At 39.9% G+C, this 288,358-nt stretch overlaps 1 protein-coding gene across 4 annotated transcripts; it reads right to left on the bottom strand.

Moving 5' to 3' along the window:
• Nucleotides 1–122,185: 122,185 nt before the first annotated feature.
• ELAVL2 (ELAV like RNA binding protein 2) lies at nucleotides 122,186–265,473 on the bottom strand. Of its 4 annotated transcripts, none has more exons than XM_046021697.1 (7): nucleotides 264,995–265,473; nucleotides 190,883–191,126; nucleotides 163,005–163,108; nucleotides 134,893–135,046; nucleotides 130,753–130,978; nucleotides 123,149–123,187; nucleotides 122,186–122,551 (listed from the first exon to the last, which is right to left on the bottom strand). In XM_046021697.1, the coding sequence occupies exons 2-7, from the start codon at nucleotides 191,109–191,111 to the stop codon at nucleotides 122,221–122,223; spliced, it is 1,083 nt and encodes a 360-aa protein (XP_045877653.1). In that variant the 5' UTR covers nucleotides 191,112–191,126; nucleotides 264,995–265,473; the 3' UTR covers nucleotides 122,186–122,220. The 4 variants fall into 4 exon arrangements, with proteins under 4 accessions (XP_045877653.1, XP_045877652.1, XP_045877650.1 ...); XM_046021696.1 differs by lacking the exon at nucleotides 264,995–265,473 and adding an exon at nucleotides 260,389–260,506; XM_046021694.1 differs by lacking the exon at nucleotides 264,995–265,473 and adding an exon at nucleotides 193,967–194,049.
• Nucleotides 265,474–288,358: the final 22,885 nt, after the last annotated feature.

The raw sequence follows: 288,358 nt of genomic DNA, 5'->3' as shown, positions 1-288,358 counted from the left end.
TCACATAACAAACTTTGCCTCCCACATAGTTTTACAAAAGGCCCCCCTCCCGCCGTATCCATGGGATACACCTCCCAAGAATCCCAGATGATGCCCCAAACCGAGGCTAGTATGGAACCTTATATTCACCATGTTATTTCCTATAGGTACCTACCTATGATAAAGCCAAATTCATAAATTAGGCACAGTAAGAGATTAACAGCTAGCAAAACAAAACAAAACAGTTCCAACAAAATACTGTAATAAAGGTGATGTGAATTCAGTCTCTCAAAACATCTTGTCCTGCACACACCCTTCTTCTTGTCCTGATGCGAGATGATAAAGTGCCTGTGTGGGCAATGATGTGGGCACCATGACATAGCACTAGGCTACAACGGACCTCCTAGTGGTGTCTCAGAAGGACTGGCTGCTTCCTGACCATAGTTGAGGGGCTGGGGAGTGGGGGAGGGGAGGGAGGGAAGAAAGGGGTCAGCTCAAACCAAGAAAAGCAAAACCATGGAAGCAGAATGGTAGACAGTGAAACCACAGATAAGGGGGACGCTACAGTACTCAAGACTGCCCAGGGATTCAAACCGGGTAAGTTACTGGTTCTCTATCATGCAAGCTTCCACCTCTCCTATATGAACAAGGGTGCCAGGAAAATGATGCTGAGAGGAAGAAAGGAGCAATTTTCAACTTTATTCTCCATTGCTTTTGTCCACTTCCTCACCGCCTCCTCTCTTTCATATGTATTTTGTCTTAACTGGCAATTTTGGGCTTAATTGGTAGAATGCTGAGAAGCTGAAGTAAACAAAGCTCAGTGGAATATAAAGAGGAAGATGGGGAAAAAAAAAGGAAGGCTTGAAAGTCAGCCTGGACTCTAACTATAAGCAGAGGAGCGGGTTGGTGTGGTGCGGCAACATACATGACCTCCTAGGGAAGGAGACTCACGTTTCATTCACTGCTCTGATTTTCTCACGGCAGAGATAATTTACCTGTGCTATGATTAAATCCTGCTTTCAGGCTGTCGGCAATGCTTGCCTGCTGTAGTATCTTGAACTTGGGGAATCTGTCTGAATTTAGACAGAGTACCAAAGATAACTAGGGAGGTAAGGAAATCTCTTTTCCCCTCCAACAGTTGCAGAACTGGATCCAATCTATTAAAGTCAATTGGAAGATTTGCACAAGTAGCCTAATTAGAGATATTCAGATAGCAGGCACAGGTTCCCTTTGCCTTCCAGGTTTAAAAAGAAAAATCAATGTCCACACACGGGAAAAAAATTGAGCACTTACTTCGAAGCCACAAATTACAGCAGTGCCATGCACAGAAAAACCAGTAGACAGGCTCTAGGTCAATGCAAAAATACCACCTCATGGGGAAGAATGATTGGTAGGGATGGGCAGAACTTTCACCCCCAGGTCACAAGCTCAAAATGCAGCCCAGCCCTGCCTGTATGATGTTTATAACCCACTGACAGGCCGCGCAAAAAAAGCTGGCTTGAAGACTACATTTTCGCCAGAAATCGCTGTCCTTTCCACTGTGAGGCTGAAAAACAGTAGGATCTCCCAAATGAACTCACCTGCTCAGCTCCTAGAGATGTGTTCCAGCTGGCACGGCTGAGTCAAATTGCACAGTGCACACAGTTCATTTCCAGCTTTCCTGACCCAGCTCTGTGGCTGAGCACTCTCTGGCAAGTTGTGGTTCCAGACAGGAACGCAGCCCACAGCGCCTGCCTCACCTCCTGACTTTCAGCCGCAGAATCAGACAGAGGGAACAGAAAATATAAAGGGGAGCCTGACTCTCCTTCTTTCAGGCTCCTAGGCCCCAAACTCCTCAGCAGCACAGAGTCTAGTGACTAAAAACAAGATCTAAAGGTGAAGGATTATCTAATATTTTCAGGGTTGGTTTGTTTCCACAGGAAACTAATGGTTACTAAACCAAAGCCACACTCCAGGCACTCTGTGAAACATTTAATTCAGAGCTTCTAAGCAAAATGGCCAAAATAAAAAATCAAGAGGCTTAAATGAGGGAACAGACACCCTGATGCAAAGTAATCTGCAGGCATTTTACTTCTTTAGCTTGTAAGGCATTTTTTACCTCTGTTTCACTCCAAAAAGTATTCTAGGCAACTGAGAGTTAAGTGGTATCACCGTCACCATCACCATCAACACCATCACCGTCGCTGTCCCTGTTTTATACTGTTGACAACTGAGGCCAAAAAGACAGAAGTGAAATGCCCAAAATCAGAGCTAGAAAGCAGCAAGGCCCATAAGACAACACAATCAACCCAGTGCTTTCTGCTTTACAACATGCTACCTCTTCGTATAGACCAGAAATGCTTCCTCCCTAGCCAAGTTTACCCAAAAGCTAGATCAAAATGGAGACAAGAGATATATGGCACTGTTTTAAAAACCAAAGGAAAAGAAAAAACAGCTTTTATCCCCTCCCCTCCCCCTTTGCAACAATAACCTGAATCACTCAGCCTGGTCCATGCTATCTCTGGGAATGCCAAGTCCACTTGCCATAAGACCTCGTTTCCATGTTGAATTAAAAATAATTAGCAGCATTGCAAAATATACAAAACAGAATCAGAACCCCGCAATCCTTTCCATGCAGGTGGCCAAGAAGAAACATCCTGTCCTTTTGAGAAAGACCAAGAAAGAGAAGCATCCCAGGATGTGGAGGGAACTCAACAAAAGGATGCTATTATTTCTGTCACCGGTCCTCAGGTTCTGGAAAATGCGATGTAGCACAAAAGCAGTGTTACAGCACGTTGCATGGAATGTCCCCTTCTAACTGCCTGGGAACAGCACAGTGGTCACCACTTGAGGGGCACACACTCCTCTTGCATTTCTAGGGCCACCCACAAAAGCTAAAAAAACCATCAGAAGTCACAGAGAAGTTGTCTTTGATGGAGTGCCATCCCCTGACCCAAATCAGTCTTTGCCTTTGAATCAGTTTATGTTACCAGTTATTTAGCAGACTGATTGCTGCTATGGCAACTGCACATCTCTCCGCACAGACACCAGCATAAGTCCTTGATACGATCCCGGCTTCGTCTCTCTGGCTGCATTCAGTCCATGGCAAAAATTAGAGAATATTGGGGAAATTAACTGCCTCCTGCACTGTAGGTCCCAGGACTGCTTCATGGTACAAGAACAAATGAAGCCTCCTGTGGAAAGCACGGATCCCGGTTACAGGCCAGCAGCCTGGGAGGACAGAGAACTCAAGAGTCGCCAGCCGTGCTCGGGCCATACTGCTCACCTTTGGTTTCCACGGTTTCTGCCAAATATCAGTGCAGGGTGTATCCAAGACTGCAAATGCCTTTTGGCAGTGATTTGGAGTCTTTCAGGAAAGCTTTTCGCTAGGCTAGAAAAAGAACCAGCTTTCCCTTGCATCAGAAAAAGCTGGACACAGATTCTGGTAGACCACCCTTTGACTGCACATCTTGGGCAAATCCCTTAAACTCTGAAACCTAGGTTTTCCCACCTACAACACAGAATGAAGCACAGTATCTGCTCCACCTCGTTGTTGAGACGGCAGTAGGAAACCACAACCCTGGCACGGAGATGGAGCCCGAGAACTCTGTTCCTTTCTTCCTTCTTATCTTCCCTCTTCAGTTTCCTTTAATGCTTTATCCTTTCTGCCTGATTAGCAAGAGAGGTGATTAGGCTCATTAGGAGCTGGTTCTATGCTGTCCTCTGTTTCTGATTCAGAAGTGTGAGCCTCCAATTCTGCCCAGTGTGTCAAATCTGCTCTATGAAACAGATTGGTGCTTTTGGCTGGTTTCAACCCAAAAGGACAGGCTGGATCCTCCAAGGGAATTTTCCTCTTTCTAGGTTTCTCCCCTTAACCACCAATGAACCGTCTTTAACATGCAGCTGTTTATTATAAATGAAGCTGGCAAACTGGAATGGGAGTACAGCAGTGGCACCCGTCCCTGAAAGAGCCCCTTGCTTCTCCTACCCTGCGCGTGGCTGACACTGTGATCTCCACCCGCTTGGGAACCTGCGTTATTAGCAGCCATGCTATTTCTGTATTGGGATATGCCTGGAGCACTGAAGGAAATTCGTCTAAACCATATGTTGTTTTTATGTTTTAACATTGTATATGTATATGTAATTTGCATAAATACAAAAATAAATAGCTGTCCTGTGTTTCCCTGAAGACTGTCAACTCCAAAGAAAAGAGGTAGAAATCCACCCACATCTCAGCCTTCATGGTGCTTGGTACACAGCAAAGAGTCAGCAATGTCGCCAGAAACTGACTCTGGGATTTAACAGTTAATAATTTATGATGCAAATGTTCTCGCTTTATGTAGTTTTTAACCCTCCATGGTGAGAAGAATGGCACAGTCAGGTGTGAGACCAGACGTGCTACCACACCATAAAGCAGTACCACCTTCATGAGCTCACTCTGAAGATCCCAGGATTCAGGGTCGGGTGGCAATAAAATAATTCACTCTAAGTAATGCTTTGTTCACAAGGTCTGACCAGAGGCACCTGGCACCTTGGAGAGCAAGGTGGCCTTAAAGTCAGAGGAACCTGGGTCCTAGATTCTACAAGCCTTTCTAAGCGTCAGTCCCATTTTAAGATTGGTAGCATCTGTATTTATCTTGCAGGGCTATACAATGGGATAACTGGGAGTACAGGGGTCACGGCTGGACTCTTCACCACTCAGAGTTGAGTGGGCCTGAACCAGTCAGTGACAGTGTCCTCATCTGAGAACAGAAGGTGCCCATGTCCTGCTTCATGGCACTGTTGTGAAGCTCAAATGATCCAGGTAAAGTGCTCAGCATGGTGCCTAAGCCATGTAAGAGCTCAGGCATGTAGCCACAGTCGTTGTTGCAGTAATAAATGATGTGATGGATGAAAAGAGCCTGCTTTCAGTAGGTTTTTTTAAAAAACTGGAAACTTAAGACACCTGAAAAGCATGCTGTCAGGAAAATTCCAGACATTGCAAACCTCTTTAGAACCAAAATGTTGGAGAGGCCCCTGTTATAGTAATAAAGGCATCACCTGATAACATTGCAGCACCACAGAGCCACACGGAGATGGGAAGGGCTGGCTTCCCTGCAGCCGTCCTGGCTCTGAAGTGTGCCTGCTGGAACACAGGGACCAGGGGCTTGCTTGCTCCATCACCCTGGGGGTGGGTGAGCACCAGCTACTGCCAAGATGGTGGGCAGAGGAAGCACAAAAGCAAAATTCTAAATGAATCGGTATAACAGGACAGTGCCAAAAAACAAACAAACAAACAAACAAACAAAAAAAGAAGACGAAGAAGATAAAGAAAAAAAGAAAAAAAAATTTAACCGACAGGCTGGCCAACCACCCCCTGAACACAATGGGGGCCATCAATGAGGCCAGTAAGGCAGTTCCATAAGAGTTAAAGCAATAACTACAATAATGATTTTTATAGACACCTAGCACAGATCAGATTGCTGGTCATGCTTTTTTTGTTTTGTTTCTTCAAAGATACACCCACGCACCTTTGGCAGTGTTATCCTCAAACGACAAGATGTTACTTCTAAGCTGCAAGACCTCAGGCGCTATCTGTCCTCACCCACACCCAACTGTCTACCATCTTCAGCACCAAACATATCCCTGAAGACAAAAATGGCCCTTCAGTTCCTGAGTCGTTTAAACTGAAAAACCAGTTAAAGTGCCATTCCCAAAATAAAACAGAAACATGGCCACTGGCATGAAATATTTACAGCTGTGAGACCCAAAAAAAAAAAAAAAAAAAAGAAAAAGAAAAAAACACCACACCAGAAGAAAAAAGAAGCAAGCCTTACTTGACCTGGTAGGCAGGGGAATGATGCAGTTGCACAAACAACAGAGAAGCACTTCGCCCTAAAACCCATCCCTCTTCTGGGATCCCTGCACGTACCCGTCACTCAAGTGAAAGACCCAGGAGTTGTCTTCAGCAGCTTCCTCCTCTCACCTCTGCACCAAGGCACTGACATAGTTCCATCTATTCCATGGCTAACAGATCTCTGTTCCTGGGACACCCCTCTGCTGATCAGGTCCTCTGAGCTCTTACTGACCAACCGAGCCATACTGCTCCCTGGGTTTTCTCTATTCCGGGTTTCCCTCTTTCCAACTGCTTCTCAGAGCAAACAGCATGGCTTGGAAGGTCCTTCAAGGGCCAGCCTGTACATGCATTCTAGTTTTATCCTTTGCGCCCAGTACCCGAGGCCCTCTCCCAGCCCGCCACTCCCTACACATGCTGAAACCCGTCATACCCGTGTGCATGGTCGGGCTGCGGTGCGTGCCTTCCCCTCCACGTAGGGCTATCTCACCCCTGCATACTCTCACGTGCATTTTCAAGACTTGGTTCAGATGTTCTATTCTTTCCTAATCACTCCTGGATCCTCCCGAGCAAGACTTGGGGGCTCCCTACACTGGGCTCTCTGTCCTTGTATGGAGTCTCCTCAGCATGTTTCATACAACACAGCAACCATCACCCTGTCTCCCTGTCAACTCCTGTGCGCTGTGCTCTATGTGATGAAAACATAGCCATAAGAGGAGACACGGGGGACATCTTACACTCAAGGGTCCTAGAAACAGGGGAGGCACTGCAATCCGCACAGGGTCATGGGGAATGTGCCAGGTTTTAGATGGGCAGAGGAATGTCTAGGACAGAGCCTTTGTTGGGGTTTCCTCAAGTAACACAAAGCAGGGTAGGATAAACATTTCAGGATTGGCTAGTTTGAATCATCTCCTCTGGCTTTAGACTATCAAGGTGTTGCCTAGCCTCCGGGTAAGAGGTTCTGAGATGGTTAGGGCAGAGGGCTATAGCCTCCTGAAGTATACACGCCAGATAAAGAAGGTATAGCTTTGGACTGGTTAGATTGCTGCTCAGAAGCATGCTCCCAGAGGCTGAACCCTTTGCCATCTCTAAGACTTGGCTAGTCCCTGAAAGGCTAATCAGTAAGAAATCCAGAAAGGTATTAAGGTGTCAAAACATCAAATTATACAGAAAATAAAAAACATAAACAATACAATTCCCAACCCCCAAACTAAAACCTGGGCTCTTCCCTACTGCATTCTTGGCCCCGTTGTAGCAGGACTTAGAGCAGGGCTCATATCCACGGATAAGCCGCTAACAGACCAGCTTACAGGTTTTCTACAGCTGGTGCTTTCCAACTCATCGATACCCTGACCAGGCTGGTTAGGAAACACTCTGAGAATCATCCCCGATTATAACTGTTTTATATGTATTATCACAGCCCTGTGAGGCGTGTGTTATTATCCACATTTTAGAGATCCAGAAACTAGGCTCAGAGAAGCCAAGCCACCTGCTGAAATCACATAGTAGCTATGGAGCCAGAACGTGGAGTCACATCTACCTACACCAGGCCCTGTGCCCTCTCCTTTCCATCAGGCTGCCTCTTGGCTCTTCGTTTTTACTTCTCGACTTAGGTGTCTAGAATAGCGCAGGGCGTCCAGCAGGAATTCATGAAATGCCGTGTGAATTACGGCATAAATGGCAGTGAAATCGAATATTTTAAACTTTTCCCACAGCTGATCTATTCTATGGAACAAAAGGCTGGGAGGTCTATAACAATGTTTTTAACCAAAAGACAACGCGTAAGAACAACAGCTGACTTCATCAAAACACAATATGTACTTCCCTATAGGAGCGACTGCATTCTATTAGCTACTCACTGAGTACCTCCCAGGGAATAAGCACTGTGCTAAGAGCTTTGTGTTCATTCCCCCACCAACCCCGCAAAGTAGAAACGGTCTCTGTATCCCCATTTTCGATGAGGAACAGAAAGCCTTCGATGAGGCTCAGAAAGGATACGTAATATGTTTAACGGCTCAGAGCTGGCAAATGGCAAAGCAGGGATCAGAAGGTAGGTCAGACTCTCCAGAAGGCCTGTCCTTTCCACCGTGTCACACAACCATTTTCTTTTATATTCACGGATCATTTGCAGGAGGAGTGCACAGGGCAGGAAACAGGACTTCATCCTACCTGGAGGTCTCTGAGGCAAAAAGGTGCTATATCACCATTAAGTAGCTTCGTCAGTAATGGATTATTGTGGCTTCCGTCTTCCGGGCCCAACAGGAGGCTTGGTCATGGGCTCAGGACCCATCTCCTGCTAGAATCTTATTAGTGCTTCCTCTGCACAAATAAGAACTGGTGTATTGTGTTAAATTGACTGACACAAACAACCATGCTTTATCCAGAAATAGAAAATGCAATTTTCTTTAGCAAAATAGAACATAGGAAGTGGTGGGGGTTGAAATGTCATGCACAGAACAAAGGTTTGGCAGAGGAGAAAGGTTAAAATCAATCACCCTACGGGGAGAAGAAAGGTCTGCAGTATTCTGTAGTAATTATCCACCCAAAGTCACACTACAGAATCGGGAGCCACTGCTCCTTAAAACTCCTTAAAAAGGAAAGAAAGAAAAATCTGCATCCCATAACATTAATGTTTTACTTTTCATGAATCATTTGGAAAGATCATAGATACACTACCGAAAATAAGAGAATGCCATTTAAATAGTCTCACCTCTAGTGGTAGGAAGTGACCTTTTCACACCAGAATGAGGTAGGAAAAAACCCAAGCTGTTCTCTCAACAGAAACCACCACCAGCATATTAGTACTCTGACTTGTATGCTAGAGGAAATGACAATTAAAGTGAAAAATAAAGAATTATCCATCACTCCTATTTGCTAGCCAATAACCTTCTCTTCCAGCAGAATGCCCATTCCCACAGCTACCATTTCACAAATATCATATCATTATATAACTTTTCCGGGATTGTTGTTGTTGTTGTTTTTTCCACAGCAAGTTTTTCCTGTGCTTTCTACCTAAAACTACCAGAGTTCTTTCAGGTCGTACAACTGATGTTTTTATCTCACCCCCCACTGGTTTTAATCCCATGACATTCTTCATTCGGACCAAGGTGAAGTTAAGAGGAATCATAAAACAAAGACACCAAAATATTGGCTTTGAAGGTCCCAGGTTAAGATATGGAGTCAAACAGAAAAGATTAAAGAAATATAATCCATCAAGGAATTGTCAACAAAAGTACAAAGTCATGTTCTGTCTCCTGCACTCAATCTTGGCCAAGTACAGCCAAGACTAAATGGTTGTCAGAGACCCTGTTTCCTGTATAACAGAAGACAGAAGAGAAGAAGGGACTGACTTCACGAGCAACAGAGATGGGTCAGAGACTGGCCTTTCCTTTATCTCTTTGTTTGTTCATGTACTACAAGGTGGCAAATAGAAATATTAAGTCAGATCAGTGAAATCATTTAAAAGCAGAAAGATGAATGGTGCACTTGAGCCTTGATCTGACCAGGAAGCAGGAAGACTGGGATAAGGAAATAAACTGGCTCAGGGTTCTCTGGAGTCAAATAGGTCATCACCTTCAATGACCTACATGACAGTATGATTAATAATAGTGATTCCCCACATCTAAAGCCTCCTCCCGCTGCGTACACTCTGGAAAGTCACTTCTTCTGTTAAATATAGATTTGGTTTCTAAGTCACTTCCAGCTTTTGTTCTCAATTCCTTTTTATCTTGAACAAGTCATACACACCTTCTGAGTATTAACTGTCCCCAGGAACCCATGCCCCTTATTTAAAAAGAGTAATGTGAAATGAGAGATCAGGACTATACGGTACACTGACTTCTCAGAAAAATTAGTCTATAAAATTTTTAAGGGTTTTAGTAATGATAAAAGAATTTTAACAGTTAAGAAGGATGGATCTTAGGAAATTTGAGCTTGTTTTTGGAGGGAAAATGATGCAGAGAGGGTACAGATAAGAGCATGCCTACACTGTCTTGAGCAAGTTGATATATATTCTCTTGGGGCCTCAATCTGTTCATCTATAAAATGGACAGCCTCAGCTCTGTGAGGATCCCTACGACTCTTTCTGGCTGTAACATTCATGAATTAAACCAGAGCTAAAATTAGAACTCAGAGTTTAAGATGGTCTGCTCAGGACATTTTAAATAACTGCTTTTTTCTGCAACTGGGCCATGTACCTGTGAGATAAATTCAAATTCAAGAGAAAAAACATTCTGTCTCTTCCTTGCTTCCCGTCTGCCCTGGCCAGCCTCAGTCCTTAGCACCCTCCTCTTTTCCCTCAACCCCCCTCTACCCCCCAGTCCCTAATAAGAGCCAAGATAGGGAAGGTCCAAGGCAGACTCTTAGACCAGCCTCTTCATTCAATGGACTCTTGGAATTATTCTGGTTTCTGAATAAGACGGTTCCCTCCTTCACCCCCAGCACTTATCTCTTTGGTCAACCATTAAAGGGGATGAGGAAAAGCATTGCCCAGCAAGAAACTCGTGCAGCTGGCAGAAATGAAAAGCAAAGATCTTCCCTCACAGGTCAAATCTAACTGACACAACACAGATAAAGCTAAGCTGCCAGAGAAAAAAGGCAGACTCACAAGCAGAGGAAACCAGGGAGGAAACTATTTTGAGTTCCTTTCACCAAAAATTGTAACTTATTTGTGCTCTGGTATTATCAGAGCCTCCTGGAACTCTCTGGCTTTTCTTTATTAATAACATTATTATTGAAAGATTTTTTTTTTTCACTTGCCGACAAGCTATTCCCTGATTAGCTGAAATATTCTGGCTCTTTTTAAAACCTGCTGTCAAAGTAGAGAGGTCTACCTGCGCCCTGGGGGCAACCTGAAACAAACAGCTTCTTTTTCTCATTGTGGTCCAGGAGTTTAAGATCCTGCCTGAATAGCGCTGGAGTTATTTAAAAAGTCTCCTGTTTCCCCGGAGCCCCAGAGCTGTTTTAGAGAGAAAGTGACCTGGGAGCTGCCGCTCGGCATACAGCTTCCTTTTGAAAGCACACACTGCTCGCCCAGAATTGGCTTCCCTCTTCACAGTCCTGCTCAAAATGGGAATGAAAAATGCCGAAGAGGCCAACTGAAATGAACGCTTTCATGCGTTGGGTTTATTCATTAGTGAGGGACACACTGATACTCAGGGAGTTAGCGCCAAAAAGAAGAAAACTCTGTCCTCGTGCCTCAGGTTTCCATGGAAGAGAGAGCAAGCTGGTGGGTCACAGTGAAGGAGAAGGGGTGAGGGGTCAGCATCCGGAGGCTTGACCTTCAAAGCAGGAGGAGTTATAAATGAGGAGATAGTTAATGCGCTGGGAATTCTTTGGGAATCTGTGAGAATGGCAAGCCTCTTTCCTGGTCACACAAAAATGTAGAGTTTAGGGGAAGACCGGTCTTCAATGAAAAGCGATTTGGGAAAACAATATCCTAAGGAAGATGAAGGTTTTAAATTCTGGCTGAAGAGCACTTTGATAAACAGCTGAATGTGTTGGGTAACTTGTTAACAAAGCAAAAGAATGTTTCCATGTGCACAATGGAAAGGATCCAAAGGAGTGCTGATATTGGGAGGCACAAGAGTAAAGGGACTGTGAAGTAATCAGGGAATCTGGACTTTAGAGAGATGGACAATTTGACAGAAACGGAGCAGCAGAGCTTCCATGGAAGTGACTAGCCTTGCCTGGCCAGTGGCTAATTAGCGAAACTCTCCGAAGTTCACCAGAGAGAAAGCGGGGCACTGCCATGCCACTAGCAAGTGGGTCCTGCACTGGCAGGGGCAGCAAAGACGTCTCTGGTTGATTTTTAAAGAAAATAAAATTCTACTTGGGGTTATAAGGAGATGACTATGCCCATATTATATTTTGTACATTATTATGTATATTATGTATACATACATACATATGTATGTATATTATGTACATAAAACCAGAGTCCCTTCATTCACTGAGCCTTTCCCTACCACAGAACAGGAGCCCGCCGCACTGGAGCCTAGTCCAGGTCAGGTAAGAGGGTCAGTGAGCTCTAACAAGGGGTTACAAAGCTCCAACATGCCACCCTGCTGAGGAATAGAAAGCGGGGTATTACTAAAGTTTGGACATCGATGGAATTCTGCCCTCACTGAACTCAGCATGCTCTAGTAGAATGAGTAACAATTGAAGAGGCAGTGAACTTGAATCCTGGTCCCAGCACCCCTATTCACCCTTGAAGGAGAAAATTACCCAATCCAACACTTGCTTTCTCTCACCTTGCCTCTCCTCCACGAGCTGACTTTTGTCGCCAACCTTCTGACAAATCTACTCAGGTGATTTGACTCCACCTGCCTGATACTTTCAGCCTTAACACCGCACCCGCTTCCTCCCTTGGTTTCCCATGAACCAAGCTGGCCTGCTTCTTCTCCGGTGGAGCCAGTCCCCAGCACTAAACGCCAGGTATGCAGGAACCATCACTAATCATCTTTGTACCTTGAGTAAGAACAGAATGGCTGTTAAAAAAATAACTGAGTAAGATACCTTTATCTCTAAGTCTCTATTTCCGCATCACTTCAAACTCTAAAGTATATGACCACGTGATGTTCTTAATGGTGGCTTTATGAATTCAAGATTCAAATATCCTCATTCAGGGAAAGGACTCCATACAGAAGATTCTACAATCATATATTACATGAAAAGGATAAGTGAGAATATAGTATCTTCTCCCTTCCAACACTCCAAAAGCAAGGTATCTGCACTCTTATGTAACACCATGTACTTAATAAACAGGTATTAGTCCTGAGACAACATCATGTAGAGATGAGAAAAATAATGGCTTTAGTGTTGTCATTATCTCCTTCTCTTTAGAATGTGATCTAACTTATTATGCTGTATATTGTAATAAAATCCAACTTCAACTTGAGTAAATAGAACTGTTCTTTTAGCAGAATCTGCTTATGATGCTTAATGATAAGTATACAGATCTATTTATATAAACACATTAAAAATGGTTGTTCTGTTTCTGTCAGTTCATTTGTCATGGCTCAGTACATAATTCCCTCTACTCATTATTTTAAGAAATAAAAATAATACCTAATTAAAATAAAACGTGAATAAAGTCAGGAAAGCAGGAAGAAGATCATACTGAATCCCAATATTCAGTGGTATTAGATGATCGCTAGGTGCATTTCCTTTTTTGGAATTCTCTCAGAATTTTTATTTTACAGAGGTTATTTAAGCATATACTGTGTGTGTGTGTGTGTGTGTGTGTGTGTGTGTGTGTGTGTGTGTAGTTTTTGCAAAGAATACATGTATCATCTCCCCTGAAAATACCAATATAGGATCATAAAGGTATTTGGGAGTAAACTGTCACTTCAAAAACACATCTTACAGAGAGCACTCACATGGTTTTTAAACAGAAATCCCTAAATATCCTATTCACAGTTTACAGTGGTGATATACCTTTTAAACAAATAAAGCTAAATAAAGTACTCAGAAAATTAATGCTATTTAATATTCCCATTGCAGCAATGTAAACACTTCTCACACCTCTTCTCTCTCAATGGCTAAATCACCAAACACAGAAGCCAGCACAATGTCAGCACCCCTGCCTCAGAGAAGCACATGGAGGGCCAAGGTCAGGTGTCAGGTCGTCCCAGGCCGCTCTTCCTGACACGGCTGTCTTCCCATAACTCCAGTGGATGCATCTCACACTTCTAGACTCCAGGAAAAGAAATGAAAGGAAGAAACAGAGCATCTGACTTTTCCTACTAGGCTGCTGCCTAAGGTTCTTTTGGACTTCAGGACTAAGGCTGAGGTCTCTTTGAGGGAAGGATCCCCATGTCTCATTCACCTTTGTATCCAGTAACTAGCATTTTGGATGGTACACAACAAAAGCTCTACTATTACTTATTGACTGGTGAGTAATAGACATGGGCAAATGGCCAATTAGGAGCAGTTTCAATGGCAAGTAGCAGAAAACACAAATGCAGATACAGATAGATCAATCGATCGATCTCAGTAAGTCCAGGGCAAGGTAGCTGTTGAGGCTTGTTCAGTGGCTCAACAATGACAGGGTCGATGTCTCTAAAATTCTCTCAGCCTTCTCTTTACAGTCTCAAGGCAGCTGTATTTGCCCCAGTCTTGAATCCATGTTCATGGCATGAATGGGCCTTGAAAAGGCCTGGGCTGGGGGTGCCTGGGTGGCTCAGTGGGTTAAAGCCTCTGCCTTCGGCTCAGGTCATGATCCCAGGATCAAGCCCCGCATCCGGCTCTCTGCTCAGCGAGGAGCCTGCTTCCATCTCTCCCTCTGCCTGCCTCTCTGCCTACTTGTGATCTCTGTCTTTCAAAGAAAGAAAGGAAGAAAGAAAAGAAAAGGCGCTGGCTGACTTTCAGTTAAATGTCATGAGCAGTATCACCTGACCACCCCTACTCGCAAGGAAGCTTGGGAAAGTGATTCTCTTTCCTGGAGCTGGGCATACAGTCTGGATTCTGAGAGCAAGGAAGTCGGGAGATATTAGTAGACAGGTATCTAGTAGTGTCTCCACAAATAATAACCCCCACCTCTTTTAAAGTCTAAATGATAAGAGAAGTACATGCTGAAAACAGTGTAAGATACCCAAGAAAACAGTCTTTTCACTGCACAGTTCTTTAGGTACGATCACTCACTGATGGGTACTTTTGAGGACCATGATTTGGTGAATCAGAAGTAGTGGATAGTTCAACGGAGAGGTCAATCAAGAAACCTAAGAATGCACATGTCTCGAGGGGTACACTCAACCCCATAACATTTCAGCATCTCTTCTCTTTGGAAGGGGACTTAAAACAGGATAAAAATGTGATTTGTCCAAGTTAGAAGAATTATGAATGTATTTGGTTATGATATTTAAAAATAATGTAGAGGATTTATTGAGTGGGAATTGGAGGCATATCTGTTTAAACCTCCTTTTCACTGTATTGTGCAGACAGTGCCTGAAATTTTTAGTAAGGAGGACCTTTCTATACTCTATAAGGTGGCCTATTCAACTTTTGAATACCTCTACTTATAAGCCCTTCCTAATTGGAACTCTATTTTACCTCTCAATATTATAAACACACTGGTTCTAATTCTATTTTCCAGGGTGACCAGAATTAGCTTGTCTCTCCTTGCACATGATAGAGCTTCAAATAAATCAACAAAGTTACAACACCTGTTCTCAGTCAAATAGGACAGCCCCTGAAACTCCTCCTAACCTGGCCTAGCTTCCACACCCCTGCCCCTCCTCCACCACTTCCCTGGTAGAGAATGGAGCTGCCCCATTCTGGGCAACCTGTCCTAGTGTATAGTCCTTGCAATGACACAGTAGTAGGGATGCGCTCTGGTCACCCCAGAGTAGGAGTCTACAACCAACCGTGGTGTCAACACATGCATTAAAATTTCTGCTGGGAAAATTCACCTATTTGGTCCTTTTTCTTTTTTTTTTTTTTTTTAAGATTTTATTTATTTATTTGACAGACAGAGATCACAAGTAAGAGAGGCAGCAGAGAGAGAGAGGAAGCAGGCTCCCCGCTGAGCAGAGAGCCCAATGTGGGGCTTGATCCCAGGACCCTGGGATCATGACCTGAGCCAAAGGCAGATGAGCCACTGAGCCACCCTGGCGCCCACTGAGCCATCCCGGCGCCCCCCCCCCCCAACCTATTTGATTCTTATCCACAGCTCTAAGCCTAAGAAAAATTATTTGTAATCCTCACTGATCAAGCCACACGTGTTCTCTTTCTCAATATATTTGCCAGGCAAGCCCTCCACAATTTCATTCAAGTCATTAGAAAAAGGAAAACAAGGTTTAACAAGACTGGGATAATACTATGAGAGCTCTTCCTTCAGGTTATGAAGGTACTTAATATTTGGATGACTTTGTTACTAAACTATTAATATACTTCAAAAGATGACTCAACATCTTTCCATTTCATGCAGAGCTCCTGGTATTTTCCTTTCCATATCTTTACTAGGTAATTTAGAGGCATCATTAGTTTACTTATTTGCCACGTTCTTCATCCCATTCTAAACAGTACTGCACAGATGGCTGGCACACCTTTAAAAATTAAGTAGAAAAATGAGGGAGGGGAATTAACCTGTATGTCATTTAGATTTATCTCCTAATCACCCTTTGAGGTTTTATCCCTCCATTTTTTAGACAGATTACAAAACAGTTCATTGTAAAGAAAACCTCCTTAAGATACACATACTTTTTTTTTAACCAAAGCCAAGTGATTTTTTTCCAGATCACTTCCCTAATTCTCCTGCATCAGTTAGGTGTCCAACAATTAATTCGGTTCTGATGCAAACTACTCGAAGTTAGCACAGACCCCAGAGCTTAAGGGTTCAGTCCCACAAGACTGCCCCCACTTCAAAAGTCAGCAACAAATGGGGGATTCAGGTTACCCATATTTCTGCCAGGCCACCTGCAAATTCAAGAGTCCCCCGTACTTATTCATTGAGTTCGATAATTCCCTAACACAACTCCCAGAACTCAGCAAAACACTCTAGTTAAAGAATACCACTCAAGGGATGCCTGGGTAGCTCAGTGGGTTAAGTGTCTGATCATTTGTCAGGTCACGATCCCAAGGTCTGAGATCAAGTCCCACAGTGGGCTCAGCAGGGAGTCTGCTTCTCCCTTGGCCTGCCACTCCCCCAGCTTATGCGCTCTCTCTGACAAAAAAGTAAATAAAATCCTTAAAAAAAAAAAGATAGCACTCAAGGACAGCCCAGTGGACGAGTGGAAGGGATACCTGGGACACAGTGTGGGGAGCCGGGCAGGGTGGGCAGAGCATCCATGCTTGCTCCCGCTGTGCGGTCTCTCCAGCTTATCAATGTGCTTTCCAACCCAGAAGCTTCCTGAACCCCATCATCCAGGGATTTTTATGGAGGTTTCATTATGTGTGCACGGCTGATTATATCACGGGCCATTGATAACTGAACCCAACTTCTGGCCCCTGCCCCACCCAGGAAGTCAAGGTGTGGGTAAGTTTTAGCCCTCCAATCCCGTAACTCCTCCCCCAGGAGTTACCTCATTAGCATACAAAAGACAGTAGATTCCAAAAATTTTAGGAGCTTTGGGTTGGAAGAGATAGTGGACAAAACCCAAATACTTCTTTATTATACCACAAAATCCCACTGTCAGTTAACAGTGTAGCTACAATTTCAAACTCAGGTCGCCTGTGGCTGAATTCCATGTCCTTCTCTTACAACAAACTTCTTTCTGATGAATCAAATCTTTAAAAAATTGGAATGAAAGGCTATATTAGTGCAAGATATTTTAGGATGTGCACCAAGAAGAAATATCCTGTGTCAAAGTCACATCATCTGAAAAATGGTAATCAAGAAAATGAGGCTTGAGAAATTTGTTTGCCTTCTGAATAATCGTGCTCAGCGCTTTCATTGTCATATTTACCCTTCGTTGGCTAAAGCATGTCAAACAGGTAAGGCCTTTGTTCTCTATCAATTGTTGGTTTCTAACTGCAGGCTAAGGATCCAGCTGATACTTCACAGTAACTTTCACATTTATCATTCACGCATAGATCCACCCACAGACACTCAATATTGGGGGTTTAAATACTGCGCCTTGCAAACACTTATTTACAAAAAAGAAATAGGTTTATCAAACACACACACTCTTAAACACTTAATGAACAATGTGGGAATATAGATGGTTATAGACTTAGTTACTTGCACAAAAAATACAGAGTGCTCTGTGTGGGTCTGTTTCTGTTAGCTGTAGAAGTGTATGGAAGATATTCCTGAGATGGGAACTAAAGCCTTTTTGTGGTACTCCATTTTCCAAGAGTTTTTGGTAGAATGACTAACATAGTATCCAGTTTAGCAGCGAAAATGGGTTGTAAATTTCCATTCCAAGTTTTTCAGCAACAATGTAATTTATACCATTTGTTGAGTTCCTTTGATGCTAATTACTAATAACTGCAGGCACTTTCCAAACCTTTAATTCTTGCTACCAACTCGGAAAGAGAGATGTCATATCCACATTGTACGAATAACAAAACAGACTCAAAAGGTTGAGAGGCAAACCACGTGGTAGCCACGTCTTTTTACTGCAGCTTGCTAATTCTACATCATCTCCTTAAGAAATCTTCCCCAATCAACTTAAATGTCTTTTCTGAAAAAGGAAAAGATAGAAAGAAGAGAAGGAAAGGGAAAGGAAGGCAAGCAAAGACGAGGGAAAGGAAAGGGGAGTGGAGGGAAGGGAAGGGAAATTTTAGGAAGACAAGGGAATGGAGGGCAGGACAGCGCAAAACTACTATAAATTAGAGCATCTGGAGAAACATGTCATATTGACATTGCCTCTCTACTCATAACGTGCTTCCAAATATCTTGTTCATTTGGTCACCACCTTTACTGAGCACCTCCCTGTATTCATATATTATAATAGGTAGGGAAAATATATAAGCAATCAAGGATGGGCTGTCACCCTTATGGAACTCACAATCTAACAGAGTCAAGAGTATAAATGCATGGAATAGTAGGAGACTTTCCCAAAAAGCCTTAAGGACAGATGTCTCTAGCTCCAGCTATGGAGCCAGAAAGTAGACATGTAGGAGTTGGACAGACCCATCCATAGGACAGGGTCTTCCTCTCTAACCATTCTACCTCTGTAAAGACAGCAAAAAAGGACAATAAACACTGAAGGTTCTCTATTTTACATGGTGCCTGTCTACACACAGACTATGGTAGATTCTACTTTGAGACCATTAAGAAAATTGAGATGCTCTTCCTGTGGCCTCTTAGCAAGGTAGTTGATCTTGATCCTAAACATTTTGCCCTCACAGGATCCATACTTCAAACCCTGGATCCCTTGCTGACAATGAAACATCTTAAATCCAATCCTCTGCAGATAGATACACATCAAGAATGGTTTAGTGTCTTTCTGTTCCCACAGCACAGTAGCAGGCACCTGGCAAAATGATAATGAGAATAAAATCATACTTCATTTTCATAAATGATTCTTGATATTCCATTTCATGAGGACTCCATATCTACTTCTAAAACCAAGGTGACAGACAGGATGCAGACACTGAAATAATAAATGGCTGAACTGAAACCTTCCCAAGGGTGTGGGGTAGAGTACCACAAAAAGGGTCCAATTCCCACCCCAACAATGTCTTCCATATAGTTTTGCACCTGACAAGAATAGACACACACAGAGCTGAATCTGACAAGGTTTATGTTGATGTTTAATCCCCTAATTCCAAGAACAGTTGTGTAAACCCATAAAAAGACATTTTTGTCCCCTTCAGACAGACACGAGTGATTTTAGTCATTTTAGATAGTGCTTTGAAAAATACTGCTACAGTCTGAATGCTTGTGTCCCTCTAAACTTCATGTGTTGAAATCCTAACCCCCAAGGTGATGGTACTCTGGGAGATGATTAGGTCATGAGGGATAAAGCCTTCATGTAGTGCCCCTAAAAAGGAGGCCCAGAGAACTCCCCTGCCTCCTGTGCCATGTGAGGATATATGGAAAAGTTGGCAGCCTGCAACCCAGAAGTGGGTCCTCACTGGAAACCAACCACGCTGGCACCTTGATCTTAGACTTCCAGCCTCCAGAACTGTGAGCAATAACTTTCTGATGTTTTTAAGCCATCTGGTCTATGGTCCTCTGTCAGTGCAGCCAGAACAGGCAAAGACAGCATCCCAGTACACGTCTTGAGAAGGACCAATAAATCCCTATATGTCCTCGTGTCTCCTAGCATACAAAGAATGCTTCGTGATTGGTGCTATATAGCAACACTGCCTTAGAGAAGGTGTCAGTCAGATAAGGAATGACCCATGTGAACTTCACACTCATATATTGCCATTTGCATAAAAATCCATTGGAAAAAGAAAACTCAATAGGGGCACCTGGGTGGCTCAGTCGGTTAAGCGTCTGCCTTCAGCTCAGGTCATGATCCCAGGGTCCTGAGATGGAGCCCCACATCTACTTCCCTGCTCAGTGGGTAGTCTGCTTCTCCCTCTCCCACTCCCTCTGCTCATGTTCTCTCTGTCGCAAATAAATAATCTTAAAAACAAAACACGAAAAACTCAATGACATTTTCTGTTCTGTATGGACATCTGAAGGGCCATATAATTACACAAAATTCAAGGAGAAATTTCTATCTCCTAATACTCTGCACTGAATTACTACTGGTCCCCTCAGTACTTAAATAATAACCTGGAATTCATTCACCGTAAGACTTAGCTGGCTGGCTCTTTGTGTACTAAAACAAACATTTACTGGACAGCTATTATAACCTAGGCCTTGTGCCCAGTGTTAGGACAAAGAGATGAATAGGATGTAGTTCCCACCCCACCCGTAGGTGGTCATGATCTAAAGGGGCTGTCGCACAGAGGCAATTTCGGCACAATGTGGGAAAGGCTCAAGTACAGGGGGACGTGGTGTATATGGTGGAGGGGATATGCTGGCAGACCAGCCTTAAGGGTAAGAAAAGCCTTTCTGGAAGTAAAATCCAGTACTGAACCTGGTCAGGGACCAAGGCGAAGTGGTGAGTGCTAAAATCAATGTGATTGACTAAGAAGTGGCAATTAAGTAAAATATACTCTTATATTTTCAACTAGTAAAATGACTTCTACAATAACTTCAATGGAGCCTTGAATTTATGATTTTGGTCATAATAACCTTGATCAAATAACTTAGTCTAAACTTCCGTTTTCTCATCTGTGAAATAGAGTTTATGATGCCTACCTCACAGGGTTTTTTTGAGGGTCAAGTAGAATTATCTACATAAGTCATTTGGTACACAGTAAATGCTCATTAAATCAAAGTTTTTAATTATAATTAACATTTATGAAACCCTCTTCTTGTCTTTGCTCCTGATACATGGAAGTTGCCTGTTCAACTAAAAGCTTGATTCCAAGCTATCTCCATCTCAATGTAGTTCCATGTTCCTCAAGCTCACTTAAGAGGAACCAGTTAATATCTGGAACCAAACTCTCCTAAATGAAGAAAAGAACACTCGATCTTTTGTGTATGTGCTTCTGACACATGCTTTTCCATAAGATTCATGGAGAGATTTCTTTTTCCAAACACTGTGGCTCTATTCTTGTTGGCCTCCAGAAAGCAAGTATCATTTTGGGATGCACAGAACAGACAGGAATATAGAAAGTCAATGACCTATATCAACTGCCACTAGCCATCAGGGTAAGGGAATAGATACCTCCCCTGTTCTGTAAAGTGCAGACTAATGAATTAGCCATTGAAACAGATCAAATGAAATCTGCTATCTTAGGTGTAAGCAATCAGCTATAATAAAGCTAAGTGGTCAGGAAAAACATGGCAAGGCAGTAATCATGCCTAAAAGTAACTAGAAGAAAAACTGAGCAAGTGTCTGCCAAAATAGAGTCTGTGCTTTTTTCAAGAGGCCTAAGTCTCAGTTCAGTGGTGATTTATACAAAACCCATTCGAGTGGATACACAAGGTCAGCCTGGTAATCAACTTGAAAAGCCTGAAATCAATATTTGTAATTCAGGAATGGTAAACAAAGGTATGGTACACAAGATAAGTTTAACGTGCCACTTTATTAAGTATAAGAAAATAATTTTTCTAGAAGCAACTGAAATTCAGCTCCTACTTAATAAAGGCCATGGCTGTGCAGCAGAAAGAAGGGAAGAGTTAATCCTTGATCATGCCCACATGTGCAGTGGCAGCAGAAACTGGCAGAAAGAGCCCCAAACTAGCCTTGAGTACTATTCTTGTCTCCACGTTCTCTAACTGTGGGCTCCCTGCCAATAACTGCTTTTGTGAAGCCACTAGGAGCTGCTGACTGGTTGCATTTCCTTGTTCATCCACAAGCTATATTTAGAGTGACAACCCCAGGAGGTTTGGGGGACCCGGAGATGGGTCAAGGGATACTGTCCCACTCAGATCAACAGTCACCTTATAGGAAGCCTTTGCTGAACCAGACCAAGACAGTAAACTCAATATTGGAGCACAGAGATGGGAAGAAGGAAGGGAAAGAGACACCTCATAGAGACTCAAAACTGTGCCAGTACTAGAGCTAGGTGCTCCCACTTACATGACCTCATTTAATCTTAACAATTATGCAAAGGAGATATTATCCATTGTTCATGTCCTGAAATGCTGGGTAGCTTGGCTAACATAAAAAATTAAGCAGAGATTGAAACCTAGGGGTCCAAAGTCTCTGCCATGTCGTGCCATGTCTATGGCTCACTGACACTGCATAGAGTGCCCTCTGGTGGGGGGGGGACTTCTAGCCTGGAGGCCTTCCCTAGACCCTATCCCCTAGAGACCCTGAAAAGACCTGTCCCACCTCCCTGGTTAAATAGGCCAGGAGACTGCTGGGTTTGATAGGAACATTAGGGCAGCTGGGGATTTCTGGGCTTGCCTCAGTGGTTCTAAGTACTTTAGTGTGCTTGACAAATACTACTATTCGTTAGGAATATGAATCCTTTCAGGACGGTGGCTGTTTAGATAAATATAAATCATTCTTTTTTCATAATCTTTTCTGTCAAACAGAATTTGTGGGTCACATCCATCTTACAGTAATAAAACAGGCGGTGGACAGTGTTTCAGGGAAAGAACTATAAGCACTTTGAAAAGGAAGAGAAACATAGAACCTTGCAGTTTCCAAAGATATCAACTCACAGAATGCTAGTTCTCACAGAACTGGAGATACAAATTTATTCCCATTTTACAGAAGCTGAAAAGATTCAGTGAATTGCTAAAGATAAAATGGTTAATAGGAATCATGCTTTGACTAGTTTTCTGACCTCAAAAGTCATGCCTTTCTCATTAAAATACCACGCTCTAATTATGTTAAATAAAAAATTATCATCTATACAAGAAGGGGGTTGGTGATATAAAATTAAGCCACTATCTTATTCTAAGATTTTGGTCATATAAGGCAAAATGGAGGAAAAAGAAATCATTTTACCCCAATGGAAGGAAAGATGGGAAAGTAAGTGGTCATACACAGGAAAGGCTTTCTGTGACATAAGTAGCAACTGAAATGAGTTTTGTGTGAAAGACATCAAGAATTCAAATCAGAAATCAGGCAGAGGAGCAAAAAAGGCTGGTTGGGGGAAATCAGAAATCTGCCTGACTGCCTGCCTGACTCATTACAGATTGTAATGAGAACAAATCATGGAAGTTAGTGCTAGAAAGCCTGACTAGATGAACTGGAATGACCGAGCCAGGTAAAAGCATTAGGCCTTTATTCTACCAATGACGATTCTGAGCAAGGGATAAAATGATCCAACCTGCCCAAGTTTGGCATTATTAAGAAGGGCTGGTTGAAATGGGGAGACATTAGTAAATATCTAGGAAAACATTTGCCTCAACACAGGTAGGGCAAAAAGGGAGCTCTGGCAGGAGTGCAACACTGGGAATGTAAGGTAGGGAGAAATGACATATGCAGAAAATCAACAGAACTCTGTGACTGTGCCCGAAGGCTAGGTGGGGGCTAAAATCAAGAGCTATCATAAGGGGTTGAAGGCAGCTGATATAAAGGATAATGGGAAAACTATGGAGGAAAAAGACAACAGGAAGAAAAACTAGTGTGGAAGGAAACATGGTTAGTGTTGTACATGCCAAGTGTAAAAAGTTTTCATTGATTATTCAGACTAAGATGTGAGGCAGATCTGAAACATGGGAAGAAGTCAAAGCTGGAGACATAGGAGTCAAATCATCGGGTAGAAAGAAGTAGATAGAACAGCCAGAGAGAAACAGACTAGAGTCAAATGCAGAAACCCAACAACCCCTAAAGAAAACGTGTTGAAAGAGGTAATGGAGTAACTGTCAGAGGAATAGAAGAATATGAAGAATTCAATGCCACAGGATAAAACGAACGGGAAGTACCAAGAAGCAGCTGATGGCCAACTGTAACAGTTCCCACAGACATAAAGGAGGCTGTGGGTTAGGACTAAACTTATTAGATAAGTTTCTGGTGGTCTCTGAGAGCAATTTTAATAGAGCTGTGTGGGCTTACACCAGATTGAAAGAGGTTGCAGAGAGAGAGCGAGCAGGAAGTGGAGGCAGGGAAAGTGTAGGCTACAACTTTTGGGAAGCAGACAGCCTGAGGCTCATAGCCAACCATCTGGTTCAAAACTACCTTTCCAACTTTATCTACCATTTTGCTCCAAGAAATAATTTTCTCCATATAGCCTTGTCACTTGTCTATCACCTGACCACCCCAGATTCATCCTACACATCCTGCTTTTTTGCCCCTTCTACCCTTCTGTTCTCCCTGCCCGTGTGAGTCTTTTGCATTTTCCAAGACTCATGTCAAATGCCTAATGCTTCCATGGATTGTCCTCCATCTATTTCACCTTTACTGATTTCTCAGGTGTGAATACTATATTTCACTGTAAAGAAGTTTCTATTGCTATTTAAATAATTTGCAGATGAAGCAAGGGAAATGTATACGTCCTCACGGAACAGAAAGAAAAATCATCAGCCTTCCACTGTAAAATTTAGGCTCTGACAATGGAGTCGAGCAAGGGATGGAGGAGGCTTGAAGGAGAGATGATGAAAGAAAGGGATTCCATCAAAAGCTGATGGAATAGGAACAAAAAGTTGATGGGACAGAAAAATACAGATTTAATTAATTATAAAAGTCATCAGTAAAAAAAATAAACACAACAGTACAATTATAAATTTAGATAGCAGGAAGTGAGGAGGTATGCTAAATCTTACTGCCATAGGGAACAATAAATAATATATAATGTTTATTAATAAAGTAGTGAACACATTTTTTTTTTTTTAGTGGTGAGATCATAACTATCAGAAGAACTAAAAATAAAAGCAGTTAAAAGAAGTTGGCTCTGGGTAGTAAGATTGGAAGGAGGACCCGGCAGGTCAGGGAACTCTGTTTTAAAATTGTAGTCTATTCTGTTGTTATCATGTTTGTCCTGCTTTATGCCATGCACATGTAGTATTTTGATAATAAAATATAAATAATTTTGTTTATTTGTTATTTTCTAATGTGTCCTTCCTTCCCCTAGATTATAAATTCTTCCAAGGAAGAGAGTCTGTCTTTCATATTCTTTACAATGCTATTGTGACACATAGTATAGAAAATAGAAGTTCACTCTGAGGAGTCCCATGCCACAAACCTTTCCAGGTATCTGGTATTGCCTTCTATGAGCCCTTGACTGCCATGGTCAGGCAGAACCACCTGGTCCAAACAGCCATCTAGCCCAAAAGTCAGAGCAATACTTCCACTTGGGGCTTTTATTTGCTGTTCATGATAATAAGCTTATACACAGCTAATATACAGCAAAATTAAATTTCCATGTAGTAAGATTCTGGTACCAACTTCCAACTCCTCCTTAGTAAAAGGAAGTTGAACCTTTAGGCCAATGTATCTAAAAATAGCATCTGCCTGGTCTAGTTTATATGGCTATTGGTTTTTTGCACCCCCAATCTGTTCTCATCCCACCACAGAGCCTACTAGGATGTTGTTTCATTGTATCAGAGCTCAGATTTCTAATTGCAAAAATATTTCTCTGTCTCTGTTTGCAAGGAACAAAAGTTCCCATTTTAAATCAACAACACAAGTCATTTATATCACTAAGGAGACCTTGCTCCATCAAACCCATTTGAAAAATGCCATTCTGTCTCATCCCCCTGTCTAGGCATTCTCTACTCAGCTACCCTGTGTTGTTTGTGCCACAGGGGTTGCTAGCAGGGAGACTATCACTTGCTAGCTCTTTGGTGGGAACTAAAGCTTCCTGGTTGTATTAGAACTTGAAGCTGGCTTCCCACTGGGCTGAAGTGCAGCATCCTTATGTTTTTCCTTCTTCACCCTCTAAACTCCACACCCACCTGCACTCCTGGACCTTTTCTGTTTGGCTAACTTGTGCCTGGTGCCATGAAAGTTTCATGCAGAGCAGACATTCAGATAGGGGTTCCATGTATATTGACAGCAACAAAGAACCAAGATAAAGGAAACTATCAGCCCATTCTCCCTACCCATATTAGTATTAGTAAATTGTTCTACACCAATTTGGATTCCGTTTCCTGGAAACAAGGCAGAATTTCCAACACTGAAATGGATGTTTTAAAACAGAAAGAAATGCAACCCTCAAATGCAACTTGAGCAACAAAAAGAACATTCAAGATACATTTAATTTAAAATAACATATATACCATTTGTTATACAGTGCAAGGTCAAAGGTTGCTTGTGTTGTTCATTATTATTTCTCTTTGTTCCATTTTGATAATCTGGGGTCTGCATGTCAAGTTCTAAAACCTGTGGCAAAGACCAGTTAAGCACCCGGCCAAGGTAAGGCTTTAAAATCTGAGTGGCAGCAAGAGAGGCAGGAAGAAGATGGCAAAACAAAGCAATGGAGTGCTGTTATTTGCACAGGCAGTCGCGAAGGAGAGCAGGAGCTACAGATGTGGACGTCCAACCTTTCATTCAGAAAGAGTCTAAGGATGGAAAATAGATCACTTCAGTCTAGCAGGAAGGTTTCAGACAGGTGCGCTGACGGAAGAAGGTCTGGCATTCAATTGCATAGGTAGCTGCACACCAGGAAAACATAGCCTTTAAGAAAAGGGAGCAAAATACTCGAGTCTACAAATAACTTTCTGGACCGCGGAATGGGATTGCAGACGTCAGCAAAGGATGACAAGTTCAGAGCTGGCTTTAGTCACAGGGCTCCTACGGTGTGGTCAAGGGCACAGATCTAGTCACACATAATTTATAAGTCTCAACTTTGCACGGTTTACTTTTCTGTCCCAAGGTGAATGATATCATCGATAAAAAATAATAGCTTTAATATAAAAAAAAATTGACACTCTGCAAATTACTGCACACCGACTCGGTGCAAGGAACTTGCTTTCATTATCTCTTTGAATTCTCAGAGGAATATTGAAAATAAGTTCATCCCATTCCCATTTTACAGACAAAGAAACCAGGCTTTAAGTCACTTATGTAACTGTCCAGCATGTCCCCACTCCCCCCACAAAAAAACTCAAACCTTAATCTTTCAGACTACAAAGGCAATGCTCTTTTAATGAAAAGAAAGACAATAGAGTAAAATAAATCTGAATTTGCCTCCTGACTCGACTGCTTACCAACCATCTGATCTTGGGCAAATCCATTTCTGAGTCACAACTACCCTATTTTGCAAAACGGGACTATAAGCCTTGAGGAAGGGGTGGTAGGGGGCATTCAAGGACATTAAACAAAGATCATTTATCTTAAAGAACAATTTGTAAATTAACTGGTTCACAGTACTCAATAAAAAACAGTAGACGAATGTTTTTTTCTTTCCTTTTCTTAAGCAATCACAAGAATCAAGAATTGTATTTTAGCATTTTAGTATGATTTTTCAGTGGCTTCAGTGGTAATATTTCAGTGGAAATATACACTAGGTATATGAAACTAGGTGGCTAACATATCAGACAGAAGGGAAGTGGATTGTAGAGAACTTAGCTACCAGTGAAATGCCTCAAACACAGAGAGACAAGACTAATCAGCGGGATGTCTTTAAAGAGGAAAAATGCAAAGCCACAAGGAATTGGTCAAGGGGAAAATAAGGAACAAAGGAACAAGTGCTTGGCACATTTTTGAAGAAAATTAGGAATTCAAATCCATCTGCTCAATTTCCGACAAAGTTAAAAAAATTCAACAGAAGGCTAGGTCCGCTTTAATAGCTGGATAAGAATTAAATACAAACTGGAAATACCATTTGGCATCCTAATACAGGCTAGGGTGACACCAAGAGAGCCAACGTGTGCCCAGAAATGAGGGTAACCTGAGACAAAGCCCGGGGAAATGCTGAAGTAGGAGGTACAGTCAAAGTTATGGGGAAGGGTCTGCCATTGCCTTTTGAATACTGGACCCTCCTTTTTGTAACATGTTGAATGAGGACTGGACTCAACCACATTCTGCCCTTTGATTTCCATATGCCTGCTCACATGTCTGCTGCTTTTAACTGCCAAGAACATAAGCCATCAATTGCCAGGGAGAAAAGTCAAAGAAGGATCTTTTTTTTCTCCTGCATCTTTCAGTATGGAGTATGCAGAAAGGAACTGATAGCTACAATTCACTTTTATTTTTGTCTGATAGAGGAGAACAATGGTTCTTTGCCCAATTCCTCTTAATCCTTTCCAACCAGGAAAGAAAGAGAGGTATACCAGTTCTGACATTTTAGTAAAGTAAAAAATGCCCCCCCAATATAAAAAATCCTCATTTCTCTAGATCTTGATGATGTACAGTGTTTTAAAAAACTACTAATTGACCATTTTTCTGAGCAGTCTTAGGTTTATGGAAAAATTGAGCAGAAAGTACACAGAATTCTCCTATACCTCCTCTGCCCCCTCCCAGCTTTCCCTATTATTAATATCTTGCACTAATGTAATACATTTGTTACAGCTGATGAGCCAACTGACATATTATTAAATGAAGTCTACAGCGTACATCGGAGTTCACTCTGTGCTGTATAGTTCTATGGGTTTTGACAAATAGAGATCATCACAGAGCACCATTTGCAGTGTTATGCAGATAAATTAAGTGCCCTCAAAATCCTGTGCCCCAAATATTTAACCCTCCTTCCTTCCCCCTAAACCTTGATTTTTTTTTTTTTTTTTTGGTTACGGTCTTTATAGATGTGCCTTTTCCATGGCGTCATGTAGCTGGAATTACACAGCAGAAGTAGACTGGCTCTTTCCCCTTAGCAACAGGCATTCAGTTTCCTCCCTGCCTTTCCATGGCTAGTGGTGGGTTTTTAGCACTCCTCACCTACACGGCAGAGCTAAGTCAGATACGCGCAAGTGCTGAAAGGTGGGCAAAGTTAGCTCTGACACCGAGGCCAGAACAAGCTTCAACCACAGAGACCTCTCAAGATGCTGCACATTGTCCCACAGTTTCTATTTCAAGGGGTAATGATATCCCACCAAAAACGAAAAACCAAACACCTTCCTCGTATCTACCCTAAACTGCCAGAACCCACTGGATTTCCATTAGAAAAGAGAAGTATTCTCTTTTTCTCATCCAACAAACATTTATTGAGCACTGTGTTTCAGACGTTGTACCTGGAAGCACTAGGGGTTTAGGTCGTGATCCCAGAGTCCTGGGATCAAGTTCCCTGAGTCAGGCTCCCTGCTCTGCAGGGGACCTGCTTCTCCCTCTCCCCCTGCCTGGCCCTCCCTCCCCTTGCTTGTGCTCTGACAAATGAATAAATAAAATCTTAAAAAAAGAAAAAAAAATGAGTTAAGACCCAGACCTTACCTTTAAATATCTAAATGTCTTTGTTCCACCACAGTTTTCTGCATTTTTCCAACATAGTGTTTTTGCCTTGCCCATTCCCTTCCAGGAAAGCTTTAATCATTCCTATTTGCTACATGTATCAGGTCAAAAATCTCATGCTAAGCACTCAAGGTTATTATTAACCTTGAGTTAATATTAACCATATTAACTTACCTAATCATCTTCCATTATTTCCGAAAGAATGTTACAGTTCTCACAAGACCTTTTTAAATGTTTTGTTCTTTTTAATTAGTTTATTTTTTAAAGTAGGCTCCACACCCAGCATGGAGACCAATGCAGGGCTTGAATTCATGACATTGAGATCAAGACCTAAGCTGAAATCAAGAGCCAGACCCCTAACCAACTGAGACTCTGAGGTGCCCTGCGGGCATTTTTTTTTTTTTTTTTAAAGGAAATCTAATTCCCAAGATGATGCTACAGCCATCTGTCTGCTAAGATATGTAGATTCCTACATCATCTTTCTTGTTCCAGCTGTGAAGTTTCTCCAGCTCCAAGCTCTTGGGCCCCACCTGCACCCACTGCAGGTCACTAAGGCAAACGTTCTGCTGCCCTGCACTCCATCCATACTGTGATGGAGCAGGAATACTGAGCCTGCCCAGATCCACCAAGGCACCTCCTGCAGCTCTTCTAACCTACTGCCCCAAACCATGCTGGCCCTGGCTTCTCTGTAAGATCTCCTACCTCCTGGGCTTGATTTCCTGGAAAGCAGGATACCCAAAATGCAAAGTCCCCAAGACTGTTTGGTGGTATATCCGTGTCTCAAGATTGAAAATTCAAATACGAAACCCCAAACTGGAACACTGTTATTCTATCGTTCTGCATATTGTAGCAAATCTACCCTTATGAGACGGAACATAAGAACTTCACTACTGCTTGAGGGGGGCCTGGATGGCTCAGTGGGTTAAAGCCTCTGCCTTCAGCTCAGGTCATGATCTCAGGGTCCTAGGATCGAGCCCTGCATCCGGCTCCTTGCTCGGCGGGGAGCCTGCTTCCCCCTCTCTCTCTGCCTGTCTCTTACCTATCTGTGACCTCTCTGTGTCAAATAAATATACAAAATCTTAAAAAAAAAAAAAACAAAAAAAAAAAAAAAAAAAAAAACCTTCACTACAGCCTGAAAGGAAACAAGGCAAATTCAGCAGAGAGTATGAAGCATAGTTATAATATATTTCAAAATGTAATTCCACTACACTTGATCTTAGCCAAAAGTCCAAGAAGCAATTATAATTCTACTAAATAAGTAGAAAATTCTGTGTTTGTTTCCACACTGGTAAATTAGGAAGAGGTTCTGCTGCATCGTGGTCAGTTTGGCTATCTCCAGTCACCCTTCAACGATACTATTCAGTTTCTCCTGGAACTACAGATGTGCATTACTTGGTTGGGGCAGAGTAGGTGGATATATTTAGAAACATTAAATAATTAAAATCACTTTCTACTTACCTTTTGCAAACACATCTTAATGATAGAGTTCCCTTCAATTCCATTAAAGCACAGTTTTAATTAAATCTGTTATCTCAGCTTCTTTTAAGGAGATATGTTCCCAGTAATTCTATTTTAAGGAGGGCTATCTTTTCTTTCTAGTGCTACTGAGAACACACGCACACACACAATTTGCCGTAATATCTCCAAAAAGAAATGAAGAAATAGTAAAAGAAAGGGAGTTGGGTAAGGAAGAACACCCAAGGGAAGCCACTAGCTCTTTTCCAGTCCTCAGAAAAACAAAGCATAAACACACCTTTCTTGCAGTATATTATTTAAATAACCTTAAACATTTCCAATTCACCTTTAGGAGCAACTCCTTGGACTTGTGACCAGGGTTCCAACATCTGATGGACTCCCCTGCCCAAGGAGCACAAAAGTCACACCTCTACAATACTTTCTTGCCATAGTCTCAGCTCAAGAGACTGAGACTGACTGATGTAAACTGTTGCTTACCTTCTGAGAAACACACTGACAGAAAACCACAATGGCCTATTAATACATCAGTGATGTGCATCATCTCCATTTCTTCATGTACAAGTTCTTGTTCACTAAGGGACCCTGTCCTAATGAATTGTCAGCCTGTGGTGGAACCTCCTGGAGGTGGCAAGAGAAGTCTAAGGGGATGTGGAGATGAGAGTTACAGGACCCAACACACAACTTACTGATGGTGCTAGAAACTTCTGAGTTCTATCACTGCATATAATCATTTCATGCAATTTGTCCAGGTCCCTGATTCCCTTTGGACTTTGAAATCTGCTAAAAGTTTGTGAGAAATAGATAGTGGTAGCCTTTTTTTCCTTACAGCTTGGCTTAGAAATTCCCGGGAGATGTTACTTGATATTAGTGGTGGTATTGGCAGCAACAACGGTGGTAGTAACAGCAGTTAAAAAGAACACCTTTTACTATGTTATAAAATGAGCACATGAGATTCTTTTATCAGATCTGAGATACATCTATCTACAATAATCTTCTACAAAGAAGCAAAAGCTCAAAAAGAGGGTAAGTACCTTGTCTGAAATCACCCCCATCAGTAAAGGTCAGGGTCAGAATTCAAACCCAGACACTGGGTCTCTAATACCCTAGGTATTGATTCTCCTATAATATGTAGAACCAGAAGATTAAAAAAAAATTATCTCAGTCTCTGATTGAATATACAGTCTGTTAAAAAAAAAAAAAGTTATGGCTGTTGCTTCATTAACATCTTGCTTGTGAAAGCGCCACTCAATAAATGACCCCACACCATCTAGCATTCGATTCTTGGTATCAGAAAACTCTGGCACAAAAGTTAGCATTAGACCCAGAAAACCCTCACATGAGTTACCATTTTTTCCATTCATATTCAGCGAGATTCAGATTTCTTTAACAAACATCCACCCAGCACCACCAATGAGTAAAGTGTAAGTGCAGAATATCAAGTGCCAACACATACACCTTCTTACTGAATCATATTAGTGGATACGGTATGCTGCATTTTTGCCATTTGCCCAAAGCAGCAACGAAGAAAAAATAATACATTCATTCATCAAATAATTTATTCAGCCAATATTATGTACCTGGCACCATGCTGGGCCCTGGAGATGCAGCAATGAAACAAGAGACTACGACTCTGATCAATCAAGGTGTAAGCAAGAGAGATGCACAGTAAAGATGTCAGATCGTACTAAGTGCCAGGAAGAAAAACTATCCAACACAGGGATAAATACTGAGAGGTGGTGGTGAGGGTAACGCCATTTTATAGGAAAGGGCTCCCTGAAACATGAAGGGAGTAAAGAAGCAGCTCTCTAGAGGAAGCACATTCCAGTCTGAGATGCATTTATTGGAAAGCACTAACATTGTGCTAGTACCGCACACATAAGGATGACTGTGGAAGGTCCTGACCCACTAGGAGCTTTCAGTCTATTTGTGGAGACACATCAAGTAAATTATTATAGTATAGTATACATATTATTATTATATATAGTACGATAGACACATGGTCAGGGCATTATAAGCAGGGCCAAGAATAGTGTGAGGCAAGTGAAGAACTTCATTTTAAATGAAGACAGCATAAATAATTGGCTTTTGCTTTTGCCTGGTTCTACGCCTGCTCTGCGTGGCAGCAATTATGAGCATTTGTTTCTTACCCAGTTATCTGATGGTCCTGGGATTGATAATATCTAAGTCTTAACAAATAGTGGGACATAGCCAAGTTCAGTGCTTTGCCAGAGGCATAGATCCAGGAAGTACAGAGCAAGGATTTAAATACACATTTCGACATTCAAGACTGTAGTTACCTACCTGATCAGAATCTCCTGAAGTGTGTTTGCAGAGTAGTAAATCCACAGGATATTAATAGGTTTAACTGGAAAAAATGGAATTAGCAGTCAAGCAAGTTTTGTGAACATTCAGCATATAAAATTTTTAATAGGTTTCTTTATTGCAGGACTTTTCAGAGCCTTCATGAATCTCCAAAAAAGAAATACGGTATACAGAATTTCGGGGGGGCGGGGGGATTTAAACCAAAGATTTAGCCTTCTCCCTTAAGCCAATATAATTAAAGCAAACAGCAAGCAACACCAAGACTAGTATTTCTTCCTTCCCAAAGACAACGGAGGGGCAAGATCTGCAACTGAAGACCAATACAGATGTCACTTACTGTACACGTTCTATATGCCAGCACTTTACACATACATACATATAGTGTATATTATGCAATATACATGCATAGGGGTAGGTATATATATGCATATGTATAGGATTTCAACTTTATAAGCACCCTGAAAAATAGTTGTTATTTCTCTTTTGCAGTAGCGGGAAACTGAAGGACTTAAAGAATCTTAATCATTAGCTGAAAGTCATGTGGCTTGTGAGTAGCAGACTCCGGATTTAGGGGCAGACTCGGACTCCAGAGCCTGTGCTGCTGACCCCTCCACCACACTGCCGTGCTGAAGTCTCAGCAGTGTGCAAAGTTGCACCAAAGCCAGCTGAGAGTACCTCTGGTGGACTCGGGGATTTGAATAATAAACCAGAACAGTATTAATTCCAAGTGATTTGGGAAATAAGCCTGTAGAACAAAATGAACTATGACTATGCTTAACTCTGGGTTTGGTTTGGTTGTTTGTTTTCTGAGTCTAGTGTGTATCCAACTATCTTGCAGATTTTACGTTTTTTTCCATAGGCCATTCTAGCTTACCCTCCCCCCTCCCCACCCACTCAATAGAGACTGAGCACAAGAATCCTCTGTGCCTTGAGTCCAAGAGGGTCAGAATTCAGGGTTAGACCAGCCTCACCAAACAAACATGCAACCAGAGACCAGCATGACAGGGCTGGTGCCAGCCACAAACACTTGACCCAGTCAAATTTCTTCCCTGCTCACAGGGGCTGACCTATTCGTTTGAACTCTATGAGCAACATGCATAAAAATACAAGATGAATATGGAAGGGAGACCCAGGTGGCAGATTCCGTGTGTTATTTTTAGTCAGACCGCCAAAATCTCTTCACCCTCATAAATAGAACGTATCTGGACTCGGCCTTATTCCTTTGGAGAAGCTGATTAAATAAGAAAGGAGTTTTGCCACTAATAGGCAATGCCCAGCGAAAATGAGGCTCTTGTGGCTCATCTCAAAAGGAAAAGCTACAAGAAAGCACTGAATTTGCAAAGAACTGAACCTCATAAATTGTGCACAAAAAGGTTTTGAAGATTCAGATAAAAAGCTCAGTTGCAGCATGACCATCTGTTATTTCCCCCTAAAAGAAGATAGCTAGTAGTTTATAAAAGCAATAAAACAGTTCCAGAGCTCAAAGGCAATAGCAAGGACTTCCAGTTACAAACCAGGGAACACGGAGACTGATGTCCAGCTGAGTATGCTTCCCTTACCCCTCACCTCCTCTCCAGACAGAAACAAAGATTCTTCTAGTAACTGGTATCTGATCCACTCTTTTCTTCCTCCCTCAAAAAGATGATGATTGGACATCAAACCAACCTTCCCTCTTTTCTTCTGTCAATGTTCACAGCTTAATTCTTTTTATCTGACAATCTTCCCCATACACATTTATCATCTTTGACCTCTTCCTCATCACTGTGCCCCAGTCCCTTCCAATGTGTATCTAGTTTTCTTAGAAGATTCTCTCCTCTCCTGTTTCAGTGGTGAGCCAAGAGTGGAGCCGAACCCTGACTGGTCAGTATGAAAAGGTAACCATATGCTTGGATCAAAAAGCAGCAAGTAGAACTGTGAACCAGAGGCGTGGACTCCTGAAGCTGAGATGCAGGTCCTCCTTAGCATCTCCCCTGAGCCTCTGCTCAGCTCCTTCACGTAGCATTACGGTTAAGAGTGTGGCCAAAGACTCGTACTGTTTGGGCCACCAGCCTGGCTCTAAGTTCACCGGATGGCTGGGCAAGGCATCTGACCTCCAGAGCCCTCAATTTCCTCAGTGGTAAATTGTACATAATAATGTGCCTTCCTCACTCAGTTGCCGGGATTAAATGAAAGGATTCATTTAAAGTGCATAATGCAATGCTTGATATATTTTTAAGTCCCAATTAATGTCATTTGTCATTATTAGCAGAAGCAGCACCTACATTTTTCTCTAATTAAACAGTTCTTATTTGACCTTACCATCCTGTGGTAGTAATTACTGAGATCACAACTTTATTTTTCCTATTGTATTATTAAAAATACACACTGGCATTGCTTGGCCAATGATCATGTCAAAGCAGGTGAAGCAAGCAGGAGAGCCAGGCTCCCTGGTCTGTCTCTGGTTCAAGGAACTGACCATTAGCTTCATGGGCTCTTTCAAAGATCTGATTGTTGTCATCTTGATCAGAATGGATCCATAACTAAGGGGCATAAGTGAATTAATCAAACTCAGGAAACATTTCTAGAACTGCAACACCTACATTTTAATTGACAAAGATAAATGGAATGGTGGCAGGGCGAGAACACTTGTGAGGCACGACCACAGAAGCCTCTACCTACAGGCAGACTTATATGAGAAGCCAAATTTTATAGCACTGGGTGTTATATGCAAACAATGAATCATGGAACACTACATCAAAAACTAATGAGGTACTGTATGGTGACTAACACAGTCAAAAAAATTTTTTTTGAATATGAAAAAACCAAAACCCCAACCCCCCTCCCACTCGGCCCCCCCAAAAACCCCCAAGAGACATAGCTGATGTTAACTGGATCACAGAAACTAACCTGAAGCATCTCTCTTCCCAAGGGGGCAGCCTCTTCAGCGTTCATTAGCTAAGCTCCCCCACCATGCACAGAACCACCTTGGACTCCGCCCAGTGGCTGCTAGAGGCACTCCTTTCTTAGTTCTTCCAGGACTAAGATCCTTCCATCTTCTGTCTTTCTTTTTTGGGTAACATCTTATAGGCCTGGGCCCTCCATGGCTTTTTAAAGCTAACTTCGCATATCTCTGCTCTGATCAATTTTATACTAACCTTGCAATTGTACGCACTGAGGGACATTTTCTTTCTCTCGTATACAAGCTTTTAGGATAAGCCTCGATGTACTGACAACATTCAGCCATTCCATTATATTACATGAAAAACAGGCATGTGGGAAGAGGGGCGCTACTGAAGATCCAATAATGTATTGCATTATTTTAAAGGAAAATTTAAATGTATCACATTATTTTAAAGGAAAATCTCAGGTTCCAAGTAAATGTTTTCACAAATTTATCTGGCACTTGCCCTCACCTCTTGCCTCTCTTCATAATATAGCATCATGCTAATTTCACCCTCAAGGAAAAGCACTTCTATTCCAACATGCTTCTTTTTAATGATAAAGGAGCTCCTTACAACTGTTTTGGCATCAATGTGGCTCCAAAAGGGTGATACTTGTGTTCCCCACATTTGCACTGATGAGTCATTAATAACATGAGAAAATCTTTATTTTAAAGAGAAAAGTGAAAAAATTAAGCTTAAAAATAATACATTCAGAATGAAAGCAGTATAGCACAGGATTGAGCCGTGCTGAGAAACTTCGTGCCTGAGGCAGACTCCTCTGCCGTGTCCTAGAATAGATATACAAGCAATGTATCTTCTTGCCTCAGTTGCTTTATCTGTACAATGGGAAGACTACTTATCTTATAGATTGTAATGAGGATTAAATGAGTTGTTATTAATAACACATATAGTACAGGGTCTAGCACATACTAATCACTTAATAACTCTAAGCTCGTTATTATCTCACCATTAAAATATGCCTGAAAAACCAGGAAGGAATATATCCAAATTGTGTTAGTATTTACTGCTGGAAAGTGAGACATGGACACGTGTTTTCTTCCTTTTTATAATGTCCTGTGTTTTCTCCAAATTTTGTGTAATAACCATAGATTAGATGATCAGAACAGGAATAAGCTTTCAAAATGAAAACAAAACAAGGAACATGACTGTTTTAGGTGGTGACTCTTAGCCTTAAATAATGTTTGTTCAAAAATCCCTTTAATAATACCATTTGAACTCGCTGCCATGACAAACTGTCAAACACTCAGTGGCTTAAAATGCCATAAATTTGCTATCTTCTGGCTCCACAGGTCTGAAGTCTGACACAGACCTCACTGCACTAAATTCAAGGTGCGGACAGGGTCACATTCCTCTCAGGAGACTGGACAGCACTGATCTAGACTTAGTTGTCCAGTGTGGTAGCCATTAGCCACATACGGCTATCTAAATTTAAATGACTCAAAATGGAGTAAAAGGACAAATCCAGTTCCTCCATCACCCTATCGCCATTTCAAGTGTGCAACAGGCACGTGTGGCTACTGTCTTCTTATCAGATAGCAACAACAGAAAACATTCCCATCACCGCACAAAGCTCTACTAGACAGAACAGACCCAGAGGTGAGACTTGTCCCATCCTCCTGACTGGTGTCCTCCTTGAGCCCTGGTGGTCAGCACTGTCTTTCCAAACACAGACTGGCTCACATTCATTCCCTGCTTTAGAATTTTCTTTGGTCTTGGGGCATCTGGGTGGCTCAGTGGGTTAAAGCCTCTGCCTTCGGCCCAGGTCATGTTCCTAGGTCCTGGGATCGAGCCCCAAATTGGGCTCTCTGCTCAGCTGGAAGCCTGCTTCCTCCTCTCTCTCTGCCTGCCTCTCTGCCTGCTTGTGCTCTCTGTCAAATAAGTAAATAAAATCTTTAAAAAAAATTTTTTTTCCTTTGGTCTCTATTGCCTGTAACAGATTTTCCCCCCAACATTTCAAGTTATAAAACCTTAATTCTAACTGTATCTTCTCTATGAATCAGAAAATGTAGCTGGCCCAGTTGAACATGGAGACCTCGACCCCCCACACACCCCAACCCGGGCCTGGGATGCTCTGAGGAAGCCAAACAAGGATAAAACAAAACACCTCAGCATGGTGTCAAAAAACCCTTCATCTAATCCCAGCCTGTCTGCTCTTCCCCAGAAGGCCTCCTGCAAGCTGCTCACTTTCACTCCTTTTTAAGTTCCTCCACAAATTCCTCTATACTGTGGTGTCCTTTCCTCCATTCTATCAGCAAGATTGCTCTTCAACTTTCAACCTCCAATTTTGTCATCATCATTGAAGAAAACTCCTGTTGGAAAAGCATCGTCAGGGTCCCCTAGGCCTTTAAAAGAAGACAGGTGCTCTTCACCTGAGAGCAAACTCCCAGTTTTAGAGGATGTTTCTGTGAACCCCAAAACTATATGCATAATTCTGTGTGGGGGCGAGCATTTGGAGGGCAGATGCTCCCTGGGTTTCTGACAATTATCAATTGATCCATGACCATAAAAGTTTAAGAACATTGCCAGAGAATATCAGGATTCAAACAGGACTCCTTTCAGCACTGTATGATACTTCTTCTAATCTTGGTTTCCAAATATACTGTATTTTTAATTTCCTTGCCCCAGTATTTAACAATACATTTAATTCATGAGTTCTACAGTCTTCTTACAGGTTAGAAGCACCTGTCCACTCTGCTTCACTCCTTCATCATCTAGAACGCCAGGCCCTCCTACACACACTCTCTGAAAGAAAAGAAGGTGAGGCAAGACACATCCTGGAGCTAGGAAAATGGCTCTATCATTATCAGTTCACACTGCGTACCTTCTGGAAGGAATTCTTACTAGCATCTACAGAGCTCCTACATGGGCCAGGCGCAGTACTAAGTAGTTTACACACAGTACCCTAATGAAGACTCATACCCTTTGAGAAGCAAGTATTATCCCAATTTTTACAGATGAGAAAACAGTTAGTGAATGGTACACTGGGATCGAAGCCCAGGCCAGTGGGTAAGTGGGTATTGAAATCACTGTGTTCTTGTAGTGTTCCTAGTTCTACCTGAATGATTCCTGCAAAGATCTCACCTAAAATGTGGTTTGTGATTATCTAATCTGGAGGTCAGGCAGAAACTGTGAAGATCTGAGCCTAAATATGAGAAGTGTTCCCTTTAAAAATGGAGGCCAAATCCAGTATTAGCTAATGACTGTATTTTTGATCAAAATACATCAGGATTCCACAGATAACGTTGTCACTCTCTAGCTATATAATGTTGGGGATGGTCCTTAAATTCTTTGGCCATAATGTCCTGATCTGTCAAATGGGGATTGGAGAAATACTTGGGTTCTTGGAGAAAAAGTTAAATAACATAGACAACGAACATATTTAGTGTGGTTCTAAGCACTTAATAATGATTAAATACATATTAGTAATGACGGTTATTATTGCTGCTGGAAAACAGGTGGGATTCAGTGTTCCAACTGATTAGTCTCCCTAAATGAGCCAAGAGAGCTGAGATGAAAGTAGTTAGACCACCTAACCCCTCTGCTTCTATACAACAAGGAGATGAGTCAGAAGAGGAAGACCCTTGCTTTAGATATAAGAGCTTTATGGAAGAGTGACCAATGACGGGATTGTTTTTCTCTGACAACCAGGAGTTTGTGGGCAGGAGGCAGATGGGACCATAAAGCATGTGAGTCCCCAAACAGATTAGAGTTGCGACAGCTGGCTTTACACCCACTGGACTGGATCCCAGATCCAGCTCAGCTTGTTCAGCTCTCCCCAGCACTGGACACACGGGAACCTAACCAGCTAAACCTCTGGTCCACAAGGAAACACCAACACTGTGTCTGATGTCACCACATCCATCCCAGGAAAACTTCCATCCTGGGACTGGGAAAGGATCATGGCTGAGCGACAAATGAATGTCTACTCTTTCCTTTGGGAACATGAAACCAACAAATGGTCTCACTTTCTGGTTTTAGGTGTGTGGCATTAAAGAAAGTTTAATGCAGAAGCACTGCACAGGCTAAGAGAAACTAAAGCATGTGGCTTTAACCTGTAAAACCAGTCCATAAAAGACATTTTACAACAACTTCTGAGTTAAAATAAGGCTGTCCTGAAACTTCGAATGAAGACTTTTCCATACTTACATTCATGCTTGGCATTTGAAAGCGGTACTTAGTCATGAAACACACCTTCCATTTCACCACACTGTCTCCCCAACTGTCTACTCACTGTTCTAAAAACATACTGAACTCCTTCCTGACTCCTAGATTTAGCCCATGGTTGCTCCCTTCCCCACCTGGAATACTCTTCCTCCTTTTCACATATTTACAACTTCCCCAATCTTCACATTTTATCCCAATTCCCATCTTATGTTTAATGTTAAGACTTCCCCCATTCCTGTCATCTCCAGTCACCTTGCTCATACTTGTATATATTCCACAAATACTGAATAGACTCTGTCTGCCAGGCAGGGTGTGATGCACTAGAGATACAAGAGTGAACAAAACAGACGAGTGGTCAAAGAAGGCAGAGCAAAAAAGCCTAGAAAACTAAAAAGGAGATTTCCATAGAAAAAGGTAATATCATAAGATTTCAATCTAGGAAGGACTATCAGAATGAAAAATGATCTCACCAGGTTCCCTGGGAGCAGGGGTGATTCAAGATTGGGTCAGACTTCAGGGTAGAATGTCCTTGAAAAGAACCAAAGTTTGAGACTGTAGTTACTAACGCCCAGTGAAGGAAGGACAGAAATAAACCATGAGTTTTCATGAACACACACACTTCGCATGGGTAAGTCTGGAGCTCATGTAAAACCTTTCTTGTCCTCTTGAGACTTGGCACCATTAAAGATATACATGCCTAACCTTGCCTTCTTTATAAAATGGACAGGTGCTTTAGGGTTCTGGTAGCTACGGTTCTTTCAGTAAACCCTCTCAGTACTAACAATACTTTTTCTTCAAACAGCATGGAGTGAATTTTGAAGTGTTTTATTCTGATGATGTACCTTCAAAAATATCCAGTTATTAAGTTTCTCTCAGGTCATTTTCAGACTCAAGTCCATCACCCGTAGACAGAAGTGAGGACAGCACAGTTGGAAAGAGGTCTAAAGCTGTTATTGTAGACAAACGGCTAGTTACAAGTGCCGGTAACGGAAAGCTTTTCCATTCATCTTTCCCTGCATACCCTGGTTTGTCACCACAGCACTCATGTCCCTAATCTGATTAGCGAGAGGGGTGTCCAGAAATCCCTTAGCTACAATAGTCACTTGCAAAATCCAAATACATCAAAACAATGATTAATAAAATATATCTATAAGCGGTTTATAGTCACAGGGGGTTAAGAGGGAAATGAAACAGCAGCTATTGCAAGCTCCTTTCCCCCGGAATTCATAATTTATTTACCTTGTCTGTCCTGCTCCCGGTGTGGCTGCAATCAATTGCATTCAGTGTCAGCTCCTCGTATAACAGTCTACTGTGCCTGCATTTCTAGCTCTACAAGCTAAAAAGTCTACAAATATATTTTTTTTAAATGTCACCAGGTACATTTTAGTTATCCAGGTGAAATCTAAGTGCTAGTAGAAAATGAACTGGGGGCCTAACCCCCCCTCCACCAAAAGTATATTTAAATAGAAATGTATGTCAGGGTAGGCTAACTGGTGAAAGAACACCAAAACCTCAATGACTTCACATAATGAACATTTATTTCTCATTTATGCCAAGTCCAGTGGCGATACCCCGATCTGGCAGCCCTCCTCGGTGGCACTCCTATAAGTTACAAACTCAAGGATTCAGTTTCCTTCCAACTTCTGGTGCCTGTGTCTGTAACATGCAACATGGCCCTCCAGAATTTCCAAGAACTAACAGTGAGAGAGTACTGGGCAAGACCTATCAAACACTTATGAACTTCTGGGCATTATCTACCAGACACTTACAAACTTCTTCCAAAATTCCACACATGATTTAGGCTCACATTCCACTAACCAGAAAGAGCCACATGGTCTCAAGTTAGACACAAGAGCCTTGGGAAATAAATGTAAACCCCAGCGAATGGCACCTTGTAAGTCTACATCAGGGATGGAGAATACCAGGCTGGTGATCAGCTAGCTATCTCTGGCCTGTGGACCAAAGCAGACATATATAAAAAGTCCACATGATCTCCTACCAAATCTCAACTCCTACTGATACTAAAGCAGATATCGATGCACGGCTCCTAAGTGAGGGATCCCAGTGAGACGGCACAAGGTACAAGCTTCAGCACAGCTTAGGAAATAGACCTAGATTCAAATCCCGGCCCATCACTTCGCAGCGGTGTGACCTTGTACAGATAACTTAACTCTGTCTGTGCCTCATCAGGACAATGGAGACAGCAGCAATATTTTATCTGTAGGGTTGTTATGAGGACAATGAACATAAAGACCATGTGGATTAGAACAAAGAGAAGCTTGCTATAGCAAGAGGTTGACAGACATCATCACTTACATTTAGCAGAGATGCAAAGATAGGCAGGAAGTGAGAGAGGTTTAGAAGGAGAAAAAGAGAAGGCTTCAGGTAAATTTGGCTGGAGGTTGCTGGCGTGGGGAGGCTGGAGGTGAACTAACCAGAAGAGATATTTATTGATTCATTTGAGAAGCACATTTGACTTTCTCTGGGCGATCTTGAATTGAAAGTGGGGGCAAAAACAGGGGATCCGGCAGTCATTGACCAAGTCCTGACTTTAGAGAGCCAACTGCCTAGGAGGCTGTGGGTCACGATTCCATCATTATATGTGGTCTTGGCCACTGTCCCTTTGCATGTTCAATCTCTCGTCAGCTATTATTCTTCCAAAGCAGACAGGAGGCCTACTCTTTTTTCACACTAACAGAGAAAATCTGCCCAGGTCTATACACTTGCAGAAAAATCAGATTTTTTTATGTGAGAACCCTGGGATAAAGGGTGAGGAAAATATGGGAAAAGAACTAAAAAAAAAATATGGGATAAAGAACTGAGGTATAAAGGGTGAGGAAAATATGGGAAAACAGCTTTATGTTCTCCACTCTCTGGCAAAGCCAGGTCTATGGTTCCACTGCCGGTGCACAGCAAACCTCTCTGCAGCCAGGTGAAGCCATTATTACAGGGCAGTCATGTGCTCCACAGCGCCGTGAATGGATGGGCTTTCCGGGAGGCTGAAGAGCCGAGGGCAAGGGGACACAACTCCGAAAGGCCTTCACACTGACTTCCTTTCTCCCCCAGTGAGGATGGAACCCTCTGACAGGAACTTACAACAACAAGCAGAGCCTAGAATTTGCAGGTATCCCCTTAAAATAGTGGGGCAGGGAGATTTTACAGATGGTGTAAATTCTTTCTGAATGGAAATGAAAGACATTATAGGAAGTAACTCTGACCCAGCACAAAATTAAGCTTCTTGGCTTCTGCAAGACTTTACCTGAAGTGGACAGTGTTACTGGATGCGGCTTACCCCTCCCCGGCGGCCCAGGATTCCTGGGAGGCAATGAAGATGCTGGAAGATAGCCTGCAGCTACTCTGACTCTAGGGACTGGGGATTTTTTATCATTAATACAGAGACCTGCAACTATGCAAGTGTTCTGGTTGACCACAGGTGGTGCCCAGGCTCAGTCACAAACCTTAAAAAAGGCATGAAGTACATTTAAAGCAAGCCAGCAGGACATGAGGCAGATGCAAACGGATGTCTTAGAGGTATGAAGAGTTGAAAAATGAGTGAAGAAAGGAGCTGGAAAAGCCAACTTCATGCTAACACCGCCGTCCAAAAACTGAGTGGGTCTTCCTGGGGTTGAGAGGAGGGAAAGGAGTTAGTTACTTCTCAGTCCCTGGAAATATACCTAACAGATACTATTTTTGAAATGTTAATTGACACCCTTCCCCAATTCCCAAGAGTTTCCTTTTCCCTTTTAACGCTTCCCTTTTCCCTTTTAGCCCTTCCTTCCTAGCCAAGATGCCTGTGCTCACTGCCTCAGGTCAGGGAAGGGAGGAACACAGAGAAAAACGGAGCCCTTTCTTACATTTGCATTCCAAAAGCCCAGAATCTTCAGGGAAAGAGAGGGGGGCAAAAAACAAACAAAAAATCACCCACCACACTAGACAACAAAGCCCTCTTCTGAGGTAAAAACTCATGACAGACACAGATATCTGTGGACAGTTGTGCATCCCTTACCTGCAGGCAAGAACCAAGTCCACCTTTGCAGATGGTCCCAGCTGCCCTGGAACAACGTGAAGACACTGTGTCTCAGGGTGCCATGTGCTGCCCGCTTCAGGGACCCCAACAGCACCACTCGAGGGCACAGTGCAGCCCAGTCGGAGAGGAGCTCGCTCAGACCTGACTTTGCTCAGCCCAAGAGAAAACTCTCTCCCACTACAAACTTATGAGGTCATGGATGTTGTAAGCTCCAGGGATTAAAGGGTGGAGAGTGGAACCCTAAACACCAAGCAAGATGCTGAAAGGAAAGGTTATACTTTGCATCCCTCTGACCCAGGAGAACGGAAAACACTTGGTGATTACACACAGGCTTGAACAATCACTTGGCACAGAGGTATGCAGAAGGCATCTCATTGGGGTCTTTATCAGGGTTCTCTAGAGAAACAGAATAGTACAGCATGAGAGACAGAGAACATGTATGTGTATGTGCATGTGTCTGTAATATAAGGATTTATTATAAAGAACTGGTTCACACTATTACGGAAACTGACAAGTTCCAACATTTGCAGGGTTGGTATATAGTTCCTGCCCAAAGGTTAGCAGTCTATCTACTGAAACATTAATATCATTCAGAAATACCCTCACAGACACACCCCGAGTAATGTCTGACAATTATCTTGGCACCCGCAGTCACCAAGTCAAGTTGACACATATCACCAACACGAGATCTCCATGACGTGACATTTAAAGCCATTTCTAAAACTTAGATCCTAAGGGTGTTTCATCAAGGCATGGGGAGCTTAAGAAGAAAAGGCAGGGATGGGATTTGTTAAGGCTTATGCCCAATCTTTTTTCTTTTTTTTAAGATTTTATTTATTTATTTGACAGAGAGAATCACAAGAAGGCAGAGAGGCAGGCAGAGGTTGGGGGGGTGGGGAGCAGGCTCCCCACTGAGCAGAGAGCCTGATGCAGGGCTCGATCCCAGAACCCTGAGATCATGACCCGAGCCAAAGGCAGAGGCACAACCCACTGAGCCACCCAGGTGCCCTGGCTTAGGCCCAGTCTTGCTGGGGGTTGAAGTTTCTTGCAAGGAATGTTTCAGTGTAGCCAGTCTGTGTCTGGGCCCAGTGTAGCACCCAGGTATAGTTTTATAGTTAAATTGTCATCTACCGTACAGCATAAAACAAGCTTTTTAGAGACAAGAACAGCAAAACTTTCCAAGGCTATACAAAACGTGCTTCTTCCATATTTTCTGCTACGCCAATAAGGGTTTGGTCCTAGTTAAGTCAGTACAATGTAGTGATTAAAATGTATTCCAGACACAAAGGCCTAAAGGCCCAGGTTCAAACCCAGGCTCTGCTTAGACCTACACAACGACCTCTGGTAAATTATTTAATTCTCTGAACCTCCATTCTCACATCTGTAAATGTGGGGATGACACGGCGTATCCTCATTAAATCACGGGATGCCAGTAAATGACTTAGCTCAAATACTTAATCTACATAGTAAGTGATTATTATAACAGAGTTCTTTGAAGTGTGCTAATATCACCCTGAAGTCTTTGAAAAATACTTCCTTCACTCTTCCTTTCTCTCTTCCACTCCATACCTTAGTCACAATAAAACTACCACTGATTTTTGAGGTTAACAGAGACACTGCTGGTAAAATGATAATGAGTGATATTTTCCTCAGAAACCGGGAACTCCATTCAAGGGCAGGCCTTTCACTTGAGGCCAGAAAATTGGAAACCAGAAAACAAAGATAAATAATCCGATTTCCTCCTTCAAATTAAAGCTTTGTGTGCAGGCATGTGCACCAGAAAATACGGACTTAATCAGAAGCATTCGATTAAGATTAGAAGAAGTAAAATACAGCATCAGAACTACGGGACGCACAGTAATCAAGTAGTTATTTCCAAAAAACCCAACCTCATGACAATGCTCAATATTGCTGATGTGTGGATATAAGCAATTCCAGAAGGAAAGATAATTACACCATTTGACAGTAATGCAAATTTTCTCTCCCTATGTCACTTTATCTCCAGCTGTGAGGCCAGAATTTTCCAGAGAGAAGACACTCGGGAAGATTCTGCCTTGCCTACTTCTACACTTGATCTTAGTCAAAAGGCCAAAAAGAGATAACTATTTCTAAAGATATACTTCCTAATAATTTTTTATATGCAAATTTCGAGTTACAAAAAGAAATAGGGTTAGCTACAGTTTGCTAAAATTACATTGTCTTAAACCTATACTTGGCTTCAAGCAATGGCTTCAAGAGTCAAATAATTTTGAGAGGGTAAAATACCAACTAGTTTCTTTAGAGAGAGTTTTGTGGATATAATAAATGGAGAAAGATGCTTTTTGACTCGATATAATAACAGATTCCACATGCTGTGTCGATGTGGATTCCACAAAGAAATAACATCTTTTGTGCACAAGGAGTTTAAAAGGAGTTCAAAATACTGTGTGAAAGAAGTTACACAAAAGAGCATATACTGTATGCTTCAATTTACACAAAATTCTAGAAAATGCAAATCAGTAATCTCTAATGACAAAAAGCAAATCAGAGAGGTCTCCTGGCAAGGGAATAAAGGGCACCATGGGCACTAAGCAGCATGACAAATGGGCATTAGAAAACTTCTGGAGGTGATGGAAATGTTTTGTTTTCTAGATGTGGTGATGGTTTCACAGGCATGTATGTTATGCCTAATCTAAATCCTACACTTCAAACATATGCAGCTTATTGTTCTCCAGCTAAGCATAAAGACCAAAAAAAGAAAAAAAAAACAACATAAAAACAGAGAATTATGATATGAGCAGTCACCATAGCAAGGAGATGCTCCAAAAACGCTGAATAAATAGGACTCTCCTGGGCAGAGTCTGCCTACTTCTACTGGTTCTGTGTTCTGTGAGTGTTGTATGTGTATATGTTTATATACCATATACTGGTATATAAATCTGTATTCTCTGTATGTTGTAATTAAGGGATTTGGATGATCCATGTTCTTCACTAGTCTTTACCATACAGTTTCTGATTTCTGTGTTCACTGTGTCATATCTTCCTCTATGACTGTTTCTTCCTCTTTCCCGTATTTCTTTCTCTTCCTCACAAAATGCATAAGAACTGCTGCTAACAGCATCTTCACCTCCCTCTGAGGAATGGCTAAAACTTTTCTTCAGGCTGTGAATCAAAAGTTGCCTTCGTTTTTCTACCTGAGTGGTGAGAATGTAAGTGCAAACCATGGACAGGCATCTGGCCCTGCTAAGGGGAGACCTACCTAAAATGGAGCCAACAGAGAGGAGAAATGGAGCAATAAGGATCATGTGAATCCCCGAGTCCCAATGGGTTTGTGGTTAGGCCTGTCTCTGCACTTGCAGTTTTGTGACCAATTCATTTTTCAGAAAGCCAATGTCACCTGGGTGTTCTGTCTTCCGCCATGTGTCCCCTATGTCCCCCGCAAAAGACCAGTGACATCCATGGGAAAGCATCATTGGGTGGTCTGTCCATCAGGGAAAGATGCATGGGAAAGTTTAAGTGTAAAGAGGACCTGAAACCACTAAGTGGGCTTCCGTAACTATGAACGTTGGTGTCTCCAGACAAATTGACACGCCAGAGGAAACTCACAGGCACGGTCCCCTCTACCAAACATGTCTGAATTCAATCTCAGGCAAGATGAGCACAGGAAGCAAAATAAGTGCTACCAGCTGCATGACTTTAGCCATATTTCTGGAGCTAAGTCTCACTTCCCTCTCTTTAAAAGGGGGCTACCGTATGCTCTGCTTCTTGGTTTTCTAAGACAGTTACATTGAGCTATACACTTCAGTCTTTAGTTCAAGGCCTGGAACAGAGTAGGCCTCCAAAACTACTGTTTGTTATATTACTGTCACTAGGACGTCATTAATATTCATCTACACCACAAAGTCATTATGGTTCTATCCCTCCTCCTCCTTGACGCAAATCCTGTGCCTTCTTCAAGCCCTACCTCCTCCTCCAGGAAAATCTTCCTGGATTACTTCAATATATAATACACAGATTATTTTCTTATCTGAATTTCCAAACCATTTATTTTTTCACATGTGTCTGATGGCGCACCCTACTGTGTCATAAACTGAATTCCCAGAACTGGGCTAAAGCCAGTTCATTTCAGCTTGTGAGAACCAAGTGTTAAATTTTCAGGGATTCTAAGAGGGGGTTGTTAAATACAGCCATTTTTAAAAGTTAAATTTCATAAAAGTATAATTAAGTAAGTTGTATTAAAAACAGAGGTACTACACTCACAACACTTTCCAACTGGTTATATCACATTTTACCGTCATCTGTGCTCCTGAGGTTACTTCGGTCTGTGATGTATGTGGGGAGGAAGTACTATAAAATGGAGGATTACCACACATCTCCTTCCAACTCCACATGCAGTGACATTGTGTGGGTAGCACGCAAGCAGTCACGGTGGGAGAATTTACACCACAGGAATCAGCAAATGCCAATCAGAGCTCTCTCTCCACGCCCAGCCCACTGAGACAGCTGTTCAACATTTACTAGCATATCACTGGTTTCAACTTTCTCATATTTGTCAAGTGCTCTGAGTTCATTAGCTCTTTGACAACAGGAATGTTTCACATTTCTCTTTGTTCTCTGTGTTGCTCGACATAGCATTCCATACACAGTAGGTACTAAACATTTTGCCACTTATTAGAAGCCTAGAAAGAGGCAATCATTGCACAAAGACTACTATGGCTACATCTATTTGACCTAATGTGTTTAAAAATACACCCCACACAAAAACCTTGTAGTTCTACCACTGCTTGAGTTGTAAACAATGAGGAAAAGGCCAACCATGAAAGCAGAGTAAAAATATTATAATGGGACAAAGTAAACGTGCACTGACACACTCCTACCCCATAACAAAGAGTGAGATCACTCAAACTCATGTCATAGGGAATGGTCAAAAAAAAATCAGTAATGCTCCTCTTAGAGAGTGGAGAAATTGTAGGTGCACAGAGGGTAATAAAAATGTCTTCAAACAGCTGGAAGGCTATCACAAAAGAAAAAGATTGGATATTTTCTGTATTGCACTAGACAATAATACCAGAATCAGTGTTGAGATGTTATAGAGGCACATTTTGATATGATGAGGAAGAACTGTCCCACAGAGACAACTCAAGACGGATGGAATGAGAAGGGATGAATTCCTGCTCCAGGGTTACTTGAACACGTGGACTGATCACAGGGCTTGGCACATAGTATTAACTCACGAATGAGTAAGTTAATGGGCCAGCAGTGGTTCTCAACTGGAGGCCACTACTGTTCCTTAGGGAGTGTCTGGAAATTCACTGAGTCACTTAGTGAAGGGGCAGGGGAGCAAGGCAAGAGATGTCCCCACACAACAAAGAATTCTATTGCCCAAAATGAAAACTGTGCTCCCACTGAGACCTAGCAGCTTAGCCAAATCCTGGACGGGATGTTTTAAAGAACCATGCAGCAAGTGCTCGTCGGGCAACTAAGTTTCAAGCACCCTGCTAATCTTTAGGCCTAGTTGCACAAACTGAAGCTTCTTCTTACAAGAGGCTCAAGACTAATGGAGGGAGATGAGGAAGTAAATGACCAGTTTCAAGAGTGATACATGGCTAATCTAAAAACGTGACTGGGTACTGAAGGAGCAGAGGGTTCTCCTCACTCTTGTAAGACAGGGTCATTTAAAGGGTGGGGAAGGCCTCTCAGAAGTACTGGTGCCTTCAAGTTGGGTTTTCTAGAATGTGCACAGGAGCCCACAAGTTGGAAGAAGGAATTCCAGGTGGAGAAAATAGTATGTATATAGGAATAGCAATGCGAGACAACAAGGCACGAGAAGTCTGGTGCCATTAAAAAGATTTTGTTTTTTGCAACAGTTACATTTGGGCACCTGCTATGTTTTTTAAACATTTCCCTCAGATGGCACTGCAAGAACCTAAGCATGGCTTACATGAAGGTTGAGTACCAGAACTGTTGAGAAAAAAGACTGGGTGCTTTGGGAAATGTCCCTTCCAACCCTGAGGATCTTTGAAACTTTCCTGATGTAAGAGAGGAGAGCTATTACCAGGATACCCTCCGATGAGCAGAGCCCTAGACCCTCATCTTACCGTACTCTCCTCCTTCCCCCCATTTCCTCCGCTCCAGCAACATGGGTTTTCTGTCTGTTGCTTATCACAAGGCTAAGCCGCTCCCCACCTCAGGATATTTGCACAGGCTCTTCCCTCTACTTGGCACACTCCTTCCCAGATATATAGTTGGTTCCTTCTCATCCTTGAGATCTCAACTCAGCATCACCTCCTCAAAGAAGCTTTCCCCGTCCATCTAAAAGAGCCTTATTGGGAAAGGTCTTATTCCTTTAACTAACTGTAGTCTGTCCCCACCACTAGAATTTCAGTTCCACGAGTGTAGTATCTCCTCTATCTCACTACCCGTGTACTGCACTGCTAGTATCCAGCAGGCTATTTATGCACACCTGGGCTCCCATCCTCTAAGAGATAATATAACAGACAAGAGAAGATAGAGGAGAGCACCTGGGATAGCTGCATTGCCAGAAAGATGGCTGGCATGTGTCCTTCCAGTACTCCAGGGATGGGACTAGAACTAGGAAACTGTGTCTCTGGAGAGAAAATTATAGGGCCTGAGATACTCATCTTGGTGAAAAATCCTCTCAAAAGGTGCATACTCTTTTCAAATATCAGGAGAGCATCACGTGGAAGGGGGACCAGAATAACTGAATCAATCCCCATGGGGAAAAACTGTGGGGCAGAAACCACGTAAGAGAGAGACTCTGACTTCACACGAAGGAAGGCAGTTAACAGGCGAAACAAAAGTCAAGGTTCAAAAGGGCCCTCTGGAAGATTCAGGGTTTCCTCAGTGGAGTTTAAGCAGAAACTGGCCAACCAACCCAACAGAGACAAAAAGTCCGAGCCTCAGGCGGGAGAGCAGACCAAACAACTAACATTTGTACATCACCGACTGCCAGCCAGGCAAACTCTTCCAGGTACAGGACAAATATTAACTCATTTGATCCTTATGACAACCTCAGGAGGCAGGAGCTATTATCATCATTTTACAGAACAGACAGAGCTGCAGAAGCCAGCTCGCTTGACCATGCTCACCCTGCCAATAAGTGGCAGAGCCCCCTTTTTTTCTTTAAATGACCTTTAATGCCTCCTCTAAATTTCACAGTAATTCCTTTTATGCCTCAACTAGAAACAAGTTGACATCCTATTTTTATCATCTCCAGGGAAAACCATTACAGAATGTCCAAGTGTGACCGCCCGACACCACAGAGGTTAAGACGGCAGGTGAACACAACACAGCCTGTGCTCAGAACGGACCTCCAGAAAGTCTGTGCCAGATGAGGGCGGGCTCGGCCCTGTCATAACCCTCATATTTCCTTTTATTGTCTAGTTCCCCTTACCCTCCCGACCCACAAGGGAAGGGATTTTGTTTTGCTGAGTGCTGTATCCTCAGGTGTTAAATAAATACTTGTTGAAAACGGAAAGTAAAGCAAAGCAGGGAGGCAGGAAGAAAGTCCGCATCCTCATGGGTCCTCCACCCTGGGCTCTGCACATTTGGCTCTTTGTGGTCCTGTTCATTTGAACTACCAAGAGAAAAGAACCACTAGGAGCCCAGATCTCAGACAAACTAAACATGTAGCCCTTGTGGTTTTCAAAAGAATCCCTCACAGTCTGGGTTCCACAGTTAAAAGAAAAAACAAAACCAAGCATCTTTCAAGCAAGGTAGCAGAAGCATGGATAAAACTTTAGAGTACATCTCTGGGTCGCTTTCAAAATCCCATTCTGATTAAATGTAATAAAACAGAGTCAATACTAAAATGTTAATAAAATGCTGTTTTTTCCCTAGTCACTACCGTCTAATAAAGGTGTTTTGATCCTATTTATGAAATAAATTATATTACTTAGTACCCATGGGAGCTATTTTGGCTGTGGGAGGTAATCATATTCTAATTTAATGACAGAGGGGAAAAAAATATGCATGACTAAAATAGCTATAACACAGGCTATCCAGCTTTAAGACGACTACATCTTGTAAGGGGCTACAGACATGCCAGTGCTTGTGAAAGTATTAAAATTAACATGTTTAAATTTTTTCATTTACTATATATTCAGTTTTGCCTTCTTCCAGATCCCATAAGCCCACACTATCTTTCTCATGAATATTTAATTTTTTTTCCCTGGGAAGTCAACTCCACAACCACCCCTCCAGAAAAAGAACTGTAAACAAGGCTGGAGGGAAAAGTGAGACAAGGGAGATGAGGCGAGAGCAAATGCAAAAGGACAGATGGCTAAGAAAAGCAGAGCGTCCCAGAGTCACCCTCCAAGGAAGAGAGAGACAATTAGAACCCAGAAGTGAGCAGATTCACTGTGGAGGCATTTAGCGCTCTAATACCTTATCCAAATGGAGAAGTGGGTTCTATTTTGAGGCAAAGGGGAGGCTTATGAATACTTTATAATGTTTGCATTAGACAGCCTATGTCAGCATGAAGAGATTGCATCCTTTGGGTGAGTAAGCCACTCCCTGGTCAGTGGTTAAAGATCTTAAATGTCTTTCCTGAAGCAAACTTCCTGGGGCCAGTTGAGTCACCAGTAAGGTGATTTCAAGGCAGACAGAAAACCTTCTTTGGAGTAATAATGAACCACTTCGTAAACACCCATTAGGCCCAAGAGTCTACTGGGCCTCCGAACAGAAGTGAGTGGAACACCATTAAGTGTAGCCACATTTTGAAGCCACATGAAGACATCCGTGGAGGGGCCTACAGAGTGAATCTTCTCCCGGCCCACACCATCCGCATCTTCTATCTTAAGCTGGGATGGGGCTCCTAGGAATTGATTTGGTTAGAAAACAGTTAGGGGTTGGCATGATTTATTAAACTGAATCAAAATTTCCAGAGAGAAGAACATCTATTTCTAACACCCAGGTACCACTAGTGAGGCCAGGCTAGTGCTGCCCGATTCCTGGATTCAGTGTGGAAAACGTGTGCTTTCCCTCCAGATTGCTAAGGGCTAACCCAATTCCATGGTTTTATTGGAATGGCATTTGGTCTGGGGATATTTTATAGTTTAAGGTTGCCCCCCAGAAGCAGATGTAGAGGTGGCTATCAGCATGTAAGTGGGAGGCGATCCAGGGATATATCAGTAAAAATGCTGACAGGGGGATGGGAAGAACAGCAAGAGAGGGGTCATTATCAACGGGTCACCAGGAGGGGAAAAGGAGTGTAACCCCACGGAGGAATGTGGGAAGCCTCACACCCCACCTGAGGAAGGAGGAGCCTGTGTTTTCACACGCTGCTCCCAACACGGGCTGCTGCAAGAGGTGTGGGGTGAGGAGGAGAGAAGAAAGGCCTCGGTTGCCCAACCTTCAGGGCCTGCTGCATACCTGCAGTGGGGCTTTGGAGCAGACCCCAGCATCCAGAGGGGTGCCGAGGGGATGAGGAGCAGGTGCCAACAACGGAAGTCAGGTCCAGGGTGCACCAATATGGCAAAGGGCTAGCGAAAGGGCAGCAGTAGCAGCTGCTGCAGCAGGAAAAAAAAACGTCAAAAAGGAGGTGAGTGCCAGCACCCTGAGGTGGACAAAAGGGAACCAGAAAACATGGGCTCTGAGCATCTAACATGCAGATACTGGCCTACGTTGCTGGTTCCAGCCACAACGTGAGAAAAGTGACTTCTCTCCATTTTTTAATGTGGGGGGAGTATGTGTACAAACAATAAGCTTCTTCTCTCCCTGTTCCTCAAAATCTTCAGTAAAAACAACATTATTTACCGATGTTTTGGTATGAGTTGACTCCAGGGACATTAGAATGCCACTAGCCTACATCTTTTCCAGACAGAGACTGACAAAGGGACAACTGCATCCAGATCATAACCCTGTTTCTAGCATGTTCTTAGAGATCAAAGTTCTAAAACAAGTGACCTGCAGGCTAATTCAGTCTCAGATATAGATGTTGCCCCACTTCCCAAATTTTTTTAAAAAACTGGTTACCAATATTTTTCATGTGACAGATTTCACGTTAAAATTCTGACCTCCTGGAAAAATATATCAGAAGTTATTATTCACAGGAATAGTCACCTAGCAACAACAGCCACATAGTATGCATTATTTAGATTGCCACAATCCCCACCACTCTTTATTGTTCCCCAAATATCACACTGGTATTGATTTCGCTAGCAAAAATCTATCAACCAAAAATGGAAACAAGTCAAAAGGTAAAAAGAAAACATCACAGGGCACCTGGGTGACTGAGTCAGATAAGCTGCTGTCTTGGGCTCAGGTCATGATACTGAGGACCTAGAATCGAGTCCTGCATCAGGCTTCCTGCTCCGTGGGGAGCCTGCTTCTCCCTCTGCCTCTGCCTCCCTCTCTCCCTCTTATGAATAAATAAAATCTTAAAAAAAAAAAAAAGTACAATGCCTGATTGAGGAATAGCAGAGAAGAGCTTATTATTGTCTAGTAATTTGTGACCATCTCCTGTATTAACAGGGAATTAAGGTGACTTTCATAAATCTACATGTAACTTCCTTAAAGGGGAGTAAAACTTCTAGAAAAAACCTGGAAGATAAAATTGCACTGGGAGGATCTGTTTCATAGCTGATTAAAATAGAGAATTATTTCTATAAAAGAAAAAAGAGAAAGGAAAGCTATCTAGAGTGCGGCATGATTCTAGGAAAAAAAAGGAATGCATACTACTCTGTGGAAGTGAAGAACAATCCTATGTTTAAAACAAAAAGTGTGCATTAAACATGAGGTTTCTAGAGTCCTTGAGGGTGACCTTTGTGCTCAGAAAAGATTAGTCTGATGGTACTTTGGTTTAAAACATAAATATTTGATTTACTCAAGTTACAAATTTAAAAGCCTAGTTTTTCCTTAAGCCTCTCATTTCAGCTTACAAATTTAATTCTATTTATAATCTAGTAAATTTTAGCAACTGCTTCTAAAGGGACTTAGAGGAATATTTAGCTCCATTTATAAACAGTTATTTGAAGCTCTTCAAACATTTTAAAATTCATTTATAAATTTAATATATTTGATTTCCTTTAAGCACTTCAATTGTCTGACTTAAAACCTTCCTGAGTAATTAAATAAATCTCTTAAATCAAATAAATTAAATTTATAAATATAGCATATCAAGTTCTTTTAAATATTCCAACACTGTAGATCAATTTAGTAATATTTCAACCTAAAACCACAAGTCTAAATTAATTACTCAATTATGCATTTTAAATTAGAATTCTAAGACTGATTTGTTACTCTACCATATGAAATTTTCTTAACATACTACAAAAACTTTAAGTACCAAATAAATACAGGTTTCTTTTTAACAAGAAAACATGTTATGATTCTTTGAAACATTTTTCTTTTTCAAAAAAAAAGGCTTATTTATCTTAGAGAGAGAGAGAGTGGGGCAGAGAGGGAGGTAAGCAGACTCACCACTGAGCAGAGAGTCAGTCATAGTGCTCAAACTCAGAACCCAGAGATCATGACTTGAGCCAAAGGCAAGAGTCAGATGCTCACCTGGCTGAGCCACACAGGCCCCCCTTTTAAAAATATTTCTATATTTAAATTAAAACTGTGTCTGGTTAGAAGGGATGAATACTACTTTTCTAGTTAATAAACACTGCTATTGATCTCGACCAGAAGACTGGTCTAGACTAGATTTAGACTCAGGTTGGGAAAAGTGATGGAACATCCTGAGCCTTATTTATGAGGTTCTTCAAACCAAAGTAGATGGTCACATACCAGGGTCCTAGGATTTTAGTCACATCATAACTAAATTTCAAACCGACTAGAGTCTGTAACTGTCACTCAGACAGCTATATACTTTGATTGGATTACATATTTCTTTGGCACTTAAGATAAACCTCTCCCCCTTTTAAATCTAAAGACCTGTGTCCTCACGGCAGAATACTCATCCTTTTCCTATACTTCCTATCTCTGTCCTGCCGTTCTAATGGACTTTAAAATGTATACAATTTATTAAAATGATATCCAAATGTATGCTGGACATTTCACATACGCTTCTGTGGATTTGCTCAAGATGTCCAAGGTAATTCTACTGCAAGTGCCATGTGAAAAGACTATACCAGGCTCCCCTGCTCAGCTGTCACAGGTAGGAATTTGCTTTGGCCATGTGGTACACTGTGAGGCGTGCCACACTATGAGATTAAAACCCCAAAAGCTGTTAACATGGATCCCAGGCAAGCTGTAAAAGCCCACAAGTTAAAATGGAGAACAAAGGGATATATTCTTCATTCTTAACTTTCTTAGGAGTCACCAAGCTTTGAGAGAATCTGCTAAAAGTTACAGACCCTCTGCCAGACAAACACACAAATCCTTTAGCTCACAATTTCCAAGATTTCCTGTTTCCTCTGATAGTCATCAATAGATACCAGGTTAAAAAAACAACAACCCTTAGACTAGATGGATCTTTAAATAGTCGTTTCCCAACATGGTCTTGATAACGTATCTATCAAAGTGACATATCACAGAGGTGATATCTGAAATTTAGTTCAGAGGATTGGTTTTCAAAATGAGTAATCTAGAGAGCTCGTCAGAGTCAAAGTAGAGTACAGTTCAGTAGATACTGGCTAGGGTAATTTTCTTTCTTACAAAAGAAAATTTTATAGTCTGCCTGAGTTTTCATTAAACATGTATGTCAGAAGTAGGGTGTAGTGAAAAAATGAACCTGCAGGCTAAAAAAAATTTTTTTAAACTCAGCTTTCAGAAGCAACAATGAGGAAGATTTCTGTGATGGGTTTTCCAAATAAAGAAGGGCTTTCAAAAAAAAGAAGGTAATAAGCATGTGCTCCATTTTTCTATAGTGTCAGGACATGGTACCACATGGTTTGTGGGGGTTTTCTGGTTTTTGGTTTTTTGGGTGAGTTATTAAAGACAAAATAGAAACAACGTCTCTGGAAGTCATAACCTTCAGCGTTCCTAATCTGGCTGGGATAATTAAGGATTACTGAATAGTAAGAGGAAGAATCACATGTTTTCTGAATAACAGATGAATGAATGAATGAAATCTTACTATTCCTTCCAAACCCATAATCTGACATATGTCATTTCCATGAGCTTTAGCAGTTGTTTCCTCCATATACACTATAACATATTGTTTATTAAACAGAAATAATTCTACCTCCTATTACTGTATGTTTAGAGTCCATATTTTAACTAGTAATGTCAAATTGAGTTAAAACTCCACATTGATAGCACAAGCTTAAAGGAAGATTTATACTACTGTACTCTCTTTGTGTCCTCTATGTGCTAAAAGCCAAAGGCAAACTTCTAACATGGTTTTTTACCTTCTGGGCTATTTTTAGAGGTACTGCCCCAAGAGCCAGGGCTCCTGCATTGAGCACATTCAAGGCTTACATTTAAGCTGCCTGGCTTTTAGAGTAACACAGAAAACAAAGCTCTGATGCATGAGGCCATCAACTACAGCAACATGCTTTCTGTAAAGTTTCAGTTCAAGAAATGTATGCCTTACAGAAAAGGTCTTTGATTTCAGAAGTTTTTGTTGTTTTTTTTTTTCCACTCAAAAGTTCTCATTTTAAATTATGTTCTAAAAAATATATATTTATTGTTGTTTGGTAGAGATGGGAATCACCAAGGTGCCTACAGAGTGATGGGGTCATAGCAAAGGGAAAGGCAAGAGGCTTGAACTCTGCAACCCTGGGCAATCCTTAAACCTCTATGGCAGAGTTGGTGAGAATAAACCTAACACACAGAGAGTGAGGGGAAGGAGCGAGTATCGTCAGGATTTGGACAGCTACCACAAATGTCTGGTTCCCCAGGAGTCGGGCCTCCTCCAAAGGTATTCAAATTTAAATTTTTAAAAATGCAGTAGAAAAGATCTCCATGAAGTGGATGAAACCCAGGGATTCAAAGACGGAGTGAGGTGCCTTTGTTACCTCCTATGCTAACACTGCTGATCAGTCAAGAAGTTGGCAAATATGCATCTTTCTCCTTTCAGAAGTGGCCTAGAGGTAAAAACTTCTGCCAAGATTCCTCAATACTGTTGTAGCCAAACCTGCCAATATTTTAGGAAATGTTTCCATTTTACCCTCACTTCCTTTAGGGCCAAGTCCCTTCTTTCCACATTGCATATTTTTCTTTTTTTAGATTTTTTTGAAATTTATTGATTTGAGAGAAAGAGAGAGAATACAAGCAGGGAGAACAGCAGAGGGAGAGACACAAGCAGAGCAGGGAGCCGGATACAGGGTTCAATCCCAGGACCCTGGGATCATGACATGAGCTGAAGGCAGACGTTTAACCGACTGAGCTTCCCAGGCACCTCACACATTGCCTATTTTTTACATACCCCTTCAGTTAGCAATTTGAAACAAAATGGTTCATGTTTATGTTGATGTAAAACATACTATATATTAGAACGTAAAATCAGGATACGCAAATCCCTAAAACGACAGCAAAGTGACAAGCAAAGATATATTAGAAGATGCGTTTGAGTCCAATCATATGTAAAATGCAGAAATGATACTAACTCAGCAATCACTAAAAAATGAATTTATTCATCTATCCATTTATCCAATTATCCATTCACTCATTTATTCATTCATCATATACTGAGCCCCTGTTATGTGCTAAGCACTGAGGGCAAAAAAGTGAACAAAACAGACCCTCTTTCAAGGAGACACTGCCTGGAATGTGGTAGACACAGGGCATTGATCATAAGATAACGCATTAGAGCATTACAGATGAGGTTCTGGGAGTAAAGAGAAGGCACACCCAAGTTCAGATGAGGGAGGGGGTGGGAGCTCTAAAGTCTTCTTGAATAAAGTCTTCAAGAATAAGCAGACATTAGTTGGATAAAATGGAGAACAGCATTTTAAAGTTAATGGCTTTTTTCACACTTAACAACAAAATACATTTCCAGTACATGGAAGTTTTCCAAGGCTATTATACCCACATGAGGCTCAGATCTGGTCTAAACATAACCCATCAAATGATATCTCCTTGAAGCTCATGGGAAGATGGTATGAGTTTTCCTAACACAGGCCCATGATTCCTCTGACAGTACAGTGGACCTAGAATGCAAACTTGATGGCATCTCAAAGAAATATAGCTAGAAGACAGCAATTACAATCCAATCCCTCTTGCATGCAGAGTGTGTGCACACACAGCCACACAAATACTAAGAGCCCCAGAATCCAAAAGCTCCATTCTAGCAACAGAACGTTCACAGTCCATTTCAGCGGGTGAACTAAATTTAAAAAAACAAAAACAAAAACAAAAAAACCCCACAAACCACCCCCCAACACAAAACCCAAAAACCAAAACCAAAACCAAACATTAAAAAAACAAGGGAAAGTAACTTATAGAAATAGTTGCAAATTAACAAAGGAGATGAATTCTTGGGCTCCCTTGCATTTTCCAAGTGAGCCGGAAGAGCTGCACTCCCTCTTTCCTACTTTGCTGAAGTCACTGTTGTTTTCAGCTCACTGTACTTTTATCAGTACTAATTGGAACATACTTCCTGCCAGGGTTTAGCATTTCCAGATTTTTTTTGTAGGCACTGATTTAATGGCGCTGACATTAAGGTTTCTATCCACTGGGTCACATAAAAGCCAACTAAAATGGGCTGCAAAAGGAGAAGACTGTTGAAAATCAAAAGGAGTGGGAGGGCAGAAAGAAGACTGTCGATGTGCTTAGCCCGCCACAGAGACATGATAGCCGCTGCTGGCTCTAGTTATTAGCACAGCATGACGAAGGTCTACTGAGAGTTTCCACTGAGCCTCCTTCTGATGGGAAAAAGCTCAGAAAGGAGGAGAAGGCTACAGTCTATCTTCTTTGATCTCACAGACAATGAACCAAATATTCCCATCTTAGTAGAAACAGACAAACAAGCCAGTCCCCAGATCAGCTCTTTGAGCCTTTCCCAAGGACTGTGGCCAGTTTGGTCATCCCAGTGAAACTCAGGGATTTGCACAGAAAGCACAGATTCACAGCACTTTCAGGAAAGAGCAAAGGCACGAGGGAGCCACCAAGACTTTAGTTTTTCAAAGCCCATCTTGAATCGTTGCCTAAACCGTGTCAGAACCAGACAAGTAATTGAGGGGACGAAGCAAGTGTGGGTGTACCTAGAGGGTGGGCAGGACTGGGACAAACTGGGGAGTCCAGGCCCTATCAAAGGGGCACCCACTGTTCAACTTTAGCCCAATATTCTGCCATAACAGCATGGAGTCTTCTGATATTTTAAGAGATGTGGAAATAGAAGTTTAATGTGAAATTCCCAATTTTGAAATGTTGGCAACAAATGTAAAACACATCCAGGTCAGACAAAATAGGCCTGGTGCCAGACACTGCTGACAGATCAATGGTTTGTATCGTCTGATCAAAGTTTTAAGGCAAGAGTTTGGAGATCATCTCAGCAGCAGAAAATAAGACAAGGCATACACCTCGCTCGAGCTTAGGTCCCTGAGCTACACTCCTCTAACCCAGAAGGGCCCCAAGAAGCATACCAGCTAGCCTTGGACACAAATGCCTTTTATGTTTTCTCTTCTTTTCTCAAAGCAAACTTACTATTAGGTTCAAGATTTCCTAGGAAGAGAAAGAAAGAGAGCTGGTTTTGATGCTGTGGCATTCTTTTGAAGGTTTTATGTGACACTATCAGATAGTTTGCATTGGATCTCTACATTCAGTCTTTATTGAAATAAATTTGCCAGTTTGGTTTTCTCTGATTCTCAAGATGACTGATTTTCACAGAGAAGAGAACTGAATAAATCTGAGTCTTCTGATTAGTTTTATAGACAAACTGAGGACTTTTCAACCTGGCTTTCCTCAGCATTTCAGGGACTGTAAGAACAGTCTTCAATACACAAGGACATCCCAGCTGAATTTCATGGTGGTCAAAAGGAGTTCAGAGTTAAAAAATAATGTTGTAAACCTGATAAGGCTTCATAGCCATGGGTCTATTTCTGTGAAGTGGGTGGTCAATGGGCGAGAAATCAAGCCCGGACAGGCAGTGGGTCAGCCTTTCATTCTTAAAATCACCACCAACACAGAGCACAGGCTTAAGCAGTCTGAAGTAGAAAGAGTCGAGGAGATTCATAGGTCCATCTGGGAAATATTTAATGCCTTCTTTAGGCAGGTATTGTTCTAGGAGCTAACAACTAGCCGTAAATTAAACGTATGTACAGCCACCATTAAAAAAGTCCCTCAACAAATAAATGTATACTGTACTATCAGAAAATGCCAAGTGCCACGTGAGAGAAAGGAGAGAGTAAACGAGTCATGACAGGATAATAACAGCATGTTTTCTCTAAGTCACAGGGAGCATTTCCTGGACACGGGAAAGAGCAAGAAACATTTCCACACCTGCACTCACATCTCCCTTCACTTTGCAGGGAGAAAGTGCAATTGGAAACCCAGCCACACTAGTTAAAACTCCTCTCTTTGGGCAGACTTGGGCTTCCCATGCGTCTGTTTACTCACCTGTAAGATGGGGATAATATTAGCCACCCACCTCAAAGGATTCAAAGTGGATTACATGTGGCCATGTCACAAGATATTGTGCAAAGATCACCGTGTCCCTGTGATCATTATCATCGCTGGGGCGAGCACAGCATCTGCCTCCAGGCAGTTCCTTGGTGGACATCAGTTCCTTTTCCCTTTTCACACCCCTTAGAGCGGGGGCGCCGAGTGGGTGTGAACACACACGTGTATGTTCCAAATAGGACTTCTTATGTAGGAGTGTTGGTAGATTGGATATGCTGGGGCTGAGGGCAGCTTGAGTTCTTTTTGGACCAAAGTAAGGAGCAGAGTTCTGATTTCATTGCTCTCTTCTCTTCTTTCCACACAAATAGTCAAACTTTACACAATAATGAAGAACTAGAAAGCAATTTTCAAAAGCATTTTTGGACTCTCTAACAGAGTTTTTTGTGGTCAATACAAATACTTCCTAATTCCATTAAAAAAATGAAACTTAAAAAATTAACAGTTGTGTGAAACCAAATCCTTTAAAACGGTAGTGCTAGAATGGAACTTTAATTTGATTTGTATGGATTGATGACTGCCCAAAAATTGCATAAAATTTTCTAATGCAAAAATAAGAACTTTTGTGAAAAGGATGAAATGCTCCAAAAAATATATTTGATGAATCAATTCTAACACTAGTTGAATACTGACTGTGAAATTTTTCAAAGGTTGTTGAAAATGGGTCCCTTTTGGCAATGCAGGTGAGAGAAAAGTTGAGAAATTAAATTCAAATTAAATTTGCAAACTTAATCCCACAGCTGCTTACCTACATTTGCCCAGATATAAATTTAATAGCTTTTTCCCACTCACCATTAAAAAGGAAGTATGTGTTAGTCTCTTGAAAAACTGCCCCTAGGAAATCTACTTGAGAAATATTAAAAAATAAAGAAACAACCATTAATTTATGAAGAACAATTAATTTCTAGATGTGCTATGTATAGCATTACAGCCAGCATATTGGTAAATTTATTCCAAATCTTTCAAATTAATTAAATGTATTAAATCAAAAGCTGCCTAAATCACATTATAAAAATTAATGTTTATTTCTACATCTAATATATCTGTGGAGAAACCATGCCAGTTAATTTCCATGGATTGTCACAGACAGAAGAAAAACACAACTGGCATAGCTTTACTTGAAACAATGAATTTGCTTTGCCATCATCAGTTTTCACAGAAATTACAGGTCAAATAATTGGGCCTAGCATTAAACCTATCACACAAACTCTTTGTTGAATTGCATTCAAACTTTCAGCAATATCCATTATCCTAAGTTCAAGTAAATCTGATCCTTTTGACCACTATATTTAGTAACTCAATATCCCGCCCCCTGACTTCCAATGTCCCTCATCGAACTCTCCTTAGAATTCTCCTTTATTCACAACACTTATCTTACTTCTTCTTTGTGTGTGTGTGTGTGTGTGTGTGTGTGTGTGTGTATACACACACACATTTTACATAATACCAATGGCCTAATTTCCCCCAGAACACTGTAACGTCCCCAGGTGTAGGAATCTTAATTTGTCCCACAACAGGACCCAAGCACTTAGAACTGTGCCTGGCACATAGTAAGCTTTCAGTTAATACGTATTGTCAGGATAAATCTAAATGCTTTTAAAGAAGCTCGTTATTTAAGGCACATAATGGTGGAAATTTTTTTTTTTGTAAGATGAATTCTTCTTCCATTTGAAAATGTACATTCATTTCCTACTTATGAGCCCATGTTTCTCTCTGCCAGGTGCTCTAGAAGAATAAACTGCAGTTTGTGTATCAAGGGGAAAGAAAGAAAAGGTCACTAAACCACAATGTGGTTACTTACATCCTCATAACCAGTCATTCTCATATTTAACAGCTCCAGGCCAACAATGTACAAATGCCAACATACCAAAATGTAGCCATACAGACATGGTCTGGCCCAGAAATCAAAAGCATGCCACTGAAACATTAATGTTAACAAAAGCATGCTTCCTGCAGGAGACCACCTTCATGTCAGGCTCGTCATTCAGCTACAGTCACAAGCTCATCTATATTTACATGCACTTTACTCCTTAAAGGCAAAATGCAAAAACACTTAACGCTGAGTACTCCAAAGTATCAATACAATTCCAATGTACACAGTTCTCCTTCAAATGGCTATCCAAAAACCTTTTCTCACTCATTCTGAGTCAATAATCAAATCACCTTTTTTTTTCAGGTTTCCTATAAAGAATTATGTACTAAACTCTGAGATATTAAAAACAACCCTTTAATGTGATCTCTGCATTCACCAGTGGGATGTTCTTGGGTATAACACTTACATTCTTGGAGTCTCAGTTTCATCATTTTTTGAACAAGGTCAGTACCAGGCAGAACTGTCAAGGTTTAAAGGCAGTGAATGCAAAAGTCTTTTAAGCACGGTTTCTGGCATATAGTATTGTGGCACAATTTTTATTGAGGTAATAATTTGAATTCTATTCATAGCTGTTAGAAGCAAAATCATGAGCAATTATTTTGTTCCACTATAAGAATATAGCTGTGTCTCTGTGATCTGACTTCTAGGGTCTTACTTTGGGCTTGAAAGGGGCAGCAGGTGTCAAGGGAGGACAGGAAGGTTAGTCTCCCTTTTTTTTTTTTCTTTTTTTTTTTTTTTAAGATTTTTATTTATTTATTTGACAGAGATCACAAGCAGGCAGAGAGGCAAGCAGAGAGAGAGAGGAGGAAGCAGGCTCCCTGCCAAGCAGAGAGCCCGATGCGGGACTTGATCCCAGGACCCTGAGACCATGACCTAAGCTGAAGGCAAAGGCTCAACCCACTGAGCCACCCAGGCACCCTGGTTAGTCTTCCTTTGAATGAGAAGGCAAACAGTATGCCCAAAGGCATCTTCCAAATGAGACTATATGGTACCTAGAAAGGCTAACCAAATTGTTGCTCAGCACCTTGATGAATGATGGCTATGTCTAACTCACCTTAAATGAAACAAGATGGGATCCAGAGGGAGACAAACCATAAGAGACTCCTAATCTCACAAAACAAACTGAGGATTGCCAGGGGGAAGGGGGTAGGGAGAGGGTGGTTGGGTTATGGACATTGGGAAAGGTATGTGCTATGGTGAGTGCTGTGAAGTGTAAACCTGGTGATTCATAGACCTGTACCCCTAGGGCTAATAATACATTATATGTTAATAAAAAAAATTTTTTAATTAAAAATTAAAACTTAAAATGGGGGGCACCTGGGTGGCTCAGTGGGTTAAGACTCTGCCTTTGGCTTAGGTCATGATCTCAGGGTCCGGGAATGAGCCCCGCTTGGGGCTCTCTGCTCAGCGGGGAGCCTGCTTCCCTCTCTCTCTCTGCCTACTTGTGATCCCTCTCTGTTAAAAAAAAAAAAAAAAAAAAAAAAAAACTTAAAATGGATTGTGTTGAGGTGCCTGGGTAGTGAAGTCACAAGTATCTGACTCTTGGTTTTGACTCAGGTCATGATCTCAGGGTCATGGGATTGAACCCCAAGTTGGGCTCCACGCTCATTGCAGAGTCTACTTGAGTTTCTGGCTCCTTCTGCCCCTCTCCCCATGCTCTCTAAAATAAATACATTGTTTTTAAAAGATAAAATGGATCATTACTATAATGAGTCAGTGACAACCAGTACAAATAAGAACAAGGACATTTTCACAAAATGTCAGATTGTGTAAGGCATCCAGAACTCACGTAATACCTTAGGAAGATCTCCACTCCAATAAAATAATTGGTGTTGGACATTTATGCATTTTGGCAAGTAGAAGTTTAGATCAATTTGAGCTTTCAACAATGAGGAAATACAACATTTATGCATCCAAATGTTATAGAACAAATTCATACCCATCATTCAAATGGGATGCCCCACATTAACTCCACAGAGGGATTTTTCTCTGAGTGAGGGGATTGTGGAAGCTTTTTGTTTTGTTTTTTTAAGATTTCACTTATTTCTTTGAGAGAGAGAGAAGGCATGAGCAGGGCGAGAGTCAGAGGCAGAAGGACAGACTTCCCACACTGAGCAAGAAGCCAGATTTGGGGCTCGATCCCAGGACACTGAGATCATGACCTGAGCTAAAGGCAGACACTTAACAGACTGAGCCACCCAAACGTCTTGGAAGTATCCTCTTTTTATCAGAATGGTATCAGGACATCTTCAGCATTGCTGCATCATGTCTTCAAGGCCATAGTACATTCCAACATCTAATCTGTGGGACACAGTCACTAGCTGCTTTTTTTTTTTTACAACTCCCCTGCAAAGCAACTAACCATTCTAAACTCAAGCCATCAAAGGAAGCTTTCTCCTTAAAATGAACTTCAAAAAGGTGAGTCACTCTTTTTCATAGTCAGTAAGTTACCTGCAGGTAGAAAGACAAGGGATGGTCACTTATGCTTCAATACTGAAAATATGGGTTATGAAATGCTCCTCTGGATGCCTTTCAAAACAAAAGGACTTGAGTAACTGCAGTCACCGACATCAGGAGGCACTCCCCAGGGTGACCACACAAGCAGCGGCAGCATCGAAATGGAAAGCCCTTAACTGAGAGCTTATACACGTGCCAGCCATGGCCCTAAGCACTTCCTAAGCATCTTCTCAATCTGTCCGGACAACAAGCCACTGATACTATTACCCCATTGTTTACAGATGAAGAAATTCAGATTTAAAGGGATTAAATGAACTATTGAAGAAACAGCTAGTAAATGGCAGAGGAGAAGTTCCCGAATCTAAATTCTGATTCAGAGGCACTAGTCAGGCACCTGAATCAGAGGAGCACTGGACTGTGGCTTCTCGGTCAGGCCAATTAAATTCCAGTCATCAGCCAGCTGTCCTCTTTTGTTCTTATACCCCTTCTCTTCCTAACACTGCAATCAGCAAATCTTCTATACTGGATCAGCCAGGATCCTGGGGAGAAAAGCAGAACCCACACCAAATATCTTACCAGAGAGAATGTGACATAAGGAATTAGTTAAACAGGCGCAGTGGGACTGAAAAGGTGAACAAGGAAAACCATAGTAACACAGAAATGAAAACCAAACAAAACTAACACCACCCTGGGACGCCTGGGTGGCTCAGTGGGTTAAAACCTCTGCCTTCGGCTCAGGTCATGATCCCAGGGTCCTGGGACCCGCATCGGGCTCTCTGCTCAGCAGGGAGGCTGCTTCCTCCTCTCTTTCTCCCTGCCTCTCTGCCTGCTTGTGATCTCTGTCTGTCAAGTAAATAAATAAAATCTAAAAAAAAAAAAAAAAAAAAAAAGAAAAAAAACTAACACCACCCCTAGGGAAGAAAGGGAAGAAATGGGGGTAATTTGGATCTGAAAACTTGGAGAAGGGACTCAGCAGAGCTGGGTGCAAGCTTCTGAGAAGTGGGTGCTAACCAGCTCATGACCAGCTCTGACAGAACCAACCAACAAGAGACTGAAACTAAGGGCCACTACTGGGGTGGTGAACAGGAATAGCGAACACACAGGAAAGAGCAAAACCTTCTTTCACCTCAGGTCATGATCTCAGGGTACTGGGATGGAGTCCCACATCCGGCTCTTTGCTCAGCGGGTAGCCTGCTTCTCCCTCTCCCTCCACCTGCCTACTTGTGATCTCTCTCTCTCTCTGTGTCAAAGAAATAAAATCTTAAACAACAACAACAAAAAACCAACCTTAAGTACTAACTAGCACACACCCTACCAGGATGCACTGGTAGAAGGAGTCAGCTCATCACTGACAATCCTGTCCCTTGGCCGATGATGAAGTGTGACCCATAAGAATGCCAAGTGAAAACACTGTTCCCATGTGATCTGGCCTCCAATAAACGGCTTCATGAATGAGAGAAAATCAATCTGTGTTTGTGCCCACAGTGCGTAAATATTGTACCGAGAATCTGATCGCGTGCATCTTTACATTCAATGTTCACACAATAGTTAGTTCTGCTATAATTCAACACAGGCATTTCCCAAAATCAGCCTGCTATGCGAAGAAACACAATAAAAACCACAAGACTTGTGGGGCAAATTCAGGCTAGGGGTGCAATACTCACAAACTTGTCAGTAATATAGAGGAATCTAATAAAAATAATACACAGTTTTATATGTATTGATTAAGAAATATGTTAGGTACTACAATAAATAGGTATGGAATTCTATGAATCTTGACCTTGAAAACATCTCAAGTTTGCTTGTGGAAATGAGCATCAGGTAGGCTGCAGGTGATGAGTTACTGGGATGTAGTAGGAGGAGGGTCACCTGAAATCAGAGGGACAGTTTTAACACCAGCTGTGGGGATGTGGATGGGTGTGGCTAACGGCCCAAAGAACGGAAGTAGGTGGTGGATGTGTGAACTGTGAGTGTGACCTGCATATTCCTACACAGCCCAGTTCAGCTGGGTATAATTTTCTGCATTTACCCAATGTTTCTTGCAGACAAAAGCCCACATAACTCCATACAAAATCCATCTTGTGATCAAAATGTTCCTTAATATACCAACATTAGAACAAATTAATGGTTTCCAAATAATTATAGCAGAACTGATTATATTCTGTAGGCCAGGAAGTATTAACTCCAATATTACAGATGAGAAAACTGACTCAGGAAGATCAAACTTCTCCAAAAAAAAAAGAAAAAAAGCTATCTTTCTGGGGGCAGCACTGTATTTTCTCATCTAAGATATATCACTTGACAGTATGAGGTCAAAGCAGTCGAACCTAAGGGCAGCTTTCAGCACAGTTTTGCTGGTGACCTTCTCCAGGTGGGTGTAAGGTCCCTGGGATGGAATGGCCAGTGATCTCAATCTTCTTTAGGTCAACGTTTAAAGCAGAGGTGCTGAGCAAAGGAATTCATGTCTCTCCTTCACTTTCTCATAAATGAACTTCTAGACCTCTGTCTTAGTGCTACTCAAAAGATGTTTGGCAATAGTTGAAACCCATGGAAATAAATATCCCAATGTCTAAGGTCCAGAAATAAAACATAACATGAATGTCTAAAGTTTATTGTTCATACTCTGCCTGAGTATCTTTCTAAGATGCATAAGTCAATGTTATTCCCAAGGTGAACATTCTTTGATGGTTCCCTAATGCCTAAAACATAAGGCCCCATGCTCTTTAGCATGGAGGTCTGGGTACAATTCTAGATATGGCACCTACTTACATATCCAGCTTCATCTCCAACTAAGCACTCACCTAAAACATGGGCTCCAGTCAGCTGAAAGGTTTGCTTTTCCCACACACCCAAGTTCACTTCAGAGCTACATAAATCTGCCCATACTAATCCCTCCGTTGAATGCCTGCATGCTCTATGCCCAACTTTTGAACACCAACCCACTTCTGCTTACAGCTCCTTGGATGGGATCCCCTCCCCATATCATCAGGCAGAATTAACAACTTCTTTTGTTGGGCCCCTACTGTGTCCTACACTAACTCCTATCATAGTACTCTGCCAGGCGTATTTGTATGAAATTTGACTCTTTTCTTCTTCTTTTTTTAAAATCACAGCCATCTATAGGTATTGGCCATGTCTGAAATACCTCCACATCCCTAGAACCTAGCTCAATGCCTGGTAACTAAATGTACCATAAATGTTTAAGGACTGATGACAAAAGGCTGTTATCATAACAAAAAAGAGATAAAGCTATAACTTTTTCTTTCTTCACCTTAAATCTGGAAAGGACCCTCAGCTCCACTAAGTTTCTGTGTAGGGTAAAACCTACTGAATTTTGGGAGGGGGAGGAGAGGGGCAGAAAGTGAGAGAGAGGACCTTAAGCAAGGTCCACACCCAATGCAGAGCTGATGTGGGGCTCAATCTCACAACCCTGAGATCATGACCTGAGCTGAAAACAAGAGTCAGGCACTTAACCAACTGAGCCACCCACACGCCCCTAAAACCTACTAAAATTGATAAAGGCAGATGTGTGTGTGTCCTTAAAATTCATATATTGAAGCCCAATACCCGGTGTGATATTTGGAGATGGGGCATTCAGGGATGGGAGAGGGAAGGGGACAGGTTTAATGAGGTCATTAGGGTGAGGCCCTCCTGATGGGATTAGTGCCCTTACAAAAGGAAGACAAAGAGAGTTCTCTTTCTCCATGCACCTGCACCAAGGAAAGGCCAAGGGAGCCCATATCAGGTTACTGTCTACAAGCCAAGAAGCAGGTCCTCACTAGGAACCAAATCTGTGGACACCCTGATCTTAGACTGTAAGATATTCCACAGCTGTGAGAAATTTGTATTGTTTAAGTCACCTAGCCTATGATATTTTGTTATAGCAATCCAACCAAAGTAAGATGACAATATGATAGTAGATACATCAAATGATTTTGCCAAGATGAAGATGGCCTGGGTCCACCATCTTACATAAAAGTGCAAAATTCTTGGGGACACAAAATGCACAGACGCTTCACACTAAAGGCCTATTGAAAATATAGAGAGTATCAAGAAAGTGAAGATTAGATAGTGGGAAATGCTCACCTGGGTTGAGTTACTAAATGAGGTACTTACCCAAGAAGCTGTGGAGGAAAAACATAATTTTTGAGTGCTGTGGAAAATCAACACTTCATTATAGAATCTGAGGACTGTAAGAAAACTGCCCCACGCCCCACAGTGGGAGGCTGACAAACTCTCTGTTTAATTACCAGAGGCCAGTCACCCGGTTCCACATTGAGGCCAACTTAAATCCAATACCATAACAAGTTTGCAGAGACCAGATCTAGGACACTGTAACAATACAGCTTGTTCAGTGGCTTCGCTTGTGATTTTCTGGATCTGCATTCTTCAAGAAATCTCCTATACTAACGGGTGGAAAGAGGAAATCTCCTGTACTGATGGGCAGCAGTGGAAAAAGTAATAAATCACGTGATAGTATATCTAGTCCCAAGGAATACTAGGCATGATATTCTTGAAAATGCATATTCTTAAAAAAAAAAAAAAAAGTATCCTCAAAACATCTAGTTTTTTCCCTCCATTTGGGCCATGCATTTCTTATCATGAAGAAATGGTAAACCCTGAAAATCATATTCTTACATGGATATCAGAAGATGAAAACAGGTATATTTAAAGGCAGATATCATGGGTCCTCATTTAGTAAAGTTGGCCACACTGAGGTTCTAGGTCTGTTTTTCCAAGCACCCAAGGAAGATTTCCACAGTATTTCTAACAGTTGCCTCAAATAATGCCTAAAACATCCTTCTTTGGTCCCTTTCCCACGAACATGCTGACCTGCACCAAAGCCCTGTTCCTCATGTTTGATCATCAGCCCAGCTGGATTACCTAGTTCAAATCCTCAAACTGTCCTTCACTTCTCCTACTTGTCTCCTCTGTTAATAAAATCTCGTCACTTTCTCCTGAAAGTATTAGGGACAGGCAAAACACCTAAACCTTTTCCTGACCAGGCTTTGGAACGAAAGCAGACATTCTGGGATTGGCCACAGTGCTGTTGGGAGGTGGCTGCCCAACCAGTGGGTGCATTGCTTAGCCCAAAAGTGTGACCAAAGGATTTGGTTCCAGACCAGGGAGCGAAAGCAATGACAGGCGCCACCTCCAGCCTAGACTCATGGAAAACCCCCTCATGGTGCTCCTTTATGCCTGTCCCTTCTCTTCTGGCAGTAGTGAAACCTGAGGCCTTGAGAGATGGGGGAGGCACCTAATGGAATAAGCCTGCATTCTCTGTCACCACATAAGGGAGAGTTGCCCTCTGTTGAACAACATCCCACTTACCGGATACATCAACAAATGGGTTTTATTTTAAGCCACTGAAATACTGCAGTTTGCTATTTTACAGCATAAAGAATAAAAATTCTAGAACCATATAAGATTAAAGTCATCTCCGTATATGTGATAATAAGGGCTATGGCACTGCCCTTGATTACAGGATTCTAAGCTCTCCTTTTTCGGGTGTGCAACAAACATACTGATTCAGTAATTCTACACGTAACATTACTCAGTGCTCATCACAGTAAGTGTGGTCAAACACTTGATTCAAACCTTAGAGTGACTCAAACCTCTTAAAGTTTACTACTGCTTTGTGAAAATAATTGTAATTGTACTGTGTATCATATTAAAAGGAGTCAACATTTATTGACCTCTTTCTGCGTGCGAGGCAGGGATTATACTATGTGTTCTATGTATTTTAATCTTATGAAGAGTCTACAAAGTAGATACTGCTAACTGTCACATTTCACAAATGAGAACGCTTAGGTCCATCCAGGGAAGGTAGCAGGGACAAGCCTGGGTCACAGAGCTAGAGAGCAGAACTCAAGCCCAATGCTGTCCTTCTCCAAGGCTCCGGCTAGCTATCCAGCCTTCTTTAAGATAAAACCAAAACAAAACAAGATAAGAATGTTAATGGCTTTCACTCCAGTTACCACATGAGACCCTGCATTTCACATCGTGCATGTGAATTTATTTTCTGCCACACAGAATAAACAATCTCGTATTTTTAGTTAACACTACTACAGAGTCCCTCAAGTCTCGCTCAGGGACCCCCAGCCTATCTTGGCAGCTGTATAATGAAAGGATGGTTTTCTGCTGCTCATCTCCACTTGCCCTGTACGCCACCAACAGCATTGCACAATTCACCCCGTGAGAACCTCACATACCTCACGTAGGTGTCTCTGAAGTTATGCTTGTATCATTTCTGACCATCTTTAAATTCAATCACCTGTCTGAGAATACAGATTTCAGGCCTGGTTTCCAAAACAGTAGATCCTCCTTAGCAAGTGGGCTACATGCTAAGTCGGTTTATCAGACTTTAACTTTCTTCCTCTAAGAAAATCCAGAGGACAGGTAGCTTGCATCATGCCTTTGAACAGTCTTGAGAACTGAATCAGATCCCTAAATGATCCACTACAATGAGTTGGATTTTTAATTAATTAATGATCTTTCCATAAACTGCCTTGTTTATGACCGACTGCCTTCCAAATTACAAGCTGACAGGAGGGACGCTTATCAGTCATGGAGTCCCCCTACACAGAGCAACTTACGTGACCAACTGTGACTGACAAAGCCTCTCCCAGCAGACAACAGGGGAGCCAATTTGTGAAACAGGATAACCAGGCATGGCTGAGGTCATCTCTCCAAGGGCACTGACCTCCGAACCCACGAGAGATTCCGGACAGGTATTTTATGATTCAACCTTGGCACAAAATGTAACTTTCTGAGTTAAAATGAAGACAAAGACAAATTAGGCACTTCCATGAGAGTACTGATTTTTTTTTCCTATTGCTATGGTAACACCACTCCATTTTAGGAGAGGGAAAAAGAAGAGTGGGCCTTAAAAACTGAGCTATACAATTTGTCAATGATGTATCAAAAAGGACTAAAAAGATATTCCTTTTAATTATTTCACTGCTAGGAATTCATCCCAGAGAAACAGTCTGATAAATGTGTACGTGTAAGAGACTTAATGACAGCACTTTATTAAACAGTGACATTGGAAAAATAAAAAATGTCTAACAATTAAATAAATTATGGTATATTTGTACAGAGTAATACCAGCCACTACAAGTTAGGATACAGAGATACAGAGATACTTACTGACATGGTGCATATTCATTGTGTACCTTTAAGTCTGCACGTTAAGTCACAGGACAGCATATAGCATTTGACTCCATTATAAAAATTTCCCAGGGAAAAATATCTGAAGTTATTTATGTCAATACACTAACAGGAGGAGTTATGTCTAGTGAGAGAAATTTGGAATGACTGGAAAGGTTTACTGTGTGCTTTTCAGCATTTTCTAGGATGACTTTTCATTATTTGTGTTATTAAAAATAGGGAAACATGTAACCATGGCTACGTGTTATACTGTAATTATTTGTAATTGTATTATTTATTCCAAAATATTTGCTGCTCCTTCCTAAGGGCCCTGGCCTGCTATCTTCTTGCGTGAGAACAGAATTCTTGTACCTGAAGACATCAGGTTAACTATGTATTTTGCTTTCACTAATAAAAGATCAAGCATGGAAGGCCATGTGTGACTCCAAGCAAAAACTTTAATAGCTATTATGTGTTTTCACCAATTTTTATTTTCCTTCTACTCTGACAAAAGTATGTTCCAGATAGGCTGCTTCCTCTGCCTGATTCACAAAAGGAGAAGATGTAAAACAGATTTGACCAGACTTGCAACAGTCCTAGTATAAGTGAGAAATAAATCTTGGGTTATCATAGCCACTGAGACTTTGGAGATGTTTGTTACCATAGCATAATAAATTCCAAGCTGACTGATACATGAACTTTTTCTACCACCTTCCCAATAAGACCAAACTAAGATTTAAGTATAACAGCCTCTTTACTACCTATCTCTGATTAATTCTGGAGTTTTCATGTTTAACATAAACCTTCCTGTTAATGGTATTTTTAAATTATGATCTGCAGCAGAGTTTACTACACCCAGGCTTCCCTTTATCCTGTCTGCTTCTCCACAGCCTCTGTGCATCATACCGATTACTCCTCTACCTTTCATGACCATTTCTTTTAGGTCTCACTATTCTCCCTATAATGCAGGCCTTGCTCATTTCATATCTACATATGGTGGCCATGGACACTGACACTATCCTTCAATGTTCTTCATACAGAGTTGTAAGATTTGCCTTCCTTCAACAATGCTTTGCAGTTTACCACCACGGGTATACTGAACCTTTAGCCTGAATTCAGGCCACTTCATAATTCCTCAAACTCACTACCCTCCTAACACAAATCCTCGGCACTGGCCAAATAGCAATTTTTTTGTTTGTTTGTTTGTTTTGTTTTAGCAAGAGAGCTCTCAAGTTGGGGGTGGGGCAAAGGGAGAGAGAGAATCTCCAGCAGGCTCTATGTCTAGCATGGAGCACAACACAGGGCTGTTTCACAACCCTGAGATTGTGACCTGAGCTGTAATCCAGAGTTAGACATTTAACTGACTGAGCTACCTAGGCACCCCATCAATTTTGTTATTTTCTGTGCACATCTAACATATTCCCAGAATCAGGACTACCTGCCCAAGATTACAGTTATGATGTCAGCAACCTAAACCCTGTGGAGAAAACGTATACAGATAGCGGAATGAAGGAATAATTTTCATGGGTGACTCTAATATATGTACAGGTAGTGTGCCCTTAAGGTACAGCTGACAGAGTGGGCAGAGTGAAAGGCATGGTGATAATCTTCAAATGTGGCCACCAATACACCTCATACCCTGGAACACACATGACCTATTTCCTTTCTCTTAGAACTGGGCTGGCTTTGTGATGTTTCCACCAATAAAATGTAGTACACATGAATAAATGAAACAAGATGGGATTGGGAGGGAGACAAACCATAAATGACTCTTAATCTCACAAAACAAACTGGGGGTTGCTGGGGGGAGGTGGGGTTGGGAGAGGGGGAGGGGGTTATGGACATTGGGGAGGGTATGTGCTATCATGAGTGCTGTGAAGTGTGTAAACCTGGCGATTCACAGACCTGTACCCCTGGGGATAAAAATACATTATATGTTTATAAAAAAAAAAAAAAAAACTGGAAGGGGAGGCGAACCATAAGAGACTATGGACTCTGAAAAACAACCTGAGGGTTTTGAAGGGTCAGGGGTGGGAGGTTGGGGGAACAGGTGGTGAGTAATAGGGAGGGCACGTATTGCATGGAGCACTGGGTGTTGACACAGTTGACAATGAATACTGTTACGCTGAAAAAAATAAATAAATTAAAATGTAGTACACATGATGTTCTGAGACCTCCCAGACCATAAAAGATCTGAGGCTTCCCCCATCTCAGAGCCCAGGCAATAAGCTGTAAGGAAGTACAACACAAACTACAGAAGGATGCAAATCATGTGACCAAGGACCTGGTGGCCACCTCGGATTTTCCAGCTCCTGCCAAGATCCCGGCCAAATGCAGCCATCTGAGTAGCCCCAGGCAACAGTAAACTACCTAGTTGAGCCCAATCAACCTAAACATTCATGGGAAAAAAAAAAAAAAAAAAAGGATGGTTTTATGCAACTCTTTGTTTCACAGCAACACATAACTAAGACAACAGGCATTCTCCTTACTTCTGCCCTGAACAGAACACCGTTCCAACCTCTTGGTGGATGGTGGTTTATGAAAGCAGTTTACACAGCAGCAAGAGGGTACCCTCAGGTGACTAACAGGAAGTGAATTTAAACAGTGGAATGAGGGCTGGGGGTGCAGATGAAATGGGAGAGGGAAAAGATGGCAGATAGCACCGAAATCTTGCTCACAGACTGACCTATAAGATAGAGCTAGATGAAAACCCAGAGGTGGTGGAAGATCCCCACTGAAGCTGTGACAGGAGCCAGTACAGTGTGTTATTCTTTCTGTGACTCTGTTTCCTCAGGTAGTAAGGACCTGGAAAGAGTCAGGGGCATTAATAACAACTCAATCTATACACATCCCTAACACCCACCATGCTCTGGTTATCAGCAGAGAACCTAAGTCCACTATGGGCAGAAGCACAAACCTGCCAACATCAAAGCACTCAAGTCCCAGGTGGCAGAGACGGCCAACTGATCACCGAACTCATTTCCTCTGGTTCTGGGCAAACAGGCCACATTCTCCAGCCTCCCTTGCCTCTAACAGTGGCAGTGTGACTGAGTTCCAGCCAAGAGAATGGAGACGGAAATGATGAAACCACTTCCCAGCCTGCCCTTCAGAAACCTCCATGTCTCCCCATTACACTGCCACCTTGGAAGGCACACATCAACGTAAAGCCCCAAGAGAGCAGACTCTGGGTCTCTGATCTACTGCTTGGAGGAGAGTCATCACCCAAACCAACACATTGATTCTGGTGACAGAAAAGGTGTTATCTTTTATACCCCGCTAATACATCCTAGTTGCTGCATGGCAACGTCATACGTGAAAATGTCCTTCAGTGCAAAGATATCCAAAACAAGAGGTTTCCAGATACTATGAAAAACTGCAATACAGTAATGAAAATCTTATGTCTAAAATCTAATCAGCATGGCAGGGCAGGAGTCAATGTGAAATCTTGATTCTAAACGTGGTCTGGAACAGATCTCTTTTGGTAACCTTAATCTTTTCTCTTAAGGCCTTCAACTGATTGGATGAGGCCCAGCCAGATTATGGAGGGTAATCTGTTTTACTGAAAGTTTGTCATTTCAATGTGAACCACATTAAAAACAAACGAACAAAAAACAACAAAAAACCCTCAAAGCAACATCTAGACTGTTGTCTGACCAGTAACTGGCATTTGACTAACCCTAGCTAAGGTGACAACTAACATTAACCACCACACCAGAGAAGCTAAAGTCTTAGTGAGCCTGTAAGAGCCACTGCCCTATAGGACTGTGAAGCTATATAAGCTAAGAGAATTAACATCAGCTGACTGCAAAGAGTTTACAATTACAATGACCTCTCTTTTTTCTTATAGACTTTTTTATTTTTAATCAACTAGGAAAATTAGGTTCTCACACCCCCAAATATTTGAAAGTTCTGTGGTTGCTTCCTAAATTCAAATCAACAATTTCTGGATTAGTCATTTTATGTGACCTGAGCCTCCTCTTCATCCTACAGGTATAAAACCCAACAGTTTAGTTTTGGTGGTGAGATCACCATTCTCATTAGACAGACATGGACACTAAAAGTTAGTGTGGTCTTCCATCTATCCCTAAGATTCCTCAAATCTCCATGGATCTGATTAGAAACCTGACTTTTAAAATTAATGCTGGTAGGTATTCTGACCAGACACTTAATAATTACATGTTACATAAATATGAATAATTTTGTATGTTGAAAAGTTGGAAAATGATGATATAAATGAAATGCTAATTATTCTCTTTTAAGAGAGTTGTATCCTACTAGGATTAAATTCTTGCTTTTTTGACACATTTTTAAAATCTGCACTTCACAGCAGTTAGGAAATAGCAGAATTTGGTTCTGATTTAATCATATGAGAACTAATTCAGCTTCAGGCCAAAATGACACTTGGTGGGAGAGGTTGGGAAGCTTTCACACTACATTTTTTTAAAACACAAATTTCTTTCACTCTTCCCTTGAACTTTCACTCTGCTTGATACTATTCCTAGATTTTAATTCCTAATTCCCCGAAGGGTAGAGAAAGCCATCTAATGTATGATAATCTAAGACATCTTTAGTTTAAAAAGAAAGGTTTTAGAATATTAGAATCAAATAAGCCACTTTTTAAAAAAACTCTGATTTTGGCAAAGAGGACAATAATATTTATATACAGAAACACATATCATTTTGACCAAAGTCCTTTAACACCAAAAATGTTTGAATATCTCTTGGCTACATTATTTCTGTGATTCACAAATTATGCTCCACACAGATCTTTGTAATAGGCGTTAGGAAAAAAAATAAAATCAATCAATCAGCTGGAAGGAAAGTCTAAGTTAAACAGGCTCCTTTATTCTAGAAAATCTGTTTTTTAAAGATGTTATTGTGGTGCTTAAAATGCACACGTGCACACACAGATGCACAAAGTATGGGTGGTTTCCCAAACTTACTTGCTCATGGGCAACTTTTGTTCCCCGCTCAGAGCATCTCTCAGGATTTAGGTTCTACTAAAACATGTTAGAGAATGGCCTAAAGATGCATCCAGGAAGAACTGGCACGAACAACTATAACCTTTCCTTTAACGACATGCTTATAAATTTCAGGCTCTCTGTACCTGACTCAAATCCAGTGTCAGTAAGGCCCACTCATCAGCTGAAGGGAAATAACGGAGTCTAACCTGAATAGCAGCAATGCTTCCACTGTCCAGCATTCCGGAAAACTGATTTCCCTAAAAAATACTGACAGTCTTTCAAACCAGGGTGGATGAATAGTAGAACAACTGCTGGGACAGGGCACTAATGCAATATGATAAAAGAAGTCAAAATTATCAGTATCCCTCAATTCTAGGTTGTTAAATTTATGGGAGTTTTTTTTCCTTTGTGCTGTTTTAAGTATTCTAAATTTCCTAAAATGAGCTATAACTTTTCTAACTAGAAAATACATTTAGGGGCACCCAAGTGGCTCAGTTGGTTAGGCATCCAATTCTTGATTTCAGCTCAGGTCATGATCTCAGGGTCCTGAGACTGAGCCCCGTGTCAGGCTTTGCACTGGGCATGGAGTCTGCTTGAGGTTCTTTCTCTATCACCCCTTCTGCCCCTCCCACTTCTAAAAACAAAAACAAAACCGAAAAAACAAAGAAAATAAATTTAAATATCATTTTTAAAATATCACTTTAAAAGGTAGTCAAATATGTTGCTTCTCAGGGGAGCTTCCCCCCCCCCCCCCGCCCCGGGGAGATTTTTTAACATAAATATTTACAACGACAACATTTTCATCTTCATAATCATTAGACTACAGAAAACCTAGATCAAAAATTAAAACTAAAACATGAAAAATGACCAAAAACTTCTAAACCTGCCTTTGTTTTTTCTGTCAAGGTACCTGAGTTGCCCTTTAGCAAGAAAGGAGAATTTTCACTTGCATTAAGAGATGCAGACCAGGGGCACCTGGGCGGCTCAGATGGTTATGCATGCTTAGGCTCAGGTCATGATCTCTAGGTCCTAGGATGGAACCCCGCATCCAGCTCCATGCTCAGTGGGAAGTCTGCTGCTTTATCCTGCTCTGACACGCCCCCTGCTTGTGTGCTCTCTCTCTCTCTCTCAAATAATCTTTTTAAAAAAGAGAGAAAAAAAGAGAGAGAGATGCAGAGTCAACCACTGGAAAGACAGATTTTGCCTAACTAGAACTCAGATTACAAAGAAAAATTCAGCACTACAGTCAGTAAATCACTTCCAGAAGAGTCACTTTCAAAATAGCTCACATGCCTGTGGTAGACTGAATAATGCACACCCACCCCCAGAAGATACCCACACCTTCATCTCTGAAGCCCGATCAGGTTTCAGACTTTCAGCCTCCAGAGCTGTGAGAGAATAAAGTTCAGTTTTCTAAGCCACCAAGTGGGTGGTAACTAGTTAACAGCACTCATAGGAAATGAATGCAATGCTCCAGTCTTAAGGAGGCAAAGAGTCTCGATTTATACCAGGCTGCAGGAGACTCACACTCTGGCTGACCAGTTCCTGAGGGCAATCCTCACCTTGGGTGGTTGTCCTTTAGTCCTGATTCAGGGATGATCAGGACACTTGTGTGCAAGCTCTAGAAGCAGCCGCTTTGAGTCACACGTTATTAAAGTGAGTTATCTCTAGGACACAGAGCTCAGTCATGTGAATACTACCTGGGATAATGTGGATTTAGTATTAAATACATTATTTCCTGAGATCTTTAGTGCGTGTTTAAAATCATCTCTCTGGCTAGGATATTATTAAAACATGCACCTGACAAAATTATATACACACCTATAATCCTGATGTCCAACAAAAAGCCCCACAAATCTAGAAACCAGCAAATGTTTTAAATAGGAAACAGGAGAGAAAGAGACATTTCACTTACCTTAGTTATTGATTAAACTTTGAAAGAATAAAACATATACTGAAGAAAGAATTGCTGTACTTGTAAATCAAATTCATTTCACTTAAGAGCTCCATTATCTCCTAGTAGTACCAAAATTGAAAAGAGGTTATTGCTTTTAAAGGTTTAATTTAAATTTAGGCCCTTCAACAGCAAGTTCAATGATTCAATGATTCAATGATTGAATTCTAATTCTCTTACTATGTTGAATTCCAGAAAGCCATTTCCTTTAAACATTAGGACCACTGAGATACAAACCAGACTTACAAGGACTCCTTCACCCTACAAAAAATAATGTAATTCACACACTTAATTGAACAAGACAGTGTTACTGTCACACAGTGATTAAAGTAGTGGTGCAGGGAATATGAGGAGGCATGGCTCTTTTTTTCATGTGGCCTTCTAGAAAATCTGGTTTTGCAAAATGATAAATATTGATAACTTAGTGTGTCCTGAATACAAAATGAATGATACACAACTATTAGAACACAGAGATAATAAGCTAAACAACTCACTTGTCTTTAGGAGGAACTTCATCTCCCTTCCCTCCACTCACTCCATACCATACTCTACATAAGTGGCAATCTCAGTGGAAAGCCTTGGGAATTCATATCTGAACACAGATCAAGTCCAAATAAACGTGATGGTAGAGGCCTGTTAACTATTCAAACACCATTCCCATCTTTCTCCTGGAGGCCTAGATAAACTAGATTTCCCAGCCTCTCAGGCAATTATTACTGTTGAACATAGGACTGACATCTGGCCAATGAAATACAGCTACAGTGATGTGCATCACTTCCAGACCCGGCCCCTGAAGCCCCAAAATGACCCGCCACACTCCTCATCCTTCTGCAACAGCCTTTGGAGCTATGTGTTAAAGAAGGCCGGCAGAGCCACAGAATGGAAGGAGCCTGAAGGAATAAACTATTGTCATTGATTTCTTGAAGCAGCTAGCATTAGCTTAACTATACTGTGGTTTTGCTTGATTTGTTAATTTATGTGTTGATTCAGTTGAAACAAGAATACACTGGCTGCTCCACACATGCCAGAAAATAAGGAAACAATGACTCAACCCAGAAAACTCCCCAGTCAAGGAAATAACACAAGTAGAAAAAATTCCAACAGTGCATGGTCCTAAATCTTATGAATGAAATACACACAGAGTTCTGAAAGTTTTTGTGGAAATTGGAGAGCGGCACTAGGGGAATACATGCTAAGATTCCCAAGTTGATTCTTGAAACACAGACATGGCAGGTGCTTCTCCAATCACAGGGAAAAAAAAAAAAAAACAAAAGTCAGAAACTATATGGGGACGGAGACTGCAGGGCCTGTGGAGAACGGAATGGGGAAAGAAGAGGTGGGGGGTGATAACCATAGGCCTGGTACTCTCGGCAACACCCTCCAAAGTTAGTACCGAATAATGCTAGTAGATTCGCTAAGAAGAGTGTACTTTATCCTCAGACAATGGGAAGTCACTGGTAGTGTTTATGGTGAGCACAGGCAGACTTAAAACTCTAACCTGGGGGGAAATACCCACATATGAAGTAGAGGGTAGGGTCCCCCCACCCCGCCTTTAGGAGATGGTGTGATTAGGAAGGAAAGGAATCAGCAATAAAGGGAATTCTCATATTGAAATACTGAATTGAAATACTGAAATACTGGAATTCACATATTGAAAAGCAAAGTTTCTGCATGTGCAGAGTTCCCATATGCCCTTTTTGTTGTTGTTGTTAGAAATTTCTTTATTCTTACTTAATTTTTATTAAGCACCAGCTTGATTTTTTTGTTGTTGTTAGAAATTCCATATGCCCTTTCTGTATGTATCCCACATACAGCCTCCCCTAAGGTTAACATCTTGCATTACTGTGGTACATCTGTTAAAAGTGATAACCCAGGGGCGCCTGGGTGGCTCAGTGGGTTAAGCTGCTGCCTTCAGCTCAGGTCATGATCTCAGGGTCCTGGGATCGAGTCCCGCATCGGGCTCTCTGCTCAGCAGGGAGCCTGCTTCTCTCTCTCTCTCTCTGCCTGCCTCTCTGCCTACTTGTGATCTCTCTCTGTCGAATAAATAAATAAAATTTAAAAAAAAAAAAAAAAGTGATAACCCACTATACACACACGATCTAAGGTCCATAGGTTGGTTACATCAGGGTTTGCTCATTGTACTATGCAGTTTTGATTCGACAAATGCACAAAAACGAATCCACCATTACAGTATCATAAAGTTCATGGCCTTAAAAATCCCGTGTGCCCTGCCAATTCATCCTCCTTTTCTTCTCTCCCCCTGAACCTCTGGCAACCACTCATTCTTTTCCTACCCTCCTGGTTTCACCTTTTCCAGAAGGTTATATATAAAAACCATAGAGTTGTTTAGCCTTTTCAGACTGGCTTCTTTCAATTCCTAATATGTAAGGTTCTTCCAAGTCTTTTCATGCCTTGATATCTCATTTATCCTTATTATTCGATAAAAAACTGCTATTGTCTGAACAGAGCAAGAGTTTATGTTTTCTTTTTTTTTTTTTTTAATATTTTATTTATTTGACAGAGAGAAATCACAACTAGGCAGAGAGGCAGGCAGAGAGAGAGGAGGAAGCAGGCTCCCCGCGGAGCAGAGAGCCCGATGCGGGGCTCGATCCCAGGACCCTGGGATCATGACCCGAGCCGAAGGCAGAGGCTTTAACCCACTGAGCCACCCAGGTGCCCCAAGAGTTTATGTTTTCACCTGGTAAAGGGCATGTTGGTGGCTTCCAAGTTTTGGCAACTATGAGTAAAGTGGCTACAAACATTCGCATGCGGGTTTTTTGTGTTTTTAGCTCGTTTGGGTAAATAACTAGAAGTGTGACTGCTGAACTGTATAGTATGACTACATTAAGCTTTATTTAAAAAAGTGCGAAACTGTCTTCCAAAGTGGCCGTACAATTTTGCATTCCCAACAGCAGTAAATGAGTGTCTGTCACTCCACATTCTCACCAGCAAGTGCGATCGATGTTTAGAATTTGTGCCGTCCTGATAAGTGTGTAGTGATAGATCTTGTTGTTGTTTAAATTTGTAATTCACTAATGACACATGATGTGGAACATCTTTTCATATGCTTATTCTCCATCTGTAAATCTTCTCTGGTGTCTGTTCAGATCTCTTACCCATTTTTTAATTGAATTGTTTCCTTTTGTTCAGTTTTAAGTTTGGGTTTCTGGTTTTGTTTTGGGGTTTTTTTGTTTGGTTTTTTTTTTTTTTTTTTGGTATATTTTGGATATAAGTACTTTATCAGATGTGAGGTTTTTCCAAAGATTTTCCCGTAATCTGTGGCTTGTCTTTTCATTCTCTAACAGTGTCTTTTGCAGAGAAAAAGCTTTTAAATTTAATGGAGTCCAAATTTACCAAATTTTCTTTTGTGATTCATGCTTTTGGTACTGTGTCCAGAAAGTCCTCACCAACCTAAGGTCACTTAGATTTTCTTCTAGGTTATCTGAGGATTTTTTGAGTTTACATTTAGGTCTATGATCCATTTTGAGCTAATTTTTGTGAAAGGGGCAAGGTCTGTGTCTAGATTCCTTTTTTTGCATATGAACGTCCAGCTGTTCCAGCACCGTGTGTTGAAAATACTATCCTTTCTCCACTGCCCTGCCTTTGCTCAAGTAAGTCAAAGATCACTTGACCATAGCTGTTGTTGATCTACTTCAAGGCTTTCTATTCTGATCCACTGATCTATGTGTCCATTCTCTCACCAATACCACAGTGTCTCAATTATTGTAGCTTCACAGTAAGTCTTGAAGTCAGGTAGTGATTTTTTCACTAACAAAGAGAATTAAGACCTGCCCTTGCAAAGTTCACAGGTGACTTGCCGCATATTTCTAACACGGGAGAGAACAGAAGCACCTGGGAGAGGTGCAGACTATTCAGCCAGCCTGGACCCCAGAGTGAGGACCACGTGGGGCAGAGGCCTCAGCTAACCCATCATGAATCATGCATAAGTGGGAAGAAGTTTTTGCCATTTTTAAGCCAATGAAGGTTCTGGTGTTTTGTTTTCTTTTTTTTAAGACTTTATTAATTATTTTTTGGAGACAGGGCAAGAGCAAGCACACATGTGCTGAGAGAGGGGAGGGGCAGAGGGAGAGGGAGAAGCAGCCTTCCCGTAGAGCAGAAAGCCCAATAGGGACTTGATCCCAGGACCTCAGGACTAGAACTGAAGCCGATGCTTAACTGACCGAGCCACCAAGGAGCCCTATGTTCTGGTTATTCTTTTAATGCCACATATGCTAGCCTATTGCAGGCACCGAAATTTGGACTGGGAAGACAGTTTCACAACTTTAATGAAGAAAACCACTTTGATCTCTAAATCCTTCATCACAAACAGAACAAATCAGCACCAAAAATGCTCCTGTTAAGTGTAGTCACATAACATTAGTCATGGCTCTCTTAAGAAGAAAGAAATAAACCCCTCAGCTTCGGCAGATAAAGATAAGGCTCTTAATAGTAATAACTCAGGCATGTCAGTGCATCTGTACCCAGTGTGAGCCTCAGCTAGGCATGGAATCTTACCACCCAACAGAGTGTAATGTGCCTCGGCTCACCAGGGCAGAGAGGCTGAAAGCACAGGCAGGAAATCAGAGCAGAGAACAGGTAGACCTAACACACTACAGCACACAGACAGAGGTGCCTTGACTATCAGGGACTCACTGCATGTATTATGCAGAAGAGACTGGACTCAGACCAACTGAAGAGATATTGTACCTGAAGGAAGTTGTGATCAATTTCATTAGTGAAGACTGAGAAACCCATGCAATGAAGGGCACCTCTTGGGGGGAAGAACAAGGACAGAGGAGGAAAATGAGCAAGACACAAAAGGGGTATCCAGATTGGGCCAAAAGGAGACAATTTTTAAGCCACAGGATATACATTCCCATCAGAACCCTTGTAAGGAAGAGCCGTAAGTTCATATCACATCCTCTGAACTGCCTAAAGATGGGGCATATTCACATTGTAATATATATAGGACACATTTTAATAAATGAGAGCAGATGCTGGCAAACTATAGTATAAGTCCACATCAGTTCTTATACTAAATTGAGTTGTACTGGAACCCCGCCACACCCCTTTGTTTCTGTAGTGCCTCTGGCTGTTTGAGAACTATCATTGCAAAGCCAAGCAGCTTTAACAGAGACCGTACTGATTGTAAAGTCTGAAGTATTTGCTACCTAGGCCTTTACAAAAAGAAGTTTGCTAATGCCTGATGTACAGTATAGATGTAGTCATTCAATAACTCTTTTTGTTGTCTTTGGAAATTTTCAAGTATTAGGGGCACCTGGGTGGCTCAGTAGGTTAAGCCTCTGCCTTCGGCTCAGGTCATGATCTCAGGGTCCTGGAATTGAGTCCTGCATCGGGCTCTCTGCTCGGCAGGGAGCCTGCTTCCTCCTCTCTCACTCTCTCTCTGCCTACTTGTAATCTATCTCTGTCAAATAAGTAAAAAAAAAATCTTTAAAAAAAATTTTTCAAGTATTAGAGAAAGGTTCTACTATCTTTACTTTAAAAGGTCCTACTGGACCACAAATGTCAATATTTTCTTACCCCCAAGAAAACGATAATGGCACTTGCTTTAAGGAGATGACTGGGAGGGTATGGAAGAGAAACAGTTACTCTTCACTATGTTCTTTCTCTTCATTTAGACTACTTTAGCAGAAGCACATGTTAGATTGAATTTCTATGTATATCCATGCACAGATTCTTTTTACTTAATTAAAAAATGTCTCTAGCAACTAAAGTTACATGGATTAAAGGTTTTATCAGGGTTCATTTTATTTAACTCTTCAACTGTAAAGGGGAAGAAATAACCTCAAGAAAAAAACTGAGCATTGAGAGAGTGTTTATAAGAGTAGAAAGTGGAAACCACTTAAATGTCCAATTTTCCAAAAAATGACCAAGGAAAGGGGATGCTATGTAAACTGTGGTATATCTATTCAATGGAACTCCACATTGCCACTACAATAGTGAATTACATATGCATTTACTCACATGGAAATATGTTCACAATGTGGTACTGAGGAAAGCTAGACAGAGAAAAACATAAATCTCAAAATACACTTAACGTGCATATGTAAGCATTAAAGAGGATTGGAAGGAGATACATCAAAGTTATAAAATTATGTATTTAAACAGAGTATGTTTTTCTTCTTTTGCTTTTCTGTACCTCTAAAATTTTCAACACTGAACATGAATTCCTTTTCATTATTGAAAAGGAAGAAAGTTTTAAAATATTACTGAGTAGAGGGAGTATGAGGGGATGCTGGTCATGTTTGGCTCCTGACCTGGAGGCCTGTAACATCATATGAATGTTCAATATGTGAAAATTCATCAAGCTGTATACTTACATGCACTTTTTGGGTTGATGCATATATATGTACACACACGTAATATTACAGAGCCCAAAAGGGAGGGGGAAAAACACTCATTTCGCCATCCCTTACAGAATTTCATTCACTCATTTGGTACCTATCAACTATCTCCCACAGACTGGACTCCATGCAAAGTATTAAAATAAAGACACACAGAATATACATTTACAGAGCTGGGTGGAGTACACAGGCACACAAAAAAGTCACACACTTACATGTATGTAAGTTGTAGGATTCAATTACAGGTATTTAAATAAACTAGCTTAAGCAAAAAGAAGTCACTAGCCAAAAGAATGTGAAGCAGCACTGAAAAGGAAACTAAAGGTAGAGAAGCATCTAGGCCAGTGGTTTGCAGACATGATTTTGCCCCACACCCACCCACAGAACCTTTGGCAATGCATGAAGACATTTCTGGGCATCACGACTGAGAACACTAGTGGTGTCTAGTGGGTAGAAGCCAGGGATGGTGTGAAACATCCTACCACGCACAGTGGTAGGACAGTCCCCTGCAAAAAAGAATGATTTGGTCCGAAATGTCCAAGAGTGCCAAGGTACTCTGAGAAACCCTGAGGCCTTGTTACTATAGACATGGTCTACTGAGCAGCAGTTCTAACCAGCAGCTACAGAAGCAGGTCAGAAATTCAGAACTGGGGTCCCAGCCCAGATGATTTAAATCAGAACCTGTGCATGATCCCAGGTGTCTCCTAAGCATCTCGGGATTTGAGAAGTACTACCCTCGACTCCTGCAAAGAGAGTTAGGAACTGACTTTGCCAGGCAAGTGGCTCCCTGTGTGACTTCCCTTCTCTTGCTGACAATGAGATTCTGCCTCATGCAGAAATCCTGGCTGCTATGGATTCCCAAGGCACATGCCTCATAGTTCCTTCTATGAGAGAGGCACACTGACTCTCTTCCTCAGGTGCTATGCTTACCAAGTCATAGGTGGCTCTCCTAGCTACAGAGGAAAATAGAGTCTCATAAGAGAACTACCTGAACTTAAGATTAAGAAAGCCCACACTGAAAATTCAAACACATTTCTAAAAAACAAGGACAGTTAGCAAGACCAGACATTTGTTCAAGATTTGCTAAGCACCTATAATGTTTCAGACACTGTTCTGACTCTGGAACTAAAACAATGAAAATGACCATGTCCTGAGTCTGCCTCTGAGTTCGAGCTCACATTCTACTGCACAGAAGCAGACAAACACAGGAACAGAGACAACGCAATTACAGAATGCGAGGCACCCTAGGAAGTGGAAGGAGGCAAAGGTTCTAAAAAGTAAGGGATGAAGTGACAGAATGCCTAGGGCACAAGGACAAGTATTTTAAGGATTCTCCAAATGAGGTAACATTTGAACTCATCTGAAGGATAATTAGCCAGAAGCAGCCAGGGGCAGGGCATTCCATAAGGAGAGCTCAGAGACAAAAAGGCCCTGAGGAGAGAGCCTGGTGGGCTCACAGATGAGGGCAGGGTTGGTGGTAAGGAAAGCGGGCAGAGAAAGGAACTGGGGATCAGAGGAGGAGGACGGGGATAGGGCAGCAGAGAAAGGGACAAAACTGATGGTGCAGGAAGAGAGAAATATGGTACTGTTGTTTACATTAATTAAAATGACCCACCTTCTGAGGCAGGACAGGAGGTGGCACAAACTGACGAGGGCTCCAGGCTGTGGTAGCCTTGGTGGGAATCTGGCCTCCACTATTTATTAGAAGTGTGACTACCTCACACACTTACATATTAGTTCACATATTTCAAGTAATATGTGAAGATGACTTGGAACAAGCCCACTGCCTGTTTTCATATGGCTTATGACCTAAGAAAGTTTTCTTTTTACATCTTTAAATCTTTACATTAGAAATGGTTACATTAAGTACTTGCATTATATCCTGGATTTTGCCCTTGATCCACAAAGCCTAAAATACTTAGCATGTGGCCTTTCACAATAAAAGTTTGCCACAGAACCAGGTGTGCGGGCAGCAGGTGCTCAGAGGTGAGAGAGATTACTGCCCTCGGTCATCTCGCCAGATTAGGTGGATCCCCAGCGGGTACGAGCTGAGGCTTTTTTGTGTAACACCTCCTAAAACAACCATTTCCTTGACTTACAATTAAAATACAGTCAAGTAACTTTCCAAGAACACACAACTTAACTCTAAGTCTTGAATTAAAATCTAGTTCATGTTCTCAAACCCATGTCTTTCAGGGGACTGTGGGAACTCCATTACGATTAAGGCTTTATTTTTTTTATAAAGATTTATTTATTTGAGATAACAAGAGAAAGCACAAGCAGGGGGAGTGGCAGAGAGAGAGAGAGGAAGAAGCAGGCTCTCCACTGAACAGGGAGCCCGAGAGTGGCTCAATCCCAGGACCAGGGGATCATGACCTTAGCCAAAGGCAGATGCTTAAATGACTGAGCCACATAGGTACCCCCAATTAAGCCTTTATTAATCTGTTTTCCAAGTCAGACATGTTGTTCCAAGCACGTCTGACACACAGACAGTTCAGATGGAACTGCATGTGGGTGCCTGAGTGGCTCAGTGGGTTAGGCCGCTGCCTTCGGCTCAGGTCATGATCTCAGGGTCCTGGGATTGAGTCCCGCATCGGGCTCTCTGCTCGGCAGGGAGCCTGCTTCCCTCTCTCTCTCTGTCTCTGCCTGCCTCTCTGCCTACTTGTGGTCTCTCTTTGTCAAATAAATAAATAAAATCTTAAAAAAAAAAAAGTGGAACTGCATGAATTTTATCACTGTGCTTACTGTATGATCAAAAGGGGGACCAGGGAGGGGAGGAAATAATTGTTGAGGGTAAGACTTAAATCAATTTATTATCCTTCTTTTTACTTTTCTCCTTTTCCAATTTTCTGTGTGTTACTTTTATAACAGGTAACTACATTTTTTTTAATAACGAAGGAAAGCAGAAATAATCAGTCTTATGGGAAGTATCTATATTGTACTTTTTAAAGACAGCACTATTTTGACAGCCAAAAAAATACATTTAGGAATGCAGCATTACAAATTCAAGATCATGTCTTATGAACTTGGCTTAAAGAAAAGCCCTCTGAAAAAATACAACCTACCATCTGTACAATGTATTAAAAAATGATTAGCATAGTAAGAAAAAATAATGCTGGAATAGCAGAAATTTTTTCATATTTTAAGAATGCCCCTGGTTCAAGGTTCTTTTCAGATTTCTCCACGAGGTATAAGCAAAGGCAAAATGGAACTTCAAGTCGAGAAGAGAGACACAGGAAGTAAACAAAGATGGACAAGGAACAGTAAATGCCCTTTACTGAAGACGTGGCCCCGCTCTAGAAATTGCACAGAGCCCAAGAGAGAGAACCTTTGTCTGCATGCACCCATGTGGAGAGCTGTATAGGGAAGCCTCCCATCTCCGGCTTCTAATGTGAAGTCTGAGTCCTCCTTACACTATGTCAGCCATCAAAAGCGACACAGGCCTTTCTCCAACAGCAGGGCTCTCACTCTCATGTCAGCAAAGTCAATCAGCAGAGTTTGCAGATGCAGAGCTGGGAAAAGTCCCTCATAGCTGACCATGCAGAGGGAGCAAAGGGAAGTGTGGAGCAGGCTTTCGGGCTAGGAGAGCAGCCTGTGGCCCCGTGCTCAGCTTCCCTGCTAATCAAGGAATAGCCTTCCACAATTCCCTCAACCTCCTTGAGCCTTAGCCACACACACACCAAATTTTTAAAAAAAAAAGGATTTAGGCCAAGACCTTACAGCCAAAAAGCCATCCTATGCTTTTCTGATGTTAAAAAATCAGGTGCTGTTCACATTTATACAAATAATACAGTATTATACAAATAATACAGGTTTAATACAGTGACTTCCAAACATTGTCAGTTTTAGGAAATTGTGTCCCATAGATGTTTACATATTTTTCCCAAAATGAAAAAAAAAAAAAATTTAATGTTTGAATTTCATGAATTTCATGCCTATTAGGGGGTATTGAACATTCAGGTGTAGTGCCCAAAAGTCTCTGAAACACCAATGCCTGCATCTGAAAAAGCAGGCAGGTGGGTTTTGCTTCTATCTTGCCAGTGGGCCCTGGAGGACTCCACAGATGAGCCTGTTCCTAGGAAAAGCCAAGAGGTTATCAAGAGGAAAAGCCAAAAGAGAATGACCAGCCCTCTGTGGCAACTCGGAGTTTGGTGCCTAATGGAACTTCACTTCACCTCTCAGGGGCCAGAAAAGCTCATTCAAGCCAGGAGGCAATCTCTCTGCTCATGATCTCCACAATCTCTTCAGTTTCATAAGTTGCCTTACTGGATGGTTGGAATAGGTCAAGTCCTTAATACTGGCAAACAAAAATGCTCCTTTAATGCTGACTTTGTTTGGTCTACAGACAGAAAAGACAGAAAAAAAAAAAAAATCATACCTCTGACAATGCTCCTGCCAAGAAGGATCTAAGGGTTGGATAAGACAGACATACGAACATGTTTTCCCAGAGACTGCCAAATAAACTAACACAGAGGTCAGCAAACTTGCTGTAAAAGCCCAGATAATAGGTTGGGTTTTCGTAGGCCACAGTTTCTGCTGCAACTACTCAACTCTGCTGTTCAGTGCAAAAGCAGCGACAGACACCATGCAAACGTTCCCATAAAACTATTTATAAGCACTGAAATTTGAATTTCATATCATTTTTATAGGTCACAAAATCTTTGATTTTTTCCAACTACATAAAAACATAAAGACCATTCTTAACTTGCAGGCCATAAGAAATGGGTGGGCTGTGGCTTCCTGATACCTGGCCAAGAGAATGAGACAAGTGTCCTATTCAGCTTCCCACCACAGAGGATGCAAAGTGCAGAACCTTGCTTCATAGGCTCGGTCACAACTGATTTACCCCCTTTCCTTCCCTAAACACAATCCTTCAAAATAGTCGGCCCATGGATCTCTCTCCCTTCTTTGCTCCCACCATCCTGGCTCCTTCTCATTCTGCTCACATTACTCACACCACCAAAGCAGTCTCCAGCAGCATGGAAGGGACAATGGGCTTTGAAAGGAGGTGGAGTCAGGTCACTCCTTGTGAAGCTCCCTCAGTAGCCCCCAGTCCTTTCAAAATTAACTCCAAATTCCTCACTGGGATCTGCAAGGCCCTGCCTCTTTCTCCAACTTCATTTGTGCCACTCTCTGTAACTTTGACCCCTATGTAATGTGTCAACCTGACTGGGTCACAGAGTGCCCAGACACTTGGATCAAACATTATTCTATATACATCTTGGATGAGATTATCGCTAGAATCAGTAGAATGAGTAGAGCAGACTTCCCTCTGTGTTAGTCAAGGTTCCCCAGGAAAGGGGCACATGCATGGCTCAGTCTGTTAAGCATCTACATTCTGCCCAGCTCATGATCTCTGGGTCCTGGGATCGAGCCCCACATCAGGCTCCCTGCTCAGTAAGGAGTCTACTTCTGTCCCTCTCTCTCTCAAATAAATAAAATCTTAAAAAAAAAGGGGGGGGGCTCTCCAGGGAAAAAGAGCCAACAGGAGATTGGCTAGTAAGATTATGAAGGCTGGGAAGTCCCAGGATCTAAGTCCCAGTTTAAAGACAGAGGAAGAGTGATGACTCAGTTTAGCAGGTAGGCTGGGGGAGGGGGTGGGTGGAAGAGAGAGAAAAAACTTAACCTTTATCTACCTTTTTGTTCTGTTTGCACCCTCAGAAGTTTGAATGATTCCCACCCACATTGTGGGGGCAATCAGCTTTACTCAGTGCACCAATTCATATCTCTTCTGGATGTGAACACCCTCACAGACACACCCAGAAATAATGTTTAACCAGATATCTGGGCATCCCATGGCTACACAAGTTGACAAAATTAACCAGCACTCTCTAATGTAGGTGGGCCTCATTCAATCAGTTGAATGCCTAAATAGAACAAAAATGTTAACCTACAGGCAAGTAGGAAGAAATTCGTCCTGCCTGACAGCCTTTGAACTGGGACATCAGTTTTCTACTGCCCTCGGACCTAGACTGGAACATCAGCTCTTCCTGGGTCTCAAGTTCACCAGCCTTCAGATTATAACTATACCACTGGCCCTCCAGCTTGCCAACCTATCCTGTAGATCTTCCATGGCTGCTTGAGTCAATTCCTTCTAACAGATACATACAGACACACACGCTCCCACTGGTTCGGCTTCTCAGGAGAAAACTAATACAACCTGAACCATTGTACTTTTTGTCTCACTGCCTCAAAGAAAGGATACTCTTTTTGCATTTGGGCCTTTTATATTTCCTCTCTTCCAGAGTGTTCTTCATATTCTTCAGAACTACGTTCTCATTCAAGCCTCAGCTTAAATATCTCCTACTCCTCCAATATTCTTTGGAAAATAGCTTCCTCTCACCCTCCACCAATGCTTTTCTATCTCAGTCTCTGTTTTTGTTCCTCTCAAAACATTTATCACAATCAATACATGAGTTCACCTGGACCACTGTGAAGTCCTCTGCCACCTTAATGCTGTTCTTGCTCTCAGGACCTATCGCTGAAATGTAAGACTTGCTCTCACAAGGAGCTATGTCTTAATCGTTAACTGTATATTCACACTGGTGATTCAGGTTAACAATTAAGTCACCAATACGCTTGATCCACGGTAGGAACTGTCCCTCCCATGATCAGACTGTATGCACAACCTCAGGTTCTGGGTATCTCTAGTTACCAGCAAATAGTAGGTACTTAAACGTCTGCTGAATTAATCAACTTATCTAGATCTCCTTACTCATTAGATGACTTCTTCTGAATCTGCAAGACCCAGAGTAACAGCGGTAGATCAGTGGCAGGGGAGGAAATTAATGGGGTACAAGATTTAATAAGAGTCTTTGCTTAGAAAAGTAGAATTTGAGAGCCCATCAGCTTAATGTCATACTATCCTAGTAAAGTATAAAAGCACAGTACTTTTTGAAAAAGTATAGTACTTTTTTACTAGTAAAAAGTGCTTTCCTCCTCTTACTTATCACCACCTTTGGCAGGTTCCTCCCAGTGACTGCTTGTTTTCTATTTCTCACACTCATTCGTGAGAAGAGCTTATGCTTCCACACGGTGCAGAAAGCAAAGTGAAAGTCAGGCAGTTATTCATGGAGTTGTTTGTGGTTGGTCTGTGGTAAAGCTGATGAGCTTCTGTTCTGTCCTGCCTCAGCCTGCTTCCCAAACCGTAACAGAAAGAACATCTTTAATTTAGGAAGAACAATCTGATTTCAGGACATGCTACAACTTAATTGAAGATAAAATAACCTGTCATCCCTGGTTACATGAGGCTGTCACCCCACACCTGAGAGCTCTCCAATGAGGCCAACCATGGTCATCTGAAACCTGCCAGCAAGTCTGGGAACCCAGCCCTGGGAAATCATCCTTTGCTAGAACTGCTCTATCACAGAGAACATCAGACCCTCACAGATCTTCAGGCCTGCATGTGCCTGGGATGGCACCCGCTCACCTCGTTCTTCAATGCAGAACATTCACACTGGAGTGTGAAATGTGTTCATATCCTGTGGGGCAATTTTCTTTCCAAGTAAGAAGACCCCTTGTACCTGCTCTACTGAGAGGATTAATCTTGTCACTTTTCCAGGGTGCATTTCCTGCTGCAAGGGGCTAAGTCTGAGGAAAAACAAGGCAGCTATTTTTAGAGCTGCCCAACTTTCTGTGCATACAGCCAAATGGTCTTATCTGCAGTGATGCCTCCCCAAGCTCCCAAAAAAGACCCTCGACTTAACAGTGACTTACACCTGAGCCTTCCCCTTTGAGTTTAATTCTCTTTACAAGGCAGCACCTTGAGGTGCGAACTTCAAAACAACAATGGAGGGCAGCTGCAGGCATTACAGTTTCCTAGCTCTAGACCTCACTCTGCAGTCTGTTGACTCTGCAGCTTGGATCCAACGTGGGAGTGAGAGGTCTGGCATAAGACAGTTTAAAAAAAAAAAAAAAGCCAATTATGTGGGACATACCCTAAGTGATTAAGGGCTGGCCGGCAAAACCAGAGCTGCTTTTGATTCACTAGAAACACATTTCCCAGCCCTGCATTCTTACAAGGCAATGCAGCTCAGTTTGTAGTGCAGGTCTTGTTACACAATACTTCTTTATTTGATTCCAAGTACGTATTCGTGAGATATTGCTAAAAGTCATAAAGGGAAAGAGGGCATTAATCGATCGTGCTGATTCTAAGCTTTACCTCCACAATATACAGGGAAGTGCTAGAGATGAAGGAATCTCTCAATTTGCCTGAAAACCTCCAACATGGCTTTCTAATAATAAGTACAACTACTGGGTAAAAGCATTTCTCAGTATCTGACTAGTGAAGCCTCCCACAGCTGGTAAGATTAGGTTTCCAGTAAGACTTGGCCCCTGGCCCTCCCCAGCTGCATGAGTGAGAAATACAATGGTCTCTGCTTGATTCCAACTATACTTTATTCCTCAACTCAGACTCTGGTTTTCTTTAGGAGAGCTGTTTAAAGCCAACTGCAACAGTAAAATGATGATGATGATGATGATGATGATGATGATGATGATGTCATGAACGTTCTTACTAGAGAACTTCTGCACCTGGCTTAGGCACCTGAACATACTAGCGGCCTAAGGATGCAGGGCCACAAAGCTGACTGACAAGAAACGTCTATGCTAACAATCAGAACAAGTTAACATTTCCAAAAGTGTAATTCATTAAGTAGAGAACAAGAAGATTTCTGAGAAAACTGCATATAGGAAGTAGGGTTAAATAAAAGTTAAATGGAATACTTTTTTGCAGAATCTCTCTGAGCCTTTAATATCCCAACATATATGTTGAATCTTGAACTTTCTACCAACTGAGCCACCCAGACATCCCTCTACCACTGAATTCTTTTTCATAAAGTACAACATTTTGTAGGGCTAGCACTCTATGGGATAAATTGTGGGGATCTTTGGAATAGGCCAATTAAAATCGTCCAAAGTATTTTACTACCTTTTCTGTCACACACATCCTCTTCACTATTTCCTATCACTCCATCACAAGGGTGTTTTGCATAGGGCAGTGTAAAATACAGTATTACACTAATAGAGAGGATAAAGGGCAATGAAGATGTTTCCAAATGCTCACTGGCATTATTACTCCTATTTCCTACTTGGCTGGTATTTTGGGAAATTCTGGGGTGGGTCTTTCCTCCGAAGCACATGGTGATCTGAAGAAAGCATGAATGAACGAAATGAGGGGCCGCAAAGTGTGACTGCCACATCTGTTAGCAGTGCATTTGGTGAGCCTTCCCCTGTCACTATATATATTCAGAAATAATGACAAAGAAATGCAGTTCCTCCGGGCAAATGAAATGGAGGTGCAAATTAGAATCACACCTCCAGTCTCATTTTGGTATCACTTCTTGTCTGGATAAACAACACTTACTCTCACTTTCCTACTCATGGCAGGTAGCCACTGTTAACACTTGCATTAGGGATCAGTCATAACAAATTACAGTTAAGTTTCACACTGCACTGCAGGAGGCAGCGTGGGCCCCAGGGGAGACTGAGCTAAACTAGGCCCGTTACCAATTTTGAGATAACTATCATCGGGGCTGAAAAGGCCCCTGTGCCTCAGCCACATGAAGTGGTTAAAATTCTAATAGTCTAAGTGGTATCTTAATATTACTGTGTATGGTCGTTTATTATTCTCTGTGGAGAGCAGCAGTGGGTAGCTGCTTGCAAAAAGGGTGATTTTAATCACCAATCATTTTCAAGAACACAAGAGATCAGTAGTAGTACTCAACTGTGAAAGCCTTATTTTAATGGGAAACTGCCTGTGTGGATTAAACACACAAACAGATTTCACTTCAACATAATTGTGTTAGATGCTAAACTTGTGGCATGCAGAGAGTAGCTACCTTGCCTCATACAAAACTATCTGTGGGGAAGAAGAGGAAAATACAGACTGTAGACTCACTGCTTCCATGAATTTACCCTAACAGGTGGACAGAAGAAAAGGGGATTTTGTAACTCTGATTCTACAATGGCTAGCTTATTAGATGTTCAAATAGGGCAAAGTAGTTCACCTTTTCTAGTGAAGCATACAGGTGAAACCTAGAAAAAAAAAAATGCCTGTAGAATCTACACAATCAACCTCTTTTAAAGAAGCCAAAAATAAAGTAAATAGTATTTTAGGAAAACTTGAGTATCAGCTTAGCTATGAATAAATAGGAGAAATAAGCAATGTAAACATTGTTCAGATGAAACCAATTCAGATGAACTCATTCTTCACCAGATTTGCTACGTTTTTTGGCAGATTACTTATTTAGGGAATCTCTACCAAGTTCCTGAGTGATCCTGACATTCCAAGATGGGCGGGAAGAATTGAGGCCCTTTGTGATATGGGACCAAATGATTTTCCCAGATCTGGGAACAGGATTCATTTTATAATTTAGTATATTAAAAAGGTATCAGAGATTTTTGACATGTTTTAACCCCAAGTAAAACACGGATGGGTTTAGGATGGTGTAGATCTCTTCTCCACAAGGCTCCTTCCTATTGCTGTTTCAGGTTTCTGCTAGCTCTTCTAGAAGTACAGGAAAATTATTCAACTCCATCATATGTATGTCCCCTCATCCCTATACCTTGGAACATCCGTTAAAGTGGCCTCTTTTATTTAGAAGAAATCATTATGTGAAAGGCCCCCTTATAGCCCAATGTTCACAATGTTATCAGTAGCAGCACTCCTTAATGGCAGCGGTCACACACCAAACTCCACACTAAGTCCTGGGTATGCACCATCTACCTTATCCTTCACAATACATCTGTAAGCAGGTTTTATTATGCTTATTTTACAAGTAAGGAAGTTGAAGCTCAAAGGGATTTTGAAATCAATTGCTCCTGATAACAGGGCCAATAAGTGATACACTATAGGTTCAATCCCAGCCTGTTTGACTCCAGTCAGTAAGCATGTACACATCTTTATTGAGGAACCAGAAAGTGCAGTGTAAGGAAAACAGACATGTGCAAATCAAAATACGTTATCAATGAGTTTAAAGCTTAGTGGAAACTAGTGTGAGAACCAGAAACCGGGATAGGCTACAACAGATTTCAGGCCAAGAGAGGAGAATGCAAAAGGTGGCTTTTGAAGTAAAGCTTGGGAAGAGGAAAATGTTCGCTTTTCTTATTGAAATCCTGTTCTTTCCAGGCTCAACAGGATTTGGTAAGTGGGACAAGGGCATTTCAGACGAAGAAATAACAATGTAAGCCCACATGTTCATAAAAATGCAAATTCTGCAGGTTAGCTGAGATGTAAGTACAAAGAAGGATGTATAAGGTAAGACTGGAAAGAGGATTAGGCCAGTAATGCAAACAAGATATGCTTTGGGATGGCACTGAACTCTTCCAGATCACTGCCAAACTCCATCTACCCTTGCATTTTCTCCCAAGTCTCTTCCTTCCATTTCCACAAGCATTTCTTCCCTTTCCTTTCATTTGGCCACTTAGTCTTCTACTCATTTTCCATCTTTCTTGAGCTCTCCTTCAAGTCCAGCTCAGGTTCTGTCTCTATTCCTCATCTGCAAACCTGGCCTCCTGTACAGCATCCGTGGTCCTCCCTGACTTGGTCCCATGCCTTGTCTCCTCCTCCATCTCTCAATGTACTTAACACTTGTTAGGTTCAATTTAGGGCTCTTCCCAAAACAGCTCTAATGGCTTTGATAATATACCATTAACTCATCTCCTCTCCCAACTCTGTTTCGCCCTCACTGTTCCCCATTTCAACAAATGAACAAGTGAAATTAGAAAGCACAACTAAGATAGAAATCTCATCATCAACCAAAACTCCTACCTTTCCTCTGCTCTGATTTTGAATGCAATTTTTTAAAAGATTCTGTAACCGATCTCCTTAATTTTAGACTTATCCTCCTCCCAAGTCCTCATCCATATTTTTCATTATAATGAAATTTAATCAAATCACTTCCTTGCTTAAAACTTTTTAAGGTATCTCACTGGCCCTAGGAAAAAAAACATGATCTTTTAAACATGGTATAGAAAACCTATAAGAGGGGTGCTTGGGTGGCTCAGTGGGGTAAAGCCTCTGCCTTTGGCTCAGGTCATGATCTCAGGGTCCTGGGATCGAGCCCCACATCCGGCTCTCTGCTCAGCAGGGAGCCTGCTTCCTTCTCTCTCTCTCTCTCTCTGCCTGCTTCTCTGCCTGCTTGTGATCTCTGTCTGTCAAATAAATAAAATAAAATAAAATCTTAAAAAAACAAACAAACAAAAAAACTCCATTCACATCAATTAATGGTACCTGGAAGCTTCGACTAGAAATAAGAAAGATGAGGAAAAATATGCCAGTTTTTCCCTCTATCCTATATAGTTCCTTACTTTCTTCATTTCTCATTCATTCTTTTCTGTTAACAGTGAATTCTCCTAGTAAAAAAGGGATCTTGGCATGGGGTGAGGGGGCCACCAGCTCGGCTCAGTCAGTTGAGCGTCTGACTCTTGAGCTTGGCACAGGTCTTAGTCTCAGAGTCATGAGTTTGAGCCTTGCACTGGGCTCCACAGTGGGTGTGGAGCTGGGGGGGCGGGGGGCGAGAGGAGAGAGGAGAAAGAGCTGTTGGGTACAAAATGCACTTTGGGCACCTGAGGCCTCCATTTATCTCCAACAGGATGTTTAAATGGGACACAAGTAGTTGCCCAACTGTTTGACTCATCCAGAGAAAATTACGTCTTAAAATCAATAAACACGTGAGTATGAATATTGCCTTTCAATAGCAAAAAGGTTAGTACCTGCCCCTTACTACACATTCTTGATGAAAAACAAAAAGGTAAAAGCTGCATGTGTCTAACAAATCTTTCTATTTAAACTGGGTAGTAAAAGCAGAACTTTGAGATGGGCAAAATTACAATCCTTCCCCATGAAAACTGGAGAGACAGGAAATGATGCAAAAACAATGCAGAAATATTTGACTGGTATTCACATTCTAGCTTGTAAACAATTTCCAATTCACTTGCCTAGACAGTTAGCCATCAGTCTGCATGTAAAGAATTTAAGCCCAACCAAGAAACAGGAAGCATTAGTTCTGACACATGTGTGTTTATTTTGGTGGATCACATCTGCAGATTTTCCCCCTCGATGTATCCTTTCAGAGCCAAAATAAGGGAGGGAACAAAGTTATTGGGCCTATATCCATCACTGTGATTATGATAAACTGAACCACCCACTGCATCTTTGGAAGGAAGTTATTAGTTTTACAATGAAGAACTCCAACCCATATGGAGGCAAAGTCTAGGAGTAAAGGAAGTCTATTCAATATGATTGACTTTATTCAGTATACCCAATGGCATCCCAAAACTGAACTAGTCACATTCAGTTTAGAAACAGCTTATCTAAATGGATGTGTTCAGGCTGATGTTCAAAGGCATTTGGTATGCTTTTCGGAGTCAAACATCAGCAAAGGATCTTCCAGACTTTATCTTGTGCTGATGATGAAATTACTTCCAAATAATCAGAATCTTTGATAAATAGTGATTAACACAGCGGTAGAGGTCAAAACTGCCATTACCAAATCTACATACCTAAGGGTATATACATTAGGCTTGACAACTACACTGCATGAACCCAAAGCCTTTGAAAAATCTCCCACATACATTGAATTCTTGTGGTCTTGAACAGGTGTTGAAACAAACCCTGGCCCACTGGTTAAATCTTGCTGACCACCTCTTACTATAAATAAAGTTTTATTGGGACACAGCCATGACCACTCATTAATGTACTGTTTTGTACTGCAATAAAAGAGTTAAGTAGTTGTGGCAGAGATCACATGGCCTACAAAGTCTATAAAATATTATCTTGCTCTTTACATAAAAAGTTTCCAGATCCCTGGTATAGAATGGTGGGTTATTTGCCGATCCTTGCTCTACAAAACCAGCTTCTGGATCAAAATTATTTTGTCTTGATTCTATACTTCTTTACTTAAAAGACCTTAGCACTTAAGGCTTTGGATTGGCCCAAAGACAACCCAACCCTCCACTTGGAAACACTATAGGAATGGGTCCAAATGGCAACCCTACAGATCTGAACAGATGCCTATTTTTCTTCTGCCCATGAGACAGATGGTCCTCAGAGAGGGGAGAATAATTCGTCCATGAGAGAGAATTCTCTGTGCAGCACTAATTTTGGAGATTTATCCCTGATCCATCTGGCCAAAAAGGATTCCTTAGGAGTACCTTTGCTATTTGAATTTGCTTAACATTCAGGAGGGGAATCCTAAGTACCAAGGCTAGAATATCAGGTATTTTCTCTCTAAATGTCAGTAAAGCTTTCCAAGTCTGCCCTTGAGATAAGAAAACTCAAATACTTCTAAGAACAAAGGGTGATTATAAGGATGAAGAACAGCTAACCACTCATTTAGGGGTCCCATTGCAAAGAATTTGTTCACTTCTCTGACAGTAAGTAACCCTTCTGGGTAAGGAAAATAACAACCAGACATTTTTGCTATATGCAGAAAGTAGGAGGAGCAATATTTACTCTCTGACCCTAAATGCAACCTTCACCTTCTCATTAAGAGCTCTAACCTGTCTTTGATTTTCTGACTTTGTTGTACCAAGGAGCTTTTCTCCCCGGGTAAAACCCATACATTTTCAAAGTTCATTAACTCAGATACGATATTTTTTCCTCATTTCATTCCTAAACCTGCTCCAGAGCTGAGTATTTGTTGGGTATGTTCCATCTAGAAATAAGGGAGAGACAAAATTAAGAAGTGACAAGAAAAGTTAGGCAACTGGAAACAGGAGCCCCACAGAAAGTAATTGTGTAGGGATTCTTTCCATTCAGTTTCAGTTGACAGGCTTCTGAAGTCTGATGGTCTTGGGTTCAAGTCCTACTTCAACCACTTACTACCTAGGTAATCTTAAGGTCCTCAACTATGAACAAAATAACCTACTTTCCTGTGAAGTTATCAAAACAACTGAATAAAAATGCATATAAATCATTTAACAGTGCTTGGTTAGCAATAAGTCCTTACTATGTTTTTAAGTCCTTAATACGTACTTAACAATCTTTACGGAGCAGTTCCTGCTAAGAGCATAGCTGCTGTCAGAAACAGAAACAAAAATAGACTAGGGAAAAGAATCACAAGGGAAAGCCATTTTTCTTGACTTTCTTCTAAGTCATACGTACTTGGAGACAAAGGAAAATTCTTAGTAGAAATGAGGTCATTAAATTGGATATCCACTATTCCTATCATTAGGAACATTAGGAATATCATTAGGAACAATAGCAACAACTACTTTTGGAGTGCTTTTGGCCCCAAAACCATCTGTGGAGTTACTTGTGAGCCTGCTATGCCATCCAACATTGCCTTACTCAGTCACAACATCAAGGGACAGAAGACGTTGCCTCAAATAACTAGAGGTCTCTGCAGATGATGCTATGCCACATCAGTCAATCAAGAAATAATTACATGCCCAGCATTATTTAGGCAGAGTAGATTGTGGAAGAAAAGAGTTCCTTCTACAAAGAAAGTCGCTATAACTTTAGGAAAATAATATCACTGACCTTGATGTGGTAAAAGCACTTAGCTTAAATTTAGTCTTACGGGATTTTCTTTAAGAAGCTACTATTTGTTTACAAAATCGTAACACCTTCCATGAGAGATCCCTAGATTCGTGTACAAAACATAGGAACAGAGACAATGAAATAATAATAAACCAAGGAGCAAGAGTAGATTTTCAAGAAAACCAGTCTGGAGACAGAAATGACAAAGGACTTTATAAATGAAAATCAATACCTGAATTGTATCTGGAAGCAAATGGGCAGCCAGGACAGACTACAGAACACAGCTGCAGTGACTTCTAGCTGCTGTTAATCTTATAGAGCTCACCTCTGGGGCAACTCCCTGAAAGCAAAGCAACATTATCCAGCTCCTCTCACCAGATGCTGCTCTTTCTCCAATGGGTTTAGGTTACATTTAAGCTCGATTTCACCCATGTTGTGAGCTAATTACAAAGAATCCAGAAATGTGGGAATGAACTGGGAATACCGCAGGCTGCTCTAACAAACCTTAGCACCATCTGCTGAAATATTAAGATGCTTGTTTAAAAAGTTGGCTGCCAGAGAAGGAGGTCACAGCACTGGCAGTGGGGAAGTTCTCTTTAATAATTACTTTTCATTTCTCTTTCCAGCACATAAACAGTGGACACTGAGCACTGAACCAAAGGTGAACAGTCCAGAGATAAAAGACCACCTTTGCTTACCTTCTTCTCCTGCTCCAGGTACCAGCAGGAAGAGAGCCTAGAGAGCCTTGGTCATCAAAGGACAAGAGAGATGGTCAAAAGATTGTGGCATGTTTGTGTGCTTCAGTGAACAATAGTTATCTGGGAAAATACGTAGGAATGTCATTAAAATTCCTTTCTTTTTTATAATGATTTGGCAGAAAAACAATCAAAGCGTACATGTATTTATGGAAGACATCATGTAAATATGGTTTTATCCAGGTGTGATCATCCCTTGTATGCTCATGGAATTTAAGGTTCCCTTTGCATACTAGATGTTTCTGTCTCACAGGAACAGTCGAAAACAGCCTCACGTTTGTGAACAAAGAGCAGGATGAGAGAGTTTCAAGGGGCTTAGGGAAGGGAAAGGAAAGTCTTATATGATTTAATGTCACTGTTCACACAATCATACACAATCATACCGATGGACAAGAAGTAGAACAATAGTTCTGGTCGTTCATATTTTCTCAGCAAAGGGAAGAACATTCATCAGTCATCAGGTCATTCATCAGGTGATGAGGACAGCAACAACAATAAGTAACAGCAGCCAACATCTCTTGAGCATACACACCATGTACGAGGCACTACGCTACAGGCTCCACCTGCTACACATTAATCCTTCCAACACTCTGAGGCAGGTCCCATTTTCTCATTTTATAGGGAAAGGAAACAGATGCTTACAGAGGGTAACAACCTTACGCAAGAGTTCATCAGCCTGGAATGGGCAGAACTGGCACAGAAGCCAAGCATCTGACCACACGCACAGCCACTGTGCTCTAGCACCCGCAGACATGGTGTCAGTAGGCCCACTTACATAAGGGAGGGTCATCATAAGGTACGAGCAGCAACGAGGAAGACAGACTCTCTAAGAGTTGAGCCACATGCTTCACAGAGACAAAAAATGGAGCCAAAGTGACTAGCGCCAGGCCACCCATGTTCAAGATTCTTCATTCTTGTGACCATCAGCTACTCTGCCTATCTGCTTTTCTACACTCCACCAACTGGCTTCTACTCTGTAACTGCCCAAGTCACTCACTGGCTAGACTACACATAGGCCATTCTTCAGTCAAATACCAAGGGTCCATTTAACAGAGGTCAGGTACAAAAGCCTGGGCCATGAGAGCTGCAGAGGGCTGCAACTTCACCCGAGTTACTGGAGAGGCAGACAAGCATGAAAGGAGCTAGGAGCACAGCAGGCCCCAAGCTGCTCACGTAGTACCAAAAGCAATTCTCCAACCCTACTTGGATGCTGACTCAACATTTTTGGCATTTACAGGGATTATTTATACCCAAAAAGGCACACAGGATTATTTCCAAGTCTCAGTAGTTTCCGTGTAGTGAATATCTAGATGAAAAAGTGGGTATGTAAAGATCTCCTACTAATAAGTGTGAAGAGTACCAACAAAACAGACTAGTAGACTGTGAAAGCTTTCCCTCTCCCTTCTTCACTTTGTGTTTGTTTCAATGTCCTGTTTATCAGAATTAAAGGTGCATGGGTTCTGATTTCCACTTACCAGGAGGCTGGTCATTTTTCTTCATTATGTGGAGGGGTGGCTCCGAGTTTAGCTCAACCATCTGTCGTCCCTCACAAGCCTGAGGGAATCACAGCAGGACCAGGAGAGTTTGCCAACCCTCTCGAGCAGGCTCTCGGGGCAGGGTCGACAAGTCACTTCCCAAGCCTGTGTTGACCAGACAGGAAGAACACATGACTAGATATAAAGCCAGACATGTGGTCCTGATAGGTCATAACAAAAGCAAAGTAACCCTGTGGGAGGAAAAAACCCATCCCCGCAACATTCACTGTCAAAGTCTCAAGTGCTCATATGGGACACTGCCTTCAACTCCAAATGTCTCTAAAGCCAAGAGGCCAAAAATGGTCTCAAGGTAAGTAAGACGTTTTATGTAGACAAAAATTAATGAGGCAAACATTTAGCTACAACATAAGCCAAAAGATGAACAAACCTCTAGAATAAGTGTAAATAATCCACTGGGAAGAATACTTCACTTTTAAAGAAGCAGGGCATTTTAAAACGTTTTCCTAAGAAAACTAAGTTCTAAAGACATGGGTATTAAGTGTTATTAGATTAGATCCCCAACTATTAATGCATTTCAATTTTACAAGCCTTTCCATGAGATGTTTACAATTCTCAACTATTCTGCTAACAACTTTTCCAGCCTCTTTTAAATATACTTGTAACAAACTGTTAAGACTAAGCATGGGAAACCTATCAAGGTTTGGAGTCAACGGTGAGTGTTTGCTCAGAGGCTCTGCCATTTACCAATCTTGTCCAATTCAGCCAGTCCTTCCTCCACCTGGCTGAGTTTTAGACTGGATTTGTTTGTGTTTTGTTTGCTTGTTTAAGATTTTATTTATTCATTTGAGAGAGAGTGCACACACACAGAGGGAGGAACAGGGGAAGGAGGGAGAGAGAGAATCTCAAGCAGACTCTGCACTGAGCCTGGAGACCTAGGTGGGCTCTCATGACCCTGAGATCTCAACCCAAGCCTGAAATCAAAAGTCGAACACTTAACCAACTGAGCCAGCCAGGTGCCCCCCTGGTTGAGTTTTTTTGTTCTTACCTATCCAGCCCAATCCCATCTGTAAAAGAGCACGTTAGCATCTACCCTATCTATTTCACAAGATTATGAATACTTTTAAAACTTCAAAACTTTGAGGTAGGCATGAGGCATTTTCATTTCTAATGGCCGCATGGGCTCTTATCTATTTTACCTAGCTTTCCACAAAATATGGTGCATGTTTAGAGTAGGTTCCAGACCCCATGTTCAAATCCAAATTTAAAATCTCAGCTCTGCCAATAAATCTTGGGGATTTATTTAAGGCCACGTTTCCTCAACTGTTAAGAATGGAATGCACAAAAGTTAGTGTATAGAATTGTGCGGTACCTCACACAGCACTGAGCTAATGTGATACTCGATGAAGCACTGGTTTTCTTATTCTAGTCCCATGGTCCCTTCCAACTAAAACTTACTGAGCTACTTGATGGTTCTGTGATACCACAATTTCTTGCAATATAGTAAGTGCATATATATATCATGCCCAAAATGAACACTAAGCCTTCTTCCTAGGGCACATTCTCCAGAAAATAACCTTCCAACTTTCAGCTCTATTCTAAAAGCAGGAAAAGTCAAAACAAAAGAAACTGCCAGAGAACATGAATTTTAAAATCCTGATAACTGGCACAGAAGAAACTTCTACTCTCAGCAGTCACTTTATCAACTGATGAATGAGTTGCCTTTTATTATTATAGGAGGATGTTGAAAATTAAGAGCAAGGAGCAAAATCCCACATACCCAAGCTTCACCACCAAATTTAAAAAACAAAGTTTGCTGAGTTATTACACCCACAAGTAGTGAAGCAACTTTTTTCTTTTATTAGGACATATCGAATACTTAAGGCCAACCAAAAAAGATTAACAATGGTTTAAATATTGCAGGAAAAAAATGCTCTAGAAAAGTTTACTTGGAGGGGTTAGAGTGTAAATGTACCAGGCCCAGTGTTTTTTAAAAATTTCATGATACAACAAGAATACATTTAAACTGCAAGAGCTTTCATTTTGAGGTGAATACAAACATACTTATGGAAAGGCATCCAACATCCACCTCCCTGCAAATGTAGCAGTCACACAAGGGTGGGGGTCCCTACTTCCTGACCACACTGATCAACAGAATCATTTATAAGCCTTAAAGGTACCTATGCTCTCAATGGATAAACACAGAAAAACACCTTGCGCCAAAGTAGTAAGCAGCCAACCCTCCATACACAAAACTGCCTTAAATTGATTTAAAAAGGAAAGATTGGCTGGCCAAGTAGGCTGCTGAGTTCTGATCACTGTTTGTGGTACTTGGCAAGGGTAGTGATGAGAAATTATGAAGAGTTCTTAGAAGGAAGTGGAATCTTAGAAAAGCTGAGATATACAATTCTTCCTTTTTGAAAATAAAGAGGGCAGTGCTTCCGGCCAACCCATTCAGAGGCTTCCTGGAAACTGTTCAATTATTATTTCCCTGTTCTATTTATCCTTACATATGTATTTATCTATATAAAATGTATCTTCCCTTCTCATAGTGACAACAGAACACTTTCCCATCAACCTCAGTCCTTCTCAGGATAACTTTTCAGTAAGTAAGGGTAAAACTGTTGTGGACTCCACCTTCAGCCCTTGGTAAAAAGTACCCAGAGAACTGGCTACTCAGGTTCTTAACTTCATGGAGTTCAGCCAACCAAATGAGAGAGGGAATAACCCAACCCCAGAGGCCATCCAACCACTGCTGCAAGGTATGCAGAGACAGGACAACTTCCAATGCATGCATTCCAGACCTACTGAATCAATCTCTGAGCCCAGGATTCTGTTTTAAGAAGCTCTGTGGGTCCATCTTAAGCACATTCAAATTTGAGAAACACTGCCTGAGAGCACTGATTCTCAAATTTTAATATGCATATGCATCAACCTGGTAATTCCACAAAAATGGAGATCATGGTTCAGTAGGCTGGAGGGCAGAGATCCACTGAGTCTGCATTTCTAACAAGTTCCCAGGTGGTATCAGTGCTGCTGATCCATGGACAATACTGAGAATAGCAAGACCTTAGAGAACAGAGTCCAACAACACTCTTGTTCTGTGTACTACAATAATTTATTAGCAATCTAATCTGGGAACCAAAATTATGTGACGTTGAAGGTTGGAAGGGTGGTAATGGTAAATAATCAGACCCAGCCTAAGATACTGTGCATTTTAGAAAAAACCATACCTTCCATGAAGTGCATTTATGCACTTCAATTTAGATAGTGAGTGCTACTGCAAAATGTATTTCCAAGTATCATTTCACCTAATCCTGCTCAATTTCTAAATTACAGCCTGGTACTTGGAGGCCTGCAATTCTAATCACACAGCAAGTGCTCAAAATTCGTCAAGCCAATCGCTTCTCTTCTACCCAAGTTCCTCACCAGCCAAATGAAGGCATTTAGTCCAATTAATCCACAGGCTTATGTACTCCTTACAGGTGTAAGAGTATGCACGACCATCAGGAAACATTAAAAACAGAAACAGCCGCAACTTGTACCGACACAATTTTCTACACACAGAAAGCAGTAGGGTAACTGTGTATGTTACCACCTAAAGGACAAACGTTCTATCGTCTCTGAAGGCAGAAAAATAAAGACTTTAATCTGAACTACCATGACAGCTTGCGAGCTTTCTGATTTCTTGGAGGGGCAGGTACCACAAGACACAAAGGAAATAATCTGAGTTCCAGTCCCCAAATGCATTCCCTGGGCATACTTTAGTTACCAAATACATAAATGACCATTTACCTACCTGGACATGGAGAACTCTCTTTTCCATTTAATTTAGCAATGATAAAAGATGCTAAAACATTCTTCCCCCCCATCAGGGGTTCCTTTGTCTCCTCAACCCTTGGGTTTTCCTATCTGTAATAGAAGGATGATATGATGCACCTTTCAGAATTATCATGAAAGTTAGCAACGACTCATTTGAAATGCCCCGACTCCTGACTGGGTCATGGTTGACATTCAACAGAAGAAAGTCATTATGACAACACAGTTTTATACAATGAGAGTCTGATATGATTTAAAGAGATACCTGTTCATATATATGCCAGAACTCCACACAGACTGTTATAGATAAGGTATTTGTACCTGACTCCCCCTTCCCCCACCCACAATGTACATGTAGAAATGGAATCCCCAGCGTGATGGCATGTGGAGTGGAGCCTTCGGGAGATAATGAGGTCATGAGAGTAGACTCTCACGAAAGGGATTAGTGTCCTCCTGCAAAGAGGTCAGAGAATTGGCTTGCTCCCTTTTCACTATGTGAGATCACAACAAAAAGTTGGCAGTCTGCAACCTGAAGGAAGACCCTCACCAGAACCTGAGCAGGCAGGAACCCTGATCTCAGATGTCCAGCCACCACCACTGTGAGGAATATCCTCCTGTTGTTTAGGAACCTACCCATCTCTAATGTTGTATTTTAGCAGCCTGAACTAAGTTACAACACGTAACAATCTGATATTTTGGCATGACTCTCTTAGGACTTGGATGTAGTCAAGAAATGACATTAGTCAAGCTATAAACTCTCAGCAGGGAATATTCTATTACCTAGAATAAATTCAAAGAGGCCATGTTACTCTTCTGGCTATTAACACCATAATATTTCCATAAAAAAGGTAAGAGCTATGAAATCTCGTGTTTATAAATGTACACCAACACCAGGTCACCTGGGACCCTGAGAAACAAGGCCAAAGACGTTTCAACTTCTCTTTACTTTTCTGTCTCATTCTCACTGATACACATGCTATACAGACATAGAATCAGATTATACATTGTCCAAGAGAAAAGACATTAACTGTTCATATCCCTAACATTCACATTTAGAAGACCTTTCTACTCAAGGAGAACAGAAACAGAATGCGTATCGGAAGTCCCTGGGTTGGCAGACTTGTACTTTCTCCGGGAGCACCGTAATCCCTTTCCCATACATTCGCTGGGTCATCATTTTACAATTTAGTTATTATTTCTGACCCTGACTTGCCCTCAAAACAAGCAAGCAAACCTGAAATGTTTAAGAAACACAGATACTAGATACTAGGGGCACCTGGGTGGCTCAGTGGGTTAAAGCCTCTGCCTTCAGCTCAGGTCATGATCCCAGGGTCCTGGGATCGAGCCCCACATGGGGGGGGGGGGGGTCTCTGCTCAGCAGGTAACACGCTCCCTCTGTCTCTGCCTGCCTCTCTGCCTATTTGTGATCTCTCTGTGTCAAATAAATAAAATCTTAAAAAAAAGAAAGAAAGAAAGAAACACAGATACTACAAGCATTAATTTTCTGACAGAGAAAATACATTTAGGAATATACTGGGTCTAGGGATGACTAGGTGGCTCAGTCGGTTAATCGTTGTCTGCCTTTGGCTTATGTCATGATCTCCAGGTCCTGGGATTAAGCCCTGCATCAGGTTCTCTGCTCAGCAAGGACTCTGCTTCTCCTCCTCACTCTCCATCTGTGTGCACGCACATGCTCTCTCAAATAAATTTTTTAAGAATCTTAAAGAAAAAAAATAAATAAATAAACTAGGGCTCATACCAACTCAAATTCGGAATAGACAGCAGCTCCTCAAACTTCATCCTTCCCTTTTATGTATTCTACAAGTATGCTGAATGCTCACAATGTGCAAGGTGCTATAGTGGATACAGAGGAAAAGGAACACCAAGCTGAATCACAGAAACATCCTACTCTAGGGAATTCCCCAGTCTAGAAAGTGAGCTAAAACATGAACAAACATATCTATGTATTATGGACTTTACAAACACACACACACACACACACACACACTCCGAAATACTCCAGCTGGACTCTTTTCCAAGAGGAGATGTATTTGCAGCAGTAACCCAAACCACCTCATTTTAGGGTAAAACCAAATACCTAACAACACAGCTGCCCACTATTAACCATGACAATATCAAGTGTTGCTAAGACTGTCGCTCTGAAGTCAGATAGGAAGCTGAAGAGCTCCAATGACTTACTAACTGTAGTCCCTAGACAAGTTTCTGTACTTCTTCAAATCTCATTTTATTTCTCTGATAAATAGGGATTATTACAGTACCTCCTTGTGATTTTAAGATTGATATATATACTGTATATAAAGTGTTTAGCATGGTGCTTGACCCAAATACACAGTCAAATATAAGTTTTCTATGTGAAAAATGAGGTAGGGACAGACAACAACAGGCTTCCTGGAACCTGAAAAGACTACAACAGAAATGGAAGAAAAAGAGACAGAATAGGAACACCCTGTATTCCTACATCCTTTAAAGCCCATTAACCATTATACCAAGATGTCTCTACCTTGGCTGAAAAACCTCCCTGCACTATGAAGTCCATCTAGAATTTATCATAGGGCCAGAGAACAAGAATCTAGGGGTGGGCCTCAATATTAATGCTCCTAAGTTTCAAAAATGAGTGTCAAGCTCAAAAGTGATCATGAGAACCACCATGGAAGATAAAATATTTGATAAGTGCTGCAATATTTGAGACATGTTTCAGCTAAGATCTGATGCTTTACTTTGAGACTAAATAGCTAGCTGCCTACTCTTCAAAATCTCAGGATCTCTGTATTAAATTATCAAGGAGTCTTCCTAATGAGGTTTTCACTGATTCATCAGTACAACCTCACCTCCCTAGGGCATTCATTGCAACAAAAAGGAAGGCACCCTGAGGTGCCTTCACTCCTCCATTCAGAGATTCTGGCCAACACATCTAGCCACGTTTCCACATCCCTCTTATCTCACTTAACGGCATCTGTTGAGTCTTTCCTTTATCCAAGATAATGCTGCCACACTGCCTTCAAATGTATTCATAGTCAAATCTGAGTATTAAAAAAACCTTGTCCAATAAACATACTTCAATCCTAATAGTTATATTACTATTATATACTGGTTATATACTGGTTAGGTTTCCAAAAGGCTTAACAACGTGAGAAATGGTCTCAAAAAGTTTGTAGAAACAAGAAAGCCATCAACAATTCATATTACAATTATTTAATGTTATTCAGAAAGGGAAAGGGGATAATGTCTTGCATTTTGCTGAAATTTTTGTGTGTTCAACTCAAATCATGATTCTTTGGAATTATAGCATCATTGAAAAATAAAGTCACCCAAAGAGAGAAAAATTTTACAGGAAAATTTGTTAAAGTTACTAGGTTAGGGGTACCTTGCTGGCCTTGGTGGAGCATGCAACTTGATCTCATGGTTGGGAATACATGCCCCACCGTGGGCACAGACCTTACTTTAAAACAAACAAACAAACAAACAAAAACAAAACAGGAGCACCTGGGCAGTTCTGTTGGTTAAGCATCTGCCTTTGATCAGGTCCTGATCCCGGGGTCCTGGGATTGAGCCCCTCATCGGGCTCCCTGCTCAGCAGGGAGTCTACTTCTCCCTTTGACCCTCCTCCCTTTCATGCTCTCAATCTCTCTCTCAAGTAAATAAATAAAATATTTAAAACAAAAACAAAAAACTAGACTTTTAGTTTACAGGTGTCATACCTCTCCAACTGTATGAAAACTTTCATTGGAGGGTGTGATTAAAGAAGAAATACTACACTTGACTTAGTAATAATAGATTAAAGCTGGCTAATCAAACAGATTGCCATCTGGTCAATCAATTGCCAGTTGAAAGGCTGCCCTAAAAATATCTTCATGTAAATGTCGAAATCTTAACAAAATGTATTGACTCCTAATTAATTTAGGCTAGCTAGCAGGAAACAAATTTTCACTGGACATTTTAGATTCCCACTTAATAATACAATTACCAAAACCCTCCAATATTCCCAAAATATTTCCCCAAATAGAGATGAAAAAAACATATTCTAATTCTACTCTAAACTTTCCAAGAAGTCACTATATACTAGTCTTGGGCATTAAAGCAATCTCTAGCAGCCTTTAAAATAAAGCCGAGTTCATCAACCTGCTTCAGCTTAGTACACCGGCAGTAGAACACACGAAATACATATTTTCTTTTTTGTACAAAAGCAAATAGCCACAATACAGAAAAGTTAAGCAGGTGGCTGGCTACCCACTAACTTTGAGGCTATCTACTCTTCCAAAAAATGGGAACAGTCTAGAATTCCCTGCCTCACAAGTTGCTGTGACATTCAAATGTCAAAATGTATATAAAAGTATATGATGAATCCTAAAGCAACATGACTATTAAATATGTACACACATATACCCTCTTCTATCAAAAATATATTCAAAGGCAAAAACCGTGAAACCCACAATCCCTTCATTTGAGCTGCTGTTTCGCAAAGTGTCAGGCATTAAATTGGAGCCAAGATTGTCTAAGAAGTCATTCTTCGCTACAGATATAAATCTGAGGCACCAGACTGTTCTGTGAATCTTTCTCACACTTGCACATGTAGATTATCCCACAAAAGTCCCAACAAATCAAGAGCAACAAACAAGGAGTAAAACCAAAGGACAAATTACTGAAAAAAGCACATGATGCTTTCGGATGAACCATGTTCAGGTTTGCACAGGGAGGACTCAGGAAGAATGGGAGAGGTTCATTCTGCAGCATCCAGCTTTGTGAAACCATCCTGGCTTCCACAGAGCAAGGTGTTTAAGTGACTCTGATCAGCACAGCATGCTGATGATACCACTGTACATCTGATTGGTACAGGATCACCCAATCGAATTTGGTAACACAGTAGACTCCAAAAGAACCATCCGTTAAAAACAATCCAAATACAGACTCTAAATGGGCATAAGGCCTTTTGTGATCTCCGCTGGAGCTTTTAGTATCTAACAGCTGCAACTGTGACTGTTCTAGCTAATTGCTCTCAGCAACAAAAATAAACAATCGCTCCAGGAAGAAGACTATACCCGCCAAATATTAATGAATTTTTTAACAGTCAGAAATCTCAAATCTTGGTTTAAAAGCCCTGCTACTGGTTTAACAAGAAAAAAAAAAAGTCTCCAAGAACAAACAGGGTTGATGTGGCCTAGACAGAAAGTCCTTATTTTGTACTTAATCCTCCCCCACACTTCTGCCCCCCCCAAAAAAAAAGAAAAGGAAAACTGCCTTGTGTCTGGAAGAATTTAAGCAATCTGAGATATTTTAACTCATGTATAACTTTTTAACATATGGGGGAAAAGAGTCGTACTGATTGGAGCTATTTTTAAAGTGCAGCTCTACCGTAAAAATAGACATTTACTCATAAGGATGCTTGAATAGAGAACAAGCCCAATCTACGTCTCATTGTTAAGAAAGGGGTGAAAAAAGGCTGCTGTGCTTTCTGGAGAGCCGTTTATGGTCCGCCTGTGATGTCATGGCAGGATCCAGGTGCACTCTAACAAGCGTCTTTCAGCCTCCTCAATCCTTTTAAAAGTGCTCTTCCACCATCAGCTACTTCTCTGAGCACAAGCAATAAGGAGCTAGTATTTACTCAGACCTTTGCAAGAGGGAAGATCACTGCAATCAGAGACGCATGGAAGGAGAAAGAAAAATTACTCACCCACAATTAGGTGCCTCATCATCCTCTCCTCGTCCAGCATTTCCTTTTGCTAAGGAGAGAAAGGAAGCAGTTGACTTATCAGTACTCTGGGACATCTATATGTCTTCTGTGCATAAGAAGTAGTAGTAACTCCATAGATCTCTCCAAATTCAGGCCCCAGCTGCTTAGGTGACCCTCACAACCACATACCCGCCATAGATAATGGCAAGCAGGCATTTTGGGCATCTCCACAACATAACGCTTGGAGACATCACCCTGGTCTCTGGACCTCAACTGGTCTTCAGCCTGCAGCAATGGAGGTGTAATGGGAAACCATGTAGATACCCTGAATTTAAGCCCTCCATGAGAAAATATCAGCAACAATCTGATACCATAAAAAACCAGCAATGGCTTTCACATGCCAGGTCTTAAACCCAAATCAGAATGCATTAGCTTATGTCTAAAACCACAAAACAAAACAAAAACAAAAAAACTTTCTCCATACACACCTGGAACAAAACCAAGAAGAGGGGAAAGAATCCTTATCAAAAGAAAACCAAAAACCAAACGTGAATGTTAAAAATTTTTGTTTAAAAGACTAGATACAAAATCATGACTTCAAAAATGTCAGAGAGGGGCACCTGGGTGGCTCAGTGGGTTAAGCCTCATGCTCAGGTCATGATTACAGGGTCCTGGGCTCGAGCCACGCATCGGGCTCTCTGCTCGCTAAAGAGCCTGCTTTCCCTCTCTCTCTCTCTCTGCCTGCCTCTCTGCCTACTTGTGATCTCCCTCTCTCTGTCAAATAAATAAATAATAATCTTTTAAAATAAAAAAAAAAAGGTTTAAAAATGTCAGAGAAAAATAAATAAATAAATAAATAAATATGCCAGAGAGAAAGAGGTGATCAAATATCTTTTTCACAAGTATGAGTTAATTCTGATTTGTGCTTTTTGTACTTTATAAATTTTCCACAGGGACTGTATTATTACTGATTGAAATTATCCACAGGGATTAAAATAGAATCAAGTGCCTCATAATAAAATGTATGCATCTGCCTATGTTCAACTTCTACATGCCATATATATCTGGCAGGATTTAAGAAATCTGATTCCACAAAAGAACACAGTTTATACAAGTTAATTTAGCACGTATTTTAGTACTCAGTTATAGTGAAGGGCAAAAAGCCAGGAGTTAGAAGGGCTGGATTCAAGTGCCAGGTTTCACATTAGCAAAAGAACCTTTGAGAACCTTACCATCTCTGGGACGGACTCACACATCTGCTGAACAAGACCCCCCAAGCGTCTTCCAGCTCAAAACTGGAGAAATACCGGACATAAATTAAATGTTAAGCCCAGAATCATGGCATAGCTACTGGTACAGAGCAGGTGCTCAATGTATATTTAATGAAAGAATTACCAAAAGAGAAGTTTTAAAAAATATTTAAAACAGAGCATCCCAACCTGTGTGCTGCCATGTCGAAAACGGGCTAACAGGTGTGTCAAGCTACTGATCTTCTCAGGACTACAGCCAAAACCATTTGTGAAGCACAACTTTTTAAGTATACTAGAATTAATTAACGCACACAAAACCATCTTTATTTGGAGAAGTTCATGAACAATTTATAAAAGATCAACTTATAAAAAGTTCAAGATCAACTTACAAAAAAAATTACAAAAACTGCCCTTCATTAAGAAAGACAGCATGTGGGTCTCTATCAACTGATACTCAAGCCATTTAATCTGAAAACAGAGAGCATGAGAAGCCTTTTGCTTAAGAAGCTTTGAAAGGGACTCTTCTCACACAATTATGGGTGTGAACAGGTACTTCTCTTAAGAATAACGTCTTAAGGGGGCACCCGGGTGGCTCAGTGGGTTAAAGCCTCTGCCTTCGGCTCGGGTCATGATCTCAGGGTCCTGGGACTGAGCCCCACATCGGGCTCTCTTCTCGCAAGGAGCCTGCATCCTCTCTCTCTCTACATGCCTCTCTGCCTACTTGTGATCTCTGTCAAAAAAAAAAAAATTTAAAAAAATAAAAATCTTTAAAAAAAAAAAGAAAAAGAACAAAGTCTGAAAACCAAAATCCTCTCAACATATACTTGGGTACATACGGAGAACACACAACAGCAACCATTCTCAAAAGATGAAGTTCTGCAAAAGAATATTTAAGTAATACAGTAGCAACTGCAATGTGTGGCTTGAACATTTAGAGCAACAGCTACTTATCCTTTTTGATAGTAACTTGGGAATTTTTCAGTGTGAAAACCTGCAATATTTCTTGCAATTATTAAAACTCATTAACATCACAAAACCTATTTTTCTTTTGAGAAAGGAAAAGATCAGAAACATATGGAGGGGGTTACTTTCAACGTGGTGTTTAACTGTACTTCCCAACTGGCTGCTTTTCTTTCCGCATTCAACAAATGGAAGTTGTGCATCTTTTAGAAGCCCCCTCACCTGTATTTATGGGTCACATCCTTCCCTTCCCCATCTCACCACAGTCACTTCACCTCTGTCTCATCTGCAGTGCAATCCACAGAAAAAAGCTACCTTGTCAACTGTACTTCATTCCAAAGTGTGGGTCACTCACAAGGGGGCTGCCAGTTTCTTCAGATCTGCAAGTAAGTCCATGGTGGGGCTGGTGGCTTCTGAAACTGTCCAGGGAGGATTCTCGGAAGGAGTGTACAACGAAAATCAGAGTTAGAGATGGCATGTGGCTGACCACGATCTGTAGGTCCAAGGGGCCTGCAGAATAAACAAACAAGCCCTCCCCCCTGAAGGGCTACTACAATGGTCTACCTTTCTTTCCTATGGTTCTTCATGGAAAGGGAAAGTGTGGTTATTAACTGAGCTCCCAAAAAACCCCAGAAAGGTAAAAAGCTATCAAACTAAAACCTCATCTTGGAAATACCTGAGGAACATCTGAGACAATGTTCCCCTCATCTTATAGGAATGTGGCTCTTGAGCAATATGGATTAAGAATAAAAATAAACGCAGTCCAATATTAAGAGTCAAATGGGTACCATGGCCCTAGAAATAGTACAAACACTATCGAAGGATCCCTTTATCATCTAAAATCACAGAGTCTGAAAGATATACACACTGACAAATAGATTGGTCTGTGTTCTGGGAAGACTACTGGGGAGATTTTGTAGAGGTTTTTGCTTTTGTTTTGCATACATTGAACAAATGCTCCAAATAAATGTCTACCTTAAAAGGCGGCACTGTCCTTCCTAGCAACTCCAAAAATCACATATTACCTATTATAGCAGGTATTTCTAGTGCTGCAGTAGAAATATGGGCAAAGGAACAAAAGCAAAGTTTTGAATGTTTAGACACTTTGTATTTCATTATGAATTCAAATTTCTGACTCACCTGAGATACAACTAGTCATAGACATAAAAATGTTTAACAAACTCAAAGGTCTATATTGAATGACTTAATTGCCCAGAAAATACTGTAAGTAGACAGAAGCTTACACACATGTCTTTGATCAGTGTTCTCTTCTTGACTTCCCAACCCACCCCCAATCTCTCTCAAATCCCACTTAATGCCCCAGCTCAATTGCTACCCTGTGTGGCTTCCCATTTCCACCCAAATTACCCTTACACACACACACACACACACACACACACACACACCACTCCCTTCCTCCTTTTCTTTTTAATGTACTTTGTCCACAGCACTCTTGAGCTTCTTTCTACTGTATAGTTACTTGTAGATGTGAACAAATCTTGAGCACAAGACAGACTGTGTGAGAACAGAGAAGCGTATGTCATGCAGACACTTATGTCTGCCCCTTTGAGACACTGTACATTGTGGGGGTTCGTGCTTGGTTGCTATAAGGTATTTGGAAACGTAACATCCGTAAGTATTTCTGAGGGTTAGTATCAATTACTACATTTTAACCTGAATCTTTAGTTAAAAGCAATGTTAATATTGAATTTGAGACCGTAAGATTGTGACATGTCTTAATTCAAAGAATAATGCCAGTCGGCATACTTTTAATACTCAGGGTATTTTACCATATTAGTGCTTTGTAAATCATCACCCCTATGTTATATGTTTACGGAGGGCAAGAACATCTGGCCAAATTCTTCCATCAACCTAACTATTCAGATAAACAGTGTCTTACTGTACACTGTGTTTTGTTTCAGAAAGGATATGGACAACTTAATGCATATGAGAGCACTTCAAGATTCACTAAATGACACTAATGTCAGGAAAAAAAAACCACAAATGAACTAATAATTAAATCCAAGAAAGGAAAAGCAGGATCCATAAGAAGGGGAAAGCAAGTTCACTTTTGCAAGTTGTAACTGGGCTTATAATAACTAGAGCAAGTTAGCTTGAAACCTATTCTGGGCTCTCAAGAGCACTTACAACATTGTGGTCCTGGCCCTGTGGCTTATCTGTCCTCCAATCTGGGTGACAGTTTCCAAAAGCCACACCTTGGTCATTTTTATAGACTGGGGGCACAACACACAGTACACAGATAACCAATAAGCCCATGCTGAATAGCCAAAACAACTTGTTTATTTCTATAAACCAGAATTCTGGAGAGGTTAATTTCTGTAACCCTATTTTCAACAGGCTGCCTGTATTAATGGTATAGATGTTTTAATTCTTCCAACTTAAAGGGAATTGAGCCTATTTCTGGGAATTTTCAGAGAAAGAATACAAAGAATAGTAGAGAAACATGAGCCATTCCCCGCAATGACTGAAGTTATAAATGTTCTTCAAACAATAGTCATTACGATTTGGGCAATACTTCTGCTTGAGGTTCTGATACAGTAACAGACACAAAGGATCAAAACCAATGCCTCTTAAATGTATCTTCTGATAAAAAATATATATATATACATACTCTTCTGGAAGTATATTAAAATTTCAACATAGTTACTGTTAAAATATATGCATTTCCTTATTTCTAGGGAACCCTCTGAAAAGGATGTTAGAAGCTTTCACTACATTTTTGAACCTCTCATAAAGTAAGGGTAGGACTCTTAGTCTTTTTTTTTTTTAAAACAAAAAGGCTAAATTGCTAACACTTTTACTCAGATCAGATTGAAATAATGTAAAATGATATTAAGATTTAAAAATTTATGTTGGCAACCCTAACACAGAACTGCAATACCCTAGGATTATTTGCATTATTTGCATTATCTCTGCCTGAGGGGAGAAAGGATTCTAAGGGTGAAAAAAAAAATCTCAAGTATACCAGTAGTCTCACCAACCTTCTTTCCTGAGAATTTCTCCACTATCTGCTCAAATATAAAAGAACTGCTGACATGCAAACCAGTCAAAATACAGGTAAGCATGCAAGAGGAGAGAGATAAGGGAGGGATGTTCTGATATCACAAAATCAGAGTATTAAATTCATATAATAAAGAAGCGGGTATGGAGATTTGAGATTAATTGCATGTTAGAAGAAAAGGAATTGTCTTGTCACTCAGCTATGCTCTCGACTACTAAGTTGTGAATTCAGGACAATTACTTTAGAATGGCTTTTTTTTTACAAAAAAAAAAACAAAACAAAACAACTTACAGATACGATCAAATTTTAAAAAAGCCATTAGGCACACTTTATAAGAAAAAAGGAGTACTTCATTAGTGTAGCAAATTTTCTTAAGTTCTACAGAAGTAGAATCTTCGCATAAAAGATCAGCAAGAAGTATTTTTCTTCCTCCACAGACCTGGTAAGGATGTGTAATGAGAACTGAACAGGTATACGCAACACAGATTTGGCCCAGTTCCTGACGTGGACCCGTGCTACCCAGGTCAGCCTTAACCGAATGAAAGCGGGAGTTTCTGATTTCAGAGAAGAGTCGCTTCACAATCTGGCACTTGGGCAACAAAAATAAATCTCACACACCAGCAGTTAATCCCACGGGTGAATTAAACCTTGCTTGCCGGCAGAAGCAGAATAAGTTATCTTCCTTCTTTGGTTTTTCTTTAGCTCAAGTAAATGTGTGAGGACAATTCTCATTTGTTTAAAAAAAAAAAAAGTTGGTGATTATTAAATCAGAGAAATAGAATGATGTCAGCATCCAATTACCCAAACTTTACAACTAGCAGATGAAAGCACGTATTCCTATATAAATTACTCATTAAGTAATATTTGAAAGCTAACTATCAGAAATGTCATTCAAAAAAAATTTTTTTTGCACATTCTACTTCAATTAAATGCTTCTGGAATTCTTACTTTAGATAACACAGCGTTCAACTAAAGCTCTGAGAGAACCTCTTAACTCAAGAGGGTAAGTTTATAAGCCTGAGCACAGGAGCCCCCAAAATGCGTATAAAGACCTACTCACCACACTGTTCTTTCCCTTCAACTTTGTTTATTGATGTACTGAACATGAAAAAGTACAAAGAATCCAAACACAAAAGAAAACATGTACAGCCTCTTAAATACTCAACAGAATATATTTTCTATTCCAACAGATGTGAATTAAGTCATACTGTACAACTTCAAATAAATACCAGCCTTACATTTTATTAAGTGCTCTGATAAACACTGTAAAGTGAAGCACAATTTGCATGCCCTCTCATCAATGCCTTGGTTTGCTACAGTAGTATAGGAAAGAAGCATGTAGCTGCTGTTTTCCCAGGAGGGAAACCTTATTTTTTTTTTAAGTATATACATGTATTTTGTTTTTTAGTTTTTTTTTTTTTTTAAACGCAGAAGGTTAACTCTGACAATCTAAATGCACCTAAGGATATGAGAAAGTGCTAAGCCAATTGATTTCTGAATAGCATTGAGTGGGTCAGCATGAAAACTCGCTTATTCACTTTAGCACGCGCCTCACAGTATATGTACTGTACTATACTGAAAAATTTTATAACTACAATTTTAAATAATAAAAAATAAAACTCAACGCAACCGCAAAGATAATGTACAACTATGTTATGCATAGCACATTGCCTGTTCTAAGGGGAAGCATGTGAGCATCTCAGTTTATACAAAAAGCAGGACGTAACTATATAGTTCTCAGTGCATCCTGATGAAGGCATTTTTGCCTTCAGCTTTTTTGAAAATTTATTATAAGCTAGATGCTAATCAGAAAATATTTTGTATTTTTTAAAATTTCTTTCATACATGGTAAAGACTTATTTTATTATTTCCCCAAATAGTGGTTTAAGCATCATACAAAGTTAAATTTCAGTAGCATACAGATATTTATGATTTTTGTATGAAAAATGTAAGGAAATTTGTTCAAAACCTATGGTTATACTCATTTTTTTTTTTACCACAAACATATTTATAAACGAAAATGTAGCATCACCATAAACAGCTGAAGCTAGACTATCTACAGACAAAATTAGCAACAAATCTGATGCACTGTAAATTCAAGTCCTCAGGACAACAAAAGTGATTAAGCAAGACCTCAAGTAACAATGTTAATGCCATTTACAAAGGAAAAAACTGATACAAAAACATTCAAAACCTGAACATCACTTGGCATGTAAGGGAAAAAAAAAATCAAATTAGCTGAAAGGTTCATAAACACAAGGTCTTATTTACATTACACAAAGCTCAGGTGTTAGCCTTGAACGTAACTTTCAAAATACCTTCAAATATATCCAACTCAGATCACTTTTGCCGATTTGCTGCAGTACAAATCAAGTGCAACATCTTTTTTCCTTAAGACAAAACAATTCTTCAAACAATACTGCAAGTACATCACTAAACACCATGAGCTCTATCTGAAGGGATTTCTTTAGGAAGAACAGATTTTTTTTTCCCCCATCTCTTGGTAATTTAAATTTCTTGCCTGCTCTTATATATTCTTTTGTAAATTTTTTTTTATTTGTTTCAAAATCACAAATCAATGTGAGCCACCTATCACATAATAACCAGGACGATCAGACGCTCCACTGGTGATTACAAAAACGAAACCAGCAGTGTTTCCCCCATTGATTCTACTCCTTTCATACAAAGATCTCAAAAGTAGTATTTCTACATCATAAATCTTTCTAAATTTTCCAACCGCTGCAAATTTCCTGGTAAATTTTAAAAGCTCACTAGGTGTCATATGAAGAGATTTCTCAAAGTATTCAAGTCAAAATATTTGTTCCAGGACCAGTAAAAAGTTTCTCCAAATTTTCTTTTTTATAAAAATAGATGCTTTTTTTAAACCCACATCAAAGAGGCTCTTATCTCTTTGGCAAGGTACTGCTTTACGAAAAGTTCTCCAGTATTCTTACAATAAGCGTTTATAATGTAGCCCCCCCCTTCCCCAACCCAAATCATAATTACAAAATAAATACTGTTTTTAACCTCATAAATAAAAATGTAAACTTCAAAATACTTTTCTTAGACATAACAGCAATGCTTTAAATGTAAACCAAACACAAAGCTAATTGGAAAAAGAAAGAAAAGGGGGAAAAAAAGACACAACCAACTGAAGAATTACAACACAAAGCCTCAATATTTACTCACAGGTTCAAGGCAGTTATGTAAAAAGAAAAGAAATGTCTTCCCTTAGCTGAAACACTTTAAAAGGTCCACCTTCTTCAAAGAAGGCAATAGAATGCAATGTGACAGGTAAAAACCCTGTACCTCTTGTCCATATTCAAACATAAAAGATATTTAAGAAGTTTTAATTCAAATACTAGCAATAAAAAATCTCACATATTTCTTAGGATGCTAAGTAGTCGTTTTATCCCCATCTCAACACTGACTTACAAAGACATTTACTAATGTATAAAGTTTCTCTTAACTTGCCTTTGTTGTATAGTTTTCATATATAAATGGACTGAGGACAAGAGCTCATTAGGCTTTGTGCGTTTTGTTTGTCTTAAAGGAGACCTGCAGTACTCTGTCTCCCAGACGGTATCCATTGAGGCTAGCTATCGCCATGGCAGCCTCATCATAGTTTGTCATAGTCACAAATCCAAAACCTTTGCATTTATTGGTGTTAAAGTCACGGATGACCTTCACGTTGGTGACAGCTCCAAAAGGCCCAAACATTTGCCACAGGATACTCTCATCTGCGTCAGGAGCCAGGTTGTACACAAAAATACACCACCCTGTTCCTGGGTGCCCAGGGATATTAATTCCAGCCAAACTGGTCATTCCATCAATGGTCATTGGAGAAAACCTACTAAACAAAATAGGAAACACACACACACACACACACACACACACACACACACACACAAATAGAAACAGAGGTTGGTTACAGCAATGGACATATTTTTTTTCCCCTCCCAGCCCAAGAGTTGCAGTAGCCCCCTCCCCTCCAACAGATATATACAACTATCTGTGGTTTCAACAAAGGTCTGTGTGTGTGGCTTGCGGTGACATGCTAAATTGACAAGGTATTAATAAATTATGAAATGGCCATTAATGCTGTACTGAACAATACGACCCACAAGAGCAAAGAAATATATTTACAATATATATTTAGAAGTGACTTCATGAATTAAGCAGGATTGGAGGAAGGGGGTACCAACACATACACATACATGCTATAGCGTCGCAATGCAATATAAAACAAATAATGGGATTTTTTAAGACCAGGTGGCATCCAGTGGTATACAAATACTCAAATCAACCGTGCTTCAAAAAGCAACTTTTCATTAGGTTGCACATGCAAAATAAAACTGAACACAAATTCATGAAGGGTGTCACTGCCAAAATCAAAGAAACTAATCAATTATGGGAAGGGATTATGAGTATCATGAACCTCTATCATTACCTCTTTACTCCATAAGCCATATTGAGCAGATTGTCCAACCTGCAAAACATACATTTAGCAAACTTCAGTTTTTAATTTTCCCCCTTGATGTTCAAGAAAGCCGGATTTGTTACAGCCATCTTCCAAGGGGATATTTGTATGTTAATTCTATGCGAAGTCTCAAAACTTTAGTCTTTTCACATTCCTGGGAGAGTGGGTACCCACTGCCCCAAGACACTACTTCTTCCAATGGATGGTTTATCCCTACAGTGACCAAAGCCATGCAGGCAAAAGGTAGGTGGTCATTCAGAGAGGAAACGTGGAGGCTCTGCAGCCGTTCATCTTTGCGTTCTCACCTGTTACCAGGTAAATTCTAAGTTCTCCACGTGCACTTATGGGTAATTTATACTACTGCTTAAAAAAAAAAGAAGAAGAAAACAGGCCTCAAAAAGAAGAAGAAAACAGGCCTCAAATGGAGTCACATGTGCTGAGCCCCATGTCAGCAAACCAAGACTTAATATCTAATCTAACAGTATGTTCAAGAACACAAACTTTCACCAGTCAAGCTGGAATTACCTGGTCAGCTCTAGTGATGTACCTTGCCTGAAATGACTCCCACCCTTCTCCCAAAGGAAGATGACCTTGCCTGAAACAATCCACTCTTTGTTAGAAATGTCCCTTTTCCTGCTCCCTTCTGCCTATAAAAGCATTCCATTTTGTACAGTTTCTTGGAGCTCCTTTGTATTTGCTAGCTAAAATGCTGCCTGATTCATGAATTGTAGAATAAACCAATTTGATGTTCAAATTTACTCAGCTGAATTCTGTTTTTTAACATTAAGTTTTATAACTCCATTGACTCCTGTGTATACCAAGGCACACTGATTAAGTGACTTGCCAAAGACCACAGGGCTAATAAATAGTGACACCAACATTCCATAAATTTCCCTTCAACCTCTCAACTCGGAAAGACTTTCATTTCTTACAAAATGGTGTGTTACAGGTAGAAAGAACCTTACAGACTATATCAGCTCAATCTGCCATTTCTCCTTGTGCTCAAATAAGGTGCAGAAAAAGACAACAGACTCACTGCTTCAGTGAGCAAAAGGGCAAAGAGTTCAGACTCTGGGACTGATGCTTATTTTGACTACACTACAGAAAATGGAGCTCTACGCAAAGTCTAAGTCAGGTAGAAACCAACCAACCACCCTGAACCTCCCTTAAAATTTTTAAAACAAAGTAGTTGGGGGTAGGTAGGTACTCTTTAAAACTCTCCATCCTTTCCCTATTTCAAAAATTAAGTTGATTTTATAATATTTGCTTCTTTTTGCTTAGAGACCATTCTGATGCCCCAAATACCCATAATGTATACCAATTAATTACACGTATTTAGAGGAGGTGGGCACAGCTTATGGTAAACAGAACCACCTTCAACTGCCACGATGTTCAACACTCTCCAAGTGAGACCCTGAGGCAGGGGGAACAGTTTTGTTCTTTAACACCTATGAAAGGTTAAGTCTGAAAAATGCCTCAATGTTGTTGCCTAACCTGTGGCCTCAAATGAGACTAGGGAACACATAAGAAAGCAATTGCTTTTAGTTTTATAAAAGCCAAAAAAACATCTCTTTCTGGTGTTTGAGAATTGGAAAAGGAATCTTCACACATTCCTGTCCACAACCACCTCTGGGCATTTTGTGTGTTTTGTAAAAATGGAAAGAAATAACTGAGCTGATGCAATGCAAAGTGTAAGGAAACAGAACAAATCACAATGACAAAGGATTCTCATCTGTGTATGTCTGTCGTCTTGTCCCAACACCCTCTCAGAAGCAGGGACATGTTCATTCCCCACTGTGCCACTAAGCATAAAGCATAGACATGGATCACTGCAGGTTTAAAATAACTATCTGTTGACAAATAAAGCAATAAGGTTACAAATACTATCCTTAACTGCTTAATCCAGAATGAAAGTATCAGGAGGGCTGGCCTGGGAAGCCTGCTTGCACATGCAAGGAGAAAGCACGTGTGTGGAAAAAGTACTCAGGTGGGAGGGCCTGGTTTTCTGCAGAGGCAGTAAGTCAAAGACATCAAGGCTTTATATGCCAAAAGAAAGGCCACAAACACCAGCATAAAGATGCGTACAACTTAGTATCACCAACCATCAAATAATGCCATACAGAAAATTTCATACAATGACAGGAATGATAAAGAATGCATTTGGCATATGATACCTGTAGAGTAGAATGGCAACTGAAGTCTCCTTCCAAAATGCTGAAGGGCCCGGACGCAGAGATACATTATCGATTCACTCAAAACAGAGTTACACAATCTCTGCCCAGGTTGCGAGTGTCACACTTTACCACCATCAATCAGCTTACTATACCAACCGAAAGCCCAGGGATGGAATCTCCTAAGCAAGCGTTCAGTATTTTCAAGACAGGTTGGAAACCAAAACTGCTCCAGAAGTGAGTTACACGTGTTAGGGAGAGACATCTCCTTCCCCATTCTCCATCCGAGGACCTTCCAGGCAGGAGGCCTAGAACTTCGACACTAGGATCTCTGAGGACCCTCTCAGTGAGCCTCCTAAGCAATGGCTGCTCCACATGGACACTATGCACCCCAAATCTTGTAGCAGCTGGAAAAGCGTAAACTAAGCATCTTCTCTTGTAACTGCCTAGTTTTCAGTTTGCTCAGACACAGGACCATTATTACTCTCCAGAACTATATATCATTGTTGGGTGTGTCCAGAGCTCAAGGACAGCCATCTTTTATATGTGGTCTTTTAAAAACAGAAGCCAAGAGTTAATGGAGACTAAGTCAGTAGTGTCTAGAATGATCCAGGGGGGTGTGAATGACGACATACTACAGTGTGGAAGAAGAGAGTCCATTCAAAAGATACTTTCAACTTTAAAAGTATTCTTTATTCAAATTTAATGGCTGCAACCAGTACCCTCACTCGGCAACAAGTACCCTCAATCAGTCCCCACGCGTTGCTTCCTTTCCTGAGGGAAGACTGCACAGTCCTCAAGGGAGGTGGCACTATTCCCCTGTTCTGTAGCTTGGATATAATCCACTTTACAAATAGCACATTAAGTGAATCTGAAGGATTAGATAGGGAGGCCTAGCTTTAATTTAAAAAAAAAAAAAAAACCTCCAAGAAGAGGTAGCCTCACAATGATTTCTACAGAAATCATCATCAGAGTCAGGATGATACCAGTAAAAGCAGTCCAAGTCAACAGAAACAGGGAGAGCTGACTATTTCTGATTATTTCTCCTCTTCCTAGTACTAAGTCCGTGATGAGGTCAGACACAAGATAATCCAACATGCAGTTCAAAATTACTAAGATACTTTCACAAATCTTGCTTTAAAGATATAGGATTTATTAAGATACTGGATAAATGAAGTCAGTCAGCATGATAATAAGCAAGATATTTTAAATATTGTTTCTTTAATCTTTACATGTATTTTCTATGTTTGATTAGGGTTTAAGAGCTCATGAATGTAACAGCACAAAGCCCATGTTCATATAATTTATGAAAAAATGATATACTGGGGATACGGGTATAAACATTTTCCTCTCAACAGGAATACAATTTAGACTTGGTACTATTTTGAATATTAGGTAGAGCATTCTCATTTCAAAGTTAGAAGTTACAAAAAGAAAACACCTACTTAATTTCTAAGAAATTTAGCTGACAGACTATGGGGAGGCCCACATGCAAGTAGAAAGGGAACTGTGAAGTCATTTAAAGTCAGAAATAAAAATATAAAGAGAGATTACTAATGGGTAATAAAGTGCAACTCTGAACTCTACAAATAATGGTTCTCAAAAACCTCTCCAAAGCACTGGCCAAGATGTGCTTTGAAGGTAAACCACAAGATCATCAACTTACCCCTTCTCCTATTAAATGGTATCATCTATCCTCTAAGAAAAAAAAAAAAAATTATTCAGGAGGACTGATACCAGTTTCTTCCAAAAGGAAATTATAGGAGTAGCAACCAGCACATGCCTTCAACACAACACAAGCATGGATTTAAAAGGCTCCTTTAAAAATGCATAAAGACTTACAGAAGCAGGCACACAGGCCATTAGACTAGATCACATTCAATAAAATTAAAGCTGCTCCACAAGAAGAGAGATGAAAAATTTGGCCAAAAGCTTAATTCTGACACCGTGTCCTAAAAAATATGCTTAAGGGGCTTGAATTATATTATCCATCCCAATAAATCAAGATGATTTTATTTTGAATAACTGTACTCAATTAAGTAAACATATTAGATCGGCAGTGTTCATGTTAAAAAATTCTCTATTCCTATAGGTTGACTGAGCCATAAACTTCACAATCCCACTTTTAAACTTAACCCTTATTGCATGGGTTTTACATTTTTCTGACTTTAAAAGATATGGTGCATTTCCTGAGTATTAAAAATATCCTTGACTATTATTATAATACTTAGAACTTGTATTCTCCAGTCTCCTTGAACTCCCAAGGTACTATGACGACATAAAAAACAGAGTGAGAAATGCACTGTTTACTGGAAGGTGCCAAAGTAAAGGCCTTAGGACACAGATGTCAGGGACAAAATATTCCTGCAATGATCCAAACCTGAGTGAGAGAAGAGCAAAATACCAACATAAGAAGCAAGTACTTTAATTCAACAGTCTTTGTAAAGAGAAAGTAGATTCAACCTTAATTCAACAGAAGAGGGACAAGGTTAAGGTAATAACACCAAGTTTTTAAAGTATTAAAAGCAACCAAGCATATACCAGGTTAAACCTGAATTCTAGGAATAAAGTCTCCCAATTTCTTCCAACACTGGGTCTAGACCAAGCACTTTCACTTAGCTCAAAGACTAGTTCATTACTTATTATCCACACAGAGGTTTAAGGAAGCAATGGAGGGCAGTAGAAACGAAAGTCAGGAATCAGAAACGAATCTTCTGTTTTCTGAAACCCAGTTTCCCTTACAACAGACAGTTCTTATTCCCGATTTCAGAATTTCTTTTTCTAGCAGTCAAGGAAGAATTTCAAGTTAATAACATATGGAACAAAAAGATAAAAGCAAAGGATGAGCAGAAAGGTATTTAGAAAGATATTAAATGTGACCATGAGAACATACTTGAAAGCTTTCCCAACCCACAAGTAAGAAGCACGGAGCATGCAGGAGTGGGCTGGGTGGGGTTGTGTGCAGACACAGCAGTTAGAAGCCTGGTCTGGAAGTCTCAGTGGGCCTCACCATTTCAATGATCAGGCATTGCCCTGCAGATCCTGCCACCTCAGACCTCTCGTCTGATCTTCCTCATCATTCAGTCTTGACCCTCAATACACAGTTTTACTTAATAACTACCATGAAATGAAATCAGAGCTTACAGTGGGGAACACCAGGAAAAAACTAACAATGTAAAACGAACACAGCTTTCCATTACCATCAAACATTTTATATTTTCACAGGGTTGAAATCAACCAATAAGTCTCAAAGAGCCTCCCTCTATGTAAGCTCAAAACTTTTCTAGACCCCAAAGAGGTTACCTGGATAGGCTGTCCAGGAAACACCTCTAAACTTCCTTCAAGTTTGCACAAAATTTGCAGGAAATATTATTTACTTTAAGATGTCACACAGGAAACCTATAGGCGGAGTTTTAAAGAAACAAACAAAAAACCCCCAAAAATTGGTTTTGTGAGATTTTTCTCTACAAGGGCTATTACCAAGCTGCTCCAATGCATCTCTCCCCCTGCAGCCATGGCCTGGAGTACCCACCACAGTCATGGGAAGCAGTGTTTCCTGACAATGTGTTGGTGTTGGGGGGGGGTTTTTTGTTATTGTTGCTGTTGTTTTTTTTAAACATCGCAAAGTTTAAAACAGAGAGTATACACAGGCTCAATCAACTGGGTAACCCAGTTGTCCAGTTTTAGATGGATCCTTTCGACAGTCCCATCTCTACTGCCAGGGCAAAAGCCAGCCTAAGTAGGAACTGAACGTGGAGTTTATGGTGAATTACTTTCTCACACCTCACGTGACACAACTGAGTATTTTTTTGAAAGCAGGTATTTCACCAATTTCATCTCTATTCTTTGGCACTCCTAAATACCCAAATGAAAAAAATGCATATGATTTAAGCTCAAAAACATAACTCCTCAGGGTGCCTGGGTGGCTCAGTGGGTTAAGCCTTTGCCTCAGGTCATGATCTCAGGGTCCTGGGATCAAGGCCTGCATCAGGCTCTCTGCTCAGCAAGGAGCCTGCTTCCCCATCTCTCTCTGCCTGCCTCTCTGCCTACTTGTGATCTCTCTCTCTCTCTCTGTCAAATAAATAAAATCTGAAAAGAAAAAAAAAAGAAAACCAAACTCCTCATTAAGCTACATTTATGATCCTATTTTTGGTAAGTAACTATTCTGCCCCTGCAAGGAAAGAAAAGAAAACTGATAATGCACATGGGATTTAAAAAAAAAAAAAAAATTAGCATGGGGTTAGATGGAATTACGGCTGCAGTACACCATATGGCCAAAAAGGATATTAAAAAATGTTCTAGGAAAAAAAAAAAAAACAAAACTGGGTAGCTTTGCTTATGAAACCAGAAGTTCTTTGTGCTGTGCTTAATGTCTTAAAGTCACTATTCTCACATGCAGATCGGAGATGTTTTTATAATGACTCTTGATTTGTTTGTTACCCCAGATTTAAATTAAAACTTGAAAAATTAAAATATTTATGCCTATCTACAAGATAGAATGTCTTCTTTGGGCTGAAGATGCATAGTCATTCTACGGACTATACAGGGGTCTGAAAACTACCACCCACAGGCCAAATCCACACTGCCATCTGCTTCTGTATCGCCCAGGAGTGAAGAATGGCTTTTACATTTTTAAAGAGCTGTTTAAAAAAAGATCTATATGCTACAGAGACCATGACCCCCAAAGCCTAAAATATTTACTATCCAGCCCTTTACGGAGGAGGTTTGCCAACCCCTAAAATATAAGAAATAAAAATTTTAAAAGGGGATAGGGATCCATTTGTAGAAACTTAATGTTTTCACATAGGTTTTATCTCCTTAGTGGTGTACACATTATAAAACAAAGTAACTGAAAGAGCTTGACCTAAAAGCTGAACTACAAGAATAAAATCTTACCAAGAAAAGGAAAAAAAAAAAAACTAGAAAGGGGAAATCAGAAGCACTGGAAACAGAAAGAACCCAGCATTCCATAGATCAGGGCTTCTCAACCTCATACGATTGATGTCTGGGGTTAGACCATTTGCTGCTGTTGGGGGTTATGCTGTACACTGCAGGACGTTCAGCAGCATCCCTGATCTCTACCCAGCAGATGCCAGGAGGAGCTGCACCCAAGTTATGCCCACGTAATGTCTCTGGATGCTCCCAAATGTCCCAAGGGGCACAATTATTCCCCACTGAAGAATGACTGCTATATATAGCTTGCTGTCCTTTTTTGTTACCACCTTCAGTATTAGCAAAAGACACTACACCCCAAATATGTTTTCTCTAACCCCGTAAGAAATAGAAAGAAAACACCACCAGCAACAGTAAGAACAAGCCAGAATCCTTTCAACAGAAGTACTACACAGTGAACCTGAGAGTTCTGAGTGTAGTAGCTGGGCATAAGAACCAGACCAGACTTACCTAAAACGCTGTGCCTGCTGAGCTAGTGGTCCTGGATACCTTCTGTTTGGAGACTGGTACAGCTGGGAAAGGATGGCCTGATTGGTTTTTTGGCTTGGATTATTAGCAAACTTTACAGTGATTGGCTCTGTGGCACCAGGAGGTTTCTGGCCATTTAGGCCTTTGATAGCTTCTTCTGCCTCAATCCGCTTGTCAAATCGAATAAACCCTACACCCCTTGATATGCCTATTGGTAGATTTGGGTAAGGATTTGGGAAAGAGGGAGCGGAAGGAGAAGGGAGGGAGAGAAGAAAGGATAAATTAATTTTTCCTTCTCAAAAACATGTCTTCAACCACATAGAACATCTGCCACAAAACCACAGGAGGAGGAAAGTTTCACATTACCTTAGTAGCAATTCAATCTAGAATCCCAGTTTTGTATTTTTTAATGCACCTACACAATCTGAATACCCACCATTACATGCCTACCAATAAGCCTAGACAAATAGAAAGCACGCAAATATATCCATGTTCTCCTGACCTGCTGCCTTCTCTCTCCCCCACAGACTCCCTTGTCTTTAATAATGTCAACAATAGCATGCCTGATTTCTACTTCTCAAATTATGGTATCAGATAAGCAGCTCAGTAATGAAGGGCACAGTAGCTTCCTTTCTTGTAAGGGGGAGAACAGAACCAGGCATTTACTAAAAATTCTAAAAATCTATGCTAAAAATACATCACAGTGGTTGTAAGATATTTCAGCTAAATTTTTAAATAATAAAATTCTACTTAATAATATTACAAAAGATACTGGCCTAAGAAAAATGTCTGAAGAAGCTTTTCTGGTTCCCTGAAACTCCCCCCACTGGTTTTAACTAGCTAAACTTTATGAGAGAAACAATATTATAAGGAGAAAAAGGGATAAAAGAAGACCTACATTTTTAAAATAAAGAAAACAGAAATAAAGCCTCAAAGTTTTCTGGCTCTAGCAGTATTACTCCTATGGAAATGCCGTTCTCTGTCTCATGCTCTCTCCCCACTCTGAGAGACAAGAATAGGGAAGCAGGGGGATGGCCAAATACCCATCCAGCTTTTGAAAAATGGCAGAGAAAAACCCAACGCATTCCATTTAATTAGCTTTAATGGGCTAGCTGAGGTAGCCATAGCTGGCCATCCGGAAATAAACAGTTGTAGAGAAAACACTTTCTTGGCAAGCAAATTGGTACTAGCTGTGCTAGCTTAGGACTAGTAGCTAGAAAAATCTAGATGATTCAGAGCATATAAATGAAGACTGGAATGAGAGGTTATTGAGAAAGATAGGCTGAGAAAATGTACTCAACCATCATGATTTATAGGAACTTTAAAAAAGAATGAAGTTCTACTTGCTTTGTAATTAACTCTGTGTAAGTTCACTGGTGTAGAATTTTTTTCTAAGGTGGAGAGGCATTTCTTCAGCCCATACCACTTTTCCTTTCCTATTTATTATCAGTTGTACATTATTACTACCTGATAACTGACAAAATTTCACGGTTTTCTTTTCCATTTCAGATAAACGGAATAATTTCGCCTTGAAAGTCTTAAGTAGAAAGATTAAAGATAAAATGGTGAAATGATAGTAAATATATTCTTTTAGCTATCCACTAACATGAAGAATTAATAATCCCTAGAACTTAACTGTTCCATGAGGAAAGCATTAGGTTAGCACTGCAATAGCCTCCACACAGGCTGAGTCACCCAAATCTGAGGTCCTCTAACTTGAGCATGTATCAGAAAAACCCAAAGAGGGGTGCCTGGGGGGCTCAGTGGATTAAGCCTCTGCCTTTGGCTCAGGTCATGATCTCAGGGTCTTGGGATCAAGCCCCACATCGGGCTCTCTGCTCAGCGGGGAGCCTGTTTCTCTCGATCTCTCTCTCTCGATCTCTCTCTCTGCCTCTCTCCCTACAGGTGATCTCTCTGTCAAATAAATAATAAAATTTAAAAAAAAAGAAAGAAAGAAAAAGAAAAACACAAAGAGGGTTGCCTGGCTGGCTCAATCAATTAAGCATCTGACTCTTAGTTTCGGCTCAGGTCATGATATCATGAGTCGTGAGATGGAACCCAAAGTCTGGCTTGGTACTCAGTGGGGAGTCTGCTTGAGATTCTCTCCCTCTGTCCCTCTACCCACTTATGAGTACAGGCTCTCATATGCTTGCTCTCTCTGATATAAGTAAATCTTATTCAAAAAAAAAAAAAAGAAAGAAAGAAAGAAAGAGAGAGAGATAGAGAAAATAACCGAAAGGCTTGGTATAATGCCCACCTTTAAGAGATGGGACTTCTGTATCAGAAGTGAAATCAAGGGGTGCCTGGGTAGCTCAGTGGGTTAAAGCCTCTGCCTTCGGCTCAGGTCATGATCCTGGGATCCTGGGATTGAGCCCCACATCGGGCTCCCTGCTCAGCGAGGAGCCTGCTTCCTCCTCTCTCTGTCTCTGCCTGCCTCTATGCCTACTTGTGATCTCTGTCTGTCAAATAAAATCTTTAAAAAAAGAAAGTGAAATCTACTCTCCACTCACCAACTTCTCATTAAGAATGATGAATTAAAAAGCATGAATGATGTGAACCCAAAAAAAAAAAGTTATTTCTGTTGCTTTAAGCAAATTTATCTGGATTGCTAGACCTGGATTTCTTCTATTTAACTGACAGTCTGTGTGATACAGCAAAGTGACAGAACATACATGGATGATTACAAAATGCAGCTATGATGAAAAGGCAGGGTTTTTTTTAATATTTCTTCCCTAGACTACATTTTCTTCATACAGCCAAACCTATAGGCCATTCTCCCAAGCATGTATTGAAGGTAGATATCTTTCTACCCAAAACTCTTAAGGATGCTGCTGCTTATGTGTGAGGCCCATTAACAGCACAGGGGAGCAGAACATGACGGCTTGTGTTCAAACTCAGATCTTCACTTGAAGAATTAAAAACTTGACCTGATTTTTATTCTGTAGTTAATCTACTGCCCCCGTTGGATTTTTTTTTTTTTTAAGATTAGAGCAGAAATAAATGATATATAGAAACTAAAGACACAATAGAACAGATCAGGAAAACGAGGAGCCACTTCTTTGAAAAGATCCACAAACTGATAAACCTCTAGCCATATACATCAACACAAAAAAGAGAGAAGACTCAAAATCAGAAGTGGAAGAGGAGAAATAACAGACCCACAGAAATACAAAGGATGATAAGAGATTATCCACTGCTTCCTTTAGAAAAAAACAGACATCGTAATACACGATGATACATCTCCTCTTACGGTAGTAGGAGAGAGAGAAAAAAAGAGAAAGAAAACAGGGCAAGTGAGAGGAAAGAAAAGGAAGAAACACAAAATTAAAGAGGAAAATCTATCTATGTTTTCCCCCAAAATCTTAATGTGACTGCTTCAGTATATGGTAATAAGCTAATTTTCCCCTCCTTACCGTGTTTCTCTATTTCCACTGTTTTTAAAAAGAATAAGGATTGTTTTTCTAATAAAAAATTATAATTTATTCTTAAAATCCATGGTCAAACCTATATAGCTAGCTTTTCTTTAAAAGCTTTGGCAGAAGAGCACCCTTACAAAAGTTTTAATGAACCTGTTAGTCTCCTCATTTCAGTTTGGTCAAAAGTTATACCAGGCATAAAATAAATTTTTAATATTCAAAATGTCAAACTCTTACACATGCCCGCGTAACACGGGATGGACCTAGAAACCAGCCTGAACAGCTAGTGTGGACACAGGGTCATCCTCCCTTAGAGAACAAGGTACATTCTGCTGCATTAAACTATGCTTTTTACAAGAAAAAAGACTATTTATTAGAAGGAGTACTTTACGAGGAGGATAAGGGCTTTTTTCACGCAGAAGCTTGGAAATGAGGATTATATCATCTACAAATTTATTACATGCCATAAAACAGACTTCAAACCTGCCCCTTCAGGGTACAAATGACGCAAGCTCGCTCACCCCACTCCACAATCTATTTTTATCCATGCAGATTTATGAACAATTCCCAAAGAAAATTGTGTTTTCTGGTCCACATATACCTTTGATGTGTTCCAGAGGCAAGATCACTGTATGGAAAGGCAGAGTATTTCACAGTCTGCCACTTAGAAAGTGTCAAAGATTGTCTGGAGCAGCTGCCTACTTACCGGTGACCTGGTCAACAAGAATACGAGAAGTAATGATGCGTCCATATTGTGAAAAAAGCTGCTCCAACTCCTTCTGGGTCATTGTTTTTGGAAGTCCACTGACATACAAATTGGCATCTCTGATAGAAGCCGAACTTGGGCGAGCATAGGAAACCTAGGAAAGGAAAATGGAATTAAGCATCTACACACACTCAATTACCTCCCTTCAAAAATTCAAAGACTGTCTAAAGTTAGCAGCTTTTCCATACGGAGTACATAACAAACAAAGAAGTTAAAGCAAGTCTGGCATTCACAGTTTTACTCATTTCTGAAGAAATGCTCAACAAATGGGAAATGCCACTCCCCTGGGGGAGAGAAAAGAGAGTATTTATCCCTACGTTTGCAAGTTTTCAAAACAAACCACACAGCACAGCAATATGTTGTCCTCAGTGGGGCCAAACCCATAAACTAGGAATGTAGGCTCAATAATTAAGTTTAAGGACTCTAAATTCATCCAACACATTTTTGTGACCTGTTTTTGAGGCTCTTCCATCTCTGCTGGTGGTGGTACAACGTTTCTAAAAAGTCATCCTATTATCAGTAAGTATGCCTTTTTGTATACCAAAATAACTTTCTATCATCCCTAACTCTTGGAAATTTAAGCACTTGAATGAGTTACATCCCTTGCCATTCTTTGCTTATTGTTTTCTTGTCCACAAGTCTCTGTAGTGTTGTTTTTCCAAAGGGTCTTTTTTTTTTTTTTAAAGATTTTATTTTTGGGCGCCTGGGTGGCTCAGTGGGTTAAGCCGCTGCCTTCGGCTCAGGTCATGATCTCGGGGTCCTGGGATCGAGTCCCGCATCGGGCTCTCTGCTCGGCAGCGAGCCTGCTTCCCTCCCTCTCTCTCTGCCTGCCTCTCTGTCTACTTGTGATCTCTCTCTGTCAAATAAATAAATAAAATCTTTAAAAAAAAAAAAAAAAAAGATTTTATTTTTATTTATTTGACAGACAGAGATCACAGGCAGGCAGAGAGGCAGACAGAGAGAGAGGAAGGGAAGCAGGCTCCCCGCTGAGCAGAGAGCCCCACGCGGGGCTCGATCCCAGGACCCTGGGATCATGACCTGAGCCGAAGGCAGAGGCTTTAACCCACTGAGCCACCCAGGCGCCCCTTTCCAAAGGGTCTTAAGTCCCTTTATTGCCTCTACCTACCATCCTTTCAAAAATCTTCCTCTCTTTAAGACATAGTGTCCAGAATTCTAGAAGGATGGAAGACAAAATAAGGCTGCCTGTAGTTATTTGTAATTAACATTCTTCATGTAAGCTCCATGCCCTAAGGAACTACAGCTCTTTTTCTTATAATGATCATCCTCAATATCTTGGCATGTGATAGATGCTTGGATATTTGCTGAGTAAAACCCAACTCATACCCCACTGATCCTGTGGGTTCATACCAGCTTTGTAGACCACAGGATTTAAGGGACAGTTCAGGCAGTCATCAAGAGCTTGCCCAAATTATAATTGACAGCCCTTTGCTTTAAAACTATCTCTGCCATTTTTCAGATAGCTTTAAGTCTCATGTGCTATTCCTTACCACATTGCCTCTGGATTAATTCTGAGCTTTCCTGGACTATCTAACTGCAAGAACTTCACAACATACCCCCATTTTTCAGATCATTCATAAAAATGGCCAGTGGGTCTAACTCTGATTTGTTCAGGTACCATAACATGACAAGTTCTGCTTACTTCTTTTATCTATTAGTATCCACCAATCTAGTCCATTGCTCATTACAAAAGCAACAACAAAAATCATCTTTTCAATTTAAACAAGCTTTTGGTATTTTCAAATATTTTCTCCATGGTTTAAATTATGTCCACAGTGTTATCAGCTTTTTTATTTTTGGCTTTTGGGGGGGGGGGGGCAGGATTTATACTCCTTTATAACAGTCTTGCTATCTTTTATCTCTGCTCCACCAGTGTTAACATTTAATATTCTTATCCTTTATTCAACAAATTTGCTCATTAACAAGTGAAAATACACCTGTTGGTCCAAACACGGTATCTGAAGTCAAATGAGCACTGTCCTGTCCTATACATACAAGGAATTTGGAATAGTGGTAGAGAGCAGATAGGTGACTATTCACATGTGCTTTGTTTCTACGCCTAAACACTTAAGAAGAATGAAGACTGGGGAACTTAAATGTAAGTGGAAAGTAAGAAATGAAGGCAAATTCCAAATGATCACCAAAATAATTCAAGTGGAATCTAGTCTTGGGACTGCTATAAACTGAAAAAACAAAGCAAATGAATTACACATGCACTCAGTGGTATAAAAAAAAATGAATAACCAGTTTCTTTTCTAAAGCACAATTCTCAATTATCAGGGTAAGCTAAAAATCCTACCACTTAAACTTGCTTTCAGTGCAGGGAGCGCTCAGCAAGTCAACTGTTTGGCTGCTCCAGGTCATGTGACACAAGCGTTCCCTTTAGGAAGAGCCACTTCCCACGGGCACCAGAGTAAGCATCTGTACATTTTCCAAAGCTGGGAGGCTCCCTTCCAAGGGCTGATGAAGCAGGCCTTGTAACAAGGCAGGCAGCCACTCCATGAGCTTAAGCAAGGGGTGAGGTAATGTAGTTCTAGGGTGACAGCTCTCTAACCATTATGCCTGGGCTCAAAACTACATGCCATTCATTAAAGGTTCTGTGAACTTGCATAAATTATGTAAGTCTATTATCACGTAACTGTACCTTCTTTGTATGGTTATTAGGAATAATTAACAAAATAATTTCTAATCCACATAAAATTCTTAACACAGAACCTAAAAAACCTAGGTGACTATAAATATTATTTATCTCTACAAGCATCTGAGAATATAGGTAAAGACACAGACCATTAAAGTTGAAAGTAACCTGAATCCATTACTGTGTTCCAGAATAATTTACTCATGCAGTGACATTTACTGCTCTGTGCATTTCAGAGGTGTGTGGGTGGAGTGTTTTAAAAGTTATCCTAAAATATATTTAGGAAAACGGGTTTATATTTAGTGCTTATATAAAAGCTTTGAAAACATACTTGGGTCAGTTATGTTATCTGCTTTTTTTTGTTTCTTCAATGTCTGGTCTTAAGTTTACATTGCTTCTTTAATTCTCAGCTTGTATTGACAATATTTTATTTTCTGTTGATGCTCTAGAATCTGGGGCCTTGGTCCTGGAGAGACTGCCCCTCCCAGGTATAGCTACTTCCTGGGAGACAGTAAATGACCCCCAAGAACATGCCTTTGATATAAACAACCAATTCAGAGCCAACACCCCTAACTCCTTTATCAAATTCTCACATACCACACCTATTCCCCCTGTCCTCACCCCAGGGCCAGATGCCTGACAACTACCCCCCACCAAGCTAGAATCGTCCAAAATTATTCACACTAACTAGTGCTAAACTTATTCAGCACACCTACTCTGCTTTCCCCATTTCCTTTCCACAAGGAACTCTAGTAAAGGCTCTGGGCCATGCTCTGCCCTCCTGACTGACCATCCCTGATGCCTCCCTATGTGACCCTACATGTCATGCTGACATACGCTGTTTTTAAAGATCTTTAACTATAAACTTCTTCCTTCATAATGATAACTTCCATGTCTGCATGTCCTACCATACCTGATTAAAAGCAATCCTGGGTACATTTTTAGAATACAGGCACATTAAAAGGGCTCCAAGAATCAATACTAAGCCTCTGCAAAAGAGTATTTTTCAGTAACTTTGTCAGAAACTGGTTCCCATCACCACAGGCAGGACAGAGGTAACTACATTGCATATAAATTCACAGTAGTAACAAATAATATTTCCATTTAATTTACACATAGGACTTATAAAACTTCACCATGTAAAAGCATTTTCAATAGAGTGTTTTGTTTGTGGTAGGTAAGGCACACCTTAGTATTTTATAGCTGGGCAAACAGGTAAATAACATGCCTAATGTTACATACCCCTGGATTCAAACTATGATCTTCTGACCCCATGTCCTTGTAGCCTTGTCCCGTTTTCTTTCTACAATTTACCACACTATAGGAACTTTTGTTCTGAAAGTTTGGTAAAATTCAATGAATCTTGGCTGTTTCTTACACACACCACACACATGGTGAAATTGAGCTAAGACAGAAGAAAAGAGGATGACACTAGAAATTATAGGTAAGTCAAAGTTATTTTATTTCATTTTCCATTAATATTTCTAAAAAGTAACCTCTCCCAAGAATGAGCGGTCACTAATTGAGATTCACTGCAGACACTGCACGATAATTAGAATTTTTTAAATTAATTTTATTACTTTCTGACTCTTAGAATGAATTAAATGAGCAATGTATCTCCACTCTACCCCCTCATCCACTTCCAAGAAATTAAAGTACAAAAAAGGGCGACCATCCCTCTCCCAGACCAAGGGGTCAAGTCTCACCCCTACACCTCTGTTTCTCAGGATTAACAGGCCCCTCCCCTGCTCTATCAAAGATGTCACTATCAATAACATCCTCCTTTCTAAAACAAGAAAATATTTCTTCTTCTTCCTCTTCTGCTTCTTCTATGGACGCTCCCTGGTGGTCTAGTGGTTAGGATTCCTCTTCTGCTTCTTCTTCTTCTACCTCTAAAGATTATCCACAGAATATACTTAGATCCAAGTAGGAAGAAGACTCCCCCAGTAGGATAAGGACTTGTATTTGGAGATTCAAATAGGCTTCCAGACGGAATTTTTTATCTAGCAATTAGCAGCAAGCTTCTCCATTCTGATTTCTCTGTGGATGTAAAGCTTATACTGGTGCCTTGAATCACTACAAGAACCACTCCTGAACTATCTTAAACCTCAAAGTGTTAAAACTATTTTTATGGTTCTTTAAAGTTAAAACATCTTGGAGAAGACCCAAGAGATGGTTTTGTTTTATGGCAAATTATGTATTAGAAATACTTCAATCCAATGAACCTCCAGCATATGTCCCAGTGGGGTCAAAACAGCTTCTTCCTTCACCAACTGCAAGCTGTTCTCCAAATCTACATTCACTGGATTAATAGAATGGGTTCGGATTTTAAATTTTCACTGCCATTTAAACAGGTGAATATTTAATGCCTGAGGAGCAAGGTTATGAAATGTCAAAACTACTAAGTGAAGGATCTAATTTAAGAGGCAGCCAGAGAGTCTGCAATTTAAATATTTAAAGATGATACAGGGAGTACAACACTGAACACCAATCTACTCCAAAGATAGCAATTTAAAATTCAGGTTTATTTTGGAATTTCTCACAACCCTACAAGTGATATAATAAACAAAGACAAGCAATACTGAGCTTTCTTGAGGGGAAGGAAGGGAAGCAGTTAGGAGTACCAGGCAAATAAATGCTCTAGCCAATAGTTTCTCAAATTGTTCTTCACAAATGAGATCACACTGGACAAAACAGAGATAAAAATAGATTTATCAAAGTAATTAGGTCTTCAAAATGGAATAGTTTGAAACACAATGTATTCCTTGTAATTAAAAACTCATTTCTTCATCAGCAACTAAAACTGATTATATATTAAACATTCAAGGACAAGTAACCTATATTAAGAATGGGCTATCAAAACACAAGTATATCAAAATACATAGAATTAAAAGAAATGAAAATATCTTATGGATTGAAAATATCTTATGGATAAGAATTAGAACTTTATTACACGTAAAAAGCGAAGTTTAAAATCCCAGTACATTGCTTTTAATAGAAGTCCCTCGCAATGCCTTTGTCCAAAAACACAACTGCTCTCATTTCGCTCTGATTCATCAAGGAAAGATCAGTGACAGTGGACATTAATACCAACAGATTAGAGATAAGGTCTATAAATGAACAAAGCAATTCCTTCTTTAGTAAACTAAGGACATTTGAAAAATCTCCCACTGGCAAGATCACCATTGAACAACTTCTATCACTTGTCAATTACTGACCCAGGACTATAAACATTAAACCTGAAAATTAGATACTTGCCACTTCAAACTTTTTTGAAAAGCTACATTCAATCTCTTCAGCTGAAGGAGTGGACAAGGTCACACTTGTGCCTATTTACACTAAGAATTAATTGCTGTTCATATCAAAAAATGGAGTCTTGATGGGACTGTCTGAAAAATGACTATCTCACTAAGTGAAAATTAGCTCTGGCTCTGGTAGAGCGTAGCAAAGGCTCATGGCAGCATTAAGCCTCTACAGACAGGTGGGCTACACTACACTCTCCAAAAGAGCTCAGAAGTTAAGAACATAGAAGGATGTGATCTCCAACCACAATTCAGGCCACAGACCTCAAAATTCACCCAAAAGGAAGAATTGTACTTTTATCTGCTGCTAAACGCAAAATCCTGCCAGGAACAAGTCTCAAACACACATCAAGGCATACACATACCACAGTCTAAGATTAAGTTTTTTAAGGGCAGGCATGTTTCATAAAGGGTTGCAAGTGAGTAACCCTGAGAGAACAAAGCATATGGAAATAAGTCCATAAGAAATTAAAGATTAGCTCTAGCAAAGGTGTTGGAGTTAAAAGCAATAATCACCCCTAGCAGGAAGGCTTAAAAAGGGTATTATAGATTAGGGGAGTTACCTTTAATAGGTATTCCAAGACGCAGAATTCAGAAAACTACATCAGTGGAAAATGCACGTGAGACCTCAAATTTTACTGAGACTTGATTTCCTGAATGCCTTAAGTCTCATAAAAGCTGTTTTAATTCAAACAACACCAGAAACACATCTGACTGTGTTCTTCTCTGCTTCAAATCCCTCAAGGGCTCCCTAATGCTTTAGGATTAATTTCAAATTTCTTAGTTCTTTATGCTCAGGGCACTGACTTCCCTTTTCCATATAAACAAACACAACCTTCAGTAGTTTTCCAAACTTTCCTCTCTTACTTCCCTGTGTTAATACAACCTGCTCCTCCCACTTACCTAAATGTGAGTCACTTCTGACTCGACAAGGGCATCACTGAGTGCCTCACCTCCACTCTCACCCGCCTTCTTCAGTCGGAGTTGGTACCCTTGCCAGTAGCTACCCTGCATCACACATATTCTCGTCCACACTGAGCAAACCAAGATATACTTGTCTCTTATCACTGCCTTATGTCCTTGAAGTAATAAATCTTGTCTTTACCCTACTTTGTACACTTGGTACCTGCCACACATTACAGTAATGAAGAGGATTTATAAGCACACACAAAGGAGGGAAACTTCGTGTTTGAAATCTTGTCTAAAAGTTAAGAGGGGCCACAATCTGCTTTGTATATAGCAAATGTCATATGCGATGGTACTCTGTGCACACTGTGCAGATGCCATTAAACATGTCAAGAATGAAGTTTCATTTCACAAATTGGGGACTCAAATCCCCAGAGACAATGAAATTTTTGATGGAATAATATGTTGCTGGGAAGAGAGAGGGTCTTAATTTTGGAGCAAAAACAAAAGAGATCATTTAGCCCAATCCCTTGATTTTTAGGAAAGAGGGAGGCTGAGGCACACAAAGGTGATGTGACTTGTCCAAAGATGCAGAGCAAGGGATTTTCCACTACCCCACTGGGCTGCAACACAGTCTGAAATCATACAAGTTTGTAGAAAATGACAATTACTGGGAGGATGATCAGACATTTACAAGGAGATACCAGAAGAGAAACGTAAGAAGATAAGAACTTGAGCTCTGCTGAAGTTTTTCTTCTATACACATAAGAAAATCTGAAATACATCAAAATGGGTCTTTTCCTTAGGACAGTTTCTGTATTTCTTCTACTAGTATTGCCTGATAGCCATTTAAGAAATGTCTGAAAAAGAGTTAAGAGAGACAAGGGCAGCTGAAGAGAGAAAAATCAAATCGGGAACCTGGAGACTATTGCTTTACATGAAGTAAATTAAAACATACCTCAAATAATCGGAATATTTTAGGTATCAAACATGCTTTAAAAAAAAAAAAAAAACTCCTATCACTTGACAGAAAGGGAAAATAGTAACTGAGTGTATTACACTAGCAACACTACCCCGTTTTACATCATTTCCTTCAGTGCAACAACATTAAATAAAATTCAAAGCAGTTGATTCTTATATCCATCTTAAAAATGAACAAAAGAGTAAAAAATGTAAGAATAAAATGATCATATATGACATTATTAAAAACAAAAGTGTGCTGGTTATAATATTTGTATTAAACAACTCATCATAAACTGAATACTTGACAACTTAGATTTCCTTTTTCACACATCTTCAATGCAGCCTCTGAGAAACTACACTGAGTTGAGTCTATTAAATGCTATCCAAATCAGGGGTACCTGGGTAGTTCAGCAAGTTAAATGTCTGCCTTCAGCTCAGGTTATGATCCCAGGGACTTGTGATATAGAGTCTGGCATTGAGCTCCCTGCTCAGCAGGGAGCCTGCTTCGCCCCTGCCTGCTGTTCCCACCCCAGCTTGCACTCGCTCTCTCGTGCTAATAAATAAAATCTTTAAAAAAATGTTACCCAATTTAATTTCATGCATGTGTGTCAATTGAGGGTCCAAACAGACTGTCCTGACAGATACCTTTGTATCTTATTATAGTTTCATTAAAATTTTGTTAAAGTAGGGACGCTTGGGTGGTTCAGTTCATGATCCCAGCATGCTGGGATTGAGTCCCACATTGGGATCCTTGCTCGGCAGGGAGCCTGCTTCTCTGTCTCTGCCTGCCACTCTGCCTGCCTGTGCTGGCACGTGCTCTCTCGCTGTCTCTCTGACAAATAAATAAATAAAATCTTTAAAAAAAATTTTTTTTCTGTTAAAGCATCTAGGTATTTAGTAAACTATCAAAGTTAGTAGAACACATCCAGCCTTCCATTGTTGTTTCTGCCTGGCTGTTGTACACAGCTGGTTCAACAAGGACTCCAGTGCTGGTAAAGGCAAACAGGGAGCCTGTGGTAAAGCATTCCTGAAAATGCAATTTAGGCCAAAAACACCTTCCAAATTTCTAAAAATCTCTGCATCTAAAGAATTTAAAACACACACACACACACACAAGTAGATCAGGTAGTGATCGGGCATCTGAAAGGGGGTGGTAGCATTAAATCAGATTGACAATTGCAGCGGCGGTGGATTAGTCATCTCAAAGTCTAAGCAGGAATCTATCAAATGGAATGGATATTCCACATTCCATTTCCAACCCCATACCTTCACTGAGTCCAGTAAAAATTTTCAAAAGTGATTACACTTAAGTGGTTTGGGAGGGAAAAAAAAATGGGGGAGTTTCAGCTGTAACCACTAGAGTTCATTCCTATCCTCTCTGCATTAAGAAGTTTTCTGTACTGGTTAGGAAAAGCAAACTCCTTACTTTTAACATTAAAAATGAGAAAGAAGACTATATTTATTTGGCCGCATATCTTTAGGCAAATTAAGTAAGGGATGCCTGGCTGGCTCAGTGGGTAGAACCTGGAACCCTTTATCTCATCAGGGTCATGAGTTCAGGTCCCACATCCAGTGTGGAGCCTACTTTAAAAAAAAAAAAAAAAAAAAAAAAGGTATTAAGTAATATAAATAGGCTAGAATTGAGGCAAACATGAATTAGTTTAGTACTATGTCAAAAAACTTACAGAGGCAAAAGAAAATGCATTATTACTGGTGAAGTTCTTGCTGCAACAGAGCATACATTGAACTACTGGCCAGAAACTGATGCTTGTACCAGCACTCTCCAAAGTTATGAAGTACTACAAACACAGGGCATGGAATCGCACAGAGTAAGTTCAGACCCTGCCTCTGTTACCTTATCAATTATATAACTGGGGAATGAATAATTTCCATACATTCTCTGAAGCCTCTATTTCTTCATTTGCAATCTGATGTTAATGATAGTTCTTACCTCACAAAGATTAAATGGAAAAATAAAACTATTAACACAAAGCTGGAGAACCATAATAATGTTTCATCATACCATAGAATTTCATGTATATATAAAATCACAATAATATAGATCATGATAGCCTCAGACATTTACTAAATGCTTACCATGTGCCAGGCACTGTTCTTGGTGTGTTATATATTTATACAAGATTTGAGAGAGAGCAAGGGAGCATGTGCAAACACTTGTGGTGGAGGGAGGAGGAGAAGGGGTGGCAGAGGGAGAGAGGATCCCAAGCCAACTCCCTGCTAAATGTGGAGCCCCCAACACAGGGCTTCATTTCAGGACCCTGAGATCATGACCTAAGCTGAAATTGAAATAAGACCAACACCCAGGCACCCCTCAGTATGTTACATGTATTAATTGAATTGATCCGAACAGCAGGATATAAATTGGGTATTATCATAAGCATCCCTAATTTATGTTAAGAAGAAACTCAAAGGTGACTATTATCTCTGAGAAGACACAGAGGGGGCCATTTGGCAGAAGATATATGCACTTTAAAAGGAAAACAGTTCAAAGGGGAAATAAATAAGTCTCTCCCAAATCCATGGCAGTTAGTATAAAAATTAATCCTTACTAATAATTACTTTGTTACAATACAATATTCCCAGTATTTTATAAGACAATGGCAGAGGAGCACGTTGGAAAGCCTGGCTAAAGCATGAGGAAAAGGGTGTCTTACTATCATATAGAGGGTCAACATCAAGCATATTTAAATGGGCTGATAGAAAAGACCAACTTAGGGGCGCCTGGGTGGCTCAGTGGGTTAAGCCACTGCCTTCGGCTCAGGTCATGATCTCGGGGTCCTGGGATCGAGTCCCCCATCGGGCTCTTTGCTCAGCAGGAAGCCTGCTTCCCTCTCTCTCTCTCTCTGCCTCTCTATCTACTTGTGATCTCTTTCTGTCAAATAAATACATAAAATCTTAAAAAAAAGAAAGAAAGAAAGAAAAGACCAACTTAATCTTATTTGTCTAATTAAAGTTATGGCATATTAAATAATCCTCCCACCTCCTTATTCTCTCTCATAAAGATCTGTTAGAGCCTAAAGTTGGATGCAACATGAGAAATAGAGGAGAAATCCATTTCAGGAAGACAATGGTAGAAATAATAGGTGGTCTTCGGGGCACAGGGCCTATTTTCTTAGGCCTGCAGATATGCTTCTGAATGTGGGCTGCAGGTTATTTGTCACTTTCATGTGTTCTTTTTTCTCTCTCAAACCCTAGATGGAGTATGTTCAAGCCCTAGGATATGTAACCCACCAAAATTGGCTTGTCGAGAACCTTCTTTTTCTACACATTACCAACCAGTGTTGGCTGAATGTGCCTAATGTACCTAATGACTCAATGTGATTTCACACTAGAAAAAAATGCTAAGGTGGCTATGCTAGCAGGGAGTACTGTGAATTTTTCATTTTGGACACTATCACTAGATATTCTAGGAGGACATTAGGGAGACTTCAAGAAAAAGAAATCTCAGCACTAGTACTCAATACTCAGCTGTGTCTCAGGCTTCCTCAACACTGCCAGTGCAGCACACTGCCTCAATGCCTCCTCCCAGGTAACAGGACCACCATTCGCTTACAAAGCTTTTCTATTACTAGGCTGTAAAGTCCTAGAGGGTTGAAACTAATTCTTGTAAGGGCCCCTATCTTACAGCCCCACCCACCAAGGAGGCACTCCAATTTCTGCTGACCTGCACGGCCTCCTGCAGGGGCACTTTCTGAATGAAGTACCTCTTAGGCAAGGTGATTAGAAGGTGTGATGCTTGTCCAAACAATCTGGCTTTCTGTGCTTCACTGGAAACAACACAAGTTAAACTGGCTTACAGAAAAACAGATGTACTCATTCAGTTCTTAGAAAACCATTCTCCAAGAGTTGCTTCTTAAGGGTTCAAGATTCTGAAATTTGATCAGATGCAATCTCTAACAAAAGCCATACTATCAAAGTTACCAGTTACAATTTTACCTCCAAAAATAAACTTAAAAAATATAATTTAAATAGCACTGGACCATCTAGCAGATGTAAAGCACTGCCAACATATTAAATGCTGAGTAAGAAAGTAAAACCTAAAGATCTCCACAGTACTTGGTAGAAGTAAACTGGAGAGGCTTAACGATAAAAGTCAACAAGCACTGGTTGGTAATGTGTGGAAGAAGGTGGTTTTCGACAAGCCAATTTTGGTGGGTTACATATCCTCGGGCTTGAACATACTCCATCTAGGATTTGAGAGAGAAAAAAGAACACGTGAAAGTGACAAAGGACAAAAAGACACAGGCTGATGGACATTACGTGGAAAACCACTCATAAAAGGAAAACAATAGTTCAATCTTCATTAACTGTAGAAAAGAAAATGCAGGTAAGCCCTTCATATATCCTTCATTGGGATGTGTCTTCAATAAATAGTAAGACTTCTCAGGAAGTTTCAGAGTTTCACTTTTGGTTTCACTTAAATTGTGAATTTTCCTATCTTTGAGCATACAGAGCACATCTCCACCATTCCTTATAAACAATATACAGAAACTTCCTCCTTCAAAAATTTTAAATAAAAGCTTAAGTATTTCATGAATTGCTCTGAAGACAAATCTGACTGCTCCTCTGAGAGTAGACCATCCAAGGGGAGAAAAAGGTAACATAGAGTAAAAAATAAAACAAAATAAACAAATGCTTTAATAGCAAAATAAAAAGTCAGTAAGTAATGCCCTTGGTATAGGGCAGTATAGGCAGAGAATGACCCAAGGCAGGAAATAAGACTTTGACTTGCATCTTCAAGGATGAGGAGCCCAGGTGAGCAAGATAAGGATCTCTGCAGAACAAAGACAACCCTGTAATACCAAGTTGGGGCAGATTCTGGAGCCCTTATATGTCACAGAAAAGCATTCAATGAGCAGGGGAGTGATAGCCTACAGAAATATATATACATATACATATGCAATTTGTGGGTCAGACACATATACGATATGGAGGTAATTTTCCCATGATAAGCTAGGTGAGAAGAGTCAAAATCAGTGTTGCCATTTAAAAAGCTAACTTAAATATGATCTACAGTAAGCTCCCTTTTGTTCTATAACTAGAAGAAAAACTGCTTCGCCACAATGTTGGTTCAGATATCCAAGTCTTCTTTGACCTACTTATACATACAGTAATGAAAATATAATGATCCTATTTCTGTGTGTACACTAAATACTCCACAGAGAAATTTCATCTTGGTACCATTTTTAAATATCTTAAACGAATCTCACAGGTTACCATGGATCTTTGCAGAACAAGGCAGAGAGGTATCGATGAACAAATGAATTAATCTGCCCAAATTCATCTCTATAGTTCCTTTCATGAATTAGATCTTCCCTGAAAGGGGATAAATGTAAACTATGGGGCTAGGTTTAACCAAATTTTCCTCCCAATCATTTTCATAGATAGAAGGTTAATACTCAACAGACTGAGCACACTTTATAGTTTCCAGATACAAGTTTCTTCCAAAAAGTTCCTGTCACATAAAGGCCTCTATGCCTTTGGATAAGACATTCCTTCATGTCTAATACCTGTCTTCTTTCTCGGCGTGATAAACCCTATTTTGTAAAACCCTATCACCTCTGAAGCCATTGCAGAGGACTCTCGACAGCCAGTGACATATCCATTCCCACTGCACTCTGCATTCACTTATCATACATTTAAAAAAAAAAAAAAAAAAAACGGTCATATAAAGTAAGTGCTGTCTCTCCCTACTACACAATGACATCAAGGACAAAACAATATCTTGTCATATTTTAGCACGGCTCCAACATTTAGCAAAGCTGACTGGTACATACTAGACGCTCAAAATGCTTGCAGAATTAAGTACTTCATTACTCACAGATGCTCCCTATCCAAGATTGTATAGTCTTTAAAAAAACAATTTGCGATTCTTTTTTTAGTATTACTTTTGATATCTTTGCCCTTAGTGGGGGAGGAGAAGAAAAAGAAGCACAGGTACAGTGGCCATTAATAATTTTTAAAGCATATGCCCTTCCTTACAAACTTGGAAACAAACTGTTGAACTTGCTATGATGATTCCACATAATGTAAAAGCTCCTATTGGGATAAGGCTCTTGAAGATGAAATACTCACTTTTACTAAAACTTTAACGTCCTTAAAAAATTATTCCTCAAACATCTAAAGGAAAATTTCTCACAATCTTCCTTCAAACACCTGTTGTAAATGTAAAAACAGTTTGCAACACATATCTATATTACAACTAAATCACAACAGCCAAGAAGTGTTTTCAGGCCTGTTTTAACCCAACTGTCAGGAATCTAGTGTGTGTATGCTTATATGTACATACGCATATGCACAAAAAGTTAGGAAACCACCTCACTTTCTTGCAAGGTGAGCCCATCTTTGGTAAACCTTAATGAGTACAAACTATACACCATTTGAGGGGGGTGGGGAGGAGTAACAAACATTCTGGATTGTATAAGGCATTTATCTCTCAAATAGACCTAGATGAAAATTTATGTGTCAAACACATGTAATAGCATATGAGAAGAGGGAAAAAAGGATAATAGGAATGCTATTATAAATCCTCCCCAGAACCAAAGAAACTTTTACCAAATATATTTTGTGGACCTGACATGAAGTTATACAACTATGAAAAATTTATTCAATAGGTAGTTTAAAAGGAATAACCCCTGAAATACTACTGAATGTTTTATAACTTCAACCTATCAAGATAGTTTTCTCTCAACATGATTAGACATTAGAGAATAATCACAGGGAAAGCTTTTTTAAATGAACTGATTTGCAGGACTAATAGTCTCATTCTAAGACAATCCTTCATTCTCCAAATATCTATTAGACACCTGAGCTATAGATCCCTCCAAACAGCTTTAAGAAAAAGTAACTGTATTCCTAAAGCCTTTTGTATGACAGTTGTGAAGATCTTATAAGAAAGAGGGTTGGGTTTTGTTTTGTTTTTAAGATTTTATTTATTTGACAGACAGAGATCACAAGCAGGCAGAGAGGCAGGCAGAGAGAGGGGGGAAGCAGGCTCCCCACTGAGCCGAGAGCCTGATGTAGAACTCGATCCCAGGACCCAAAGATCATGACCTGAGCCAAAGGCAGAGGCTTAACCCACTGAGCCACCCAGGCGCCCCAAGAAAGAGGGATTTTAAGGAAAAAAACCAACAACCTTAAATGTACACAAGGAACAGACCATATCTCTGCCATTTGTAGACACGTCCAAAAATTTAAAGAGCAGCAGCAGGAGGGGATAACCACCTTTACCTGCATTGTAAGACAAAGTGCTCTCCTGCTTCAGATGTGCGGAAGCACCTCTCACTTTACCTTGAGAATCCAGTCCTGAGGTATTTAATTACACTGTCGGGAGCAGGGAATGGTCTGGCACCGTGCCCTTTCCCTGGGTCTCGCTGATTGATAGCATCAATAACATTCACTGGCTGTAATTAAACCGCCAAATAGTACCCCATTTGCCACTTGGTAGATCAATGTTCTTTAATACTCAAAGGACAAAGTACAAAGGTGAGAGGGGTGTTTTTAGCCCTCACCTTCATGGTTCATTTGACTTTGTACGCCAGAGCAGTGTGCAGACAATGCATATTTCACAATTCCCCCAAGACACTGGTTAATGAAGAACACTATGGAAAATCCTGTAAGTTGGTGACAATTACTTCTTAACCCATTTTTGCAAATCTGAGAACAGAGACATTGTAAGCCTTTTGGTGACAGTATGCACTGCTTTCACATAGCTTTGGGACATTCAATTTATAGGTCAAAAGGTTTCTAAATTAAGGTGACATACAGTAAATAGGGTTTTTTTCTTTGAATATTTGTAACATGCGATGTGAGGGAGTATTTATGATAACAGAGCAAATTCCCATTTATTCAAACCATGACTAGAAAAGTGCAAACATCCAGATACTAGGGAGGGGGGAAAGAAGGGCGTGGTTGGGAGCCTATAAATAAGAAATTAATTTTTATTGCATTTTAAAAGCAACTTCCATATTCTAAGGATTCACAACCATCTTGAATCATATAATTCAACTCCCCAATCTCTATAATAACATGAAATATCCATTTTAAATGAATGGGCCCCAGAAGAACCATGCTGCAAATTCCCAACCCTCAGAATCAAATATTAAATGACTTTTATGTACTTGTAAAGCTAAAATTATTTAATGACACTGAAATGCTCTGAAAATGAGTACTCTGTGTGTGTCTGTGTGTGAGAGAGAAAGAGAGTGTTTTAAGTCCAGCATTATGTTCATTAAAAGTACATCTGTTAACCACAAATATTCCAGATAGTTTACGATAGAACCCACAAATGAAAATCTTATTTACATGTAGATTTATTTCTAAATAAGCATCACAGACCTATCCAAGTTCAAATCATTAAGGTCCACCAAACAATGGTTCTCAGGTCAGATCACCACCTATTAACCATCACCTGTAGTGTTTGGTTAAAATACAATCTTTGTTGGCAGTCAGTTTTACTGAAGTCCAGAAATATGCATTTTATCAACCACACCACACCAGGAATTCTGATGAATATTAATGTTTTGGCACTCCCTTACACAGAGGGACTTTAAACAGGTAATCCTCAAACTCTGGTGGCATATTCAGGATTCCTAGAAACTAGTTTTCCTCCTTGTCACCAGTCAATGTTGGTTTCCAAGTGAGTAAGAAATTCACAGGCAGCTTGAAAGGATATATGAATCTGAACCACTGACAAATACAAACATGTAAAAGTAAAACAAAGCCCGTAAAACTCATCCCAAGGTATTTCCAAAAACAAGGCTGGCTGACTGGGGCTCGGCTGGATCAGGGAGCTCATCAGTTTGGCTGGTCTGTGCAAAAGGCTGCTGTGCTTAATTCTGTGAGGCGAGAGCCACTCTCAGTGACTCCAGAATCTTTCTAGGAATATGAAGAGCATCATTTGGGTGAAACCAATGGAACAGTGAAATGTCTAAACAGTCATTTAACAAAATTTGTGGAAATGAAAACATTTTCTGAATGACTAGTTTCCAGGACCACGCAGGTGCTTGCTGCTCACCTGAGGACCGGTCAGTGAGGGTCACTTCAAGACTCATTAGCAAACTCAGAACCTACACAGGAAGGATTACACCTCTCTTTCCTATGAGAGGAGGTAACCTTATACTCATGACCAAAAAATGGAGCACATTAGCATGATTTATTTATTTTTTTCACAACCCACTACTCTATAGCACAAGGTAACTACAATAGCTTTTCAAATATCCAACAAAATTAAACCAACGAACTAGACAGGGTGACTATTTTCATCATAGAAAAAGTAGCTTTTCAATTTCCCCAATTAGATTTCTAAAATACTACTCTACTATAGAAAAGACTGAAAAACAACTTAATATCCTTAATTTTCTCTTTCTGAAAGTTCACTGGCCAACACAAGTACTTTCTACCTCTAGATGTTCAGTAACACACTACACAACAATTGTGTCGTCAGTACCACTCCACCATTTTACAAATGAGAAAGCTAGACCAGGAGAGTGAGAGCAGGACAGAAAGCCAGGACTTATGGCTTGCGGTCTTGCTGCCGCATTCAAAGGAGCACTTCTCATTTGGGGCGGGGGGGGGGGGGGGGGGGGGGGATTCACGCAACAGACTGCCTATATTGTTTTCAAAACACAGCTCTCCCTCTCTGCTTAACCATAAACAATAGGTCAAGAAACATCCAAATTAAAACCCCACAAGCCAGATTAGTGCTTGCAGTTTAGAAGTGATGCTAAGGACAATGACAGGAAAATCTGGCAGAGGTCGGAGGAAAAGAAAATGGACCACACGTGCTTTTGTAAAGAGTCTGCACACAAATGTGACAAATGCACTTTAACTTCTAAACTTGCATCTAAGACTTGCAAGAACCTTCCAGAAAAACATTCTGAATGGGTAGTGTCCTGTAGAACAGAGATCTGGACAGTTACTATAATAATTCTCTCCCATTACCATCAAAATACTTAAATCTCTGTGAACTTGCCCATCCACTAAACAGGACCTCCAGACACTGGTTTTCCTCTCAAGCTGGAGGTGTGGATGTCTACAGCACTGAGCCCAAAAGACAGCAGTTTTTCCACTACAGGGAAGAGCTCCGTTTTCTCACACCTAACAGAGATGGGATTCAGAAAGTCTCAAGACAATAAAACATCCCAATGACAGTCCCCAAGAAAATACTCCATTTGTCTGAAGTGATATCTATAACCCATTTCTAAGGAAAACACCTGAATATCAATAATACAAGATGGAAAGAAAACAATAAAAGCCACCAGTGTCAGCCAACATGACCTTACATTCCTGTTCCTAGTGGTGCTATCAGCTGCACTGGGTTTAGAACAAGTTCCTTAACCTGAGCTGCATTTCACCGGTCAAAGGGAGTATTTGCCTGGGGTGCTGGGGTGGCTCTGTTGGCTAAGCATCTGCCTTTGGCTCAAGTCATGAGGTCCTGGGATTGAGCCCCACATCAGGTCAGGCTCCCTACTCAGTGGGAAGTCTGCTTCTCCCACTGACTCTCCCCCCAATCCCACTGCTCTTAAATAAATAAATCCTTAAAATAAATAAACAAATAAATCCTTAAATAAATCCTTAAAAACGGGTCTGGGGGGGTAGGACGAATGTGCCTACAAAAGACTATTGTTTTTGAATAAATCCAGACAAGTAGAAGGATAAAAGTCCTATGTAACTACTACAAAAAGTAGATAAAGCAAGAAATTAAGGGACCCTTCTTCAGAAGTTAGCACACCCATCTTAACCTCTCAAGCTAACTTTACAGGACACACTGAAGCCACTCAACTACCTGGTAGTACTTCTCCCAAGTCATAAATAAAAGGCCACAAGCCCTACCCTACCCTTAAAGAGCAGTAGAAAAAAGATAAGCAGGCAAGCGTTAACAGTGCCTAGCCGAAATGCTTTTGCAGATACACATCTATGAAATAGGCAGGAAAAGCAGAGGCTTGGAAAATAAAATGATCTATAAACTCCCTCCTAAGAAAGATGGGTTCAATCAAGTGCTGAGACTCTCCCACCATCCTCCTGTCCTGTGATTCACAAGCAGGGCTGGGCAGGAAGCAAGCGGAGACAATGTTACGGGGAAACTTCCTCCTCACCTATCCCTCTGTGCAGGCTCACCTCTGCTCTACCAACCACGAAAAAAAAAAAAAACTACAGAAAAGCCATTCAGATAATGCCAAGTTACTGCTCTCTGGAAATTTTCAAATGTCTCCTTTCCACTATGAAGGGAGCTTGGAAGGAGCAGGAGTAACACTAATAGGCCTGAGTTGGGATGATGAAGTTCTGGACAAGGCTAGGCCACCTGCCCACACTCTCCAGGTCACCCAAGGTGAGTAAGTAACAACCTATGGTGCTTTTTGTGGTTAGGAAAAAAAAAAAGAGAGAGAGAGAAAGGGGGCGCCTGTGTGGCTCAGTTGGTTGAATGACTGCCTTCACCTTGGGTCGTGATCCTGGAGTTCCGGGATCGAGTCCCACATTGGGCGCTCTGCTCCCTGGGGAGTCTGTTTCTCCCGCTGACCTTTCTCTCCTATTCTCTCTCAAATAAATAAATAAAATCTTTAAAAAAAAAAAAAAGAAAAGAAAAGAAAAAAATCAAGCTCACAATGAAGTATTCTACAAACATATGACAAGCATTATACAAATAATATCTTATTTTAAATATCTTATTCCTCATTTCCAATGAGGACAATGGAAACTAGTCTCGGTGTGCATATAAGAGTTTTATTTAAATGCACTGAAGGGGTTCTGATAATCTGATGTAGCAATATATTGGTAAAACTTGGCACATGGCTCTAAAAAGTTCCAGACCATGAGTTTAAAAGGAAGTTACAATACATCCAGTCTTTGTTTTTAAAAAGGCGAATCTTTAAAAAGGTGAAAATTATTCACTCAGCTTCCATCCTCACTTCCACTCCTGGTATGTACTTTTTCCACTTTCTTTATCCCTCCACAAATGAAAGTCTGACCAGCCAAACAGCAGTTTAGGTTATCATCTCAGAAGTTGTCAGTTAATCTGAGGCCTGTCCTTCAGACCATTACTTTCAAATTTCCAAATCTGGTCAAGGTAAAAGGTAAATGATGATCCAAATGCAGCAGTGCTGAAATGTAGGGTAGTTTATAGGAGATGCTATGTAAGTCTATGAAGCTCACACTTCTACAAACATCTATACTTTGTACCTGCACAGAAAACAAAATCAACTACATAAGCCAAAAGAACACTAGGGTAGACTGAAATGCTCAGAGAGATGCAGGATTTCTACCAAATAAAACTTCCCTTCCTCACAAAAACTTAAGTACAATCCATCAGTGCCCTGCTCAAAACTCTTTCATGGTTCTCCCTCACCTACAATATAAAACCTTGGCATGGCACAGCTGCCTTTTATCATCCCCCAACACTCTCTGGCTCCTTTCTGCATTACCCCCCCTGCTTACTGCTCCAGCTAATTCTATGTGGTTCCCCTACCATCTGCTTTCAAACTTCCCTACAAAAGCATAAGCTCTCGGCGTTACTGCTATTATGAAACCCACTTGTCTCAAACACCCCAAAATGGTGCTGCAGATATTCAAACAGAGCACCTAGCAGGTGGCAAGCCTAACTTCACTTACATTTCCAACTTTCATGCCCATTCCTTCTCAACCCTAAAGAGTCGATGATTTATGCAGCGTTTTCTAGTGGTCAGAATTAAATTTTATAAAAGAACAGTTTAAATGCTAAATGAGAACCAACGCCCTCCCTAGTAATACTGTACCAAAAACAGGGTGAAGCTAGAGAACGGTTTCCCAGCACAAATTTTACTATGGCTGATAAACTTTCAACAATGGCAAAGAGAAACAGTTAAAACTGTTCTCTCTTCAGGATGAGGTGCTACACTTCACCACTAACTAAATCATTCCATGATAAACATGGGTTCATTAAATATTTAATAAATAGTTACACCCTTTACAATGCAATTTGGCAGACCATGGAAAGCTTAAAAAAAAAAAAAAGCAATGAACATTCTCAGTGATGAATAAATTGACTAATTTTACAGATAAAATGGAAACTTATCCGGAGGACGGGAATGAAAATGGCGGCCTCCTAGTCTCCGGCCCGGAGGAGCCGAGAGCCCAGGGCCCCACTCCTCAGTGCGCCCCCAGAGGACAGCACCCAATCACTCCCGTATCCCCAGCCGCTAGCCGCGCTCCGAGCTCACCCAGCCCGTGACCAGTTCAAGGGGGAGCCTGACGGAATGGCTGGAGCTCATGTCAGCATGGAACAGATGGTCTAGGAACTTCCAAAATGCTCTGCACCTCTGTCGTCTTGGTGAAATGGCTGGAGCTGTGGTAGCACTGTTCAGGGGTGTCCTGGGGCATGTAATGCTGGGCCTGTCTTCTGGGGCCTCCTCGGGGGACAGCTGAAGCTGGTCAAATAATGTCCCCATCTGAGATTCCAGGTCTTCCTACTTTTACTGCAACTCCAGGAAAACATTGAATAAAAGTTGTGGCGGCAAACAATTTTAATTTCTTCCTAACTAGTATAAATTCTTCTAAAACTTTAAGTTCCTGAAGATGTAAGATTTGGTTACTTCAGATTTTTCTGGAAAGAGATATGGACTGCATTTAAGCTGCCCCTCTCCCTCCATCACTGGAACTTTATCATGAAGTCCTCGAGTCCTGAATTACCACCGCATCCAGTAGTTTCATCAGCAGAGACTGAGCTAAGAGTAAAGAGAATCATGGAGAAACTAGACCAGTTGATCCCACCCAGACCTTTCACCCACAGGAGCACCCCCACCAGTGCTGCTCAGGGCACAGCCTCCATAGTTCACCCTCGAGATGCCTACTGCAGGGAGGATCCACTAGACATCCTGCTGGAGGTATCTGCACCCCCGGACTTTGTAATAAGCAAAGGAAGGGAAATTTAATCAATGGCCTGAAACTGTCAAATGTGAATGTTGAGATTATGGAAAACAATGCCATTAATGTCTCCAAATACAACAGTACTGAACCATCCTTGCATTCCTGGAATAAATCTCACTCAAGTGGGGTATATGATGTTTTTAATGTATTGTTGAATTTGGTTTGTTAATATTTTGTTAAGGTTTTTTTTCATCTAAGTTCATCATGGATATTGACCTATATATGGATATTGACCTATAATTTTGTCTGTATGATGTATTTGCCTAGTTTTGGTATGAAGGTAGTGCTGACCTTTCAAAATGAGTTTGGAAGCGTTCTTTCTTTATAATTTTTTGGAATGATTTGAGAAAACTAGGTACTAACTTTTCTTTGGGTATTTATTAGAATATATATATATATATATATATATAGAATAAATTAGGAATTTATTAGGAAAAAAAAAAATGGAAACTTAGACAATTAAAAGACTTGTCCAAGATCACAAACTCAGTTAAAACACTTTATCAATGTCAGGGAGACTAAAATTTCAGAAATGCAGTTCTGTATTCCTCCTATATTAAGGATATAGTTCCATAGGAAGAAATTTTTGTAACCCTGGGTTAGGAAAGGGTATCATGCATTCAATACCAAAAGCATTTTATTTATTAAAAGAACAAATTCATAAATTAGACCTTGTCAAAATTTAAAACTTTTGTTCTTTAAAAATCCCCACTAATAAAATGAAAAGACAAATAAAAGTAGTAACAGTAAGGACACAGTTCATGCTAAACAAACACACAAAGTAAGTCTGTAAATATTACAGTTCCTGGAAAAAGGATAGGCTAGTGAGGAAAAGATATAAATGTAAAAATAATTTAAAGCAACGCAATGGCTCAGAATAAAGGTCTATTGGCTTTACTTAATTGTTCTCTAACAAACTGAACACTTTAAGAAATAGGCACTATTTGTAATCAGTATTTCAATTTTTGTAAAGATTGATTGATTGATTTGACAGAGAGTGAGATCACAAGTAGGCAGAGAGGCAGGCAGATGGAGGGGGTAAGCAGGCTCCCCACTGAGCAGAGAGCCCTATACAGGGCTCGATCTCAGGACCCTGAGATCATAACCTGAGCTGAAGGCAGAAGCTTAACCCACTGAGTCACCTAGGCACCCCAGTATTTCAATTTCTATAACAGTTTTTCCATATGACTTTAAATGGTGGTTTGGCTATTTTAATATTTTAATATTTCCATTAATATATGTCAATTAATAACTTTTAAGCAAAGGTAAAATTTAGGTTGGTTTATGTCTGAAACATTAAGAAAAAAAAATCTATCTAATCTAAACCAAATTTAGGCAGTTTTTCCACGCTGGTAGGATTTCCAAATAGGGATTTTGTTTTCCTTCAATGGGGCAGAGAAGCCATGATTTTCTCAGGGTACCTACCAGTAATAACAAAAGACTTCTATTCCTGGAGATAACATCTCCTACTTCCAAGATAAAGCAAGCCCACTTCTGGAAATAACAAGTATTTCTATACCTCCTGTAGGAGGGGGGAGAAGTTGGGAGTGATGCTGGGAGGAAAGACTTCCATCACCTATTCACAGTACTTGATGGGGGGGATGGGAGGGGGGGAGAGTATAAGATTTTTTGGAAATATTCAATATTTTACTCTATTAATTATGAATTTAAGTCTGGTACCATTAACCTAGGCAAAAAATACATTTTCCCTTGGTGGGGAAGGGATATTAGCTTGAAGCCATACATGTTTCATATACCAATTTAGATTTTGTCAGTACCTGAGACTCCTAGAAACAAAATAAGCAAAGAACATGAAGACTGAACACCATAGTCACAACCACTGAGATCCCAAACAGTCCACAGAACATAGGGCTGCCCTGGGGAACAGTGGGGTCTTGATGAGATTCCCACCCCGTTGCCCCAGTATACAATTTTTGACACTTTCATGATAAGATTCCCATCCCCCCCATACCTGAATTGTGTACATAATACACTACCTTTTCACTACACTCCCTAATATCAGAAGTTAAAAACATCTTGAATTCTTCACACCATATTTACCATCTCAGTGTCAGGGACAATGTAGGCAGGCTTTATCATGACTGCCTCCCACATAGCTCAGAGATGGTGTGACATCACCAGCAAGGTAAGCTGCCAAAACATAAACCTAATCAGGAAAAAAATGTGATCCTTAGGAGAAGACAATAACCACTTTGAAACTTTAACCTATGAATGCTATTTGTAATAAATATCTTTCTAACGTAAGGTGAACATATTAAGTTTTTCTAATTTCTAAGCCATACTTTTTAAAAAGTGAAGATGGTATGAACTACTTTTTACTCTGAATGCTGAACTATCATTCAGGATGCTAAGAATTATCCACGAGAAGATTATCAAGGTAAAAGATGAAAACAAACTGAACTCTGAATGCAAAAATACCAAATAGATGGAGAACCCACCTATTCAGAAAAGGTACGTTTTGGTGGTTTCTACATGCTAGGCCTTAGACGTGCTGTCATGAACTGGAAAGCTTATTAAAAAGCAGACTTCTCAGGGGTGCCTGAGTGAGTTAGGTCTCTGCCATTAGCTCAGGTCATGGTCTTGGGGTCCTGGGATCGAGCCCCGAGTCGGGCTCTCTGCTCAGCGGGAAGCCTGCTTCTCCCTCTCTCTCTCTGCCTGTCTCTCTGCCTACTTGTGATTTCTCTGTCAAATAAATAAATAAAGTCTTTAAAAAAAAAAAAAAGGAGATTTCTGAATCTCACCTCTGGACATTGATCCAGTAGCTCAGTAGTGGGCCAAGGAACCTGCATTTCTAATTCACTTCTCCTGGTGATTCTAATGCAAGCAAGTTTAGGAATAATTTCTTTAGGATTTCACAGTGCCTGAGGGACTTTGCTTCACTCACGGCAGAAATACTGAATATTTGTCATTTATTTAACACACCATCCATCTATTGCAAAAAACCCTACTGGGCTAATGCTATTAGGAAGCCCCAGGAGAAACTGCTAAATAAACCACCTTTCACAGCACTTGATACACTGCTTCAATACTGCAATTACTAGGAATTCTACCAAATGCATACTAAATGCTAAGTGGCTTGGAAGATTTAACTTGAGGAGCACACAAACATTTGTATACTCATACATGATGTATGTATTAATTAGTCTACTGCAGCTTTCTAAAGGGAAAGAGTTTTGCCACATTAAATATAAGAGTTTTGTCTTCAACGGCCTGGACTTAGCCAAGCTCTTTGAGCACTAAGGTCTCAACTCTTTTAATGGCGGCAGTGGCTGAAGAAAGTACGTCAGATGGGCTCCCATAGATGGGGAGATTGCTATTCAACTAAAGAAGCATGAAAGGGTATGCCAGGAGTTGAGACTACAGGGGAATATGTGCAGAGCCTGAGAAGATCAGCCCACTAAGGAAGAGCCAGGTTGATTACCCAGAAAGTAGTAATAACACTGGGTCAACTCCAAAGTTAACTCAAACGATAACAGTGAAAGAGCAGGGAAAAACAAGAGAGGCTTGAGTGAGAAGTAACATGAGGAGACTGGTATTGTGTAAGTTTAGTCCTACAGTCACCACCAGGATGGACTGCAAGAAGGATAAAAAGGCTAATTTATGGAATGGTATCCCAGAGAATGGAATGGTTTAAGTGGAGCTTCCAAAAGGTACTTGAAGCAGCAAACATGAGGAGAAAACTGGCTCAAGATGTTGCCTAAGAACACACAAAACATGTCTCACTGAAAATAAGAGGGAAAAAAAAATACAAAGAACAAACAGACAAAAATGGTGCTCTATAGTTTTGGAAAAGGGACTGCTTTGCCTCTCAGAGAAATCTGGGCCAAATTGAGGATACCAGCTGTTATCTGATATTTTTACAGGAACTGAATGGGGGCGGGGAAAGAAGTAGCCTGCTGCTTCCCCACCACTCCCACCCCCATTTCGGAAAATCAGAAGTAGCAGATGTCACAGTTTAAAAGCCACAAGGCATTACTGTCCTTTCTTCCACGTATTCTGCCTGAGCAGCTGGGCCCTGAAGCGAAAGCCGGGCAATGGGCAGTGAGGAAGCAGCTGCCATCAATGGTTTCCTTGCAGGCCATGGAAATTTATTCTTTGGCGACCTGTTTCCCCTGCATTTCTGCCTTCTTATGGACATTACTGCAGAAAAACTTACAGCAAAAGAACTGACTCACTAGAATGAAATAAGGGCGGCTATTTCTGGAGTGGAGAAAAGGGTATGTTCTGGTATGAGCCATCCCAAACATCTATTCCAATTTCTTCTTAACCACAACTCAGGATCTCAACACTAAGATAAATTAGCAGCAATTCTGGAAATCAATTTAACATGAGGAGGCCTGCAAACGTCCTCAGGAAGACAGAGGGCACACAAAACAATGTGAAGGTAACTGGATATTAGGGGTCTTTTTTTTTTTAACAGCATTTGTTATTATTTAATAGTAATAGTGCTATTTTAATAGTACTGGTAGGGCGCCTGGGTGGCTCAGTGGATTAAGCCGCTGCCTTCGGCTCAGGTCATGATCTCAGGGTCCTGGGATCGAGTCCCGCATCGGACTCTCTGCTCCACAGGGAGCCTGCTTCCTCCTCTCTCTCTGCCTGCCTCTCTGCCTACTTGTGATCTCTCTCTCTGTCAAATAAATAAATAAAATCTTTAAAAAAAAAAAAAATAGTACTGGTAAAAGGTTAATCTTTGTGATCCGCCCCCCCCCCCAAAAAAAGTGTGCAGAAAAGTATGGAAATTGGAAAAAGCAATTCGGATTTAAAAAAAAAGAAGTCTTTGTGATCGTAGACTATATTAGAAATCTAATTTTTTCCCCCTCAAATTTTGGTAGCATAATTACCAGCTCATTATCTGGCTAAAGTGAATATTTTCAGAGGACATTTTCTTAATCAACAATTCTTGGACATCTTACATGTATTTGGGAGCCTCCCCCCCCCACCCCCCGCCATATAGTTCCTTTTAGATGAGACAGATCTGGGAGGCATTTTTCCTATGGGCCAACAAATATAAAGAATGAGATGTCAAAACTCTCCAAAGCTAATGAATTACCTTAGCTGACAATTCTGAGAGAAGCAACTTTTAAACACAAAGATGACATTGCATTTCCAGATTTCTGAAAAAAATGAGCAGAAATCTTCTAGACAAGTCTCTAAGCAAGATGGATGCCACAGTCAGCCTTGACTAACTTCCCCTCACCACTTCAGGCTATAGTCTGAGCTGACTTCTTAAATCAAGGGTGGAAAATAGGTTCCAACTTGAGTCAATTGATAGAGGTTGTCTGGAACATTATTTTGAAAAATATTTGGGAGCCACATATAGACTTAGTGAGACAGACTGCCATGATTGATTGGCAATGTCTGCACTGGGCAGGAGAGGCAAAATTGATGGCACGTGCACTAAGCATTTGCCAGAAGCAACATCCGTTGTATTTTCTAAAGGAAAAAATATCTATACTCCAAATTGTATTAACTTCTTATCCAGATACAATCTATGTCGGCATTTCGAAAATTCAAAAAAGCCGGAAAATATCCACAGATTACTGACCAATTGTCTTAAAAAACGTAACAGGAAAAACAACCTGTGTGGCACGTAAGCGGTTCTAGTCAGTCTCCTCAAAGTTAGAGCAGTGTCAGAACAGAGCCGAAGGACCACATCCAGCCTGCAAGCTGTTTTTTATGATCCATGAGCTAAGAATGATTTTTACATTTTTAAATGACTGGGACAAAATAAAAAAACTGTTTTGTGACATATAACAAGACATGAAATTCAAGTTTCAGCTTCCATAAATAAGGTTTTCTAAGATCACAGTCATATCCTTTCATTCACGCAGTTATTGGCTGCAGTTGCTTCAAGGTACAAGGGCAGAGCTGAGAAGTCGTGACAGAGGCTGCACGACCCACAAAGCCTAATGTATTTACTACCTGGCCCTTTATAGAACAAGTCTGCCAAGGCCTGGGCTCAAAGAACTGGTCAAAGTTTTCCTCAAGCTATAGATAAAGTAAATGACTCCAAAGGAAGGAGATTTAATTCAGCAGGCTTCACGGAGTACTTAGTGAAGAAAAGTTGCTGCTGCCCCCCCCCCCCCCCGCCCCATTAATACAGGAGTGATTATATAAAGTACTCGTGAAGAGTTTCCCCATCACGCAACAAGCAAAAAATTCTGCTATGCCTCCGAGAGAAGTGTCTATGTAGGCATGAAACAAAGGAAAAGAAGTACAAGAAGACCTGAATTCTTTTTTAATCTCTGTTCTGTAAGTAGATATAGAAAAATTTTTAAACATACTTTTATTGTTTTGGTTTGAAGTCTCAATCCATTCAGGGTGTTAATAGCTTTCTCTGCATCCTTAGGGTCAATGTAGTTCACAAAGCCATATCCCAAGCTCTGCCCTAATGAAAGAGAAGGAGAAAAAAGCATATTATTAGTTCTACACCACTGATGACAGAGATCCACTCTCATTCTGGCATATGGTCTTGTCATTAACACCAGCACGGTTTCTCAATAGTAAAAAGAAGTCTACATTAATTCTCCCAGAAATATACATGTGGTCTTTTTTCTCAGCTACTGTCTACTACATTTGCAAGTTTAAACATCAGTTAGAACTCAGCAAGCTCTGCATTTAAAAACAAAACAACAACAAAAAAACCCCACACATCTCCAAAGCATTCCATCAAACATGCCCTGCCTGAGCCAGAGCACCAGCAGCAAATACAACGTTCAGCTTCAGAAACTGTGGGTGCAAGTCTCCGCCAAGCTGCTGAGTGGGCTTCACCGGCACGACTTTTTCAGTTTCATTTTCTTTACCCATAAAAGGGGAAGGCATCAAGCATCAACCAAGAATCTATCAGCATTCTGTAAACTGTACCCTGACAAATTTACAGCCTTTACTGAGTACAATTATTTCCACTTAAAAGGTGAAGAATTTTGTGTTCAGATGTGCATATATGTATACGTGCACTTTTATTTTATAGAAGACCCTCTTCAAATAAACTGAATAGGATTTTCTAAAAGAGATTTGATGACCTATATAAGGATACAGGAAAGTCTGAACACAAAGATTTATACTGAGAACATCTAAGCCAGTGAGAACATGTATGAAAGGAAGAAAGAGTATAAACAAAAATAATAAAACACAATTTCTGAAGAGTTGCTTAACAAGGAGTATTGCGCTGTTTTTCCCTATCATCTGAGCTGTTTAACCCGATTCAATGATGTCCCAACTCTCAAACAAAATGGAGGGTATTCAAGGGATTGAAATCAATGAAATGCACACATAAGTAAAGCAAATCCGAAAGGCCAATTTTTCAACCAAGAGGAAGTTTCTCAGTTTCAGAAGGTAAGAAACACTAAGTAAAATAGGTTAACAAAAATCGATGTAAGACCAGTTTAGTCTACTGAAAGTCAAACCAAACTAATTGAGGGTTTCCCAGAAGATGCTCAGTAAAGGTCCAAATACATTTTATTAAATATATTTCTTTTCATCAATTTCATAGCAAACTGAGGGTTTTTTTTTCCCCCTTGATGGGGAATGAATGTGGTTATGAATACAGATATTTAGGATGGCCACTCTGGTTACCCTAAAGTGGTTTCCTATTAACTACACAAAAAGAGAGACACAGAACACTAAATATAGTACCAAATAACCATGAAAACATGAAGTTGTATTTTGGGACCACTACCAGAATCTGGGTGTTGTACAACATCCAAAACTAATATGTTAATTTACCTCAATTAAAAGGAAAAAAAAAAAAGAATTTGGGTAATCATTGCTAACATATGCCTCTTATCAAATTGTATTTCTTTTTTTCTATTTTTAAAAAAGGAGGGTGACGGAAGAGCTAAAACTAATTCGGTTCATTATTTTTTCTCACACTAATCAGAGATTTTGTTTTACTCACAGTTCTATTTTTAAGTTGTTCCATGGGAAGCCACTGTATTTTAAGCATTCAGCTTTTTACTAATTCAACATTTACCGTGGGTCTATCGCATGCATAGTGCCCTCTTATGAAATGTGCTTCAGTTCTATTGTCGTTGAGCAGGATTCAAGTGGGCTAAACTTAAAAGCTGCTCAAGCAAGAAGTTTATAAGACAGAAAGATGAGCTTTGGAGACAGACACACAGGAGTTCTAATCTTGCCTCTGCTATTTACAAGCTCTGACTTTGAAGAAGCTGCTCAACTTCTATGATAACCATATCTTCCTTATTTCTAAAATGAGGAGAGTAATTTCTACCCAACAAGGTTGCAGAGGCCGTGATGAGAGAATATTCACTATTGATGGAAGTAAATGATTTCAGTCAAAAGATAAAGTAAGAAAAGTAACATATATTCACTGGATTTTAATGAGGTTCCATGCATTTATTTAAAATTAAATCAGGAAGACCCCTGGGTGGCTCAATCCATTCATCGGTTAAGCATCCAGCTCTTGATTTTGGCGGGGGTACTGATCTCAGGGTTGTGGAATCAAGCCCTCATTGGGCTCTGCTCCAGATTCTCCGTCTCCCTCTGCCCCTCTGTCTCCACCTAACACTTGCGCTAAGTAAATAAAATCTCTTAATAAATAAATAAATAAATCGGGAAAATGCTACAAATAAATGGAGAAAGGAAAGGCAAGCTGAACATTGTATAGTTTTATCACACTGCTATTCTATAATAAAATGTATCAAATCAATTATAACTGCATTAATAGTCTATTTCTCCTATCTATGGCACTATCCTCACACCTGCATTTTAGCAGCTTCTAATTAATCGAAGTGCTTTTTCAACCTTGGTCACACACTGGAATCATCTACAAAGCCTTAAAAAAATATGAAACAACAACAAAAAAAAACCCAATACCGGAGCCCTTTTCCCAAAGATTTTTACTTTATTGGTCTATTTGAAGCACTGGTACCAGGTCTTTGAAATCCTGGAGATTCTAAAATGCAGCCAAGGTTGAGAATCAGTTTTAATGGTGAGAGAGAATCTGGGGCTGCAAATCTGGCATCTGGAACCCTTGAGAGGGGCCATGTGCTAAGGGTCTGGGCATGTGAAGAAACCCTGCAGAAAGACTATCTTTTTTATAGATTCATTTTCAGATACAAGTGGATGTCTTCCCTCCAAAACCTTCAAGTTCAGAGAAACTGTTTACTGGCCTGAGGAGGTCACTCTCAGGCATAGAAGTGCCTGCTGGAGTTGGGTCACCGGGTAAAGTAAAAAGCCTACTCTGTAAGTTCCTGCTTAGCCCTCCGACTGGCCTCTGAGTGCTTACTCCTAAACATATGGTAGGCACTCAAAAGCTTGCTAAGTGAATGAATGAGAAACACAGTGGTGTTATGTATTTAACCCACGGGCATTATCACCAACATCACATCAGATGACCCATCCACTAAATGGGTCTTTGACTTGACCGCCCCCCCACAGCAATCATGGCTAGCTCTAACAGTGAGTCGGCCATGTTTCTACTACCTGTAAATCAACTACACTCAGACAACATTTTATCCCTAAATGACTTCTCCTCCACAAATTTCTAATTTGCTTATTGGCATTATTAGAAAGAACACCAGCCATCAATCAAAATATGCTGCGGTAAGCAAAATTTTACAATTAATCTAAGGAAGATAATACGAAAGGAGGTATTTGCTGCAAAAGGGTTGCAAAAGGGTTTCTGAATCTACTATAGGAGATGAATTAGCATGTTGGCACTGAAAGTGCAAGGGAGTTAGGCACTTGAGCGATTTTCATTTTAAGGTATTACTGAATGCTTACAATATAAGGTTTCACAGATGATACCAAGATAGGCAAGACTCCTCCCCATTCTCACCTTCCAGTTCTGTGGTATTTCGCTGTTTAATTTTAGCCTCACATGTATCAGGTGATATACTCAGTTTCCTCTTCTGAAAGGGAGATAGGATTTTTGAAGCTGGACAAGGTCAATCAGCTCCCTCAAATCAAAAGAGCAGGTGGGAAGTAGTGGTCAGGATTTGAATCCAGAACTCTCAAATGCTAGGCTCTTCTGCACTCAATTCATAGCTAGTTAATACATGAATTCAGACCTCATCTTCAATATGCTTGAAGTATAATGTAACTTGGCATTTTCGAAGAGGGTTCTACCCCAAAATGTTTTTGTTTGTTTTTTTTTTTGTTTTTTTTTTTGTTTTGTTTTGTTTTTTGTTAAGGCAGACTGCCACATGCAGCGCCTCATTTGGATGTGTCTGGAGTCTTGGAAGCTTGACTACCCTATGTTCTCCTACAAATGGACATTGAGAGCTTGTTTGGAGGTTCTAGCAGGGGAGCGCAGCTACTCGTATACCCTTGACCGAAGAACAATCCTCTCCTCTATCGGGGAAGGTCGTCCTCTTCGACCGAGCGCGCAGCTTCGGGAGGGACGCACATGGAGCGGTGAGGGAGGAAGGGGACACCCGCCTAGCCAGCCAGATCAGCCGAATCAACCCTGGCGATCAATGGGGTGACAGATGTCGCAGCCAGATCGCCCTCACATCCTACCCCAAAATGTTTTGAGATCATTGTTCACTATCTCAAATTCCTGTACTTCATGTGCAAATATCGGTTTCACTATGTATGAATTTCAATGTTACTATTCATTCCTATGACAAAGTAAAGTGCATCTTATATAGTGACTACTTCACTTCAGGTTATCCTAAGTGAGTGCAGATTTTTAAAAAATAAAAGCAGTATCAAGCCAAAATCAAGAAAGTGTATTTAACCAGGATCCACTGTTTCACACTCTTGTATTCATCAGCTACTAACCGTCATAAACCACCAGGGAAGGCTTGGAAACCAAGCATCATCTATCCATACCATCCAAATCTAGTTTTCAAATCATTCTGAATTTAGAACGTGCATATTGATAATCCCAAAACCAAGAATCGTTTCTTTAAAAAAAATGTATAAAGCTCTACATTTAAATTTCAAGTATAAAGAAACCCAACGTGATTAAAAGAAAACTGAACAGGGCGCCTGGGTGGCTCAGTGGGTTAAGCCGCTGCCTTCGGCTCAGGTCATGATCTCGGGGTCCTGGGATCAAGTCCCACATGGGGCTCTCTGCTCAGAAGGGAGCCTGCTTCCCTCTCTCTCTCTCTCTGCCTGCCTCTCTATCTACTTGTGATCTGTCTCTGTCAAATAAATGTTTAAAAAAAAAAAAAGAAAAGAAAAGAAAACTGAACAAAATGACAAAGGTAAGTCTCTTCCCAAAAAAGCCTTCAAGAACCCCCCCCAAAAAATCCTATCTTTAAAAGGCAAAAAGTTCCTTCTAGTAACTGGACATCAAGAATAACATCAACATCACTTGTCCCCAGCTATCCTCCTTACAAGCAACCTGTGGTCTTAAGGCCCGCAGGGATTTTTGGAACCATTAATCCAAGCCTTGGTCCGAATGGCCATGGCAAGGATTCTAGAATCCCACTACAGAGAAAACAACATGAACAATCATATGGCCTAAGACCTCCACATAGGCACTGAAGACTCCAGGTAAATACCACACTTCAGCAAACGTGCTCTATACACTACATGTGTGAATGCCTTTGTTTTGCATTGTCCTTTTTTAATCTAGAATGTATGCCACAGAAGATGCCTTCTTCACAAGAAGTAGAAAAATCACTTATAAACTGCTCCCGGCATGAGGAGAACAGTGAGAAGCAGGCTACTTAGAACCACAGTCAAGTGATCTAAAGCACAGAGCTGAAGCACTCCACAGGCCTCTGAATGGGACCAAGGCCCATCAAGGGCCACAAGGGGTCAGGGCAGGAGGAGGAAAACAGGAAGAGTCCTTATAGTAACACATGCTGGGGAGACACACAGTAAACTCCAATTTATCCCAAACTGTGCGTAATTCAAAGCAGCAGCTATTCCCCTGCCACCTACATTGCTTTTAATAGCATACTTTAATTAAAAATTTAATTGCATATTTTAATTAAAAATACACAATCTTCTGGACCCGTTTAATTCAAGGGTCAATTTATTTAGTCTTTTCTATTTCAGATTACTACCAATGTGCAGAATATCAAATTACCTCTTCAGGTTTAAAGGTAAAGGTAATAGACCACCATAATTCTTGATCATAAACCTGGTACAACTAATATTAAGTGAGACCCTTCTGAACATGGAACTGTGGACAGTAAAACTCTATATTACAAAAAGCCATCCTATATATTCTCACCAACATTTAGCATTCATTTGTTCAACAATTATAGAAAGTCTACTTTCTGCTAGTCCAAAGACAAAAAGTTTCTCTTCATAAAACCCTAAATCCTGGGGTGCTGGGGTGGGTCAGTCAGTTAAGCATCCAACTCTTGGTTTCCATTCAGGTCATGATTTCAGGGTGATTGCAGGGTCCTGAGAGCATGCCTCTCAGCAGGCTCTGTGCTCAGGAGGGAGTCTTGCTTGAAGTTCTTCCTCTCTCTCCCTTTGCCCCTCGCCCCTCTCCCCACTTACTGGCATTGCTCACTCACTATCTCTCTCTAAAATGAAGAAATAAAATCTTTGTAGAAACAAAAACAAAAAACCCTACATACAATTAAAAGGACACAAAACAACAAGCTCCACAGTGTATCAGAAGAAAGTAAAGGCTAAGGGGATAAGAGAAAAAGAGAGGAGAATGTGGTGGAGATGGGTCAGGACTCCAATTTAAATAGAGTGGGCCTCATCCAGAAGGTAACATCTGATCCAAGACTTAAAGGAGTAACTCACAGGGGTGCCTGGGTGGATCAGTGGGTTAAAGCCTCTGCCTTCAGCTCGGGTCATGGTCTCGGGGTCCTGGGATGGGGCCCCGCATTGGGCTCTCTGCTCAGCAGGGAGCCTGCTTTCCCCCTTTCTCTCTCTGCCTGCCTCTCTGCCTACTTGTGATCTCTGTCTGTCAAATAAATAAATAAAATCTTTAAAAAAAAAAAAAAAAAAGGAGTAACTCACAGTCTAACAAGAAAGCTCTGTAAGACAGACTTCGATGCAAGGGGTATCCCATATGGGTATCCCATCCTGTCAGTTCTACCGGCTAAATCTGCCCTCCTCCCCACCCCCTCTGCATTAGCACAGGTCCTCATGTATTATTCTAACCTGGATTATTGCTACCATACCCTAAGCCATCACCCTTTCCCTAGACTCCTGTAACTCCTAAACCAGCTGTCCCCCACCATGATGTTGCCCATATGATCTTCCTAAAGCATAAATCCATTTCTTCTGTGGTTTCCAAGGTGGTCATCGGCTTCTTGCTTACTTCTACCACTCCTCCACACATACCCTAAAATGGACATTCAGTTCCCTCTGCCTGGAATACACATCTCCAACTTGCCAACTCCCACATATCCTTTGAGACTTTCTCTAAGACCCTTTACCTGACACAACTTGTCCCACTCCCAGTACACACTATTCAATGCACCTCAGTCCTTCCACAGCCCATATATTATACACCTTTATCTTTGTACACGTGGGTAATGAGTCCACTTGGATTACGGTCTCCCCACCCTGCTTTAAACTACTGAGCAAGGGCAAGCTGAGCATAGTTCCTGACATAGAAAACCCTAGCACAGATTATTAACTACACACTCACTGAATGAAAGAACAAATGAGCTAATGAACAAAGGAAGAGCTGTCTGCCTTTCAGGAAATTACAGTTTAGAGGAGAGATACCCTGCTCCCCATGTCCCTACATTGTTCCAGAAGGACGACAGAACAAAGGTGTTCAAATATTACAGTGTTCTGTCCTTCTAAGAGATGATGTGTGATATATTTTTTTAAATAGTTCATGTAAAATTTTTCATGAAAAATTTCTACAAATACCATTTAAATGAAATCTCAATTTTAAAAAATAATGTCACCTAGAATAATTTGATAGATTTACATAAATCTGTTTCACAAATCTGTAAGTATGAATTATGGGATGTCAGCATATAATTTTGTTGAAAGTGCTTTTTCACTAATATAATTAAGTCTGCCGAGACTATTCATGTACAAGTCAAATAAAATGCAGAGTGAATTCTGTAAAAACCTGGTAGTTGAATCAACAATAAAAGGTGACTACACTGATTGATGTGTATCTATTATTTCATTTAGAGCAGTAGCAATGTTTTATGAAATAAAAAAGGACAAAAGCAGCAGAAATCTTTTCTAAATCCCACAGTTAGCAGAAACAGGTCACTATGGTCCTGTCTGACAAGCAAGACTATTTGCAATCTGAGGTCTAATAATGCACTACTTAAAAAAAAAAGAAAGAAAGTAAGAAAGAAAGAAAAAGAAAAGATTCACTGTCTCCAAATAAGGCCCCAATATAAAAACCTCATCCCCTAACCAAAAAAAAGCAAATAATTTGAATCAAGAAAACAAGTTTACTCTAGGGGAGGGGACAGCAGTGCAATTTTTGTTTTTAAAGACAGACCCACCCATTTCCATCATTGGAACACCCTTGTTTCCTCCTTCCCCCAACACACACTAAAGTTGCAAATGTGTTGTGCTTCTTCAGATGGACTTCCTGTTCTTGGGCATTAGTTATGTGTATCTGTTCAGACAGGCTGTGCGCTGCAACTCTGGCACCAAAGCAAAGAGGACCAGACTTTACAAAGGAGCTCTCTTAATATATCAGATCTGATGTGTAACAAAACCATGTGGATACCACACATCAGGGGGAAGGTTTGAGAGAATAGTAGCAGAACAGAGGGATGCAATCCTCTCCAGTCACGTTTCCTCTCCAAATTTTAATTCCTGACTTAGCCTGAGTCTCCTCAGATGCAGCATGCCAGATGCAGCAAGACCTTTCACTTAAACACTCAACTAACTCAGGTCAAATTAAACAGGTCCTCCTAGCTGCCCTCTAATGAGGAAGATCAAACTGTGAGGCAGAAGACTAGTGAGATCCTATTACTACAAAACAAGCCAGCCTCCCTGAAAGCTCAGAGCATTTTTACCAGCTTCCCAAAGGACATTACCAGGGATTAGCACAAGAAGGAGAATTCAACCTAGAGGCTCACATAACACAGAAAACAGATGGCTCACTCGAAGACTTATCTTCTACCCAAATGCTAATAAAGCTGGCCTAAGACTAAAATGTCCCAATATTTTAAAAAGGTTTTCAGGACTTCACAGATACATTGAGATAACAGAGAAGAGTTTAAATTGTAACTTTTCTGCTGAAATCAAAGTTGAAAATAGTGATCATTTGGTAAGTATTACCTAAGCACCCTAATTCAAGAGGGAGCTCTTAACATCCTCGGCACCAAGGCATTTTCCTTTCAAGTTAATTTCAATGGCCATATCTGTCCTCTGATTATGCAATTGGTAGAGCTCTGTTTTCCTATGGTTCCAATCCCAGTAATTATGAATCCACTGGCAATGCAGCATGACCTTGTTTAAGTTGGTGAAACTGTGGATTCTTAATACATCACAATTTCAGACAACATTAAGAACTCCCACACAATCCGGTCTTAGGCTATTGAGAACAGCAACAGCATATTAAATTCTTCAGTACTGCACATGGGTACTAAGATGTCTTACATTTAAGACCAGGAAAATTAGGAAATATGATCTTTATCCAAAGTGAGGAAAATAAACCAACTGCTCAAGCACATAAACATCTTAGAATAAGACTTCACCATGGAGGTTCTCTAGCCAGAGACACAGTGAGCTACTATAACATCTCAACACCACAGTTAAAACAAAAGCCAGCTCTCCTTAGTTACTAATTTAGGTAGTTGCCCTCAAAGAAAAATCAGCAGTGCAACTGCCCCCATAACGAGAAAAAGGCCAAAAAATGGCAGGTGGCCAGAAAGTCAGACACTACAGTTCTAAAAACAAAACAAAAGTCCTAGCAACCTTTTTTGTTAAAAAAAAAAAACAAAAAAACCAACAATTCTGAGCTAAGGCAAAAACTACTTTCAGGGGCCCCTGGGTGGCTCAGTCATTAAGTGTCTGCCTTCCGCTCAGGTCATGATCCCAGGGTCCTCTGCTCAGCGGGAAGCGTGGTTCTCCCTCTTCCACTCCCCCTAGTTGTGTTCCCTCTCTCACTGTGTCTCTGTCAAATAAACAAATAAAATCTTAAAAACACACACACAAAAAAACCCCTACTTTCAGCAGCTCTAGGTATGCTGCCATATTCTCATTTCTTTATTAACTCTCTACAAATTTTTTTTTAAGTAGGCCCCACATCCAGCATGGAGCCTAACAGAGGACTTGAACTCATGACACTGAGATCAAGAATCAGATGCTTAACTGAATGAGCTACCGGGGCACCTCTATACAAATTTCTTTTAATTCTACACACACACATAAGTGCGCGCACTTGAGTTATTTGTTTTATCTTGTGCTTTCCTAAAAGGCAATGGAGTTGTTCAAGTAAGTATCATTTGAGATGAGGGCAAAAGAACTGTGTATCTCAAAATATTGCTGTGGTAAAGAGAGAAACCAGTTAACAACCGCAGTAGTAAAAAGGGCATCTGCTGCTGCTTGCACTACCAGCTGATGTCAATCTATGACACACACTGGTGAGCAGTCCATCAAAAAGCAATACAGCTTCTTGGGGCACCTGGGTGGCTCAGTGGGCTAACCTCTGCCTTCGGTTCAGGTCATGATCCTGGAGTCCTGGGATCGAGTCCCACATCGGGCTCTCTGCTTGGTAGGGAGTCTGCTTCCTCCTCTCTCTCTCTCTCTCCCCCTGCCTCTCTGCCTACTTGTGATCGCTGTCTGTCAAATAAATAAATAAAGTCTAAATAAAAAAAAAAGAAAGAAAAGAAAAGCAATACAGCTTCTTAATGTATTTTTCTCTCTTTTTAAGATATTATTTTTTTTATTTAGATATTGTAAGAAGAAAAATTTAAACGTCCTAATAACACTAGAATTAGCTCGGTGTCCCTTGAAATTGTGTCAAAGAATCTTGAAAACCACTATGATGAGCTCCCTGCTTTGTCCAGAACAATGGGAAATATTAGTCTATAAATCCCACCACTTCTACCTGATTAAAAATCTTGTTAAGAGAGAAATTTTCTTCTTGAACACATAATAGTTTGCATAAAACAAAAACAAAAAAACTCTCATCCAAAAGGTAAAAAGTTCACCAGGCAAAGCCTTCCAATACAAAAAGCTCAGTAAGTCTGCAGGAAAAGTCTGTTCCTACTGGTCCATGAATGCTTTTTTTTGAAGCTCTCTAGAAACAGTATCAATGCCTAATTATAAACTGACATCAAGCAACTAATAAGTCTTACATTACACATACTCATATTTAATTCTCACAATAAAGCTCTGTGTAGATAGATCTTTACCAATTTCATAGTTATAAATTTGGAGGCCCAGAGATGCTAAGTAACTTGCTCAAAGGCACAGTTAGCTGGTTAATGGTAGTTAGGTTTCTTCAAAGTCAAGGTTGACCTTTCCAAACTTGATCTTCCCAGCATACACTTCACTGACTTTGGCCAAGTTTGGGAATTACACGGAAGCAGAGTCCCATGCATCCAAAGGTCACATGTTTTCAACCAAGATATTCATAATCTTCAAATACACCTGCAATTTTTTTCTTGTTGTCATGTAATCGATTGAAACCACTATTCTTTCCTAATCTATCAAGATGCTATGTACAAAAGAAGGAAAAAAAAAAAAAACCAACAACCTAGGGGGAAAGGAAAAAGGAATGGCATGCTGCAGGTGCACAAACCATTTAAATCCTCAAAACAAATCCATCATTACAAAACAGATTAGAGATATCCACATTATAAAAAGATTCATTTAAAACAGGACTTGATTTGCATACTCTTTTTCCAGAAACTCAGAAAGCAATTCTATGGCTAAAGCCAAACATGTTTGCTACTGCCAAAATTGTCTCCCACACAAGACACTTCTCTCGTCAGCAGATTGCATTAAAAATGCTTTTATACGCACAGTGTGGTTTCCTAGCTGAAGAAAAGCAGGTGGGATCAATACCACATGCTCTCTGCCCTCTGAAGACCTTTGCTCAGAAATTTAAAGCATGACAGTAAACAAGGGAGATGCAGTCTCCTAATGAACATGGAACATCTACGGTTAATGACTGGCGTTTCATGCTCAACCAGCACAAACTTGCAAAAGATATATTTAGTTGGCTGAAACGCAGAAGAAACTTGGGAGTTTCCTGACAGAGAAATAAGGAAATAGGCATACGGAGGAGAGCTAATGTGTAGAGAAAGACAGAGGAGATGGTCGGACCAAAGGCATGCTGAATGAACAGCACGTGATCTTTACAGAAGGAAGCAGACCATAAGAACGGGGTGCCCCACATGAAGGTCAGCATTCATACTGCAGCAAACACCAAGCAGGGATGGACAACGAAGAAAGATGACAGAGAAACTTAGAGAAATCAGGGAAGTTAACTCTGGAAGCCTAGAACAATCAGGACATACAGATCTGGGATCAAGAAGACCATTGAGAAAGAAATCTTGATAGGCCAGAAAGGGGATCAGACCCAAATGCCTTTCATTCAAGTCCCCAGAGATCTCTAAAAAAAAACAAAAATTGCAGGATAAAAACCCATGACCTCTTTCACAAGTCCCTACAAACTACAATCTGAAATGGCTAATCTCCTATCTATTCCTTATTCTCCTATTCCACAAAACCTTTTGCTCATGCTACCCTTCTCTGAGCCACTACTCTGACCTTAGAATAAGCATGATTAGCTCATTTGAATCCCTCTACACCCAAAACTGAACTTTCAGACCAAGTACTCTTTTCCTTCAGTGGACCTTCCGTAAGGAATTCCTTCCGTGAGGAATGGAATCAAAAGCAAATCCTCCTACCCCAAGTTGCTCTGTACTTCCAAGACATAACTTCTCACCTTCCTAAGAGTAACAAAAGACAAGGAACTTTCTGAACCTTAATACTTGGCAATTAACACAGAGCATCAACCCAAGAGCCTCTCAAATATTCATTCACTATGCAGCTAACAGACATGGATAACCCCAGACATCAAACAGCAAAACCCAACCTGACTACCCAGGGAAGACACAATTTCCCAAGACCTCCTTAAAAATATATATACCTGAATCCTGCCCCTCTAACCTCCACCACCAGGTAAGTTGCTCTTATGAGCGGAAAGTGTTAATAGTACCATAAATGAACACAAAGTGCTCATTTGACATTTTGTACGGCTAACACAAAGTTATACATGATTTCTGAATGCACGCACATACCTAAGTCCCACACATACAAATGGTGATACCAAGTCAAAAAAGAACAACAGTGAGAAAGAGGGGAAGGCTGGGTCATTTAAGAAGGGTCCCTGGGGGCATGTGGCTGGCTCAGTCGGTTAAGCCGGTTAAGCATGGGACTCTTGACTTCAGCTCAGGAATTGATCTCAGGGTGATGAGTTCAAACCCCATGTTGGGCGCCACACTGGGTATGGGGCCTACTTAAAAGGGGGGGGCAGGCTGGATAGCATCACATCATCATCTGGGGGGAAAAGTTTCAAATAAAGTAAAAACATGTATCATTTCACCTTCTTATCCATATCAATGATAAAGTGTATCCAATATATGTAACAAGGTTTTCCCTTGGGGACAACTCTCCACGTTAGTTCATTTTATTTCAATAAAGAAAGATCATAATTAAATTAAGAGATATTTTTAGCAAAGACAAAGGAAGTAAATTCCAAAGGACATCCACTGTCCCCGACTGACGCAAAGATTTAGGTATAAATAACATGTGATTTTTCCTTCTCTTTTGTACAGCACATTTTGTTTAGTTTTATATTTAATAAAGAAAGGCAGTTACATTTTCAAGAGGATATGAGGAATATGGGTTGTTTTTTTTTCCTCCCCCTCAACTTAAAATAGTCACATAAAAGCACTGATTTTTATACTTAGGAGAAACACCCAAACAGACCAATTGTGTATGGTCAGGTAGGGTATAAATGCTGACTATAAAGGAAACTTATTTAAATAATGCAGACACAGCTTCAAGGACCTCAAGAAAGTCCTCTCTGAACTAGTAAAGAGAAAAGCAATCTATAGAGAAAGGCAGGAGTACAAGGTTAAAGTTTAAAAGCTGCAGGTCAGATGGGAACCATGGCTACGAATTAAGTCAAAGAGGTACCAGGACAGAAATAAATACCCGTTTTGATTTACTAAGGGACAGCTATGTCACAGCAAACCACTCAGACCACAGGGCAATTTGCCCACAAATTAACAGATGGCTGCTGCTTTTTTTTTTTTTTTTGAAGATTTTATTTATTTTTCTGACAGAGAGAGACACAGCGAGAGGGGGAACACGAGCAGGGGGACTAGGAGAGGGAGAAGCAGGCTTCTCACTGAGCAGGGAGCCTAATATGGGGCTCTGGATCCCAGGACGCTGGGATCATGACCTGAGCCAAAGACAGATGCTTAACAACTGAGCCACCCTGATGCCTTCTAAAAAGAAATACAAAATGCTCTGGTTCCCAAAATTGCTACATTCATATCATACTTAAGCATCTCCGACAAAATAACCTAGTTTAAAAGTTGAAAGATTAACTATTGTGACCCTCCAAATTTAAAATTCACACAAACACTTTAATTAAGAAGCAAATGCTTAAAAGATTTTGCTCAGACAATGACTCATTAGCACACAAAAGTGATGTGGCCCTGTCCTCATCAGCATCACAGTTAATGTGCCATCACACTGACCTGGAGAAGCACAGAGGCTTATCTCTTACCGCGGACTAAAAAGTACATTAAAAAGGAAATATACAAATCACGTACTCCACAACTTAGACTATCTGACCCCAATTTCCCCCCACAAAACAGGAAAAACCTAAACACAAAAATAATCTATTTAAATTACTACCATGTTATCGTCTCAAGTACCCACGAACCTAAAGCAAGATGGTGGGGAAAAGAATTTTATTTAACAAGTGCACCTAGGGTGCCTGGCTGGTTCAGCTGACAGAGCATGCAACTCAATCTCGGGGTGAATTCGAGCCCCACACTGGGTACAGAGCTTGCTAAAAAAATAAATGTTAAAATAAATAAAAGAAGTATACCTAAACTTTTAATTTATCTTAAGGACTTTTTTTAAAATTTTAAAGCTTTTTAAAAATTACTTTGAGATAGAGTGAGAGCAAGTGAGCTCTATCTTTGAGATAGAGTGAGAGCCAAGTGAGGGGCAGAGAGAGGAGAAGCAGCCTCCCCGCAGAACAGGGAGCCCAGCGCCAGGTTCAGTTCCAGGACCTCAGTTGCAGTTCATGACCTGAGCTGTCGGCAGCCAATTAACCACAGAGCCACCCAGGTGCCCCTATCTTAAGGAGTTTAAAAATGATGCTTTCTTTCATGTGTTATTACTGAAGTTACCTGATTACATATCTGAGGCTCACTCTTAGGGAAGATGCTGTGTTTTTTTATGCCACCAGATTAAATAATATTAAGGATGTCTGACTTGGGAAGCAACTTCTACATACGAAGCTTCTGAACCATTTGGGTCACATCACATGGCAACTCTGCAAACATATTTCAAGATTATGGCAAAGACAGGTAGCATAAGGTATCTCATTCAGAAAAATTATCTTTTTGCCAAAACGTGTCCCCTACCTAAAGAAAAGGGGCTGGAGTGTAAGGCCTCCTGCTAACTCAGCCCTAAGATGCACATCTGTGAAAGGGTTCCTCACCTGTGGAAATAAGCTGGGCTAAATGTACTCTCTCATGTTTACCCTTGTGACTCCACCATCTACCTTGCCCTTATTAAGTTACACAAATTCAATTCCTCCCAGAACGTTGCCATCAGTCATATTAAAGAGCCTCCTAGGCCGTAGAATTCTATACAAAATGCTAGGTATTCAAATATACAAATGACGATTTCACTGAACACTAGTCTTTCAGATAATTCTAATACTGAATAATCCTTAGTGTCAGGGCACCTAGGTGGCTCAGTGGGTTAAGCCTCTGCCTTCAGCTCAGGTCATGATCTCAGGGTCCTGGGATCAAGCCCCGCACCTGGCTCTCTGCTCAGCAGGCAACCTGCTTCCTCCTCTCTCTCTCTGCCTGCCTCTCTGCCTACTTGTGATCTGTCAAATAAATAAAATCTTAAAAAAAAAAAATCCTTAGTGTCAAGGAGTTTTCTATGTTGTTGCTGACAATTTCTTCCTTGCTATTTATAAAGAAGCAAGGGCCTAAACAGTTATGCATTACAAACTAATCTCCTTTATTTTGAGAAAACTTGAAAAATCTTGTGTATGTTGCCAGATCCACTTACCAGTCAAACCCTATCCCCGAACCTAATGCAATGTATAAAATAGGGGCTTATTCTAGCTGTCCTCATAAAACACCAACATTATTAAGGTAGTCCATTTACACCTAGATGATCAATCTCATTCTCCTCAAACAAGAAAATTTTTTTAGCAAGAAGACACATATAGCCACTGAAATACATCTCTTGGACCCAAAGCCTTCCATACTGTGCCTGGGTTCTTGATTTCCACTACAGAAGTAAAACTTAAACTGTGTTTCAAAAGTTTTATCTCCTACAGACAGTTGTAAATTGTAAAGGTGTAAAAACTTCAGATACCTCTAATATCAGCTGAGATTGAGATAAAGATTGACCAGCTCTAAGTAGCATTCTTCTGAAGAAAGAGAGAGGGACAGATTCTTTTCCTTAAGACTCCAGACTATGAAAGATTACACTAAACATCAATTAAACAATTTAATTATGCTCTTCTGTGCTACTGGAACATCTTTTAGTCTTCGCACTCTTAAAAGATGGAAATTCACCCAGTATTTCTTCTTATTCCCAGCAATTCTCAAGACTCTTGACTGAATATCCAGAAACAAAAAAACTGAAGGTTAATCATTGTGATAACTGTATGAGGTATCATAACTTACCAAATGATAGTCCTCAAATTTAAAATCTTACCATCAGACATAATGATTGCCCAATCTTGCCTGTCACCCCAAGACCCTGGATTCCATTACTGCTTACAGAGCTACCTTATCCCTTTACTTTCATTCTCTGTAATTCTCATCTAAGTTAAAAGGAGGGAAGGAAAATTTCTACAGAAATACAAAATGACCAGGAGCTATATTAGACTATTACAATCCTCAAAGGAGTTTTGTTTTTTCTGAATGCGGAATCTACAGGCTAATAATGAAGGTGTTATTCAAAGGTTTTCTGTATCATTTCCTAAAACCTGGTGATAGCCTGGCCAGGCCATGCCACTCCAGACCCTCATGCCATGTTTCCACTAAAAGCTCCATGAACAGATATCCCATTCTAATCCTTTAAGCATACATAAATATCTTAACAGGTTGCAAGGTGAGAACATAAAACCAACTGGATAGTCTTTCAAACAATTGCAGTTACAATTCTGTATCAGGGACTAGTTAAAAATAAAAGTACTGCAGAAAAGAAAGCTAAAGCTAGAATTTGATTTAAAACACACACACACAAAACTGATGACTGTCCAAAAGTCACTGATACTGACAATGTAAACCACTGACTCAGTGGGACAACTGATCTGACCCACCATAACCAACCTGCTCAGATCCATTTTAAGGTGGACTAAGAGCAAACTATGTAATTCATTTCAGTGGTATGAAAAAAGCTCTCACGGACTAGTATCAGAGTTAAGAAGACTCAGAGAACAGTACCTTGGAGGCCACTGTGTTATTGACCCAGTGGCACCTTAAGACTGGATTTAAAGCATCAAAATGTGAGGAAATAAAATTCTTCCCTCAGGCTCCAGTGACCTTGAATACAATGAACGGACTCTGGTTTGCCTGTTTACATGCTACTCTGCCTCCTTTAAACCTTACTTTAAAAGGAGAATTTGACTTTCTCAGGAACAAGCCAGAAGGTCAAACAGGTTGTGAGGAGTCAAGGACAAGACCACATCTACACTACTAAGTTTAAAAAAAAAAAAAAAAATCAATTAAAAAAAACCCCAGATCTATCACCTCAAATGCAAAAATGCAAATTTCTATGGAGCTGGACAGGAGGTTGGGGGTGGATTACAGGACTTGTGAGCCATATACACTCCCCTTCAAAACCAAAGCATTATGTAGAAAACAGAGTTCCAACAAAAAGTACAATGATGAGAAAAGAACTCATTAAAAGCTAAAAATAAACTCTAATTCACAATATGCATACGGATTTAACAAAAAAAGGAAAACAAGATGTAAAATTGCATCTGCTAAGTTAACCATGCCCTAGTGGAAATCGCCACCCCTCTTTACACAAACTGAAATCTGTAAAGTCTGTGATGACTGAATAAAAGCAAGGCTTTAAATGTTTTCAATGAATATTCCAACTAAAGAAAACAAAGGGACAGCAATTTTTTTTGAAGTCTTCTGATCTGCTAACACTACAGGAATACTGGGCTTTTTAACATCCAAGCACACAGGTCTCTGTATTTCCCTACCTGAATGTCTTATTTTATGAAATCAGAATATTTTGTAATAGTATTTATAATTTATATAAAAGGGATACTAATTTTAAGGAAGAAGATGTCCATAAAAGTGAAAACAATCCTCAGTTTTTATCTAACCAATACCTCATGACTCAATTTAATAACTTGCTGATCTTCCAGGCCAGTAATAGTCCACTGGGGAAGCTCAGCTGAGAGTACCTTCATATTTTAAGTCAAGTTCATTCATTCTGAATAACATGCACACAATACCCCACACTTCAGCACTCTGATTCATAGAGACTGGTGTATTATCAGTAATCATCTATGTAGGCTCCCAAGTCCTGCCTTGAACTTCCTATTCCCACCTTGTCCCACCACTAGGAAATTGTCTTGGTCAAATCACCTAGAAAGCAAAGAACAGAATATTAGCTTTGGGTTCTTCCCACATCATGCCTGAGAAATTACAAGAATTCTGAGGCAACAGATCTATTTGAAGACTTTTTCAAAATTGGTTCACCTAAGGAAAAAAAGTCTGCAACTGTCATAACTGAATGTGTTTTAACTGGTAAGGAGGGGTCTGGAGAGAGAGAGATGCCTGTGTGCTACCCACTTTATAAAAGAGACTCAGCTTTGGAGTCAAAGAGCTCCTATAAGGCTACATTACAAATAAGTGGTTAGGCTGGGATATGAACCCAAGTGTTACATTCTTTTCTAGGCTAACACCTCTAAAATTGCCTCATTAGGCCACCTCCCTAGCCGGGGAGTAGCAGGTAGCAGGCATTTTTTGTTTCTGTGTTAATCCTGAGAACTTGATCCCAAGCTAACCAAATAACAACCCTAGCATAATAGCAGTTTGGTAAATCCTATTACCACCACATTCGAGTCCGTATCACATGGAAAGATACAAAGGAATGCTATGAACACAGTTTAAACTGAATACTTCCATCTTGCATTTATTTCCGTGAAGGAGGCACACAGAGTAAGAATTTCTGTTCTTATTTAGAACAATGTAGAAGGAATGATCCTTCCCCAATTAGTTCAATATGATAGATGATGTAAGGTTGAATAGTTTGATCACAAAAAGGCAGTTTAACTGAGGATCTGTTTCTTCACAATACTTGCAAGAGCGGCCAATGCTGCTTTACAGCTTTAAAGCTCCTCAGAATATAGCTGATGACAGTACAATCACCAATAAAAGGACACCCAATGGTGTCAAAATATTGACACTTTAAAACTTTAAAAAGTGAAACCACGTTTTAAGGAGTAAAATATGCTAACTAAAGCCACTGCCCAGGCCTCACAAATCAAACAACACTGACAAGTAAAATGCCAGGAAATATCTTTAAAAGCTGACCTTTTTAGTTGAAAAGGCAAGCTTTGAGGGTTTCCACAGCTCTCAAAATTCGGTAGTAGCAATGCACGCCACTGAAAGTCAATTAACTTAGAACAAGCTCGGAAGAAGCTGGTGAATTGTGAAGCACGGTTTTAGCTTCAATGATCAACTATTCTGTTTAGGAAGTACTTAAAAGGAAATGTTCCAACAGGTGCAAAATCTAAATGCTTTGCTCTATTGATAATTTCGAAAGTTAAAAAACAAAGGCTGATGCTAAGGTAGCATAACAGATAAGACAGTGAAATAAAAACCATCAAGAGAAAAGCAGGTTGATTTTGTACTGCATCATGAAAAAGGGAGGAAGTCAATTTCATAGGTGAGGAGAAAGAGGATTTTAACATTCTATGGATTACAGAAAGAGGAAGAAATCTTGCATCAGAATTTAATTGCTCTCTATCTTCTCCCATTTAGTTCACCATCTTCTCTCATGTACATTTTCCCATTATTTCTAGGACAGCCATTAAATAAACTGAAGGCAGTTTCTACTCTATGCTACCAATCTCCTGATGCAGAAGTAAACAAAAACTAGAAAAAAAACAATGTGAAAAGATCTGCAAGAGCAAACAGCACACAGCCACTCACACTTGGCTAAATTTTAAGAGGAGGATTCCTTACAGAAGAACTTCAACTGTGTTTTCTATGAACTTGAATACATTAACAAAGTTAACGTTTTGTACCAAATTAATAAAGGAATCAAGTCAAAGCACTCAATGAATTTTCTTAATCTGCTGACAAGACAACCATGATCATTCTAGAAGACCTAGTGACAATATGGGTCAATAAACCATAGAATCAAAACTCATAAACCTCATTTATACAATACGTCCAACCTCATTTCCCCTGTAGATATTCTTTAAAAAGTGGCTAGAAAAATGTGGAACTAGCTCTAGGGAGGTGCAATACTTTTCTTCATTAAGTAGCACAAATATCAACATCAAGAAATCAGAAAAACTAAAATCCAGATTCGTGACACATAATTGGCAATGGTTTTGTTTCAAAATATTCTATAGCCTCACGATAGCTATCTTTTCTTTCCAGCAACTAACCATTTCAGGTTGCATTACCATTAAGATATTCAAAGAAAAACCTTTTCTCTTTAGGTTTGCTAACTGAAAGTTAATTTATTTCATGCTAAAGAGGTCCTAAAGAAGGTATCACCGTAAATACGTCATTTTGGCTTAGGATAATTTTGAGCTGAAGGCAGTTAAGAATCAACAGACACAGAGAGTTCTCTTCCCTATCCTTTTCTGCCTACCAAGGAAGTCACAAATTTCCCTCGGGAAGAGGTCCCCTGACACTGTGCCAGAAAGAGGAGAGAGCCACTTTCACCACCAGAGATGGAGAGCAGGCACCAAAATGCATAAAAAAACCTTGCTAAAATAGCTCAATACCTACCATTAGTTTCCCCAATGTAATTCCTGGTCACTTTCCCACAATTCACCAAGCCTCAGAACCCAATCCCCTTTCCTTTGGTACAATGGTATAAGCCCCCAAGTCTAACCACTTCCTTGAGTTTCAATTTTCTTTTGTGAACTTCAGTGCACATGGGGCGCCTGGATGGCTCAGTGGGTTGAGCCTCTGACTTCGGATCAGGTCATGATTTCAGGGTCCTGGGATCGAGCCCCACATTGGGCTCTCTGCTTGGTGGGAAGCCTGCTTCCGCCTCTCTGCCTGTCTGACTACTTGTGATCTCTCCCTCTCTGTCAAATAAATAGTCTTAAATTTTTTTTTTAATACTAACAAAAATTGTGCTTCTTCTGTTAATCCACTCCCCACCCCGTTTTATTGAGATAGAGGTGACATAAAACATTGTCTAGGGGCGCCTGAGTGGCTCAGTGGGTTAAGGCCTCTGCCTTCAGCTCAAGTCATGATCCCAGGGTCCTGGAATCGAGCCCCGCATCGGGCTCCCTCCTCAGCGGGGAGCCTGCTTTCCCCCTCTCTCTGCCTGCCTCTCTGTCTACGTGTGATCTCTTTCAAATAAATAAATAAAATCTTTAAGGAAAAAAAAATTGTCTAATTTATCTTTGGTTAGGTTCAGTCCCTGGGGGCCTATGAATTAAACTAAGAGAATTAAGGAAAAGATTTTCCTACATAATGATAAAGAACTGCATTTAGTTTCTCAAATTTGATAAATTTTAATTTCATCATCCTTAAGTTTTCATCTAAATTACTCAATGCTGACATTGAAATTTATTCCATAAAACACTCCAAGTTCAAGGTTTAAGTGGAAAACTGAACACAGAATTTTAAAGTTTCTCCCCCAAAACTTCATAAAAAGCTTCTATAATGGTAACAATTTTTTTAAATCAGTCATTTAAATGACTAATCAGTCATTTAAAACAGGTTTAAAAACCTTTGAAAACAGAAAAAGGGGCAATTAAAAAGTTTTTTCAGTACCACCAAAAAAAATTAATTTTATACAAATATTACTTTATACAAATTTAGTCACCAAAATCTAAAAATAGCCATATTGAAATGTATTGTATTCCAGTTAATATATTAGGGATCACCAAAGATGATAGAGCAAAGATGCCCTTGTCTTGTGAGAACCTGAGGACACACCAGCCTTTCCACTAAATCTCTAAATAAACAGCTCCCAAAATACGCAATGTGAGGTGTTTATTTAATTACCACCACCCACCCACCTACCCTGCCCTCTTCAACTACTTGTATGAAAGAATCAATTCTTAATCTCTTCATACTATGGACATCCAAAAGCTGACTTAAGGACTGCAACAGACACATAAAACCACCTTTTCAAATTAATGTTCATCAAAACAGCCTGAGGCTCACTGTGATTGACTTCATCATAGTAAATAAATGTTACTAAATTTGAAGGTATGAATTAGAAAAATAAAATACCACTTCAATCCTGAAAAGCAAAGATTATGTTTGTTTTTAAAAAGAGAAGAGGGGAGCGCCTAGGTGGCTCAGTCAGTTAAGTGTCTGCCTTCAGCTCAGGTCATGATCTCAGGGTCCTGGGATCAAGCCCTACATCCGGCTCCCTGGTTATCCTTCTCCCTCTGCCCCTCCCCCGTCTTGTGCCTTCTCTCTCTTTCAAATAAATAGATAAAATCTTAAAGAGGAGGGGAGAATATTCTCAGGAAGCAACAAAGCTATAACTTAAATCTAGCTTAAACCCTATTTAAAGGGGGAAAAAAAAAAAGGACTGGCGAATATGTGTTAGCATAGGTGGGGCTGTATGTTCAAAGGTTATCATCCAAAGAAGGACACTGGCAAAGTCCCTCCTTGGGTCCCCTACAATTTGTATATGTTTGTTTGGGTCTTTGTTTTTCCTTTTTGTCTGAAAGACAGGACCCACCTCCGACAAGTCCTGGAATAATAGTGTAGACATTACATCAAGATAAAAAGGAGCATCACTCATTACCTGAAATCTTCACCTAACTGTTACTTCTCTGCTCTTCCATTAGAAGAAAGGAAAAGTAACAATGACAGAACAAGCTATGTTGAAGGTTTGAAAACCAATTATATATGCGTACACACATACACACCCTTTCAGGGACAGGTTAGATATTCGCTAAAGACATAGGCTGGTGACTTAAATTTGACATCTCTAGTCCTGCACCCCAGGAGGTAACTCATCAGAAACCACCACTGGGGAAGGGATACCACCATAGATGGCTGTAGATAAGGCACTGCAATTATTACAACTCTCCCACCCATCTCCAGCCAGAGCTAGGGTAAACCTGGAATATTCTGGTTCTACCTCTGTGCAAAATATTCAGGAAACATAGTGGGTAACTCCCAGGTAAATGGAACATTCTGGGCCCTACTTCAAAGAATCTGATTCAGTAGGTTTGGGCAGGGCCCAGGAAGTTGCATCTCTGGTGGTCATCCCAAGTGATTCCAAAGCAGGTAACTGTACTCACTGTACTTGAAAAGACTGATTCCCAAAACTGCTTGTTTGCCCATCAGAATCACTTGGGGAACTTTCTGACAACAGATTCCCAAAGCCTTCGGAATCTTATTTTTTAAAACTCCCTCACATGAGGATGGGCAGCCTGATTTAGCAATCACTGAGCTAAAATACCCAAATTCACTATAGAGTACAAGTTTTGTAGAGCAGCATGGATGTTCTCCTTCATTTTATGTATCCATCAGTCCTTGACTCTCAAAACTCTCTTATTCCCCGCTTCTGAAGACACACCCACCAAAAGATGCCCCTCAGTCGATCTATACATGTTAGGTGTCTCATTATAAATTCATCAGTTGGTCCTGTGGTTAATTTTTAAAGAGTTCTGGCCTCTAACAAGAGGCAAGGAGGAAATATCCCAGGAAAGAAGCAAAAACTGGAATTCTGGTCCCTGCTCTACCATTTAACAGCTATGAGGTCTTGGACTATTCAGTCATTTAAACAAACCTGGGGTTCAGATCGCCTGTTAAGTGAAGGAGCTATCTAAGATCATCTCAAGGACATTTCTGATTCTAACACTCTATTGCTCACTCCTTGCCTCATAAAATCCAGTTCACTCCTCTAGAATGCAGCATCAGCAGGTGTCAAGGACTCTAAAGTACATAAACCCAAAAAGATGGACCGACATCAGCTGAACTGTACGAGCAGCAGTGGTTTCTCATGATGAATGTCTATAGACAGGAAATGGGATGAAGCATAAAGCTGGGCATGAGACCAAAGAAAGGGCCTGAAAAACAACATAATAATAAATAGAATTTAGGCCAAAGAGAAGATTACTATATTTACTACTGAAGAGGTGCCTTAATGTATTTCTCTAATCCTCTATCAAAATAGTGACATTAATTTGCCAACAACAACACAATCTAAAATTATATACTCACTTTTAGGACTTGGGCAAGAGGCACATATTTTCCTAACTGGATTTGTTCTTTTTTAAACCTGAGATACAATTTCCTAATTCAGCATTATTTAAGTAGGCAAAGATTAAAGAAAAATTAAAAAGAGCAATTTAAATGTTCTTCCCAAAGAGTGACCTCATAGTTTTCTTACTTACATACTTACTTACTTACTTACATACTTACTTACTACTTACATAGTTTTCTTACAACCCAGACAATTAATGCTTACTTCCTACAAAATCAGAATACAAGGACCTGGCCCAGGAGCTCCCCAGGAGGCAGGATAAGTTGGATAGTTAGACCAAGGAACTCAGTCTTGACCCCATAGATGTGTACTGAGAAGAAACCGCATAAACTGGCTAATGCTAACTACACCAAAGGGCAGCATCCAAATCCTCACAAATTCTTCCAATCTTTCTAGGTATGTTAATAGTAGCTTCTTAGGAAGATATGCTCACTTGGCAAAGTACAACCATTCAAAATCCAGTTTTAAAAATCTACCATTTACTATACTATTTTGTTCAATACAAATATTGACTAAGAAATTCAGAATTTAAAAATACACATACACATTTAAATTTGGGCTTTGAGACTAAATGAGTTAGACCCTTCTGAACACCACTTTAACTCATACCAAGAATGAGATGTCACTGGACTAAGTCAAAACAGGGTTACTAGAAGAGGTGTTCTGTATTCTTATTTACCTGCTCACCTTTTTATAATACACAGTTCATTATCATGGATGTTCATTTATGAAACATGCTCATTAACCTGGATATGAACAGGTTACAGAAGAGTTTCAGAACGTATGATAATCTGTAAAATGATTTCAAAAGCTTTCATAGCAAAAGCCTTTATATGCTCAATGGAAATCTAGTATTGGGAAGATATCCCCTAAAATGAGTTCTGCGGTCAAATAAGGCCAGAAAACCGGCTTCTTTACTGCAGGATTTTAATATACGGTTTTAATATGGTAATGATCTGCAATTTTGCTCTTACATAGGAAACTATGAAGGGCAGCATTTCTCAAATTTGTCTGTCAATGGAACATTTCCTCTGAAGAACAAGTATGATTGTGTCTCTTGGAATGAAGCTTAGAAAATGTGTTAGGACTCTCCTGCCCACTATGGATGTACTTGGGTACTCCATTCGCTTACAATAAGTTTTAAACACATATTTTACCATGGTGGGAAACTTCCTTGGCTCCCTCTCACTGAACAGACAATGGGGTGTTGATGGGGGATAAAGGAAGTTGACAGGAAATACTAATGCACTTTGCCAGTATCCAACCATGTCCTTCATATTACCATGCACTGTGGTTCCATTACCGTTGTTTATCACACTGAAGACAGGGAGGCAAAGGGTATGAAGACACAGAATTCAAATTTGTTGCACCATAAAACAGCTCTAGTAAAAGACTTATTGAAGAGTAAGATAATTCAAGATCGACCAGAGATGAAAGATTAAGATCTTGCAAATGTTTTCTGCAGAAGGTGCCTAATAAAAAGGATGTAAGATTTGCTCCATATTTTTATCTACTCACAGTATTATAACAAAAAATTCAACATTTATATACCTAGTTCAAGCATCTTTTTTTTTTTCATGGTAGGCACAGTTACTAAGCAATTAACCCAGAAATCACATCACTGATATCATGGCCTTTATACCATTTATCAGACAGTCATTTATGTAAAAGAGGTTGCAAAAGTCACATATGAAGAAGCTGTTTTGCTAAAAAGAATAAAATTTAGTGTCAGGACAAATGTATTAAGAACCATTTGTTCTTGGGGCGCCTGGGTGGCTCAGTTGTTAAGCATCTGCCTCCAGCTCAGGTCATGATCCCACTCAGGCATGACTCCCCACTCAGCAGGAAGCCTGCTTCTCCCTCTTCCACTCCCCCTGCTTGTGTTCCCTCTCTTGTTGTCTCTCTGTCAAATAAATAAAATAAAACCTTTTTTTTTTTTTAAAAAAAAAAAAGGAGCCATTTGTTTTCTAACTTTTTCAACTTTTCAAAAACGGTTTATAAACTTCACATATGCTGACATTGATTTTAGAAAAAGAAATGGAAAAATATTCTCCATTGGATTATCAGTATTCCAAAAAAAAAAAACAAAAAACAAAAAAAAACTCCCTAATGATACTGTGGTGAACATCTAAGTAACATAATTAATTAAAGTGTAATTTTTCAGTATGGATTGATGACAACCAGGTTTTACTTAGTTTTTACTTGATTTAAGTATGTTCCCTCTGTGAGTTTCAATTTGTAGCTCCAGGAAATAGGATTGTGAGGCCAAGCTGAGGTGAATGCTCTAAGCACACATTCTCCCACCTTGGAGAGGCAATAAGTCCTGCTGTCTTTTTTTTTTTTTAAAGATTTTATTTATTTATTTGACAGAGATCACAAGTAGGCAGAGAGGCAGGCAGAGAGAGAGGAGGAAGCAGGCTCCCTACTGAGCAGAGAGCCTGATGATGCGATGATGCGATAATGCGGGGCTCGATCCCAGGACCCTGGGATCATGATCTGAGCCGAAAGCAGAGGCTTTAACCCACTGAGCCACCCAGGTGCCCCAGTCCTGCTGTCTTGATAAAAGAAAGGTACTATCTCAGACAAAGTAAAAATGCCTGCAGAAATCACCTAGTGTGACCCCTTTCTTTAGCCTCTACTTCATTTACCTAAGAAGACCTGAAGCCAAGAGCTGACTTGATTCTTGGTCAAACTCTTCTCACTGCCTTTAGGTATTCTCTGCCCATTTCAAATATTTAGTTTTTATGGTTTGAGTTATAAGCCATGTAAAGCAATTTAATATACATCACCCCTCAAACTTAATAATGACATGAGAAAGTTAGTCTTTCTACACTTAACTTTGTACATTTTCATTGTTTCAGAACAACTCCTACAGGAAACATTATCCCAAGAACATGCTCAATTAGACTTCGGCTTATTCTAAATATTTAGTTGAATCTTACAAAATACTAAGGTTATTCCCCACTACCCAACATTCAATAGGTATCAAAGGTCAAATTACCCAAACTTTCATTTTTATCTTTACGATAAGAACACTCATATACCACTTTTTCCTTTCCTTGTCAAAGAACAGAACATAAGATCTTGCCACACTCAAATTATATCAGTGCAAGTATTCATACATTGACAATGTGAATATTACTATTTACTCTGTAACATATATTAAAAGCAGAACTATACAGACTTTAAGGAAAAGACATTTTAAGTTTCTTCCTTCTCCCAAACAGAATAAGCTCCTATGTATCATTGTTAAAATGCTAAATCATATAAGCTCAGGAAACTAAAAACTGAAGGCTAACGTGATACTTTCTGTCCCAGACATACACACACTTCTAAAACATTTTTCAAAGATGTTATCGTACAGTATATGGTATATAAAAGTCTAGTTATAATACATAGTGCCCATAAAAATATTTTATGCTTTAAAAGGAAAACAAAACTTTTAAAACTAAGTTTCATGCTGCTAATGTAGTCAGTTACAGAGAGTACCTAGATGGGTAAAACTGCAGCACTGAATGATCTACGAGCAGTAAACTTGTTATTTTCTCACACAAGAAACATAATCCTTTAAAGGAGTAACCCATATAAAACTGCATACCTGTTATTTTGTCTCTTACAAGTTTACAGGACTCTATCTCACCAATGCTTCCAAAAAGACTCTTTAATTCCTCCTGTGTCATGTTCTGAGGAAGGTAGTTGACTATTAAGTTGGTCTTGCTGTCCTCTGTGTTCCCAGAGTCAACTGGTGACGAGCAGTTGTTGTTTATGGTGGTTGGACCATTGGCTGTGTTATTGCAAGTTGGCCCATTAGACAGTTGTGTTTCCATGGCAGCAATTACCTGCTAAAAACAGAGAAAACAAGAAATGTCAGAATTCATATTTCACAAACTATTAGAGATTCCAACCAAGAATGTAAATACTTGTCACTAAATACAAGTCATTCTGCTGAAATTACAATAAAGCTTCAACAAAAATTACAACACCTACGCTAATTTATACTTCATATATTAAGCTAGTCAAGTTAAGTTCACAATTATACTTTCACATACATATTCCATACATGCACATAAAAAAGCACACTCTAAATGTTAAACATTCTCTAGAACCGCATTTTGGGTCTATTCACATACCCTTACTCACCTGCAGTATCCAAACACTCAAGGAAATTTAGTACCAAAGGGCATGGAATTAAACCCTGACTAAAATCATTCTACGAAACAGAAGTGCTTAACATGCTACCAAAAGACAAACCAAAAAATGGTCTTCCAAACTCTGAAGAGATTTTCAGTTAGCCTAAGAGTTTCAATATTCTAAAACTGACATACATCCATTAACTTAAAATCAAGGAGGCAAGAGTACTTTAAAAATATAAATTTGTCAACATGTACTGTTTTGGTTACATATTGAAAATGTTTTTGATTGACAGTATCTTATACCTCTTCTGTTGGTAAGAAATAAGAAAAAATATTAGATGTCAAATGTTAGGGCATGAAAAGGATTTGTAGGATAACTTGGAAAAGAAGCTATGAGTACTTAGTGTACCTTGTAGAATCTAACAAGCTATTCTTGTCAACCTTGCCAGCTAAAGATCACCAACAAGGCAACTGATCTACAGCATCAAAACAGAATCCCCAAACAATTCAATATGGCATTTTGCCTTGATTCTAACTTTAAATGGGAAAAAAAAAAATGAAAACAAAAATAAAAACCTATCCAGGTCACCAAAATAACATAAATATTTCAACTTTTGCAAACAGACCAGCCCAAGGAATTTTCATTTGAGCACATAAGCCTGTTGAAATGCAAGTAATAAGGTACCTATAAACTCCAAATACAGGATAAATAGCAGATTTGAGGAAAATGGCCTCAAACTGTTCAGGCTATTCTAAAAATCTACTTATTAAGCAAATTTGGATCTAGTTTCTAAAAATCAGTGCTATGACCTTTGAGCAAAAGAGTTACAAACCACAGCCCCAAATTTTCTAGAACCATCTTCCAACAGGTATCTACTTTGGTCAGCCAAGATTGCAGGGGAATCCAAAAATCAAAGCATCAGTGAAAGAATTATCCTTCCTATTTTATTCAATACAGCTCTCATCTCCACAAAGAACTACTTCTCAAAACTGAAAATTCTGAATTGATGGAATGCTAGTTTGGGGGAAGTTCTCTAACATATAAAAGGCAAAGAATTTGAGGCAAAATTTTTAAAAAGCAAAGTAGAGGGAAAGAGTGCTACAAGAGAAAAAAAAGTCTTTTAAAAAGCATATTACCTAAGAAAAATAATAAAAGGGCACAACAGTGGATAAGCCTACAGGAAGAAATCTCGACTGCCAAGAGATGTTTATAAAAGAAGGCAGCATAGGATAGATTGAGACTGGTCAACTCAGCAGATTAAGACTGGTCAGACTGGCAAGAATCCATGCTAACATGATAAAAAAAAAAAAAAAAAACAGACAAAATCCAGACTACCTATCAAATATCAAACAATCTAAACCCTCCATGACTGCATTTCCTTTTCAAAGAAATGGGTATTTCTTTGACACAAGCTGCAGGCTACTTCTCTTGGGTAAGTGTTCTTACAGTACTTAAAGGAGCAAGGGAAAAATAAAGAAACCTTTAGAAATCTGCAAGAAAAAAAAAGTGAAACAATTCAAGACATGCATTTTATTGTAATTAACAACTTTATCTGAAACTGAGAAAGGAGTTTTCAAATTTCCTAATAAAGCATAACTTCCATTCTGTAGAATATTAGCTGTGGGTCACTTTCCACAGCAAAACTCTTATGGGATTAACCTTTGCCCAGCATTTATGAAAACAATGAGATGCCAGAGTGGCCAAGGCCAATTAAAACAAATCGCTGTTCAAAAATTAGGTATGTGTAGAAACTATATGAACCCCAAATATGAGATCTGGATTTAACTCACTGGGATGGCATGCGAAATATAAACTGTTCATTGACTGAAATTAGCAGGATTTAGCAAGGACAACAAACACTCCTCACTTAATTGCACATTTATTTCCATGTTCAGGTGGCAAGAATGAGCTCCTAAGCCAACATTCAAGTGAACAGCTGCAGTAGGCTGTGTGCGCTGAAAATTACAGCATCTCTCAGCTATAGGACCATCTGCTCAGAATAAAATGATACTAATGTGCTATATTTTACAAATAATGCATATTCCATTGATAGGCTCAACACAACTGTTCACAGAATGCAAACTCTTTCAACAGTTACTGGGCAAATAATTTTCAGCCAGATTTACAATTTCAACAATTTTTTTTTTTTTTTGAGCATCAGGCATTGTAAATAACTTCAAAATTTAGTAACCAAAAAAATACATAGAAAACAGAATATAAAGAATTACGGTAACTTAGTATTCAGACCATACCAAAACTTTTTTGTTTCTTTAAAAAAAAGCTTGTCACTCTTTTCTTTGAGTCTGCACTAAATCCTAATTTAGATTATAAAAAGTTACATACAAAAGCATGGTTCTGATGCTACATATACCACTATGGTTAAAATTGCAATGTGCTTTAAGTCCTAATGATGGCCATACCGCAATAGGTTAAATGTAAGAATAATTAGTATGCCAAATGAAAAGTTCAAGTGTTTGGTATGGCCTCAGCACTCCTGCAACATGCTAAAAAAAAGTAGCCTACAGAATTTAAGAAAAATCCCACAGACCCCAGTCCAAGGCTCTGCTGCCCACGAACCACTTCTAAGCAGAGAAGCCACATCACACAGTCTGACTGCCATGTTAGTTTGGAGTTGCCGTCTGCAATATGGACACAAAAAGTACCGTATGTTAGATGAGCAAGATAATGCAACAAATCAGTTTGTACAAAATTTACAGTGATTGTATTGATATTCCCAGCACGTCCATGCAGTGTGGCTTAATTGAATTTGAGGCAATTCCAATCTAATCTTTCCAAATTCATTTTAACATGTAGTTTTCTTGCACAAATTAAGCATTTATAATTAAGAGCCTGATTTTCAAACAGTATTAACTAGTTACCTTGACATCTATCCTGAAGAACTACCTTAAACCGCATCTCAAAAAATTTTTTAAATAATAAAATGAACCAAAAACACTGCATGCTGTCCTGCCTCTTAAGGATGTGGGAGAAGGAAGGAAATGTGAATGAAATTTATAGGGAGAAAAAGCAGTCATGCAATTCATAAGTGAATGCTTTGCATAAAAGCATCCTTTCCCCCAAATATCAGAAAGGCATTAAAGGAAAACTATATTTGCCCACACTGTTACATTATAGTATAAATGATCCTTAATCTTGGAACTTAAAATTAAAAGTAAATAGAAACCTTGTGAGGTTATTTTGCCACCACCGTCCAACTGATCTCTAACAGTTTCACTGAGAATTGTTCACATATACTAAGAGGCAGTAAACCAGCATCTTTCAATTGAAATAATTGGACCAATAAATAGGACTGTTTGGAGTAATGCTTATATAGGATGTCAGCTTTGTCCCTGAACGAAATCAAGTGAACGTTTTTTAATATGTAAATTGTAAACGCAGCACGATTTGAAATTAGTGCTGCTATGAGGCTTCCAATATAGTTAATGAGCCATTTACCACTTATTACAACTTGCCCAAATACTAAACAGAGCCACAATATTGGCACAAAAGCCAAAGTTTACATTTTAGACATATATGCAGATCCTTTAAATGGTCAACAGAATATTCAGAAAAACTCAGTCTCTGAAAATAGACAATGAGTAACAAAGAAGGGCCAAAAACATCTTTTACTTGGGTACTTAGGATTATAAAAATTTCATCCTTGGAGTTAAACCTGGCTGATAAGTGAACTACTCTTGTTGCGAGTGATGACATTAATAGGTAACAATAGATTCCATTTTCTGGCATCTACCAAAACGGTTTAACACTCTCTTTACAGGATGCCATGAAAATATTTTACACCTCCTCCCTTCTCCCACTGTCATCAGATAATTCAGTCTGATTCCATGTTTTTTATTTAAAAAGCAAAAAATCTACTTATAGTTTAACTAAACCTGTGAAGAAATAAAGTGTTTTTATATCCGTGAAATATTTTGACAAGAACCTAATTGTGGTTAGACCACATGGGTAGAATAGGTAGGACCACACCCAAGAGTTTAAACCAAGCTTAAATGTATGTCCTGAATACCCTCGGGAATTGGTATCTAACATTTTTCACTACATAAAACCATAGATTCACATTTAATGGCCTCGGTCCCTTCTATTCCATAGTAGGCGATGCTAATAAGCTAATCTACTGACACCCCTCCTTCTGACAGCCCCAGGGATGTGAACAATCACTTTATTGCACCAACTAGCTAGGAAGGCTGTATATGGAAAATGATTCTACTGCACTTTTACATTTCAAGCACCCCAGACAGTTTCTCTGCTTGAGGGCAGACACATACCTTTATGGAAAGTTATAAATAAGTTGCTCACATGGCCCTTACCTTTATGCTGGCCAACAATTCAGTTACTAAAAATGTAAAGCTACTTCCCCTTCACTTAAGGACAGGTGATTCTGCTCTACTCAATCTACCACAGACAACAGACCTGCACTATTTATAGATTCTATTGGCTCTGAAACTCTTTGGGTGGGGGGGGGAGCACATTCCAGCAACACAGAACCATCATTTTAAAGCTTAAAAAATAATGTTTCAATATATGTTCACATCTTAATTTAGACATCAATTGTGCCAATTAAGACGCCTTTTTCCTGTTACTCTCCACGTAGTAATTTATGAGAGGCACTTTGGCACAGATCAATCTAGAATATTCTAAACTTTCCCTGGGCTCCAAGAGATAATGATGAGGTATTAGTTAGTTAGTTTCATGATTTTCCAGTGGGTGGGGGGAAGCCTGGCAAGCCTCTATGTCTTCACATTCACACAGTTTACATCCAAAACTCCATAAAAACTTTTTAAGTTCATTTTTTTCCTCTTTTATTTAAATGGCTTCTGTGTATTATAACTTCTAAATTTTCTTACAGCAGTGGATTTTAGGTAAACAATGCTATTGCTTGATTTGGTCTACCTGGGACCAACAATTTTCTGGTCACATGAGAGAAAACAAAGTCTCTATTTTCCAAACCACCTAATAAAGAGTTCTGAAACCTAAGGTTCATCAATCTCCTTCCTAGTTCGACCTCTTACAGACAACCACCAAATAAGACAGACGGCTGGGGTACTTGGGTGGCTCAGTGGGTTAAAGCTTCTGCTCAGGTCATGATCCCAGAGTCCTGGGATCGAGCCCCATATTGGACTTTCTGCTCAGCAGGGAGCCTGCTTCCTCCTCTCTCTTTGCCTGCCTCTCTGCCTACTTGTGATCTGTCTGTCAAATAAATAAATAAATAAAATCTTTAAAAAAAAAAAAAAAAGACTGCTAATCTAAAACATCCTAAATATATTCTGAGAATTCTCATTAAGTACAATGTCTGCAAGGGAAAAAGAGTTTTCTATGACCTAGATCCCATCTGATATGGGGAACAGGCCTTTGCAGGTTAAAGTCATAGTAGGACCACTGAGAGACCACTGCACATCCCCTGGTGAGGCCTGTCCATCTTTCTGGATTTCTCCATTGTCACAGTTACAATTTGGGCCCTCATGTTTCAACATCTGAACCACTGAACTATAGTCTTCCCAAAGGCCCTTCATCATCCTAATCCACACTAACACTACTACTCCCTAATAGATTTTCCTAAACCTGCGATAGTTCGCTGTTGCCTATCAAATTAAGTACAAACTACTTGGTATAAACAGTATAAACATCTGAGACCCTCTACAACTTCTTTTACCAGCCCACATATTCAAGCAACTAAAAATCTGAACCATTCCTTGTCCCTCAAACAGTTGCAATAAATGCAAAACTATACATTCTCTGGCTTTGCTCATGCAATTCCATCTGCCTGGAAGGCCCCCAGCCATACCCATCACATATCTGCATCCCTGGCTGTACAGACTAAGCATGTGAAAACATACCTAAGGACAAGAACAGTTATTCTTTTTTAAAAAGCTGAGCATGAAAGGGAAGTGACCTCCCTAAATGTATGCAAACTTAGTAGCTTTCTTCTATCCCACTTCAAGTATTTCAAACCAGAGATAATTATGAAAGCATATTTTCAATTTCTGACATACTCCATAAGCCACGCTTATCCACTAAAATCCAAATTCTTGTTAAGCAGCATAACAAAGAGAAACTATCTTAAGTGATCACTTGTGTACTTTCAAGTATTTCAAGAGTCTATCATGTCAAATTGCCAACTACAAAAAAGCTGGATGCCAAGACAAAAACATGGTATAAATGTGCTCCAACCTCTGGTCAGCAAGGTTACAGAGACATCACATCTGGAATCTGGGTCTAACTTGAGGAAAATGGCAGAAGCAGAGGTAGATGGAAGAAAAGGAGAAGGGAAAAAAAGGTCTTTATAACAAAGGTGTTTAAAAATGCATCATAACTAAGTTATGGATATCAAACAGTTTTAATTTGATACAGACTAGAATGTTTAAGCAAATATAAAAGGCAACATCTCTAAAAAGAACCTTGGCCAGGGTTAAGAGCTAGCATTTCTCTCTCACTTTGAAAGGTCCAGCTTGGATAAAGTGACTTTGGTCTGGACACTTCCTTCCAAGCTAGCAGGTTCTCAATACCACAAGTAGCAGAGCACTAGGACAGAATCAGGGAAGTGCAAAGTCTTCCCTTTGACTACAAACCTCTCTAAAAGCCAAGTTAACAAGGTAAACAGAAGGCATTTGTCTCTAAAGTGTAAGAGAAGAAACTACCAATATAAAGCCAGAAATATGGCCCAAAAGCATTTTCCTTTGGGAGCTAAAGCACTGGAAATAATCAGCAGAGTAATGAGAACTTACAGATGAGAGCTGGGTAAGCAGCTGATGGGGCTATCCACCTAGCAGACACACCATTCCCACATCATAATTTTTGATCTTTCCCACTAAAATGGCATTTTCAGGATATATTTCAGCTCTACTGAATTAAGCAACAGAAGAATTTAACCAAGCAGTAAAATCACGGGGCTGATATCTCAACTACAGGAATGAGCCATCAGTTTGTTTTCTTTAAACCTCTTCACTTTCCTTTGTCCTTCCTAAAATAATAAAGGTTTAGTGGCTTTAAACGTCATGTGATTTCCTCAATCCTAGAGTCCCTGTCAATTCCTCACCCCACCCCCATAACCATTTTAGCTGCCTGACAGCTCTATAGTTTCCTCAGCCTTGTCAAACTCAGATTTTTGGCCTTGGGGTTAACAAGGGTCCAAGAGCTGCCAGAGACAATACAACAAACAGCTGGAGGAGTCACAGAGAGAATGTTCTTTGGCAGTGAACACCAACATTTCTCTGTCCCTGGGCCCTTTATAGCTCCTACAGACAAACTAGATTCTTTCCAATGCCACTCTTTCTAAGATCCCGTAGTTCTAAGAGCTGGCAGGATGAAAACCTTTGAAGTTAGAGAGTAAAGCAAATGAATTTAGGAGTCCCAAGTCCTGCCCTTCATTCTATGTCCACTTCGGGTATCCATGCTGAGCAAGAGAAAAGCAAAGCTCTGGTGAGAAATATCGGCTTAAGTTCACACATTGTTCATTCATTCACTCCATCATCATCCATCAAACACACTTGTATGCAACTCCCATGACCTAAGGACTGTCCCAGGTACCTGAGATACAGTAATGAAGATGAATCCTGGAGTGTACGTATGCAACAGGAGGTGTATGCAGAAGACCACAAATAAACACATAGTCTAACAGTATTGAGTTTTGGAATAAAAGAAAATGTGGAGCTGTGCAGGAGTTGAGAATGCAGAGGAGGCAGTTTCCAATACTAAACAGCAGACATCCTTAAGAAGATGAACTCTGAGCAGGGTATGGAGGAGATAAAAACTAGCCACTGTGAGGGGCAAGAGCTCACCTGGATGTCCACATCCTAATCTCTGAAATCTATGAATATGTTGTTACATGACAAGGAGGATTTAAACTGCAGAGTATTAAGGTTGCTAATCAAATAACTCCAAGACAAGGAGATTATTCAATATTACCCAGGTAGGGCCGGTGTAAGCAGAAGAGTTGTTTTAATTGAAGGCTAAACAATCAGTGTCAGAGTAACACAGCATGAGAAAAAGGCTAAACTGCCTTTGAAGATGAGGGACAGCCACCAATCAAAGAGTATGTGCAGCCTCAAAAAGATGGAAAAGGCAAGGAAAACAGATTCTCCCCTACAGACTCTAAAAAGAATGCAGTCCTGCCAACAGCTTGATCAAAGTCCAGACAGACCCACTTCAGGGGGCTGACCTTCAAAACTGGAAGACATAAATTCACATTGTTTTAAGCACCAAGATTATGATTATTTACTATTACATCTCTAACAAATACGTCCCCATGGGGATACCAGGAGAAGCACATTCCAGGCAAAGACCATCTAGTGTGAAGCTAGAAATAAGAGTGAGAGGAGTCAAAGAGGTAATAAAATCAGACCTTATAGGGACTTGGAGGTGTAGGGGGAAAGAAAAGTTTCTTGGACCCTCCTAGGTTGCCTGTCTAGGTCTGAAAATTAGACTAGCAAAGAGATTAACAGGAGAAAAACATATAAATTTTATTAAACTTTTATATGTACATGGGGGCCTTCACAAGAAAATGAAGACCAAAAGTAGTGACCAGAGCAGGGACCTTTTACACCTTTTAGGTAAAGAATATATTTGTGAAGAACTGACAACACAGAGGAGCTGAGGCTAGAGGTATTAGTTGATGAAGAAGTGACTGGAAAGAGAAGGGCTAGTTTAACAAGGTTTGTCTGTACTAATTTCTTTTTTTTTTTTTTAAAGATTTTATTTATTTATTTGACAGAGATCACAAGCAGGCAGAGAGGCAGACAGAGAGAGAGGAGGAAGCAGGCTCCCTGCCAAGCAGAGAGCCCGATGCGGGGCTCGAACCCAGGATCCTGGGACCATGACCTGAGCTGAAGGCAGAGGCTTTAACCCACTGAGCCACCCAGGCGCCCCTGTACTAATTTCTAAGCCCCAAATTCTCTACCTCTGGTGATAACAGGGTCTTCCTTCCTCCCAGTACTGTGTGGGTACATTTCACATATAGAGTTTTAGAACCTGTTTCAGGGGGAAGGGGGTGGTGGGCAGGGTGACCTTTCCACTTCTGTTTTCTCAAACTCCTTCAACTTAAGATACTCAATATGCCAAGGTGCCCTATTTTGAGGTAGTATGTCCTGAGCCCCATCAGAGGGGCTCAGGACATACCGTAAGATATTCAGCGAAACAGCATGTGGCAGTTGTAAAAATAAAGCACATACGATTGTATGGGAGGACTCCGCAACTTTGGCAACAGGAAGACCTATCCAGAAAGAACTACAGTAACCCTGATACAGAAAGACAGGGACTCTAACCTTGTGAAGATAAAGGCTATTGTTAATGGGAATCTCAAGGGGGTAAAGGCCACAAAAATTGGTGGGTACAGGTAAAGCACTTAAAAGCAGTCAGAGCACTCTTCTCTGGTGACACCAGAGAAGAAGATATACCCAGGAGAAAACACGTTATTAATGTGCTACTTTAATTACATCAGTTAACTGTTTAAATCCATGATCAAGAAATCAGTTTTGATTCTAACTGTTCACAGGCTCACCAACCACCAGTGCCATTGACTAAGACTGGGGCACTAAGAATACAAGATGATTAAGCAAAGGAATGGCTTTCTATAGAAAGCTGTCTTAAGAGGGTTTGGGGTGGGGGGGTGGAGGGGGGGAATCTCCACAAGGAAATCCAAAACTTGAAAACTGAGTTTATGAATATTAAATCAAGAGTTATTCATTTTATATATGGATTCATTATAGAATGACTCAGTGATTCATTTAATACGTTAAAAAAAAAAGTTAAAAAAAGGGAGACACTTGTGCTATTATGTCCCACAGCAGCAAACCAAGACTTAATTCCTAACCTAAAGGTAGTGTCAACCTATCCCAGGAATACAACCTTAAAACTAGTAAATGTGGAATTGTCCAGTGAGTACTATGGAGGTAATTCACCTAACAGACCCCTCTGTCCATCCAAAAAAAAAAAATGAGGTAATCCACTTATTTTCTTTCCGCTTATAAGAGACTCCCACTTTGTTCACTCTTTGGAGCTCCTTTCTGTTTGCTAGATAGGATGCTGCCCCATTCTGGAATTGCTGAATAAAGTCAGTAAGATCTTTGAAGTTTATTCAGTTGAATTTTGTTTTTGTTTTGATTTGGTGGCAGTGACAAGATCCAAAGTGAACTTGCTGATGACATCCAGGGCAACAGAAACATAAGAGTAGTACTTGCAGAATCCTTAAGTTCTAGGTCTTTCTCACCAGTCCAAACAGCGATGGTTAAGTTCCCTTTATTTAGAACACCACATCCTGCCTTCATCAGGCTCCCAACCTAACAGGGCTTCTAGCTGAGGGCAGGTCAGCTCGTGCTAGCAGATGGTTCCACCAGGAACCCAAGCCCCTTGCCCTTGAGTCAGTCCACAATTTCCCTTTTTGGAAACCCAGTCCAGTACACACTCCTCATTCTTAACATCTGCTGGTTCAGTCCTTTCCCAGTGCCAGGTTGGGACTGCTGGTGGTGTACACAGGGCCTTCTATTGGCCGGTGTGCTGTAAAACCTCTTGGTTACTGCCAGTGTGTTAAGGTGCATATTTGTTTTGTTTGCGTAGATAAAGGCTATTATTAATGGGAATCTTTGGGGGGGGAAGGCACAAAAATTAGTGGGTACAGGTAAAGCACTTAAAAGCAGTCAGAGCACTCACCACCTAACTCAAAGAGTCCAATGTTAGGATAAGCTAACAGGTTAAGTAACAGGTTGGATTAATATTGGAGTCACCTGCCAACCAAAAGAAAACTTTCCATGCAATGAGGTATACTGTAAAACATCACAAAATTCCCAACCCAGATGCACATCTGCCTTCCAGCCATCCGTTTGGCTCCCAGGGATCCAAAGGCTTACCTAAAAAAAATTTTTTTTTCATAAAATAAAAAATTAAATTAAAAAAATTAATAACTAAATAATAAAGAAGATCTTTAAATTCTAAAAAACTAAGCAAACCACAATCCAGGACACTTGCTTATTTTAATTAAGGTCTAAGAACTATGATCCCAGAAGCTGTAAATATCTACATAAATAACAAAATCTTACTAAAAATAACCTAGAATTAGAGAAGCTCACGGTGTTATGTCCTGAGAGTTCAGCTTGGTAACCAACCTGGTTGGTTGGTTGGGTCAGGGGCCCCAAAATACCACAGGGCAGAAATATGGGGTTGCACCCCATTTGAGGCAGATATGCTGGACAGAAATGTGAGTTGCTCTCCACTCGTAGTTAAGAGTCCTACCAAACCGCTGCCAACTCCATCAGGGAAATTACACTGGCCATTATGAGAAATGTTCCAATAAGTAAGATCATTAAAGAGGTGCACAAAAAAACTAAGGGCTCCCAGATTAAGCAAAAAGAATGGGATACCTATTTTAACTGATATGCAGAAGGCTACAAAAGGTTTCAAGATTCCGGGCACCTGGGTGGCTCAGTCGTTAAGCATCTGCCTTCGGCTCAGGTCATGATCCCAGGGTCCTAGGATAGAACCCTGCATTGGGCTCCCTGCTCAGCAGGAAGCTTGCTTCTCCCCCTCCCACTCCCTTTCCTTGCGTTCCCTCTCTCGAAGTGTCTCTGTCAAATAAATAAATAAAATCTTTTAAAAAAAAAAAGTTTCAAGATTCCAAAATAGCTTCATTGAAAGATTCATTGTAAAAGGCCTAAAACAAAAGACTGTAAGATGAATGCCAACTCCTACTGCTCTCCTCCATCCTTCTTTATTCAAGTACTCATTCTAGTAATCCTGTCTAAATTGTCTTTCTACTCTAAAAAGGTTACAAGACCATAAGAAAAAAAAAGAAAAAAGAAAAAAATTCTGCCAAGTTAACAGACCAACTTCAGGAAGATTATTCTTATCAAACAACGACGAAAGTGGAAAAGTCAAATAATACTTAGACAAAATGAAAATTTCTTTTAAATGTCTTCTCCACACTTATTACTAAAAAGCTTTCACCATCTGAGCAAGTAACCTCAATTTATCTCACTTACCAGAAAAACAGCTTAGATCCAACTTCTTCCATAACTAGTGAGTTTTGTATTATTACATCTGACTCAGCAGTAATTTTAAAATAGAAGCTACATGGTCTCTGTATCTATGTATTTGGATGTCTACATGTTCATATGTGCCTACACATACATTATACATGTGTATTTTCTACCTCCAGATGGTATTGCCAAACATTAATTTGTAAAAGAACTCTATGTAACTGACTTTAAGAAAACAAAGTGCTGATATGAATTCAAGTGTCCCTAGAATTCTCAGAAAAGTAACAGAAACTAACCCAACTGTTCTTCCAGTTCAGGTGGAGCTGGGAAAATATTCTGTATTAAAACTTATTTAAATTTGTAGGTTTAATTAAAATAAATATATCTTTATAGAGTTATTGACACTGAATATAATGCATACAATTTTTATTCTACTTGGATTAGTCAAATAAGTTCATGTTTTCTGTTATAAAAGTTGTCAGCAAGAAAAATAACTTGGTATGATGAAATTTCTCATAAGTAATCTAAACATAATTACTGAGAATAAGTAAATTAAATAAATGTAAGCAAGATAAAAGTTTTTAGGTAAATTTTTTTAATAGTCTCCCCAGACCTTCTTGGTAACCTGAAATCTTACAGTTCTGCTAAGTTAAATTAAAGGATGAATAATCATTAAATATCAAAATCATTTCCAAATATAATAAAACACAAGAACGCTAATTACTAAAAATAGGCTTATCCACTTTTGGTTTCCTTTACAGAGGAACTAGAGATAGATATTTTGAGTCTATTAGTAAACATGTTTTGTGCCATGCTGAGAAATTTACTATGAGAAACATATGTTTCCAAAAATTACAGAAATTATTTATAAATTTGCCAAGCCACAGAATGTAATTCTAAAAGACAATTCACAGTTGTGTACTTCTTTCCTAGAAATTAAGATTTTTAAGCATTAAGAATTCTAACATATCTAATTAAAATGACTAGAAATAATAAGAGAACTATGGGTTGTTTGTTCTGGCTAGAAAAGACATGAGGTTTGAAGATGGGTTTCTATTAAGGGTAAATGAAATATATTTCCCAAAGTAAAATTGGGTTATTTCATAATGGAAAAGGGGAAAATAAAGGACTAATTAAGTAGAAAGTTGGGAAGAGAGAATGAGAATCTTACCTTGTTTGGATCAGTTGGTTAAAACTAAATGAATTTATTATAAGGGTTACAAAAGCAAGCTTTAAAATCAGTAGTGCAAAAATTTGCACTCAATTTTCCTTCATCTGCTAAAAAGACAAAGTTCTGGGGGACTACTTGTCTGCTTCTGGTAAAAAATTGTAACAGGTTTTCCTTTACCTTTTAAGCATTCTTCGTGGAAAACATAGATTTTGTGTCTTGTCAAAATAATTTCCTGTGTTTCATGTCATTTTTTTTTCAGGTCTTTGATTATTTTTGAAATCTCAGTCTTCCACATTAAAAGAGCTTTTAAAAGAGTTTTGTTGTTTTTTTTTTTTTTTTAACAACTATTGAACTCTCTGCGTTTGCATTCAAAATCTTTAATTGTCACTATGGTTAAATGAATAAATAAGTATTGTTTCAAAGTGACCTACGATCCTACTTGACCAAGTGTTTCAAAACCTTTTTGATAGTTTTAATAAACTTTGCAAAATCAAATTCTAAACAATGTCTTTTTGACCTCAAACTAACTTGAGATTTTTCAGATGGTCCCTGGAATATCTCAAAAGATATGGCTTCTCTCCTTGTCAAAAGGGAGATGTTAAATTAGACTTATGTGATAAAATTACATGAGAAGCACTGTCAAGAATACTAAGCTTTTTTATGTTTTATTTGTATAAATATATGTTAGAAGGACTCCAGAAATTGTATGAAATGACAAGAAATCTAATACATTCTGGTATAATGTTATCAGTCATAATTCCAGTTATCTTAAGATGTTGTATATTACAAAAATAACCAAATTTCCTTGTCAATCCCATTATGATGAACACTCATCAGATCTTTTAAACATGAAATCATTTTAAGCCTTCTGTCTTTTGCAGAGTTACTGTTTTATTCTGACGGTTTTGCAAAAGGGTTCCTGTAAAAGTGCTTCATCTTTAAGGAGATTCATGGAAAGCACTTTGACAACTCCAAGTTTTTGTTAAGGCTGAGTTCATAAAACTGCATTGTGTTAAAAAAAAAAAAAAAAAATCACCGGAACTAATGAGGAAACTGGATTTAAGCAGAACAAGTATTAATGGAGAAGAACTACAACCTTTAGGACTTTTTGTTTGAAAACATTGTTGGTTCCTTAGTATTGTAGATTTAAGGAAACCTTTTTTCTTAAACTGTCTATGACTTATAGCAATTTGGTGAAGTATATACCTTTGTAAACAAGAAGGAAACATTTACTTTTTTCCCCCTACCAAATCCCCCCCAAATTCAAAAACTTCTGAATATTCTTTTCATGGCAATATAGAGATTTACATAAATTCAGTAATAATCTATTCTCCTTGTACCAGGACACAAAAGGAAATACTAACCAAATTACCAAACCTTTGAATGGAATGGTTATTACAGTAGATATCGTGTGATGAGGAGTCCTTAACTTGGCTTCCTGGTCTCCAGGTTTTTCAGAGTTCAATGTTAAGATTCCTTATGAAAAGTCCCAGCAAAGGCATCTTAAAAAGACCTTGTATGGTCATCAACTCTTCTTGGTGCACTTAGGTCAAGCCGAGTTTGGGGGAAGAAATGGGAGTAACTACAGAGAAAATTTGTTTATGCCTTTGTTGATATTAAATTTTAATCCCATTGTCTTTGAGGCTATGTATCTGTAGAACCAACTGGGTCCTAAATTATTCTAGTTTCCTAAACTATTTGGCTATGACTTTCCAAACCAGTGTTTCAAATTTTCTCCCACCTTTTTGATTTGGAACCACTAAGAACAAAGACTACCCCTTTCAGGAGATGAAAGAACTATACCAGGTCCTCCTCACTACCCAGATAGCAGCCAGACTTCAGGAACTAAAACATCAGGCACAGCTTTCACAGCTAAAAAGGCTTCACCTGACATCTGAGGTCCTGTACAAACACCGGAGAACTTCAAGTCAAATTGCCGAGGAAGAAAAGTAGTTGACATGGATGCAGACTTCTTCCTCCCAAGACACCAAATCAAGACTTCACACCTTAACTAAACATGAAAGCCTTTTGTCTTCCCTTTCTTTGCTTCACCATAGCACTGGGCTAGAAAGATAACACCATCATCTATATGTCCCATGCCACTATTAAGAGGGGTAACCTCTCAGACTACTGGATTTATCATCAAAACGCCAATCTGCCATGGTTCTGGAGACCCCCTTGGTCCATTTCCTAGTCTCTGTTAATAAGCCCAAACCCAAAGAAACTCAGGACTAGGCCCCGTATGAAGAAAGGGACATAAGGCAAGGCTAATCAGAATAAAACCACCTATCCGGTTTGCAGACTCTAAAAATTTATAGGCCTCCATGACTGTCACTTTTCCTATCCAAGGCCACAGACTCTAACAGACCTTATCAGGAGGCATTCATGATTCAAAACTAGCTTCCGTTAGCAGATCAGTGCTCTCCTGGCTACAAAAAAAAGAAAATGGGGATATGGTCAGGGCCCCTTCCTTAACTCTTCAAAGTACTCCAGAATCTGCTGCTAAAAGACTAAGTATCCAACAACTAGACTCTCTGGCCAAAGATGTTCTTGATACTGAGACAGCCTTTAACTATCTTAGTTCAGCAAGGAGAGGTCTGTGCTGTTGCCAAAACCACCTATTAACCTTGGATTAACACCTCTTGGGAAGTTGAAACTCAGTGACATAAGATCTTATGAGTCCTTTGACTTAGAAAGGTGAATCCTTCCATCGGGTCTCTCTCTTTGACTTACTTGAGTTTGACTGCTTTGGGTCTTGGAGACCATGGCTCCAAAGTACACTCCAAACATGGGAATTATCCTGCTTATAATAATCATAGCAGTCTCCCTAGCATGCTATATTCTCTGAAAAGCTATAAATGCATGTCTACAGCTGCTAAGCATCAAGCAAATGATCTCCCTAAGCCTGGACTGTCAAAAAAGTAACCAAGAGAATGACCAGGTTAAAAATTGTGAACCTGAAGTAATGATATGTAACATCACAGAGATTAAGAAAAGATCATCATGGCCTATGAATATCACACAGAGGATCAACAAAATTTAAGAGAACTTCAGAGCAGTAGCTGGGAGTGGTGATAACGCCTTTGAATTTTTATCACATCTTTCAGGTAAACTGAGAGTCTGATCAAAAGGGGGGCATTGTTAAAAGAGAAAAAATGGGTCCAAAGTGGAGTTACTTGTACTAAGCTCTACATCAGCAAACCAAGACTTAATATCTAACCTAGTAACAGTTTCAACCCCTCCCAGGAATGTAACCTCCAACTAGTAAATCTGGAATTTCCTGGTCAGCACTAAAGAGGAAATCTGCCTCATTAGTCGACACTGTTCCCCTCAAAAGAAAGATGGGGTAATCCACTCTTTCCTTATCCCTGTCACCTTCTGCCTATAAAACTCTCCCATTTTGTTCAGTTCTTTGGAGCGCCTTTCTATCTGCTAAACAAGATGCTTCACAGTTCATAAATCAGTAAATAGGGGTACCTGGGTACCTCAGTCATTAAGCGTCTCTCTTTGGCTCAGGCCATGATCCCAGGGTCCTGGGATCAGCTCTGCACCAGGGCTCCCTGCTGAGCAGGAAGCCTGCTTCTCCTTCCACTCCCCCTGTTTGTGTTCCCTCTCACTGTGTCAAATAAATAAATAAAATCTTAAATAAATTAATTTAATTAAATAACTGAATAAAGCCAAGGTCTTTACAGTTTACTCGGTTGATTTTTTCTTTGCAAATAGTAAACAAAATTTTAAAAAATCAGAGTAACTTAAAAGATTCAATTACTAAACAGTCAGTAGGTCAGAAATTGTTCATAACCTTTGAGAACCTACTTAAAGCTGTCAGAATTTGAAATAAGAAAATGTCTCAATGTTCCTCCCAAAAGTTAAAAAAAAAAAAAATTACATGAAGGTAAAGAGAATAAACTACATCTTGTGCAATGGAAGTAAGTTTTTCAATCTATATTCTTCAAAAGAGCCATTTATTCAATTCTAAAACAGTGAAAGTTAAGCCAGGGGTTAACTCAATCCTGGTTATAGGCTGGAATATGCTACCTTCTAGTGATGAATCATTCCAACCTCATTCTTTCATTCTAACCTCAGTGGGCCTAATTAATTTCCATGCCATTATTTGGCTATAGAACCTAAAAAGAGATATGAGCATAATAAGAATAAAATCAACTACTCCCACAGTTTTGTAGCAGAGTTCTTGTTTAGTATAGGCAGATAAATTTGAATTGCTAAATTAAGACAGTTAACATAGTAATCAACATAGAAATTGGATTAACTTCACATTCTTCCACTAAAGTCACAGCTAAAGGGAACCCCCTCAGGATAGTAACAAATTGTGAAAAGCTGATTGGAAATCCTCAAATTAATCCCTGTAGTTGAAGGTTTTCATTAGGTAGGTTAAAAATATAGCTCCACAGTAGGATACAGACATTAAAATACAGTTATATTCAGGCTCCAAAAGAGAAACTACGCCTAATCTTAAAGGGACTATAAGACAAGGAAGGTTTATCGTCACAAACATTTTTATCTCACAAGTGTTATAAAGGGCCACAAAACCCCATCTGGCCACTAAGGTTAGCATTTTACTCTTCACTGTCATTTAGCAAGCTTTAGGACAGAAAGCCAAAAACCACAGTTAGTGTTTAATCCCCACTGGCTAATACCAAAATGTCAACTAAACAAGGTATATTTCCTTAATAATCTTGGGAGGCTACAAATATTTCTTTCAAACTTCAGAGAAACTGAAAACAAAGAGCAAGAGCGGCTACCTTCAGACACAGAAAATCTTATAATTTGTTACTGTGCAGTAAAGACTAGAACAATGGGTCCTCACCCTGCCCACCACAGCATTGTAGGAGTATAAACCTTGATCAATACACTCAGCCAAGCTTCCTTCCTCTCTGAAATGTAGATCATCTCACTGGTGTTCGCTTATGAAATGTATTTTTCTTTTCAGCTGATGTTTAAAGTAACTGACATTCCCAAGAGATGTATACTTTTGATTTAGAAACATGACTATGAATTATTTAGTATGGAAAGTTGGAGCACCTTAAAAAACAAGACTCACACTAAGAAAGATACTTTATTTCCTTTGGTCTACCTCTTCCCCTTCCTCCCTAAAAGACAGCTTTCTTGAAAAGCTACATCCCAGCTGGAAAAAAACAAAAACAAAACAAAACAAAACCAAAAAACACAAAAAACCCAGCTCGTACATCTGTGGCTTCTTATGATAATTAAATTCCTAGTTGTTGGCAACATTTCAGGAGGGGAAGGGAGGGCAAGAATTGACACTCAGTTAATCGCCAAGGAAATTTCTAGTTAATTTCCTGCCTAAGATAGTGTTAAGAGCTAAAGCTTTAAAGAACACAGAAAAAAGAAAGAAAGAAAAGAAAAGTAAGACTACACATTACCAATCAGGTAAGGCCTCCTTCTTAACTTCAGATCTTGTCTGCTTAATATATATAGTGGGCACATACACCCAATCCCAGATCTCAGATACCTAACAAGGAAAGGCGTCCAAGTGTTTAAATTCTCTGCTAGTGACTGCCACTTCAACTTTAGTTAGAGTTCCCTTCTGCAAGTTATCTTACTATCACCAAAATGAAGCACATTTTAATTAAATGCTTAAGGATTTCTAAAAGTACACTGGGCCAAGCCCCCGCACTGCATAAACGAACAATGAGCTAGGTGTGTGGGTATATACGTGCATACAGAACCTATTTATGTCTGTACATATACATTTCCAAGAGTTAACGAAAAGCAATATTGATCTCCTATAGGCTGAAACATTGAAAGGGGATGCATGATACCATAGGCTACACTTTAACATAACATTCTGAAGACTCAAACCATAAAGACATCTAGCCTTAAATTATTCCCACTCTAGTAAGGATTGGGGGGGGAGGGGATATAAGGGTCTGTTTTCTTTAATAAAAGTTTTAATTATATACGTATTATTTAGTCACGGAGTATGTCAAAGCACTTTACAAATTTGAGGTGCCAAGGGAATACTAAAGGCTAGTATCATTACTGTTAATTAGACAAAGGAAGGTGCCTCTTTTAAAATGTTACCACAGAGAATGTGCTCATCTGTCTTTTAGGTTAAGGTTTAGGCTCCCCTCCCCCCATGTCTATGGGCACATGGGTAGACAGTTTTGCTGGGAGTTTCTTAACATGAAAAGAGAACACTGTGGACAGAAAGTGTAATATGCAGACTTTGCCGAACCATGACTGTCAGCTCCGGTGCAGGGCCTCTGAAGCAGATGCTGTGTTAAACTACATTTAGCACACAGCCACAAATGGTGACTAAGGAGGATAAGAATTTTTACTTGACTTGCTGCAATTTTTAACCCCAGACCTCTAAAGACTACATTTAAATATACAGAATGCCAAGAGCCTAAATGTTTCGCAGAGTTACAGCCTTGTCTATTTTACCTTACTTTTAAAAAATGTACACACACACACACACACACACAAGCGCACATGTCTTCCATCCTCCTCAACTCCATCCTCTCATGATCAGCTGCTCAGCCTCTTAGAATTTTAATATTTAAAATTAGAAACTGCTACCTCACTGTTCCTTTGGCTAAGAATTCTGAGGATGACACAAGCATCTTCCACTTCAACACAAGGGAGAATGGGCATGCAGAAGTCTCAGCCACCAATGTACTCTGGAATCCAGACTGAATATGTGCACAATGAGATGGGTCACATGGTACCACAGTCTCACACATCCACACACAACTGTACTATTATCCCCCTCCATCTTTCTCCTATCGTGATTTTCAAAATGACCTGAATTTGAACATCCTTTTTCTAGTCTGGCCCTAACTTCAATTTTAAGACAATGTTTATTTTTAAAAATAATAATAAACTTAACTAAGGCATCTTCCTAAACCCTCCACAGGGTTTGGGTATCTTACTACAGAAAAGAAGTTCAGATTATCTGAGTGCTTCTTGTAGTAGAATAAATTCTACGACCAACAGAAGGTAGGAAAAAGTAGGAAAGGAAAAGAAAGTAGCCATTTATGGACTCCTTATTCCAGGTCAGGCCTCAAACTAGATATTTTATGAACAAAATCCCACTTAATCCTCTTGTACACTATGAGCTATATACATCATCTTTCAGTTACAAATGAAGATGCCAAAATTTCAGGAGTCCATACAGCTACTAAGTAGAGAAACTGGAATTTGAAAGCAGTGCTGAGACTCCATCTGAAGACTCCTAACGGAGGTCTTCTGCTTTCAGGCTTTACCCTTTGTCCAATCCATTCTCCATTCCACAGCTATAATGGTCTACGTAAAGGGGTCAACATCCCATAACCATTTCCCTTTTCCAGGTCTTCAGTGACTCTCCACTGCCTACAAAGCAACATCTCAGCTCAGCGATGAGACACTCAACCTGACCTAGTTCCCAGTTAGCTCTCCGTGGTAAACCTACCACCACTTCACACCACAGGAGGCTCCAGCAAACTCCCGGCAGTCGCTCCCTTGCCTAGGCTGCTTCCCACAGCCTCATTACCTTTCTTCTCCTGGTAATGGAAACATCCTCACACACAAAAAGGCAACACAAGGTCTCCAGGAAGCCTTCTGTAAACCACTGAGTTGGGCCAGATACTCCTATGTGCTTCTATTAGCCCATATACTCACCTTTACCTCCTCAGCAATAAATGTGAACGGGGATCCATAAAGAGACACCAATGTCATCAAGTGCAATTAAAGATGGTGAGTAAAAAAAAAAATTCCCACGAATTTATGGGACTTTTCATGTGTTTTTACATTCACTGCCAAGCAGAAACTTTCCAGTGCAACTCTATATACCTGAAGCAGCCAGTCAAAGTCACCACAGACTAGATTATAGTGGATGGTAGACTTCAAGCAGGCTGTCATAGCCCACCATCAACACACACATACATACCTTTTTCCAGTTACACCTGCTAGTTCTTATAAGCTAAAGCTTTACGTTGAATCTGATTTTTTTTTTTTTTTTAATTCAAAGTATAAGCCTTTGTTAGAACAACCTAAGCCTCAGGGAATAAGCGAGAGGGGGAAGGACAGGGACCGTCACATCACAGTTTAAAATAAGCAAACTTTACCACTGTTGTGAAAAACCAAGAGCATACCACAAGATAATAACTCTCCCCAGCCTAGCCAAGGTATGGTATATAGAATAGTATCAGGGGAGGGAAGTAGAGAAGAAGACACCAAGGAGAAAAGCAACATCTCTGATTTACAGGGCATGACAGGCACACTGTGCTAGACACTGGAAAAACAAGATGCACAAAACCTATTCATATCCCACCCCTCATGGAGCTTCTCTAAAACATACCTGCATCCAGGAGTCAAAGGCTTGCAAAGCAGTCTTTAAGAATCCACAATCAGGAATAACAGTCTCTCTGAATGACCTATGCTAAATACTGCGCTATCCAAGAAAAAGATACAAGGGCAAAGTCATTGCCATGGAAACTACCACCTCTAACTTAAACATCTGAACTTAGACACATATTTGAGCAAAAAAGAAGCATCTTTTTTACTAATGTTTAAAATGCTAGAGAGTAATAGGAGATTTTGCAGTTATCTCATTTAAACAGTAAACTGGATTTCTGACTCATTACAAAAATTTGAAACTATTAAGAAACACAAGATAAAGTTTTTCTGCTTTAGGATTGCTAAGAGCTTCTTCCTACCCATTTCTTGCTATAATGTTTTCCCATATACAGAGCAAGTTTCTTTAAGAGAGCTTGATCAGCACAGACTTTTACATGTAAATTACTGTTAACAAGACTTTCAGAAAGTACTGTGTAACAGGAAATATGCTAGTCCAGAGCAGTGTAGACTAGAACCTGTTTTCAGATCAGCCTACAAGGAAAGAAAGTTTTACCATTATTTACTACTTTAATCTCAGATGAACTTGGAGAAAAAAAAAAAAAAGGTGAAGTGAATCCTCAAGCTATTCTTGAGACCATAACCCCAAATTTTTTACTCTTTCTCGGGGGGGGGGGGCGGGGGGGAGGCAGAGATCGACACAAGTACAGTCTTTCCTAGACATATTTTAGAGTTCTTTAACTTGATTTTGATTGCCAATTTCTGGTTGAGAATCATCACTATACAGGAAATAGAATGGCTTAGAAATAGGATTTTACTATACCCTTAGCCCCACCCAAGCATGCTTTTTAAAACCATCTTATGTTGGGCTAAAGCCCAGGATTCACAACAAATGCTTGGGGACTGCTGTCCTTGGAACTGAGCTGAGGAATCAGGATACTATTTTTCATTTTCTATTTCAAGAACACGGAAAGCAAGAAGCGGGAAGGGAATCATCAAAGTAGAAGCAGAAGTAGTAAATTAAGACTGGAGAAAACTTACATCGCATTAGAACACTCATTAGAACAATTTCACTGCCATCAGGTTAAGAAAGAACAATTACTATGCATCACTGGCCAAGACACAGTGGTATCTGGCTAAAGTAACTACTTGTCCTAAAATGAAAAAAAGAAAAAAAAAAAAGGTATCTTGACTTGCTCAAGTCTTGACTAAAGACAGTTGGCTTCCTGTATTAAGAACTGACCAGTGGCGCCTGGGTGGATCAATTGGTTAAGCATCTGCCTTTGGCTTAGGTCATGATCCCAGAGCCCATGATTAGGCTCCCTGCTCAACCAGGAGTCTGTTTCTCCCTCTCCCTCTGCTGCTTCTGTCAAATAAATTAAAAAAAAAAAAAAAAAAAAAAAACACTGACCAAAATGCGCACAAATAAATCCTTTTACCCATCAAGATAGCTTGCAGATTCATCAAGACCTACTCAACATGGCTAAGAAACAGCAGCAGCCAGGTGACCACTTCACATCTTTTGTAGTATAAAGCTCATCATATACCTAATGGCATGGTGAACAAGACCCAATATGGTCTCTTACGAGAAGGAAGAAAAGCAGGACCTAGAAGGAGCGACACAGTGTAAGGACAGAGGGAGTCAAAGTCCTCCTGATTCAAGTACTATGCACTCGAATACATGTGCACGGTTAATAAAACCAAAAATAAAGCTCAATGACAACAATGGACTTTGCTTAAATAATCCATGAACGAAGTGGGAAAGGGGTTACACGATCACACGTGAAAGGAAGGTAAGGAAAGGTGCCAAAAAATAGTCATGAGTAACCACATATGATCATGCACATGTCTCTTGGAGGAAAACCACAAGATGGAGGGGAAAAGCTCTTAGGCAATGATGTTCCTTAAAACCTCCAGCCCAGAGGAAACCAGAGGGCAGGTTTAGTCTGCAAACATGTGTTTTTATTTTTAATTAACAATGTCTAACACTTAAAACTTTACCAATTTAGCTATTCCACGGTTTGTGTTTTTGTTTTGTTTTGTTTTTTTTAATTCCTAGCTTCTCTTAAAAAGAGAGACAACAGGGGCACCTGGGTGGCTCAGTGGGTTAAAGCCTCTGCCTTCAGCTCAGGTCGTGATCCCAGGGTCCTGGGATCGAGCCCCACATTGGACTCTCTGCTCTGGGGGAGCCTGCTTCCTCCTCTCTCTCTCTCTGCCTGCCTCTCTGCCTAGTTGTGATTTCTCTCTGTCAAATAAATAAAATAGTTAAAAAAAATAAATTCTAGTTAGTTAACATACAGTGTAATATTAGTTAAAAAAAGAAAAAAAAAAAAAAAAAAGAGAGACAACAGAGGCCACATTCCCACAGTGCTATTAGCCAACAGGCTGCCCCTTTAAAGGAGCATGTTCTCTGCAGTTCTTCCAACACCAGCTTTCCTCCTTTGCCTGGTTTCAGCAAAGGCTGGACCTCAAGTAAAACAACAGCCTGAAGGTCAAACATGCTGAAGGGTGCACAGCTTTTCTCCAGAGGCAGTCGAGAGGTTCAGGAAGACTGGGGTATTGGCATATGCATGGAGGAACAGAAACGACAAGAGATCCCTAGATCTCTTGTCATTGTAGATACAGCACAGAAGTACAGGATTGGGTGAATTAATATTAACTGCTTTTGGCATGACATGTTTATCTAAATTCAGGATCTTCCACTTCAAACTTAATTGTCTATGAAATAAGCATAACATAGAATGAAGCATAGCAAAGGAATAAGCATAACAAAAAATGAGGCAAAAAAACACATCAAGACTGTTACTATACAACCCACATGTTCGCCATGTAGATTTAAGAGCCTCTAAAATGAGATCCATTTTGGCATTTTACTCTACATTGGAACTAACTAGAAAGCTATCTTGTCCATAAAAAAATAAATAAAAACGATAATAATAATTATATCTTATCCCTTCCAGAAACCGAGGAGAAACTTAATTCAGACCTAAATAAATACTTTAATACCAAAAAGAAGGAAAGAGAGACACACTGAGTGCTTCATATTAGGAGTAGAAGGGGGCAAACACAAAAATATAAAAATCACCTTCATTATACCAGAAGCCCTTGTATTAATATAAACAAATGTGAAGGTCGAATTCTCTAAAAACTATCAATGACATACCACAAATTACTTTTTGGAGGTAGAACAGAGGGTAAGTAGGAACAGAAGAAGAAAGAAAGAAAATGTTTTCCTTGAAACTTATCCTGCTGCCTTCAGCTTACCCAAATAACACTGCTGCAAAAACCTGCTTCAAACCACAACAGTCAGGCCAAGGGTCAGAGAAGACCCCTGAGCCTGCAGCAAGTCTTCTGAGAGCAAGGAGAGTAGAAAACCTGAAGGCTGGCCACTTTACTGAAAATCCGGAGGTGGTTAATGGAATGAACCACTAGAGGGTGGGCTGAATGTATTCTTCCAGGCCCCCGAAGCAGCTATTTTGTTTCTGGTACAAGTTTTCAAAGCACTGCAAAACTGTTCCGAGGTCCATTTGGCAATATCAGAGCCATTACAACTTGGTTAAAATACTGAGGTAATTAACTCACCATTCTTTCCAATTCTCTAACAATACAGGTCTAAACAAAGAGCAAGGGACACCACCACCCAATGATAGAATAATGGCCTCCCAAGAATCTCCTGAACTGAGTAATAAATATTTGAGCATTGCAGTTTCAGTAATTTCAGGCAAAGACCAGGAGAAACTATACTTTTCATCTCTTCTTGTTAGCTAAAAGCCACAGCTAAAAATAAAAAGCTAGAGGAACTCCAAAATTGAGGGTTTTATAGGACACGTTAAATTATTCTCTATCAACTGCAAATCTTTAAGGTTGCAGAGTATTACTTTAATGCTATTGATTTTTTTTTTTAACCCCAGAATCCATGGCAATTTTCCCTTAAAAAAAAAAAAAAAAAAAGTCCTCATGAACTTCCATTCTAAACTCTATTGTGAGGGAAGTCTGAGTCCCTAAATGTGCAGAGCATACTGCCTATTTTGCAGATGGAATTTAGGTCGATTTTCTTCTTCAGGGCTGTATTACCAAATATCAAGTGCAAACAGACCAATATTTGGCATTAAACAGCAGCGGTGCATTAAAATAATTATTTTATATTTGTTTACTTATCTAGTTTATGAGTTTCCAAAGCAAAGTGGTCCAAAAACAGAGACCTTACTAAACATGGAATCTGTAATCTCATTTAAGTAAAAACACTGACAAGCATTTAGTTCTCCTCTTGACACCCAATTGTTATTAACCCTCATGATAGGTTTTTCAGCCTAATAAACTTGGGAAATTGGCTTTCCACATACCGAATTCCTCCAATTTTACAACAGTTCATAGGTACTGAGTATTACAGTTCTTTGTATATCACTATCTCTTGGTATTTTTGGTCAATTTACTATGACCTTGTAAGAGTTACACTCTAGAATATATGAATATCTGATAAGAGGTATGGTATACCTCTTAGCCCATATCACCAATTATGTAGGCCCACACCAAGATTCTCATTTTTTTTTTTTTTTAGATTCATGTAATTATTTAGGAGGGGGTGAGAAAGAGGCAGAGGAAGAGAATATCCAAGCCGACTGCCTGACGTGGGGCTTGATCCCACAGGACCCATGAAATCAGGATCCGACCCGAAACCAAGACTCAAACACTCAACCACTGAGCCACCCAGGTGCCCTTATATTCTTAATTAAGGATGAACGTTATAGAAATAAATGCATTGGATCAGTCTAAATTCAAATCAAAATTATCACATACAATATATAGCAGTTTCCAAGTCTAGCTACAATTTCCCATATCCAAAATATCAGAATGAAATGTATCCATCTGTATTAAAATGAAGGCTTCAGTTCAATTCTTCAGAAGAGTTAAGACATGGCCGGGTAAAAATCAAAGTCAAGAAGAGACAAGTCTCGGGGCGCCTGGGTGGCTCAGTGGGTTAAAGCCTCTGCCTTCGGCTCAGGTCATGATCTCAGGGTTCTGGGATCGAGCCCCGCATCAGGCTCTCTGCTCTGTGGACAGCCTGCTTCCTCCTCTCTCTCTCTGCCTGCCTCTCTGCCTACTTGTGATCTCTGTCTGTCAAATAAATAAATAAAATCTTTAAAAAAAAAAAAAAAAAGAAGCGACAAGTCTCAATACTACATCACATGTTAGGGAGATGTGGAGTTTAGACTTTCACATTAACCAAAGTCAGAGCTGGGAAGTGACCTCGGGGACAACTATGTCCTTTGCCAGTGCTCTTCTCCTAGACAGGATAGGAGGATATGGAAACAAGAGAGTAAAAGCAAGAGCCAACATGAAGCAAAGAAGTTGGCTGCCAGTCCTAATTGTTTTTTTCTTAATAGTTTTGCTGCTCTTTGACACATTTTAACCTCAGTAACTTCCCTTATCTAGGAAGTATAGATTTTTCCCATTCTGTCTATTAAACAGGGCTTTTATAAGAAATAAGTTAAATAATAGGTAAAAGAATGGCTTATGAAAATACTAATACACTAACCTTCTTGAGAACAGTCTTCTGTTCCCACTTTCTTCTACGAGCACATTTCTAATTTATGCTAAGGTCAAAATGTCACAATCACTATAGCCTGGAAAACTCAAATTAACAAAGATAAATATACACTACTCCTGCATATAGATCATGGTTGGCTGTGCCTTCCTCACTCACTCAAAAAAAAAGGTCATTTTCTATCTTAAACTTACCTGTAACTAGACCAAGAACTCTCAAAATACCACGTTCCAAGTACAAAATATTTAAACCACCACAGCAGACAGAATAGACTATTTGAGTAGTTTGTATAACGAAGTTTACACAGATACTGATTCAGGTGCCAATTTAAAAACCACACACTACAGATACCCCACGATAATTCATAATTAAAGTACACAGTAGGCATCTGCTTGCAGCCTAGCATAGGGTTTAACACAAGGTCCTAACATGGTCAACAAATTGACAGTAGCCTGAAATTAATATTAAATGCTGAGCATTCTTGAAAACATAAAAGAGTAGGCCAATTTCAAGAGCTAGATGTATGAACCTAATTAAGCCTGATGATGATTAGTATGTAGCACACCATACCAAGAAAACCACTTTATACAGCCTGTACTTCCTGGTGCAGTCTGCTGATGAAGCAATCCTACATGAATTTACTGATAAACTACTTACAATACTACCAAACAGCTTGGACACAAGGGAAAAGCATAACTCAGGATGGAAACCCAAAACTCCAAACGGTGGAGGGGGTCAGGGTGGAGGACTAGGAGGAAGAGCAGAAAGGAGGTGAAATTTTCTTAATAGTTTTGTACATTATCTTATTCAGACCTGATCTGAAGGCAGTCACCTAACTGACTGAGCCACCCAGGTGCCCCCTTCCCTCCTAGCTTCTCACCAGGCCCTCATCTCCTCTCCCAATTTGAGATCTCAGCTAGGTCCTCAAAGATCCTAAGATACTACATATTTGCCTAGTGAGAGAGTGAGAGAGAGAGCACCCATCACATTTTCTAACGCATCCAACAAACTCATACCTCAAAAGGGCAGGAAATACCTGGAATTTTGTTCCACTACTTGTGAAAGGTATTCTCTGGGGCATGGAATCATCCTCCTAGATGATCCATTTGGCCAGAATTATCCTTATCTTAACTGTTAACCTTTACTGCTCAAATAAAAATAGCCAAAGTGAACATAAATGCTCAAAGCACCAAGGAAGGAAGACAGATCTCAGTTTACAATCCAGAGGTACTTCCACAGAGTGACTGCAAGCAAAACTAAGTAAGATACACAGAAACACACTAACTTCAAGACAGTGTGACAACCTGTACAACTAAGACAACTACAAAGGGGCCATGTGCCAACCTGAAAACAAGAAGATTACTGGGGAACCAAAAAAAAGGCATCAGAGATCCTTTGAGATGGATTTTCCCAAAAAGGCTTAAATCACAACTAAAAGGACACAGAAAAAAATAGATGTGTCTCAAATATCAACACATTTGAAGGACAAAGACATTCACATTCATTCTAATATGCAAATCCTGTAACATTCAGGGCACTGTGATGGGTACTCAGGATGACTCAGATAAGGAGTTCCCATTTAGTGCCTACCAAAGAACAGAACGCATGCAGAACCACAGCACAGGACACAATCTGGTAAGTGTGAGAAGCAGGGATTATATCTGGATGACAGAAAAAAATCAGAAAGGTTCAAATAACAGAGAAAGGACATACGCACCAGAGGCTATCCATTGTCCTATGTTCAAATATGTGATAAGACACGTGCATTCAACCACTTAATAAATGCTTGCATCATCATAGCCAAACTACAGGAAGAGCCTAGATGTCCGTCGACAGATGAATGGATAAAGACGTGGTGTACACACACACACACACACACACACACAGAGGAATATTATACCAGCCAATAAAAAATGAAATCTTGCCATTTGCAACGATGTAGATGGCAATAGAGAGTATTATGCTAAGCAAAGTAAGTCAGAGAAAGACAATTATCATATGATCTCACTGATGGTGGAATTTGAGAAAGGAGGAAGAAGATCATAGGGGAAGAGAGGAGAAAATGAAACAAGATGAAACCAGAGAGGGAGACAAACCATAAGTGACTCTTAATCTCAGGAAACAAACTAATGGTTGCTGGAGGGGGGGAGGGGATGGGGCGCTAGGGGATGGACATCGGGGAGGATATGTGCTATGGTGAGTGCTGTGAACTGTATAAGACTGATGAATCACACACACCTGTACCCCTGAAACAAATAATACATTACATGTTAATGAAAAAAAAAGAAAAAAAAAAAGGGGAGTCTGGGTGGCTCGGTCAGTTAAGCGTCTGCCTTCAACTCAAGTCATGATCCCAAGGTCCTGGGATTGAGCTCCATATCGGGGCCCCTGCTCAGCGGGAAGCCTGCTTCTCCCTCTCCCACTCCCCCCTGCTTGTGTCCCCTCTCTCGCTGTGTCTCTGTCAAATAAATAAAATCTTTAAAAGAAAAAAAAAAAGTACAAAACTATTATTGAAAACGGCAATGCATGCCATGAAAAGAAAATAAGAATCTATGGGAGTAAAATAGGAAAGGTGACCAGAAAAGTCCTCTTTAGAGAAGTGACATTTAAACTGAGATAACATCTAGAAGTAAGGAACCCATTAGATCTATGCCAACACTTTGTCTTTCAAAGGGGAGGGCAGTGCCATGCAACATGCAAGGTGCTCAGGGGTGAGGGAGCTGGGATGGTGAGTAAGACAAAACCTGTGCCCTGAGGAATCTCATCCTAGTGTAGCAGTCACATGCAGAATGTGGAAGCCCCATCAGCAGAACTGTACCATTATGGAGCCTTAAGAACCTGGAGAGATCTTGAAACCCATCCAGCTCAACCATTCCTTTTTTCAAATGAAGGATATAAAAGGCCACAGATTGGCTCAGGGTCACTGAACTAAGGAGCTGCAGTGGGCACCAGCCTATCACTTCTCATTATTCCACACTGCCCATTAGCTTTTTAATCAGAAAATTCATTTGGGAAACCACAGCTCAGTAGTTGGAAAGGTATAAGGAACACTTACAATCTGTAAGGAAAATAAGCAGACTCGGGCCTAAGTGTCAAGCACTTCACCAGACATTACAGAACGATCTTCCCTGGTTCCGGACAAAATAAAAAAACGTAGAGAGTTTTTTCATGAACTGAAATATATTCAATTTCTCTTCTGAAATTACATGCATCCAACTTTTGGGTGCCTAAGCATCCAGGAAATTATATTTGATAATGGAGATTCAGATTTTCTTAAATGACTTCCTCTGGCAAAAAGAGTTGGCAAACCTATCAAACCCCCTCCCCCACATACACTTTTATATTTTATTGTACTTGCCTGAGAAATACAAAAATTAAGGAACAACTGTTAGAGAGGGTAATGGGGAATGTGGGGAGCTACTTAAGGAGTTCACAGCAGTAAGGTTCATCAAAGCAAAAAAAATCAAAACTCCAGTGTTTATCAAGGAAGATAAACAAGTTGAAGACATGAAGTAATTGGTCATATACTCACACAACTGACTATAATTCAACAGCAAAATAAGACCCATGCTTAGACCAATGAAGGTTATAAACTGAGAATTTTGATGAATTTAATTCTGTGCCCTGCTGGACAAAAAAGGGATTCTCAATCTTCCAAGTTATTATAGCTGTCCTAAGATGTCAAATGTATTCAAAAAGGAAACATTAATTTTTAATCACATATTTTCCAAATCACGCATGATCATTTTTTAAGGACAGTGTGGAAAGAAATATAATGGAAGATGTCCTTTAAATTGGAGCCACTGTAACCCAACCCTCACGGCCTTACACATGGTTAACCCAAAACTCCCACTACAATCACTAATCATCTTATAGCACAGAAACCTAGACCTATTCTGCCAATTGGCAGCTGCTCAAGGTCTACCTGTTAAGAGCTATTTCTAAAGCCTATGACCAGGTTTACCTGAGGCAGAATAATAGGTTAAACCTAGAAAGGACACACAATGGGAAAAACAGTGAATCAGCTTATGAAACTCTGCGGAGTTGATGAGACAGTGGGTCTGACTTGAAGAAGACTTATATCAACCTCTCACTTAATTCAAAGTCTCAAAGAAGAATTAATAACCTAAGAATTCTAGACCTTTGTGTTTTGAAGGTCACCAGATAAAATCACCAGGAAGGGGAACTCTCCCAGAATGCTGATTGATCTACTGGAAAAAGCAGCCTGGCTGGTCTTCACTGATGCTACGCTCTGTTTTGGACACTAACTATCTCAAGCTAGCTGAAGTTGGGAGATTTTTAAGTCTTTCCAAGGACATCAGAAACATTTGTGTCTGTACCAGAGCATTTATCTCTGTTACTGAAGGAAAGTCACCTTCCAGAAGAATTGCCATAAAAGTCCGTATCATGTGCACTAATATAAAAAGTAACACAGAAAAGGAAAAGTAGTTTAAAAACACAATTCTATTATATACCAAGAAAGTCAAGGTGAACTTTAAGAAAATTAAAACTGTGATACCTAATTTTACCAAAATGATGTAAGCAATAAAGATCTAATTTATACTGAGACACACTATATAGTTCAGACTATTCCAGACAAGGTATTAAGAAGAATGCTTGTTTCATACCAAGATTTATAAGACATGAATGATTTGGAAATGTACATGGACCTGAGCTATTAAAAGGATGACAAACCCAAGGTGATTACTGACATATCAGAACAGTAACAGGAGTTTTGAGGTCTCTTTTATTCTCCAAAAAAAAAAAAGGTTCAATAAAAATAGAAACACAGTTATCCCTTTCAACTGATGTGATCTGCCCTTTATCACTGGAGATAGAATATTTCACTCAAAAAGTCACCTTGAAGCTATAAAGATGCTTGGGGGGAAAACTAAACATCAGGTAAGGATAGGGCTAGCAACCTGTTAAGACAAAAAACTAAGACATATGTGTTCAAGAACAAATAGCAGGAAAATTGTAATGGCTTCAATAACAAAGTCTTTAGTGGCAAGAGAAAAACAAAAGAAAGCCTTAAAAAAAACTAAGCCATTGAAATTTTAGAACACCCGCAAGTCCCACTTTACTTTAATATAACATTGCATGTCAACTATACTTCAATATTAAATTTTGTTTTAAAGTATAGGAAATTAGGCATAGGAAATAGAAATGAACAAATTTCATATTTTCTCAGTTGGGACTCAAGAGATTTGCTCCAAAGTTTCAAGGAATAAATACATTACAAAAGGTTATAGTCGTCTTAATCATAATAGGAATATAAGCTTTTCATATTAAAGAAACACAAAAGCACACCATAACTCATGGGCGCACTCACGGGGGCGCGCACACGCACGCGCGCGCGCACACACACACACATAGGTAAGAAATACCAAATAATAAAATATTGAAAAGTAGCAACCAAAAAAATAAAATATAGAACAAAACTAAAACTTAAATTTGTTATGTAAAGAACTCAAAATGGATTAAACTCATTTATAAGAAAAAAAAATTTGCTTAACTCCCAAATAAAACCCAGCAATATGGGGGCACCTGGGTGGCTCAGTCTGTTTAGCATCAGATTCTTGATTTTGGCTCAGGTAATGATCTCAGGGTCCAGAGATTGAGCCCCACACTAGGCTCCATGCTGGACATGGAGCCTGCTTAAGATTCTCTCTCTTGGGGCGCCTGGGTGGCTCAGTGGGTTAAAGCCTCTGCCTTCAGCTCAGGTCATGATCCCAGGGTCGTGGGATCGAGCCCCGCATCCGGCTCTCTGCTCAGCGGGGAGCCTGCTTCTCCCTCTCTCTCTGCCTGCCTCTCTGCCTACTTGTGATCTCTGTCTGTCAAATCAATAAAATCTTAAAAAAAAAAAAAAGAAAAAAAGATTCTTTCTCTCCCTCTGCCCCCCCACACCACATCCTCTAAAAAACAAAAACTAAGCAATATGCTACAAATTAGAGACATGTATAAATATGTCAAATTTATGAAAATGTTGAACTTAAAAAATCATTATAAAAATATTTTATAAAACATTTGTCAAAATGTCTCCAAAAGGTTGTAATTTTTTTTTTTTTAATGGGGGAAAAAGTCTATCAGGAAAATGTAAACAACAGTAACAAATTAGAAGCTGGTATCCTAATTCAGACATTCTTGAATCGCAGTCTTTGAAACAAGCTTTAGAACTTGTTTAAATGTGATTTTTTTAAAACACCACAAACTGAGGAAGTTTATAATCTGTAATGAAAATAATATAAAATCTGTGTGGTCAGAAGAATTTTACAATGTCCCCTAGTATTCCTGTCTCTTAGTATCCATCCATGCCTTGCATAAATCTCTCCCCCTGAAGTTGGAAAAAGACAAAATTGATGCCATGTTATCTTTTTTTCTTTGAAGTTTTTCAGGTCTAATAAAGACGTAAATAAAATAGAATAAAACATCATTGACCTGCAAAAAAATTTTAAAGGTAAAGAAAAATTCAAACACACAGGAAAGGCAATAAATAAGTGGCAAGTAAGAGAAAGAATATGGGCATTTGGAAATGGGGGCGGGGACACTGTTGGATGGGGTGAAAAAGACAATAGTTATTATTAGTTTAACTGACAGTGTGCCAAGTAGTGTGCTAAACCCTTTAAGGGGCAGTATCCCCATGTGATCCTACCAACAAGGGAATGGGTCATTTTAGCCCTATTTTGCAGAAGAAGAAATGAATTTTAAAAAGATTAACTTCCCCAGAACTACAAAACTTGCAAATCCAGGTCTATCAGACTGTAAACCACATGCTCTTTGCACCACATCAGTAAAGCAGTTAAAATAACCAAAGTCTGGCTTCACCCCAGACCAATTAAATAAGAATCTCTGGTAAAGGCCCAGACACTGGAATTTTTTAAAGCACCCATTTGATGCTAATGTGCAGCTGAGGTTGAGAGCCATTGCAAACACCTTCATAAAACAAGTGGAGTATCAGCTGGGTCATGCAGAACAAGTAGGAGCCAAATCATCAGAGATGGAGAAAGGCATCCAGCTTTTAGGGGGAACTGATTGTGGGCATCAGTGAAGCTGAAGAGGCAGAGCCAGGCAAGAACATGTCCAGAGAAAAGTCTCACCGGAGCAGGGACTAAAAAGGCAAAGAAAGTCAAGAAAGTCAACTGGAATCTTTCTGCTGAGCACAAAGTACAGGCCAGGAGATTTGTACCATAAAGACTGTAGGTAAAAAGGGGGCACAAAGTAATTTTTATAACCTATGTAACAAAAGGAATATGAATTTTAGGAAACCAAGGAAGAAATAACAGTTGACTAATCTAAAGTCAACGGGCAGGAAAACTGGGTGGCTCAGTCGGTGAAGCATCTGCCTTCGGCTCAGGTCATGATCCCAGGGTCCTGGGAGTCTCACATAAGTCTCCCTGCTCCATGAGGAATCTACTTGTTCCTCTTCCTTCTGCCCCTTTCCCCCACTTGTGTCTGCTCTCTCTCAAATAAACAAAATCTTTTAAAAATAAAATAATAAAGTCAACAGGCAGAGATATGAAATAAAGGAAATGACAGATAAAAAGCAGGGCTTGCTGAGCCACAGATTAGTGTAGTGGTTATAATCACAAGCTCTGTGGTAACCCTTTCCAGCATCCCCCATTTCACACCTTGATATTCCTCATTTAGGGAAAGGAGAAAATATCACATCATCTTGCTCACTTACAGGAAGGAATAAATGAAAATAGAAATAAAATAAAATAAAAAGTCTCTATTTTAATAGAATGCAATATAATAAAATCAGTACCCCAATTTTTCCCTTATTACCACTATAGCTATAGATGGTCTTGATAGTTTTAGAGATTCAGTAAATGTAGACTAGAACCTTGACCTGCCTATTTGGTTTCTATTTTTAATTACTCTCCAAATCTGTCCAGTCCAGTACCCAGAGGTAGATGCAGCCATGAAAAAAATTGGAAATTCTTCCTAAATGGTGAGAAGGAATATATCCTCCCATCCCAGAAGAGATTTTCATCTCACAAATAGTCAGTATAAATTTATATACTGTCATATATTTATGTAATTTACATATAAACTTATATACAAAATTATATTAAATAATACTCTGTCCTCAAGAATTTTGGGGGCTAAGTAGTATGTACGAAATAAATTTACTAAGAGGATTGGTTAAACATTCAGTTACTAGTCAAAATAACCACCCAACTTAAAATCTTAAGTCTGTGAAATGATAAAAATGTGGTAGTCTATAAGATTTCCTATTTAACTGTCATTTTCCCATACCTTATTTTGCCTTAAGATGATTTAGCACACACATAAGTAGGTAATTCCTTAGCTAAGTAATCTTTAAACTCACAATCTAAATGGTAAGAAACTGCTTTCTGAGTAATTTATTATTATATAAAAGTTATCCCGTCCAGTCATTATGATGGAAACCTGAGTTGATAGGGTCTCTCTCCTTCTCCAAGAAAATAAACATTCTTAGAAAGAAGGGGATGAGGGTCAATATAGGAAAAAAGTAGAGTACAGTTGTAAAAAGAGTCAACTTCTATCTTTCAAGCCTTTATTAGTATACCTTACAAATGACAAAAAAATACTTGAAGTGGTTTTTTTTTTTTTAAAGGTTATTTATTTGAAAGAGAGAAAGAGAGCAGTGAGAAGGGGCAGAAGTTGGGGGGCGGGGGCAGGGAGAGAATCTCAGGCCAGCTCCCCACTGAGCACAGAGTCCTAAACTCTCAGCTCTAAACTCGGATCTCAATCTCTCAGCTCTAAACTCGGAGCTCAATCCCACGATCTTGAGATCATAACCTGAGCAGAAATCAAGAGCTGGATGCCCAACCCACTGAGTCACCCAGGCGCCCCCGAAGTTGTTTTTAAAGAGCTCTGTGCTTTCTTAACTCTCTCTTGACTGTATAGAGGTAGGGCTCTCTAAGCTGGGGAGGGGAGAGGGAAGAGGGGAAAGTACCTAGAGAGAGTAATTACATTAATTTCTAGATCCTAAAACCACTTTTCAAAGGGAAAATAGCTATAATGCTTAGACAGCCTATTAAGACACACATAAAATGGCAGCTGCTGTGGGGAGGGGGGAACCTTTCAGCAAATGAGAAATTTTCACCTAAATCATTCTTTGGCTAGACAACCACTCTAAAAGAAGTGAAGGGTCCTACAGCTGTTCTCTCGCTTTGTACCAGAAACAAAACAGATCCAACTATTAGAATGAATCTCAGGGAAAGATCAGAGAGGGACACCTGAAATTGACAAACTTTTGTGGCAAAAAGGACAGAAGGCACAAAATCCACTGAAGTACCCTTGCTTGGATGGAATAACAGTGGGTATTTTCACCAAACCACTGGAATCCACATTCTCAGAGACCCACACCTCCCCTTCCCCATTCTGTACCTGCACAGGTAAAGCAAAAACATACTTTGGCTTTGGAATGGCCAATCTATTTAGGATAAGGTAGAGGCCTATCAGCTGTTCTGGGAATTCACTTTCAAACAAAACAAGGCTGACACTGAAAAACCTGACTGAAGGAAATAGGGTAATACCCACTTCTGGCTCCATCCCATTCTCACAACTCCACTGCAAATACCTCTAAACCTCAGCCTAAAGAAAGTTAAAATTCTCAACTGTGTTCCCCCAAAGAGCATAGTCAAAGGGTCTGAATCTCTGACAACTACCCTGATGAGACAGGAAAGCAAGAGTTTAGTTGGGGCCAAAAACTAAAAACTGACTAGCTAATGCAGCTAGGTGCTAGCTGTTTATCCCAAGCTCTGACTTTATATTTTCCTTATTCAGGTTTCACTTTGAATTTGAAAACCAGAGCCTCCATAAGAAGTTGTGACCGGCAGACATGTACTATGGGTAAGTATATGAAGCAAAAGCAATAAAAATACCACAAGGCTTACATCTCTTAGCATTTCCAACACAACACAGGTTGCATGATGAACACTTGACTTTCTGATGTTCTTGAACATCAGAAAAGGGGGCCCACAGGGTCTCATAGCTGCACAGACACTTCAGCAGTCGTTCAGGGAAAACACTGCCAAGACCCTCTCAACACCCATGGCAAAGAGCATTATGTCTTTTAAATATATGTTCTGTTTAAGTGGCTTTTAAGGCATAAGCATAGTGCCTTTAAAAGCAGTTTGTAACAAAAGGTCAGACTATAAAATTGAAGAGATGAGAGAAGAAATCAATTGTATGTCAATTGTCAAAACCCAACTTGCAAAGGCAGAGTTGGTGAGAAGCTGTTTTATGAGGTAAAAAAGAGAAGAAAAAAAAAAAAATCATCACATTGGAAATGCCTAATCCCTGGGGTAGGAACAAGGAGCCTTTGACCAGTTGTAAAAATCAGACACCATTTCTCTTCTGCACTAAAAAAAGAAAAACTATACATCAGAAATGCAGGGAAAAGATGAATTTCTATTCATTGCTGAAGGAATTAAATACCTTTACCGCTCTTGTGGGCTGGATGTTTCCCAAAATCCATAGTTACGTTGAAGTCCTGACTCCCAGTGTGACTGTATTTGGGGACAGGGCCTTTAAGGAGGTAATTTCATTTAAGGAGGTCATAGGGTAGGTCCCTAATTGAATAGGGCTGGTACCCAAATATAAGGAGGAAGGTTCACAGGAGCATGCATACATAAAGGCCAGCTGAGAACACTGTTAAGAACATAGCTACAAGCTAGGGAGAGAGGCCTTACCAGAAACCAACCTTGCTAGCACCTTGACTCTGGACTTCCAGCCCCCACAATTGTGAGAAAACACCGTTTTAGTTTAAGCAACCCGGTCTGCAGTATTGCAGGAGACTGATACAGCCCCCAAACCAATTCTCTCTCAGTTACTGTTTCCTTCCCAATGCTGCCATCCACCCTTCAGAGATTACTGGGATCAGAACCCTGGATAGAGATCCACTGAACCATATATCCTTAGTTTTGAATCCACAGCCATTAATTTTTCCTTGACTATCACCAACATCCACCCTTCCATTCTTCAATTCCCTTGACACTAGGGTGAGCCTTTAGCACCATGTGCGTTGCTTCCTGCCTCCTCCCAATCACAATCACTACGCTTCATTCCAATCTGGCTAGCTTCAACTTCCCAAGAGGATTACACTCTGTCACCTGCTCAAATACCACAAATCACATTCATAAACACCTACATTAAAGGGTGTTTTCCATTTTTTAACCACTTAACCATAATGTACCCTCCTTGCTTCTCAGGCAAAATCTTGTACAAGACCAAGATGACCCACAGCCATCCCATGAATCTCTCCTGCATTTTTCCCATTTCCTTCTTTTTATTGTCACTGTTGCAACAACTTAGAATGTCCGCTCTGCTCTATTTCCTCTTTCTAAATGATGGCTGGAAGACAGAAGTTACTGAAACACACTGTACAATCACAAGAGGCCATGGCAAAACCTCATACCTCCAAATGCTGCTGTGCTGTACATTTTATTCAAATAAGCTTTTAGCCCCACCAAGGCATCATGCCAAGTTCTTATGTGAGAGCTGCAAGATGGTACCATTTACCAAAAGGGAAATGGGAAACAGAAAGTCACAAATTCCATAACATGTCCAGACTATTTCTGGCTTGGAGAGAAAGGAGGAGAAAATCCACAAGGGCTTCAACTGTCCCAGAAACAGGTACATGGAAACAGACTATATGCTCTACCTAGAGTCAATGATGTTTAACTTACACAGCACAGGAAAATTTCAGCTCCACACAAATAGGAAATGGGGGAAATCATACATACATGAAATTCAGAAAGTTTTCAGACTCTCACCTTCCCCTAAATCTTATTCTAAGGACTGCATAAGGTCTAGAAGGACCATAAGACACCACAAGACCTAATCTCAGAGTTCAACCAGTTCTCTCCTAAAACCCACTTTATTTCTAAACCCACCCCTACATCCCAACAACAAAACTTGTAACTAAAGGAGACTTTCAGATTTTCCAAATTCTCAGGGATCTTCTCCCCTAGCTATCCCCAAGGAATTTCACAAGCCTTTTCAACCCTCTTTTTTTGAGGACATGACTGACTATAACCTACATTAGATCCTTACTGATTTTCATCATGTGGGTGACCAAAAAAAAAAAAAAAAAAAAAAAAAAAAAATTAGTAATACACAAAGGTTTCCACAAATTGAATGCCTGGCTCTTACTGTGTATGTCCCCAAAACAGCCTCTGTCCCACTCACTGGACTTTCGCTCCATACTTTCATATCTGCTGTTTTCTCCACTTGACATCCTCTCTCCCCTAGTTCCAATTCACACACTCACTCATCACCGGTAAAAACTTCACTCACCTTCAAAGCCCACCTTTCCTTTAAAAACAGTACTTCATGAGCTCTTTCCCGGCAAGTTAGCATGCACTACATCATACAGACACCTTTAAGACCCCACCAATAAGGACTTCACCTGCATGTGGTCATTTTTATGTGAAGACCTAACCCAAGTAGAGACTTAAATACACCCTTACCACTATTGCTCCAACCTAAATCAAAATGAACTGTAGTCAGCTCTCCACAATACTCCAGCGTCACTGGCTAGCACACCAAGAGCACAGAGACGGCCTGATGAGCTTATCTTTCCCATTCTAACATAAGGGTGAAAAGACAGGGAAATACCAAGCAGATCTACAATCAGGTTCAGGAATCAGAAGGAAACGGATAGTATGACATTCAAGGACTTCAGTGACTATTTTCACGTTTTCTTGTTTCTTGGAACACCAAGTGCCCAAGAGGGCTGGGCCATCAGCTTCCCATCAAAAGGGGAAAAGAACCACCCACTTTCTAAAACAGATTGACTGTTAAACATGTACAGCAGGCCCCTTGCTGGAGAAAAGGCAAGCTGTCCTGCCAGAGTTCTTAAAAGCTTCTGAGGACAACAATTTTTTTTAAGAGATGAAAAGATATATTCTAGCCCATACTGGATAGATAGACCCCTTTCTCGAATTCGTTTAATGAGAAACTTTTTCAGTTTTAAAAAGTCCTATAATTTGATAACTCCCAAAATACCAACTCTTTTTAGATCAAATAGTCAAACCAGACTAATTGTTGAAATTACACAAGGTTTGTACAATCAATCCCCAGTGTTTAGAAAAATCTTTCTAAAATTCATGTGGTTAAAAATGCAAACTATCTTTTCAGTCAGTATACCAACCACTTGACAGTTCTCTGTGTCAAGATTTCCTGACCAATGGAATAAAAATAAAATAGGGCAAAGTAAATCTACATTATAGATAAGCAGAGAGCCAGGACTATATATGGTAGGTATACGTAGCTCCTGGAAAACTAAAACTGTAAAGATTAATGCTTCTCTTTAACCAAAATTTCTTTCTTCTCTTACACACACAAAAAAAAAACACCTGCATACCCAGCCTGCAAATGAACAACTATCAAAATAAACCACAGGAATAAAATGGCATTATTTCTTTTTAGACATTAGAACACATTTCTAGGCAATTTTTTTTTTTAAGATTTTATTTTATTTATTTGACAGATAGAGATCACAAGTAGGGAGAGAGGCAGGCAGAGAGAGAGAGAGAGAGGAGGAAGCAGGCTCCCTGCCAAGCAGAGAGCAAGGCAATATTTTCAAAGCCAAGAAAGCCCTTTCAAAGACCTACCTTCATGGATAGAGGAGTAAGGGGCTCGTAATTAAGGAAGATAATTTGTTTGTATTTTATGTTAAGATTCTGAAAGAATCCAAGACCCCACCAATAACTATGTAAGACACGGAGAAGACGAAATTTTAAGTACTGGACAGTATGTCTGTAGTCATTAATAGACTACAAAATGATCCCAAAAAGAATGGGACACTTAATAAAATACAGAACATTTTACACAGAAATTATAAATTGCCTATATTAAAATAGACTCTAAAATCTCAAAATTGTATATTGCACAGTCATTTTTTAAAAAGACCTTGCCATTTGTAAAAACATGGATGGACTCAGTATTTATGCTAAGTGAAATAAATCAGATTGAGAAAGACAAGTGTCATATAATTCACTCATACTGGAATCTAAAAAACAAAATAAATGAATAAACAAAAAGTATAATGAGTGAACAAATTGATGGCTGCCAGGAGAAGAGGTGGAAAGGCAAAATGGGTGAAAGGGAGTGGGAGATACAGGCTTCCAGTTATGGAAGAAGTCATGGGAATAAAAGCACAGCATAGAAAATACAGTCAATGATATCGTAACAGCATTGTATGGTGGCAGATGGTTGCTACACCTGTGGTGAGCACAGCATTATGGGAGAGGGATGTGCAATCACTATGCTGTACACCTATAACAAACGTAACATTGTGTGTCAACTATACTCAAAAAAATTTTAAATCTCTGACAAAAAAGCTAACACAAAAGTAAGAGCTATTTAATGGCAACGTGTCTCCTCCCCGAAAGCTGATTTATTGTTATTTAGCATTTCCAGGAAAGTATTTCCAGGAGCCAAACAATAGTTTTTAATACTGACTCCTCTTCACAAGCTGCTCTGTAGCACTATCACCTCTTTAAAGATTGAGGAAAGGCTTACACGGATGCTTAATTGACTTATTTCATCTAGATTATTTTTCCCACTAGATTGTGGAATAGCGTACAAAGGAAGTATACTCATTTTGGTCCTTGGATTTTCTACTGCGTCTTAATTTTACAACTATGAAGAGTAACATACTTCAGCAACCTAAGGAAGAAAGAGGAGCTTTCTAGGTCCCGCCACGGAAGGAGTACCCAAAACAAGACTATGGTGTTAGAAGGGTGATAAAAATGAAAGCCTAACTCTGGTTCCAGCCTTCGTCTCAGGATTTCACCTGGTTATTACAGTTCCGGTGATTTACAAATGTGGGAGCTTATTACATATAAAAGCTCTTAGTTCCAATAAGCTCTAGGTAACTTGCTATCTCCATTTTAAAGCCTCTTCCTCACAATTACCATCCATTTGAAGAGTGATTTGACCCATACTCTGTCCTCTGAGACATTACATGAAAGGACTCTCACCTACTCAAAAATCAATCTTTTCAATTAGATGAAAACCTAATGAAAGCTGGGATCATCTTGATGAAAGCAAAATACTGCCAAAAGGCAAAAACAGTTTCACACTTTAACAGTAAACCCACAAAGTTGCCAGATTATAATTCTACGATATAGTTATTATGTTCCAAAGATCTGTAATTTACCTCAGTAAGGCAATGGTTTTTCTATAAGTTAGAGTTTACCATCTTTATAGGGAGGCATGACACTATCATTGTCAAATCTATGTACAGATTTGGTTCTCTGAACAAGAAGGTATTTAATCAAAGTTCTACAATTCAGTCTCTTTAAAACAATAATATCCCAAATATTAGAAAGGTTTTATGAGACTTATGCAACCCTGTGTCTTTTGTATAGGTTGCCCTGATTCAATATCATTATGGAATACAACAGAAGAGATGAATTTAGGTTTGCTTATCCACTAAACCCCATTCTCCTTATGGCCAATCATAAGGCTGCATTCGATAGAGAGCAAACCATTAAAGATGAGAAATGATGGAAAGCAAAGCTGGTTGACATGGAGTCCAACTCACAAAGAGGACATGGCAGCCAATTTAGCTAAGTGGACAAAGGCTGAATTAACCTAACCTTTATGCTTCAATGTCCTGATTTGTACAGTGAATACTATCTGCCCAGCTGAGGCCTGAACTGCTAACAATAGGACTTGAACAGTTTAAGATATGAGAAAAAAAAAAAATGAAGCAAAATTCAGAATGAATCCTGTTTTTATTTAAACCCAACAGTGAACCTTCATTATGTTGGGGGTGGGGGGGGGGAAGTATTTTCCAAAAATATACCCAACAAAAGCACTGCAAAAGATTTTCTATTTTCTAAAAATCATTAAATTCAATCTTAAAACATAAGCAGCCCAGGGGCACCTGGGTGGCTCTGTGGGTTGAACCTCTACCTTTGGCTCAGGTCATGATCTCAGAATCCTGGAATCAAGCCCCGTATCAGGCTCTCTGCTCAGCGGGGAGCATGCTTCCCCCCTCTCTCTGCCTACTTATGATCTCTGTCAAATAAATAAATAAAATCTCTTTAAAAAAAAAAAAAAAGGGCAGCCCAAGTAACACATGATCCCTGAGTAAGTCCCTAATTCACTGCAGGAGGCGAATAAATACAAAAAAAAACTAAGAAATGTGCACGTCGTGCTCATGTTATAAGGTGAATCTCATGTAATACACACTTAAATGAGCCCTGAATGCCAGGCATTGGGAATTGAAAACTGAAAAATCAGGGTGCTGCAGGGGAAGGGGGCTTAATGACAGAACTAATCAAAGATAAGATGAGAGGAAATGGAAAAGGACATCATCATGTGTAAGATTCAAGGTTGCCATGATATGTGTGAATGAACAAAAAGTAGCGGCTAAGAATTCACTGACCACGTTCAAAGGGGGGTGGGGGGAGGATCTCTGACTAGTTCATAAAGTGGACATTACATCTGCGAAAGAATGGAGAAATCTGAGTACCCAAAAGTGTTTGAAATCTGTTCTGTAGGCCATAGGGAGATGCAGAAGGTTTCAGGCAGGAGTGGCAGAGCCAAAGCTGTCCTTAACCTGCTATCTCTTCTGCACAGGTTCTAACTCAAATGTATCTAAATTTCTTACAGGTCTACTTTTATCAATGGAAATCTTTCATAAAAATCAATGCTAAAAAGTTTACAAAAGCAAAGCAGTACTCCAATTGATCCACAATTGAGGTCTAATACCTGAGCACAGAGAACTCTAGTCCATTTAGTATCGTGCACTCTCAAACCAAACTGCATGCCTTCTAATTCTAGCTCTGCCACTTACTGCATCATTGTGCCAATAACTTAACACTGCTTTGTGCTGCAGTTTCTTGTCTGTAAAATGGGAGAAATTTGACTTACAACCTCAGAGTTCTGAGAACTTGAGAGAAAGAATGCAGATTGCTTAAAACAGTGCTCAGAACAATGAAAAAGCTTCCAGGTGAGGCTGATACAACCACTTCTACTATGCCATATTCTTTTGACACCCAATTAATGTTACTGTAACATTTCATATAAAAGGAAGAATTTTAATCCAGGAGCCTTTGTAGAGGTCTATGTGTGGAGGGGGGGGGATAAGAGGAGGGAGTCTGATTTTTTTTCTGTTCTGATACTTCCATAACACAAGCTAAAAGCTACAAACCTGGGTGAACACTTTTCTTTTTCAATATGCCTTGTCCATTTTTCCCCTTGCGATGGCTTAAAATGGTTCCCAGGCACATGTATGTAATTAAAATTCATTATCTTAAAAGACTGCTTTAGGAAACCCTGTAATGAAATCTGCTATCATTCCTTTTTTATGGATAGATATAATTACAACTTAATAGGCATCATTTAATCAAGACTTAACAATTAGCTTCTTAAATCCAAAACTTGATTATTTTCTTCCTTGAAAGGTTCACAAAATTTTCTCCCAGGTGGTGGTCATGTAAAGGAAAAACAGAACTATTAAACCCTTACCATAATGGACTTCTGAAGTGCTAATTATTATCCAATTATGACAGGCATAATCTGAAAGTAGAGACCCTAATACAACATAACACAATCTCATTACATTTTTATTTAAATTTGTTCACCTCCATCTCTAAACAACTGCCCACAAAAAGCCGGAAATATAAGTTGTACTTAACTCTAACCTACTGCTTCTAGACAAGAAAGCAAAGTCATCAGTAACAGCATCCAGCCATGTCCCTGATTCTAACGTTAGCAAATCAGATCGCTAAAGGAGAAAAGCAGCCCTGCGCCTGCATCCCATCCCACATTTTGGGTATAAAAAACCACCGGCTCTGAGAAGTGACAAGCTTTCCTAAAACACTCAGGGTCAAACTGGCATGAGGACCCAAGTCTTCCCCAGTACAAAACAAGATTTAAACCTTCACCCCACAATGTGGGAGTGGGGAAAATAATTTTTTTGAGGGCCTACATTTTCAAGTCTGATCCCTGTGCCTCCCACACCTAATTACAATATCTATCCCCATTTCAAGCTAAATAAGATTAATTCTTAGTCACTGATGTTTACTTAATAGTAACCCCAGCTACTCCCAGCAGCCAACACCCCAGTCTGAAAGGGGTGTAGATCACTAATTAATGCATCATCTACTGAGAGCCTGTAATTGCCTTACCACACCCAAGTCCCTTCTGGCTAGACTAACTTCTTTACAGACCTAATACACCAAACAGGAGACACATAGTTGGGCAAGAAATCTATTAAAGAATTAGAAAATCCTGAAAGGGCTCTATTTATCACTGAAAAGAGAAATCTAAGCTCTTCGCTGTTGCATTCTCTTCCCTTTCCCAAAAACTGTGATACACCTCCCCACAAATCTAACCCAAACCCTTGCCTTTAACTACTTGTCCAACAGCTCTATGGTTCAGAGGATAAATGTGATCTTTATGCAAGAGTCAAAGAATTCTAAATATTGTAGAAACAGAGACTTAATTAAAGTCAAATAATTTCTCCCAAAATAATCTCATTAACATGAGGGAGTATTTTCAGTCTTCTAAAAAATTCCAACTCTGGACAGAGACAAGAAAATAGCTACTATTTCTGAGAGTTTACTACAGTACCCCCATCAACCTTTTGTCATGGGTGTCACTCTCATTCTGTAGATCAGAAACTGGAAGGCTTAGAGAGGCAGAGGGACTTGATTAAGGACCCTGAATTCCTCATCTCCCATCTAACAACCACGTTCTCAACCAGAACAGAGTTCCTGTTTCAGTTCTCAACTTACTTAACACTGGCAGGTGTCACCAGGTTGTCAGCTCCCTAGGGGCCACTTCACAACTGACGGTGGAGCCAGAGAGCAGCTCGGCTGAACTAGAAAGAACAAAGGGCCGCCTGCTTCAGCAACACAGGTCAACCTCTAGCACAACCTCTAGTACAAGTTCTCCCCCTGCCTCTCCTCTCATCCAAGGAAAATGAAGAGGACCGCAGCCCCACGTGCTTTCTTAAAAAACTAAAATAAAATTTTAAGAGCCGTTCAAAGGAAGCAATCTTTACTAACGTTAACTGGTAGTCTGCATAGTGTGACAATGGAAAAGCCACTTGAGATTCCGTACTGCTTTCTCTGCCTGCAGAAATCAGCTCGGAATCCATCCCAGCAAATGAACCTACAAAATTAGAAAATCTCAACTTATTTAAAATAAGTTACTGTAAAAGTTTAAAACTAAATTTTAAAATTTAGTTTGCGGAAGCATATGATGTTTGACATTCTTATTCAAATACTAATTTAGAGCTATTTTCTCTCAATATGGGTGCCTTTAAGGACAATGAATATGCTTTTTAAATCTCCTCAGAAGATCTCATCCTCATTTATTAAACAGAAGCCACAGGAAAACTGGCATTAACATCCTCTTCTTCCTAATCTTCCAAAACAAGAGCACCTCATTTGGGCTTTTCAGATCAAAACCATATTACATACCAACAAACCTTACAGATGGACCCCGTTCCAAGCCTAAATATTGTGAACTGTATAGCAACCTTTCCTTCCTTCCATTTTTACTTTCCATTTCAATCTGGACCTGTATAACACAGATGCAGTTGCCCTGCAGACTTTGTATCTCAAAATAGCCCTTTGCCTTTAGAGATACCCTTACCCAGAGAGAGACAACTCAAAGTATAAAATATAAAGGCCCAAAGGAAATATAAAAGCAGCATTAGTGGAAAGAGTCTCAAATTTTGTTTATTTATGTGTTGGCTTGTTTCTTTTTAACTGACTGCTGCCTTATTACTTTTAAACTAGGCAGAAATTTTCTCAGATCGAAGATGACATTTTTTACAGCCACAAGTTATTTCCAAAATAAAAAAGTGATTAATGTTCTTAATCTTGAATTTTGTGTTCAAAGGAAATAAAAGTTTTACTATCGTTCAATAGCAAATTCTCTGTACAAGGAACTATCAGAATATAAAAGTGTCGTCTTTAGAAACTTTAGAAAGTTTTTAGAAACTTTAGAGTTTCCAGAGATGTAAATTTCTTACAACCTAAAACTCTGAAATACCAGGATTCTCACCACCACCCAGCAGAGATATCCTAATGAAGAACATTTGTTTTAAATAGAAATCAATATCCTTAAGAATGCTAAATGCCACTGGTATGGGTATTTCTTGATCAGATATGGTATGAAGGTCTCAGCAGCTGACAACATAATGTTCAGGAATTTGCTATCCAAATAAAAATGCAGAAAAGGACTAAACAAGCAAATCTGAAACTTAAAAGAAGTCAGTGCTATCAGAATATTAAAAAAATCTAGAATCACTACACAGAAAAATGAATGGGAACCTCCGCATCACCAACAACCCCATTTTATAATTTAAGAGGGAAAGTATTCTTGGGGCATTTTCTTCTCCCAACAGACAGAGCAACCTGGATCAATGGACAAGGAGAGCCCTGACTGGCTGTGGTAGTCTAGATGATACCTTACCATCCTCCTCCTTACCCACCTAATCCTATGACTACTTGGGGGCGGGGGGTGCACGTTGGGGAGAGTGGAATAAATGCAGTGAAAAGTTTAAAAAATATAGTGCAGGTGTGTTCAACAGCTGACAAAAGAGGTTAAGATTCTATATACACCCACAGTACCATTTAGTCAATTTCTATTTAGGAAACAAACTGGGACAATGATTCCAATGTACGGAATGTACATTAGGTGAACTACACCAAGGTGCATTTTTAGCTCATGTGACCTTCCAAAGTTCTCCAAACTGTGAGTTATGTAGATGTGTGGGCATGTGCATATTTATAGAAGTGTTGAAAGCACTATAAAAACAACAACAAAAACAACACATGACTAAATCATAAAATGGTAGCGCTGCAAAGTACTTCTGACAACTAGTCCATGGCCTCAATTTTTAGATAAGGAAAATAAGAACTAAGACTTGGACCAAGTTCTTAAAACTTCACAACACTGAAGTCTTCGATCTATGCAAAATCTCAAATTATTCTCGGATACCATGCCTTTATTCTTAAATTTACACTTCCCTTGGAAAGATGACTGTCTACTTCCTCCCTATAATACAGATAGATTCTAAATTGTCTTTGGGGGCTCAAATGAGCCTTGCCCTATTTCTTCAAGGCAGGTCATTAATACAACCCAGTGGCTCTCAAACTGTGGTCTGGGAACCCTAAGGTTCCCTAAGACCTTTTCATAAATTCAGGAGGAGAAAACAGTACCTTTTTCTTTCTTTTTTAAAGATTTTTATTTATTTATTTGATAGAGAAATCACAAGTAGGCAAAGAGGCAGGCAGAGAGAGGGTGAAGCAGGCTCCCCGCTGAGCAAAGAGCCTGATGTGGGGCTCGATCCCAGGACCCTGAAATCATGACCTGAGCCAAAGGCAGAGCCTCAACCCACTGAGCCCCTCAGGCACCCCAATAGTACTTTTTCTTATTCATTCTCTCATAATGTACAATAGAGCTTTCCAAAGGTTATATGATGTATGGCATCTGTCCTGATTCAGTCTGGTACAATATAACAATACAGCTCACTTCTATTAAGCCACGCATTAAAGAGACCAAAGAATGTAAAACCACGCTACTCTTACCACTATTTTTCTTTTAGAAAAAAAAAAAAATATATATATAATATATATATATAATATATATATATAATCTTTAAAACATTACTTGAAGATTTATTTATTTATTTGAGAGAGAGAGAGAGAGACAGAATGAGTGCAGAAGATGAGGGAGAGAACGTATCCCAAGCTGACTCCACGTGAAGCATGGAGCCCAGTACAGGGCTTGATCACAGGGCTTGATCCCACAAGAGATCAGATCCAAGCCAAAACCAAGAGTCAGATGTACGAATAAGTATACCATCCAGGCATCTCTTTCAAAGGTTATTTTTGTTAATATGTGGCAGGTTTATTATTTTTTTAACTAAAAGGTAGTTTTAAAACTTTTCAACTTAATTTCTAACAAATATTGACAGATATAACCTAGACAAACAAGAGGTCTTTTGAGTTCTCAATAATTTAGTATGTAAAAGAAGTCCTAAGACCAGAAACTTCAAGAAACACTGGTCTAACTCACTGCTAAGTTTTTGGTTTTTTTTTTTAAGGAATTTATAGTGATTTCCTTTAGCACATAGGGATGAACTCCAGAAAAGCTTTCTATTCCTCTTCCCACCTTCAAAGGGATGTTCCTCTGGCCCCAGGACGACGCAAACTACTTCTTGGGCCCCGTACTTTTTAATCACGTCAACTCCATTTGATAGGAAATTTTTATAAACCCACAGTATGAGGGGCACCTGGGTGGCTCAGTGGGTTAAGCCTCTGCCTTCAGCTCAGGTCATAATCTCAGGGTCCTAGGATCAAGCCCCATATCAGGCTCTCTACTCAGCAGGGAGCCTACTTCTTCCTCTCTCTCTGCCTGCCTCTCTGCCTACTTGTGATCTATCAAATAAATAAAAAACAAAACAAAACAAAACACCCCACAATATGAAAGTCATGAATTTACCTTTTTATTTCGGTTCTCAGGAAAGACACTTTATAAAGCAGCATAAATGATGTTAAGTGTTGCCTACTTAGATTGTTTTAGAAAGTGCTTCTGAATGCTACAAGAATCTCCTAAAAGAGTACCCAGGATGCCAAGAAGTGGTTTTTCATTTGGTCAATTCCATCACAGGCAGAAAACCATCTTCCGTTTTCCTCCTGCTTCTGCCCCATCGGCCCCTGTTACTTCGGCTTTCCTCACACCAAGTCAATCCTACAAAATTATCCCCAGTCTGATTTCTCTCAAGGCTTCTCTCTACCACCCCCTTACTAGGAAAGTCTCATAATGCCCTTCACCATACCAATGGAAACATTTTGGCCAGGGTTTCAGGACCCTCTAGAAAACCCAACCATCCTCCAATAGTCAAAAAAAGATTTTCTCAATATGCTAGGAGTACATCATGCGTAATCCCCCCCTTCTTCACCTAGGAAAAAAGTCTCCCTGTCCTATATAAAATCTCCCTTCAAGTGCCACTCACATTTATCTACCTTCCCAACTATGGCAGCAGCCCTCACGAAACCCAAACTCCCATATTCAGCACCTCACGTGTCCTGCCTGTGGGCTGTCAACCAGACTTAAAACAACTGGAGGACAGCATCCATATCCTCCTATTTCTGAACTCCCAGAGTCCTGGCACAACACAGGCACCAAACACTACTCAACAGTTTAGAAGCAGATGTTAAAAATTTATTAAAATGTTCTGAAAAATACAAGGGAGGTTATCTCTTGAATTAGTAATTATGTGTCAATAATATTTTTTCCAAATTAAAAAGTATATGGTTGATGCAAAAAGATCATAACTGCTAAACCATATAAAATGAAAGACAGAAGTCTTTAATTCTTCCAATCCACACCCCAGAGATTAAGAGTTTCATTAGCAATCTGAACACTGTCAAAATGACGACAAATGTATACCAATACAGATGAGGAAAGCAAATACCCTAATACATACATAGAGATAGACCTTTCTTTGCACCTTGCATGTTACACTTAAATATCAGCACAGAGAATTCTTTCTTTATGACTGTAACAAAGACCTGTTATTTAATTAACCAATTAATTGTTTTAATTTAACCAATTCCCTACTGATAAACATTCCAGGGTTTTGTGATTTCAAACAATGCTTGCAACAAATAACTTATACAAGAGAGTAAAAATACAAATTTAAAGATAGCAATTGCTGGTTCACAGTCTATTTGCATTGTTAATTATACTAATTGCTGCCAAAAAGCCCTCTAAAAACTTATCAATTTATAATCCCTCTAAGGCATCGCCTGCGTTTTAAAAAATGAAACCAAAATAATGCAGCAGTGTAGAGGAAAAGGGATTTGGAGAAGGAAAGAAAAGCCAAGGATCAGCCATGGGTCCAGAGCCTCCAACCACTGTCACTATTCCTAAGATATTAAGCAACACACCTTTAGCATTAGCCCCACCTGTACAAAATCAGGGTATGGGTTGCTATTGTGCCTAAGGGTCCCTCCAGCTCTAACATTCTCTAGCGCCCTTGAATTTGCTATATATAAGAAACACACATTAAATACCAAGACAAAATCCGTCTTCTCTTGTGTTGCCCAGAACTAAACAAACAAGTGCTGGGAAGTCTAACTGCCGCGCACTAGGAAAGCTCTGATGAAACCCATGCTAGGAATTTTAAAATGGAACTGAAATGGAGACTGGAGGAAATGGCTACCTGAGAGGAAAGATTAAAAACCATCCCCAAAACAACAAACAAATAAAAGGATTATTCTAATCATTTGAGGGTTTTCCTAGTTTAGGGCAAGCTGTGTCTCAATAGAAGAAACACCGAAATGGCTATCACAAGCAAGGACCAAAGCAACTTGATGGCTACTAATCAATAAAAAAGCCACAAACATCCCTTTCAAGTTTACCATCTGAAAAAAATGGATGATAACAGAAGATAGGATTTGCTAAGCTAAATAAAAGCCTTCATTAGCAAGAAGTGACAGGTTCACAACCCTGCTGCTGATAAACTGCCAACACACCAAGGCCTTCAACGAAGGGCGGCCTATTTAACATATTGCAGCTTTAAAATGAGTTTCTTTAGAACTAACAGTTCTATGTCACAGCATACCAGATGGAGCTGCTGCAGTACCCTGGGGTGGGTGTGCATGTGAGGGGGGCCAGGGTGTACCACAGGAGTATCCAGGGCAATAACCCTTCCTGTGTGGTTAGCCTTCCACCATGAGAGCATCCACCTTACACTCCACTTCTAGGTCTGCTTCCAGAAAGACTCAGTGTTGAGCAGAAAGCAGCCGTTCTTCCAGGAGCCAGAGGAGGTTTCACACTATTAAATGACTGGCCCAGCGGTCATCCCTAGGGCCTGCCCTCCTTAATCCTGGCAAACACAGCCTCTCAGTCCAGTCCTGAAGCAGTGATAGCTTTTTAATATAGCATGCTTTGAAGCTATATAAAACAGGTCATAAATACATGTGGAAGGCAATCTCCACCTAGCCAGAGTGGTTAAAGAAGCATCACCCCAGACCTTTCCCTGTGTGGTCCAAGGAAATTGTTAACGTCACCAGCTAGGAGACTGAAAATAGATACAGCGAAATCTTAATTAATCCTGGGGATGGATGAAGAGGAACAGCACTGTTAATACAGAAGTCACCTTAAAATAATAATTATCTATTATCTATCACTTTATTGCTATTATATAGTAATATATAATATTCACTTAAAAACATCAAAACACTCAGTTTAAACATTAAAAATTTTTATTAATTCCAGGTGGTAAAGTATGTATGTTATACATGGCACCTTCGCAGAAGTCAGGATACCTAGGCAGAGTATACCATTAAAACACATACACAGAGGGCACCTGGGTGGCTCAGTCATTAAGCATCTGCCTTCAGCTCAGGTCATGATCCCAGGGTCCTGCAATCGAGCCCCAGCATTGGGCACCCTGATCAGCGGGAAGCCTGCTTGTGTTCCTTCTCTTACTGTATCTCTCTCTCTCTCTGTCAAATAAAATCTTTAAAACACACACACAAACACACACACACACAATCTCATATATAGTGTTTACCTTGAGCATGTGTAATTCCATAATTTTAATTTTGATATTAATAAAATGGGACCTACTACAGCCAAGGAATACAGCTGCAAGATAGGATCACTGACATTAAGGAACTGCCAATGTACTTGAAAACATTTAAGAAGTGTCCCAAAAGTACAAACTTGGTGTGTGTGTGTGTGTGTGTGTGTGTGTGTGTGTGTGTGTGTGTGTGTGTAAACTAATTGAAGGAGCCATTAAGAACAGACCAGGCAGTGGGGGAGTTCTCACCCCAAACCCCTTCCCTTAACTCTCCTGGAATAATGCCAGAAAAAACATTCGAATTCTCCTCTCCCAAACTAAAACTAGTTTTACTTCTCTCCCAAGTTCCCTCAGTCAAGAATGGATGCTACTGTGTCTATTTTTAATGGCTTCGTTCTACAGAACAAGGGACTAAAATCTAAAAGCTTTGATAAAATAAGATTCAACAAGAAAAAAAGTTGTAGGAGCCAAATCATATAATTCTGTAAGATACCAACCACCAGGGATTCAAAGTTTCAATTGCCTTCCAAAAAACCCACATAATAGTAAAGCAGAAACAGTTGTTTTAGCCATCAGAGTCCACCTCTGAGGACTAAGGAGTTAAAAAGATACTCTTAAAAGGGTAATAAGCATGTAAGATACTATTTTATAATACCATGTCATAAATTCACTGTACTGTTCTGTTCTGATCATCTATGTGTGGATGAGGAAAGTGAGCCATGTGGAGAATTTACTTCCTCTTCATTTTCTCTTTTCCCTTCCTTGTCTTTTTGTGAGGATTTAGAGAAATCCCCCCGACTCTACCAATCTCTTACAAATATACAGAGCCCTTTAGGATTAAGGGACTGCCCAAAAGCCACTCCGGTCATTTCCAAAAGTGTTTTTCAATGAATTTCTTTGTAAAAACCTTAAAGACAACTGCCTAAGCCTCTGTCACCCCAGCACATGTTTTAAAGACAATTCCAAATTATTATGGTATTTGTTTCTGGTTTAAATATAAATGAATACAGGGAGGAACACGGTATTTTGAAGAATTGGGGGAGGTTCAAGATCTGACAGAGAAGGATTCTATAAAATTTATTCATAAACTAACTGAACAAATCAATGACAAGCTAGAATTTTAAATTGGTATAGTACTTTAAGGCAAGCAAAAAGCTTAAGAGACATTCTTCTTTAGTTTTTACCACCTCAATCAATATACTGGAAAAACACTACAAAAAAAATACTGATAAATTATACTTCAAAAATCAGAGAGCATTTTTTTCAAAGCCATGAGTGAAGAGAACAAAGGATGGAGACAATGCAGACCTCACTGCTGGAGCTGGCATTCCTGGTATAGTTTTTGGTGTGAAAGCTGCCTAATTATTATTGTTCTAAAGAGAACATTAAAATTTGTTTCTCAGCTGTTAAAAAAAAAAAATGCCAGATCTATAGTGGAATACAAGTTAGGCAGAAGAGTTCAGATTCAGGATCCAAAGTTCACCATGAATCTATCAGGGAAAAGAGGATTCAACTTTAAAAACCTTTTCTAATATACTAATGTCTATAAAATTAAAAACTAAAAACCCTACCCTCGTGTAACACAAGGAGAGGGTAGATAGGAGGAAAGATAAAATAAAAAATGAACTTCCCTGACCGCTTCACACTATGTTAGGAGCCCCAGAGACTTTTCCTTCATAGAACAAATCAGAGTTACAAACTATCTAACTTCTAGAACTTGAACGTGTCCCCTTGAATAAACGCTAAGTTTCCTGTCAGCAAGGACTGTATCACCTTCACCACCATACCTCAATATGTAAGAGTGGGTGATGAACAGTATGTATACAAACACTTACTAAATAAATGAATTTTTGCATAGAAACCAATAAATGTTCATATATGGAGGCTGGAAAAATAATTGTTTTTTTGTTTGTTTGTTTTAATTTATTTGACAGACAGAGATCACAAGTAGGCAGAAAGGCAGGCAGAGAGAGAGAGGAGGAAGCAGGCTCCCTGCTGAGCAGAGAGCCTGACATGGGGCTCGATCCCAGGACCCTGAGATCATGACCTGAGTCGAAGGCAGAGGCTTTAACCCACTGAGCCACCCAGGCGCCCCTGGAAAAATAATTGTTTTTAAACTACTGCAGGGTAGAAAAGGTTGATCAACATTCAAAAAAGTGAATGGGTAAGCAATTGAAAACAGCAAAATACCTTTAAGATCATGAGGCTAGGCAAAATACAATTACAAAAATGTAAATCCTGTAAGAGTGCAGGTCTAGAGAAACATTTCAAGATTTAAGAAGCCACTAATAAAAACGATATTTGCCAAAAAATATATAGTGAACATTTTCAAATACTCATGGGCTATTTAATAAGCCATCACCAAATTTGCTTCATTTAAGACAGTACCACAGGAAACAACTGTGGAAAATGGAGAAGAGAAAGAAAGGATGATGAAAAACTCCTACGGAGAAACTGCCACAAACCTCCTTAGGGAAACAAATAAAATACGACACCCAAGACTTGACAACAAGTCCCTGGATCTCTATAGGTTTCTGAATTTCTGAGAACTGGGGAACTATGAAAACATTTTACTCAAAATCTTTGGTAGTCTAGGCCAACTTAAGAGAAAAAAAAAAAAAAAAAACAAATTAAGAGAAGTGGTACATATTCACCAAAGTCATAGGTTAAGACTGTAGTGTCCTATAAGTTAAAATTATGTGAAAAAGCTATTCGGCTTTAAATTCTCAAGACCTATCCTAGTTTGTTTCATCTTGTGATGCCATAAATTATAACAGTAAAGAGCATCCTTGGCAGGACTGCACTTTCTACTCCTTGCTGTGTCTACTGCCTATTAAGCCAATTTTATACCAGAGACACCTGCTTGTAATGTAGAGACAATTTGATTATTTTATTGTTTTAAGCCTACACCAGCTTCGCAGAACACAGATACTTATAATCTACAAGGAGTAAAATACACACAGGGAATAAGACACCAAAGAACATGTTCACGTGGAGCTTACTTCAGCTTCTCAATTCTAGGACATCGTAGAAAAGATGTACCACTAACCTCACAGCTTTAAGAGAAATAATCACTACATTAAGCAGACATATTTATGAGACTCAAAAACAACATAAAAAATTTTACATCTAAGACTTGAAGAAATATGGCTTTTGTTAAAGCAAGTTTTTACTAGTATTTTCCTGCAGTAATTAAAATTTTAATAAGATCACCTATCATTTGTGGCTTACCTAGAGATTCAAATAAAATTTTCTCAAATGACAGTAAGTTACTTCTATTGTAAATTATCTTCTCTATTCCAAACTTTGAATTCAAGTGAATTAAACAAATGTTTCCTAAGTTCCGACTACAAACAAGTAACACATATAATGAAAGAGATAAAACTTAAAAAAAAAAAAAATCCCTTTTCTTGGGAAGACAACCAGAATTATCTTGAACCTATCCTCCCTCCAGCCAATTTTTCTGACAGTTAAGTTGGAGAAACGAGGAGAATCAAGAACAATCTTTACTGGGTGGATATTTTCTTGATTTAGGTTTGGACATCATATATCCTACTGAACACCTGACCTGCAACTTTTTCTGAGAACAAAAACAGTGGTGTTTCGAAAAGCCCACCAGATTTGGAAAATACTAGTTACAGAAACTTAAGTTTTAAGGAATAGCCCCTACAGATTCTCTACTACAGTGAGCCGGGGTTAAATGAATGTCACTTTCACTGGGAACAGAACATACAGTATTTCAATCATTTTTCCTGATTTTAGCAAAATCCAAAAATAAGCTGGAGACAGTGTCTTCATTCCCTTGCTTATAGAAAATAACCAATCCATACTTCATATGCCTCCAAAAAGTAATCCTCCAAGTCAAGACTGCCAGCTGGCATCAGGAAGACACCAGCCTGTGATGGAATCCTTCCAAAAGTCACCTAGCCATGGACCTGAAATAATGCAAGGTCAGAATCCTAGCTCTGAGGAAACAAGTAGTAGGCATTTTGCTGCAAGTGCTACAGGGACCAGAATGAAGCTTTTAAAACAAAAACCGGTAATAACAGCTCCACCACTGAGGAACTGAACACAAAAAAGCCTAGAGATGAGATACAGTCGCTGAGCTGCCTCTTGGATCTGACTCTCTGGCCACGGGCATCTTAAACTACAACCAGCAGAACTCTGAAAGGTAGAAAAAAACATTTTGGGAGTTCACGGAAAAGGTACTGAACTAAGAGTCACAGACCTAGGTCTTACTTCCCCAAGGAAGTAAGGAAGGTAGGTGGAATCCTTAGGCAAACCACCTAACCTCTGAGCCTCATTTTCCTCATCTATAAACTGAATATCTGGGGTGCCTGGGTGGCTGAGTGGGTTAAAGCCTCTGCCTTCAGCGCAGGTCATGATCCCAGGGCCCTGGGATGGAGCCCCGCATCAGGCTCTCTGCTCAGCAGGGAGCCTGCTTCCCCATCTCTCTCTGCCTCTCTGCCTACTTGTGATGTCTGTCAAATAAATAAATAAATAATCTTCTAAAAAATTTTTAAAAATAATAAACTAAATATCCCCAGGGAGCTATGGTAAGGTTCTGGAAGAACAGATATGTTAGACACCATCACTGTTACTGGAGGAAATACTCTCATCTCCTGCTTCCATCATTTTGGGTGGTGCACCACCTTCAATTACTGCTTTTCTGTCCTAATAGGTCTGTCAGCAACTAAATACAGGCAGCTCCTTGGTGCCCCTGCCCAATGCACTGCCAAATTGTCTGGGATTGTTCCTCTGGGACAGCAGCAGAATTAAGACAGTCACAGCAGCATCTCTGTCCAGTCACAACTTAAAATTTGGCAGGTTCTGCCGTGCATAAATATTCTTCACCAGTGACTGGGCTCCTGGCAAACCAGGAAATAGTCATACCGCAAAAGAGAATCAAAAGAAACAAAAATGACATGGGAAGAAGTGCAGAGAAGAGGGAGACCCCAAAACTAAGTAAATAAATATACAAACAAAACAGACCACGAAAAGCTACACACTTCCTGTCCCCGAAGCAATAAGGAGCAACCTGGCCATATCCCTAAAGCCCAGACTACAGAGATGGGTCCCTTTTCTCAGTCCCTCAAACACTTTTAAACTGCAGGGTGGGGGAGGGGAGGCAATCTTTTAAATTGTTTTCTGTCTCATCTCCTTAAGCAGACAGACCAAATATGAGAACAAGGATGCTTTATAAACTTTCTCTAAAGCTCTCTCAGTATCCAGCACTTAGTAATAATGTGTGACAAAATAATAAACACTATACAATCTTCCTGGCTTCTGAGCACAGTCCCAACACAAAAAAACTTGAAAACTTTAAAATCCTTTAACTTAAAAAAAAAAAAAAAAAAAAAAAAAACTTTAAATGAATTTGGATAAGATCTATATGCAAAGTTAATCACAGCCCACCTATAACAAAGCCTTTCTTACCATACAGGAGTAGCTCCATCACAATGATTTTCAACCTTTAGGGAGATAAAACTCTTTTTTTAATTCTCAATTCCTCAACCAAACCAACAATGAAGACACCCTAGAAGCCCATCAACCAGATGATCCAGGGTACATTAAAATGAGTAACATATTATCTAAAAGAATCATATGATCAGGGAAGAGGACTGGTAGTCTTGGTACCAAGAGTTCTTTTTAAGAGCCTCTCAGAAACAAGTTCAGAGGGTTGCCTGGTGGCTCAGTCGATTAAGCATCTGCCTTCAGCTCAGGTCATGATCCCAGGTTCCTAGGATTGAGCCCCAATTGTGCTCAGTGCTCAGGGGAGGATCTGCTCCTCCCTCTTCCTTTGCCCCTCCCCTGCCCAGGCTCACTCACTTGCTGGTGTGCATGCACACTCTCCCCTCTCCCCCACCAAACATAAAATCTTAAAAAAAAAAAAAAAAAGGATATGTTTTTCAAAAGTTCAGAATATACCTATAATTTTTTCAGAACTATATACATACTTAATCCAAAATCAGGTTTTTAAAATTAGCATATACTTTTACTCACATCCCAAGTATAGGGGGAAAAAAGGTGGGTGGGCTGGAGACTGCAGCAACTTTTAAACTGCCAGCATTACACTCCTATTATCATTCAGAAAGGTTCTGCTAAGATATTCTATAGAGGGCCATATTCTAATTCCTCATTATGACTGGCCTACCTCAAGTGGCTGCCAGGAGAACAGGGCTTTACAGGCATTGTTCCGTCCTCACACACTACATCAGTGCCAGGTTTATCAAACAAATCTTCATATCTGTTTGCCAGTCTGAACAAAAAGTTAAACTAGAGGGGCACCTGGGTGGCTCAGTCGTTAAGCATCTGCCTTCAGCTCAGGTTATAATCCCATCCTGGGATGGAGCCCCACACTGGGCTCTCTGCAAGGCAAAGAGCATCCTTCTCCGTCTCCCACTCCCCGATTGTGTTCCCTCTCTGTCTCTGTCAAATAAATAAATAAAATCTTTTAAAAAAAAAAAGTTAACTAGAAATATAAGCGTGTCAAGTCACCAAAAGGAAGGCTCTACACTGACATTTTCTACCTACTTATCATTCATCTGCATTCATCTCACTAGACATTACACACCAAAGTTGCTTCAAATCGTGCTATTATGCTCAGGAGCAGATTAAGAATATCCAACTTCCTTATTGTTTAAAAAAAAAAAAAAAATTAGGGGTTCCTGGGTGGCTCAGATGGTTGGGTGTCTGCCTTCAACTCATGATTCCAGGGTCCTGGGATGGAGTTCCACACCAGGCTCCCTGCTCAGCAGGGAGTCTGCTTCTCCCTCTCTCTCCCCACTGCCCCCCCCCCTTGTGCTCTCTCTCGCTCTGTCAAATGAATAAAAGCTTAAAAAAAAAAAAAGTTAAAAAAAATTAAATTACAGCACTGGTCCAAACATGATTATGTGGAACCTCTTTCTACTTCTGCTGGTGCGTCAGCTTGTTCTACTGCACACGTGGGAGAAATCTTTGCTGAAGCTGTCCTGCTGTTTCTAGAGAAGCGCAGAAAAGGCTGAAGGCTGGGAAAAAAAAAAAAACACAACAGGAGGAAGAGGAGAGACAAACAACATACATAAACCTCACACCTGGTAACCTCTCATATCAGCTCTTTTTTTTTTTTTACAGCAATCTAAAGGGAAAATGTCTTTTCTAAGCTGACACCATCAGCAATGCAGTTAGCAGGTGGGCCACAGGCCTCTCTTAAACAGCTCATAACATCCTATTAGTTTTCACAGCACCCAAGCAACTTCTGCTGACCACAAAGCATGTGAACGAATACAAGCAGATGACCAGCGGTCCCGCTCCCAGTAGGGGCAGGTCTAAAATCCTGGGAAGAGGGAGAAAGGGTGAGATAAACCACTATATCTTCTAATAGAAGGAGAAAATCTCTTTAGATCAGAGATTAAAGGAGACTTCTCCAAATGAGGTAAAGGAGACCACAAAATCTAAATTTATACGGAGTGATCTAACATAATTCAAATATTTACAAGCACAATCAACATGAAATCTTAAGCACTCCTGCCTTTGTCTTTATATCTGAGAAAATTTTTAATTTCCATAGCCTTAGGAACTGTCACAAAGTCATAGCTCAAATACCAAAAAAGGCCAGGCAGGAATTTAATCTGAAATGAAACAAATCATACTCCATATAAAGGATGAAGTTGACAAATATTAGCCCTGTGTTGCTCCACCCTACCAACTTTTCAAGAGACATTAAATATGGTTCTAGATCTTTATACGATATTTCCCAGCACCTAAATCAACACTTAACTACCTTTTTTTTAATTTTATTTATTTTTTTAATTTTTCAGTGTCCCAGAATTCATTGTTTATGCACCACACCCAGTGCTCCATGTAATACCCACCCTCCACAATACCCACCACCAGCCTCACCAACCCCCACTCTCCTCCCCTCCAAATCCCGCAGTTTGTTTCTCAGAGTCCACAGTATCTCATGGTTCTTCTCCCTTCAATTTCCCCCAACTCACTTCTCCTCTCCATCTCCCCGTGTCCTTCGTGTTATTTCTTATGCCCCACAAATAAGCGAAACCCTGTGATAATTGACTCTCTCTGCTTAACTTATTTCACTCAGCATAATCTCTTCCAGTCCCATCCATGTCGATACAAAAGTTGGGTATTCATCCTTTATGATGGAGGCATAATACTCCATAGCATATATGGACCATATCTTCTTTATCCATTCATTTGTTGAAGGGCATCTTGGTTCTTTCCAGTTTGGCAACAGTGGCCATTGCTGCTATGAACACTGGGGTACAGATGGCCCTTCTTTTCACTACATCTGTATCTTTGGGGTAAATACGCTGTAGTGCAATTGCAGGGTCATAGGGTAGCTCTATATTTAATTTAAGGAATCTCCACAGTTTTCCAAAGTGGCTGCACCAACTTGCATTCCCACCAACAGTGTAAGAGGGTTCCCGCTTCTCCACATCCTTTCCAACACATGTTGTTTACTACTTAAAAAAAAAAAAAAAAAAAAAAAATGTGTTTTAGGCCAGTGGCACCCGGGTGGCTCAGTCATTTGGTCATCTGACTTGGTTTCGGCGGGGATCATGATCTCAGGGTTGTGGGATCTGACCCATGTCAGGCTCTATGCTCAGCGCAAAGTCAGCTGGAGATTCTCTCCTATCCCTCTGCCCCTACCATACACACATGCTTGCTTTCAAATAAATTATTGGGGGGGGGGGGTTAGGCCAAATGAAACAAATACATACCATATGCAACCTCCGGCCATCATTTGGGACAGAGGGAAGAAACTCTGTCCATGGATACCCATTTCTCCTTTTTGTCCTCTAATAGCATCAGTTCACTTGGTCACAGAAGATATTCTTCAATGAGTAAACTGTAATAAAATGCTTAAGAGCCAATGGTAAGGTACAAGCCAAATGAAAAAAATAAAGAGACAAGGACTAGGCTGCTCCTGACCCAGAATTGCCAGACTAGAGTCAGAACTAGCATAGGGCTCAGAAGCATAGACAGGTGACTAGAGGGCAGAGGGCTAGCACAGACATGTCAAAGAGAAGAGAGGAAGGCTTTGGGTAGGTCAGGTTCCTTGCAGAGACAATGGTGGGGAATGATGAAAGTCCAAAGCACTGATGACCTAGTATTTGGGAAAAGTCCATGAGTCATTCACAGCCATGGGCCACAAAGGGCCCCAGGGGTTTTAAACAAAATAAGCCAGCAACCGGTAAGTAGCACCTCAAGGAAAGAAAACAGTGTTGAGTAAACTCACTGGGAAACAGACCTTACCTGTGAATAGGTTATAAAAACTTGCTCACTCTATAATAAACTCTGTATACGCAGAACAGCCCAGCTAGCTCTGCAGTAATGGTGGGTGATCCTCACATCACCAGAGGGGCCTCCAGTAGAGAAGCAACATCAGGGAGATTTTTAAAAACGGACTTTCAAAAGTAGCTCAGAGTAAGCTCAAGATCAAGCACAGTCAGTTCAAGGAATATTTCCCTAACCTTACCCAATTCACTGAATTTATTTTCAAATACACGGTGATTTATTTGCTTTGAGAAATACCTCATGTACTTCTGATACACACACGATGCCCAAAGAATAAAAAAGTGTTAAACATCCTTTAAAAACTGAACAAGTGAACAATTTCCAATAACTTACTTGACAGGGCATCCATCAATGACTTTTCACTTAGGGTGCTTGAAACAAGCAGGGAAAAAAATGTGTTTCTATGTAAACTCCATTTTGTGATGTAGAGGAATAGATCCCTTGGTAAGAAATTAAACAAAATTCAAATCAGAAAAATATGGACTGATTATTTTAATTTAAATGCTTAAATTTAAAAATCTGATTTCTCATTGAAAAAAAGATGGGATATTTAAATTGAGACATTTATATTCCTGGAATGTTAGCTGGCTAAATTCTCATAATTTCACATGTAATTTTTTAACATTATTTATATTTTCCAGAAAAAAAAATGCATTTTAAACTTCCCTTCCAAATCCCATCATCATAGATATATTTATACCTATTTCCATACCGAAACGCTCAAAAACACAATTCTCTTAAAACCTCCCGGCAGTTTGGGAATCTTCTTTCTCCATGGCAGAAATACGCATTATATGATGATCCATTATAAAGAATCACTCAAAATTATGGTTAATAATAACGCACTGAAGGCCAACTATATAAAACTAATCAGTGGAAACCACTGATTACCACCTTTCCATTTCAGTAAATGTTGTCAATCTACTGCCAAAAAATCTCTTACTTCAGTATGCTCATCATCAGCTCATCCTTGAGATGTGGAGGGTAAGCTTTTATACTCAAAAAGGTTAAGAAACAGGGCGCCTGGGTGGCTCAGTGGGTTAAAGCCTCTGCCTTCGGCTCAGGTCATGACCTCAGGGTCCTGGGATCGAGCCCCGCATCAGGCTCTCTGCTTGGCAGGGAGCCTGCTTCCTCCTCTCTCTCTCTCTCTCTCTCTCTCTCTCTCTCTCTGCCTGCCTCTCTACTTGTGATCTCTGTCTGTCAAATAAATTAAAAAAAAAAAAAAAAAAGGTTAAGAAACCAAGGACATAAGTAATGGAGCCCTAGACCAGACAACGGAGACCGGGCTTCCAGCCTATAGCATATTCCACACCTGGTTCTGACCCACTCTAAATTAAGGATTTCAACTTAAGTGACAAAACCTACTGAGGCAAGACAACTCCCCGATAGCTAAACTGGCAGCACTGTGCTCACTACAAGACCTTACATGTGTAGTATTTGTTTACAAAATCAGAATGGATTTTAAAACAAACTATGAGGAGACAAGGAAGCTTAGAATTTGCCTTCAATGAAGAGCCCACATTGCTAATGCCACAGAGGACGAGCACTGATCCGAAGAACTTCCCCCCCGCCCTCACCAGAATAGAGGACAACTCGAATACTCGAGGTCCGATTTCCCAAACGGAAACCTTATTTTAAGCCTCTTGAATCCTGAGGGCTAGATGGCAAAAACTGTATGGCAATTTCAGTGTATGTACATTTCTCTAGGTAGAGAGGGCTCACAGCTTTCTTCAGAACTCAATACTAACAAGAAATGTCAATTTTATAGGACTTCCGTAACAAAGATACAGGAAAGTTAAGCATCCCTATTCTCTTGAAGAAATAAAACTAGTCAAGAAAATGTCTACTAAAGCTTGAAGTGAGTTTGACCACTGCTAACTAAAAGCAAAATGAAATAAAAAACCTATCCTAAAAGGATAATCTGCTTGATATTTATGAAAATAAGGATTTTTATAACATTCTATTAATACAGCCTCTGAAATCATCTCCAGTAATGAACAGCCTACAACAACAAAAATTCTGTAGGAAAAGAAAAGCTAGTCATGTAGAACATAAATTTCTTTTTTATGAGACTGACTCCTTTTAAAGCAAGGGAAAATGCTGATATGAATCTATAACCATTAGATTAGACTAGGAAAAAATATAAAGATACCCAATCCAGGAGTTCAAAACTTATCTAAAGCAAAACCTTCAACATGTTAAAACAAAACAAAACAAAAACTATCATTTTATTCTGTATCATAATAAGCTTAATAAAGAAAAACTCTCATTTTCCAAATAAATAAATCTCTAAAAGTAGGAATGGGGTTCTTGCCTGTCAAACCTTACTTGCCATACATTTTCAGTCAAACCAAGAGAGTGGAAATCAGATGGAAATAACACACAAGTACTACAAACGTGCAAGTTTAAAAAAAGAGAAAAAGTTACTTGCAATTTTTAAGGCAACCTCCAAATTGGTTTAGTTTGAATCTCCTGCCACATATTCCTAGGACCTTAGTTATTTTACCTATCCCATTCCTTCCCAAAGCAATCATCCTTCTCTGTATGAAGATTTATTACAAGGAAAACCCGGATGTCATCACTCAAAACTATTCAGCAACTCTCAAAGGGGAAATATACACTTAAGAGTATCAATGAAATTGATGCCTTCAAAACCTAACCCATAACTCTGAGAAAATAATACGTTTACCAGATGTAGATTTTTTTAAAAGATTTTATTTATTTATTTGACACAAAGAGAGATGGTGAGAGAGCAAAGAGAGAGAGGGAGAAGCAGGCTCCCTGCTGAGCAAGGAGCCCAACTCTGGGCTTAATCCCAGGACCCTGGGATCACGACCTGAGCCAAAGGCAGCTGCTTAACAACTGAGCCACGCAGACACCCCTACAAGTAAACGTTTTAATGTAGTCCAACCTCTGGACAGGTAGAACTGGTATTAAAGGGGAAGGGGGAAGATGTGTATAGGAACGCACGGTCTTCATGTTACAAAAGAGTCACCTTTGCTTTATACAAAATATAAGGCTACAGACATATCAAGCCATATTCTCTTAAAAAATATTCTCCTGTGATCTTACTAAAATTATGATAGGCATCATGCATGCTGAAAGCCAAATCTGTTTATTTCTTGTTAGTGAAAAATTTCCTACATATTCCATAAAACTACTGCAGGATTTTACTATACTAATTCCTATTTTTAGTTCAGATTCCAAACGTTGCCAATGCTAGTTAAACCGTAATAAAATGTGTATTTTTTTAATTTTTTTTTAAGATTTTATTTATTTATTTGACAGAGATCACAGGTAGAGAGAGAGGGGAGGAAGCAGGCTCCCTGCTGAGCAGAGAGCCCAATGCGGGGCTCAATCTCAAGACCCTGGGATCATGACCTGAGCCGAAGGCAGAGGCTTTAACCCACTGAGCCACCCAGGCGCCCCTAAAATGTTTATTTTTTAATACACAAAAGCCTTAAAACAGTTTACTGCCTTCCAAGCCTTAAGCACCTTCTATTTCTGCTTAGCAGATTTATATTACTTAAAATCAAGAAGAAAAATCAACTAAGATTGCAAACCAATTAGTCTCTAAAATCAAATAGAACTTAAATGTTCTTCCCAAATTAGAAACATAAAAAACAATGAGTTTGGCATTAAAGTACACAACATGTGGGTTCTGTGAGTAACCAAAACCAATGAAGACTTCCACGGAACTATAAAATGAAACTGGCCAAACCAAGTGAACATTCTATGTGTATGATGTCCTCTATAGAGTTAATTCAAAAGTTGGGTGTGGCATCACCAGTGCATAAGGCCTTCAAACAGTTCTATAACACATTAGCATTAAAAAGCATTATTGGCAGCTAAAAATATTATCAAACGATTAAGACTCTAACCAGGATAAGCTATGTAATCTGTGGATCCCAGTGCAAAAGGAAAGAAGAGGGTCCCCTTGTTCAAAAATTTAAGAATTTCAAGGGGGCCCCAGTTAAGACGGCAGAGGTTACATGCCATAAAGCAGTTCTGCTTCCAACCAAGTACTCACGCTTAAAAACAAAACCAAACCTCAAATGTGGCAGCTTACTGTGATGACTTGCCTGTCCAGATGAATATCCAAAGAAAAAGAAAGAGCTGGATTAGACAGCTACGGGCTGGTTTTCCATGGGGTGGCATATAACCCAGCCCCATACCACCTCACCTATACAGCCAGCCTCCCGGAATGCCATGAAAAAAAATTAATAAATAATCTGACCAAGCTAAGTACCACGGATCTTCAGCCTCCTTATTTCCAATAAACAGTATTGGTAACAGAGGTAGTAAAATAACGTGTTATGGTACCTTTAGTAAGACACCGAATGAGAGCAAAAGAACTCACCCTATCATGCGGACCAATCTATCAAAAAGGTAAACAGTAAAGTCAGTCTTAATAAGATGCTATTTTGGAATATCCAGTCCTTTGGGAAAAAAAGAACATGAAGAATAATGTGCCACTGTGGTGTTCTTGTGCCATGCTAAGGTCTGAAAAATATACCAGGTTTAAAAAAAAAAAATTCCCCCCAAAGAAAGGTTGATCCCAGTTTAGAAGTCAGGGTATTCAGGATGGCTTTGCTGTATCCTTTTTTTAAAAAATATTTTATTTATTTATTTATTTGACAGGGAGAGAGATCACAAGTAGGTAGAGAGGCAGGCAGAGAGGAGGGGAAGCAGGCTCCCTGCTGAGCAAAGAGCCCGATGTGGGGCTCGATCCCAGGACCCTGAGATCATGACCTGAGCTGAAGGCAGAGGCCTAACCCACTGAGCCACCGAGGCACCCCGCTTTGCTGTATCCTTAAAGAAAACTTGTGACTTGCTTTTAGAATAAAAGAAAGAGAGGTGGGGGAGGAACGGATGGAAAGCAGTATTTTTTAAAAAATAATGATGCCAACCAGAAAAGCATATAGAAGGCTGGAATGGCCGGAAGAGGTAACAAGGATTCAGCCAGAAACATCTGTCTGTATATAAAGGTCCAAAAGGGTGGATTAAGGAATGGGATAGTAGAAATGTCACTTAGAGCACTGCTGTTCCATGTCACACCAGGAGAGAGGTCATAACTAAAAAGTGTAAAACCCAGGCAGAGAAGGACCTTAACTTTTCCTATGAAGAAGCATTAACCAGAACCAAGCAACCCTGTTCAACCCCCAAGAAACAAACGAAAACCAAAAAAGGAACTCTTAACAACCCATCCATTCTTAGCCTAGAAAATAAGGTTCAGTAGTAAATAACAGACCCGGCCACACTTACCAGTTTGTGAGTACCTATGCTATTCCAGGAGCATACCCTAAAACAAAAATTCTCTTCATCCACAGTAATAGTGTGCATGTACATTTTAAAAGAGCTGACCTGATTCCTAAGAGCAAACACTATACAGTGAAGGAAACACCTACAGACAGATAAAATGGGGGGGCCTTAAATGACAGCCTCAGGCTATCTTTGAAGGGTAAATAAAAAACCTCATTCCCCGAAAGGTGGCAGCACCAAGTTACCCAAATGGGCACTAAGGGCCCAGTTTGATCACACAAATACATTCTCTCAAGAAGAAAAAAGAAAAAGAAAAAAAAGGCAGAGGAATCACATCAAAGTGGATGTAATGTTTCTTCATAATTTAATTTTTCCTACCCCACCCAACCATTACTTTCCAGACATATTTTCTTCTTGCCCGTTTTCCCTTTCCTCTCCCATTTCCAAAGGAACTTTCTCAAAGTATGCACACACACTTCACCTGAACAGTATTAAAATCACCACTCCTACAAATCTCTCATAAGGAATAACCCAAAAAGAAATGCAGTAATGTTCCAGTCCATCCAAGGAAAACGGTCACCATTTCTAGACCCAAAGGTCTAGATGAGAAAAAGTAGATCCAGGAAAGCTTTCCTGCCCGCTCACCAAAATGGAGACTCCAGGTCAGCTTCCACAAGAAAGAGCGTGCTTAGCACAAATGAAAAATTCAAAGGACTCTGGGGAAACGGTTCTTGAGAAGATTCTCTTCAAGAGCAACTAGCCAGTAATTCAAACTGATTTTTTAAAAAGATGGGGAAATTACACCCCAACTGGTATTCGAGTGGTTTAGAATGGACTTATTTGTCCTAAGTTTGGGACTGAGATGTATTTTAATTAAGACAGAATTATGGGTAGGTCCACCAAAAAATTAAGTTTCATAAAACTCTTTGTCCTTGACGGGAAATAGATTCACGTAGCATTGCTAAGCACCATTCTTTGGGGAGGGAATGAAAGAGAACAGATATTCGGGAACAAGTCCTCCTTTCTCACATTCTCAGAAAATGTAGAGAGAAGACAGGAGATGAAATTTTTATCATAAAGATGATCTTTTTAAATGCACACTATTTTAAATGGCCATCTGTACAGCTACAACTCCGTGCTCACAGCTCACATCTAGAGACAAGGTTTTGCGCCCCGGTCCTCCAGGATAACAAGTAGGCTTTTAAGGCAACGCTGTGGAAAGACTGCCTGCTGGTCATTGTCAAGACCACTGGAGGAGCACCTGCTGGTGAACCGATGTTGGTACCCGCGAGACCACCATTCGCACCGGTGCACGCACACTCGTCCGTGCACGGGGGCCGAAAGTGGCCGGCCCTCTCCGCCAAGCTGGAGGCGCAGCTGCCGCAACCGACGAGCGAGCGAGCCAAAGCCCCGAGTCCACCTCGCCTGGCGGCCCGGCCCGCCTGGCGATTCCCGCCCAGCGCACTGCCCGCGCTCAAACCCAGGATGCCACCGTGAGCGGCGACCTCGCGCGGCTGCGCCCGGCCTCACCTAATACCGCGCAAGGGAGCGAGCGGCCCGGGGTATCCTCTTTGCTCTGCCCTGGCCACCTCCAGTCCCATGCCACCTCCGTACACTGCGTGGCCGCTCCAAGTCTCCAGACGCCCCAGGAGCTCCAAGGACCACGCGCGAGGAAGCGCCGTACCAACTGGGCACGCCACCAGACACCATCCGACTGGAGAGCCCAGTGCACACAACCTCCCACAGGCGGGGTTGCCAGTCCGCCACAGGAATCCTGCCCTTTTTCTAGAAAAGCCCCCTTCCCCCACTTTCCCTCCAAAGCACTCACCTGCGTCTCGGCGCAGCTCTCCCGGCGCTACACGCGGCCGTACCCGGGCACGTCCAGGCCGGAGCACGCTGCCTGGCGCGACTGGCCCTGCTCGGCTCCCGCCGCCCTCAACCAGCTTGTGCCCACAGGAGGGGCGGTGCCACCTCCCGAGGAGCCCAATTCCCTCTACTCCCGCCGCAAGGGGCCGAGCTCTAGGAACTTCGCGTGCACAACCTCCGCCACCCCCACCGGCATTCCCGTCCGAGGCCGGTCTAGGGCTCCCACCTAGCGGAGGCCGGACTCCACTCGGCGCCGCGGCGCCGCGCACAACCCTTAGCCTCGGCGTCCAAAACAGACCCAAGGCCAGGCGCCGCGTGCCCGCCTTCCCCGCCCCCACTCCCACACCCCCCGCACTTGCCTGCTACGACTCGGAGCTGCAGCTACTACGGCTCGCGCCGCCAGCCGTCAGCACAGCCGCGGAGGAGTCGCTCCGGGCGGGCTCCGCGGAGAGGCGGTGGCGGCGGCGGCGTCCCCAGTCCTGGCGGAGGCGGGAAGGCGGACTGGAACCCGGTGAAACCCCCGCCCTACCCGCGTCGCGCCAGCGACCGGCCTCCTCACCCGGCCGGCAGCTGCCTCAGTGACGCCCAGGCGCCGCGGTCCCGCCGTTTGTAGCGGGGCGGGGAGGAGGGGCTTGCTTGGAAGAGCGCCAGGAGGCGGGGCCGGCGGCGAGTTAGCGGCGCCGCGATTGCCGCCGCCGGCGCGTGCCCTGCCCGGCCGCCCGCGGGTCAGTGCCTGCGAGAAGACGCCGGGCTGCTGCCGCTCCGCTCGTCCCTCCCGTGTTCCGATTCCGAACAAGCTCTGGGACCAGGTTCCCTGGCAGCGCGGAGAGCGTCGCTCGCCCAGAAGCGGTAGATTCCAGGTGCAAGTTTGCAAACCCCGAGGTTTCAGGCGCTAACTGGGAGCCAGAGCGACTCGCGCGGGGGTTACTTTGAGGTATATGTGCATCAAATATATACACATACATACATACATACACATATATTGCAAGCAGAGTCAAAAGGTTCTTTTTTACCCTACTTCACAGCCCAAGGGTCCTGTCCCTTGGCGGAAAACTAAAGGCTTAGCCCCGGCTACCCCACTCTGCGTCTCTAGATGGAATCTGACGTTCAAATAAGCCCAAGTACCTGTGCGGGGTGCTATACTCTGCTTCAAACGCAAAGTAGGAAATCCTGTACTCGACTATACAAGAGCCTGCCGCTCTCTGCATCCTTCCAACGCCCCCGCCCCGCCACGTTAGCCCCGAACGGCCAACTCTTCACCGAGGGGGCGTCACATCGCTGCTTAGTCTTGGCCCGCCCCCACGCCCAGCTCAATCGCCTTTCTCCTAGAAAAACCTGTGCCTGTCCTCAGACTCAGCCCCGCGACTGGGAGTCAAAACCGACCCCGACCACGCGGTGGTAGCACGTTTTTACACCTGCTCAGCCGCTTAATTATGAGAGCACCTGTCGTGTTGTTGTGGTTGTTTTCATTGCGAAGGCTTCTGTTTTAACCCTTCCCCCTTAAAAACTGCACTTAAAATATCACCTGTCATACCTACCTGAAATCTCAGGAGTTAAGAGAAAGCAACTGAGCAGTGGGCGACTGAGTCGCCGCAAGAACGTGAGCGAGGTTACAGCTTCAAGGGCATGATGCGGGTTTGATGCAGCAAGGTCCGCTAAGGGCGCCCAGCGCTCCCCGCCCCCACGCGACGGGCGGGGCGGGGGGGGGGGGAGAATGGAAGAAGGACTCCTTTAGCCCGGGGCGGGGGTGGAGGAGACAAAATTGCCCTCTTGGACGAAGTCAAATCAGGCATAGTAAGGTAAGGCGTTTAACCATAATCGAAATGGAGACCATCTACCCCTCAATTTGGGGACCCAGACTGGGACACCAGAAATAGCTAATTGATTCTATATCAGCATTTCTGTTGTCACCCCAAATCCGATTAGCAATTGAATGACCTTAATTGACTTTGCACGGGGTTACTGCTCAAAACAGCTCAAAGCGCCTGCGCCTCTTTGACCTCCCTCTAAACAGTTAATTATAATATTCCTATCCCAAGCAGGCGGGTTGCTAAAAAATGCCTGGTTCCAAACGTTAGGCAAAAATGGGCCTACCACATTTGCCAGTCCAAGCCTAAAACTCTTAGAATGCCCTACGCCCTACTCCCTGAAGCTGACTTCTTGAAGTTATGGGAGACCTCTCTACAGAGTTCCCTAAGTTTTCCAATCCACTTCGACCAGCAAACGTTGCGTTTTTCGTGAAGAACTCCAGAACAGGTTAAAATGAGGTGCCTAAGCATTTGGTTAAAAAAGAGAAGAACCCAGGAGTGACTGGTGTAAGACAGACTTAGGGAATGACAATAAAAACTGGGAGACAGTTACTTTTTAAATCCTCCCAAAAGCGACTTTTAAAAATCAAAATTTTCTGGTTTTGCACACTTATTTGTCCAGATTCTGACAAACCTTTCAGATGTCCCATTTAAGAAACCATTTTACGAAGGAAGTCTTACAGGCCCAAACAGCTTTTCTACTCTATCACCCCTAAAACATGCACACTTTTTTCTTGATCTTTAGGAACTTATTTTTTTTTAATTAGGAAAATAATTTATTCGGTTACAATTGTCTACTCTGTACTCTTCCCCCATCCCTCCACTTTAAGCTTGCATTTTATGAGTTGCAGTGTAGGCCTAAGAAATAACCCATCTCCATCTCCCTATTCCCAACATCCAGAGGATTGGGGGTGGGGTGGGAATGGGCTAAAGGTGTAGAATCTTAACCAACATGAGTGTTTGTAGTGAGTGGGGGCGGGGAAAGAACCCGTGCATTTCGGGGAGAAAGTAAGAGACATTCATCTCATCCCAGCAGTGTTAAGAGTAAATACTAAATGGTTGACTGTTTCTCTCACTCAGGCCACAATAAAGCCAGATCTGCAGCTGGCAATTACAAGAGAAAATACCCAGTCTCGACATCAGTTTCACTAACCGATACTTGAAAATGGCAAACGGGGAATGTATCCAACCTCCAATTTGCCACAGTTGTATAGCTCTCATATTAATTCTTTACAGACGTGAAATAGGTGGGTACGTAGCAACGTGCTGGGCATAAATTAAGCAACAATGGCCACGCGACGTCCTATTCACCGCGGAGCTTCCGTGCAGGGCACTGCCACCTTGCTATCCCCAGACCCCACCAACCCCGGAGATGGCAGAGTCGAGTCTGGAGGCTGGCCGCAAGTTGGCTTTTAGACCCGGGAGGGTGGGTGGGGTGGAGGGCAGGGAGAAATTAAAAACCCCGGCGGGTTTTATACCTTTTCCCCATTCTCTCCATCTCAAGCACCACACCGGCGCTCTCACGCACACTCACCCACACCCCCTCGTGCCAATAATTTAAACTTCTCTTAGGCAAAGGCAGCACCTCCTTCACCGCCACCATCACCCTCTCGGTCCTCTCCGCCCAATGAACACTCTCCCCCCTTTCCCACATCTACCCTGATTTCTTTTTCCGCAGTAGAAAGCCAGCTGGTTTCTCCCAAACCCCGAGAAATCACAAAAGTTAAAATGAAGCATGGGTCTGCCCAGCGTCTCACCCCCAACCATCTTTCTCCTGGCGTCAGTTTAACAATAGCTATTGGGGGGGGGTAAGAAAGGGGGTGAGGGCAACGTAGCGGAGTTGGCTCCTGGGGTGGCTGTGAATCTTCGCGACTGCAAAGGGGTTTCCCCCTCGCACCGAAGGCAAAGTCAGCCGCGTAGGACCAAGGACAGGGCTTGGAATCCACTTCCCAGCGCCCAGCACCGCAAGGCTCCCAGGCAGCAGCCACTCCACAGACACAGCTCCAAGGATCTTATTTACGCTTTTCTGAACAAAGGGAATCTCATATCCGGTACAGACTTAAGAATTCAGCCCTAAATTGGCTACCTTCTTTTAAAAAAGAATCACGGTAATTGGCGCTCATGATTTAGAGCCCGCACACCTAGCAATGATGAGTTTTTGACAGCCTCTACCCACCCTAACCCCAGCCCTAGCCCTAGCCCTCAGGCGGCATGTACTTTTTCAGTTCACTACAACTAGCAGCCTGGTGTAGCATCTAAATTCCATCTGGCAATCCCATCTCCCCAGCACATGTTATCTGGTTAATGCAATTAAGTGTGGGGTTTTCGCTGGTCTAATCTGCAAGTCCAGGCTTCTGATTCCCCTCAAAGGTATTAAAGCCTCTCCAGTCCCTTGGCTGCTGTGCGAAAGTAGAGGCATGCATCCCCCAAAACCCAAGTTATCTCTCTCTTCCCACGAAATGAACTTCCAACCTCAATCCCGTAGCTCACTCAACACCTAGACTCCCATTGTACCCCTGGCTCTACTCTAGCCACATTTACCACTTAAGTTTCTGCCATTGACATTTGCGAAAATTCAGTACGTCAAGCATGCGTCCTCTTGGTCTAGCTCTCTAGAATTAAAAAGCAGAGCAGTAGCTTTGAAATGAGACAAACATGTGCAATTAACTTCATATTCTGTATTCCGCTCACTTACAGGTTTTCTGGGTTTGCCAGCGCATCGCTGCAACTAATGATTAAAGAAACCAAACCGAAACTTACCTTTCTCCCTTAAGGTTTTTGTGTATGTGTGTTTTTAAAGTAACGGTGCAGTTCTCCCAATAAGGATGAGCAAGAAGCTGCTGGATAGTTCTCTTAAGACAGCACGAAACCTAAACTGTGCTCGGCTTAAAAGAAGCAAATAAAAAGAAATGCTTTCGACCCCAAAGTCCAACGCAAAAAGAAATGGCGAAAAAAAAAATATGAAAGGGGAGGGGAAACTTAAAAAGAGAGAGTTTAAAAAGACGAAGAGACTATCCTCCTATTGCCGTTCAACTAAACAAAAAGAGGCAAGAAAAACAAACGAAGGAACAAAGAAAAGAGACGAAAGAACGTTTTTTCAAAAAGACGATGTCTTTCTCCTTGTTGCTTTTTAGTAGGTCGCTACAGGAGTAAGCTGCTGCATCTCTAACTGAGAACAGAAATAAGGGGGGAGGACGTCTTAAAAGGGAGGTGGACTGGACCACAGATTTATAGCACCGTATCACCAACCCCTTCTCTGCCTCCGCACTGCCGTGTGTGCAGCTGCTCTGCCAGGCTCCTATCCCGGGCAGCACGCGCGGAAGTATACGCCGAGTGGCGCCACAACGTAACTTGCTCATCTCCCCAGGACCCTGATTGGTCTAGATGCTTCCATTGAGGCCGCCCGGGCGATCATGCTTGATACGATTGGCTAGAAGCTTGTGTCACTCTCAAGAGCTCAATGGAGTCCCGTTTCAAGGTAAGTTGTGCCGGGAGGTACACACTTAACACAGGCGGCGAAGGGAAATGCAAGAAGCAAAAAGAGATGGAAAGAGCAACGTGGGAGGGTTGGAACTGTAGTATCAGAGTTTGCGATATGGCATGATCTTCTTTCCTCTTAAATCTTTCCGCTTCCGAAAGACTCATTTTCCTTGCCATCACTGCCGCATCTCTGGCACGTTTCTTTATAACATTAAACTCTGTCCGGTATGTATGTATGAGTCATTGAGAGCTCCCTCTCTTTGATCTGAGTGAAAGGGATGAATGTACATCCATTACTTGCCCGCATGCCTTTTTCGATTTATGTCCCACTATTCTGTATTAGATATTAAGCAATTTTATGTCTTTCTCTCTTTTAATATATGCATATTGCAGCTCTCTTATTTACTTTTAGGGTAAAAATGAATTCAGAAATGTTTTCAAATAAAGCTGCACGGTTTGAATTAGCTTTCATTTCATGTTAGAAAAGTATAGGATAAGCATCCTGTCAGAAAAAAAAAAAAGGTACTGAACAGAGCTAAGGTCCTTTACTTTGAGGTATATGGTGACTCAAAAAGAGCATCTGTATATAAAATTAGAACAAGCCACTCCTCTGTATTTGCTGGCGGTCAAGTTCTTGGACCACATACGTATTGCTGATAGTAAATTAGTCGAACCTTTATCTGGGTTCTTTCTCTGAGGATTTAGAAATTTTAACCAGAAGACCAAATGCTGCCAATGCTTCCGTTTTATAGCTGAAGACTACTTCATTAAATACCATATTTTAATAGTATATTTTAATGCATTAAATAGTTTTGTGCATGATATTTATTTCTTCCTCCAAGTGAAAACGTGGTCCTCAGGATCGACTTGATGTATAAATAGAGACATTAACTTGAAGTAGGTTCTTTTTCAGCCTGAATTTCTTCTTTTAATCTTGACAGTGCCAACTTCCTAGATAGTACTTATGTTTCTTATACAATGTAACATATCTTCTCTAGATGCTCATGCCTTTCTAAAAGGAATTCCTTTACCTGTTTACTACTAGTGGCTATCTTTGAAAATTCAGAAAAAGGAGACACAGGTAAGAGTTAGAGATTGAAGGAGGGCAGATTGGGATGGTGGGAAAGGGACAGATAGTCACAAAGCAAAATAACTACAAAGTGAAGGGTGAAGTAATTCAGAGTTCCTTGAGAATGTCCTTGAGTGTGGATAAATGATTAATGGCAAAGAACATAAGACTTGTTTATCTCCCCGTATAGCCGGTATAATATGTTCAAGTTCTATTACTTTGCATGACAATAACACGGGGTTGGAAGAGGAGGCCTGAATCTATATGTTATCTTATAATTAACATTGTTATCTTATAATTTATAATTACCGTGTCCTAATCCCCAGCCCCATTTTTTATGTAACAACAAGACTGGGGTCCTAATTTCAACTTTAAGCTATTTTCTAGACCTGGGTGGAACTCATAGGAAGTAGAAAGAAAAGCAGTCTGAGGAAATGGAATAAAGGGGCTGAGGGAGGGACAAGTCAAGGGAAAAGACAGAAAGGCTCCACCTTACCTAAAGTAGATTAATCACTGTATGAATAAGTAGTTGGAAGATTGTGTTTGTTACCATCTTCCTTCAACCCCTCCCTTCACCCCCAGGTCAGTACAGAGAAATAAATCTTAAAGTAATAATTACAATTTAAAGAAAAATATAATACTGTTTATGCAGACTTATTTATGAAGTGAAATGCCTTTTCCTCTTGCTAACATGCTCTTAATATTGAATTAGTTGCATGTATTCATATAATATTATCAGCACTCTGTAGGAAATCTTTTCCATTAACTTAAAACTACATAAGTATCTTCTAACTGGGTGGAAACTAATACCTTGTTTTATTTTTTGATGTGTGTTTGTTTCCACAAGAAGTTGCAGATTACAGTGGTATATTTTCCAAAAGGGGGAGGGTGGATAAGGACAGCTGGGTGTGGTGTGGAGTGGTGAAAATCTAGCTTGTGTGTTAGGTAGTTAAAGAAATTACTTGAAAAATAGTAAATTTGTCCATTCAAATGCAAAACACTAAATTCTGTGGATTGGGTATATATGCTTTCTTTACTTTGGGCAGAGGAGCAATTGTTTTTGAAAATGTTGTCATCTTCAACATGTTTTTTCTATATAGGCAAAATGAAGTTAAATTATTTAAAATATTGAAAATATCTTAAAATACTAGTTTACTTCCTCAATAAAACAGATGTTTCTAAATTTAAAAACATTTAAATGGATACATATACCTTAAGTAATGTGTATTTTTCCAACTTTTAAAAATAAAAACTAAATACAGCCTATTTAAAATAAATGATATCTGGATGTATATTTCACTTTGAAATTTATGTTATCATAGCTTGGAATACTAACATAATCTATCTTGCAATTAATAAAGACTATGTGTAAACATCACACTCCACATTAAGGAACTGTAATCAACCCCTCTTCATCCATAGTTAGGTAAAGAATTATCCACAGCATCTGAACTTGCTGCATTAGAAAAGCATTTAAAAGACATCTGAGTTTTGACTGTTATCTTAGCTGACATATTTTTAAAGTCCTTAGTACTATTTTAAATTGCAGTAGAGAATGGATGGAGTTGAAGGGTCACTCACTGAAAGTTTGGAGAAAAAGTTCATTGTAAAGAAAGTTGCAAAAAGAAAGTTGCAAAAAAAAAAAGCTGAAAAATAATGAATTCAATGGATTATTTTGCTAAAGTTTACAAAGGAACACTCATTCACAGGAATACTCATAAGCTATTGTGGGCAATATCTTTTAGGATAAATAACTCCCTTACACTAGTTGAGGGGGGTGTGATTTTAACATTTTATGATAAAGGATGCTATCAACTACTATTGTGACATTTTTCAAAAAGTAAATAAAGCAGTTAAGCTATTTAGGTGAGTTTACAATGTGTGGCTTAGGGCAATAGTTCCAAACATTATACTCTCTCAGAAGAATAAAAATATTCTGTGTTAGTTTGTTGGGCAATTTGGGGTGACGGTGGGGTCTGCAGTTCAAAATGTTGGAAATGTGTCATTTTAATGCCTGTGTGAGAAATATAGATATTAGAAAGATAGCTTGGTGATTACTCTTTTATTTGTTCTACCTAAAGGATCATGTCAACTTTCCTTCTACAGTTTAGAAAACAGGAAAAAAGTTGTGGAGAAAATTGACACCAACGTTGAGTTTAGAGCTTGGCTACCGGGCAAGGGAATGAGGCAGGAATTAGCACCATGGACAGAGACGAGCCAATCCAAAATAAAGGTTGCAAAGCCTGACTGATAGTGTTTTCTGTCCCTCCCAAGTAAGATACGGAAACGGCAATTCTTGGGAATGTTTCATTGCACAGACTTTAAGGAAGAGGCTGTCCTACTTCACAGAAACACGTTTATTTAGAATTAGGCTGGCTTTTGCTAGAACTCGGCCTTAGTGACAAAGCGTCAGGAGAGTTAGAGTTCTGAACTCTGGGCGCACCGTCCACTAAACTTCTCTTTTCACACACTCCCTTGCCCAGATGAGCCTGTCTTTCATCAAAGTATTCATGCAAAATAAATGCAAATCCAGGTAGCCATCGGAAAGTCTGCTAAACCTACTCCAGAGTTCTTAATCCTCAAAATTCCCAGCGGGAATCGCAACGACAAAAAAAAACCCATACCCCTTCCCCCTCGCTACCCCCCACCCCCAGTTCCTCCCCGGCTCCATCCACTTACTGGCAATGTGGCAAAGTCTTTTATCTGAAGATAAAGTGACCTCCTAGACTATTTTGCAAAGGACCCTTTATATTGCAAACACTTTCCATCTGGGACAGTGCCAGAACCGGCAGTGAGCAGGATCACAAACATCCTTCACTTTCTCTTTACATTTTGTCTTTAAATTCCTGTCCGAGAGAAAAAACTGTAAAGACAGTAGACTCAGGGAGAATTCCCCTAAAACCTTAGGATACCGCTCACACATAAAGACATGTGAATTGTTTATTTAAGTGTTTAAAATTTTTTAAATATTATCTAGTGTCACGGTAAATCTTTTGAGACCAACTTAGAGTGCTCTCTCCCCAATCCTACTCCCCCCGCCCCGGGTAAAATTTGTATGAAGTTCATTTTCCTTTAAGTGATTTGACTGCAAATATTCAGATTCAGACTAAGATCTGTTGCACGTGCCCCAGAGTGTCTCGAAAAATGTATTTGCAGCTTCGGATCGACGATCATTTATGTAAAGCTTCCCACAAAATGTCCTCAGATTTCTTTTCCTCCTCTCTTTTACACAGTAGCAACTTTAAGTAGAATAAACTCACATCTCTGCTGAGCATGCAAAGAGAGGTCTAGCAGACCAGTCAAGGATGAGGTAGGAAAAACTGGAGGTGAGAAAAGGCAAATCAGAGCTTTGTGTCCGTTTCTTTCAGGGATGCTAACAGTTTTCTCTAAGCTTCCTCCTAGAGCCGATACATCTCATGCAAAATTAATACAAGTAATTAAAAATAGCAGTTTCCAAAGTTAAAGGAAACCATCTGTCTCAGCTGGTGGCAATCAGTTGGCCGGCCCCTTTACCCGGACCTGGGAAGAAACGGTTTTTCTGCTTCCGATGCTCCGAGGCTCTTTCTCATATTGAAGATTTATGTTTCCACTTGTGTGCGATGCACGTCTAATTTGAAATAATAAAGCCGGGCTGAGCGACCAGTCAATCAGAGCTATCAACTGCGCCCGGTACGCAGCCCTGCCCCCACCTTCCACTGGTCTCTAACCCTCTTTCCCTCCCCTACCCCCACCCCACACCATCCCCCTCCTCTCTCCTCTCTCCTCTGCTCTCTCACACATTCACACTTTCCCCCCACGTGTGTTCAGATCAAACCCTTGCCCCACAGAGCAAGTGACCGCACCGGGGCACAGTGACAAAGGCAGAGTTTGTATCAGAAGAAGACTGAGGCCCGGGGAGACAGGGCGGCTAGAGAAACAGCTGTCTTATCAGCCCGGTGCAGAGATGGAGATGGCTCGAGAGGTCCTCAACAGATAATCACTTGAATAGGTTTGCAATGCGCCAAACTTCACGCTTGATAAGGCCAACCCAATGTAGAGAGCAGCCCAGATCCTGCTCCATTCTGTTTTATCTGAGCTGTAAATTAAGAAATTGAAATTCAGGTGGCAGAGGCAGCAGTCGGCTGATAGACCGCTAAAGTAAACTGTCATTAAAATGCTTGCGGCAGGCAGAGAGGGGGCGCCTGGAATGGGATATTGTTTTATTTATTTTTTTTTTTAACAGGGGGAGGGGAGCCGTGAGAGAAAAAACCCACCGGTTTTAAAAATTATCTGGGGAGCATAAACTGAGGAGGACTAGTAAAGGGGCACAGCATTTTGATCATGATTCTTAGCCATAGCTACCCTGCATAAACAATCTGAAAAGTATAAAGTTGTGGGAAGTTTGGTGAAATAAGAGTAAAGAACAATTTAAAGCAATCTGATAGAGAACAGAATTCTGTCTTTATCAGAACACAGGGCAAAGGAAGCTCCCTGGCTGCAGTATTAGAAACTGATTCTAAATGCAATCTAAAGTATTCCTTCTATTGTCAGAAAAGAAGATCAACTGGATACAGAGGAGTTACCATAAACTGAGGTTAACTTGACCTTTTTGTTGATGTGATAGAGCCACCAGAGAATCCAGGGTAATTTTTAGAAAAGCCTAAGAAATTATCGACCACAGAAGAGAATCAGCTTACCTACTTACAGGAATAAGAGTTCTATTTCACGCCCTTCCCCTTTACCCAGATAATTACTAAGGAGTAATTCAGGGAACTCAAAAAATTCCATGTGTGTATTTGACACCACATGGTTCTTAGAGCACACTTTATACCTACAGTCTTATGTCTGCTTTTCTGGATAGGAGGTGTGAAATTCTATGCATTATTTGACTAAATGTTTCACAGAAATTTAAAATGTATGATGATCAGAACCTTGGTGCCTTGATTCACTTATGACTTTGCATCACATCTTGTTCCTTTTGTCATTGAATGGATTGCAAATTCACTGGTGTACATTTATGAGAGTGCATGACAGGATGCATTTCATTTTCCACAACAGCATTTATAACTTAAGTTTTAGCAATATTTCTACAAAGATACCTTCTGGTGATAACACATAGTTAATGCAGCTTTAGGAAATCAATCAGTTTTTACTTTAACCCCAAAACTTTGATCAGTGCCAGGGTACACTTAATTGATACTATTAAGGCTGCTTAAATCACAGTGTGAACTGGAAGAATTAAAAATGAATTTGTCAGGAAAAGTAGTGGAAAAAAAATTAAGGTGCAGATATATATTTCAGTACTTAACTATTTAGATACATTAAAAACTATTATTTTCAACTTTGCACTTAATCTGATTACTCATAGGAAGATGAGCAAATATATACAAGTCAAGGAATCTCGAACACATTTCTTTTCAATTCTTTATGAAAAATCCTTCCTATCACCTAACCCAAAGATCAGTTTGTTTGTTTTTTTATTCAAGTGTATGGATGAATGAGTGCAGTCTATATTCTTTAATAAGAGAAAATTTATGTTTATGCAAGCTAACTTTTCCATACCACCATTTTCCATAATGTTATATTGTTTAAATGATGGCTGCTATATAAGCATTTTAAGAGATATTCTTTCAAATTCCAGCCTTTTAGGCACTATTATCTTCAAATAATCAGACAATAAGATATTTTTCTGCTAGTTATAAATACTCTTAAGTCTGAACTGCCAGCTTTCATGAGGCTCTTAAGCTATTTTTATTTTTGTTTTTCTTAATTAAATTGAAAATATGCATACAATAGACAGCTTAAACTATTCTTTGCCAAGACATGTAGGACTTTTTAAAGATGAGAATGTACAAAAGGGTTAAAAGATGTACTCTCACCAAGTCTGAAATGAGAGAAAAAGATATTGTATAAATGTACATTATAATGTTTCAAAACTAAAAGATAATTTTAAAAAGAGAAAATCACACTATTGAAGAGGAAAATGTTTTAGCATGAATTATAAAAACCACTTCTAATTTTTGTCACAAATAAATGATGTGTATGGCATTATGAATGATGAAAATAATTTAAAGATCCCAAAATGCCAATTTAATTTTGGGGGGATTCCCCATTATTAACTCCCCCTGTGGGATAATAGATTTTTAATGAAAACATTCTCTTTATGATATATAAAGGCATTATTTTCAAGAGCTTTAGAAATACATAATTTTATAGTATTTTTGTTTAAAACTGATTATAAATCTATTACCAAAGAAAAAAATCAGACAACTGATACTGTCCTTATAATATTTATCTTCAGGTGAAGGTCAAATGATCAATACATAATCAGTCCCTGTTTCTAACTATTTATTCCTGATCTTTGACAAAAGACCCATTTCAGTTTGCTTCAAGCATCTTGAGTGCCAGTATTTGTACAATATCTCCTCCTAAGTTTTTAATAGTATAGCTTGTCAAAAATTAGTCCTTTAAATAGATATTTCAGTGTTACTCTACCATGAACTACAATTTTGAAAACTGTTAAAAGAGTTTGGGTTTGTACATAGGCACATCCTGATCTGAACCTGACTTCATCATTGTGGGGCCTTGGACAAATTACTTCATCTCTTCTAAGCATTGACGTCCTGATCTATATAATGGTGATAATAATGCTTAATGTAGGATTACTGTGAGGTTAAATGTAACCATGAGTGTAAAATATTCAAACTTCCTGGAACAGAGGAAACAGCTGATACACAGTAACTACGATGACAGAAACAAAAATGGTGACTTAGCACATTTATTTGACGAAGCAAGAATTAGAGTTCCTGCTTTTACATAGCATCTCTTAAATATATAGTCATTTGCTCTCATTAATATCCCAACTGATATATCCTATGATAAATATCTTCTCCCATTTCTAACTGTAACCAAGTTTAAAAGGCCTCAAAAGGCGTAAAATCTTCTGCCTGCCCTCTTATGTGGCTTCAATATATTTCCCAATACAATTTCATGATTTGCCCATAAAAAGTTGTGGGTCTTCAAAAAGGAACTTAGTCTGAGGTTCCATTTGATTGATATAATAATAAAAACACCTTAGATTTTTATAGTACCTTATATCACAAAAAGCTCAATGCACTTTTACATATTTATCATTGTAACCCAGAAGGTAGGGAAAGACATAAATTATTTCTCATTTTCAGGAGTGTAACAGAGGAATTAGGAATATAGGTTACATTTTAAGATTAATAGGAGTAAAGAGCAGCTTTCCTGAATGTCATTCTTGCTACAGTGTGTTACTCTCTTTAGCATTAACTATGACCACTGTTACTTTAGTTAGGCTCAAAATATTGGTGTTAGGCATTAAATGTAAGTTATAATTCAGTTACTTACTCACTGAAATCAAGTTGAATGAAATACATCACATCACAGTCTAATCAAATTAAAGCATTTTGATTTTATGCCAAGAGATACTTTTATTATTCAATTTTATATATATATACATATATATATAGATAGATATATATGCATGTATTATCCATTCTTATTTACCATTCTGTGTTAACTCTAAGGCAAGAATTTAAGTCTTTAGTTGTTTATGACCTTGGAAGAAATCGGTTTCAATCTCCTTATCACTGGCCTTTCCCTAGGCTGATTCCCTCTCTCCACATTTTTATAGGCTATTACATTTATTCCATTTACATAAGCTAACAGTACTTTCTGCTCCAGTTTTCTATTTCTTAGATTGTCTGTGTTTGATAAATCTATCAGTAAAAATATCCAAACAAATATGGAGATAAAGTATATAAAGGACACAAGAGAATATGCTTTTTATAATGGTTTTTGTTTTGAATGAAATAATGTCCACTTGACATTGGAAAACATATCATATCAAAAGAATACTAAAATTTGCTTATGGTTTATACTTTCACAGTTCCCTCCTGGGCTAGCAATGCCATGGATTAACAGAGATGCAGCTACAGATGTGGACTTTCAGTGAATAAGTAGAATGGATGGAAACAAAACTTGGCAACCTGATCAAAGAATGAAGCTTAAACTTTTTGAGGTCTAAGTTCATACATAAATTACAATTTTAAAAAAAACCAGATAGCATTTTCATTTTAAATTTAAGTTTCATTTTAAACTTCCATGAGCATCTCTCTGTGTCCAAATGCACCTTAAAATTTGATAAGACTGAATCTCACAAAGTTTAGTCCAGTCATGTAACTGCCAGGCTTCTATGAGGACGTGTAATTAGCACCGAGAAGAAACACACATGCGTACACACAGCCAGAGCTGCTCTCTACTGCCATCACTCCAACCCCTTAGGATCCTTCATGTTGATGTGGCTAAATGGGAAACCTATTTCTCTGACGGAGCATGTTTGTGCATTTTAAGGGAATACTGAGAATACTATTGTAATAAAAATGATGCTCTCTTCCTTTGGTCACTGTCATTCTGGTATAAGAAATTAGAGAATATGTTTGTTTGAAATGTCAGTTTTTGTAAACATGAGTTGGAAAATGTAATGTAGATGAATGGTGTTACAGACTATTTAAGCTGTTTGAGTAACAAATAGACATTTCCTTGAATTATTTTGACACAATTTACTGTGAAATTTCTTTTTTTCTTTTGCTGATATTTCTAGATTCCTTGTGCAGACAATTAAAAAAAGGCCTTTCTTTTTTGTCAGTGCTCATTATTTAACTCATACAACACTGATGTTTTCTAGAATACTAATATTTCCGAGATATGAAATGAATGCACATGTTTCCATCTTATGTTTCCATCTTAACCACATCAAAAGGAGACATGAAGATCTGAGCCTCTTTACACAGTATAAGGAAAGAGGAAAATATAAATATATATTATGGTGTTTTAGTCCTTAGTTTTAAAAGATCTTTATATAAATCTGCTTTACTGGGTGTTTGTGCATGTCCATGTGTGTGTGCGCATGCACACACACATGTCTGAGTGTGTGTGTGTTTGGAGCAAATGACATGAGGTACCAAGGAAAAAAATGCAAGACTTGGGTGGAGGAGACCAGGCTGGCTGTAATGGAGGACGTGGGCTTGAGAGCAAAGATACCAGGTTGGTTAGGTCTTCCAGAGTCACGTCATGGAAAGGCTTTGAAAGCCAGCAGAGGAAAATACTGACATAAAACTACAACACTTGATATTACCCAAAAGGGTGAGAAGTGAAACTGACATAAAACTACTGGATACAGGATAAATCTATTGATAAGTGTAAATTTTGGACTCACCAAGTGCAAAGAGACTCGAAGGTACAGGAATCAGAATCAAGACATAAAGAGGGTTAAGAAGTTAAAAAGTTAAATACAAACAAAATGAACATAAAACCCGTTGGAATGAGGTGGCAAGGTCGGGGGATAAATAGAGATGGGGGAAGACTGATAGGTATAAAAGAGGAGTTCACTGATAATAATGAAAATGTTTTGATGGCCAAAATATTGATAGAAGGCCCTGGGAAAGTGATAGGGTTCTGAACAAATACTACTTTTGAGCCAAAAAGCCCGAGACAGCTAGCTATGAGGGTGAGAAACCAGGCACCAAAGCCTGCACTCTGATTAGCTATAGATGCTTCTAAAAACACTGCTAGGAAGGATACATTGAGCGCAGATTCCTAGGCTTGGAGAAGGGAGACATGAGTCTGAGTATTATTTCTCCCACTGACTAGCTGATTCCCTATCAGCAATTCAGTCAGCATTCTGACTGAATGTCGTGATTCCCCAAAGATTGGATTAGTGAAAATAGTGATCATGGGTAACAAGTATCGAGTATGTACTACATGCCAGACAGCATTCTAATGTTCTACACACATTAAATCATTTAATCCTCACAATAAGCCCATCACTTTAAAGATGAGGAGACTGAAGAAGTTGAGTAATTTGCCCAAGATCACACAATGAGAAACTAACAGAGATGTGCTTTGACCCCAAGTACTTCTTTTGTATGGCCTAAGCCCTTAACAACCACTTATCAGAGGACCTCTGCGGTACTTTCCAGGGGTAAAATCCAGTAATTCTAAAGAAATAGAGCAGAAATTAAAAAAAAAAAAATATATATATATATATATATAAAAAAACAGAAATTAAAGATGACATAACATTTGCAAAAGAACAACAGTACAGAGATTACAATTAACAGAATAGATAAAACTCTTTTTTAAATTGGAAATAATCATACTCAAGTCTTGATATGCTGTCTATTGCTGACAAATGGAAGTGAGATAAAAGATACTTAGGATGATTTACTTCTTTAAATGATTCAGGTCAGATCAATAGGATTTTGAGAAACAGAATGTTTGATGTCCTAGGAGGTCCAAGCCACCAGTTACATTAGGTTTTGAGGACATTTTCATTATTTAGTTTTTGTAGATTTTAATTTTGAGAAGTGTACTCTATAACCATAGTAAACAGTTATAAGCCATTGAAAAGGAGAGTATATGTTTGTAATTTAGTGGTATATAAAGATTTCCATGAAATATTGTTGAGAGTATTCAACATCTCATAAAGAATAGTCATCAGAACATTAAACAGTGGCTATTTTGAGGTAATAGGAATTGGACCTTTAGGTCCTTTTTTCTTTATGTTTTCTGCATTATTGGGTTTGTAAAAATTCAGAGCATCTATTCTTTTTTATAAATCTGAAAAACAGGGAGTTTTGTGTTTGGGGTCAAAAAACACACCAAAACTATGCTGAAGAGCTCAGGCTTCAGCCCTGTAGTCAGCAGGTGGAAGCTGGTGGTAGATACTGAATGGAGAGGACCAGGGACTGCTTAAAAGACAACTTAGATTCATAGAGAGGACAGATGAACAGCATGGAGTTTATAAACAAGATAGTGTTCACTTGCAAAAACAAATCTTGAGGTTTAATACATATGAAAAACACATATATAATACAGCAAATTGGGGCACCTGGGTGTCTCAGTTGGTTAAGCGGCTGCCTTTGGCTCAGGTCATGATCCCAAGGTCCTGGGATCGAGTTCCACATCTGGCTCCCTGCTCAGAAAAGAGCCTGCTTCTCCCTCTCCCTCTGCCTGCCCCTCTGCCTACTTGTGCTCTCTCTCTGTCAAATACAAATAAAATCTTTGAAAAAAAAAATAATACAGCAAATTGACAAAAATTTCAGAAATTGCTCCACCAGTTTCTTAGAAGAATACAATATAAGATAATAACTAATCTGCCCATTTAGAATTGCCTAATACTCACTTTACTCAATAATATCAACTATTTCTTCACTTAATGCCTATCTATATTATGACCAAGGGATGTTCTTTTCATTTAATTAATCATTTCTTTTTCTTTATTATACCCTTTCCTGCAGTTGCTAGAGAATCTCATAAAATGCACCTTTATTCCCAACTAGCAAAATCCTGAAAGTGATTTGCTTATATTTCTATGGCATATAAATAAATGAAAGCCATAACACAGTAAATAATTATAATGAGATTGAACAAAAACTGGCTTCCTGACAGGTACCATTTAGTGAATTGCTATTTCAATGCCCTAAACAGTCACCTGAGTTAATTCAATTTTCATATTGTTTAATATTTGTCTTTAAAATCACTCTGCAGAGAATGGGGAACTGGCTCCTGGTCTCAACTCCACAGGATGGTATAGTCTGAACATTCTCATTTATTTAATTTTGCTATTTAAAAATATTCTACTGGGTGCCTGGGTGGCTCAGTGGATTAAAGCCTCTGCCTTCGGCTCAGATCATGGTCCCAGGGTCCTGGGATCAAGCCCCACATCAGGCTCTCTGCTTCAGTGGGGAGCCTGCTTCCTCCTCTCTCTCTGCCTGCCTCTCTGCCTACTTGTGATCTCTGTCTGTCAAATAAATAAATAAAATCTTTAAATAAATAAATAAATAAATAATAAAAATATTCTACTATTATGACCAAGAATCTACCAAGAACTACATGCAGAATCATTTAATTTTAAAGGAATATAATAACCAAACCTGTAGTCTTGGGAGAACTAGAAAATATTAGAAATATTAAGAAAGAATATGAAAATAAGAGAAATTTCTTTTTTAACATGGCTTTGCTACTGTCTTTTAAGCTCTATAAGTTATGAACATACATTAACTTTTAGGTATGAATTATGACTGTTTTGAAAAAACATTATTTGTCATAAACAGAGGACATAAAGCACTGCTGCCCTCGATCACGCACTCATTTGACTCATGGCGCAGTCTTGAATAATTTTAAACCAAACATGACTGCGGCAATCAATTTTCGTCCAATTTATTGGGCATGAGTTAAAGCCAATTAAAAAACCATTTTTGGTGCAATTCAAGGGGAAAATGTATAAACCCATGAAAAACAGATTTTAGTCCTAGACATGAGTCATCACTATTCTAAAAAATGGTGTCAGCCCCAAATCAGAAAGAACAAATCCTAAAACTGCATACCCACACTGGAAACTGCATTTCTCAGCAATGATTTTATATAATTTTTAGCATTTTTAATAAGAAATTAACCTGGAAGAAAAAAGTAGGCTCTTCTAACATTGTGTCATTTCTGAATATTTTTTAGCCATGAAATTAGAAGGTCGTTTACAGCAGCTCTTGAGTTTCTGAATTAAGACCTAAAGTAGAAAGCCGTCTATGACTTTTATACAAAGAAAGCAAAACAGCTGACCTATAATTTTAAAGAATCTTTTACCTATTAGACCATGTCTCCTCTCACATGAATATAGCAGCTCTCTTTTAAGGCCATGAAATGAAACAATCCCTGTACACACTGGATAATCTTAGGATAATCAAACAACAAAATGGGAGCTTCTAGGTTGGAAATTACAGCTATAAAATACAGCCATGCATTTTCAATCTGTGTATTTAAAAGGCCTTCTCAGGCTTGTAGCAGTTCATAGTATTCAAGCAGACATGGATTCTGGTTCTGCCTCTTCCACATCCGTGGTATATGATTTTAGTCACATTCTCCGACCTCTCCAAGCCTCAGATTTTTCATCAGTAAAATGAGTACTATACGAATAAGAGCTACCTTTTAGGGTTATTGTAAGCACTAAGTGGAAAAGTATTTGTCAAGGGCTTAGGAGAATGCCTGGCACAGAGAGACTCTTCAGTGATGGTTAGAACTGGTGAGAGGAGAGCCTGGAGGTTCACACTCATAACTGTGGATCAAAGCCTCAACCTACGGGGGAGGCTCTTTTTTTTTTTTTTTTTAAGATTTTATTTATTTATTTGACAGAGAGAGATCACAAGCAGGCAGAGAGGCAGGCAGAGAGAGAGAGAGGGAAGCAGGCTCCCTGCTGAGCAGAGAGCCCGATGCGGGACTTGATCCCAGGACCCTGAGATCATGACCTGAGCCGAAGGCAGCGGCTTAACCCACTGAGCCACCCAGGTGCCCCCGGGGGAGGCTCTTTTAAAGTATAGAAAGCTGGTCTGTATCCCAGGATGTCTGCTTAGTAATTCTGAGGTGAGGTCTAAGCTTACATATTTATGAAAACCTCCACGGATGATTCTGATGAACCAGTGATTTAAAACAAAACAGTACAAATTTTCAGTTGCTCAGTTAACTTGCAGTTAAAGTGTGGCTTGTGTGGCTCTCTGTTGAGCAGATTAATTGGAATAATTATCAAATCTCTACTTTGTATTATGCTGGAAGACACTTAACAGGGAGACTTTTAAAAGATTTGATTTACATTCATATGTCTGTGAAGCCACAGAGTAAACCTGATTTTCCACCATTTCCTGTCATATCGAAGAAAAGATGTGTAAGATGGCCCTGGGAAGTTTCAGTCATTCCATTGGCATGGGTATGTTTTAGTGTTTATCTAGCTTGTAGCTTTTACTTCTATTTATAATTTTTTTTTAAGATTTTATTTATTTGACAGACAGAGATCACAAGTAGGCAGAGAGGCAGGCAGAGAGAGTGAGAGGGAAGCAGGCTCCCTGCCGAGCAGAGAGCCCGATGCAGGACTCGATCCCAGGACCCTGAGATCATGACCTGAGCCGAAGGCAGCGGCTTAAACCACTGAGCCACCCAGGCGCCCCAACTTTTACTTCTATTTAATAAACATAGAGAGACAAGGCAGGCTTCTTTTTTTTTCAGTTATATTTTTCTGTTGAGTGAGTTCATTTCTAACTGTCCTATTTCAAGATAAGTAAGCAGTCTCCACAGTAACAGAGATCAAGGAGTGCCACATGGTTAAGAAAAGCAGCTATCAGAAAAATATTCATATTGGCCTGACATGACCACCCTACAAGTTATTCACCATGATTGTTTAACAAAAATACTGTCCCACCACCAGATAGAGTTTTTAATTCAGAGAGTTTTCAGAGAGCATGCCATTGATATACCCTTTCCCTGGATCTAAGAAAGCAAATTGCTTAGGTGACCTAAGATTGAGAAAATATTCATTCTCTGGGAACATTTTTAGCCAGACCGTAGGGTTTAGAAAGGATTCTTAGAGTCTAGCTCTAATTCCAACATCATGCATTGGCAAGCTATTGGTAGATCCAGGTGTTAACATTTTGATCAAGGAGTTGGTATCCCCAGATTCCAGTTTTTTGTGTTTTTTTCTTAAGATTTTACTTATTTGACAGAGAGAGAGCAAGCAAGCATAAGCAAGGGGAGCAGTAGGCAGAGGGAGAGGGAGAAGCAGGACCCTTGTTGAGCAGGAAGCCTGATATGGGACCAGATCCCAGGATCCTGGGATCATGACCTGAGCTGAAGGCAGCTGCTTAACCAACCGAGCCACCCAAGCGCCCCAACCCAGATTCCAGTTTTAAAATTGTGAACTCTGTTTCTATATATAAAATATGATGATATTATTTATTTTTCTTCCTTTATGAGGTTATTGTGAAGTCAAAATAAAATTACATATATGAAAACAGGAATTTTTTTTTATTGTTATGGCATAAGAATTGAGAGGAAAATAACTTTGTTAATGTATAGAACTTTCTGGCAAATTATCCAAAAGGCTTTCAGGAACATATTTCCTTTTTCTTATTAAGTAAACTTTTTTCTCTTTTTCAATATGATTTCACAGAAGTTTCAAAATTAGGTTGTAAAATAACAACTCTGTGTTAAAACTTCAAAAGCTGAAATTGCCTGAAACTTGCAGAACTATTATGGAATATAAAAATGAAAATCTGTAAAAAATAAAAATAAAAATAAAACCTTCCATTTTCTTTGTTTATGAAAATTATATTTTATCTAAGTCTACCCTTAGACAATTGGTTTCTAAAACATGGCTCTTTGAAATTTTGGAAGAGAGAGCTCTTTCAGAATTTTTCATTGAACCACCAGAGAACTGCTTTCTCACAGCTGGAAGCTTAGACAGCTGATGAATCTGGATACTTTTCTATTCCCCTGGGTAATAGTTCAATGACCCTCACTGCGCCATCAGGACAGCCAGCAATATATGTGGTCAGGAATACATTCCAATACAAGCCAATTCCAAAGCCACACCTCCACACAGCCCCTAGGACCAGGGAACAGATAACTTAGAGCCCCATGTCACCTGAATGGGAAGACGCTCTATCTGCTGAGGAAAATCAACCTTCATAAGAATCTGCTTTCTGACCCATGATCAGAACACAAGGCTTATATGACCATAAGGATTCTTTGAAGGACTTCTGTTGTTGGTCTCAGGATTTCGTATCTGAAACTTATCAATATCCTACCCCCCACCCCGGCCCCAATTTTTTACATTATATAGGAAATTACCCTTTCACTTCAGACACATTTCTGAGTCTCTCTTAGTAGAAAACTACATAGCTTTCATTTTTAACTTACAGGAAGAACAAGCAAAAAGAATATTTCAGCATAGCTGTCACTGCAGTACTATTTACTGTATCCACTAGAGGACTCCTCTCAGAATGGCTCAAAGTATCTCCCCTCTCATTCCCTATGGCCTCTGGCATTTGAGGCTCAACTAACTCTTGAGTTGGGCCACTGGCTACACATCAGTGTTAGAATGAAAACATTCCCCCTACTTTACACCTCCTGCTAGTTCAATAAAGTAATGTTTAAATAACTGAACTGGCTTCAATGAACTGTACTTGCCATTTTTTCCTCCTTCTTAGCTAGATAAAATGGAGATAATTATGAAGTGGATGAGCAGGTTTAATGAAAGCCAGTTTCTTTTGGTATACTCCTGAAGCAGCAATCATCATCTGTTTGGCTTTTGAAGAGCAACAATTATAATCACTTAAACCCCCAAGGGGAACAAAAATAGAATTTACATTAGCATATAAAATATACAGCTGGATTGGGCAAGCCTATAAAATTCTGGGGAAATCATTCTAATCTGAATGCTATTCAAACTCAGAAGTAAAACGAGTTCAAGAGTATTTTACATGCTTCCTTCCTATAAAATAATACATATAACAATGTTGAGAGGATTTTCCTAAAAATGAACAGAAGGAAATAAAAAATTGTTTCCAGGAGAGAATCCCAGCAAGAATGCATTGTCAAGATATCAGAAAGCAAAATGCATAATGACATTCACATGAAGTACTAATCACTCTGAAGTGAAGATTTTTCAGGCAATTGGGAGTTTAAGAAAGAAAAATAGGGTGGTTTCAGTTGGATCAATGATGAAACTTAATCCTAAGTAAAGAAAATTTCAGATTAATAGTACTTCCCTCCTCCAGTGTAAATGTGAAAGCAACACAAAGGAAAGTGAAATCACTTAAGTTGATGCCCTATTGTTATAAAGCAGAACTCTTTTTTCTATTTTAAAACATTTTCATATCATTTCCTCTCAAATAACCTCTTTCTTACACCTCCTCTTCTAATTCTAGCCCAGATCACAGGCAATCTCCCTCACCATTTATGTTATTTAATTACTTTTGCTTTTGTGTGCCTTTCACAGTTTGCAATATACTTCTTTCTCAACTCCCCCCCACTCCCACCCCACCCTCGGCCTTTGGTAGAGCATAGAAGAATAAAAATGGAGCCTGTGCTTTATCCATTATGCTACTAGCAACAAAACACTAACATAATCAATATATTAAAGGCTTGCCTGGCTGTGCACATTTGTCAAAGGCAGTGTATCTGAGAAATTACACTAATGTATCTTAAAAAATTCAGCATTCTACGCAGAAAACTTGCTCTCCTCATCTTAAGTACATATCAAATATCAGAATGTAAAAACTAGAAAAATATAGACCATCTTTTTTTTCTTTCTTTTCTATTCTTAGACTGTATTTTTCTTTGTATTATTTGGAGGTCCAGTATTACACTTTTTTAATGAAAAAAAAAGTCAGTGTGCAAAACTTCACCTCCACTGAGACGCACTTCCTGAATACCCTCCCTCAAACAAACTGCAGGCAAATTGGTGATAGTTTCCTCTGCGCTCCGAAAAGCACTTTGTACATAGCTCGGATAGCAATGATCTCACTCCATTATAACCATTTGTTGACATGTCTGTCTCCTACACTGACTGTGCATTGCTTGATAGCAAAGCCATCTCTCCCAGCGGGGTATTCCCGACTCCAGCACTGAGCCTAAAACCTAGTAAGCATGCCATGATGTTTGTTGAGTAATATATACCATTAATTTATATTCCAGGATACACCAAAATGTTATGTTGTCTATGATAAGAACTAAACATATTAAATACCATCTCTGGGGTGCCTGAGTGGCATAGTGGGTTAAGCCTCTGCCTTCTGCTCAGGTCATGATCTCAGAGTTCTGGGATCAAGACTCGAATTGGGCTCTCTGCTCAGCAGGGAGCCTGCTTCTCCCACTCTTCTCTCTGCCTGCTGTTCTGCCTACTTGTGATCTCTCTCTCTCTTTGTCAAATAAATAAATAAAACCTTAAAATAAATAAATAAATACAATTTCTACCATAAAACCAAATTTAATGTTGATAAATTAAGCACTGAGAAATTAGAAATTCAGAAGTGTAGATTTCTAAAGCGATCTTTACTCTCATTATCCTTAACAAAGGATAGTGGTGATTTTTTACATTTTATTAAATATTTATGTGTCCTGTGGTTCATTATTTTTATTGGAAACACTCAAAAAGCTGAGTTCTCGGTTCTTAACGGTAATGACCTCAGATTTCATTAACTGTATATTTCTATTTAAAAAAATCCATTAAAACACTGTCTTCTCAACCTCTGTCAATGTCTGTCAGGTGTGGTGGTATCTAGCTTGTATTATTTTGCCCTTTCCTGTAAACCCTTCATGCTCTGAGAGGCTTTGAAAATCCATAACATACTACTTCACTTTGAACACAAAATGTAATAATTTCATGTTTAAAAGAATTTAAAAGGATTATTGAGGTGCAAATCTTGAAGGCTTCCAGAACTTATAAAAGAATTATCTTAAGGTCCTGCCATTCTTTTCCTACTTTAAACATAGTCCACACCTTCTAATTTTTCAAGTGAAATTAACATTTTGAATGAAGTTAAGGGAAAGCAATAGTGATGATATAGAAGAGAATAGACTCAACTGGCTTATCCTAAAATACTCAAGATTTTTTAGTTAATAATAAATAGAGTTAATGTACTTTTCATTAGATAAAATTCAGTTTTATGGTATTATTCCATAAGTTTAAAACCGAAAAACTGCTTTAATAAGTTTTCTCTTTTGCTTAATACTAAGGAAACCCTCACTTTTTGTATATGTATATTTACACTTATTTATTATATATATAAACCTGTATACTTTGATGAATTTGAAGGGCAAGAAAATTGTCTTGATACAGTTCTATGATTTTAGTACATAGTAATATAATGTAAATTTTCAAATCAAGGATAAAACAAAGTTATACAATATTTTATTAACTATGATAAAAACTGAGATTGAATTTTATTTAAAATGAGGTAAGTAACTAGAATTAATTTTCAGAGGGTGAAAATCCAAGAGTCTGTCAAGGCATGGTCTCCAAGGTTAAAGTGAAATCTAGCTGAGTTATATATGACCAACAGCTTGAATATTGCCAGGTTGAAACACTTAAGCCCAACAGTTCTCTGATTGTAACATGGTTCTTAAAAATTGAAAGTTATCAGACTTTTAAAAAAAACTACTGGGGCTCTCATAATAATTGGGGTTTAAACATGATAGATTTATGGGGTACCTGGCTAGCTCATTCAGTACGGTGTGTTACTCTTGATCTTGGAGTTGTGAGTTTGAGTCCCATGTTGGGTGCAGAGATTACTTAAAAATAAAATCTTTAAAGAAAATAAAAGTAAATATGATAGATCTAGATGATTTCACTTTATAAAAGGCTGACACAAATCAGACCAATCAATTTCTAAAAAGTACTTCCCTGGACAAGAACATAAATTCAAATGCTCTTTTAACATGTGACCTCTGTGCATTTTAAAAAAGTAACCCAATTTTAAAAAATGTTCACACTAAACAACTCAGGAGACTATTTATTGCATAACATGCAGACAGAGTTATTCTGAGTACTTTCATTTCATCTCAGGTGAAAGTGAAAAATTGAGCAGTTTTCTGTTGAATGGAAATGATGTCCTTAAATATTTTTTCATTGGCAGGTAAGGGAACTTGAATGGATTCTCATCTCCATTTTTGCAGACTCAAGTTAATAAATAAGCAAACCAGAGCAGATGCAATATCTGTGTCCCAATCTCTCAGGTTCAAGGATTTCATAAATAAAAAAAGAGTACAATTAGCGCTTTTTAAAGGGAATCTTTTTCTAATATTTGAAAGTCTATCATCTTGCATATTTAAAAAGGAATCAAATAATGGGATCTCATTTGAAAATTCTATTTTCTTTTTTTTAAATTTATTTTTTCAGTATTCCAAGATTCATTGTTTACGCACCACACCCAGTGATTCATGCTATACGTGCCCTCCTTAGTACCCACCACTCTACATTACTTTTTTTTTTCTACATCACTTTCTTTATGTTTCTTTAGTTAACTAAATCAGGGCAGTTTAAAAGTTCACAAGATAATTACAGCATAAGTTAATTGATTATAGGTATTATCAAGGCAAACTTACTTAAAAAATACCTAGGTATGGCAAAAAATAATTAAATGATTTGCCACCTATCAAATCATGTAACATTTCATTACTTAGACAAATATTATTATATTCAAAGCTTTAAAGTCTTTAAAATGAAAAATTAAAGAGCATTTTAAGTTGGTAAAATTAAAAAAAAAATCACTCTACTTATTTGATTGTAAATCCCCTTTTAAGGAAAACTAATTTTGCAGTTAGGTTTTCCTTTTAGTAACTAGGCATTGTTGGTACTTATTTGAAAATACTTTTGTCATTATGATTGATTTAATCTTGCTTTCCTTTTGCTTGTTTTTGGGGTGGGATGGAGAATGCAATAAGTTCTCCATAATTATTGTCCCAAGAGAGAAACAACCGACAAATTAGCCTAATGTACTTTCACCCAATTTGGGAGTTATGATTAGGAATATTTCACTAAGCTTTATTTCTTCAAAACGTTTTATCAAAGAAAGTGCCAAGATGAAGGGTAATCATTCCTACCTTAGGAATTTGTGGAGATCATGTGGGTTTTACGTGGAGGGTCTCTTTAAATTCAGAAAATTATCTCATATTTTCTATTATTTGATTTTCATTTTGTTTGATTTTAGATAGATCTGATTCAAATGCTCATTAAGCTGACTGACCTTACTCTACTTAGTTGCTAGGCATAATGAAAGCTACCTCCTAGTGTGTTTTGAAGATTAACTAAGATAATATATGTAAAGCACTCCCATATGAGTGAATTCATGCCTGGATCATGGCAGGTAGACAACAAATGTTAACTATTAAAGTTAACTTCTTAGCTGCTTTACATTGTCTACTTGATAAAATGTATACATTAAGTTTAATACTAATTAGAAGTAAGAAAATGAAGGTTATTTTTTAATTGTTAAAATCATAATACCACTTCAGCATTTCTTCTTTTGCTTGTTTGATTGCAAGCACATTTCATGTCCTAGATAGGGTACAAGAGATAAAATGTTCAATGTAATATTAGATGACCCGAGTTGCCACTGACCTGCACTCCCTACATCTATCCCATCTATTTTGCTCCTTTATATATGATACCTACTTACATAAAGTGAGTCAATGTTATGGGAATCAATGACTATTTCTATGAGAATATTGCTTAGTTGAAAACACTTGGGATTTGGTTATTATGAATATTATAAGCTTTCTGGTTTCATAAAATTTATGGAAAATATCCGAACATGGCCACTGTTTTTCTAATGAGCTAATGACATATAATTAGAACATGGAGGAAAGAAATGATTATAGTATTACATTCTGATATAAAGAACTTTCCATATTGAGAAAATTTAGTAAATCTAAAATTGCCAAAGAATTGTGGTATTAGGGAGGGAAAGTGCCAGGAATACATGGCATTAAATAATCTACATTTATAAGATATTAAACTATATGCACCATTATTAATTACCACTTAGACAACTTTAAATTACCCGTTATTTTAAATGATAAGTTTTATGAATGTCTTCAAGTAAAACAGTATTTTCAATGTGTAGATGAAAAGTTATAGTAAAGTTGAGGGCTTAGTTGAGATTATGAGTATTATCAAATAATTTCAATTAAAGTTGTTAAAGATCCAAGTGATCTAACTTTGCATATATCCAGGCCATAAATTTACT

This window comes from Meles meles, chromosome 11, assembly GCF_922984935.1.
Source record: "Meles meles chromosome 11, mMelMel3.1 paternal haplotype, whole genome shotgun sequence".
NCBI classification, from domain to species: Eukaryota; Metazoa; Chordata; class Mammalia; order Carnivora; family Mustelidae; genus Meles; species Meles meles.
Note: the sequence above shows the minus strand (reverse complement) of the source record. Positions and strands in the feature narration are given on the sequence as shown.

Excerpts from the sequence above, each read along its gene's own strand:
- ELAVL2 (XM_046021694.1), bottom strand. The coding sequence starts at position 194,038 with ATGGCAGTCAGACTGTGTGATGTGGCTTCTCTGCTTAGAAGTGGTTCG. Across the intron at positions 135,047-163,004 it reads TTCAAACCAAAACAATAAAA|GTTTCCTATGCTCGCCCAAG; the intron begins GTATGTTTAAAA and ends TTCCTTTCCTAG. Across the intron at positions 123,188-130,752 it reads CAGCAGGCACAGCGTTTTAG|GTTGGACAATCTGCTCAATA; the intron begins GTAAGTCTGGTC and ends TATGTTTTGCAG.